Source organism: Lepus europaeus, chromosome 20 (assembly GCF_033115175.1).
Source record: "Lepus europaeus isolate LE1 chromosome 20, mLepTim1.pri, whole genome shotgun sequence".
In the NCBI taxonomy this organism is placed as follows: domain Eukaryota; kingdom Metazoa; phylum Chordata; class Mammalia; order Lagomorpha; family Leporidae; genus Lepus; species Lepus europaeus.
Genome location: NC_084846.1, coordinates 34,491,354 through 34,755,865, shown reverse-complemented (window position 1 = coordinate 34,755,865; position 264,512 = coordinate 34,491,354). Strand labels below are relative to the sequence as shown.

Sequence of the window (264,512 nt, the reverse complement as noted above, 5' to 3'; positions counted from 1 at the left end):
ACAATGGCTCCCCCCCCCAATAACTTCCCTCCCACCCACAACCCTCCCCTTTCCTACTCCCTCTCCCCTTCCATTCACATCAAGATTCATTTTCAATTCTCTTTATATACAGAAGATCAGTTTAGTATATATTAAGTAAAGATTTCAACAGTTTGCACCCATATAGAAACACAAAATGAAAAATACTGTTTGAGTACTAGTTATAGCATTAAATAACAATGTACAGCACATTAAGGACAGAGATCCTACATGAGGAGTAAGTGCACAGTGACTCCTGTTGTTGACTTAACAAATTGACACTCTTAGAGTGGGCGTAGCCATCTTAATATCGGATAACATAAATTTTACCACAAAAACTATTAGAAGAGACAAAGAGGGGCACTATATAATGATTAAGGGATCCATTCAACAGGAAGATATAACGATTATCAATGTATATGCACCTAATTACAGGGCACCGGTTTATTTAAAAGACTTGTTAAGGGACTTAAAGGGAGACTTAGACCCCAATACAATAGTACTGGGGGACTTCAATACTCCACTCTCAGAGATAGACAGATCAACAGGACAGAAGATCAACAAGGAGACAGAAGATTTAAACGGCACTATAGCCCAAATGGACCTAACAGATATCTACAGAACTTTTCATCCTACACAGAAAGCATTTACATTCTTCCCATAGCCAGATTTTATTCTTTTGAGTAACATGTTCTCAAAGCTGGACATCTGGCTACTGTATAAAACAGTGATCACCACTCAGCAGAACAACAAGGGAGCCATGTGGCTTATATTCAGTGACTAATTCAAAGCTTTGCTTGAATATTAATTCTACCATGGCTTCTCTGACACTTGATTAAATAAGTGTACTACAGACGAGAAACATGCTGAAAAGATGCTGACTAATGGAGCTCCAAGTGACTGGGGGGGGGGGGGTGGGGGCATCCGGCCACTCTCTGATCACTGGTTCCCTCTCATACCCTGTGAGCATGAATAGGTCCTCTGAGAATGAATTCATTGCTCTCTTCCCTTGCTTGCTTCCTTGCAGCTAACCTATTACAATTTTCCCAATCTGTGAAATTGCCTGGATCCTGAAAAATCTCTGTGACAGAGGCAGCATAATAAAGGAACTGAGCCTAATCCCCACTGTGTCGCTAAAGCCTGTCAAACATTACCGCAAGCATTCATATAAGGCCGCCTTGTTGCAGGAAACCAGCGAGGGAATTGATGTCAGCTACCAGATGGTAATACCGGCAGACACAATGCACTGTTTATTTGGACTCCTGAACACAGAGGGAGCAGGCACATGTATTTTCCCAACAGGCACATAGAATTTTAAGGTAAGCGCAATGTGGTTTAAAGCTTCTGTTACTAGGGGAGTATTTAGATAAGAGGGGTTTGAACTGTGCTACCAAAATATTAATAAGTAAGTTCATTAACTCTCTAGGAACATAAGGAAAACTGTTGACTATGGTTTTTATGATGAGGGAAAAATCTCTTAAAGTTTTAGGACTTTGCCTCTTTGGTTTCAAGTGCATGAAAAATGCTGCACAATTTAGGAACATGTGAAAGCAAATTTTAAACCCAGCATGTATTTCAAATAGAAGCTATAAGTTCTGCACTTGATTTCGAGAAAATTACATGCCTTGTATCATGCTATTCCTAAGGCGCAGTGGGGAACTCACACCTTTTGCCAGCAAGGTCAGCTACTCCGTTTCTGGCAAAGATTCCTACTCATGGAAAGGATCTCTCTTTGACTTTGTCTTCCCATCTATCCATCACACCCTGGCCCAGTAGTGATGGCTCCATAGAGCCTACACAGGAGCAGCCCAGGGGTATACTCTGGTCGGAGGGGAGGCTAGAAGATCGGCCTCCAACTGTGTTTCCAAAGTAAGCACTTGACTTTTACTAGATCAGATCTTCATTTGGGTTTGAACTGGTGGTGCACACTAAGCCAGTCATGTCTTATCTCTGCCAGTGCTTCCATAGGAACTTCTCGTGTATCCCTACCGCAATCCAGAAAGCTGCAAGAAGCCAACTGCCTTCGAGGGCTGGGGTTTTGTTTTGTTTGTTTTCTTTTCTTTTCTCTCTCTCTCACTTTTTTTTTTTTTTTTTTTTTGAGCATCTACAATAAGAATCAAGGTTCAAGTGATCTGATTCCATCTTGTCTCTCCCATCTGGTCATCTACTACTTCCTAAACTATTTCTTCTTTGTTCTCCATAAGCATTCTTGTCTTATAATACAGTGGGAGAGAAAGCACAAAATTTGAAGTGAGAGAGATCTGAGTTTAAAACCTATTTCCTAGGGCCAGCACTGTGGCATAGCCGGTAAAGCGCCACCAGCAGTGCTAGCGTCCCATATGGGCACTGGTTCAAGTCCTGGTTGCTCTACTTCTGATCCAGCTCTCTGCTATAGCCTGGGAAAGCAGTAGAAGATGGCTCAAGTCCTTGGGCCCCTGTACCCACGTGGGAGACCCGGAGGAAGCTCCTGGCTCCTAGCTTCAGATCAGTGCAACTCTGGCCACTGCAGCCAACTGGGGAGTGAACCAGTGGATGGAAGACCTCTTTCTCTCTCTCTCTGCCTCTCCTTCTCTCTCTGTGTAACTCTGACTTTCAAATAAATAAGTAAATCTCTCTTAAAAAACAAACAAACAAAAAACCTATCTCTTCTCTTTGGACTCGTTTCCCACCTGTACAATGGGGCTAATGAGGCCTGTCTTCAAGAGTTGCAGTGTACATTAAATGAGATCACATCAGCAAAGTATCTGATATGGTTCTTGGCGTATAGGCACCTAAAGAATATTTAGCTCTTCACTTTCTGTTGCCTCATCTTTCATTCTTACATTCCTATTAATGATGAAATCAAGTTTAATTTTGTCAAATAAGAATCTGTAAGATCAATGGAGACATAAATCTATATTGATATAGTCAGAATTTTGAAAATCAAATATGAGAATATCTGGTAAGAGGTTATAACTACAATAATTCAAAGTGCCTTCATTAAAATAAAAGGTAGAAAGAGATGTCTGCTACTAGTTAACACATAGAAATCTGCAAGATTCTTTTTTTTTTTTGGACGGGCAGAGTAGACAGTGAGAGAGAGAGAGACAGAGAGAAAGGTCTTCCTTTTGCCGTTGGTTCACCCCACAATGGCCTCTGTGGCCGGCGCGCTGCAGCCAGCTCACTGCACTGATCCGAAGCCAGGAGCCATGTGCTTCTCCTGGTCTCCCATGCATGTGCAGGGCCCAAGCACTTGGGCTATCCTCCACTGCACTCCCTGGCCATAGCAGAGAGCTGGACTGGAAGAGGAGCAACAGGGACAGAATCCGGTGCCCCGACCAGGACTAGAACCTGGTATGCTGGCGCTGCAGGCGGAGGATTAGCCTGTTGAGCCATGGTGCTGGCAAATCTGCAAGATTCTAACAATGAAAATGAGAAACATAATCTACAAAAATCACAGCATATAAAAACCCAGAGTTGATGATGCAAAGAAACCTAAGTGAACTAAGTTAGAGAAAGTCACCCATGATAGGAAAGAAGAGAATTCCAGGCCGGAGCCGCGGCTCAACTAGGCTAATCCTCCGCCTTGCGGCGCCGGCACACCGGGTTCTAGTCCCGGTCGGGGCACCGATCCTGTCCCGGTCGCCCCTCTTCCAGTCCAACTCTCTTCTGTGGCCAGGGAGTGCAGTGGAGGATGGCCCAAGTGCTTGGGCCCTGCACCCCATGGGAGACCAGGAGAAGCACCTGGCTCCTGCCATCGGAACAGCGCGGTGCGCCGGCCGCAGCGCGCTACCGCAGCGGCCATTGGAGGGTGAACCAACGGCAAAAGGAAGACCTTTCTCTCTATCTCTCTCTCTCACTGTCCACTCTGCCTGTCAAAAATTAAAAAAAAAAAAAAAAAAAAAGAAAAGAAAAGAATTCCAGCTGTCTTCATTAGAGTAGAAGGAGGGGGAGATGGGGGAGGGAACCCATTTGGGACTCACAAAAGGAGAAGCCTAAGTGGCTGGACAGCCTGGAGTGAATCCTGAAGAGCCCTGGCCAGAGAGAACTTACACCTACTTGCCATCACTTTTCCAAAGCTCTTCTTTGAATCGAGAGGGTAAGTAGTGTGCCAAAGGCTAGGGGCCTAGAATAATGCAGGGATATCCTCCCTGGGTCTTATGACATCTTTGGCAAGTTGGGTATATTGATCCATGGAAGACTGTGTCCAGGGCAGAAGAGCTAATGGAGAGCCCTGTGAGGCACTTTAGGATGTCACTGTGCACAAAGCAACAGCCCACTGAATGTTGGCAGTACAGCATGAAAGCCAATAAAGATCACCCCAAGGTGGTCCAGGCCACCCCAAGAACAGTCCAGAGATGACGAAAGGCTATCAGCTAGGCAGCAGGATGGGGAGAGAGATCTAGAAATGTACAAAACCAGAAGAGAGACTGAAGAGCAAAGAGAAGACTCCAGTGATTCCCCAGATCGGAAAGCTGGACTGTGATGGAGAGAAAGCTAGTCCATGATTGTGAAAGTAGGCAGCTAGGCAGTGAGCTTTAAGGACATCTTGAAGTCAGTAATGTGTTGAACTCAAGCACTGCTGAAGAAGTCCTTATTCCATCCTGAAAATGTTTTAAGCCAATGAAATGAATCCACTCAAAATTACATAACACCCAAATCCAGTTTAATGGACTGGATTTAATCAGACCCCCATACTAGTGCCTCACAGAAGAATAAAAGTGCCTTTTTGTGGGGGTAGAGATTATTCCTCAGTCTCTGTTCTTTTACCCATGGTATCAGGCATACAATACAAATACATGCACAGAAGCACAAAAGTATGACCCATGGAAATGGTAAAATATGAGTAAACAAAATAGTTTGTTTTATAATTTTAGTTTGTAAATGACAATTGAATGCTTAATGCATTAAAAAAACCAATTTATTGTCATGATACTACCACATAAAAGTAAAATATATGACAAGAAAACAAAGTGTAAATGAGAAAGGGAGATGCATACTGTTGGCAGGTTCATACATTGTAAAATGGTGTAATTTAATGGAATTCAAAATTTTTGGTGAAAAATTAAAAGCTAAGTTCATTTTTTGTGCAAAATATTTTGAAGTCTATCCACATAATGATTTTTCAGAAAGTTCCTGGAAAATGCATATTATGAAAAAATTATACATGGTGTTTAATTTACCATAAAATAAACTTAGCTTTGAATTACATCTTTCATGAATTTTTTAAGTACCCTTATATCATTTGAAGGTGAACTATAATATGCTAAGCCTTCATATTATATAAACTACAGAGCATCAGCTTAAAGGAGAAAATAAAATCCTGAATTCAAAAGAAGGCAAGAATTTAGAAAAATAGAACAAAGACTAGGTGGGACACAAACAATATTAATATTGTAGCATTAAAACAGTTAATATTTGTAATTACATTAATATAAATGATATAAAGGCAAAGGGAAGAGATTGAGTTAAAAGCAGAAGACACACTGTATGCTATTTATAAGATACAGAGTTTTAAATACAAAGACACAAATAGGACAAAATCAAACATTGGAGAACATACATTAGACAAACAGTAAGCTTTAGAAGGCTGGAGATACAGAGTTAATCTGGCAAAGTAGACTTCAAGACAGGAAGCCTTACCAGACGTAGAGAGGGACGTTCATAATGATAGAAGTGACAATGCATCAATAATACATGTAGATCATAACTTTTAAGTAATAACAGGGTTTCATGAAACAAAGTCTTAGAAAATTAAAAGAAAAAATAGAGGAATACAGAATTGTGGTTGGAGCTTTAATTCTCTTAGTAATAGATCATATAGAAAGATAAGCAATAGCAACATGGACATCTGAATGACACTGCCAAGCAAACCAGAGTAACTGACATTTTGGGACATTCTATATTCAGCATGTTCTTTTCAAAGGTATATGAAACATAACCAACATAGGTCATAACATGTGGAATATATTTCTGGCCAAAGCAGAATGAAATTATTAAATAAAAGACCAAAGTATTTGGAAAGCCCTCCAATACTTATTAAAACACATAGTTCAAAATTACCTGTTAGTCAAGAATTAAAAATCAGGGGCCGACGCTGTGGCCCAGCAGGTTAATGCCCTGGCGTGAAGCGCCGGCATCCCATATTAGCGCCGGTTCTAGTCCCAGCTGCTCCTTTTCAGATCCAGCTCTCTGCTATGGCCTGGGAAAGCAGTAGAAGATGGCCAAGTCCTTGGGTCCCTGCACCCGCATGGGAGACCCAGAAGAAGCTCCTGGCTCCTGGCTTCAGATCGGCGCAGCTCCAGCTGTTGTGACCAACTGAGGAGTGAACCATCGGATGGAAGAACTCTCTCTCTCTGACTCTCCTCTCTCTGTGTAACTCTAACTTTCAAATAAATAAATAAATCTTTAAAAAAAAAATCAAGGATAACTATTTTTAACTGAGTTGTTAATACCCATAAAAAGCAGCATAACTAAATTCAAGATTACCATTAAAGCGTGCTTAGAGGACACAAATGACCAAAATCTCAATGCACGAAAAACACAGAAAATCTAAACATAATGAAATTCTCATCTATAAGGAAATTATTTCATTAATTTATTTGAAAGGCAGAGAGACGAACAGATGGATGCAGGGAGATCTTCCATCTACCGATTCACCCCCCAAATGCCGTGATTAAAATCTTGCACAAAGAAAACTCTCAGCTCAGATGACCTCACTGCCAAATTTATTAACTTTTAAGTCAAAAATAATACTGAGTTTACACAAAACATTGAATACAATATAAAGGAAACCTCCCCAAACAGTCTAGAAGTTCAGAATAATTCTCATATAAAAATAAGGCAGAACATTAGAAGGAAAGAAAGTTATTCAGTTAATATTGTGATTGCAAAGCTCCTACAGATAAAATCTTTGGGAACATTAGAAAATCAAATCCTCTAGAATACATAAGAAGGATGATACATTGTAATCAACTGAAGTTTACACCAATAATTTAAATTGTGTTTTACATTCAAACATCAATCAGTATGATTCCTTATTTCCAGAAAAAATGGAAAATATTGTATGATTTATCTCATTAGATGCAGAAATAGCATTTAATAAAATTCAAGCCTCATTCATGATAAAGTGTATTATTAAGCTAGGAATTTCTCCAGTCTGCTAGCTATTATCTAGGAATAAGCCCTACAACTAACAAAATACTTGTTAAAAACCTGGAAACATTTCCCTTAAGATTAGCAACAAAGAAATACTAGAAGATATGAATATGTCTTAATTTGCAGATAAGATGATTGTATTCCTAGAAAATTCTAATGAGTCCACAAAAAAGAACCAGAAATAATAAACAAATTTAGAAGTGTTGTTAAATCACTCTGACTGGGAAGTACTGGCACAGAGTGTGGAGATAAATTGACCAATGAAACAGATCAGAGAGGGTTGAGCATTGTGGTGCAGTGGGTTAAGCCACTTTTTGGGATACTTCTTGGTACCACTCCATGTCAGAATACCTGAGATCAAGTCCCACATCCACTTTCTGATCCAGCTTCCTGCAAATGCTTCTAGGAGGCAACAAATGAAGGCCTAAGTTCCTACCACTCACCTGGAAGACCTGGATGGAGTTCCAGGCTCTCAGCTTTGGCCTGTTCCATCCCTGACTATTGTGGGCATTTGGGCAGGGAATCAGCAGATGTAAGATCTCTCTCTCTCTCTCTTCTCTTCTCTATGTCTTTCTGTCACTTTGTCTTTTAAATAAAAACAAATAAATAAATAAAACATTACAAAAGAAATCAGAGCATACAGAAATAGTTACATCATCAACAGACTTTTGACAAAACTGCTGAAAAAATTCACTGAAGAATTGAAAGACTGTTTCAAAAGTGATGCTGAACAACTGGCCATCTAAATGGGAACAAATCAGTTTTGATCCCTATCTCACATCACACACAAATGTCAATTTGAGTTATATCATAGACTCAATCAAAACAGCTAAATCCACAAAACTCCCAGAGGAAAATGGAAAAAAAAAAAAAAGCGCCTCTCTAAACCTGGGGAAGATCTATTTTTCTGCCTTCTAGATAAATGAAAATAAGCAAGAGTTAGAAAAAAAAAAATAAGTAGTATATACTGAAAGAAATGGATTCAAGGGTGGGTGTCATGGTATTAGTAGATTAGGCCACAGCTTGGGATGCCCACATTTCATATCAAAGTACCCAGGTTCAAGTCCTGGATCCACGTCTGATTCACTTTCCTTTTAATGTACCCAGGGAGGCAGCAGGTGGTGGCTCAAGTACATGGATTCTTGCCACCCATGTAGGAGGCTCAGATTGAGTTCCTGGCTCCTGGTTTTGGCCTGGCTTAGCTCAAGCTGTTTTGAGGATTTGGGGAGTGAAACAGTACTTGCAAGATATCTCTCTTCTATCACACTACCTTTTGAATATAAATAAATACTTTTAAAAAAGAAACAGGTTTAATATCATTCCACTTATTTAAAAGTCTTCTCTTTCTCCACCCTGATGGGTTATGTTGTCACCTTCCTTAGACACTAAATTCCTGTTTGTAATTTGGATCTCTGAACTTTCTATTCTAGTGCTCGATTGTATGTACTCAAGCACTAACAACACACTGATGGTTTATAATATGCTCAACTATCAATGTATACTTTCCCTTTCTTTCATTGTTCTTATATCTTTTGCTTGTTTATTTCTTCCATAGAGCTTTATCAATTTGCCCAGTTCTAGAAAAAGGTGTTTCTATTTGAATACAGTTAGATTTATAAATTATTTAGGAAGGAACTGAAATCACATCTTTGTGAGGTTCAAATTTACCTTTTTGTTCTTTGGGACTATTTTATGGTTTTCTCATATACTCTAAAATATTTTCTGTTGTATTTATGTCTATACCTGTGATTTTATTTATTTTTGTTTTTTTCTATTGTAGATGGGGCCTTTTCTTTGATTATGTCTTCCAAGTAGGTTTTGTTGATACTTGTAAAATCCATTGATTTCTACAATCTGCTAGTTCATTAATTTTTTTTTCTTTTTTCAGTTTTCCCTCTCATTCTTTGGATTTCCTGGTTATAAAATTATGCCAACCGAAATTGTTTTACCTCTTTCCTCTCAGCTCCTATAACCATTTTCTATTAATAGCATTATCTAACAGACTATAATAACAATGAATGATAATTGAGGAGGTAAAGGGTGGGAGGGGAAAAAAGGAGTTTGAATTAAAAAACAGGGGAAGTTAGGCCTGGTTCTTTAATTGTGACAAAGATACTAATATGGGATGTCAGTATGGGAAATGTGTGGGGTATTACTGCATTTCAATTTTTGTTTTGTATGTGTAAAACTAAATAAAATGCTAGAAAAGCGGTTGATATAGTGAGCATTTTTGTCTTGTTTCTGACTAAAGACAAAACCTAGTTTTCCAACAAAAACTTTTGGCTATTAGGCTGAGTTACTAAAGAAGCAACCATTAATTCTTTTATTAATTTTTTGCATGAATATTTAAATTAATTGCTAGTTTTGTTTCACCAGTGTCAGAAAATGCTCTTAATATTATTTCTATTCCTGGGAATTTGTTGAAAGTTTCTCTATGGCCTAAAACACAACCAGTTTTACTGGATGTTCCATGTATATTCTGGTTAAGATAAGGCATTTTCTGTTGTCAGGATTCAGTTTGTGCTAGATGTCTTAGATTCCGGTTCACTATATCTATTCCACCACTTGGCCCTGACTGTTGCTGGCAGCTCCTGACACCTGCCCTGGGCTTCCCACCACTGTCACGGGAAGCATCTGACAGAGCCTTCCCAGTCACCTGAGTGCACGTGCAAGCAGGAAAGCTGCAGGGTATTCACAAGGCATTAACATCCTCTGGGGCAACCCTGCGAGGTGAGTGCCAATGGTGAAATACTGCCCTCCATGTCACAGCCAATAGATTACGAGGTTGCAACAGATGCTTCTGCATACAGATAGCTTGTCGTCTGCTTTCTGGTAGATGTTGTCACAGGCTTGGATGACTCTTTCTCTCTCTCCCTCTCTCTCTTACGGTAGTTCAACTTGCAATTTTTTTTTTCTGCAATGGTGCAATAGTAATATAGGTTCAACAGAAAGCAGACTTTGAATTTTGATGGTCTTCTGAGATAGCAATTTTGAATAGGGTCCTCTGTGATGATGCTAGGCAGGGGCAGCAATTGGGGCACTGAGTCAGCCCTGCAATCATGAGAAGAGATAACCAAGAGCCTACAGAGTGCTGTGTTGTTGCTAAGCTGGGATGTTGGGTAGGTTAGGTGTGTTCAATACATTTTCAGTTTGTGATGGGTCTACAAGGCATAAGCCCATTGTAAGCCAAGGAGCATCTGTACAACTGTTGATTCCATGGAGGATGGTGAGGCAAGCCAGCTATTAGCAACGATACAGAGCCACAGCCACCACTTGGGCTGCCAGGACATAGGAAGTGCTTGAACCTGAGCCCAGAGCTGGGCCATCGGGTGGGAGTTAAACACAGCAGGACTTGGACCTGTAGAAAAGACTTGTCTGGGGCAAAGGGAGGGGGCTGTCGGATGGCAGGGGCATAACTTGGCTGGGAAGCATCCACTGAGCAGAGAAACAGGGAAACATGCTGGATTCCCCCTTCTTCCAACTCTCCAGTTTCCATTCCATGAGTCTCATTTACCAGGATGCACACCTAACAGAATTCAGCTGGCAAGGAGTCTAGGAAATATAGTTTGCAGGAGAAGGCCAAGGAGAAGAAATTAAATAGGTAAGAACTAGCTGTGTTTCATTTATTTTCATCATTCTACAGCATTCCTTTGAGTGAATAACCCTTGATTCCAATCTTGAGCATTTGAGTTGTGATTCAACTAGATACATCATTGTACTTTTGCCTCCAGTTCATACAGGCAAATTTCTCAAAGACACACTTCTGGCAGTAGAATTTCTATGTTGTCAAGTATGTATATGTTGAACTTTACTGGAAAATTCCAGACTGTTTTCCAAGGTGATTGTGGAAGAATATACTTCTATTAGTAGTGTTTTAGAATTCACATATCCAAGTATTATTTTGTTTTTTCCACTTTTTGAATGCTCACCAATATGATGGATGTAGCATTTTATCTTGAGGGTTTCATTTGCATTTTATGGTTGCAACTGAGGTTAAGTATTCCTTCCGTCTATGGCATATTCCATTTTCTCTTGTACAGTTCTTAGCCTATTTATATATATTTTCTTCCTCTTTTCATTATTGAATCTCACTGGATTTTAAGAAATCTACTTAGATTCTTATCTGTGCCAATACATGGTAGAAAACATTATGTACAATTTTATAAATTACTTTGATTAATAGTTTGTAAAATATGTGGTCTGTTGAAGAAATGCTTTCCCACAGTCAGGCTATAAGGATATTTTCTAACATTGTATTTAGGTGATCAGCACTCAGTGCAGGCAATATAGACTAGGTATCTTAACCAGCGAGTGGTTTAATAGAGAAGGCTAGTTCTGATGAAAAAAAAAAATCCATAACGGACTCCAGAGGTAAGATCTAGGTTGAACCTCCAGGAACAATTCTCTGAAGTCATAGTAATGACCCAAGGTAGGAATTTATACCTGTGTACAAATTAGGAGAAGGGATTCAAAAGGCCACCACTGTAGCTATGTTCCAGGAAGTCACACTAGCAAAGCTGCCATGGTTACCAAATCAATCATAGGTTGAAAGCTCTGAAGCTGGTGACTGAAGACTGGGGCAGCACCCTAGCAACCACTGGCACTGCCACTGCCCTTTCTACCCATCAGGTGGGCAAGCTTCCTGCTGGATTTTTCATGGAGACTCGGGTCTTGCTTGAAGCAGAAAACAGCTTAAACCAGCAGGCTTTAGCCTCATTGCCACCTTCTAAATCTCCTGTGAGTGCACCTAATTGATGAGACCTAATTTGTATCCAGATCATTAGCTGCTGGGAGATTGGGAATTTTTTTTTTTTTTTTTAACATTTCTGACCTGCAAGGAAACACATGGGAAGAAAGTGGAAATGGATTCTGAGCAGCATCTTCTAGGCATCTTTTGCCTTCCCATTGAATTCCTTAATTCACCGGGTATTATCCTGTTAGAAAGGAATATTATCTTATTTTTTCCTAGATAACTGATTGTATCAGTACATCTTGAAAAGTTCATTTTCTCCTCACTGATCTGCAATCCTATTTCCAGCATAAATGAAATCTTTGATATGTGTGGGTCTCTTATTTTCTTTTCTATTAAATTTGCCCATTTTTCTGTATTATACACTATTTTGATTAATCTTTTTGTTTCTTCTTTATCTAGTAAGATTTAGTCATCTAATCTTGATCTTCAGAAATGTTTTAGCCCTTTTTTTCTCTTGCTTTTCTTTTTGCTAATGTTTTATTATATAAACTTCCAAACATATAGAAAAGTTGGAAACATTTTACAGGGAAAACCCATATTCATTATTACCCAGGTGTTATCACTAACATTTCACCATACTTGCTTAATTGCATGACTACCCATCAATTCATTTTTATCTTTCCATCAGTTAATATTGGTGATGTATTCTAAAGCAAGTTATAGACCACAACAGACAAACCTAATGTATTATAGAAAATAAAAATCAGGACAAGGATTGCATCTGTAGAGTGGAGTGGAGGCTGGCTGGGAAAGAACACGCGAGAACTTCTATGGTGACTGTGATGTTGACACAGATGCATGCATTTGTCAGGTTATTGGATGTCACATTGAAGATTTGTGTACTTTCCCTGTGTGAAAAGGAACAAAACTGTAAACATGTAATAAGATCTTGTGGATGAAATATGCCCTCTTAACCACAGGTTCTCTAAATTTTCCTCTAAAACTTTTGTTTTTATTTGAAGGGAAGGAGAGAGAGAGAGGGAGAGGGAGAGGGAGAGGGAGAGGGAGGGGGGAGGGGGAGGGGGAGGGGGAGGGGGAGAGGGAGAGGGAGAGGGAGAATATCAGTCTTATTTTTTTTGAAAGGCAGAGTTAGACAGTGTGAGAGAGACAGAGAGAAAGGTCTTCCTTCCGTTGGTTCACCCCCCAAATGGCCGGCACACTGCGCCAATCCAAAGCCAGGAGCCAGGAGCTTCCTCCTGGTCTCCCATGCAGGTGCAGGGAGACCTGTACTCCGGGGCCACAGCAGAGAGCTGGACTGGAAGAGGAGCAACTGGGACAGAACCGGGGCCCCAACTGGAACTAGAACCCAGAGTGCTGGCGCTACAGGCAGAGGATTAACCTAGTGAGCCGTGGCGCCAGCCGAAAACACCGATCTTATCTTCTGGTTTGTTCCTACAGAACAAAACCAGCTTTGCCTACAGAAGCCAAGCTGGGCTAGGTCCAAGCCAAGAGACTAGAACTCAATTCAAGCCTCCCATGTGGGTGGTAGTGACCCAAGAACTTGAGCTGTTATTATCTGCTACCTTCCTCAGATGCACATTAGCAGGAAACTAGATCAGAAGCAGAATATAGAGCACTCTTGGGTTGGATGTAGTCACAAGCAGCATCTTAGCTGCTGTAACAGACGCCCACCCCTCTAGATTTTCTTTCAGTTGCCTATGAGAATGTTTATTCTCTGCCTGTCCCACCCTTGAAATCTGATTATTTAAAGGTCTGGAAAGTACTTCATAAGCTTAGAGTTTAATTATAAATTCAGTCCCTGTAATTATAACTTTAACACAACTAAAACTTTGGGTGAGGAATCTATTGATAGGTGATGGATTCTGATTCTGAGATACTTGCATATCAATTTTGATAAAAAAAACCCAGTTTTTATTACCCACTTATACTATCATAAATATTAAGTAGATTAAAATGTTAAATGTAGAAAAAGTAACCCAATAATAGCACTGGAAGAAAATACAGGTGAATATTTCATAGACTTTGAAAGTAAAAAATATTTGTAAACTAACTGAAGCAGAAACCATGAAATTTTATAATGTTATAAAATTTGAAAACTGATACAAAAAAGCTACTAGATAAATTTAAACAAATTCAGGATTACCTTGCAATATATCTGACAAAAATTGAATTTCCTTAATCTACCAAGAATTTTTAACATATCAGCTAAGAAGAGGTATCCTTCCCCTGTTAAGAGAATGAATATCAAAATGGTCAATGGCCAAACTATATATAATCTCTGACCCCAATAATCGCAGCAACTGGGCCAGGTCCACACAGTCAGTCCGTGGTCAGTGACTACCTGCTTCTCCACTTTATTTTTCCCTCACACTTCCACCTTCATAAATCTGTCAATTATATGTGACACCCTGCTTCTAGTTTGCCTCCAGCATCACTGTGCCAGCAGCTTCCAAACAGACTATAACCAACGCCTTTACCTTTTAATCCCTATAAAGCTTCCCCACCCCGCCTGCCTGCCTTGGAGTCTCCCCCAAACACAAATGGTGATGGCTGACTCCCTTGCTACAGAACAGGCTCTGTATGGTGAGCCTCTGCTCGTTTCCATCTTCATGCATTTCCACATTCGCAAACATGTACTTCATATAAAAATGAGCAATTTGGGTGGATAATTAAAACCAAAGTTAAAAGAGGAATCAGAAAGAGTCGAACATGTATGGAAATGTTTGACCTCACTAGTATCCAGACAGATGCAAACCAAAGTCTTCTATCAAATTAGTAAAACTGTAAATGAAGGATAATGGCTTACCATGGGGAGGATAAAGAATAAAGGTCATTGCTGGTGATCTTTTCTTTCTTTTTTTTTTTTGTATATTGATAAGTGGATACTTTGGTAACATGAGAAGTCATCTATATAGTCAAGAGGAATGAACAGGTTTGGAAAACAGTTATAACATAATATCACTCAGCTATGAAATTCTGCCCATAATATATTTACAATTAAATTGTTAAAAGTTCACATGATGACTTTTCCCTTCTTGGTAAAGTGTCTCTCTCCCCCTCTTACGAAGCAGTTTTCCTGACACTAGGACTTGGCCATGGGCCTGAGGTTTCTTGCTCCAGGAAAGGAAAGGACAGATAGTGCCTAAAGAATTCATAGCCCAGTTTTGAACATTTTAAACTCCCTATTAAGATAAAAAAATCATAAATGTAGGGCATTAGGAAATCAAAATAATAGTTTTCTAGAAAGGTCCCAAACTGGCTTTTTACAAATCAGGCATGGATTTTGATTGTGGCCTCTCTCCCCTAACTTCCCCTCCCTTATTTTCTCCCTCTCCCTTTTCATCTCTCTTTCCATGAAACATTTGAAGTTTTGCTGAAGGGAAATTCCTCTTAGACAAGTGGGAAAGTCCTGGTGGCATTAGGGTTGGGGGAAGCTAGGAGAGAGAGAAGGGGCTCATGAACTTGTTCCAGTGTGTGCTTGGTGCCCCCAGTCTTCTGGTGTCTTGGGAGAACCCTTGGTATTCTGAGAGGCTGGGAATTCCAGAGCTCAGAGGACTGAGAGCCGGCCTCCCATCTGAGATTCTGGCTAGCCACCCTGCATGGCTGTACGGGGTAGACTTACATAGAGAGAATCTGGGACAGGTTTCATGATTCTCCGCAGACAGGGCGTGGTATGGAAGAGAGCCGGACATTCCAATGTGCCCATTTGGGTTGTGTGTGTGGCTAGGACCAGGGGATAAACAGCAGAAAACTGATGGTTGTGACTCAGTGGGTCTGTGAGGCTATGGCCGGGGCTCCAGGCAATTATTGATCACAGAGAGGTGCTATGGAACTGTGTAATAGATGTGGAGAGACAGTATCATATCAACTTATAATCAGGACTAGTGCCTAAAGTTCTAAAGTTGCCTACAAACCTATTGCAAAGCATATTCTGACCTGTCTAGAATGCAAGGTCTAAGGGAACAAGAGTAGTCAGCTGGAGGAATTAGGGGAGCAGGCAGACTTAGAGCTACAGGCAGGATCATAAAGGAGAGAAGCGGAGATGGGGGGACTGCACTGATGCAGGAGCAGATGCAGTAGGGAGACTGGGGTCTCTAACCGAACAGGGACGAGAGAGGATGGCTCAACTTTATGAAGAGGAGGGCGGAGGGTATAGGAAGGTTTGGGGCTGGCTGAAAGACAAGGTGTCAAATCACTCCCATTTTCAAGGTTGATTGGCTCCCGACATAGAAATATCTGGGTCATCTGGAGCTACCCAGGGACCTGTCACAGCGTGGGAGGAGGCTGGAGGAGGCTGAGATCAGAGTCGGACACTGCAAGGTTGAGCACAGTCCTCTGCTGTGCGAACCTCCTCCATCAGATAAGCTCACAAACTCAACAGCCTGGGGCCAGGGGAAAGGAGTATTTTGTCTCCCTTATTTTTAAATTGCATTTGATAATTGAAATGTCTGTAGGCGGCAATTTAGCCCTGGGGAAAGTGCCCATTGAAAACTGCATTAAATAGCAGGCCTCGGGTCTCATTTCACCAGTAGCTGCTAACAAAGCAGGCCCGTTCTTTGCCACTCACTTCAGTTTGCACAAAGGCAGTCACTCCTGGGCCAGAAGAGGTTTCCGATGCAAATTCTGTTTTTCCACTGAGGTCATTGTTCCTTTCCCAGATACAGTGCTCTGACTGAGGCTCGTGATGCAGCAAATTCATTTGGTTGCTGGGAGCCAGGGGCTTTGCGTGGAGAGAGTTGTCATAGGCACATAAAGTGGCCTATGTTTTATCTGGACAGTGCTTTCTGGAGGGAACAGTGGGTTTAGATACTAAATTGGAATAATATGACCTTTGTTAATACTAATGAGGTAAAAGTAGCTGCAACTTTTCTGTATTGACAGATCAGTCTTGTGTGAATAGGTGTCACTTGTTTAAGGGTACTAAAGGTTAACAGCAGTTCAAATATTTTGACTGCTGTCTATTTCTGTGACAACTGGTGAAAACTGTTTTACTAATAGAAAGTGACCTTTTATTCATGACAAAAAAGATGAACGGTGGAGGGGTGGTGAGGAGGAGAAAGAGGGCAGAAGAAGAATCTGTCAATATCTCCAAAAAAAATCTGCTGGGATTTTGATTGTATTTGTGTTGGATCAGGAAGTCAAACTGAGGTCTATTGACATCTTTCAAATATCAAGTCTTTCAGTCATAAAATGGAATCTCTCTCCGTTTTCCTTGGTCTTCCTTGGTTTATAGTTTTCACTAAGAAGATTTGCAGCTGTTTTCTTATATTTACATCTATGTACTATTTTGTTGTAATTTACATTTTAAGCTTTCTTTTCAATTATTCACTGGTATTATGCATAAATATAATCTTCATACTATGACCTGGTATCCTGTAACCTTGGTAAGTTCACTTGCTTTCTTAGTAGATCATTTTTTAGATTCTTTTGGAGTTTTCTATGTAGACCATAATGTCATTTGCAAACAAGAAGACTTTTATCTATTTACAGCCTACAGGCCTTTTATTGGCTTTTAAAACTATTTTTTGCAATGTATGGAATGTCCAGTTAAATACTGAACAGGGGAGGTGAGAGTGACCATCCCTACCTTGTTCCTGCATTTAAGAGGCAACCATTAAGTCCTTTGCCACTAATAATTGATGTTAACTGTAGATTTTTCTAAGTACCCATTATCACATTGGAGAAGTTCCTTTTAATTCATACTAATTTAGAGACTGGATCATGACAGGATATAAACTTCATCAAATGCTTTTTCTAAATCTGTTGATTTTATATATATATATATATATATTTACATATATATATATATTTACTTTAGTCTGTTACAGGGTGAATAGTATTAATTTAAGTATCCTACCAGCCTGTTACTTGCATAAGCCCTGATTCATTTTTTTATCTAATGAAAATAGTTTGCTAGTGTATTTTTAATTAAAAATGTCTTCATTTTTTGTTAAAGATTTATTTATTTGTTGGAAAGGCAATGTTATAAAGATAGGAGAGACACAAGAGAAACGTGAGAGAGAGAGAGAGAGAGATCTTCTATCTGCTGGTTCACTCCCCAAATGGCCTCCCATGTGGGTGGCAGAGTCCCTAGCACTTGAGCCATCTTCTGCTCTCCCAGTCACATTAGCAGGGAGCCACACAGGAAGTCACAGGCAGTGGCCTAACCCTTTGTGCCACAAGTCTGGCTCCCCAGATGTTTCTATATTAAAGGCACAGACACACACACACACACACACACTGGAGAGAGAAAAACAGAAATAGAACTATCATACTTTGGTTTAGTCCCCCACATGCCACAACAGCCAGATTGGTCCAGGCTGAAGTCAGGAGCCTTGGAATTCAATCTGGGACTCACAAGCACTTGAACCATCACCTACTACTTTCCAGGATACACATTATCAGGAAACTGGAACCAAAGCAGCACCAGGACTCAAATCCAGGCACCCTGATGTGGGATGCAGGTGTCCAAGTCAGCAACGTATTCACTGCACCAAACACCCACCCCTGGTTTGCTAATCTATGGTTGAGGATATTTGCTTCAACATGAGCTTGCAAAACATGACTTTTTCTGGCTTTTCTTCATTAAGAGCGATATTCTTTCTAGTCTCACATCCTGGAAGATAAAGATTTTCAAAAGCTGATCTCTGATGTAGGAGAGTGCTTTTGGATGCAGACATTTCAGATGAGTCTGGATGCAGTGAGGAAGCTCCTCCGTATTCCTCAGCCCCCATCGCATTGATAAGACTAGAACAGAGGCCTGGAGCTGTGGAGATGCCCAAGCTGACTTGGAGAGGAGGTAGATCATCAATGATACTAACACCTATACGTAAAAGGAGTGGTTTCTTGAAAAAAAAAAATCAGTGAACATCCTCAGAGATAAGGTGTGTACAAGGCACTTTTTGAGAAAAGAAACCAAGGCTTTAGGGCAGGTGAGCAAGGAAGGGTAGGACTCAGCAGGTGCCCTATGAAGGGGCTGCCTGAGAAGTACTTGCCTTTGAGTTGTTTCTCCCTTGGACTAGAAAAACAAGTCAAATTTCACAGGTGTGAATTACTGCCCTGTAAATTTAATTCCTTGTAGATTACTGGGACTTAGAGTTCTTAACCCTGTGTATGCATTGACGTGACTTGGAGCACTTTCATAAAATGCCAGCACCCATGTCCCACCCTAGATCAATTACATAAAAATTCCTGAATGTGGTTTCTAGGCAATGGTAACTTTCTGAGACCTCTCAGATTATTTTAATAGGCAGTCACACTTGAGAATCAGTAACCTAGATGCTTGAGTAGAATCTGAAAAACCCATATAGACATGAGGTCCCAAAGGTAAAGAAAGCCTTCCCATAATAAACCTTATTTCAAAGCAGGTCCTAGAGAGGAGGCAGGACTACAGCATGGGGGTCCTCAGAGAGAGTTCCACGGGCTGGCGAAGCAAGCAGGAGCCTGGGGCTGGATCTTGGAAGTGGCTGTGTGGCTGAGAGTCATGGTGGTGACACTGCAGGCTGTTTGTGACAACCCCTGTCATTTAGGGGAGATGTGACCCTGAAGCAAAAACAACAACACTGTTACTCAAGTTGTCTTAGTTGTCTTCACTTTTTTAAAGACTTACTTTGTTGTCCTATTTTTTTTTCAACTTTTCTAGTAACTTTTGAAAATGATGAAAAGTCTTATTGACCAGAAATTTTTGAAGGATTAGAGGGAGTCTTCAAAAGTTTTGGAAAATGTATATTGTGAGAATACTATGAATGGCTTAAACATTTTTCCACTAAAGTCATTTGATACCCCTCTTCCTGAAAATTTATAAAATCCCCTCATACGAACAAAGAAGTTGTGGACATGGTTATTAGTTGTATATGTTTTCTTCCCCAAACTAAAAATTATTTGATGGATTAGACTGTGTTTTTTATGTTTATCCAGTTTTTAATAGTCTTGTTAACTGGTTAGACAATTATTTTGTCCATTCACTCATCAAATCTGTTTGTAAACTTACTATATGCTAGGCAGTGTTTTAGGGAATAAAATATAGAAAGAAGACAGACAAATCCCTCATCTGTAAATCCGATGTTCTGGTAGGGGAGATACACTCTAAATGAATGAACAAAAAAACCAAAAACACAGCAAATACCTACCATGAAGGAAAACAAGTCAGGTAAACAGACAGTGAATATGCAGAGGTGTGCATAGGAAGAAATCCTGTTGTGGATGGGTTATCCTGGATGTCTTTCTGAAGAGGAGACATTTAAACAGAGATCTGAATGAGAAGGCACCAGGCCTACAACTATCTGGGTAGAGCAGAAAAGCAAATACAAAGAAGGGACAGACAAGAAAAGGAGCCCGAGGCAGAACTAGAGGGCCCATGAAGTTGGATTGGAGACAAAAAGGGAGAGAGTTGTATGAGATGAGGTCAGAAAGATGTGCAAGGTGGGGTCATGTACAGTTGGTAGAACCTGATGAGGAGTCAGAGTTCTTATAAATGTACCGAATGTACTGAAATGGACTGCAAAGCCAATGGAGATTCCTAAGCATAGACCAAAGTACCTGCTTTGTGTTTTTAAAAGGCCTTTCTGGCTGTTGAGTGGCAAGTAGATAAATGAAAGAAAGAACTAAGTGTTATTTATTGTACTCCTCCACTCTGAACAGAAACATCTGGTCAGGTGAGGTAGTTGGAATATTCTAGGGCACATAACTGAAAATGTCCCTTCCAGCCATTCCTAAGGGACACCCTTGTGATCTAAAAAGACTCAATTAATCTCTTTGAAGGGAAGGGTTCCATGGAGAGGTGATTCCTGTTGGACGAGGTCCCATTCTGTTGGCAAGAGTTTCTAACACACCTTTCTTTCAAGCCATGTCAGAAATGGTATTCCTGAAGAATTCAGGTACTGTATCTTAATTGCCATCACCATGAACAGTTGCATCTGCTCACTGGGAGAGCTGGCCCAAGAGTCTGTGTCCCGTACCTGTGGCAACTGGAACATCATTTTCTATTATGTTCTATTTGGTTCTGACAGACAAATGATTAATTAGCACCATCAGCATCTCTCCTTGAAAATGGCCATGGATCAGTGTGTCCCTCTCCATCATGTAATTGAATCAGGGCCCACACACCTGTTTCTACTTCCTTTAAACAAACACCTGCCCAGTAACCAACACAAAGCAATATTAAATCTCAGCCTGCCTTGTGCATAAGTACATCTTTCAATCTGACCTAATTGATGCTGAAAGCTAGAAAAACACGGGTTTCAGAGAACACTCCTGCCTGATCCTCACCTGTATTCAGAACATCTGTAGCTCTGGTCTAATGTGGGTGGCATGACAGAGCTGGCCAGGGTTATATTGCAGAGTCCTTGAGTGTGGTCTTGGAGACAGATCAACTGGGATCATACCTGGTTTTCCAGTTGTGTGACATTAAACAATCCACGTAGCCTCAGCAATCCTGTTTCCTCATCTTTAAAATGAGAATAATGATAATTACCACCAACATTTGCTTTTCTACAGGTGAATTTCATGCATAGTGGCTTTAGCACAGTATTTGGCACATGGTAAGCATGTGCTAGTGTTTATGTTACTATATAAAGAGAATATTAAAACCAACTAGACTGATAAATTTCAGTTCTGGTTAAGATGGACTAAGTACATGCTACCCCATCTTCTCCACTGATGAATACTAAAAACCTGAACAGAATACAAGAAGCAACAACCTGTGGACTCTAAAAAGCAAATACTAGCAGATCAACTGGGAAGGAGAATGGAAAGCCCAAGGGAAAATATCTCTGGAAATGAATTTGTGCTCCCTTCCTCCCATCTTTTCTGGCATAGATTCTAGGGCAACCTGAATCTTAAAACTGTTGCAACAGGTGTTAACATAAAACACACTTTTGGGCCAAAAGACTAGGAAAGGGATCCCCTGGGAAACAGATGTTCTGCATCTCCCAGGCCTACTCCAGGCAGGCCCCAGAAACAAGGTGCATTGCTGTGCAATGGCAATAGCAGTGGCAGGGCAGGTGGAATCAGGTAGCAGCTACAGAGGCAGAGTCTCCTCAGACCTGTTCCTATTGCTGCTTTGTCCTGAGATCAATTCAGTTGCAGGAAGTTCATGATGCCAAAATCATGGTTTTCTAACCAGAGCCAGGAAAAGAAGCCTAGAGGAGAAAAAGTAGGAGTGGAAAGGGGCAAGGCAGGAGGTAGCTGGGAAAAGGTATCACTTAAATCTGTGTATACAGCCTTGGGCTCATCTCTGAGCTGTGTGTGTAGAGAACTGATTGGAAGCAACATGCGAAGGCTTTGACCCTTGAACTATGGTGCAGACCACCACCCAGGTCCCAGGCTGACTCCTGGGTGGTGTACACTCATGGTCAGGTAGGCAACGCAGGAAGGCTGTGAAAACTACACTGACTCTAGAACACAGCCTGCAGATAGGTTAGGATGGAGGTTGCAACCTCACTGAGTTGATGGCTCACTAAGGCAAGCACAGAACTGACAGTCCCATGGCATACTACAAAAATTCCCCAGACACAATACAAACAGACTCGATATACAAAGAACCAGGAATATCTTAACAGTCTCCAAGGGAACACGTAATCAACACCTGAAAATGCCAGGTTGACCCAACTGTGGGAATTATCAGAACTTTATTATTGGTAAAGAAAGACTTGAATGTACCTCTTCCACAACGATTCATGAAGTTAGTGTGAATCCATGAAGATAGGGTGGGTGTATACTCTTGAAAGGAGTGCATGGACATTCTCGGCCAAGAAGTGGAAGGTTTATCAGTGAATCACATGGAAATTTTGGATTCAGTAACAAATAAAAAGTTCACTGAAGGACTTCAAAGGCAGAATATAGATGTGAAAGGAAAATAAAAATTAGCTGATACAGAAAACACAGATTGGGGGAAACTTTTGCTATAAAGTAAACAGAGCTGCAGAGAACTGTGAAACGGTATCAGGAGCTCGTATATTACTCTTATTGCTGTCCTGGAAGGAGAGGAAGAAACAAATGCATTTGAAGAAATAATGGCTGGCAATTTTCCAAATTTGGTAAAGAACATAAATTTATAAATGAAAGCAAATTAAATTTCAAATAGAATGAAATCAAGGAAAACATGCTGTTATTCATCATAATCAAAGATCAAAACCAAACCATAACAAAACATTTTGAAAGCTCAGACAAAAGCAATACATTAACAACTCAGATCTCTATATCCAATGAAAATATAATTCAGAGGTTTAAGTCCTGGGGTCAGATCTGATATTTTAAACTTACTGGTTTACCAAATGCTGCTACTATGTTTTAGTGCTAAGTACAATTAAAAATAAAAAAAAAAACATAACTCCATCCTCTTCCTAAGAGAGACTTACTCTGAAGTCCAGGAGAGGGCAGAAGTTTGAGTAATTAGGTACCACACACATATTAAGATCAAGATCCATAGAGGGCACCAGGGAGGCCCAGAGGAGAAAGCAGGTCTTTCTCTATTCATGGAAAAATATGACAGCATGAATTGGAATGAGTTCTTCAAATACACAAAAATGAAGATTCTTTAGCTTTGATTCCTAGAATTTGACATCGTTCTCAATGTGGATGATTCTTCCTTTATTTAACTGAAGGCAGGTGCAGAAGAGGGCACATCCCTGCCTACCTTCAGCTCTGTTCAGGTTTTAGAATTGAGCTGTTAGCAGGGTCTCCTGTTGCTAGGGAAATGTCCCATCCATAATATGGCTTCTGTTATCTCTTTATTTTCAAAAAGGGCAGTTCAACATCATTTTTAATAGTTATGTAATCCCTGCAAATTACAATTTGAAATTAAATATGCAGCCCACTGCTCCAATGTGAAAACACTAATACTTTTTTTCTGAAAGGTAAACTACTTTAATCCCTCAGCAGCTCTGCAAGTGTCCTGTTGTATTCAACTTGTGTTACATCCCAGAAATGGATTTTGCAAAAAGAAAAAACAAAAACAAAAAAAAAATGAAAACAGACTGGATTCACATGGTATTAGAACATCTTGTCTCCCTCTCTTTATTGGAATATTTTCTTTTGAAGCAGAAAAAAAAAGCTCCAGTTCTGCAGACAGGCATCCACATATAAGAGATTATCTGTTAAATAAAATTGAATGGGACACTTTCCTAGGGATGCTATTCTGTGTGTTAACAAATGGATTTCTGTGCATGCAATAGTTCAGAGTAGCCTTCAAGGTTCCATTTTTTTTTTTTTGTCTCCATCCTGTGACTTGGGTGTTCACTCATGCATAAGAAAGCCAAGGAATACACGTGACTTGAATTCCAAGTATTGGGTCTGAAATCACACTTCCACTATTCAGAGCTTGTGGCTTTGAATACTGAAATAGGATCTGGTTGGGGTGACATTAATCCAGGGAAGGACTCCAGACTTTTGATAGACAAGAGTCCAGTTTGTTTCCTGATGAATTTCCAAAATTGAAAATGACTGAATGCTGAGATTTTTACTTCACTTTCTTTTTCATTTAATGAAATAAAATCCCCAAGTTTGGTTTCATAAATAAAAGACTTGCCTCCTGCAAATATTTACTGCAATTCTCTGTTTTCAAATACATGGTCTGTCTTTTCCTGAATGTAGTCAACTTGAATATGATCAAGAAGATACAGAGATCTGGGACTTGCAGGACTCCTGCCATTTCTCTTAGCAGTGGTTCAAGAACAACTAAGTGAAGAATTTCTAGGATGGTAGGCTGGAGAGGAATCCTCTGTGGCAGCATCGTCTCCTTATGTGAAAGTCACTCAGAACCTCTTTGAGTGCAACAGTCATATGTGATTGGTACATTCACTGTTCTCAAACTTACTGTAGCAATGAAAATTTCTGAACAAAAATTTCTGCTAAAACTTAATGTATAATGCACACAGAAGCAGAGCTACTCTAACTGGGGCCCACATAAGCCCCAACACTTGAAAGAGCTTAATGACAAAGCACTGGTGTAGTGCACCAGGAAATCAGTGAGTCAACTCAATCCTTAATAGCTGCCAGATCGCAGTGTTCAGTCTTTCTAAGCAAGTATATATGTGTGTGTTGAGATTAATTCCTACCTCTTAGGATTGTTGTGAAAGTAAGTGATAATTCAAGTAAAGTGCTTAGCCCTGTACCTTGCCTGTAGGTATTCAATGTATTGCATCCACTTTCTATCACCATCCTAATCATCAACACTAACATCTTCTGAGCCCTAACCAAGCTCTAGGCTTGCTCTAAAAGACTATATGAGGGAGGTCTTGAAAAAGTTCACAGAAAATGCACATTGTGAAAAAGATATGCATGGATTTCAAAAGTTGTTTGCATCAATATAAACTTTTCTTTTAATTCCACTTCCTGTGCAGTTTTTGAAGCACCCTCAAATACGCATTAACTGTTAATTTACAGATGATGACACTGAGACTTTCTGAATTTCAACCATTTATCCAACACAGGCAATATGTAGTGGAATAGGATTTAAACCCAAACCTTAGATTCAATCCCAGAGTCCATTGCTTCTCGCTCAGGATAAATGGCAGGACTCAGTGTGTACTTTTGTAGCCAATTTCTTAGTTCTTCTATGATGTGTCTTTCATATCAGGGTTTTTCAGAGAAATAGGAACAATGAACAGGTATGTATATGAGGGCACTTATTATATGAACCAGGAAAGGCAATGCTAATCGACGGTGGCATCGACGGTGGGAGTAGCCTTGGCAATCAGTGCATCATGCACTGAGGGTAGCGATAGCCCTGGCAGTGATGGGGCAGCCTCCCTGCTTCAGGGTTCCTCTCCATGCTCTTTGCTGGAGAATTGGGAGAACGAACCACTGGAGGGAAACACCGTTGAACAGTTGCAGATCTTTGAGGACTCCGGGTGCTGCCTTTCCTCTGAAAGCAACGGGTCTCCTTTTCCTCACTGTCACATCAGAAGCCATCTTCCAGGTTGTCAAAGCCATCCATAAACAAACACCCTGTTAAAATTCAAACTCAGCTCACCATACAGCCAAAAATTGTGCTTCTGCCACAGATCAGTCTCTTCACTATCTCCTGAGGCTGCTTATTCCCATCTCCCTCATCCATCACACACTTGCTAACATTCTTTATGCATAAAATACTTTATTAACAGTTCTTTTTAACAGAAGGAAGATGATAATTACAACTTGAACGTACTGAGTTGCTGGTATGTGCACTTGAATGGCTAACACAACTGGAGTACTTGCTATATGATGAGCATTGGATTTAACACTGCACGTGATTCAGTACATTTATTCTATCCAACAATCCTGTTTTTTTTTCATATTCCTATTTTACAAAATCTTATTTTACTTTTTTTAAAGATTTATTTATTTGAAAGGCAGAGTCACAGAGAGGCAGAGGCAGAGAGAGAAAGAGAGAGGGAGAGAGAGGTCTTCCATCTGCTGGTTTATGCCCCAGATGGCCACAATGGCCAGAGCTGCTCTTATCTGAAGCTAGGAGCTTCTTCTGGGCCCCCGACATGGGTGCACAGGTCCAGTGACTTGGGCCATCTTCTACTGCTTTCCCAGGCCACAGTAGAGAGCTGGATCCGAAGTGGAGCAGCTAGGACTCAAACTGGTATCCATATGGGATGCTGGCACTGCAGGCAACAGCTTTACCCGCTATGCCACAGAGCCGCTCCCTCCCCCCAATTTTTTTTAATGTATTTGAGGGGCTGGAGCTATGGCATATTTGGTAAAGCCATCGCCTGTTGTGCTGGTATTCCATATGGGCGCTGGTTCGAGTTCTGACTGCTCCACTTCTGATCCATGGGTAGCAGGGACTCAGTTACTTGAAACATCACCCTGTCTTTCAGGGACAACACTGGTAGGAAGCTGGAATTAGGAGCTGGAGCCTGAAATCAAATCAAGGCACACCTCCAACATGGGACGTAGGCATCTTAATGTCTTAGATACTGAGACATCCAGGCAAATCTTTCAGGTGAAGATACCTTATAGACTCTAGAAAATGCTGGACTAGGATTTGGAGGACTTGGAATTGGGGGCCTAGATGTATACAGTGAGTATACTACACAAAGTTCAGGGAAAAATGGATTTACACAAGAAGTTCATTTTCATGCTAAAACAATCTGAAATACAGAGTTCTCTCATAGTAGGTTATTTCTCATGAGCTTTTTGAAGTCCACTCATCTACACGGGTTTTGAAAAAATTTTTGCACCAAAATAAATGTCTTTTAATTCCATTTTCCGGGGCCGGCGCCGTGGCTCGCTTGGTTAATCCTCCGCCTGTGGTGCTGGCATCCCATATGGGCACTGGGTTCTGGTCCCGGTTGCTCTTCTTCCAGTTCAAGTCTCTGCTATGGCCCAGAAGTGCAGTGGAGGATGGCCCAAGTGCTTGGGCCTCTGCACCCACATGGGAGACCAGGAAGAAGCACCTGGCTCCTGGCTTCTGATTGGCACAGCGCTGGCCATGGAGGCCATTTGGGGAGTGAACCAATGGAAGGAAGACCTTTCTCTCTCTATCTCACTGTCTATAACTCTCCTGTCAAATAAAAAAAAAATTCCATTTTCCATGAACTATTTGAAGTATGCTTGTATTGAAGGAGAAAGGTGGAGACAAAGTAGAGAGTGAAGGTCAGACTGGGGATTTCCACAGTCTCAGGAAAGACACTCATACAGGAAGCAGCAGAGGGTCCCAAGGGTATGAGAGCCCCGTTAGCTAAAAGGCTTCCGGAGCCTGAGGCAGATGAAGAACAAACACAGGTGAAGAGACTGGGTAGGGGTAGTTTCCAAGGAAGAACTGTTTAGGCTCCTTGCTAGGAAGTGACCTCTACTTGGGCATTTCTCCTACAAGTTATAAACTTCCTTCATGACATTGCCTTTCCAATGTCATTCTTTATCTATTGCCTGGCCCTCAGAGACTGCCAGTGCTTGTGGCTTTGGTGTGTACCTCCCTGTATTGCTAAGAAAGTATTTACTTTTTGAGAGCTGGATAGGGGAAGATTAAGAGCTCCCACCTGCTAGTTCACTCCCTAGGTACCAACCAAGGCTGGGACTGGACTGGGATGAGCTGGGAGCCAGGAACACAGTCAAGATCTCCCATGTGGATGGCAAGGATTCAATTACTTGAGCTGTCCCAAGGACTGAGTTAACAGGGAGCCAGAGTCAAGAGATGGCACCTGGTCTTGAACTCAGGTATTCTGGTAAGTGAGATAGGCATCTTAGCCAGCATCTTAACACCTAGGCTAAATGCCCTCTCTACTCCCTGAGCTTCAGCGGGTGTAGGAGTCTACCCAGTTGGATAGAAGTAACTTAACCACTGTAGTCTCTCATCTTGGGAATTGCCATAGCTCTGCCTCGCTGTTGGCTATAGGCTCCCAGTGGTGCTTTCTCCCTAGGGCAGCCAGTGCGGTTTTTAAATGTAAATAGGGTCATATGACAACCCTGCTTAGATTCTACAATGACTTTCCTTCAGACATGGACAAAGAATCTATGCTGTTTCACTCCTGGCCATGGCCTAGAGTGGACCTGGTCTACCTCTTGACTTCTTCTTCCACTCCTCTGCCCCGTCACTCACTGCACTCAACAATACTAGCCATTTCTGTGTCTCAACATCTATAGCCTTTCTACTCTTCCTGCTTTCAATGTTCTTTCCCCAGAATTTCATCTGGCTTCCCCTTACCCACTCTTCAGTCATGCCCAAATGGTTTCCCTTCAGAGGCCTGTCCCAAGCACCCTAAGGCATACTTTTCACCTGCAGTAATTTCACAGCACCTTCTCCATGGCACTGCCAGTGTTGAAATTATGTCTTGTGTATTTTTTTTCCTTACTCTTCATCCAGCTTGTGATGTGCAGAAATTCTGTCTAGTCCACAGTTGTGCCCAATACTAGAAGTGTTCCCAGCACACAGTAGGTGCTTCATCAGTACTGCTGCTGACTGATTTCAGGGAATTTGGACAGTCTAGTACCTCTGGGGTCTGGATCCTCTTTCCTTTTCAGTTGTTACTCCTTCAGCGAGGTGCTTGACACCCAATCTACACCAGATTCCCTGCTGTGTTGTCTTTCATAAAGGCTTGTTATTTCTTCAAATGCACTTCATGGATTTTAATAATAAATGCAATCAGATGCTTTGTAAAAACAGGTATTCTGTCTCCCCCACAAAACTCTAAGTTTCAGCAGGGCAGAAATCATATACTACTTGGTCGCCATTGCATACCCTGTATTAGGCAATACTAGGTATGCAATTATTCTATATCAAATGCATATTAAAGCATTCTGAGATCTCTCTGTATTTAACCATAGGTAGAATAGGGGAAAAAAGCTGATGAAGCATTCGAAAAACCTCCTTCTTGGGGAAAATTTAGAATTCCTTGTTGCAGTTGGCCTGGACTCTGACATTTTGTATGAAGGTCATCAAACCTGCTTTGACCTAAAAAAAAAATTGTATTTTTCCTCCAGCAGGACAATGTGATGAAGGAGTTGGACCTGCCTCAGACTGAGCTAGTGACGGAGGAGACATCCTGGTGCTGGTCTCCAGGGCAGGTTGAGTGAAGGCAGCCATCTGACTCTCACCTGAGCTGGGGGCCTGTTGGCCACTGTTGGGAGGAATGGTAGCCCCAGCAGTCATGGCTGGGTGAAGTTCAGCACATGAAGTTTGGCCATTGTTTCCTTCCGTCCAGGTCCAATGAGGCAGATTTGTACAATGTTCAAGTGGCTGCCCTGTGAGAAGCTCCAGCTGCTAGAAGTAAACGATGACAAAATAGTGAACAACATTTATGCATCAAACATCTAACCCAGGCTTGGAAGAAAGGCATTTATCAGATGCTAAGTTCTTCATAATGGGGTCTTTGAGCCAGCAGTAGATTCTGGTAGTGATTGCACCCATATTGGTTTAAAAGATAAGCTTTGCCATGCCCAGGATCCCTGTTCTTATTTGGAAAATGAGCTGATAGCACTCTGTCATGACACCGAATTGACTCATTTCTTGTGAGGTCTGCATGGCGATCGGTGGATGGCAATGGCAGGCGTGTACAGGAGCAGGCAAGTGCTTACATCTCTGCCTGGGAGCAGACAGAGTAGGGGCGGATTCAGGCTTTTCTAACAATCTTCTCTTGGGAATTCAAGAGTCAACGTGGGAATTTCTTACTTAGAGCACAGCCTCCCAGGACCTCTCACTAGACCCCAGGTCTCCAAGTTTCTATCTCCTCCCAACAGCACACCCTGGGATTGAGCCTTGAATCACAGGCCTCTAGGGAATACGCAAAGAAGTCATCAACCCACAGCAGAGTTGGAGTCTGAGTCACCACCAGCTGGTCATGTGGCCTTGAGAAAGCCAAGGTACTTCTCTTTACACTTTAAATGATGGTGTGGGTGCACAACCCTAGAATCTGCAGTAACTGCACAACCTGGTTTCTCATTTACGCCACCCTCCCCCAACTATGGATACAAACTCCACACCCAGCACCCCATACCAAGAGAATCCCTTCTCTGACTTGCCGCGCCCGGTCTCCTAACTGAAACTCCAGCTCTGCCACCTGCTGCCTCAGGGTCTCACGCAAAGTTTGCAGTTGGGCTGCTTCCTCCCTGCAGATAAATAATAGAAAACGACCACAGTTAGCAATCACTGCCAGGGGCAGCCTTCCAGTGTTTCTTTCATAATGCAAGGCCTGCCTTTGGAATTTCTTAAGAGAGAATGTGACCTTCTTTATTTGCATAGGAATATTACTAGGGCTGGTTGCATTTTTAAAAATGCTATTGTGCATAATTTGCTCATCAGGAAATTCACCTGTTTTAAGAGAACAATTCAGTACTTCTTAATAAATTTACCAGTTTATGTAAGCATCACCACCGTAAAGTTTTACAAAATTCCCATTTCCACAGTAAGAATCCTCAGGGCCCTTTACAATTACATCCTGTTCCCACCTCCTTACTTCCAGAGGATGAATGATTCGTATACTTGGGGGCTGAGGGCATATGTTTAAGCTATGTGAAAACAATGCAGACTCCCAAATCTTTAATAACGCCCAACATTTGCATGTGCACGAATCCAGTTCACATTTGTTAGAGGCACCCTGCTGGCAGTGCCCCCTCTCCTAGCTGACTGCCCCTCTTCTGACCCTCCCTGCTGGTTCTCCCACACTCCCACTGAGAAAGCCAGAACAAAACCTTGAAAGCAAAGGGAAGGTTGGTGGGTTTCACAGCCCTGCACCAGGGTGCTCCTGTGTCCTGCTCTGATTACTTTCCTTGCTCCAGGTGTGGGGGCTGCCTCAGAAAGTTACCTTTCCTCCTCTGACATGTGTCTGGAGAAGAGTGCCTGCTGTCCTGTAAGGTGCTGTTCGATTTCCTCCAAATGCTCTCGGAAACCGTGGCATACCATCTTCATGGCCTCCATCTCCTGGACTGTGAACTGAGAACAACCAGGAATTCTTGAGAAGCTCGCTTTCTGAGTCACTGCAAGGGCTCTGCGGGGTGGAGCCGGCCTTCCTGCTGAGGCCCACCTGTTTGCAAAGCCAGGCTCTAATGCATGAGGAAGAGAAGAGGGAGGGCCCAGCCTCTGGCTTTGGAAGCAACTAAAGGCACAGGGCATGACTGGACAAGGAGGGCAGTGGTTCTTGGGTGATCCTTGGGTGCTGGTCATCACGTTCCAGAGACCCGAAGGTCATCCAAAGGACCAGATGATAAAGGGATAAAAGGGGGAAGATTGGGAGCTTGTGCTTAAAAATATTATGTGTGGTTAATCTTGTTTAACTTGGGTGCTGAGTATTGCCTCTCTCTGAGTATCAGTAACATTGAACACATCTGTTCAGGTGGTTTGTGCCTGATTAAAGGAAATCTGCTTAGAATATTATCTTTCAGTGTTAGCCCTGCTTAGCAGCAGTCCCTGGAGGTTAAGAGCTGCAGGATCAGCTGCATCCAGCTAACAAGCTCATTGGAGCAGGGCCAAGCTTAGGCATTCCAACCTGCCTGGGAGCTGGAATCCAGACTTGCACCCCAGTCACTCTCCCAGCCCTGCTCCCCTCCCGCCACTGCTCCTGTGTCCTTCTTTAAATTGTACTTTCTCTGGAGGACCGGACTCTTGACTGAGCTCCCTAATGTCAACGTGTTGGAGGCCCTGAGGACAGCAGACCTCTTCACACACACCAGCTCTGTCCCAACCGCTGTGCGAGGAGAGCTGCCCAGACGTGGCAGGTGCTCTCCAGCACAGAGCCCTGTCCTGGGGATGACCCCGACCCTGAGAAAGGCCAGTGCTGCCAGCACGATTCACTGTTTGCTCCAGCTAACACCTCAACAGAGGCCTGGGAATATGTTTCCTGAACAGTTTGGAAGTCTCTCTCGCAAGGACCTGAGGATTATTCCATTGAAACGTAATCACCTGAAGTGGTCGGCATTGTGCCTTCCAGTCTCTGTGGTCTGATGGACTCCTAACTCTGGTCAACACACCCAGCCTAATGCATCTATGCTGAGGAACCCTATGTCACTTTGCATTCTCCTACTCTACTGAGCTTCAGCTAGCCTCCCTCCCTTACTGTCTCTTTAAAATTCCCAAGTCACTGTACAAATCAGAACAGAGCTCTGCTATTTCCCCTACTTTCCATAGTTACTGAATAAAATCTGTTTTTTACTTTAACTCAGGCCTGCTCTCTTTGAAGTCCATTTGTGGGGCACTCTGATTTGCTGAGTTCTTGCCAGCCATCCTCGCTCTGCAGCTGCTGTTAGATCACACTTTGAATAGACCCATGACCCAGAACTCCAGCGTCACTACCATGTCATTGAGTGGTAATAATGCTGGGTGATCTCTAAAGCCGTCTCTACCAGGCCCACAGGTTAGGATCTCCTCCCAGGTCAGTGCGAGTCTGTAGCTGCCTACATGTCTTCCTTTTGTTATTATGAAGGCACTTCTGATATCTGATGGGCAGCAATGTGTCTATCTAAAAAACTGTTTCCCAGTGTCCCTTGCAGACCAGGATGGCCAAGGGGACAGAAGCAGAAAGCATGGAATGGGGCTTCTGTGAAGCTATATCAAGGAAACTGACTTCGCTGACTGGTCCCTGTTAACCCTGTCCCCATCTTCCTTCCATTGAGACCAACCACACAGCTAGGCTAACGCCCCAGACTTGTTTTAGGAAGTTCCAGATTTCTTCTCCTCCACCTTAGAGTCACATGGCCAAGATCCTGGCTGCCTGACGGCTATTTTTTCCAGAATTGTCCTAATGTAAATACTTTCCTAACAGCAATAATTTTTATACTGAAAATGCTCCATCTTTTTTTTTTGAGAGTTAATTTTTAAGTACTCTAAGTTTTAAGCAGAATAACATTTTGCATAGTAAAACCACAATTTTGCATCAGTGTGAGTGAATTTGAACCAGTTTGAAGAACCATTGAAACATGATTGATGTTGGCAAGAATTTTTTCAAATTTAATTAGTTGATGGCTCTTAAAACCAGAAAATAAGGGTGGATATTTGGCACAGCAGTTAAATTGCCACTTGAGACACTTGCATCCTACATGGGAGCCCTGGATTTGAAGCCTAGCTCTACTTCCAACCCTAGTTTCTTACAAATGCACACCATGGTAGACAGAGGGTGATGGTCCTAGTTGGGTCCCTACGTGGGAGGTCTAGATTGAGTTCCAGGCTCTTGGCTTTGGTCTTACCCAGCCCTGATTATTGCAGGTATTTGGAGAATGAGCCAACAGATGAAACTTCTCTGTGTGTGTCTGTTTGTCTCTCTTCAATGCAAATCAAATGGAAATAATTTTAAAAAGCAGGAAATATCTTGAAGGCCATGAAGAGCTTCTTTTATAGATATGTGTTCTGACATAGAGTAGTTAACTTGTCTCTGGTCAAAACACAGCAATCGGATTTCAAACCCAAATCTCCTGGTTCATGTATTTTCTTCTTAAGAATTGAGTTGCAACAAGGCCGACAATGTAGTTGGACACATGGAGAAAATATGAATATGTTTTACTTAGTAGCAAGCTAACAAAATTGGTCAAGTCCATTCCTGCAAGGTAACCAAGACTGGCCCACTGGTTCAAATTCACTTCCAAGTAGGACAACAAAGTCATATCCATGCAAATATGGTGTTCAAGTTGGCTGAACATCATAAACATCAAAGGTGGTTTATCCAGAGAATTGGGGGTAACCCTTTATGATTAGAAGGTAAGAGGGAGGTAGGGGGCTTATTCTGCACTCAGAAGGGAGTGATGAAAGATTCTGAAACTCTGCCATCTTCTGGCCATTTGGAAACACTAAAAAAGATATATTTTAGCCATGGAACAGGCATCCAAAGAGTTTTAGAATAAAGGAAACCTTAGGCAAGAAAAGAAAGAAGGAATGCTTTGAATTGTTTTTCCATTATAAGGACTGGATTATAACTCAAATACAATAGAAGATCTCTAGTGGTCCAAACCCATGAAAACCAATTTTAACTTCAATAATAACAGCAGCACTACCAAAAGACAAAGAACTTCTGCTTTTGAGTTAGCCTATATTGCATTGTAAAATTTGAACACTTTCATTTTTCTTTAAATCACAAATATTGTTAATAATTTTCTAGTATACATAAATCTTATTTGATATATTTCAATTTCTTTTCTAAAAAGTTAACACTCCCAAATTATATTATTGTGAAGAATATGCTTATATATAGGAATCTAATTACAAAAAACATTGTTTTGAATTTACTATAAAGAATTCATTTCTATATACAATTTTAATTGTATCAACAAACTGTTATCTTAAAGAACCCACAAGACCACAAATATAGGTTTTACCAATTAGTCTTGTGTTTCTCTGCAGTGTCACACAGGGCTGCCTCCTTGGTCTGCGCTGAACTGTCACAGCCATCCCAATCATGTCAGCCTTGTTAAGTGGGATGGGAAGCTGTTTTACCGCCTTTTTGTGGCTTTTTTTTTGTTTGTTTTTTACTTTTGATCACATTACTGAATGACAGTTAAATTGAGCATCAATATTATTACCTTAGATACCTGATTACAGAATTCACAAATTAAATGATGCTTACCAAAGACAGTTTGATGCAATCAACTTCTACCTTATTGGTCTCTAGATACAAGTTTGTAATATCTTTTTCTTTTTAAAGACTTACGTATTTGTATTTGAAAGGCAGAGTTACAGAAAGAAGGGGGGGTGGAGGGAGAGAGGGAGAGAGGGATAACTATCCTTGATTCATTCCCCAAGTGGCCAAAGGCTGGGGCTAAGCCAGGTTGAAGCCAGGACCCTGGAACTCAATCTGGGTCTCCCATGTAGGTGCAGGGCCCGAGCACTTGGGCCATCTTCCACTGCTTCCTCAGGCACATTAGCAGGAAGCTGGATTGGAAATAGAGCATCTGGAACTTAAAATGGCTCTCATATGGGAAGCTAGCTTTGCAGGAGGTGGCTTAACCTGCTGTATCACAATGCCAGCCCCATCTCTCTCCTTAGCATGGTCAATATGATTTATATTGCTTTTAATAGTGGTGAACAGAAACTAGATATTATCTTATTTTTATGAATAGATGCAGCATTTACACTAAAAGGATAACATTGGATGTGTCTACAAGGGCCCTTTCTTGAGTTTTTCTAAACATAATTTTTCTGTGTAGAGTGTTAATTTTAACAACATAAAATCAAACATGATTTACTGTATATATTATTGTAGATTAAAGTTATATATTGATATGTCAGACCAACAACATATACAGGTGCCTACATAAGAAACAGGAAAGCATTCCCCCAATATGACTGAGGCTTTAAAACAGTAGAGTATACCCTTAGCTGCCTCACATTTGGGGAAGAAGGCTGATTGTTGGGGTCTCTGCCTTCCTGTCTTTGCAGAGGGAAATACTCACGGAACACAGCTCCCTCACAGGAGTGTCCTGAAGGATCTTCAGGGCCGCCATGTGGGCGTCTGGATGCCCAGCAGCCTGTGAGCACAGGCAATGCCCACAGGCTGGGGGTGCAGGGCTGCAGCTTTGCTTCTCCCAGCAGCAGTGGGGATGGTGAGGACCACAGACACAGCCAAGCGCAGGTGCAGCCAGACAGGTGCCCACTGGGTAGGCACAGGGGAAGCCTGTGTCCAGAGAGACAGATCTGGTGAGGGGCTGGAGCCCATGTGTCAAGGCCTCATTCCTCAGGGCTGCACAGCAACGCCAGGGCCTGGGCTCAGAGAAATCAGTCTGAACCGAAACATCGCGGAACTGTCTCTCCTCTGTCCGCAGCCTCGATCCTCTTGTGGTGGCAAAGTCAGACACAACACGGTCTGACGCTGTTCCTCTATAGTCGGTCCCCAAGGCCATTGTGCTCCAGGCAGCCGACAGCAGGCTGGAGGACATCTGGATCGTCACAGACCTGGAGCTGCTAGTGTTTGCATCGGCATTCGTGGGCAGCTTTTCCACCTCGCCTTCCGCCCCAGGTGGTCTCTGACCCAAAGCTCTACACCTTGGTTTTGCCTGGGTAGCGTCCCCAGGGGGGTTTTCCAAGTGGGGAATAGACTCCACAGACATGGGAATGCGGTCCGCTGTACCGGGTGTGACTTTGCTCTGCTCGGGGACACGAGACTCATGCCATGGTGGACTGTGTCCTGCCAGTAAGCTGTTGCTGGTGTCAGGATGACTTCTGCTCTTGTCCTCTCCTGGGGCCTCGGTGTCCAGTTGGAGGAGCCTGTCTACAGCATGGTCGTTTCTGGGAGCCCTCAGAGACTCCTGGGAGCGTGCATTCTGCATGTGCGCTGTGCCAGCTCCAGAGGGCCTGAGAAACTCGTCCTTGCCTTCTCCTGTGGTGTGGGTCATCGTGAACCCCAGAGGATCATTCATGGAAGTGACGAGGGGTTCAACGTCCTCATACCCAGGGCAGGCTGGTGGCAGGGGCACATGGCCATCTTCCTTTAGGTGTGCCCCCCTGTGGGTGGTCTGGGTAAGGGCCAGATCTGGGGTCAAGTGCTCCATGGGCTCCTGGATGGCCTCAAGCTGAGATTCTTCTCCCACCACAAGGTCTGAGCCCTTTTCTTCCAACACACTCCAGGACTGGCTTGGAGCAGGTGTGCTCACAGCACTCTTGGGATCAGATCCATCGGCCTCTGGCTGCCAGTCCTGAGAGAACCCAAAGCTGTGGCTCCCACCACCAGGCTTGCTGCCAGGGTTCTCAGCAGGACTCTGACTGCTTGGCAAGGAAGGCATCTGTGGGAGAAAGTGGGACCAGAGGGAGTGAGTCGGCAAGCGGCAGAGGCATAGGGGTTTTTCTTTCCTTATCGTTACCGTCAACCCAAGAGTTGGGAGATGAGGGTCACAGGCAGGGTTTATATCAGTGTCTTGCTTTGCCTTGGGCCGCCTCCCCACAAGGCTCCATTTCCTTTGTTGAGAAAAGTCAAAGGAAAATCAAAGGGATAGCAAGGCTGGGCTTTGGGGCCTCCTGTCTACTGGCCCTCTGCTTGCGCTGCACCCGGATTTTGCGTGCTACGTAGCAGCTCAGCACTTCCAGTCCTTGCAGGTGCTGAAACTTAGCCTTCCTCCTAAGAGCTGGGGTGAGGGTAGGGAGGCTGGGTGGTTGGTAAGGCTAAAGAGGGGCAGGTGGGGTGAACACTGAGGGCCCTATTCCAACCTTTGTTACCTGCAGGGGTAGTGGTTCCGGTGGCTCCTCCAGGAACCCACTGCTGTCAGACTGACAGCTGTTCGCTCTGCCCACCCAGCTACCTGCAGAAAGAAAGAAGCCTGAGGTTACTAAAGTGGAGACATGCTGCCCACAGGAGTGGGATCCAACCCTCGTGTGCCTGGCATGCCAGAGACTCTCCAAAGTGCCCGCTGTGTAGAAGTCTAAACCAAAGAAGGAACCCAAAACCATTTTGGTCTCAATTTTCAGAGTTTGTGTAGAACTGCACCCCTGGTTTCCCAAAGAGTAAAGCATGAAACGCAAGGAAGAGGAAATAATGTCTCCTAAAACCAAATCCTAATATGGTAGGGAGAAAAATCTTTACCAAGGGAAAGACGATCCAGAAGAGGTGGCACATGTCAATGTCATAGGTCACACCAATAAAACAGTATCGAAATGCATGTGTGCATGTATGTCTCTATATAGTCTCTTTTTACCAAACTTTGGATAAGAACCCCTTCCTATCTTCAGCTGCACTCTTTGTATGACCACAACTCCATGCTCATGTTTAGGCTGCTACTCTATCTCAGACGGCTGGGGCAGGTAGACGAAGAACAATATCAAGTGTGGGAAGGTGACGGCCTTACAGACATGAGCAGCTTGGAATTCTAAAACTCTGGCTTCTGATAGCCATATGTCCCTGGCTGGGGGGCTCCAGGACACAACAGGCAGCTACTAGAGTCTCCGGCTCAAGATGAAGTGATGGGAGCTCTCCTCCTTTAATACACACTGCCGCTACCTCCCAGGGCAGGCTAGGAGAGGGCAGCCCGTGGGAGGAGGGTAGACTGGAATGCATCCTCCTGTGAGCACAAGGGGCAGAGGCAGGAGTCATGTTGGTCCTGGAGGAAAGTGTGGGTGTGGGTCTGCTTGTTGGATGTAACGATTGGGTATCTGGTACCTGATGAGAAATAGGGATTCACTACCTTCGCTTGAGTGAGCAGCTGAAGAGTTCAAAGGGGGAAAAGATGCAGGTGTTCTAGAGCCAGCCTTGGAGGACAGCTCCACTCACAAGGGCAGCAGCACCACCTCCCTGGAGGACTGCCTCCTCTAACTCCACCCACCAGTCTTCACTACCATGTACGCGAGCAAAGACAGCAAGAGAAGACAGTCTCACAGTTGGTCCATCAAGTCCAACACCAACTACCTCACCTTGAGCTCAAAGTGAAGAGAAATAAGCTTAACTTTGTTGAATTAAAAATCCTATGTGGGTCAGGCATTTAGAGTGATGGTTAGTATGCCCACATCCCACATTGGAGTTCTGGGGGTTAATTCCTGGCTCTGGCTTCTAATTCCAGTTTCCTGCCAACATAGACACTGGGAGACACTGGTGATGGCTCAACTGATTGAGTTCCTGCCACCTGTGGAGAGGAACTGGATTGAGTTCTCAGCTCTCAGCTTTGGTTGGAGAGCTGTGGCATCTTGCAAGTGAGCCAGTGGATGGAAGCATTCTCTGCTTCTCAAATAAATTAAAAATAAGCCTCATATTCTCAACTTCAGCCTCAAGCGAAATTACAGGCTAAAAATTAGAAAGCAAAAATTTATTGCCACATCCTAGAAAGACTGAGGAACTTCGAGCACAACGTTGAGCAAAATGTTCAGATAATGACTTTTACCTAGCTGTTGCCTCATATTACACAATTACACATAAAGTACAGAAAATATTTGGCAATCATAGACCTAAAGGAGACTGTACTTACGGCAAATGGGAGTAATAGAGATGAGACTTTTCCTTCCATTTGAAAAACTGGACAAAATATGTGAATACATGTTTGGGGCAATGGAATCTGACAGCTAACGACAACAATCCCTGAGAGCCTGGCACAAGACACAAACCCTTGTGATCACCCATCTTTCTGCCTTGAGACAGTTTCCAGACCAGCACAAATGGGGAGGGGAAAGACCTACCTCAATGGATCAAAGGAGACACTGCCCAGCACTCCCCCAGAGCCTGGAACAGGGCATGCACTCACAAGGAAGATGGAAAAACTTAGTTCACAGGGCATTGGGATGGAGGTAGAGGGGTGGGCGAGAACACTTAATCTTAGCATTAGCTCCACCCACTAAGTCTTAAAAACATGACCTGAGATAATCAGTGTTTCCAAGGAATTCATCTGTGTTCCAAACCTAAGCTCTATAATATTTATAGGAATGCAATAATATTTAGTATCCACAAGGGAAAACTCAGTTTGGAATCTCACACAAGATACCAAGCATAAAGAGAAACAGGAAAATGGGGCCCGTTGGGAGGAGAAAGATAACCAGTTGAAACTGAGAATGGACACAAATGTTAGAAATTGAACAAGGATGCTAAAAGTCTTGTTATAAGTATATTCCATATGTTCAAAAAGGGGAAAATTAGGTATACCAAGTGGATATAGTGCAAGATATTAAAAAAGGCACACTGAACTTCCACAGATGAAAACTACAATGTATCAGACAAAATTAATACTGGATACAGTTCACAGCTGATGAGAGATTGAAGAAGAAAATATTAGTGAAATTGAAGATGTTGCCTTGGGAACTATCCTGAATTAAACACGTAAGTAAAAAAGAATTTCATGAAAACCACATCAGTGAACTGTGGGACAGCTCGACAGATGGAGATGACAGACGGTGGGGTCTCTTGTTCTCCTGTGTGTCCTGGTGCAAGATCTGCACCACAAAGTGTGGAGGACTCCCAGCTCCCCACTCACTTGTACTTCAACTTTCTATGGAGGCTCTGTCATTCAAATTCTGGAACATAAGCTTCATGTACAATGGTTGCTATTTCCCTTCTTACAAAATTTGGGTGAAGTTGTGTTAGAACCCTAGAAAAACATGATCTGTTAGAGCCCTTTGGTCCATGTGCTGGCTGGTTCATGTTAGTTGGTCTAAACAGAAACACAGTCATCCTTTTGCAGCTGGGGAGGGAGGAGTGATGGAAATGGTTCCAGGAGCTGCACCCCTCCCCCTGCATGGATACCAAATCCAGCAGTGCTCAAGTCCCTTAACTCCAATGGCATACTATTGGCATGCAACCTAGGCACCCCTCCTCAATACTTTCAATCATCTGTAAATTACTTATGATACCCAATCCAATGTAAGTGTTATGTAAATAGTTGTTAAACTGTATTGTCTAGGGAGTCATGACAAGGAAAACTCTGTACATATACAATGCACACACTTTTTTTTGGAATATTTTTGTGTATTTTCAATCTGTGATGGATTGAATCCACAGGTGCAGAACCTGTGGACACGGAGAGCTGGCTGTAAACAACCAGAAGCATAAAGGGTCTCTGAAAAACAGATGGATAAATTCCCCTAAAAGAGTCCATTTGTGATGTAACTTTTACTCTGCATTGACTTCAAACATACCCTCTGAAACTCACTGAAGTGAATTTGTGAAACAACTTGGCTTTGATGAGATCGAATGGCTGAACATTCTCTCAGGAGTCGGGCTCTGTGTCTTCTACTTGCTTCAGAAGTCAAGTGAACGCACTGGAATCACTTTGATTCAGGTAGCAAAGTGTGGGCCAGTTTACAGACGGTTTAGTTTCTTCAGGAAGTTAAAAATCCTTCTTCCATGTAAAACACCTTTTCAGTAACTAGAATATAAATGTGTAAAGGTTGGGTTTCTAAATTCTAAATATTTCCTTATAACTGCAGGAATCAAAACACACAAAGAATGAGCCCAGGATGGCCATGCTGGATTATGAAGCAAGTAGACAAATATGCATCATTGTCACTTCCATACCCTCCCACCTAACATGTAATATTGAGGGAGGGGATTGGCTTTGGGGAGGGCACATGGCATTTGGCCACAGTCATGGCAGTGGTACCAGCACACCCAGACCAACCTCTCCATAGCTCCTAAGCAAGTTCCTGGAAGAACTTGAATTCACCTTACTTCTACTGGAATTTCCCAGGGAACTACAGCCCTTCCTTTTCCAGGTTAGGACCTGGACTTCCCACCTGCTCTGACCAGGCCTTTTCCTCCAGCTAGATCTTAACTCTCAACCTTCCTGTTCCAAAATGGCTAGAAAAATGGAAGCTTCCACCAAGATTAACCACTGTGTGATTTTTATCATGGCCCCTTCAGACTCCTGGTTCCCCCACCTCATATATTCCATAATTCAGGAGGGTTAACCTCTCTACCAGTTGTGCAACTAAAACCCAACTAGGATCTATGACTGAGTCATCCAGAAAATTTGGAGCCAGATCGACATGTGTCAGATTCTGACATGCCTACTGCTAATTGAGTGATCTGGTGCATGACATTTAACTTCTCTGAGTTTCTTTACTTGTGGGTAGAAGGATGGATGGGAAAACAACATAGTTGTGTGGGGTTTGGATGAGTATGATGTCTAACAACACATACATGAAGATGCTTGTCATATGTAAAAGACTAATTACATTGGCTACCTTCCGCCGCAGAACACCATTATTAAAATCTGTTACAACTCAATCGCTGGCATTGTCATTATTAATATTAATTAGAAATTACTTTTTTCCACACACAACGGTCTTCCTAAGTTAGATTTTACCCCACATGGGTGGGACCACTTATCTGCCTTAGGCACTTTGTCTGAAGAACCACCAGATGGCAGCATTACACCAACCACAGAGAGGAAGGGCCCTCTAGAAAGGCAACAATTAGCAAGAAAATTCAACCTGGAGGGCTGCTAGTGTGGGCTGGGTTGGTAGTAAAAGTTTCTGAATCCTAAGTGGAAAGTTTTACATTTGAAATAATCTGACTTCATAGAGGCAGGGATGAAAATAAGTCTACAGAATTGGAACAAAAGTGGGGGAAAGTGAGAAAGAAGAGTGGTGGTGGCAGGGCTGTGAGGTACGCTGAAGTTGTGATAGCAAGAGAGGAATATCAGCCTTGGCTGCTTGAGGCTAACCATCTTCATCCTCAGCTCCACTCCATTCCACTCTACCTATTTCATTGCCAAATTTCTATCCCATCTTCAACCACAGAGCAGTCTGTGAGAGCTCTCTGAGGAAATGGAGGCAGAGACGCAAGTTCTCTTTTAATTAAGGAGTAGACCTTAGGAACCCACAAATGCAAATGCTGGACAGGGAGCATAAGTGAAGGCCACAGGGGCAGTGTCAACTGTTGTAGAGAGTAGTCGCTCCCCAAAGGCATCTTTAAAAATTAATTTCCAATGTTTGGAGAACAAACAGAACCTGTCTATGGACCACAGTCAGCCTCTGAGTTCCCAGGTTGGAAGCCAACCAGGAAGGTACCACCTACCAGCTAATGCAGGAATTCTTTCTAGAACATTCCTTCTAGAGAACCATCTACCTAATATTTACTTCTGATGACAGCAAATTTTTCCTGTGTGGTCAGAGCACACTTGTGTTATAACTTCTAGGAAAAGCTTCTTTATATTGGACCAATTCATTTTTCACATTTTCCATTTGTTGGTCAGAGTTCTGCTCCTTGAAGTTATACAGAACATGTCTAACCTCATTTCCTGAAGACAGCTCGCTAAATTCTCCAGGCTCTTCCCCTCCACTTACATCTCCCGAGAACACTTAAGTCAGTCCTCACAAGGCAGGTCTTCAGGCCATTTATATCTTGCAGCTTTTAAGAAGCTTGCTTAATAAAGTTTCCTGGAAAATCAGGCACCCAGAGCAACTGTCAGCAGCTGAGATACAGTCTGACCAGTGTGGAACAGAGGAGCTAGGCTCTTCCCCTACTTCTGGATATTTCTCTGCTATTCACACAGCCTGAAGTTCTATTAGTTTAGTCAGGAGTTGTGTTTCCCGTGTCGGGTTCTATTAACATTGGTCTCTATTTTGAAATTGAGAAGCAATTATTTTTGGAACCTAAATGAATGATTCACTTTATATCCCTGTGAATTTTGATCTAGCTCATTTGGTTCCATGGTTTCCCTTTGTCAAAGATAATTTCGGTCTTCTTTCTGAAGTCCGTGTAATCTATGACCTTGAAGGCCCTTCTTGCTGTTGGTCAAGTCATCATTAATATGACGGGTTTAGTATCATTAGTTGTTTTTCTGTATTAGAGAAGTAACACATGATACTGAAGCAGCTTAGGAAAATTAAAAACCAGAAATAATAAAAATCATGCAGGTAAATGACTAAAAATATTTCTACACATTTCAATCTAGTCTGTTTTCTTTATCTATACAAGTATTTGTAAAATAATAACATATGCAATTTATATCCTGCTTCTCTTCACATATTTTTTATTATTCTCTGTAAGTCATGTGTGTACATATATGTGTGCATGTGTTTGTGAGCATTTTATTTTCAAATTTGGCATCGTGATTGTGCCACTTCTGTGAAAATACCTGGATAGTTTCCTCCTTTTTCTATTATCTTCAGCAGCTTGGGAAACTCAGGTTATGCACATCCTTAAAACGGTGCAAAAGGTTAGCCAAAATCCCTGATAACAGTACCTAAAACATAAAATTGACAACTTCTCATTTCTTCAAGTTATTGATATTCCAGGATTCTACTTATTGAATTAACAATATTTTTAAAACTTCTTTTCTAATGTGAGTCAAATAAACTATTTTTATTTTATATTTTCCTTTTTTAGAGAAAGACTATGCCTCTGCCTCTCATCCTAGCCTTGGCTTTATTTCACAATTTTTTGTATATATATTTTTTCTCTTGAATTCTGTACTATACAATAGTAACATTGTAACTTCTATTTCCTTCTATTTGCATTGGCATAGTTTATTGCATTTTTGACCATTAATTTTCCTTTTAACTTTTGATTCTTTATTTAAATATGGATAGAATTTTAAAATGACCCTTGAGTCTTTTTCTTTGTTAAATGTATTTATTCCATCTCTAACTATTTTCAGAACATACTCATTTGGTCATATTGCTTGTAATTTTGTTACCTGCTTTATAATTGATTGATGAAGTAAATATGCAGCACGTTTTATACAAATCATATTCCTTGTTCTGAAAATAAGAATTACTAACAAACCATAAAAGTCTTTTCTGTTGATCTGGAATTCAGACACATAATCTATCAGTTCAGCATTACCAATGGCTAACACTGATTGAGAATTGGGACATCAGTTATAAAGTATTTGCCATCTTACTAGTATATTGATAAAGGCCAACCATAACCTTGCATTTAAGCAGACATGATTTTGTACAGCATCATAAGTAGCTACCTTAGAGTCTTACATGAGGATTAAAGGAGATAAAACAGCAGAATCTCTGGTACTCATATTTGGTAGTATTATTACTATGATTAATTTTCAATTTTTTTGTCAAGTAAACTATATTTTTGTTGATTGCTTTTTTGCTCTACTAATTCAGAAGACAAATATCATGCTTTTTAAAAAATAAATGCTGTTTATTATCATTGACTTTAACATCAGAGAAACAGAGAGGGAAACAGAGCCAACAGAGATCTTCCAATCACTAGTTAATTCCCCAAACACCCACAATATGCAGAGCTAGGCTAGGCTGAAGACAGGAGCCCATAACTCAATTTGAGTCTCCCAAGTAGGTGACAGGGAGCCAAGAACTTGACCTCTCACCTGCTACTTTCAAGTATGTATATTAGCAGGAAGCTGGATTAGAAGAGGAGCCGGGACTCAAACCCAGGCATTTCAATATAGGTTGCAGGTATCTCAGGCAGTGTTTTTTAACTGCTGCATGGAACACCCACCCCAAGCATGTTTTTAAATTTGATTAGTGGTAACTTCAAAAATTTAAGCACATTTCAAATTGCAGTCAATCAATATCAAGAATTGCAGAGTATCTATTGACTCCCCAACTTGACCGTTTTATTTTTGTCTATCATTCACTTTCCATGATACAACCTAGGAGTTTATCCAGCAATTGTTATTTCTATGATAATTCATATTTATAGTATGTCTGTATAATGTACAGTTCTTTAGACTTTCCCCTATCTGTCGTGTAAAATAGGACTTCCTCGTTCAGTAGGCTGCTGTATGTCTTTGTCATTTTCTTTTAGGAAGACTATATGGATACTCTACTTGCTGAGCCTGTGTTTGCCTGAAATGTTGTTTTATACAACTTAAATGGGTGTAGTATAGAATTCTTTAGTTGACAATTTTCTACTTTGTTATGAAGATTTTTTTTTTTTTTTTTTTTTTTTTTTTTTTTTTTTTTTTTTTTTTTTTTTTTTTTGGTGAGTGAAGGAAAAAACAACTTCTCAATTGGCCCACGGTCTGACCACTGTGTTTTTTAAATACGTAATCCACACTGCTGCCTCTGGCATGTTTCCTATTTTCTTAACAAGGGTCACCTCAGATCACCAACTTAAAAATTATTGAAAAGGACCCTTTTGAGTATTCAGAGGGAGTGACCTGGTGATGCTCCTGCCTCTTTCCCCCTACAAGCTCTGTTTCTGCTTGTAGGGAGGAGAGGGGCCAGTGGGCACCAGAGTTCAGTGGCATGAAGCAATCACAGGTTTGGCCATGCAGCATTCGAGAATAAAACAAAGGGGAAACATAAGCCAACTATTTGTGAAATGTGACATGTTTCAACCTAGAATGTTTGTATGTGTTTAAACAAATATCTCTTCTTTGTCTACATACTTACTAGATACTCCTGAGACACAAAGTAGGAAAGTGATCCAATTTTGAAAGCAAACCTGTCTTTAATGTCATGAAAGAATATGATGACACATTTTAATTTAGACTCAAGGTTTATCTCATTTGGAGATGGAGGAATAGAAGTTTTCGGGGCTAAATGAACAGTATTTGCATGACCACTGGAGAGGGCAGGTGGATTTCAAGTTTTGTAATGCCAGTTTCTCAGGAGCTTTTAATTTCTGTACTGATCCAAATACTATAGTTCAAATACTATAGTTCCAGCAGCAACCAGTCCAAATATTATTTTCTCTTGCGGAGCTGTCTGTGAGCAAACATTTTTCTTGCTTGGATTAGCCATCTGATTGGCAGGTGATGATGTTAAGTGCTCAATGAGAAGAAGTAGTCCTTTCACATGGTAGCCAAGTTCTTTCAAAGAAGACAAAAACAAACAAACAAAATGGACTTGGGATTCCCATCAAGAGTCAAAGCTTGCAGTTTTGTTTCTAGCTGCATTCTAGGGGACGTATGTGGGACTCTAGTCCCAAGAAAAACAGAAGGGCCTCTCAAGGGGCCCCTTGTGTGATGGTTCTTCTCCATGCACTCTTACTTGCCTTGCTTCCCTTCCATTCCAATCCTTCTCTGCCCACTCTGTGCTCCTGGCTATAACTTATGTTCAGTCCATGGGAGGTGTCAACAGGAATAGGAGATTGAAGGGAGGAGAAGCATGGATAATTTAGTCACCTCTTCTTCATTCAGGGCACTTTTGTAGAAAGGCTGCACTCATTGGCGATGAGAACTCCTATTCAGGGGCCTCTCCTCTAAAGCTCCAAGTTTTATAGGACCAGAAACAGGCTCTCTGGTTTTCAGCCCAAGCGGCCATAATGTCCTTCTGCTCATGCTAGCCTTGGGTGCCTCCCCGTCTCTTGTGGGTTCCTTGGATCCTGCCCACTTCAGTAAATAGTCGCTTTTCACATTGTTCTTCAGTGAAACTGTTTTGAATCTGCTCTTTCCTGTCTGACTGATGCACCCAGTGCAACCTACCAGGCAACTTAAATTGCTACACACACATCACTCTATCTTTTAATTCTAATCCATCCCATTTTTCATAAAAATGGAGTTTTATGTTTTAGAAAATTTGAGCCACCCTACCTGGGAAGGAGGATGGACAGCAGATTGGAACCTTGTCTTCCTTGTATGTCAGCTTTAATCACCTTCATCTCTGTCCTATACACTTGTATTTGGTTATCCATGCAAATAATGTCTTCCATGTCACTGTTTTTGCTCTATACCATCAATCCTGCTTTTACTGCTTCCAAGTCATTTTCATAAAAGTTTTCTTTTATATTCTCACCCCTTCCTGTAAAAACCACTGTTTACTGATTGGTTCTTCTATTCCAGGCATTAGAGCGGAGATGGAGAGAATTGAAAAATAGAGCCCTGCTCTGAAGCCTGTGCAGTGGACCAGCTACATATTAGGAACACAATAGATGATAAAGAAAATACCAAGGGTACCTTTTCATTTAATTTGATAGCAATGAATAATATCCTAGAAGACCTTCTCCAAAATACATGTTTTAGACACTCATAAGGCATACCTCCTAAACACTGACATAAAATCTTAAAAACTAGGTGATTAGGCACTGTGTAGGAGAAAACCTGCTATATTTATTTGTTCATTCCACAAATTTCACCTATTGAGTGCTAACTGTATGTTAGGAAGTATGCAAGGTTAGGGGATACAATAAGAGTAAGATTCTGCCTCTGCTCTTTAGAAATTCATAGTCTATTGTTCTGAGAATGGACTCTGAGGATGTTCAGTTGTCCTAAAAAAGATTAATCCACCCTATAATAAGAATCTTTGGACACATTAAAAACTAAGGCCTAGCACCAAGTCCTCCTTTAGCGCACAGTTTCACTGCTGTATAAAAGACAGCTTGGATTCAAATGTTCAAACGCTTAAATATATTCCAAATAGAAGTCCTGGGTAACTATTATGGAAAAAAACAAAACCAGATTAAGCTGTTAGATCCATCTCTGTGAGATGCATGGCAGGAAAGGGAAGCCTAATATAGAAAGGACAATCATGAATCTCTAAATAGTAAGATGGAAACAGATTTATTAGAGAAACTGACTTTTAATCTACTAGCACCAGATTAGTGGTGGCAAAGTAAAATGTTATCCTGGGCAGAGCACCAAGTCACACACCCAAACTTGAAGCTTGATTGTGGCCACTGAGTGGCTTATTTCAAATGGCTGTTTTCAAAAGTTGGCCTGATTTTAGATAAGCAGTTTCCATGTCTTTAATCACCCCAAGTCTATTCTGTTGCTTCATGTGACGCTATGATTCATTTTTTCCTGGGCTTTGCTCTAACAAAAAAGAAACCCAGAAGATGCATGCACAGAAACAGATTTTGAGACTGAGTTCTTTTTAATTTTTTTGGTAGAACATGTTTTTGCCAAGTTTACAACCCACTTGAACTTCTGTCTGTTCTTTGATTTTAGAATCAACTTGGGCTCCATTTAACACTAGAAAAATCACAGATTTAACCATAGATGTTTAAAAGTCTTAACAAAGTCTACTGAAGATTTTTATCAACACTAAGTATCTATAAATAAGAACCCTTATATATAACATTTACTACAGTTGAATGTGAGATATATTGTTTTAATGTTAAGTGAGATAATTTTATTTCAATTAAGCATTTATAGAATATAAAAGAAAAACATTTTTAAAAAGACATTCTAAGGGAAGCTTACGCTAATTTCTAAACTGCTCAAGGAAGATACACTTTGTTTACAAATCTGCCTGATCCTTTGTTTTCTTGCATGCATATTTTGGACTATTTGTTATATTCCAGGCACAGAGGTAAATCCTGGGGATTGAAGAGATATCAGATATTATTCCCACCATCAAAATGCCACAGAGTTGTGGATTTAACTGCCTGGAACTTAGCTCTACATATATGATTTAAATGAAGAATAGGTTAGAAACATGTTGTACAGAGAGCTGGCTAGTCATAATGCTAACCAGAATGAAAAATTCATAGCTGAGAGTCTGAGTCTGTATTTGTCACCAATGATTGTTGACAAACCAGTAACCCCACCAACCTTTCTTTTCTCATACATGAAGCATGGGGGTTGGCTTACAATCTAGTCATTAAACCTTCCACTTAATAATGCCAGAAATGTGATCATCTGAAAACGGCAGTAACACCTACCCCCACATCCCAGTGCCTACCCTGTGTAAGTCTGTGGGCTCAAATGGTCCACTCTAGTCTGCTGAGCCATGGGAAGGGTACCTTGCACACACTGACACGCAAAAGGAAGGGGGCTAAATCTGCTTTCAAATGACCAGTAGATGGATACAGGTAACATGAGCGTATTTGAAAAACTATGGGAAGACAAAGGTAAATGTGGGATCAGGCAGGAAAGCAGAGAGGAATTGTCTCAGATATGCTACATGGTGATGAGTAATTAGGTATGGCTAAATTCTGGAATGCACACATGATAAACCATTTCATCTTCTTAAAATGTGCACATTTTGGGGCCAGCATTGTGGCATAGTGTGTAATACTATGGCGCCGGCACCCCATATGAGCACTGATTTGAGTCCTAGCTGCTCCACTTCTGATCCAGCTCCCTGCTAATGTACCTAGGAAAGCAATGGAACATTGTCCAAGTACTTGGGCCCGTGCACCCATGTGAGAGACCTGAAAGAAACTCCTGGTTCCTGGCTTCAGCTATGCGTAGCTCTGGCCATTGTGGCCATTTGGGCAGTGAACCAGCAGATTGAAAATCTCCCTCTACCTGTCTCTAACTATGCCTTTTAAATAAATAAATAAATCTTTTAAAAATGTGTGCATTTTGTAATAATGCTCTAGTCAAATATAAAGCTATAGCTGAAAATTCTAGTTGCAGCATGGAATTTAGGCAGAGCATGCCAGTTACTGTCACAGAGACCTGGGTTTGTGATGCCAAGTGTTTGATACCAGCACCTGCTGCTGGTTACATCTAAACATGATATTTAACTTTGATAAGGCTTTGTTTCCTCAACCTTAAGTTAGAAATAATCCTCATTAACCCCTAACACTCAACTATAATTTAGGGGTTCCACAGTGTAACTTAATTAAGAAAGGGAAGCTTCTGGAATTTGTCTTTGGTCATTTTTGGCTTTCTGCTTTTTTCTTGGCTCAAAGCTTTTTTCCAACACTGTCTCCTTTTCTAAAAGGGATCCCCATAGGCATTTTGTCTTGGGACTGATGGAGGAGTGAACAAAGAAATATTCCCTTTCTCAATAGAAAGACTTGAGTGCCTAGAGCTGACAACACCAAGTGCCCCTTCTCAGTAGCAGTATTTTGCATCAGCTAAAGAGGACTTGGGAGGGATTCTCCATGGAAGAACATGAATTTTTACCCCTTTGGATTTTCCCATGAACAGCTTTTATGATTTGTTATGTGATGCTGTATTCTGGGGAGGGGAGAGCAAATTGAGTAGTGGCAGGAGAGGGTATTCTGGAAGTAGAAAGGTGATCTTAAGCTCAGGGAGATGGTAATACCTCTGATATGAGTGACAGTTGACAGGGTCCTTGCTCCCATCACGCTGGTGGGCACCACGAGGGCACCAGGTTCTAAGAGGGTTTGTGAGCCAGGCAGGTTTCAGGCTTTGCTCAGCCTCCTTAGGATTTCAGCGAGGATGCTACAGAAATGTCCCAACAGCATTGACAGTTTCTTGAAAGGCAACAAGTGCATGTGTTCCTAAAAGTCTTTCTCCACCATTTCCCTTGTTACAGATAGAAAAGGGACTTCATTTCTTTTCCTACTGTGATTTGTACCTCTACAAACAAATCTTAAGAAGTCAAATATTTTCTCTGGAAATTCAAAATTCTTCAAATATTTTACCTCCGTTCTATCAACCAAATTTACTGAACTCATTTGAGGTAGAGCATTGTCCCTAAAGTACTGGGAGTGGCAGAAACATAAGTGGAAAAGTCACAAGAGAATATAGTGATTTTTATTTTAAAAGTTGGAACATTTAATCATTAGAAGGTAAGGGACTTGTTTGAATGTTTGCTAATAACTGAGAAGAAAAATCACAACATGTATCCTCTGAAAAATGATTTTGCTTTTATATTCATAATGCTGTTTTCTACCTCAGAATCAAGATGATTGAGATTTTATACTGATATACACTTTCTTTTGAGTAAACTGTTGGGGAGATTTGGTTATTATTTAAATGACCCCATTATGTAGCTTGGAAACGCTTCATAGTACACAGTGGCATGGTATCTCTGATAAGGTAAAATTTAAGGCTGAATTTTGTAATAGGTTATCAATGAAACACTTGCCATTGAGAAACTCCTTCTCTGCCCAGGTCTACCACTTCCTAATTGTTGCTGTTATCTCCATTCTAATTAGCACAGTGCTTCAAATCTACTGAGGTTAAAGGAGTAATAAGAGGCTCTCCCCTTCTCCAGGTTTTGTTTTCTGAAGCTGTAAAATACTTTAAACATTGAGCAAGTTGATAGACTGGGACTTGTTTACCTACCACTGATGTACAGCCACCTCTGGGGTAGCTCCCTCCAGCTTTTTACCACCTCCTAGACATGCCCAACAGCAGTATGCTAAATGGGAATGAAGAACATCACTGGAATATAAGCAACAGAGGATTTGAGGGAGAGAAGATACAATCATCTAGATTAGAATATGACCAGGACTTTCATACTGTATGGCAAATAACCAAGATTAAAATCACTTTTATAAATGAAGTACTTAGTTTGTTAAGGCAAAAGCAGGCCTTGAGGGTCTGACAATTGTTTGAAACACAAGCTAATGTTCTCATGCTGCCAACACAGGAATTTGAAGCCTTTTTATCTTTTGCTTTGTTTCCTTCACTTGGGCATAAGCTGCATGTTGCTTCCAGCTTTGGGCACAGAGGAAATCAGAGAAAGGCCATTGAAACTGACTCATTGAATGAGTGATCTGGAGGCTTTACTGTGTGATTTGAGGTGCTGGCTGTTTTCAAAACTAAGGTAAGCTAGTGCCTCAGGACTGAAAGGAATGACGGAACAGATGACTTCCTTGATGTGTGGTCCTACTGTCTACTCACCTACTGTCCTTCATGGGTGTGCTTGATAATAGAGTAGTCACTCTAAAACAAGGCTCTTCCCAGAGTCCATACTTGGGGAACTCGATCTAAGGCAACCGGTGGGGCTGTTTCAAAGCCAAACTCTAATACCTTTATAGTTAAAAATCTAAGCCCCAGAAGCAGGCATTGTGGCACACTGGTTAAAGCCGTACTTAGGAAGCCCACCTACCAAGTCAGAGGGCCTAGGGTCAAGTCCCCCCTTCAATTCTGGTTCAGATCTTAATAATGTACTTTGGAGGCACTTGGGTCCCTACCACTCATATGGAAAACCCAGATAGAGTTCCAGGTTCCTGGCTTCATCCTGGCCTAGCCCCTGCTGTTACGTGCATTTAGGGAGTAAACCAGTGGATGGAAAATTTTTTCTGTCACTCTGCCTTTCAAATGGATAAATCATTCTTTAAAGAAGTTCAATTACTGAAAGTCATAGGTATCAATGTTTAAATACTCAAGAATAGGCCCTGAAGGGAAAACCATACATATATCTAAAAAGGTAAATTAGCAATTATTTGAATTTAAAAAAAGAGATCCAACTGGAAATCATGATGAATTTAAGATAACATTATTAATATGTTGATAACAAACCATGATTCATGAAAATGTCAATAATTTACATGTTTGTATATATAGAGTAGGAATCTTGTAACATTATCAAAGTATTGTATAGGAGCCAGGCCCCTTAAGAGAAAAGTAAATCAGAAAATTCTCAGTGAACTCTGACATACTACTTGTATGAGCCCTGAATTAGTCACTTAGTTATTCCTAGTAATGGTATTATCATAACTGAAAACGAAAGTCTATGTAATTACACATACTTTGCCCATAAGAATCAAGGAAAGGATTTACATTTTTAAATCAAGGTCTCATCTTGTTTAAGAGAACATTGAGGACTATGCATTGATACTCACTTATCCTGTCTTCACATCTTTGTCCATAGGAATGGCATAAAAGAATAGCAATTAGCTTTCAAAATGAATCAATAGTACTACCAAACAGCAGTGTGATAGCCCCCATTTACTGCTTGCCATTATTGTCAATGATGTTCTGCAGACATCATAATTTTATAATTGCCAACATGGGTAGACATTATGATGCTCATCATGAAGGTGGAAACATTGGATGTTTTGAGCCTCAGGTCATATGACTTGACCCTTTCTTCATGATTTTCCTATTAAAGAATTTATATGAAATATCTGATATGTACAGTCTCATATCCATGCACAAAGAAATCGGACATATCTAATAAACCTACAGTATTTTATTTTCTAATGACTAAATTCTGGATTATGTTAACCAATATATATTTTCTAGAAGTCACTTTTATTCTACTTAACAAATTTAATATAAAAATATTCTGAACCAAGTTATACACTCACTCCTATAACCTATAGCTTAAAAAGAAATATCATTGTAGTCCTTGGCCAACAGTGATGGGAAACATCAGCAATGAACTCCTAGGAAACAAGAAAGGACATTCCAGATTTCTTGTAATGGGAAAATATAAACAAGAGCCACAGAGCCAGGAGTTTCTCAGTGATTGTTTTGAAGTGGGTATCAGCAATGAGCACTGACTGTTCTTTTTTTTTTTAAGATTTATTTATTTGAAAATCAGAATTACACACAGAGAGATGAGAGGCAGAGAGAGAGGTCTTCCACCTGATGGTTCACTCCTCAGTTGGCCGCAACAGCCAGAGCTGCACTAATCCGAAGCCAGGGGCCAGGAGCTTCCTCCAGGCCTCCCATATGGGTGCAGGGGCCCAAGGTCTTGGGTCGTCTTCTACTGCTTTCCCAAGGTATAGCAGAGAGCTGGATCGGAAGTAGAGCAGCTGGGACTCGAGCCGGTGCCCATATAGGATGCCGGCCCTTCAGGCCAGGGCATTAACCCACTATGCGTCAGCGCTGGCCCCCTCATAGTTTCTTTTATCACTTTAAAGACTAGGAAGACATTCACTGTCCTGCTTAGGATGGAAAGCCAAGACACTGTGGCAAAAAATGTCCTACATATAGGACCTCAGTAGGTGAGACTCCAGTGGAAAGAAGTGGTGATCAAAGGAGGTATTTTTTTCTGAAGGGAAGAGAGAACTTCCACTCTGCTTATGGCCTTGTCTAAATACTGACAGAGTCTGTGGATTCAAAAGGCTTCCATAGCCTAGGTAGCTCATGTCAAGAGCCTCAGGTGATCACTGACATCATACATAAGAGTGTTAATTGTTAAATTAACAAGGGGGTCACTGTGCACTAACTCCCCATGCAGGACTTCTGTCCTCAGAGAGTTGTATTATAATTATGTCTAAATGCTTGCAAAAGATGTATCACTCTTGAGTACTTCAAGTTAAAAAAAAAGTGAAATTAACTTCAAGATGCAATGTCTTTGAACAGCCCTTGTGTGTTGAGGAACAGTTTTTGTTGTTTTTTTGTTTTGTTTTGTTTTCATGTAGTTTTATTAGTATAGAATTGGCCTTCTGTGTATAAAGTTAATTGAAAATGGATTTTAGTGGTGAATAGGACTGGGAATGGGAGAGGGAGGAGGCAGGGGGTGGGAGAGCAGGTATGGTGGGAAGAACCACAATATCCCTAAAGTTGTATGTATAAAACCAAGAAGTTTCCTTAAATAGAAAGTTTCTTGGGGTGGGGGGAGGGGAGAGTCCTGCTTAGGGTGCCCTGTGGAGCCCTCGTAGGGACACTCTCGCCTGGGCCTCTCGGTGGGAATCTGGAGTCCGCAGTATCTGAATGTCCGTATTTTAAAAAGCTTCGAGCTGAGGCTGAAGGGACCACTGCTGGACGCAAGATATGGAGCAGATGAATTTTCAACTCCTGAGTTGCTAAGACTGAAAAGATGGCATACCAGCAGCTAGATATACTTCTTAATATTCCAAGACTCATGGTATAAAACTGTTAGTAGATATATTGCACAGTCGTAATTCTGTCTCTTTAAAGAACACCTGTCTGTTCTGATGGTCAGCATATCACTGGTCTTGCAGTATCGTTCTCCTACAAGTTTAATCAATTTCTTCTTTGCATGATCATCTAAATTCAAACAGGATAGTTTAACCCTTAAGGTTACTGTTCATGCCTTGGGGTTGCAAATGGACGGTCCTGATGAAACGTAGGCAGCTGTGTCGATTTCAACTGGAAAATGCTTCTCACATTTCTCGTCAGTGTCAAGTGTGGCCGGCCACTCCGTGCAGAAATCTTTAAGAACTTCACAGTGCTTTTTAATCGCTACAGGAGTCAAATGCAGAAAATTGGGGATCTTCAGAAGTTCTAGATTGCCCTCCTTTGCCATGGGCATACCCTTTTTCACTGGATAACCCATTCGAACAGGAAGAGGGACTACAGAGGGCTTAAATGGCGCTGCAATGGGGTACACGCTGGGCCAGTCCTGGTCAACAGCCATTTTCTCTGTCCTAGGAGGCAGTGCCTTTCTCCTCTGTGCCCTCTGACTTCTCGATGTTTTTTGTGTTGTACGCGGGCTAGGTCCTGGGGCACGAGTGGTCGGCGACACGGCGGTGGAGAAGGCTCGCAGAACCCCAGCCCCCGGCTGCCTGGCCAGACACTCCAGGCCTGCGGCACCCTCCATGGCTGCGAGGACCTGACTGTTCTAAAATCAGATGATGACTCCAATACAATAGTATTGTACTGGGGGACTTCAACACCCCATTTTCAGCAATGGACAGATCAACCAGATAGAAAATCAACAAAGAAACAATAGTTATTTGATATCATAGACTAAATGGACTTAACTGATATCTACAGAACTATTCATCCCACGTTGCAGGATAAACATTCTCCTCACCAGTGAATGGGACATTCTCTAGGATAGACCAAATGGTAGGTCTATAAAGCAAGTCTCAGTAAATTAAAAAAAAAAAAAAAAACTGAAATCGTACCAGGCATCTTTTCTGACCACCATGGAATGAAGCTGGAAATCAATAACACAAGAAACTCTAGAACATATGCAACCCCATGGAGACTGAACATGCTCCTGAATGAACAGTGGGTCATAAAAGAAATCAAAAAGAAAAATAAAAAATTTCTGGAAATGAATGAAGATGCCAATAAAATTATCAAAACTTATGAACTAAGCAAAAGCAGTGCTAAGTAGGAAGTTTATAACAACTGGTGCCTACATCGAGAAATTCTAAAGATACCAAATAAATTAGCTATCAGTGCATCTCAGGGACTTAGAAAAATAACAACAAACCAAACCCCAAATTAGTAGGAGAAAAGAAATAACTAGAGAATAAACAAAATTGAAGTAAAAAAGAAATATAAAATAAAAAATCAGTGAAATGAAGAGCTGTTTTTTTGAAATTGATACATCATTGGCCCAACCAAAAAAATTAGAGGTTGAAGTCCTGAATCTATAAAATTAGAGATGAAGAAAGAAATGTAACGACAGATACCACAGAAATAAAAAGAATCATCAGAAATTACTACAAAGAGCTGTATTGCAACAAATTGAAAAAAAAATAGAAGAAATGGATAGAATCCTGACACAAACAAGCTACAGAAATTGAGCATGAAGACCCACATAACCTAAACAGACCAGTAACTAAGACGGAGACTGAATCAGTAGTAAAGAAACTCGCCCCCCCCCGCCCCAACACACACACCAACATAGAAGAGACCAGGACCAGATGGCTTCACTTCTAAATTTGACCAGACATTTAAAGAAGAATTAATTACAATTCTTCTCTATCTATTCAAACAATTGGAAGGGAGGGAATTCTCCCAAACTCCTTTTATGAGGCCAGCATCACTTTAATTCTGAAACCAGAAAAAGATACAACAGAGAAAGAGCGCTATAGATCAGTTTCACTGATCAACGTAGATGCAAAAATCCTCAACAAAGTACTTGAAAATTGAATCCAAGAATACATCAGAAAGATCATTCACTCAGACAAGTGGGATTTATCCCTGTATGCAGGGATGGCTCAACATTCACAAATCAATCATTGTGATACATTACACTAACAAATTGAAGAACAAAAACCATACAATTATCTCAATAGATGAAGAAAAAGTATTTGATAAAATACAACATCCTTTCATGATGAAAACATTAAGCAAATTGGGTATAGAAGGGACATTCCTCAACACAATAGAAGCAATTTATGATAAACCCAAAGCCAGCATCCTATTTTTTTTTTTTTGACAGGCAGAGTTATACAATGAGAGAGACAGAGAGAAAAGTCTTCCTTCCGATGGTTCACCCCTCAAATGGCTGCTATGGCCGCTGCACTATGCCAATCTGAAGCCAGGAGCCAGGTGCTTCCTCTTGCTCTCCCATGTGGATGCAGGGTCCAAGAACTTGGCCATCCTCCACTGCCTTCCCTGGCCACAGCAGAGAGCTGGACTGGAAGAGGAGCGACCGGGACAGAATCAGGCACCCCAACCAGGACTAGAACCTGAGGTACCAGTGCTGCAGGTGGAAGATTAGCCTAGTGAGCTGCGGCACCAGCTGCCAGCATCCTATTGAATGGGGAAAAGTTGGAAGCATTCCAACTAAGATCCAGTGCCAGACAAGGATGCCCACACTCACCATTACTATTCAGTATGTCCTGGAAGTTTTAGCCAGAGCCATTAGGCTAGAAAAAGAAATCAAAGGGATACAAATTGAGAAGGAGGAAGTCAAACTATCCCATTTGCAGATGACAAGATTCTATATATAAGGGATCCAAAAGACTTCATTAAGAGACTATTGAAACTCATAAAAGAATTTGGTAAAGTGGCAGAATATAAAATCAACATGCAAAAATAATTGGCCTTTGTATACACAGACAATACCATGGCTGAGAAAGAACTATAATCAACTCCATTCACAATAGCTACAAAAAGGATTAAATACCTTGGAATGAATTTAACCAAGGATGATAAAGATTTCCACAATGAGATTTACAAAACATTAAAAAAGAAATAGAAGACACACACACAAAAATGAAAAATATTTTCTAGGTTCATGGATTGGAAAAACTGATATCAAAATGTCCATACTATCAAAAGCCATTTACAGATTCAATGTGATTCCAATCAAAATACCAAACACATTCTTCTCAGATGTAGAAAAAAATTATGCTGAAATTCATATGGAAGCACAAGAGACCCTGAATAACTAGAGCAATTTTGTACAATAAAAACTGAACCAGAGCATGCGGGTCCAGAGCTTCCCGAAGCGAAGGTTTTGGGCTCGCTCATTCCCACAGGCGTGTTCCTGAGGCCTCCAGAGGCCGGCCTCAACCTCTAGGTAGGACTTGTGGCCTGTTCGGAGTGCCGGGCTGGCTCCAAGAGCCAGCCACCTGGGGCATGTGGGGCCCTGCATGCCCTGGGGCAGGTGAGAGGCAGTCCAAGCCCAGTGCAGCCAGGCCTGGTGTCCTGACCGTGGGCCTCTCCTCAAGCCGTGGCCTGCATTCTGCCCTGCATTTGGCCGGGCAAAAGAAAAAAAAAAGAAAAAACAACATTAAACCAGAGGCATCATAATATCAGATTTCAAGACATACTTCAGGGCAGTTATAATCAAAACAGCCTGGTATTGGCCAAAAAAACAAGTGGGCAGATGAATGGAACAGAATAGAAGCTACAGAAATCAATCAATGCATCTATAACCAACTTATTTTTTACAAAGGAGCTCAAATTAAACCCAGGAGCCAGGACAGCCTCTTCAACAAATGGTGCTGGGAAAACAGGATCTCCACATGCAAAAATATGAAGCAAGACTCCCACCTTACACCTTACACAAAAATCCACTCCAAATGGATCAAAGACCCAAATCTATGACCTGATTCCATCAAATTATTAGAGAATGTTGGGGAAACCCTGCAAGACAATGGCATAAGCAAAGACTTCTTGCAAGACTGCAGAAGCACAGTCAATCAAAGCCAAAATTGACAAATGGGATTACATCAAATGGAGAAGCTTCTGTACTGCAGAAGAAACTCAGCAAAGTGAAGAGGCAACCAACTAAATGGGAGAAATTATTTGCAAACAATGCAACTGATATAGGGTTAATATCCTTAATATATAAAGAGTTCAAAAAAACTCAAAAACAACAAAACTAGCAATCCAGTTAAGAAATGGGCAAAGGACATGAACAGGCATTTTCAAAAGAGGAAATCCAAAAGACCAACTAACACACAAAAAAATGCTCAGGATCACTAGCCATCAGGGAAATGCAAATCAAAACATAAAGAGGTTTCACCTCACCCCCATTAGAATGGCTTTCATACAAAAATCAACAAACAAGAAATGGTAGCTAGGATGTGAGAAAAAAGGTACCAATCCACTGTTGGTGCGAATGTAAACTGGTACAGCCACTGTAGAAGATAGTATGGAGGTACCTCAGGAATCTGAATACATACCTAGCACATGATCCAGCTGTCACCCTCCTGGAAATTTACCCAAAAGGGATGAAATCAGGATTTGAAATGGTTATATGTACCTCCATTTATTACAGTTCAATTCACAATAGCTTGATATGGAATCAACCCAGATGTCCATCAGCTGATGACTGGATAGAGAAATTATGGTATATGTAAACCATGGAATATTACACAGTAGTTAAAAATGAAGTTCTGTCATTTGTAACAAAATGGATTCCTGTGGCAACCACTATACTTAGTGAAATAAGCCAGTCCCAAAAAGCCAAATACCATATGTTCTCCCTGATCTGTTCTAACTAATAGAGTACCTAAAAGGTAAACTATGGGAGTGAATTGACACTTTGAGATGTGATGATTTTTTTGAATATCTCCTGTATTGACTATTGAGGAATTTGTTTCATTCTATTTGTTGGACTCTTTACTTAGTGTAGGGTTAATCTTATGAGTATAAAGTTAATTGAAATAGATCTTTGTGAAAAAAAAATAAGAATGTTCATAGGAGAGCGAGGAGAAAGAAAGGTGAGAGGTAGGTGGGTGAGAGCAAAGGAAGGGTAGGGAGAATCACTATGTTCCTAAAGTTGTGTATATGAAATGCATGAAGTTTGCATACCTTTAATAAAAGGTTTCTAAGTAACAATAATAAGTACATAAAAGATGACAATGATGTCCATTTAGGGAGCTTTCCCTATCCACCCACAATAATGCGGCTTCCTGTGACAGACCACTCTATACACATTTACCCCATTTTTGTAAACTTTTAAAACATCTGAAATTGTCTTATTAAATTCCATAAATATTTATTGAGTACTCATTTATGTACTAGTTAGTGTTCCAAGAATTTGAATATACATCATTGAACATTACAGAGTAAATTAAATATATTCATGAAAAGTATAAACCTATTAATTATTTATTTTATATTTCTTTTGTAGAGCCTTTATCTGATTTTTAACTCTATGTGCACAATGGGAGGGAGGGTAAGGTGGGAAAAATCAGTACATTTCTAAATTTGTATATATGAAATTTGTATAATTTAAATAAAATTTAAAAATCACAATAGCATAAACCCAAACCCTGGCATGAAAAGTTCTTTTCTTAATAAGCTATTGAGCTAAAGTTGAGTCTCACTCTCACTTTCTCCCCATGACCTCACTAGAAGTGAAGGTAACTAGAATCAACTTTTTCCTGTAAAGCATAATTTTATTGTAAAGCATTTGTGTACTTATTCCTTTCCCCATCCACTCCTTTAGGCATACAAGAAGATATTGGATGTTGTATAGGCATTTTAAGCATTGAATGCTGTAGACTGAGCATGCAAGACTCTGTAGTACTTAGGGTCAAGGACATCAGGTGGTAGAGTGAGGATTTTGATGTACAAGACCTGGATCCAAAATGGCAAGTCACTTACTCCTTTGAGACAAAGTTCAGCATCTTAAGAATTTCAATAATCCTGACTGCTTAAGCTAGTTTTCATAGGTGACCCTAAGGAAAAAACACACACACATAAAAGCTAGAAAATATTTAAGCTTGCATTAAGAATGACAGAAATGTAACATAGTGTAATTATATGTGCAAAAGGCAGAAAGTGTTCAAAATGGGATCTGTGTTACTGAGATGTCACCTTCCAAATTCAGAAAGGCCCAAAGTGCTGCTGCATACACAGTAGAAATGTAAACATAGCCACCAGATCTGGCTTTAGAACGAAACAAAACAGACTGTTGATCATATGAGAATTTAAAGAAAGGATGGCCTTAAACAAGAATATCTTCCCTTCTGGTGTCTTACTACCTGATATTCTACTAGAAGAAAAAAATTTAAATCTACTGGGATTTAAAATTAAAATTTTTTCTACTAGTAAAATATCACGTAGTTATTACAAACACAGATTCTAATTAAAAAACAGTAAAATATTATTTTATAATAAACAGACTGACTAAAATAGTAGACTAGAAATATACTTTTTTCTTTGAAGGGCTGTGTGCATACTAGAGAAAGATCTGAGGTCTTAATCTCTCCCTAGTGGCTGATACTGAGGTTCTACACAAACAGGAAGTGAAAGTTGGAACAGTGAAGGAATATTCCAAGAAATACACAGAGCCCCTCAGTAAGGATGGTGGACATATTTGTCCAAGGCCACTTAAGGCAATCTCCTTCCAAGATGAACTGACCACTAAGCTATCTGAGCAGACACTTCAGTGGCTACACACGACAGAGCACATAAACTTTACATAATTAATCCAGAAAGTCACTATAAAACAAACTAGAAACAACAAAATCACCCCCACAACAAATCTTGGACAAATATCAGAATCCTGGTGTTTTCATGTTATTCCAAATGTTATTTTAAATATCTAGTTTATAGCAAACGTTTACAAGACACACTAAAAAACAAGAAAGTGGGGCCCATATACAGAAAAAAAAATCAATTAAAACTATTCTTGAGTTTGTACTTTCTGGACAAAAACAATTGCATTATAAAATGCATTAATTGAATATTATATCACATACTCACACATATATAAAGAATTAAGGGAAATTATATATAAGAATTAAAGGACAGCATGAAAATAATGTTTCAACCAATAGTGAACATCATCAAAAAAGACAGAAATGATAAAGAGAGTCAAATAAATGTTTGGAGTTACAAAGGATAATAACTGAAATGAAAAATTCAGTAGAGGTCATCAGTGTCAAGTTTCAGTTGACAGAAGAATCAGCCATCTTAAAAATAACTCAATTAGAATTTTCCAGTTAGAAAAGCAGATAGGATGAAAAATCAAGAAAAGTAAGGAGAGTCGCAGAGACCTGTAGGATATCATTGTAAGTGCCAACATACAAAATGAGAGGCCCACAAGAAAAGAGAGTAAATAATATTTCAATAAATAATATGTAAAAACTTCCCAAATTTCATTGGAAAGTTTAAACAGTATACACAGCCAAAAATCCCAGTGAACTGGTATGATAAATTCAGAGATACACATTTACATAATAGTGAAACTCTCAAAGGATAAGAATCTTAAACAGCAAGAGAAAATGACTCATCATATACAAAGGACATTTAATAAGACTGATAGATGACTTCTCATCAGAAACTATTGGAGCCTAAAGGCTGTGGAATGACATATTCAAAATATTGAAAGAAAAAATACCAATTAAAATTTCAGCAAAATTGTCCTAAAAAAGATAACTTAAGGCATCCCCAGATGAACAGAAATTGAGAGAATTCATCACTAGCAAAACTACATTAAAAGATAAGCTAATGGAACTTCTTTAGGCTAAAGTAAAAGAACACTAGGCAATAACTCAAATTTTCAGAGAAAAAATAACCACCATCGACAGAAATAACTACATGATAAAAAGACAATAAATAAAAATATTTTATTATGTTTATCATCCAATATGACTTAAAAGATAGTAAAGCAATTTTTAAAATATGTTGATAGAATCATAATTATAGAAATGTAATTTGGCAATAGTACTGCAAAAGGAAGGAAGAAGTCATGGAACTACATTGAAGCAAAGTTTTTACAAGTTTCAAATTTTTGATATTAATCATAATTAGATTGTTTTAAGTGAAGATATTATAATTCCCAGGGCAATCATAAGAAAGTAACTAAAAAATATATAATACAAGAAACAACATTTTTTTTTGACAGGCAGAGTTAGACAGTGAGAGAGAGAGAGACAGAGAGAAAGGTCTTCCTTTCTGTTGGTTCACCCCCCAAATGGCTGCTACAGCCGGCGCGCTGCGCCTATCTGAAGCCAGGAGCCAGGTGCTTCTCCTGGTCTCCCACGCGGGTGCAGGGCCCAACCATTTGGGCCATCCTCCACTGCCTTCCCAGGCCAGGCAGAGAGCTGTACTGGAACAACATTTTTTACTTTATCCTTTTTAGTATTTTTTGTTGTTGTTGTTGTTCTAGTACTAGTGGTTGAACTCTGTAATTAACACACAATTATTCTTAGGTGTTTAAATTTTAACTGAAAAGTGATCCCTGTTAAATTTCAGAGTGGAAAAAGAGAGGGAGGAGATGCACAATTTGGGACATACACAATCAGTCTTGCCCCAAATGATGGAGTTAGAAATGTGCCAGGGGATTCCAATACAATCCCATCAAGGTGGTATGTACCAATGCCATCTCACTAGTCCAAGTGATCAATCTCAGTTCACAATTGATGACTCTGATAGGTCTAAGAGTCAAAGGGATCACACAAACAAGACTAGTGTCTGCTAATGCTAACTGATAGAATCAAAAAGGGAGAGAATGATCCAACATGGGAAGTGGGATACACAGCAGACTCATAGAATGGCAGACGTCCTAAATAGAACTCTGGCCTCAGAATCAGCCCTTAAGGCATTCGGATCTGGCTGAAGAGCCCATGAGAGTATTGTAGGCATGGAAAGCCAAGACACCCTGGAAAAAAAAAAAAGACCTAAATGAAAGATCTCTGCGAGTGAGATCCCAGTGGAAAGAACGGGGCCATCCATCAAAGAAGGAGGTACCTTTCTCTGAAGGGAGGAGAGAACTTCCACTTTGACTATGACCCTATCAGAATAAGATCAAAGTCAGCGAACACTAAAGGCTTTCATAGCCTTGGCAACTCATGACTGGAGCCTAGGGAGATAACTGACGCCATAAACAAGAGTGTCAAATTGTTAAATCAACAACAGGAGTTACTGTGTACTTACATCTCATGTGGGATCTGTCCTTAGTGTGTTGTCTAATGTGAAGTGATGCTATAACTAGTACTAAAACAGTATTTTTCACTTTGTGTTTCTGTGTGGGTGCAAACTGATGAAATCTTTACTTAGTATATACTGAATTGATCTTCTGTATATAAAGATAATTGAAAATGAAAAAAAAAACCTGGTGTTAAATTGGAAATTGCATAGAAAATTAATTTTTAAAAAAATCATGTAGGATCTCTGTCTTTAATGTGCTGTACACTGTTATTTAATGCTATAACTAGTACTCCAACAGTATTTTTCACTTTGTGTTGCTATGTGGGGGCAAACTGTTGAAATCTTTGCTTAATATATACTGAACTGATCTTCTGTATATAAAGAGAATTGAAAATGAATCTTGATGTGAATGGAAGGGGAGAGGGAGCGGGAAAGGGGAGGGTTGTGGGTGGGAGGGAAGTTATGGGAGGGGGGAAGCCATTGTAATCCATAAGCTATACTTTGGAAATTTATATTCATTAAATAAAAGTTTAATAAAAAAAATACTATTTAACCAGGGCCAGCACTGTGGTGCAGCAGGTTAACGCCCTGGCCTGAAGCACCAGCATCCCATGTGGATGCCGGTTTGAGACCCAGCTGCTCCACTTCTGATCCAGCTCTCTGCTATAGCCTAGGAAAGCAGCAGAAGATGGCCCAAGACCTTGGGCCCCTGCACCCATGTGGGAGACCTGGAGGAAGCTCCTAGCTATGGCTTCGGATTGGCGCAGCTCTGGCTGTTGCAGCCATTTGGGGCATGAACCAGTGGATGGAAGACCTCTCTCTCTCTCTGCCTTTCCTTCTCTCTGCGTAACTCCAACTTTCAAATAAATAAATAAATAAATCTTAAAAAAAATACTAAATAACCAAAAATGCAGAATTAGAGGAATAAAAAAATAACATATACTTTATAGAGCAAAATGACCAGTATAAATAATATCTTATAAATCATTATACTAAATCTAAATAAACCTTCAATCAAAAGAGATTGGCAACATGGGTTAAAAATATAATAGTATGTTGTCCACAGGTACATTTTTTAGATTCAAATAAACAAATTGTTTCCAATAAAATGATGAGAAAAAGAGATACCATGCAAATAGTAACCAAAAGAAGCTGGAATGGGCTTGTGTGCTCGTTCGGTGCGGACCTGGTACCTCTTTTGTGAAGAGGCAGCTGAGGAGACTTCAGCGCTCGCCATGGCCGACGAAAAGCCCAAGGAAGGAGTCAAGACTGAGAACAACGATCATATTAATTTGAAGGTGGCGGGGCAGGATGGTTCTGTGGTGCAGTTTAAGATTAAGAGGCATACACCACTTAGTAAATTAATGAAAGCCTATTGTGAATGACAGGGTTTGTCAATGAGGCAGAGCAGATTCCAATTTGACGGGCAGCCAATCAATGAATCAGACACACCTGCACACTTGGACATGGAGGATGAAGATACGATTGGTGTGCTCCAGCAGCAGATGGGCAGTGTCTACTGAAAAGGGAACCCGCTGCTTTACTCCAGAACTCTGTTCTTACAGACCAAGAACACATTCTCAGCCTGAAAACTGCGATTGGTTCCATCACATCCTGACTACTGCAGTATAGTTTTCTCTACTCTTTCATTTCCCCTTCCCCATTCCTTTATTGTACATAAAGTAACTGGTGTATGTGCACAAGCATATTGCATTTTTTTCTTTCTCTCTTTTTTTAAACTAAATGGCCAATGGTATGTTTTGATTGACGTCAAATGGAGATGGAATGGGGAAAAATCCTGGTTCTGTGAAAATACCCCCTTTCTCCATGAGTGGCATGCTCATTCAGCTCTTATCTTTATATTCCAGTAAGTTATTTTGCTCTCACTGTTTTAACAAACAAAAACAACAACAACAACAACATAAAAATCCTTGCATACCTTGTTTGATTGGAGAATTTTAATGTTTTTCATTATCATTGTGAAACCAAGGACAATTTTATAACTTTTTTGTACGTAGCTGTTACATGCAGGGCAATCTGTCTTTAAGTAGGGATAAATTACTCTTAAAAAAATGAATCCTAGATAGTTTTCCCTTCAAGTCAAGTGTCTTGTTCTTTAAATAAACTTCTTGTTTAAAAAAAAAGAAGCTGGAATGGCTATACTTTTATACATTATGTTTTATATTTACATTATGTTTTAAATTGATATTAAGGCAAAAGATGTTCATGAGGACAAAGAAAGACATCTTATAACGATAAAAGAGTTAGTCCATCAGAAAGACATAATAATTATGAATCTAAAAACAGTTCCCCAAAATATGTGGAAAAAAAAACCTAATAGAACTAGGGCCAACATTGTGGTGTAGCTGGTAAAGCCTCTGCCAGTGATGCCAGCATTCCATATAGGTGTGTTCCAGTCTCTCTCTCACTCGTTTGCTCTCTCTCTGTTGGGAGGTAGCAAGTGATGGTTAAAGTAGTTGGGTCCTTTCAATGCGATTATCTAAACCTTCACCACAAGAAACTACAAAAAGAAGAGAAAACTAAATACAAAGCATGCAGAATGAAGGAACTAATAAAGATTAGGGTAGAGATAAGTGAAATAGATAATAGAAAAACAACAGAATAAAAAACAACTATTGGTTCTTGGAAAAGATAAAAAAAAAAAAACTTTGACAAACTTCAGCTTGATAGAACAATTAAAAAAGAGAGAGAAGACAAATCAGAAATCAGAGAGAAGATATTATTACCAACCATCCAAAAAGAAAAAAGAATTACAAGGAAATATTATGAATGGCAAATTTGGTCATTTATATAAAATAGATAAATTTCTAGAAAGGTGCAAACTATTGCCATTTGCTCTAGAATAAACAGAAAACCTGAATAGACCTCAAACAAGTAGATACTTAATTAGCAATTTAAAACACCCAGGAAGCAAAGCTGAGGCCCAGATAGCCTTGCTGGTGAATTCTACCAGATGTTTTAAGATACATTCATAACAAAACTTCACAGTCTTCTGAAAACATAACTGAAATGGTTACAGAAAGAATAAATGTGGACCTTCTACTTCATACAACATACAAAAATTAATTCATGGATAGAAATAATTTTTTGAGAGCTAAAGCTTTAAAACTCTTAGAAGGCCTAGCAGCTTTGTCTTATGCAATGGCTTCTTAAATGTGGGATTCAAAGCACAATCAAAAAGAGAAATACGGACACATTGGACTTCATCAAACTCTAAAACTGAGCTTCAAATGACACTATCTAGGAAATGAAGACAGTTCACAGGATGGGAGAAAATATCTGAGAATCACATATATAAAATTTATATCCAGAGTATGCAAAGAACCTTTAAAATTCAATAAAAAGGACAAACCAATTAAAAATAGGCAAAGAATTTGAAAACATGTTTCCAAACAAGTTGCACAAATAGTTGATAAGCACCTGAAAAGAAGGTCAACATCATTAGTCATCAGGAAAATCAAGTCAAAACACAGTAAGATAGCCCTAGCATGGCTGAAATAAAGAAGACAGATAAGTACAATGTTGACAAGTATTAGGACAGTTGGAGTCCTCCTTTGTTGATACTGGGATTGTAAAACGATTTATTGATTCTTGAAAACTTTTGACACATCCTCTAAATATCAAACAGAAAGCAATTCCATTCCTAAGTATATACCCAAAAGAAATAGAATTTAGGTCTGCACAAAAATATAAACTTGAATGTTTATAGCAACATTATTTATAATAGCCCAAATGTGAAAACTCCTCAAACATCTGTCAATTGATGGATAAATAGAATGAGTTATATCAATGTGATAGACTGTTATTCAACAATACAAAAAAAGTACTGGTACATGCTAAAACACAGATGATTCTCAAAGACAGTATGATAACTGAAAGAAACCCATCACAGTATACCACATATCAAATGATCCCATTGATGTAAAATGTCCAGAATAGTCATTGAGCTGGAAAGTGATTAGTGATTGCCACAGGCAGGGGACTGGGGGCATCAGAAATTAAGAAATAACTGAAAATAGGCCAGTGATTCATTTGAGGGTTTATGAAAATCTCAAATTAGTGGTGATTACACACTGTGAATATTCTAAAAATCACTGAATTATACACATCAAAAGGGCAAATTTCATGGTATATAAATTGTGTGTCACTAAAGTTGTTATGAAATAAGAGAATGAATGGGAAAATCAACAAAAAATGTATAGGGGAGGGAGATAACACCTAATTTTAATGGCAGAGAGAAGATGGAAGCGTATAACTGATTTCTTAATGAAAGCCGAGTCACAAAACACCCCCCAAAGTAAAAATCAATCCTATTCATCACTGAGTCATCAACAGGCACAAGAACTCTCAGAAGCAATGGTCTCTGAAACTGGAGATGGAGAGGGCATGAAAATAACAGAATTGGATAAGAGGCATTGGGAAGCAGTTAGATCCAACACAGTGAAATGACGGGATTTTATTCACTGCAACTAGAAAGCACAGAATCCAAAATTCTGTTGATGTGGCTACCATATTATTGATGCATATACATTAGCTACTGTTAAGCTTGTGATTATAAAACAAACTGAAAGTATGTCAGTACAAATTAAAGGAAAAAGTAAGAAAGGGAGGGGGAGAATGGGTGGGGTCAGCAGTGGAAGGGAGGGTAGGGTGGGAAGTGTCATTATGCTCTTAAATCTATATATGTGAAATACATGAAATTTGTTCGCCTTATATAAATAAAAAAAATTTAAAAGACTAATAGACTTTTCTTGACTAGGCTCCCACATTATGGATTTCTTGATTGTCATTTTAGGAAGGAGATTAGAATGCTATTCTCTGAGGACCAGAAAAAAATGATTTAAAAATATTAATAAGGAATTCCTCACAAAATTGTTTACCAGCCCACAATTGAGCTCGAATTCAACAAACCTCCTCCACATGTTAAGAACTTCTATCTAGTGAGGCTTCTTAATCTTTCATTCTTAGTCATGAGCATGAAACCATGGCTGGCCAGATAACATGGGAGATAGAGACCAAATAAGCAAATGGACAAACACCAATCAAGACAAAACAGGAACTCTGCAGTGAGAAGAAAACCTCCCCCCCACACACACCTGAATGCCTACACACACACACTATCACTGACATCTTCAAAGAGATAAGAGAAAGCATTGCAAACTTGAAACACAAATAGCATGACCTTGGAAAGAAAGCATTCTGAGACCACAAACCTTATACAAGTATATGAAAACAGAATTCAGTACAAAAATTTGAAGATAACTTGATATACTTTTCCAGAAATTACAACTAAGAAATAAAGAAAACAAGAAAGAAATTCAAATAGCAGTCAACAAGTGTCTATATTTGAATTCTAGAATTTTCAAAAAGAAAAAAGAGAACCAGTATACTATTAAAAGCAGCATTTGTTTAAGCAAATAATTTAAAACCAAAGGTTATGAGGCTATGATTACAATGGACCCTAAGCACCCTAACCAATGGATAAAAATTAGGCCACATACATATTATTAAATTTTAGAAGGTAGAGACAATCTATAGGTTTCTCGAAACAGAGTTCACCATGACTTTAGACTTCTTGACAGTATAACATTGGACGCAAAAAGACAAATGAGCAATGTCTTCAAAATTCTGAAGGAAATTATTTTGAAACTAGAATTTGATGCCGTGCTAATGTATTAATTAAGGGTGAGGGCAAGATAAAAAGCATTTTCAGTTACCCAATGTCTTAAAAATTTATCTGTTTTGCACATTTCTTAGAAAACTACCAGATATACACTCCATCAAAGTGAAAGCATCACTACAGATGGAGAAGTTCATAGAAATGAGAGATTCAACAAGGATCCAACTCAAGGGTATCTCAAAATTGATGTTGTTAAGCTACTCTAGAATGACAAACAGTATACCATGCGATAAGAGCAACCTTTTGGTTGGTGGTAAAAGTAGATTGAGAGCATTGTTTTCTGATTCTACATCCTTTAAATCTGATTAAATTATTTGGGGATGTTCTCTTTTTAAGAAGAAAGGAACCCCCTTCCCCCCAAAAAAGAGGAAGTCCTGAGCTCCAAGATGGAATCTAACTCAACAAAAAGGTAATGGGAAACCCAAGGATGACATTTCCATAGTGTGTTTAGAACTCATCCCATCCAGAGAGAAGAGAATAGAAATTATCAGAAGGATATACTCTAGGAGAAAAAAAATGGAATGATCAGGTCTGTAGTTTAACTGCTGTAAGCGTTTACCTTGTGAAAAAATAATATTGAGAAGATAGCAGAAGGTGTACAAAGAGTTGCCAATATGCACAAAGGGAAATAAAGATACTTTGCTAGAAATCGGTTGGTCCATACCCTTTTTCAACATTTCTATGTGAATTTTAGTTTTACTTTTTAATTTCCCTGATGAAAACACCAGTTGATACTTTATTTGCTTTTAATATTTAAGAGCAATAGTCTGGTAGACTTACATTTTTCTTATTCCTTTAAACTCAGAGCCTTTTTCCATATCAAGTCAGATCAATACAAATGTACAGTACTGGACAATATATTATAATTGTAAAGTTCTAAGTCATTTAATGAAAACAGAGTATCTACAAGTCCATATTTTGTCACATTTTAAATTCTATTGGACAATTCACGAGTCCATGACGAAGGTTAAGCCTCAGAAGTTTCCATGCAGGTGGGGAAATTGCACATGCAGAAGGAAACAGACCATGTCAGATATCACTGTTGAGGTCTGTGTGGGCACTAGAAGCTGACTGGAGTTGGCAGCAGAAGAAACCAATCAAATTTTCAGCTGCTCTGGCTCTGGGCCGCTCTGCAACCTCTCTTCCCAGAAAGAACAAGCCTCACCTCTGGCTTCAACTTCCATAGGGAAGCTAGGCGGGAGAAATGCCAACTCTCTTTCCAAGGCGAGAACAGCCAGAATAATATCAGCTATGGGAGGAAGAACCTTACTTGCCAAAGCCTCTTTGGCCACCTAGTGCCCTTTTCATGGGGATGCCTTGTTTGTTCAACCTCTTCAACAGCCTCACACCCACGATAAAGGATGATGTTTGCTATACAAGACAAGAATTGGGATTTTCTTCTCTTAGATCCTTGAAAAGGAGGTAGGAAGCTGTGCGCTGTCCCTTGCTTTATCCCAAGTCATTGATCTTGCATCCATTTTATGCTCCCTGGAAGTTTAGGTAAAACACGAAGTCCTATGTTTCTTGATGCAGGATTTGCCTTGAGTTCTTCTGTGCTAGCATTTGGCCAGTAGTGAGAGAAAGAGGAGGGACAGTTTGTGGAGTGGAGTTTGGGAAAAGTAGGAAATAAAAGATGAGACCAAGAGTACATGAAACACAGCAAGTTTGCCGGCCCTCTATCTCTTCTGATGATTCTATCAATGACCTTGGCCACATCTCCCTTCCTTCCACAATCACCTCTTCAAGCTCAAAAGTATCTATGAGGGATTCATTTTCTAATCCCTTCTGAAAAAAAAAAAGCTGGGCTAAAACATTTTTTAAATAATACATTTTTGTTTGTTCTGTTTATATTATTTATATTATTTCAACAATATCCATATACTTTGATTTTCATATTTCCTTAGAAATGTAGAAGTGTTTTCTTGGTTGAAATATGTTTAGTTCTACCTATACTTTTAAATGAGTGTCATATCTTAACAATTATAGCAGCAACATTAATTTTTTTGCTAGAAAAACAGAGGAATGTTTCAGGAAGAGTAAAAACTTTGGGATCAGACAGAACTGTGAATCCTGCTCAGTTATTCACTAATTGGGTTAACTTGGTCTAATTATATAAACTTTCTGACTCTTAGTTGCATCATCTGTTAAATGGGTACAAAATACACTTAATCCCATGGTGGTTTCAAGGATGAATTAAGAGTGCAAAGTGCTGCATACAGTACCTCAGTAAATAAATGTTTACTCCCATTCTTTATAACTCTCCATGCTAACTTCTCTGTAGATGCCTCACCGATCCCTAGCAGGGAGGTGGCTGCAGAGATGCATGTAAAGTGTCCTTAAAATCAGTAACTAGTTAGGGACATATGTTGTGTACGTAACTAATTATAATATAAGGCAAAATACATCAAGGCCAATGGTAAAGGCATATATCAAAATTTATGGGCGCATACCAAAGAAATTTCCTAGGAAATAGGATTCCCAGAGGAGATGATAGAGGAGGTAATAATTGTAATAAGACCCTGGAGGATGGATAACTTTTGACATGTGGACAATAAGATCAGAAGTTGGATTCCAAGCAATGGGAGCCCCGTGGCTAGAGATGTGAAGTGGGGGACTCTGGAGGAGGCTGAGCAGCCCAATTTATGCAGTCTGTACTGAGGGAGAGGAAGTGAAGCCATAGGGATGAGCTGAGAACAGAATGGGCAAGACCTTTAATTCATTCCTAAGTGGATTGACATTCACCATCCAGACAAGAGAAATCAACTTTGAAAAAGATGAATGAACACTGCAGCATCCTGATGGAAGCAAAAGCCCCCAACGAAGTCTGGGGTGTTATCTGTAGACCTTTGCATCAGGCAATTGCTGCTAGTGGGTGGGACCAGGATTCACGCTACTGGAACATACTCAGTCAATCAGGAAATGTACTGGCTGCCGGCTACAAAATATCCCCATGGTGCCAAAATGTCTGTGGAGTGGGTAGGGAGGGGAAGGGAAGGTGTGATAATTAAAAGAATTGTTACTTGCGATGTCACAGGAGCCAATGTGTTAACTCTGCGTGCTGGAAAGCTAGAATGCTCCCAGCTGCTACGGGGAGGGAGGATGTGGTTTGATCCCTGGCAGCACTTGGTAGGACAAGATGAATCACGAATGTGTTAATAGCGAGGGTCCGTGTCACAATGTGCCAGATGGAGGTGGTTACATCTCTGATTGATTGCCTCCTGGCCAAGACAGGGGTTTTCCAGAAGGCGAATGTCTCCAAATTGGCATTTGAGCTCCAGGGATCAGCAGATCTTTATTATGGTCAACATGGACCTGACATTCTCGACTTTATGAAGTGTAGCTGCCCACAAGACATGGCAGCCAGACAAGGTATCTGAAGACGTGATGAAGGAGTAGTGTATGGAAAAGCAGGTGTGTGTGGACAGAGCATGTATGGCTGAGTGGTTATTCTTAACAAATCCAGAGAGATGCTAGGAATAAGGGGGTGCAGATGGGAACGGGAAGCTGCAGTAAACGCCCTGCTTGTGCCTGACATAAATAACAAGAGAGAAAGAGAAGAGAAAGAACAGGCAGAAAATGCTTCCAGCCTCAGACACCAAATCCCCACAGCAGATGAACGTGGATGCCAGCCTGAGGCCACCAAGCAGAAATGCAGGGCAGAGGCCAGCCAGACGACCTCCCCGTCCCTCTCCCGCACTCACCCCAGCCGTGACCACCCAGCCCTTTGTTGTTGCTGCTTTTTCCCCCCAAAGCAAGCTTCCAACTATAAACAGCCAACTACAAGGGCAATAACTGTGGCATCCTACTGGGAACTAACGCAGCCTCTCGTGCAGGCACTGGGTCCTAATACAGGACAGTGAATAAAGCTTCATTACAGAACAATGGAGTTAGCTGCCAGAGCCTACAGATTTGAATAAACAACAAATAAGCAACATCTGCTCCAGCATATGTGTATGGTAAAAAAAAAAGTCACAAAATAAAAGAATTTGTAAATGCCAAAAGCAACACTAAACTGCCAGTGCTACTGTAGAGTGAATTTTTAATTGCACATGCAAAGAGGCAGGCTGTGGGTATTAGTCTCACATATGTCTTGTTGCTGCCAACCTGGGAGTATAGATGAATTTAATTAAATAAGGATTATCCCTTCTCCCCAGTACAATTACTTATTTATAACAATGATAAAATTGCCTAATAAAAATTGTAATATTTTAAAAACAAGGCTAGAAAACACCCTGCTTTCCCATGTAAGTTGTTCAGGGCTGTTTGAGTTTGAATGTATCTTTTACAATTAAGTCAATGCCTACTGCCAAGCAAGAAAAAAAAAACAACAAAAAAAAACAGAAACCCTTATCATAACGCCGGCTGCAATGAAGCAGTCAGAGACTACGTTATAGAGAAATATAAAGAAGATACAGGGCGACATGGGGATCGACTTTAATGGGGAGTGCAGAAAATTAAGCAACTGGAGGCAAGTTGAGGCCAGGTGACCACTGAGATTTGTCCTGGCCCTCATCTTTCTAATGAGCTGATGATCAGTTCCCTTTATTTTGGCTGTCCATCTTCCTTATGTGCTGATTCCTTGAAAACAAGTAGCATTCCCAAACCAAATAACAAGCAGGAGCACTCTAGCCCCTCTATCAGCAGCCCGCATCATTAGGGAGGCCAGTGGTGATAACCCAGGTAACCTCAGACAGTAACACAGGTTCCTGTATAGGAGTTACTGCAGAAATTGGTGTCTTCAGAGCTTGGTGGTCTTGGTTTCTTTTACTTCTGAGCAAATACCTTAATAGTTTCAATAGCTATTCAATAGCTCTTTTGCATTGAGATTTAAGGCAAGTGCCAAGAGTTGACCCTGGTCGAATCAGGAGGTAACTGGAACCAAAATATCGTCAGGGTCTGGAGAGGAAAGCCATGAGCAGTGACACAATCTCTCTACATCCATTTCTTCATCTGTACAATGGAGTGGTGACAGAGAATCCACCTCCTCTACAGTGCCTGGCACGGGGCAGGCCCCCCAATAGATGTTGTTGAGGATGCCTTGGCAAGGTACTTGCCCTTCATGGGATGGAGCAGTTTCCTATTCATCTATTGCTTTTTCTTTGTGACACCTATCATAATTGTTACTCAATAATCATCCAGTTTCTCTGATACTTGCAAGTTCCTTGGGACTACATTCTGTTTTCCTTCCATTTGTGTCCCCAGCACACAGAATAGGTTCTTGTACATGTAAAAGTTCATTAAATACTTATCACATGGATGAATTTGGTATGGAAGAAGGACTAGATTTGAATTAAAAAAAAAATCCTGGCTTGAATTTTGGTCCTTCCTTTTGCCAGCTGTGTAAAGATAGGCTAGTTCCTGAAACTATTGGTGTCGAATCTCTAAAAGGTAAACGAGCATGATGACGGCATTCAGCAATGTAATTGAAACTGCTGAGGATATTGCAGATCTATGCATCAATGTAGATTAACATATTAACAATGAACTGCCCCCTCGTGTTAACTGTAATTGGCCTGGAATACAGGTAACTATGGGACTCCATGTGATCAAAGATTCAGGTAAACAAGGCTTCTGAGAGTTGGTGCTGTGGCATGTGCAAACTCTTAATTCAAGTCTACCACTTAGGACAAAGCACTACATTCAAAAATAAAGCACGAATTCATTGCGCTGAAAGAAATGTGTCATTGGAAACATTCCTAGCTTACAAACATATCATCCCTCTGTATCCATGGGCTGCACTCATAGAATCAACCAACCACAAATCAAAAATATTTGGAAAAAAAACACCAACAAAAAATACCTTTTGCACAGTATTTACATTGTACTAGGTATTGCAAGTTATTGAGATATGATTTGAAGTTTACCGGAGGATGTGTGTAGGCTTTATGTGAATATTAAGCTAGTTTATATAAGTGATATGATTTGGTAACTGATGAGGAATCCTGGAAACAATTCCCTGTGGATACCAAGTGATGACAGTATTGAAATCTGTGCCAAAAAATCATTACAAATACCAGTTAAGATACAATATAAATATATGTTAAGAATAGTCACTGGCTGGCGCCATGGCTCACTAGGCTAATCCTCTGCCTGTGGCGCCGGCATCCCAGGTTCTAGTCCCCAGTTGGGCGCCGGATTCTGTCCCAGTTTTTCCTCTTCCAGTCCAGCTCTCTGCTGTGGCCTGGGAGTGCAGTGGAGGATGGCCTAGGTCCTTGGGTCCTGCATCCGCATGGAAGACCAGGAGGAAGCACCTGTCTCCTGGCTTCGGATTGGAGCAGCATGCCGGCCACAACACGCTGGCCATAGTGGCCACTTTGGGGGTGAACCAGTGGAAAAAGGAAGACCTTTCTCTCTGACTCTCTGTCTCTAACTCTGCCTGGCGAAAAAAGAAAAAAAGAAAGTCACTAAGAATGCATATACCACACTGTTGCAAGGCTAAATCACTACTGATGAATCTGCTTAAGAACTCTATGGCTAAGGTCACAGAAGCCCAGATAGTGATGTAATCAATATGGGAAGTAGGCTGTGTGTTGGCGGGGGTGGGGTGGGGGTGGGGTGGGGGGTGTTCCTTTAGGCGTCAGGCCCCCTGCTAAGTCTAGGAGTACAAGGCAAAAAAATACAAGAGTCCCGCCCTCAAGTAGTATACAATTTGTTATGAGAGAGAGAAATACAAGCAAACAGAGTGCCTCCAAGCTGAGTCTGTAGAGAGGGAAAGAAGTTACAGGTAGAGAAAATACAGAAAGAAGAGAAGCCAGGGCTGAGTAAGAAATGAGAGTGGGTCATTTGTAGTGCTCTGATTAGACCTGCGCCCCTTTGAAATAACACCAAAAGATGAGAAAAGGAGGGAAAGATGGAGAAGGGGAGCGAGGGGAAGAGAAACAGGAAACAGAATCTCGTAGGAAGTGGTAACTGATGAGGAAAAGGAACTAGGAGATGGGTAATAAGGGACCCATTCAAAGTTACCTTTCCAAATCTACTTTGGAGCAAACATTCTAAAAAAAAAATAAATAATTTACTCCTGCTAAATTTCCAAGTAAACTCTGTAAACATTTACACGTATGGTTGTCTTTGTTGAATGATTTTCTTGTTCTGTTGTAGATGCAGTAGAAGACACAGATAAACAATTCAGGAAGATTCACATAGAATCCTATCATCCAGACATTGTCATTGTCAACACTGTGAGCTCTATCTAGCTACCTAGCAATCAAGCAATCTATAGCCATCTTTTGTGGGAGGGGTGAGGGTTACAAACTTGTTTAAAAAAAAAATAAATAGGGAAGGGCATTTGGTCTAGTGGTTAAGATTCGTGCATCTCATTTCAGAGTGCCTAGATTTGATACCCAGCTCCAATCTGACTCCAGCTTCCTGCTAATGCTGATGGCTCCAGTGATCGAATTTCTGGTTGCCTGCTTCAACCCCAGCTAAGGGATGTTGCAGGCCTCTGGGGAATGAACCAGTGGACAGGATCTCTCTTCTTTCTCTTTCTCTTTCTCCTTCTCTCTCTTGCTCTCCCCTCCCTTCCATCCTCTGCCTGTCAAATAAATGTATTTATAAAGAGCCGATATAAAAATGAAGTTTAACAAATTTTAAATCTGTACAATATGAGGGCAGTATGTGGCACAGCCAGGTAAATGACTGCTTGAGATGCCAGCATCCTTGCTGTTCTGCTTCCAAACCAGCTTCCTGCCAGTTCTTGGCTTCCTGCTTTGGCTTGGACCAGCCCAGGCTGTTGCAGCCATGTGGGGAGTGAATCAGCAAATGGAAGATCTATCACTCTCTGTCTCCCTTTCTCTGTTGCTCCACCTTTCAAATAATAAATAAATCTTTAAAAAATAAAGTTTAAATCTGTACAATATAAAAGTAAACTAAAAGAAAAAAATTATTTGTCCCTTGCCATCAGATGGTCCCCAAACTATTAACTGAGTTTATCTCATGTGCGTTTTTTTTTTTTGCTTTTTGCTTTTATTTATTCCTTCTATGTATATCACAAATTATTGAGCATTGTTCCAAATAAATACTTTGTGACAATAAACAAACAAAAAGTCCCTGATCCCATGCAATTTCCAATTCTCTTTCTTTAAATCTATCTTTTGTTCATATCATAAGTTGGATTTTTTCATTATCTTTAACCTTTTTATTTTTGATAAAAGCTTCTGATGCTACAAAATTTCTTCCAGTTTTAGTATGTTCCATAGGTTTTATATTAACAGTTTGCATTTTCTTTTTAGATCACTTTTTTCCTTTGGTTTTGATATAGTATTTTTTTAAAGCAGCTCATTTTTGATGATCATGTCTTTTTTTATTGCTATGTTGAATTATTAGCAGAAACTGTGGCCTGTAAAATCTCTGTATTTTAGAATTTATTATTGTGCTCTTTGTGTCGAAAAACATGATTGATTTTTTTTGAAATGTTCCATGGGTCTAAGCAGAGAATATATGTTCTCTGATGTAAGACAGAGTTTTATACAGTTTGTTGATTGTATCATTAAAATAATCTATGTATTTTTATTTAACCACTTGAGCTATCAAGTTCTGAGAAAGGTACTTTAAATCCTTCTATATTTCCTTAAAGATTTTGCTGTATTTATAGAACCATGTTACATCTCTGATGGCAGTGGTATTCTATGCCTAAACTTTTATGCATAAATGGTGGGAGAAGACTTCCACTTTGACTATGACCCTATCGGAATAAGATCAAAGTCAGCGAACTCTAAAGGCTTCCATAGCCCTGGCAACTCATGACTAGAGCCTAGGGAGATTACTGACGCCATGAACAGGAGTGTCAAATTGTTAAATCAGCAACAGGAGTCACTGTGTACTTACATCCCATGTGGGATCTGTCCCTAATGTGTCGTCTAAAGCCAAGTGATGCTATAACTAGTACTGAAACAGTATTTTTATACTTTGCGTTTCTGTGTGGGCACAAACTGATGAGGTCTTTACTAATTATATACTGAAGTGATCTTCTGTATATAAAGAGAATTGGAAATGAAAAAAAAAAAACAACAACCTGGTGTTAAAATGGAAATGGCATAGAAAATTAATTAATTTGAAAAAAAAATTATGTAGGATCTCTGTCTTTAATGTGCTGTACATTGCTATTTAATGCTATAATTAGTAATCCAATGGTAGTTTTTTCACTTTATGTTGCTATATGGGCAAAATGTTTAAATCTTTACCTAATATATACTAAACTGGTCTTCTGTATACAAAGAGAATTGAAAATGAATCTTTACATGAATGGAAGGGGAAAGGGAGCGGGAAAGGGGAGGGTTGCGGGCGGGAGGGAAGTTATGGGAGGGGGGAAGCCATTGTAACCCATAAGCTATACTTTGGAAATTTATATTCATTAAATAAAAGTTTAATAAAAAAAAAAACAAATTCCAGTAAGCAACAAGGTCAAAGGCATTAAATAGAAGTGACAGAGACATTAGCAAACAGTGAGATACAGTTCAACTATGCTCAGGAAAGTCTTCTCATGTGCGTTTTTTAATGTGTGTTATATGGATAGCTTATATATGAATATGAATGTATACTTTTACATGAAATTATATATAATATATATTGAGGTTACATATAACATTTCACATAAGAGAATTGAGATTGTTTTAAGAACATATGTCTTATTTGATAACTAATTTTTGTCTGTTGCGATACATCTCTAACCTCTCTGTCATGAAATGGCAATTGTATTCTCTTTTAATGACTATAAGATATTCCATTTTTGTATCACTATTCACTTAAAAATCCCATTTGTTGGATATTTAGGCTAGTTCTAATTTTTCACACCTCTCTTATTATTGCTTTGCAGAGTAACCCAAGACAGAAGGTGAACACAGTTGAAGGTTTCCAATATGTTCGTATAATGCCTTCAGGAAAGTAATGGGTTTCCTTGCCAGCATGAGACTACGTGAACTTGTAGTTCTCTATCAGCTTAGCAGCTCATCTGTCTATTTGAGTATATTTGTAATTTGCATTTCTTAGATTATAGCTAGGGTGGAAAATTGTTCCATATAAATATTTCTCATTTAGTATAATTCCTATTGGTGCTTCTGTTTATTATAAAATTATTTTGTGAAATATTTATAAATACTTCAAACACATAAGAAGTACAGACAACACCACAATGAACATCTGTTCATTGTAGCCGCCCACCAGCATTTTGTCATTGTTTCAGATTTTTTAACAAGGAAAACATTACAGACACAAGGAGTTGTCAAAATATTCATGGAAAATGCACTTTATCAAACAATTGCACTTGGATTTCAAAAAATTTTGCTCCAGATAAGCCTATCTCTTCATTCCATTTTCCCAAGAACTCTCTGAGCTATCTTCCTGTAGTAGCAGTCCTGGGTTAATCTATTCCTTGTCCCATTTCCACCCTGTCATTTTCCTCTCTACTGGTAACCAGAATCCTGAATTTGGTGCTTACATTTCCCTGTGTATTTTGTACTTGTACTTTGTGTGTTATTAATTCCACATGAATTATTTAGGGTTAAGATGTATTTTATATTTAATATATACCCAACTGTGATTACCCTTTTATTTGCACTATTTGTCCATGTGCATAGATTGTTTACTGTCATGGCTATATATCATTGAACTGTGTGACTATGCCATGTTATCTATAACCATTTTCCTATTAACTTAATTGCCCCTACATTGTTTTCAGTTTTCCATTATTTAATTGCTGCAAAAAAAAAAAATCCTTATGCCTCCATTCTCCTGCGTATATGTGAGGATTCTGGATAAGTGATAAAAGAGTCTGCACCTTAAACTTCACTAGATCTTGCTAGACGGCTTCACAAACTACTTTTCACAAATTCAGTACCAACTTGTAATCCAACCAGCACCGTAAGCATTCTCCCTTCTCCCTGCAGGCTTGGCAACAGTTAGTAGTATCACATTTTAGCAATTTTGGCAGTACTTGAGTCTTAAATGGAACCTTATCATTTAAATTAATGTTTCTGATTATAAAGAGAAAGAACATTATTTTCTAGTTTTATTAGCTGATTTTTCAGTAAGTTGTATATTCATGTGCTCTGTTCATTTTTATATGTCCAATTGCCTTATTGACTTTTAGATAATCTTTTATAAATAATTTGCTGTATATAAATTATACTTTCTTCCATTTTGTGACTGTTGTTTGAACTTTATTTCTTTGAAATTTGTTTAAACCAATGTTAATAAATACAATGAAGTCCTATTTTCAGTGCTTCTTCTTGTAGTCTGTTTTTTTTTTTTTTTGCATTCTCTTTACAAAATTATTTCTTTCCTTAAGGCCTTAAACATTTATTTATTTCTGTTCTTCTGAAAGTACCGACACTTTACTTTTCACATTTAGGCCTTTGCTAGGAACCCCTGTGAACAGGAAAGTCCAAGGATGTTCAAGTCCCTGCAAATGTTCAAGTGTTAACATATAACCTTTAGGTGCCAGCGTTGTGTCGTCGTGGGTAAAGCTGCTGCCTGCAGCACCCACATTCCATATGGGCACTGATTCGAGACCTGGCTATTCCACTTCCAATCCAGCTCTCTGCTAATGGCCGAGGAAAGCAGTAGAAGATGGCTCAAGCCCTTCGGCCCCTTCACCCACATGAGAGACCTGGAAGAAGCTCCTGGCTTCAGATCAGCCTAGCTTTGGCTGTTGCGACTATTTGGGAAGTGAACTAGCGGATGGAAGATCTTTCTCTCTCTCTCTCTCTCTCTCTCTCTCTCTCTCTCTCTGTCTGCCTCTCTGTAATTCTTTCAAATAAATAATCTTTTTTTTAAAAAAGTATTTTTAAATCATGTGAATTCTTAAATGAAGTTAATAATTTTGATTAACTTCCAAAAGCCTTCTTTATTTTTCACTCTTGTCTTCTGCCCTAAAGTATGGGTTATTAGACTTTAATATCATGGCTTCCGATTTGTTTTTGTCTTTATTTCTCTTATCCTATGTCCAGCCATTCACAGTCAATCTTTCCTGGTAAGTTTGTTTTAACATAATGGACTTTTACACAATTCTTGCAGTAAACATTTTGTTTTTTAAATTCTAAATTATTTTGTAACATTTGTTTGCTTCAAAAGTTTAACAATTAAACTTTATCAATATATTTTCTTGGTCTTACCACTTTAGTTTCCTTTTTCCATATTCTATTTTCATTACTCTAGAGTAACATTTGAGAGGCATCCTAATCAATTTGTGTAATAATAAAATGAGCTGATAAATGAACTAAAACATTTATGTGTATTCACATATCTAATCTTTTAAACAATGCCGTGAGGTAGAAGCTGTTATTACCCTGATTGCTATTCTCTTTTGATGAGGACACAGAATCAGAGAGTCATGGATTTTTGAAGATACGCAGATGGCAGTTGCTAGAGTGGGTAATGGGGATCCAGACAAGCTGGATCTAGCATTCACATTCCACCACTCCTTCACTGCTTTGAGAACATCCTGGAAGGGTGCTGGAGGCTACACTTACATAGAGAGAAGAGTTTGGCTGGGTATAAAATCATCAGTCCACATTTTTGCTCTTCTAGATTATGTTAATGTATTCCTATGTGTCATGTAGTGTTATTAATAAGATGTTGAATTTTTTTTCTCTTTGTGAGCAGTCTGCTTTTTCTCCCTGGAAATTTGTTAATTCTATGATGGCCTGCTTTATCCTACAATTTTAAACATTTTGCTGTGATTTCTGTATGTTCTCACTTCATTGATGTGCTTAAACTTAATAAAAACCATATTTATTGTAATCTTTACTAAAAGAAGTTTGGATAAAAAATTTAGGGGAATCTGGGTGTGGTACTTTGTTGGGGCAAGACGCTAATATGAGATATTAATAGGAGAAATGTGGTGAGGGGCATATGGGAAACTTTTGTATTACTGTCTCCATTTTTTGTTGCAAATTTAAAACTATTCTAAAATAAAATGTGAAAAAAATTTAAAAATCGGAGAGTACTAAAAGAGCATGTAATGAAAGTAAATTCCCCAACGGTAACTGCTTTTAATCTTTTTCATTTGTAGTTCTTCTAGTCATGTAAGGTATCTCTAAATAATATACTTTTATTTCTATTTCTTGATTTATTAGCAACAATAACATTATTGAGTGTTTAACATGTTCTTTGCAGGTTTAGTCTTTTTATATTAATTCACTTGATGTTCACAACCCTGTTATTAGATTCTTAGGAGTTTCTTCCAAAAGTTCATGAAGAAATGGAATTAAATGACAAGTTCCCTGGGAACTATGTCCTGGCACAGTGGGTTAAGCCAGTTGAGACACTGGCATCCCAATTTGATTGCTGGATCAAGTCTTGGCTACTCCACTTCCGATCCTGCTCCCTGCTAATGCACCTGTGGAAGCAGCAGAGGGTATCTCAAGTAGCTCAGTGCCTGCCACCCACATGGGAGACCTCCATCAAGTTCCTGGTCCTTTCCTTTGGCTTGGCTTAACCCTGGTAGTTGTGGCCATTTGGGGAGTGAACCAATAGATGGAAGATTCTCTCTCTCTCTTTCCTTCTCCCTCTATACCCAGCCAAACTCTTCTCTCTTTAGCCCTGCCTTAACTAACTAACTAAATAAATCTTTTAAAAAGATAAGTTAATTTTGTTCCAAAAAATTGAAATCCATGCTGTTTTTTCATACTATGTACTTTCCATGCACTTTTTGGAGACCTCTTGAATGCATACTTTTCAAAATTTTTCACCCCAAAATAAGGTTGTTTAAAAAATTCCCTAATCCCATTTTCTACAATTTTAAAGTATTCTTTGTATTTATTTTACATTTGAGGAAATTGAGGTATGGAGAGGTAAACTTAATTGCTCTAGGTCACATATTTTTTAAATTATTTTTTATTTATTTTAGAGGCAGAGAGACAGAGACAGAGACAGAGAGCTCCCATGTGCTGGTTCATTCCTCATGCACCTACAATGGCTGAAGCAGGATCAGGGTTAGAGACAGGAAACTGGATGCAATCCTGATCTCCCATGTGGGTGGTAAGAACCCAGTTACTTGCAGCTGTCACTATCTCCCAGGGTCGGTATTAAAGGAAGCTGGAGTCAGGAGCCAGAACCAAGAACTGAACCCAGGCACTCCAAAGTGGGAAGCAAGGATCTTAACCTCTAGGTTACATATCAGTTCCTAGGTCACATATTTTATAAGCAGTGCAGTGAAACTAGTTTTGAGTCCAAGTTCATCTGATTCTACTATATAAGAGAAATAACTAGCTCATTAAAATGGTTACTCCATGACCTCCTGTCTATCAATATATGTATCTGTCTACATGTATGTGTATCCAGGGGAGAATATCTTCCATCCGCTGGTTCACTCCCCAAATAGCTGCAATGGCCAGAGCTGAGCTGATCTGAAGCCAGGAGCCAGGAGCCTCTTCCGTGTCTCCCATGTAGGTGCAGGGACCCAAGGACTTGGGCCATCTTCTGCTTTCCCAGGCCATAGCAGAGAAGTAGAGCAGCTGGGACTCGAACCAGAGCCCATATGGGATGCTGGTGCTGCACGCCACGGCTTTAACCCACTGCGCTACAGCGCCAGCCCCGCTACTTTCTATTAAAGTTTTATAATGGTGCCTACTGGAGCCTACTGCTAGGCAAAATGCTTTTTAACAATAGCACACACCCTTTGTGCCAGTTTTATATTTTAAGTGTTGCAGCTCTGTCCACCATCTGCCTGCTTTTGGTCATCTCTTTGGTGACCTTATTTAGGAGTTTAAAAACATTTTTATCAATAATTTATAAGTATTTTCTATGGTATTTCTATAGGTATTTTCTATGGGGGGGGTGGTTCATTAGCAATTGTCAGAATCTACCTTACATTTTTATCTGAAAAAGATCCTAACTCATTGCAGATTGTTCATCTATATAGATGCAAAGTTCTTCTACACCTCGTGAAGGATTCATTTATTTATTTGAAAGGCAGAGAGAGAGAGAGAGAGAATGCGAATGCGAATGAATGAATGAATGAATGAATCAGTCTTCTATCTGTTGGTAAGTATCCTCAACAGTCAAGACTGGGTCAAGCCAAAACAAGAAGCCAGGAACTGCACCCCAGTCTCCCATGTGCCTGGACCATCTTTGACTGCTTTCTCAGGCACATTAGCAGGGAGCTGGATGTGAAGCAGGGTGGCCAGGACTTAAACCAGCTAGCTCTTCCATATGTGACGTCAGTGTCCCAAGCAATGGCTTAACCAGCCGTGCCAAAATGCTGGGTTCTATGCTCATTCTTTCATGGGTGAGCATTCCTTCTGAGTATCCTCTGGTCTTTAGTGCTGAATCTTGTGATGATTTTTGCTGTGTTTGCTCATTTTCTAAGATAAAAGGAAAGGGGTATCTTGTCCAATTTGAGAGTTTATGAGGAATTTGGAAATTACAGCTTTAATGTTTTGCAGTAGATTCTTCTTTCTAATCTGTTTGTGACTCTTCTTTCAGATTAGTCCACAGTACATCTCACAAATTCCTCCTCTGAGCTTCTGAAGTGCCCATGATGGGTGTCTCTAACCTCTTGTAAATACAACTTTCTATATTTCCTTCCTGTCTTCAGAATACCTTGTTGTTTCAGTGATACTTTTTTAGGAGTTATAGGAAGCTTGCAAACTTTTGGCCTTGGGTCCCCATCTTCTGTGAGGAGTCACCTTGCTGCAATTCATCTAACAAATGCTTAAATATTCCTGTATGCTAATATTCAGAGTGTTGTGCACAAGTAAAGGCAATACAACTTTTTTTTAAAAAAAAATTTTGACAGGCAGAGTGGAAAGTGAGAGAGAGACAGAGAAAAAGGTCTTCCTTTTTGCCGTTGGTTCACCCTCCAATGGCCGCCGCAGTAGGTGCGCTGTGGCCGGCGCACCACGCTGATCCGATGGCAGGAGCCAGGTGCTTCTCCTGGTCTCCCATGGGGTGCAGGACCCAAGCACTTGGGCAATCCTCCACTGCACTCCCTGGCCACAGCAGAGAGCTGAGGGCAATACAACCTTAAAACTGGTTTTTAGCGAATGGCCTTTGAAGGGCTTTTCATGAGCCTTCAGCTGTTTGTGTGTATGTGTGACTTAAAACAGCAATTTATTACTATCTCCCCTGATTCTGGGGGCTGGCTAGTTGAACTATGTGGCTGTCACTCAGATCCTCTCCTGCAGGTGCAGTCAGATGGCATCAGAGTGAGAGTCGTCTGAAATTTGGCTGGGTTGGACGGCGTAGATGCTGACTCATGTGGGAGGTCATTCAAGGCTGCCTAATGGGTGCCTGCGTGTGGGACCTCCATGTAGCCCGAGCTTCACACGCACGTGCACTGGGTCACCAGTGGGGGTTTTCTAAGACCAAATAACCCCAAACCCAGGAAACAGTCAGTAGAGCTCAGGGCTCTGATCCGTACCCGGCACAGCTTCACTCCTGCCATATTCCATTGGTCAAACAGTCTATGCACGTCTGTCTTTCAAATGAAACCATCCTTTGAAATTTCAGTAAGTTCATATATGTATTTCCAGGTGATTACATATGACCATATATATAATTATTATACATTTATAAAATTTCCCCTTTTCTCATTAATTGAGCTAGTTTTATTTTCCAGTACTATACTTTCTTTATATCATTTTTGAAAATAATAAAATCCCATTTTTTTTGTACATCAGATTTCCTCCATTAGGTTAATCTTTACCGACCTCCATTTGAGATTAAATATACATCAGTAATTGCTGCCTAACTTCTTAAATAATTTTTTGAATGTTTGGTTTTAGTAGACCTCTTAATTGAATGTCAAGTAAAGTATTTCCTATTGGCAAAGGGATCTCCAGCTTCGTTGAGAAGCATTCAATTAGATGGAAAACAGATGCTTATTTCTGTCTTATAAACCTCAATGCAGGTTATGTGGTAATTACTTCGAAGAGCAGGATAACAATTTATGTAATCAGCAGGACCCTATAATTACTAATGCATAATTTCTAAACAGCATTTAGCAAAATGAGGCCCATACATACACTTTGTAATGAAAAAGATGTGTTTGACACCACACGAAATTAAATAAAAAATTTGCATATTTTCTTCCAGGAAATGCACCAGCTTCATCTGCTGTATTTTGCTTCAGTAATCCCTGCCTACTTCTAGCTCTGTTATAGGATCATGGAAACAAGGAATCACACTGATGCCTGAGTGGGGGAATTCAAGCCAGGGGAAAGTCTTCCTTCTCTGCTATCTAGGAGAGCCCAGCATCACTCTGAGATGATTTGGCAACTTGGAGCTGCTGTTAATGTCAAGGTCATTTTATTGTATTCAGTACTTTGGGATGGCTCTGTAAACAGATGAAGCCAATAATGTATTAACAGTACCAACTGAGAGAAAGTATGGTTAACTGAGGTTACTAAAAACAAAAAGCAATTCAAATCAATTGGCAATCTACAAAAAGAGTTAGATTTTAAAAGCTATTATTAAAATTGCTATATTGGTCTATTAAGCTATGTTATATGTGTGTACATATTGTATGTCTACATGGGGAAATTTTATTAAGAGTTTTATTTTAAATGGCTTATAGATAAGATTGTCCATAAATTTAAGCTGCTAAAATCAATCAAAGATACATTTTAATTTGTGTGACCTGAATCTGTGTATCATATGTTTTAAACTTGTTGGTAGAAAGAAACTAAAAACATTTTATATGGTTGTGCTTAAGTTTACTGGTTAAACAAACTACACCATGTTAGATATTTAAGAGGTGTTTTCAAATACATGATTCTTAAAATTTATAGAAGGCATTGGACCTTCTGGTAAATGTTTTCTTAAGTTGTTATCTAATGGTTGAAACGGTTTGCTAAGTATTCATGTGATATTGCTATTGTCAGCAAGCGATCTAGGACTTGCTCCCTCATTTCTCTATTCTAAGCCCAACTTGTTCTTTCATTTCTCTATTCTCTTCAAGGTAGGAAACTAATTCTATTATGAAGGAATCTGTAGGATGCACAATTTAATCTTTAGACCTTATAAAAGAGATGGCTAACATTTTTCTGTAATAGCATAGCCAAAATAAGAACTTAAATAATAATCTCATAGCTAGATTCACTTCGCCATCAGCAAAGTATACAGTAAGTAGAAAAAACCTCCCTTTCAGACCAAAGGCAAAGAAAGTTTTAAAGTGAGAATATAATTTTCCTCATGGGCATTGTCTACCTTAGAAAAACTACTACAGAACATGCCTGTGACTATAGACTTGTAGTTCAGGCCACCGAAGATTAGAGATGGGACACGGGCACTCCCTTGACTTGCATCCTCTGGTCTGCTTTAACACAAACCAGGAGGAAAAGAAAGCTAGGCATCAGAAGCAATGGGTGGCAGGCCTATTAATGGCTGATCTGTACAGTGATCTGCCCTCAAGGAGACCCAACAGGCCAGTCCACTGCAGTGGCTTTCAATGTGGTAAGCCTGGGCTTCAGCAGAAGTCAGCTTGTGAAGAGCCCTGGCAGCTCTGCCAAGAGTTGGATCACTGGAAATGGACCTGCCCTGGAGTCGAAGGATGCCCAGGTCAGAGCCACAGATCTTATTGGCTCTAAGCTGAAAAGCCCTTCACTCAGCCCAACTTCCAAAGTGACCACTGCAGCTGAGGGGATGGTCAAGTAGGGTCAGCAACATTGCAGGCAGAACTGTAAATTTCTTGTTAGAGATGCCACCTGCCTTTACCTGGCCAGCTCTCCTCCCAGGCCAGCCAAGTAATGAAAGTCAACAGAGTGCCTTCCCCTAGGAGGTTCACACCTCCCTTAGGATATACCCCAAGTGAAGAGATAGATAGGTCTGGGTCTCTGAACTTACAAGGCCTAAAGCCCACCAAATTATTATCAAGCCCCTTCTATCAGGTTCTATTTGCCTCTCAATCAGAAAAATTACTTGTAGCTTAGACAGCACCTTTCTTAGCTCCTCTAATAATGACTCTGTCCTTTGTTCTAGGCCCTGTCTAGTGCACTTGGGCCTCATTCCTGTGTAATCATAACCTCTACTCTACCACCAATGGCTCTACTCCCAACCTGTGTGTACTGATGGTCCTCTTCCCCACTTAATGCTGTATAATTGTTCAAAGCTGGTAAATGCCACTCTTAGGATCATTGGTTACTATCCTCACTCTGTCTTTTATGACCTTGTCTAAATATGATCAGAGTCGGCAAACTTGGAAGGCTTCCATAGCCTTGACAACTCATGACGACAGCCTGGGGTGGTTACTGGCACCATAAACTAGAGTGTCAATTTGTTGGGTCAACAACAGGAGCCACTGTGCACTTGCTCCTCATGTGGGATCTCTGTCCTTAATGTGCTGTACATTTTTATTTGATGCTATAACTAGTACTCAAACAGTATGTTTCACTTTGTGTGTCTATGTGGGTGCAAACTGTTGAAACCTTTATACTAAATTGATCTTCTGTATATAAAGAGAATTGAAAATGAATCTTGATGCAAATGGAAGGGGAGAGGGAGTGGGAGAGGGGAGGGTTGCGGGTGGGAGGGAAGTTATGGGAGGGGGAAGCCATTGTAATCCATAAGCTGTACACTGGAAATTTATATTCATTAAATAAAAGTTTAAAAAAATAAAAAAATTAAAAAAAAGGTCATTTGCATTTGGAATGTAGGTGCTGGCAGAGAACTTAAGTATTATCTATACTTATCTCTAGTGCAGATGGAAACACTGACGCTCAGTAAAATATCACTTGTGCAACATCAAGCAATTTGCAGAAGGAGTAAGAGAGTAGTCATCAAATAGTCTTGGTCCTATGTGAATCCATTCCACTGTAGTAGTCAGATCATACAGTTAAGTGCCAGACAAGTCACATACTCCATGAGCCCCAGGGATACTCAACTCTTGTGTGGTATCTTAAAGTTTGCACATACATTTGCATTGCTAGTAGGTTTTTAATGACACAAATGATACATCATGTAGGACACCTCCTGGAGACAATTTAAGCTCTGTGCACAGGAAGAAGTTATGTACTGGCTATTTGCATTCTCTTTCTGAAAGACCACTGCTGCAGTCGCACACCGTGATGGAGTCTTACCCATGGTTCCTGGAGTCCTGTCAAGGGCATTCCCAGTGTCTTCCTCAAAGCTCTGGACCTAGGACATCAAGATGCATCAGTCTCGTTAGAAATGTTTCATAATAAATTCACTTCACTTAATCAACACCTAATGAGCATTGACTGGCAACTGACAAGAGCAATGAACATGAGTTCCTGAACTCAGAGAATACAGTGTACCGAGAGGAGATGGTAATGACAAGGCACCCATGAGGAGGACTTGGGGAATTAGAGGATTTCAGGACAGGGAAGGACTGCTTCTTGGTGGGACAGTCCAGGTCCTTCCTGGATGATGTGCATTGGAACCAAAATTAAAAAATAAAAATATTGTTATAGATTTTTGTTTTACTCCCAAAAAACTTTAAATATAATTGGAGAATGTGAGTTAATTGTGACTTCATAGATTTATGGACACTGAGAAAATTCAGTTGGTATATCATAATATCTAGATGAAAGAAAATTTAGTTTGTAAATTCATAAAGCATAATTTTTGAAATTTCCTTCATAAAGCATTACTCTTAATAAAGTTATTGTTAAAATAATAGTTATTCCTTTAAAAAGTAATACATCTTACTATAGAAATGTGATAGAAAAAGGAAACAAGAAAATAGTTACTATTATTATTTCCAAAGTGTTTCTTTACAGATTTTTCATATATTTATTCTGGGTCCAGTTATGTTGTCAATTTTTTCACTAGAAAATTTTGAGGAAGAACTTTTTTCCCATATCAGAAAATTTCTTTGAAAACACCAATCATGATGACTGCATGATAGACTATACTTTGAAGGCACAAGGAGTCTGAAAAATGTTCATGGAAAACACAGATTATGGAGAACTGCATGGATTCCAAACATTTTCTGAATCAAAGTAAATTCATCTTTTCATTTCATTTTTCAGTGGACCTTTTTTGAAGCTCCATTGTACATTAATCTACTTCATCATTCTCCTGTGGTTGGAATGTGTTCTGAATTATACAAATAAAATTATGCAGACATGCATATTTGTACATAAATTCCTTTCTTTCTTTGGTATTGATGTCAGAATATAGAAAGTTCTATCAACTGACATAAGCATTGTAACACATTTGACTCGCAAATGACCTTGAACTCAGGAAAAAATTGAGGCCCATGAGGATCTAGCACAATGATCCCAAAAGAATTTTTTTCTTCTTTTTAATCCTTCATCCTTTTTCAAAGAAGTTACTTTACACTTACGAGTAGTTAAACACACTTCTTACCGTTATTTTTATTGGTTTTGATAACACAAACCAGTGCACATCATTTAAGTTTTCAAGTTTAATTAGAAAACTCTTTTTACTGTGACATTATCATGGGGAAAAAAATCCATGCATTGCAATGTCAAACACATATTTGTCTACTAAATAAAGAATAAAAGCAAAGTCCAACAACATAAAGAGAAAGTCCACCTGAGCCAAACTTAATAAAAATTAAATAATCATAATTTTTGAAATATTTCCCTATATACAAGATGCTAATTGGCATTTTTAAACAATTTGGTTAGAATGTTCTCACTCATGACTTCAAGAGAACAGTCTTTGCACACAAGCAGGAAGACTAAATATAATTTATTCTGCATACAAAGAAGCATCCAACTTGACTTTAAAATTGCACAAATTTCACAAGTATTAAATTTATTTGATATGTCTGAGAATTAAAAAAGGAGCTGACTCAACTCTACTAAGCAAGATGAACACAAAATATGTTGATCTTTGCATTAAAAATCTACGCACAACTTTGTGGGAGTCATAATTTTGAGAAGTGGCCAAATATTGCCAAATTTAGCCTTCAGTGTGACTTTAGGGAAAACATCATAGATTATTCTGAAAGCAAAATTTTACAATCATAGTTGAAATTCTGATAGCTAGATATTTAAGTACCTTGGCTCATGTTTTAAAAGCCATGGAAAACTGCCAATTTCACTCATATTTTTCATTTCCTATAATTGGATTTTTAGATTTTCCATTGGAAAATAAATATAAAATCTGTCATTGGCTGCTATTTAAGATGAAATCTACGCATGCTTCATTTACTCATCCATTGACATGAAGTGAAACAAATATTTTTCCCCAGTGACATGTAATATTTTACATGTACTTTTAATAAAAAACAAAATTCAAGTAGTGAATTTTTATTAAAGATCTGTTTTGGGGCTATTTCTGCCCTTTATATGAATATAGTCTCTCTCACACACAAATCCAAAAAAATATTAAAGGGACACCATAAATAAAGTTGTTTATGAAGTTTGACAATAATTCTGGTTTTCTATAGAAGCCACCCATAGATTAGATTAATATCAGCAAATACATTGAATGTTACTTTACTATTCACCAAATCTTTGCTGGATGTATACGTTCTGACAATGTTATTTACTTGTTCACTAAAGATTTGCTGGGTGCCTGCAAGCTGGCAAAGGCACAAGGGAGAATGTTCTGGGGAAATACAAATCGCCTGAATATAATCCTTTCCTCCCCTCCAAATATAAATAGGTAAGCTTTTTTTTTTCTTAAATAATTGCCATGTAAGGATATTTGGAAATGTTCTGGGGAAAGACTTTTCTATTTCTTTGAGTGGATTTTGACATGTGCCGGTTCTTGTACTCTTCTATATAGATTGCATACAGGGACATCATTTTCCTTGAAGTCTGTGTAGTTTGAAGCAGAAGAATCCTAAGGGACAGAGCTGTCAAATGAAGCTTGACATTGGGCTGGAGTTTGGCACAACTCCTTGCTTGGATCCCAGCTAATACGGCATACTGACTAATGCACTGCAGATGGGCTTGAAGTCCTGTACAGCCATTTAACCATTGGTCTGGTAATTAATCTTTACATGATTGAGTTAAATAAGGATAGTGATACCTCTGTTTATCCTCAAATCAGGGCTCTTGACCAAAGGGCTGGGTTTTTTTTCCTCTCTTTTATAACTTCTACTGATTTTCATATACCTTTTAAAATTGGTTTAATATTTTAACATTCTTTGTTTTTATGTAGATTATATGCATACATGTACAGAAATACGGAGAGATGATTGGTGACAGACAATCAGGACCATTAACAGCTATATATTTTAAGTCCATTATTTTTTAAATGTACTTTGAGAGGCAGAGGCACAGAGCTTCCATCCACTAGTGTACCCTTCACTCTCCAAATGCCTGAAACAGCTGGGGTTGGGCAGGGTCAAAGCTGAGAGCCAGGAACTCACATGCATGCAAGAACTCAAGTACCTGAGCTGCCTCCCAGGCCATACATCATTAGGAAGCTGGAATCAGGGACAATGCTGAGACAGACTGAGGCTTGCAGGCATCCCTAGTGGTGTCTTAACAGTTTCACCAAATGTCCACCCCAGGGCAATTTTTTTATCTTCCTTGGGTGGAGAGGGCTCTCAATAGGCACGTTCACCTGGTTAAATCCTATTCTTCTTATATGATTATGATAGAACCTTACTTCCCACAGGTTCTTTGACCTTCCTAGTGTCCTGGCTGATCATGAATGTCTTTTGGTGCTCTCCAAATAACCCCAAACATATCTGGATAGCAACATAAAAGTTGATATGTAGAGCTGGCACTGTCCCTAGGATGTGATGTTATTGGTTTCTGTGCCCACTCCTGCCTCTTCTCTGCAGCTCCCTGGAGGGCAGATTCTATGATGAATTTTGTGCTAGTAACTCTGTGCCTGGTACATGGAGGGCTCAGCTGAGAAGCGATGCCATCTTGGAACTGGCCGACAGTACTTTTGGGTACCTAAGATGAAAGGAGGGGGGACCTATCTTCACCTGCAGTTACCCCTTTGTAATTATATTAAATAAGAGAGCTATCAATAAGCTAACTTTCAATCCTAGTTGCCATTGTAAATAGAGAAATGAGTGAAAAATTGGGAAAAAAGACTGAGACATACAAGTGGGGATGTCATCCAAATACAGGTGAAAATTGGTGAGAGTGGGTGAAGGTGTGGAAGAAGGCACAGAATCTGTGTGAAACAGGGTCAAGCTATGTAAATGCCAATAAATGCTAAAGCAAAACACACAAACAGCACAGCAGCCCAGTAAGTCAAAACCAAACCCAAGTTCTTACTGCCTGGTCAATGGGCCTGCATTAGGCATTTTGGAGAAAACATCAGGGAAATGTCATTGACACATGCCCCGTTTCTAACACAAGAGGGTCTTTCTGCCAAAGCCATGAGAAAACAGCAGGAGTAGTCAGGGGGGAAATTTCACTGAGTGCAAAGCCATTGATCAGACTTCCAAGCAAAGGGAAACTTGGAGACAGAATTCATACTGAGATGCAAAATAAAACAAGGAAGGGGCTGGCATTGTTGCATAATGGGTTAAGCCTCTGCCTGTGATGCCAGCATTCCATACAGGTGCTGGTTCAAGTCCTAGCTGCTCCACTTCTGATCCAGCTCCCAGATAATGTGCCTGGGAAAGCAGGGGAAGATGGCCCAAGTGCTTGGGCCCCTGCACTCACATAGGAGACCCAGATGAAGCTCCTGGCTTCGTCCCTGACCAGCTGTTGTGGTCATCTGGGGAGTGAACTAGCATTGGAAGATCTCTCTCTCTCTCCCCACTATCTCTCTGTAACTCTGCCTTTCAAATAAATAAGATAAATCTTAAGAAAAAACATTGAGGAAAAGTAAACTCAGAAAATATCCATATATTCAACTGTGGGCAAGAAAAAGAAAAGGAATAAGATGTAGCAATGGTTGGTTTCACAAGTGAAGTAACTAAAATGACCTTAAGTGTCCTTGACTAAACTGAACTGAACCAATAAAATATAATGCTGAGAGGTTGAAACATGGCGTGAGTGTGGATTGGAAGCCGAAAAACTCTGTGATGCAGGTTATTTTTCTTAGGAAGTTGAGCATTTGAGTGTAACACTGACCTCTTCCATTTCAAAGGAGTCTGGTCCTTTACCCACAAGACAAGACCAGTTCTTGAGCTTATTAGAGTGAATCGAGTTCTTCCACATTCTTTCCTTGACTGATCCCTCAAACACACAGGATGGAGGAACCTGCTTGGCCTGTGGGGATGAGTGTGGCCACTGCTTGCTCAGAAGACCTTGCAGAGGACGACCAGGTATCCAGTCACCACTGGCTTGCAGTGACTGATTTTCTGCCACAGGAGACAGATGCCTTTGGTTGACTGAGGCAGCTGGTAACTCTGCTCCATTTGCTTCTGGTTGGGAAGAAGGAATGAAAACATCATCCTCCAACTTAAATGAAGCTTCCGAGTCGCAGTCTCTCCTGATGGTCTGTCTTGAAGCTCTCCTTGTAAGTTTCCCCATTCTTCTTTGATGCCCTTTGGTCGCACTCACTGAGGTTCCCTGTGCACTCTCTCCTCCAGACTCCCCCTCCACTTTGTTCTGTAGGATGTTAATATCATTCAGCAAAGATGAGAAGGTGCTGTTCCCATGATCCAAGCTTCCCAGCTGATGGAAATGGCCTGAACAACACAAGAAACACAGTCTCTAGACTAGGTCTTTTCAATGGAACTGTAGGAAATAAGGTACTAAAAAGTGAAGAATTGGTTAACATGTGATATTTAAGATAAAAGGATTTCAAGCTCTTAAAACTCATTTTCCCAGTGCCTGCCACTGTAATTATGAAAGATGGCTCCCCTCACAATGGTTCCCCTATTCTCTATTATATTTAGTTAAGCTATATTAGAGGCATGTGTGTGTGTGAGCAAGAGCGAGAGCGTGAGCGAGAGAGAGAGAATGCAAATAGGAGGCTCTTTCCAGAAGTTCATGGAAAAATAGAAGAAATAAATTTATTTTGATGCAAAAATGTTTGAAATCCATGTAAAGCTATTTCATTATATTCATTTCTCATGAACTTTTTGAAGACTCTATCTATGGCATATAGTAACAACTACATATAGGAATATAAAATCTCATATGAGACTATAGTTTTTATGTGCTAATCAATTAGAAACTGCAGACATGAGATCTACATGAGGATACTTCAAAAGTTCATGGATATAGAATCAAAAGATAAATTTGTTATGGCACCAAAAAAAAAAAATTGGAGGGCAGGAGTTGTGGCACAGCTTAGGACACCTGTATCCCATATCTGAATGTCTCTTGGCATCCTGGCTACTCTGCTTCTGATCCATGTTCCTGCTAATGCACTTGGGAAGCAACAGATGATGGCTCAAGTACTTAAATTCCTGTGACCCACATAGGAGACCAGAATAGAATTCCTGTGTCCTGGCTTGAGCCTTGTCCAGCCCTGGCTGTTTCCAACATTTGGGGAGTAACCAGTAGATAGAAGATGTCTCTGTCTCTTTGTTTCTGTCTCTGTCTCTCAGTCTCTGTCATTGTGCCTTTACAATAAATTCTTTTGATAATATGCATTTCCATGAATTATGAAGACCCACTGTACATATACTTGTATTAAGCTCAATGTAAATGAGTAAGCCCAGCTCTTTCAATACAAGGTTACCTGAGTAGCCTCCACAGCTTTATGCAGATGCCCTCATCATCACCTTCATCATGTCGACCTATTCTGTCACTGAGAATGTGTAAAGACTACAGTATATGGAGTCAGATGGCCAGAATCCAAATCCCAGGTCAACCAATGAGAACAAGTTTGATTTTGGAGTAAATGAATTCACAGATATACAGTGCCTAGCTCTGTGTCAGGCACGTAGTACATGGCCACTTTCTGCATCTTTTTTTCAAAGATTGATTTATTTATCTTAAAGTCAGAGCTACACAGAGAGAGGAGAGGCAGAGAGGTGGAGAGGCAGAGAGAGAGAGAGGGAGAGAGAGAGAGAGAGGTGTCTTCCATCCGATGGTTCACTCCCCAATTGGCTGCAACAGCTAGAGCTGTGCCAATCCGAAGCCAGGAGCTTTTTCCATGTCTCCCACGTGGGTGCAGGGGCCCAAAGACTTGGACCATCTTCTACTGCTTTCTCAGGCCACAGCAGAGAGCTGGATCATAAGTGGAGCAGCCAGGTCCTGAACCAGCGTCCATATGGGATGTCAGTGCTTCAGGCCAAGGTGTTAACCCACTATGCCACAGTGCCGGTCCTTCTGCATCTTTCTTATGGGCAACTTACATCTGTTGTGAACACCAAAGCACAGTTGCAAAAGCACAATACTATGCAATTATTAGTTGCTAAAATATTGATTATAAAGGAAGGGAATATATATATAGTTCTGAATCTTTCAAGAGAAGATAGTAATTAATATGACTATTTGCCTTTCAAAACAAATAAGCTCCTCAACTTGTGAGACTTTCTGTATTATCTGGCCTCAATAATTTTGGCAATGTGCAAGTACTAAATTAATTAGCATATGGGAGAGACCTAATGTTATAAGGACTAGTTCTGGGACATGTTGCCAGTTTGGGAGAAGTGATAAAAATTTTTTTTACTACCTCAAGATAGTAAGACAATGATAATGGAAACAGAACATTTTGTTTTTTATTGCATGGCCTTCTCTCAACCCCAGTGATGATGCAGGGTTGCATAACTCATAATGGCCTAGGGCTGTAAGCGTGGGCAAGAATGTTCTTCTCTGTTCTATTGTTTGTTGTACTATCAGAGCAATGTTTCTGAGACTTCAGTGAGCATTTCCTTATGCCTTCCTGTCTATTGCACATGAAAGGTGAAAATATTGGCTCATTATCCTTTTATTCTAAAAATTATGATGGATTTCTCACAGAGAACTCTGCTATTCTTCCATGGCCTACACAAACTCTTGGGTCCTGGATGTTCTGGAATGATTCGCATTATATTTCCTCTCCTGAGTTAAGCTTCAGTTGAAACTAAATCTCTTGTGAACCAGAGAGTATGACTGAATCAGGCTCCAGCAGTGGTGACTGCTTACATCCATCCCATACCAGGTTTTTATACTTAGGCAAGCCGCACCTAGTAATTGGATCGGTCAACACAGAGAACTCCATAGTCTGAACTGTGGGATGAGTTTTTATTTTTGCCTGTAGGTAGATTGAACAATGGATTAATTTATTCTCATCCTCCAAGTATGAACCTTTTGTACTGAGTTTGAATGAGACATAATTTTCCTTTCCATCTTTTGAACAGCCAGTTCATTTTATTATTGCTTGTTTTACAGTCAACCTCCTCAGCTTTCTTGAATCAAAAATGTATTGGTAGGGGCAGGCACTGTGGTACAGTGGGCTAAGCCTCTGCTTGTAGTGCCAGAATCCTATATAAGCACCAGTTTAAGTCCACTTCCGATCCAGCTCTCTGTTGTGGCATGGGGAGGCAGTAGAAGATGGCCCAAGTGCTTCTTTCCTTCCTTCCTTCTTTCCTTATTTATTTATTTGAGAAGCAGAGAGTGAGCAAGCACACATGAGCACTTCTATCTACTAGTTCACCCCCTAAATACCCAGGAGCTAGAAACTCCATCCAGGTTTCCCACATGGGTGTCAGGGACCCAACTACTTAAGCCATCACATGCTACCTCCCATGGTGCGCAAATAGCAGGGAACTGGAATCAGGAGTGGAGCCAAAACTCAAATCCAGGAACTCTGACATACATCTCCATCAGCATATTAACCACCAGTCCAAAAACCCACCCCAAGTCCACCCTGTTTTAATACTGCAGCTCACCTGACCACTTGCTGCAACTGCTGAGCTATGAATGCCACCAGGTCCTCACTTACCACATAAGCTGGGATTCTCAACAAGAATCCGCTGCTTTTGAGCCTCAAGGAAAACATGGGTGTTGATCCCTCTGGCCACTGAGCCACAATCCAGGAATCTGGCTGGGATTTGTGCACAGATGTCCGGTTCATCAGTACCAAAGCCCAGATCCAGGAGAATCTCCACTGGATCTCTTTCCCAAAATTCCAGCCATTCAGGGATGCTGCAGTAAAAATGAGAAAATTTTATCCAATAACAATTCACTTATTCAATAACCACTTTTTTTAAGTTGCTTCAACCACACAGTCTTCCAGTAATTTGATAAAAGAGGAACCTGACTATGCAAATAGATGTGTGTTTATTAGAATTCATATACAAAGGGACTTCAAAAACTTCCTGAGAGAATTGGGTTAAAAATAAGTTTATGTTGGTGAAAAAAATTGAAGCCCATGCATACAAGGGGGTCTTTAAAAATTCATGAAAATTACATAGTATGAAAAAACTGCATGGATTTCAAAATTTATTGCACCAAAACAAATTTATATTTTAATTCTATTTTCTACAATGTATGAAGTTCTCTTGTATACTTACTTAAAAGACAGGTCATACCTACATACACACACACACACACACACACACGGACTCCTTGCCTGTGCTTTACATATGAAATTATGAACTTCTTTGTCTGGCTTTCTATTTCATAATAGCAAACATTAAATTAGGTCAGGGAGAGTGTGGGACAAGAGCTAGAGACATGTCTAGTTACATGCATGCATTACAGATTTCACCTGTTTGCTTTATAAATACTAACATGCTCTATATAATTTCCTGCATTTTCCCTTAACAACCACAACTTAAGAATCTAAGTTAGCATACAGATCTTTACCTATTCTTTTTATAGCTAAAGCAATTCCATAAAATAGATGAGCCAATGGCTTATGTGGTCATTTCCCCATTGACAGATACTTAACCTGCTTTCCAATTTCACTGACTCATTTATGTGGTTCTTGCAAGTTGGAGTTTGAAAATCCTTTATTCATTTTCTCATTCATCCATTCAGTATCTCTCAAGTGCCTATTTATAATTTCATGAACTCTCGTTACACAGTATGATTTCTTTTGCTGAAAAGTGTGGAAATCACGCACCTTTGTGGTAAACTTGCAGCAGAATGGCAAGAGCTGAAACTAGTCCCTCTGGACAGGCTGGGAGTTTCTGAAAACTGACGGAGAGATCTGCAGTGGGAAAACACCAAAGTGGGATGTGTTGATTTAAACAGTCCCCAGGGAGGTGACCATGAATGTTCCCCTTCCAGAGCAACCATTTGCATGTCCTCTTAGTATCTAAGAGCCTCACAATGCCCACACCTTTGAAGAGAGGAAGGACTTGCAGCTGAGGAGCCACCGCTCTTTTCTAGAGTGTTGTGTTGTTACAGAAAGTGAGAATTTGTCAGGTGGCCGCTAGTGCTCATTATAAAGGTGACAGATAGTCTCACTTTTGACAGATGGCAAATCATTGGAGAACATTTCAGAATGCAGCCTTGCTAGGCACCAACTTTTGGGAGGAAGTTAAAATGACGTGATGAAATAGGTCTTGTGAGCAGCCACTGAAGTGGGACATGTTAATTCCCACAATGGAGGGGGATTTCATACGGAATAGCTAACAACCTCTAAGTGGCCATACACATGCAACAGTGAAAAGCTCTTTAATATGGGAAGGATGAGTGTCACTCTACCCTATAGGCTTGCATTGCAAAGCATATGAAAGCACTCTCAAAGAGCATGGAAATCTATTACACAGTTCAGGTTTATACACCTCTGCTAAACCATGAATCCCACCCAGTAGCATTGGATATAATAGCCAGTTGTTACAAAATTAGAATTTATTTAAAAAAAACACACAGGTATCAATGATCCCAAGAAGACCGAGTTATCCTACTTGAGCTGCTAACTTTGTCTCCATCCTATCCACATTAAATAAGAATTTCTAGGCTGGCACCGTGGCTCAACAGGCTAATCCTCCACCTTGCGGCGCTGGCACACCGGGTTCTAGTCCCAGTCGGGGCGCCGGATTCTGTTCCGGTTGCCTCTCTTCCAGGCCAGCTCTCTGCTATGGCCTGGGAGTGCAGTGGAGGATGGCCCTAGTGCTTGGGCCCTGCACCTCATGGGATACCAGGATAAGCACCTGTCTCCTGGCTTCGGATCAGCGTGATGCGCCGCTGCGGCCATTGGAGGGTGAACCAACGGCAAAGGAAGATCTTTCTCTCTGTCTCTCTCTCTCTCACTGTCCACTCTGCCTGTCAAAAAAAAAAAAAAAAAAGAAGAATTTCTGGGCCCTGTCTCTTCCTTGTTTAGTTGCTTCTCTTCATCAAAGCTACAGGACAGCAAATTTCTGGATAATAAGAACTCCACTTATAACAGATTGTTGAACTTACTGGGAGCCTTGAAGAGGGGCAGAAGACATGTTTCCACTTATAACCCCACTTCGTCTTGTATTCTGCTCACCAAAATGATCCTCACAAAATGAGAGTTGCCCGAAAGATCTCCATTGTCCCTCATAGCTCACTGTTTCTGTGTGTAGCAAAACTCATCATGTAAGAGGAGAAAGGTGTGAATCGGTAGGAGGAGGAGAGACACAGGACTGCCTCTTCAGTATTCAGTGAGTTGGGATTTTCCTGACAGTGCAAGTGTGAGGAGAGCGCAGCGTTCCTAACCTCCAAGAGCTCCGTTCCTAACCTCCAAGAGCTCCGAGTTGGGTAGCACGTGGCACCACAGTTAAGTTGCCCTGCTAGGGACTCCAGCATCCCGTATTGACTGCCTACATCAAGTTCCAGCTACACCTCTGATCCAGCTTCCCACTAAAGCAAACCTTGCCAGGCAGCCAGTGATGGCTCAAGTACTTGCATCCTTTTTATCCTTGTGGGAGACTCAGATTGAGTTCCAGGCTTCAAGTTTCTGCCTGGCCCAGCCTTAGTTATTGAGGGCACTGGGGGAGTGAATGATTGAATAGAATCTTTGTCTGCCTCTGACTGCCTTTCAAATAAAAAGAAAATAAATAATTTTTATTAAAAAAAAGAACACAACATGTATTCCAGGAGTTCTTAGATGATAGCAAGCCTCATTTTCATCTGAAGGACTTGCAAAAATAGAGATTTCCGAACTCTCCCTCCAGATTCTGTGGCTCAGTGTGTTGGGAGTAGGGCTTGGGAATTTATATTTCCACTTAAATTCCTGGGTGTTGTTGATGTTATTGTTCCAGGCAACACACTTGGAGACCAAGTGTCTCTTGTATCAAGAGATGGTCATTTTTTTCGACCTAACACTGAAAATCATGTGTGCTATTGTAAGTAAATAGCACAACAATTGATAACATTGGCAAAATGAAAGTATGAATGTAACTGTTTTATGAACAGATCCTTATGAGCAGTAGAATTTGATTTATGCCTAGGTTCTAACTAAATCAGAATTTGTTCATTTAATTTGCTCACTTTATGACATTTCAGAAACCTGTATTTTCCTCAAGGTTAATGAAGATATTCTAGGCACTGTAGCTATGCCCGTGGATTTTCAAGAGATTGCAAGATCCACAGTATTATTAAGGATCATCCCCACATCTATTTCACTTATCAAAGAAGTGGCTATAAAACACTGCAGAGAAGTAACTGAAGCTGCAGCCTACCTCATGTAGTCTTTCACAGTCATTTGAACCATTCCTTGGTCATGCAAAGAAGCTGCAACAACAACAAAAACAAAGAGTAGAATTTAATTTCCTTTTATCTCAAGGAAGAGTTACTCATTCCCAAATGAACCAACATGGGATTGAATTTCCATATCCAAGTTTGCATAGATATGGAATACATGGCTTCTGTATCGTGAACAAGGCAAAATGAGATCAAGGACCATATTCTGTGGTCTGCACTTGAAGCACTATGCTTGCTCCATGAAGAGGGAAGTCAGTGGCTCCGCCTGCAGTGCTGGCATGCCATGTGGGCGCCAGTTCTAGTCCTGGCTGCCCCTCTTCCAATCCAGCTCTCTGCTATGGCCTGGGAAAGCAGTAGAAGATGGCCCAAGAGCTTGGGCCCCTGCACTCACGTGGAAGACCCAGAAGAAGCTCCTGGCTCCTGGCTTCATATTGGCCCAACTCTGGCTATTGTGGCCATCTGGGGGAGTGAACCAATGGAAGGAAGACCTTTCTCTGTTTCTCCCTCTCACTGTCTAACTCTACCTCTCAAATAAATAAATAAAATCTTTAGAAAAAAAGAAGTCAGTGGCAAAGGGAAGAGTCACTGAAGGTTTCATGGAAGAAGTTGTACTTATCTTGGACTTTTGAGACTGGGGAGAATTAGATGGTTGGAGAAGAGGTGTTATTGTTAAAGGAGAATGTGTATAAAGAAGTAGTAAAAAGCAGGGTGCTGGGCTTGTCTGATTATATCATGGGGCATCTGGGGATGCTCTCAGTACAGAAGGTTGGGAAGCAAGCCCAGGGACAGGTGAAAAAACACATGAAGGGCCTAGCACTTGTTGAGCATCTTCTATCCATTTGTATCTTTTAATCTTTCTAATAGCTTTGTAATTTAGGATCTATCTTCATCTTTCAGAAAAGAAGCTGAGACTCAACAGAAGTTTAGTAATGGGACCAGATCACACAACCAAAAGTAGCAGATATAGGAATTTATCACCTTGATTATAGCCATAGTAGTTACTATTTACTTAGCATTAACTTTGGGCAAGGCAGCATGCTAAGTGTGTCTCTTCTGATTATCACAATAAATCCATGAAAGAGGTGGGATTAATTCCCACCAACACAGAGGAAAGCTGAGGCACAGAGAAATGAAATAAATTCATCATGGCCAGAGATGCCACAGCTTATTTTGTTGCCATTTTGTTACTGTTGTTGTTATTGTTTATTTTCAAAACACCACATGTCAACAGAATTACTTGCTGGTTATTTGAAAGCCAGAAAGAGGAGTTTATATTTATGTGTTAGTATATGGAAATTCATTAAAGATTTTTGAGCAAGTGCATAAATTTAAGAGAGAGCATGCTTAAGATTAATTTCCTAGTAGCAAACTTGGAATTAAGTAATTAATAAATATAGTGGCTCTCCGTTATCTCTGGTTTTGCTTTCTGCAGTTTCAGTTACCTGAAGTCAATCACCATCTGAAAATATGAAATGAGAAATTACAGAAACGAAGAGCCCACAAGATTTCAATTGTGTATTACTCTGAGTAGCATGACAGAATCCCTCACTGTCCTGCCTCCTTCCCTCTGGGACATGAATTGTCATTTTGTGTGGCGCATCCATGAAGTATTCACTACTTGCCCATTAGTCACTTACTAGCCATCCCAGTTATCAGATCACGTTGTAGTTCAGTCACTCTTATTTAACTTAATGATGGCCCAAAGCATAAGAGACAGGAGGATGTGACTACAATATGACAAAGAGAAGTCATCAAGTACTCTCATTGAAGGAGAAGGCATTAGTTCTCTACTTAATAAGAAAGAAAAACACAAAGATTATATGCTGAAGTTGCTAGGATCTGCAGCACAGTAAGATATTTTGAGGGACAGAGAGGCCACATGCATATAACTTTTATTTCAGTATAGTACAGTTGTTATATTTTATTATTGGTTATTATTATTAATCTTTTACTGTACCTAATTTATAAATTAAACTTTATGTATGAATAGGAAAAAAATGTGTGTGTGTGGTGTGTTGCCATGGTTTCAGGCATCCCCAAGGTGTCCTGGAACATATTTCCCCATGTGGATAAGAGAGGTGACTGTGTTGGATGGAGAAAGGCCAATTCAGGGGGCTGTTGCAGTACTCAGATCCTGTCTCACATCCTAACATGTGACTGACATCTGCAGAAGGAAATGTTGAGAGTTCAGGCAAATTCCTCAGCAGGTTCACCAGTTTTCTCGCTTCCACTCACTCACACTCTCCTGGGTACAAATGAGTGATTGATGTGTCCAAAATTGGAATGTGTTGCCACCATGTGCTTCCTTGAGAATACCACATTTTCACCATAAGAAAGATAATACAGGTGGGAGAGTTTGGAAAAATGAACCTGTATGATTTGAACATAAGAAAGAAAAGTAAAATAAATCTTTAGTTTAAAGCCAGAGTTCTTGCCCTGACAGGGGACTATGAATAGATCTTAGGTGTTTGTGAACTTATCTCTGTCAAATTTTTGGGGTGGATACAGGACTATCCATAATTTCCAGCAGATTTTTCAAAGATGCAGTGACCCTGCTAAACAGAAAATGAACACTGATCTAGAACAAAAACCACTGGAGATGTAACTGAGGTGTGAGTGAACAGCCCAGAATACACTGCCATTGAAGAGGTGGAGAGAAAACAGATACATGGAATTCCTGGCTTACCCAACACATGGGACTCTGTCATCACAAGAGTCAGATAGGAAAGAAATAGAAATTTATTTTAAAGGTTTAAGTACAAAGTGGGGACAGACATGGTGTCTGTGCTTCCATTGCTTATCCTACTCCCATGCAAACACTATTAATAAATTATACCACTTCCTCATCCAGCATAGATAGCCTCCCAGAATCTGTAGGAAATATACTACCAATTGATTGGAATCATCAAATTAGATGAGTGTGAGACCCAAGATGGTGGAATAAAGAAGGAGCTTACTGCTCTGGTCTAGGGGAAGATAGTTTTTAAAAAAATGGAGAGAGTGCAGTATCAGGGAAGAGTTAGAGAGAAAATGGCAGAGGAAACTTCATACAAATTAAAGTGACACTGTGAACCTCTGTGGAGGGTATGGACACACACAGTCTAGGACCTCAGCAGTTGAGAGCCTCAGTACCAGCTCCGGAGAGTGAGGTGAGACCAGACTCCAGCAGCCCAAGCCACTGGCAATAAAGCTGTGGGAGAACCTAGCATGAGTCTGGCTTGGAGCTCTGTGAGGGACAGTGTATAAGCCAGCCTAGAGGAGAAGAAAAGGAGGCATGTGTCTCTCTTCCTGACCATCTGGAACCAGTGTCCTGTAACAAGCTGAGAGAGGGAGGGTGCCATTTTGGACATATGTAACAGCTGTGCCAGCTCACATCCATGTGCCCAAAAACCAGCTGAGTGGAGACACCTGAGTATGGCTGGGAGAACTGATAGGGGGTTGGGTACTCATGACTATGGGAGGCTTGTGTGCCTGGACTGTGAAAATACTATGGCTATGTGGCAGGGTGCAGAATGTGGTTGAGACTTTGGGCAGTCACTGTGAGTGGCTCCACATTCTCAGGGCACCCTGATTGCCTGGTGAGAGTCATAGCTGTGGGATTGGTGCTCCAACAAAGGACTGCACAGATCCTTTGTGTGATTTTTGTGGCAGCGTGGATGAATATTGTACCCACCAAGGCTAGTGCCCAGGCATTGGTCTCATTTGAGGAGAGGAGGTAAGCATGAGACTATGCTAACAGAGAAGAACAAACCCCTCTTCTGGTAAGGAGAAAGAGATTTACTGTGCCCAATCTGGGTGTCATTTTGGACACTCACTTCACCCTGGAGCGCTGAATAGAACTCCCTGGACATAACCACCTTATGCCTCTGGGTATTCACTTAAAAAATAGACAGTCCACTAAGCCACAGAGGCATAGTACAAAGATAAAATCCATCACAAGAAAAAACAAAACAAAAAAGAAACCAACAAGTATCTCCATAAATGCAGAATAAATGCAGCAATTCAAGAATAAAGAATAAGGAAGATGACATGATGCCCCCCAAAAAACACAATACTTCAATTCTAGAATGTGAAGATGAAGAGACTGAAGAAATGACAGAAATGGAATTCAAAAAGTTAATTGTAGGATTATTTTGAAGTAATCAGAAGCAAATCCACAAACTAACAAAATCTTTAATGACATAAAATTTCTCCTATGAAATTGAGATCTTAAAAAAGAAATCAAAATGACATCTTAGAAATAAAGAATTCAATAGAACAAATAAAAATTGTGGTGGAAAGCCTGAACATACTGGGTGAAGCAGAAGAAAGAATATCTGAGGTAGAAGACAAATTGCTGGAAATTTTACACTCAGACTAAAAAAAGAAAAGATTAGAAATCTAAAAATCTGTTGGAGATCTATGGGATACTATCAAACTACCCAACATATGGGTCTTAGGCGTTCCTGAAGATGTGAGAAGAGAGAATTAATTACAAGGCCTTTTTAGTGAAATAATTATAGAAAACTTCCCTAATTTGGAGAAAGAAAGAGGTGCCCAAGTACAGAAAACACATAGAACTCCTAGTAGCCATGACTAGAAAAGATCTTTATCACAATGCATTGTTATGCATGAGAGAAACACCAGATTACTTTCAGAGGATCTACAAATAGACTCACAGCAGACTTCTTATCAGAAAACCTACAGACTAGGAGAGAATGGTGAGATATATTCCATGTCTTAAGAGAAAAAAACTGTCAAGTAGGAATACTGTACCCTGCAAACCTCTCATTTATGAACGAAGGTGAAATAAAGACCTTCCATAATAAACCAAAATTGAAAGAATGTGTCACTACCCATCCAGCCTTACAAAAGATGCTTAGGGATATACTACACACAGAAACATGGTCATCACTATGAAAGAAGGTGCAAGTAGAAAATCTCAAAGTAAAAGTACAAAGGAAATCCAAAGTAACTAATAGGAATATTTACAGGAAAATGGCAGGGCAGTCATTACTTAACAATAGTCATTTTGAATGTAAATGGCCTCAACTTTCCAGTTAAGACACAGACAGCTGAATGGATTAAAAAACAAAACCCATCTATTTGCTGTCTACAAGAAATACATCTCACCAACAAAAATATGCACAGACTGAAAGTGAAAGGATGTAAAAAGATATTCAAAGCTAGCATAGAACAAAAAAAAGCTGGTGTGGCTATTCTAATATCAGGGAAAATAGACTTTAACACAAAAACTGTTAAAAGAGACAAAGAGGGGCTGGCACTGTGGCATAGCGGGTAAAACCACTGCCTGCAGTGCCAGCATCCCATATTGGCACTAGTTCAAGTCCCAGCTGCTCCTCTTCTGATCCAGCTCTCTGCTATGATCTGGGAAAGCAGAAGATGGCCCAAGTCCTTAGTCCCCTGAACCCGTGTGAAAGATCCGGAAGAAGCTGGATCTGGCTTTGGAACAGCACAGCTCCAGCTGCTGCGGCCATCTAGGGAGTGAACTAGCAGATGGAAGACCTCTATCTCTGGGTCTGCCTTCTTGTAACCCTGCCTTTCAAATAAATAAATAAATATGTAAAAAAAAGACAAAGAAGTACACTGTATAATGATTAAGAGATCAAGTCAACAGGAAGATGTGACTATTATAAACATATATTCTCCTAATTACAGGGCACCTGGCTATTTAAAAGAAATGATAATGGATGTAAAGGGAGACATTGATTCCAATAAAGCAGTAATGGGGGACTTCAAACCACTACTTTCAGCAATGGACAGATAAACCAGATAGAAAATCAGCAAGGAAACAACAGTTAATTAAAACTATGGACCAAGTGAATCTAACTGGTCTACAGAACTTTCTATCCTACAGTCACAGTACACATATCCTTCTCACCCAAGCATGGAACTTTCTCTAGGTTTGACCACAATCTAGTTCATAAAGCAAGTTTCAGCAAATTCAAAAAGATCGAAATCATACCACGCATCTTCTCAGATCACAATGGAATGAAGCTGAAAATAAACAACTCTGGAATTTCTAGAACCTATGCAAACACATGGAGAATGAACAACATGCTCCTGAATGAACAGTGGGTCATTGAAAAAAATTAAAAGAGAAATCAAAAAAATTCTGGAAACAAATTAAAACAATACAACATATCAAAATTTATTAACTAAGCAAAAGCAGTGCTAAGAGGAAAGTTCATGGCAATTGGTGCCTACATCATGATACTGGAAAGGCACCAAGTAAATGAGCTATCAATGCATCTCAAAGACCTAACCAAACCAAACCAAACCTAAAACTAGTAGGAGAAAAGAAATAATTAAAATTAGTGAATAAACAAAATTGAAACAAAAAAAGCAACACAAAAGATAAGCAAAACAAAAAGTTGGCTTTTGAAAAAATAAACAAAATTGGCCCAACTAACCAAAAAAAGGAGGGAGAAGACCTAAATCAATAAAATTAGAGATGAAAAAGGAAATGTAACAATAGAAAACATAGAAATAAAAAGAATCATCAGAAACTACTACAAAGAGCTGTATGCCAACAAACCAGGAAACCTAGAAGTTGTTGATAGATTCCTGAACACATACAACCTACCTAAATTGAGCCATAAAGACACAGAAAACCTAAACAGACCAATAATCAGGATGGAAATTAAATCAGTTATAAAGAACCTTCCAAAAAAGAAAAGCCCAGGACCAGATAGCTTCACTGCTGAATTCTACCAGATATTTAAAGAACTAATTCAAATTCTTCTCAAGCTACTTTAAACAATGGCTTCATTCTATGAAGCCAGCATCACCTTAATTCCTAAACCTAGAAAAGATGCAATAGAGAAAGAGAACTACAGACCAATTTCCCTGTTGAATATAGACACAGGAATCCTCAACAAAATACTAGCAAATCAAAGCCAACAACATCAGAAAGATCATACCTGGACCAAGTGGGATTTATCTCTGGTATGCAGGGATGGTTCAACATTCACAAATCAATAAATGTGATATATGACATTAACAAGTTGAAGAAAAACAACCATATGATTTTCTCAATAGATGAAGTGAAAGCATTTGATAAGATACAACACAGTTTCATGATGAAAACCTTGAGCAAATTTTATGTAGAAGGAACGTTTCTCAACACAATCATGGCAATTTATGACAAACCCACGGCCAGAGCCCTACTGAATGAGGAAAAGTTGGAAGTATTCCCACTAAAATCCGGAACCAGAAAAGGATGCCACTCTCACCATTGCTACTGAAGGTTTTAGCCAGAGCCATTAGGCAAGAAAAAGAAATCAAAGGGATACCAATTGAGAACGAGGAAGTCAAACTATCCCTATTGACATATGACAAGATCCTATATATAGGGAATCCAAAAGACTCCACCGAAAGACTACTGGAACTCATAGAAGAGTTTGATAAAGTGGCAGGATATAAAATCAACACACAAAATTGAACAGCCTTTGTATACACAGACAATGCCACAGCTGAGAAAGAGTTTCCAAGATCAATCCCATTCACAATAACTGCAAAAAAATCAAATACCTTGGAATAAATTTAACCAAGGATGTCAAATACCTCTATGATTAGAAGTACGAAACATTAAAGAAGAAATAGAAAAAGATAAAAAAATGGAAATATCTTCCATGTTCATGGACTGCAAGAATCAGTATTATCAAAATGTCCACATTACTAAAAGCAATTTACAGATTCAATGTGATACCAATCAAAATACCAAGGATATTCTTCTCAGACATAGAAAAAATGCTGCTGAAATTCATAAAGAAACACAGGAGGCCCCAAATAGCTAAAGCAATGTTATACAACAACAAAAAAAGCTGGAGGCATCACAATACCAGATTTCAATATATACTACAGGGCAGTTATAATCAAAACAGCCTGGTACTGGTACAAAAACAGATGACTAGACCAATGGAAGAGAAGAGAAATGCCAGAAACCAATCCAAGCATCTACATCCAACTTATCTTTGACAAAGGAGCTAAAATCAATCCCTGGAGCAAGGCCAGTCTCTTAAGAAAAATGGTGCTGCGAAAACTGGATCTCCACATGCAGAAATATGAAGCAATACCCCTACCTTACACCTTACACAAAAATCCACTCCAAATGAATTAAAGACCTAAATCTATGACCAGATACCATCAACTTATTAGAAAACATTGGGGAAACCCTGCAAAACATCAGCATAGGCAAAGAATTCTTGGAAAAGTTCCCATAGGCATCAGCAATCAAAGCCAAAGTTGACAAATCGGATTACATTAAATTGAAAAGCTTTTGTACTAAGAAAGAAACACTCAGGAATGTGAAGAGGCAACCAACACAATGGGAAAATTATTTGCAAACTATGCAATTGATACAGGATTAATAATCAGAATATATAAACTTATCAAGAAATTCAACAAAAGGCCAGTGCTGCAGCTCACTAGGCTAATCCTCTGCCTGTGGCACTGGCACCCCAAGTTTTAGTCCCGGTTGGGGCACCAGATTCTGTCCCGGTTGCTCCTCTTCCAGTCCAGCTCTCTGCTGTGGCCCAGGAAGGCAGTGGAGGATGGCCCAAGTCCTTGGGCCCTGCATCCGCATGGGAGACCAGGAGGAAGCACCTGTCTCCTGGCTTCGGATTGGTGCAATGTGCTGGCCGTGGCGGCCATTTAGAGGGTGAACCAATGGAAGGAAGACCTTTCTCTCTGTCTCTGTCTAACTCTGTCTGTAAAAAAAAAAAAAAAAAAAGAAAGAAAGAAATTCAACAATAATGAAACAAGCAAAACAGTTAAGAAATGGGCAAAGGTCCTGAACAGGCATTTTTCAAAAGAGGAAATCCAAAAGGTCAACAGACACATGAAAAAATGTTCAGGATCACTAGCCATCAGGAAAATGCAAATCAAAACCACAATGAAGCATCATCTCACCTCCGTTAGAATAGCTTTCATACAGAAATCAACAAAGAACAAATGCTGGTGAGGATGTGGGGGGAAAAGGTACCTTAATCCACTCTTGTTGGGAAGGTAAAATGGTAAAGCCACTATGGAAGACAGTGTAGAGATACCTCAGGAATCTGAATATAGACCTACCATATAACACAACCATCCCACTCCTGCGAATTAACGTAAGTGAAATTAAATCAGCAGATGAAAGAGTTATCTGTACTCCCATGTTTATTGCAGCTCCATTCACAATAGCTAAGATATGGAATCAACCCAGATGTCTTTCAACTGAAGAATGGATAAAGAAATTATTTGATATATACATCATGGAATACTACACAGCAGTTAAAAAAAATCCGGTAGTTTGCTACAAAATGAATGAAACTGGAAAACATCATACTTAGTGAAATAAACCAGTTCCAAAAGTATAAATACCATATGTTCTCTCTGTCCTGTGATAACAGAGTAGAGCACCAAAAAGGCAATCTATAGAAGTGAAATTGACACTTTGCAAAGCAATGACTTTCAACAGCCCTTGTCTCGACTGTTGAGAAACAGCTTTTTTTAATATTATTTTTATACTATTGAACTCTTTACTTAACATAGAGTTAATCATATGTGTATAAATTTGATTGAAAATAGATACTAGTAAAAAACAAACAAACAAACAAACAAACAAAAAACAAGAGTGGGACTAGGAGAGTAAGGAAGAAGAGGTTTGGGAGAGTGGAGGGGAGGGAAGAATCACCATGTTCCTGAAGTTGTAATTGTGAAATGTATGAAGTTTGTATTTCTTAAATAAAAGGCTTCTAGGGGGAAAAACAAATTATATGAGTAATGCCAAAGGTGGGGTTTTGAGAAAAAGGTTAATTTAGGGGCATTTGTCTAAATTTTAGCTGATCATTTGAAGAAAATACATAACTACATCATAAAACATCCTAGGGTATAGTGACCAAGGGAGAAATAAATACAAAAGCAAATGGCCATAATCACAGTTATTGTGATATAAATGTGATGCTTCTAAAATTTTGTATGTGATATCTGGTACATATATTCACATCAAAAAGAATAAAAAAAAAAAAGAATACCTGACTCAAACACTGAACCAGATCAAAAATGAAGCATAACGCCAGTCTGTTTTTCTTATTATATTCATAGTTTGAGAACTTCAGATCATGGCAGAAAGAGTCTAATAACATATGAAATCTTTTTGCAAATGTCTGACAATTTAAATAAATTTAATGGAGTTGTTGCACAGGATATCTTCTTCCATTTAGCTCTTTCTTCACCCTAGGAAGCACCTCTAGGATCCAAATCTCATTCCATAAAATACTATTAACCCATTGCAGTTCACTGACCTCTGCTCTGTGTTGGTGCTTCTCGAACTTGTTTTTAATAAACTTAGTGTCACAATGAACTAATAATAAGCTGTCCAAACGGAAGGTAAAATATTTACCATTTCAAATATTTTTTTCCATTTCTCCCTGCCCTTCCTACCAGCAGCATCTCTACTGCTTTGCCTGTAAGGCACAAGGTCAGCCCCCATTTATGGTTCCTATAATTCATCTGGAGAGTTTCTGAGCATATCTCTCATGTCCTAAAATATCTCGAGTCTAAAACATTTTACAGTGTCATCTGCAAGTACCACCATTCTTGTCACTGCCTCAGTATCTTCTGGTTGGGTACCATTACTATGGGTTTCCTGGAATGTGTGAATGTACATATGTGTGGGCCAGGAATCTGACATTGGGATCCTGCTCAAATGGTCAGTGAGGTAATGACCCAGTCTCAGCTATTGATGCAAAGTGTATCTCAGCTTAAGTTTTCAAGAAGCCTAACCCTATAGCAAATCTAGTCATCCAGGTTCCTTCATGGGACTCTAGGACATCTACTGGTCCCTGACCAGGTTCCACACCCTCTTCCTTGCCACTACTGTTGGAAGCAGTCTGGTTGCCAGGACACCCAGGGCAACCCCCAAGAGGACAAGAAGTCCCTCAAGTAAACAGGTTTTCTCGGGACTGGGCAAAATGGGTCTGGAATGGTTACAGTGGGGGTTTTCTTGCTTGATAACACTTATGACAGCCTTACAGCTTTAGCACCAGATCGGCAAAGGACGCTCCCACCTTCCACTGTGCTGAGAGCACCCTGGGAGGCCTAGCCACCAGACAGGGGACAACAGGTGGGATGTTTGACCCTTTTCCTGAACCCCTTCTTCACGGATCTAGAAATACAGCTCCTACATTCTGTCCTATATTCCCAACACTCTTGCTTAAAATGACACAACTGTCTATCTATAGCCATTCAGACATAGCCCTCTCTGCTGCCAAGCTCAGGTTTTGGATAAAATCAGGCCTGGGAAAACTGATACAACTTTTTAAAACTCATGCGATAAGTCTTGATTTTTTTTAAACTGTGGCAAAATCATTAAAATTAATTGGGTTTACAGCTTAACTTCTATTTTATATTCCCAAGTTCCCTAGGTCCTGAGAGACCATGTGGTATTTTCACAGTGCCACTGTGCGTTTACTTTGTGATGATGGTGGAAGTGGAGACTGCCTTTCCAGGCCTGGGACCTAGGCAGTTGAGAGTCCTGCACTGGCCTATGTGGCTCTATTATTCCTTGCCTGTTGGAGAATTTGTCAGTCCTCTACCCCCACCAACTATGTTAATTTGTGAACTTTTTGGAGCTTACCACAGTGAGGTTCTGCTTCCCTTTGCCTGTTTTCAATAATGAACTTGAATGAGGAAGCACAAGCTGGTGGCCCATGATGTGCTGGTTCCCACAAGGACCAGGACTCCTAGACTTTCCTTAAAACTTGGAAGAGCCAGCAGGACCAATCCAGGTGTCTTCAGGGAGGCAATCTGTTGAAGGCAAGGCGCTCTCCAATTTTATGCATTTCCTTCCCTCCTGCTTTGCTCATTAGCAATTACCTGCTTGGCTTCTGGAAGCATTGGAGTTGGCTACCTCTGAAAGGAATACGGATCTCATGCTCACTGAATGCCATAATGTAAGCAGCAGACTGTTCCTGTTACCCTAGATTTCCCCACATTTCTGCAGGCTCCTGCCTGAGGTTGCCCCAGGTAGAAGGTGAGACCCTTACAAAGGTATTTTCACTCACCACACAAAGCCCTGCTGGCTAGGAACTCCTCAGTTCCATACTTGGTTTCTCTCATTTTTCAGTTTTCACATTTTCTCCTTCTGGGATACCCTTGAAAGGTTTGTACAACCAGAATTTACTCTCTAAAACCTGGAAAGGTGGAAGAGGGAAAAGGTACTACTTCCACAAGTTTCCTAGAGTTTGGTTTGGGTGAAAATTAAAGTGGGGAAAAAAAGTGTCCCTACTCTATTCAATACATCCCATCCATGGGTTAAACTGCTGGTTCTGGTTCCCTTTTAGATATGGGAGTCTCCAGCCATCCTCCCTTCTGTTAGGTGGACTTCTGCCATCTGAAGCAGCAGACACTGCACTTAACCCTGCAGAATGTATTACTGGAGAAGATGTAGTTAGATATGCAGAAGGCACTAATTAGCACCTTTATTGGCTTAGAAAGCATTTTTATTTTGGTTTTCCTAAGCATTTCTGACTGATTCATGGAAGACATTTGGTTCTTTGGAATATCGTCCAATAGACTAATCAGATTACATTTTCACAGGGCTCTAAAATAATAGCATTCTCCAGCTTTCTGTATATTTAACTCCTGCATGGCCAAGACACTTTGTAGAGGTGGTCAGCAGTATTGGTTGCTTCCATTAGCAAATTATTAATCCATATTATAAAAAGAGAGACATATTCTGACATTCATGCCCAAAACCTTAAAGTCAATAGGAATGTTTTGCTGTTCTCTACCCACAAATCTTTTTCCAAATGCTGTTCCTCTTCCTCCCCACTCCACTGTTATCCCCCTCTATAAGGCTGTGTCACCTCAAGCCTGAGTACATATGTGCCAATATGTGCCCTGTTTTCTTCCCAATACGTGCCCTGTCTTCCAAGAGAAACACTGGCATTTGTCATTCCACTTCTTGGTTTAGTGTGTTCAGAACTCATTGCAACAGCAATGGCAAATGCGGGACACACTTGCTTCAATTTCCTGTCACCACACCTACAGTAGTTATCATCAATTATCATCCCAAATTATTCATGGCTCTCATTTTGGGTGAAAAAAGAGATGGCATCAAAATTCTATTCAGCCCAAAGCCCTACCATAACTACATATCCTTCTGAACCAGAACCTGATGTGACTTTTCTGTGCCATCCCAGCCCTAAGATACCACACATGAGCCCCTCTTTCTTAATTTTCAGACATTTTTTTAAACTTTTATTTAATGAATATAAATTTCCAATGTCATCTCCCACGCTCTGTTTAACAGGAACATTTCCACCATTGCTCCCTAGCATAAAACAACTGCTCTGCTCTGGTCACTTCCATACACTTTTCTTCATACATTTAGCTTTCTTGTTTCTGTGGCTTTGTTCAAATTCCTGTTGTTTCCACTGAATTCAATTTTCTTGCTTTGTTTCTTTGTTCAAAACCATATCCCTCATTCACTGACTCACTGAAGTCTCACCTCTTCTGTGAAGATTTTTAGACCTGACAGAATCATCTTCACTACGTTTCAGTAAGATGTTCTGTTGACGAGCTTTGGGGAAACCAGATGATTTAGGATTATTCCTGTTTTCCTGGGGCTGAGTTTTGCCAGTGGCACAGATCATACCTCTACTGATTTAGGCAATGCAGGCCAAGCATCACCTGGGTGAGAACACATCATGGATGTTGCTTGGGTTCAGGGGAGAGGCTGTCAGGGCAGAAGTCAGGAAGGGCCTTATACAGGCTATGAGATTGATTTGGATCAAGTCTTAAAAGGACAAGAAGTGAAAAGAAAAGAAAGATAGAAGACTAGAGGAATTGGATGAAAAGATAAACAACTAGGAATACAATAAGAGGGGACGAGACCAGAGGGTCTTGTATAAAAGATAGTAGAGGTTATATCTGAATTCTGATGGTTCTGACATCCTTGAGAGCAAGCCCTAGCCACATATTTTATATCTTTGTACCTTTCACCTATAATAGCTCTTTTCTCTAAAAGCGTTTATTGACAAGCACTAAGGGACTTCTCATGTTTAATTGGATTTATTTTGACCTTTTCTAATAGTATATAGACTACAAATTTAGAATTTGATTTTATAAGTTCTTATTATTTAACAAATTTTTCCTGGTTACTCTCAGATCTCTCTAGAGATTGGAGAGGAAATCTAAATGTAAAAAAAGGACAAATGAGTTAACCATCCATCATCTAGTAACTAGCCCCAAATGTATCTTTAATAGAAGCTATTTTTTTTTTTTTTGCCAGGCAGAGTGGATAGTGAGAGAGAGACAGAGAGAAAGGTCTTCCTTTTTGCCATTGGTTCACCCTCCAACGGCCGCTGTGGCTGGCGCATTGTGCTGATCCGAAGCCAGGAGCGAGGTGCTTCTCCTGGTCTCCCATGCGGGTGCAGGGCCCAAGGACTTGGGCCATCCTCCACTGCCTTCCCGGGCCATAGCAGAGAGCTGGCCTGGAAGAGGGGCAACCGGGATAGAATCCGGCGCCCTGACCGGGACTAGAACCCGGTGTGCCGGCGCCGCAAGGCGGAGGATTAGCTCGTTAAGCCACAGCGCCGGCAGAAGCTATCTTTTTAATGTAGGAGTTCTATTGTTTTTGCCCTCACAGTTTTGCTTATACAAACAAAAAGTGTCAATTATACTAACCCACATTTTGAAGTACACATTCACTGTGTGTCATATTCTTGTTTTGTAATGACAATGCACTTACATAATCAGAGTATTGGTGTTTGATTTGTTCTCTGGTGGTGGAACTGAGTTTTCCACAAACCAGATACTCTCTTGGAATTTCTTCTCTTCAGCTTAAATATAGGATCTGAGATTAAGAGTGGGTCTGCCACCTGGAAAGCAAAACTTTAATATCCAACATCATGGTCACTTGAGTGCCACAACTGATCCCAAGAAACTCTGAATGTCCTAGTTTCCTTGAGACTACAGGAAGATTTCTGGATTCACAGTGAATCCAAAGTGAGAACCAGTTGTGTTTACTCGTGACCACTAAGGGAAGTTCTAATCTATATCCTGTGGTGATCATTCTTGGAAAGGGAAAAGACAGAGTTGGAGGAAGACTATGAAGCTATTCCCTATGTGTCACCCATATGTCCTGAGCAAACAAAGCCCTCAATGTCAGCCCATTCAGTTAAGATGCCCTTGGATTTGGAAAGACAAGTCATAAGGTGAGAGCACACCCTTTGTGAAACGCTTTGGTGAGACGGGCTATAAGCAGCAAGGGCTTCTATCCAACCTCTTGTAGTTGTTAAAATAGATACGGAGAAAGTTGCAAGGGAAAGTATCTGCCACAGCTCAAGTTCTATCTGCATATAGTGTTGGATATGCAGTGTTTCACGGGAAGAAATCTCAGAGTCCCAAGGCAAGAGGTCCCACAGGCTATGCCCACAACTCCAAGGATACCAGAGGAAGGCACTACACAGACCCCAGCTCATTTCATTTATGGATGACTCCCATCAGTCTACTGCAACAGTGCCCATGGAAGGGTGTGTAGGCAAGCCATTTGTCTCATAAGAGGTTACTATCTACAATATGTAAAGAACTCTTTCAGCACAGCAACAACAAAGATAAAATGCTCTTTTGTCCCCACTTTCCTTATAGGAATAATTTGTTAAATGCTCCCTTTCACCTCACAACTCCTCAGAGCAGTTTTCTGTCTCTACTTCCTTTACTCCCATTCCCACGTGAAAACTGTACAACCAGACTTTTTCCCCACACCCTTCTCAAGGCTGCTGCTGCTGACTTCCACTGCCAAATCAATTGGCCAGCTCTTTGTTCTCCTGTGTGATCCACTAACAACTGATGGTGCTGAACACTTTGCTAATACACGGACTTCCATTGCCTACCAGACACTTCTGTCCTGGTTCTTTGTTTATCCTGTGACCCAACCCTCCTCCTTTTCTGGTTATTCACGCCTTCCTGGCCTTTCCTCTATCCGTACTCACTCGATGATCTCATCTGGCCTTCTAGCTTTAGACACCATCTACATACCAATTAGTCCCACCATCATATAGAGGTATTCTTAAATCTTTCTCTGCAATGCCAGATTTGTATTTCCAGCTACCATATGTTCAACAGTATCTCCTCAGGTATCTTTGAAGCATTCAAATAATACCATGCCTAAAACTGAATTTCCCATCTCTTACTCCAAGCCTGATCTTCCATTGCTTTTCCCATCTTAATAAATGACCACCCATCTTTCCAAATGCTTGTGCAAAATTTGTGACAATAATGTTTGGACTTTTCTTTCATATCCTACATCCAATCCACTAGCATATTTAATGTTCAGTCCTGTCTAGTTTGCAAATATATCCAGAATCTAACACCAACTTCTACCTTTCTCTCTCTCCTCCTCCCTCTCTCTTTCCTTCTCCCTCTCCATGACAACTGCTACTACCCTGGTCCAAGTCCACATCTTTGCTCTCCAATTCTTTTATTAACCTCTTAACTGTACTCTCTGCTTCTACTCTCTCAAACTTCCCCTCTCTCCACTGTGTATTACATGAATAGAAGTCAGAATTATCCTGTTAAAAAGGATCAACATTGGTGTAGGTATTTGGTTTAGTGGTTAAGACACTGGTTAGAATATCCAGTCCCAAAAAAAAAATAAAAAAAAAAAAAGAATATCCAGTCCCACATCAGAGTACTTGGCTTCAGTACTTGGTTCCAGCTCCTGATTCCAGCTTCCTGGTAATGTGGACCACAGAAAGCAGTGGTGACTTCTCAATAGCTGTGTTCCTGCCACCCATGTGGGAGACTTTGAGTGAATTCCTGGTTCCTAGGAATTTGGGGGATGAACCAGTGGATGGAAGTGCTCTCTCATCAATCAATCAAATATAATCAATATTATGCCACTGTTTTGTATAAAAACACTTTGAAGTATTTATTAATCGTGCTGATTATAAGCCAAAATACTTATGGTGATATATTTGACAATAAATTATTTGACTTCCTGAACAATTTTTAACTCTTAGCCCTCTAATCTCTTCCCAGATCAATTAGCTATAACTATTGAGGCCTCCTAGCTATTTCTTAAATACAGAGGCAAGTTTCCACCCCATGGCCTTTGCACATACATCTCATATGCTTGGAACATCTCACCCTCAAATAAGCCAATGTTTTTTTCCTTCACTTCTCTCAGGTAACTGCTGAAAGTTAGCCTTATATGGGATACTCTATCTGATCATCTATTCTCATAGTATGCTGCATACTTATTTATCTGTTACGCTTACTACCACCTACATTCCCCTAGTCCTAAAGAAGCACCTGTTTTGTGTTAGGCATTCAATACATATTTCTAAATATTTAGAATGGAATCAAAGTGGTCTGTCTGAAAGTTTGTGTGCCTGTGGACAAAGAAGAAGAGTTGGTAACATGTTGGTGCTCCAGTCTCCAGCTTAAGTCTAAGGCTTAAGAAGATATCTAAACTGTAGGAGGAAGGGTTATTTCATTTCTATCATGGGTTTTACATGAAACAGAATACTAGTGATACTGTCTAAATCCACAGGTGATACCCACACAGTACAAGGGAAATGAGTGTTGCTAAAAATTCTGCAAGAAATGGAGCATCATATGGTCTCAAAAGTAATGATGGTGGTGCCCAGAGGAGTAGAACATTATTCTAGGAAATGTTGAGACATCTTGTCTTTGTGCTGACACCAAGCTGATTCTATAGAAGTAGCAGCAGATAGGAATTCATTCACAGATATTCCCATGGCATCCAACAGCTCCCACCAACAACTATGGACAATATTTTGCAGATATATCTTGTCTTACCTAGATCAGGCAATTATCCACCAATTGCACTGTAATCCAATTGATAACCTACAGACTGGTGAGACCTCAGGCAAATTGAGTTATCAGCGTTATTTATAGGTTAACTTCTGAATAATTTTGTACCTGTTTCTTTTTTTGAAAAAGGGTTTATCTATTTGAAAAGCTGAGAGAGAGAAAGAGAGAGAGAGAGAGAGAGAAAGAGAAAGAGAGAGAGAGAACCAATGAATGTGAGAGAATCTTTTATCTGCTGGTTTATTTATCAAATGGTTACAATGGCAAGGGCTCATCAAATGGTTGCAATGGCAAGGGCTGGGCAGGCCCAAAAATAGGAACCTGGAACTCTTTCCAGGGTCTCCAACGTTGGTGGCAGGGGCCCAAGTAATTGGGCAATATTCACTGCTTTCCCAGGTACATTAACAGTTAGCTTGGATGGAAGTAGAGCAGCTAGGACTCAAACAAGAATCATGGTGTAGTATGCTTGTGTTGCAAGCAGTAACCTAATCTGCTCTGTCACAACACTGGCTCCCTTTGTACCTATTTCTAACTTTCAGAACTGTTTGTCATCAATAACTTTTCTTTAAATAAATATCTATTCTATGTATCTGTAGGCTAAATGGAATATGTTGTAGAATGTATCTGAACATTCAAACTTTAAATTTAGTGAGCAACCATTTCTATCAGCCAAGACTGGCTAACAAAAATAAGGAAAAGTTGCAGATAAACTTAGGAGCCATTGATTTACACGAGTGTACAGTCACTGAAGACAGAGTAGCTTCTAAAAGAAAGAGTGTGAACTTTGAAAGCAGACAGTTTTGAATTCAGATCATGTCTTCATTTCTTACAGGCTGTGTGGCTTTAGAAAAATTCTGTAAAATTTCTATCTCTTTCCTCAATATGTAATGAGGCTGATCATCCTGCTTTTTAAAAAAGTTCACTTATTTAAAAATGCACATAGATAGGACATTCACTCATTTACTCCCCAAATGCCTTCAACAGCTGAGGCTGAGCCTGGCTGAAGCTAGGAGCTGAGGAACTAACCCAGATCTCATGAGAATGGCAGAGATCCAAGTACTTTGGTCATCACTTGCTGTATCCCAGGATGTACATTAACAGGAAGCTGGAATGGCAAATGGAACCAATACATAAACCGAGACCTTTGCTAAAAGTTGCTGGTATCCCAATCAGCTGCTTCACTACTAAGACAAATGTCTGCTTCTCCTTGTTAAAAGTTTAATTCTTTGAGAGGCAGAGAGAAAGAGACAGTCATTTTATTTTGAGGTGTTTTATTTTTGGCAGTTTTTAATATGCAAAAAGCAATTGATATATAATTACTAGTTGTAATAATTATACTATTTTTATTTTTTTAGCCTGAAATGTAGGGAGATAAAAAGATGCGGGATGTCAGAAACCTAGGGAACCTCAGAAAAATACAACCAGCAGAGTTTTCTAATTATCAAGCATTAATTTCTCACTTTTGTCCATTTTCTAAGAATTTGTTATTATAATAGAAATTTCTATAATGAAAGTAGTTAATAACTTCTTATGAATATCCATAGGAATTATTTGATGTATTTATTGTCAATTTTACTAAGGTATAATTGACAAAAATTGTATATACTCAAGGTTTACAATGTGTTTTGATATACATGTACACTGTCAAATAATTACCACAATCTAAAGCTAATTTTCTATCACTTCACATAAGTACCTTTCTTAAAGGTAATAGTACTTAAAAGATTAATGGTTGCAGTTTAAAATCAATTATTTATAAAAAGAAAAAACTTAGAATCTACTGCCTTTGCAAGTTTCAAATACACAAGGCATTATGGTTAACACCATGCTATACATTAGGGCTCCAGAACTTATTCCGTTTAGGATCCTTTGACCAAGTCAATTCATCTTTTTTTATTTTAATATCCAGATGTGGCCCTCTTGCATTTCCAGACGGCACTTGACTGACTTCTGAAATTGTACATCAAAGACTGGCTTCTCCAGTGGGCAGGGGTGGCCCTGGAGGAACGATGCACAACAGGAGTCTGAGGTGCAGTGGCTCGCATGCCGCCCAGGCTCGGACTTCTCCAACAGGGATGCAGTTACAGGCTCTTCTCCCAGGGGTTTCCACACAGACACATACAGTAAATTACATCAATCTAGAGAAGCAGCAAGGCCGGACACCCAGGCAGATCTACACGCGGGTCTCAGCTTCTTTCCCTGCCAACTGTGCCGCTTTGGGCAAGTTACTTTCCCTTTCTCAGCCTCACTTTCCTTCTTGCAAAATTTAATAATGGTAATAATTCTTCTCAGAAGACCTTTCTGCAAACAAGATAACTTATACACAGTACCTGTGTGTGCCCTCCGTGTAACCCCCCCCCCCCAGTTCAATTGACTAAGGTGAGGGGTTTCACCAAGCACAGGGGTAGTAGACAAGCAGAGAAATGGGCTAGACAGTTTCCAGCCTGATGAAAACCAGAGGCCAGGCAGCCACAGAGGAGCCCGAAAGGCAGAGTCACAAAGAAGGCCACGTCCCCCCTTGGCCATCACAAGCATAAGGAACTCAGAGCAGGACTCTGAAGCCCCACTTCCCTATTTTACTTCAGCCTGCTCCAAGGCCAGGAGACCCACTAAAATGCTTTCTGCGGGAGACTCCAGACCACCTGGGAGGTGAACAGACACCTGCATCCTGTTGCCCAAGTTTACCATGCAAAGGCTCTGATGTGGAATGAGCAAACCAGCCTCAGATGGAATCCCACTTGTTGCAGGCTGAACGTGTCCTCTGGAATTGATTTTCACCTGGAACCTGAGAATGTGCCCCTGATGAGAAAGAGAGACTCTGGGGCTGTAATCAGTGCAGCTCACACTGGCTGAGGAAGAGTCCTCTCGCCAGGGACCGGTGTCTAACGAGAGATGATGCTAAGGAGGGGTGGAGACTGGGGAGGAAGGAGGCAGCCAGAAGCCAGGGGCCCCAGGGCTGCCAGGAGCCTCTGGGAGCTAGGCGGGGCAGGGAACAAGTTCGCAGAGGCAGCATGACTTGACTTGGGACTCCCAGCCTCCATACCTCTGAGAAGTTAACTTTCCATGGGTTCAAGCCAGCTGTGTGTGGCAATTTCAACGACCTCCTTGGGACACTAACGGACCACCCGACACCCCGTGGGGATGGACCAGTTCTGTCAGGCTCTTCCCCCCAGTCATGACTTCTTCCTCAAAGTTCCTGTCCGCGTCCCCAGTTTTCTCCTTGCCACTCTCAGCCCCAGCTCCCCCGTTCCTAGTGCTGTTCTCATGCCCACTCCTCCGCAGAGTGTCCCTCTCACAAGGCTCACGGCCACACCAGGGTGGGGAGGGGCTACTGGGAGGCTGGGCCTTCTGGGCTTCCACCACCCCGAAAAATCTGTGACCAAAACCACAGTGCTTGACCGCACTGTGCCCCAGATTCTTCCCCCCTGCAACACAAACTTATGAACAAGCAGTGCTACCACACGGGCCACTGGGTTTAAAATGTGATGGATGAGAGCGGGCCTTGGGAAGCTGAAGGCTCAATTAAACTGGCAGGAAGCTATTGCATTGCTGTTAGAGGCCTGGGTGAAGACAAAGCAGCTGCCCGAGTGACACAGTGCCCTTCTGATCTGAGAGCCACACTGCTCCAGGCCTTTACCTCATGTCTGAGCCTTTGCAGGCCACTGACTTAGTTGAGCAGGTTACGGGCCACAATTTATCTTCAATTTCTGGAAAATGAAGATTTGAATGCAGTTACTGATGACCCAGAACCAGGGCCAGGCCTCCAACCACGACCTTGGCAATGAGATAGGGAATGCTGCTTATGCCCCGGCTTCTTCTTGAGTCTGGACTATTATGAAAGAGAAATACTTATACTCAATTTATTGGCAAATATCTTTAGATTTTTGACTTCATGGTGAATTCTTATGTTTAAAGAAACCAGCTCTGTGAAGAAGGGCATTTTACAGATACACTGAATTTCTTTTAAAATAGTAAAATATACTGGGACTGTACTGTGTCGTAGCAGGTAAAGCCACCGCCTGTGATCCTGGCATCCCCCATAAGTGCTAGTTCCTATCCCGCACCTACTTCACTTCCAATCCAGCTCTCTGCTAATGGCCTGGGAAACGCAGTAGAACATGGCCTAACTGCTAGGGACCCTGCTACCCAGAGGGAGACCTGAATGAAGCTTGTGATTCCTGGCTTTGGCCTGGCCCAGCACTGGCAGTTGCAGCCACCTGGGGAATGAATCAGAAGATGCAAGCTCTCTCTGTCTCCCTCTCTCTCTCTCTCTCTAACTCTGACTTTCAAATAAATAAATAGAATAAATCTTAGCAAAAATAAAAAAAGTAAAAAATACCAAACTTGAACTGGTTTGTAGCCAGTGGTTGATATTAATTTAAGATGGCAGTGATGAAAGTGAAATAATCAAAACCAGCAAAGTGACAAGCTAATAATTTCCTCTATGATTAAATTCCTAATTTGGATCATTGTTTAACATGTACGTTCTTCATGGCAGCCATAGCATGTCATCAACTTTAAAATGGCCTTCTGTTCACAGCTTAACATCGATAAAATCAGGATATATCTTGTAGTCCACATTCCTTTTCATTTACAATTGTTTTTTATTCTTTCAATCTGAGTGGTACTTAAATATTAATGTCTTGTAACTTATGGGTCTTAGATTCCATGAAATATGGTATTTCATTTGAGGAAGGTAGAATCTGTGAGATTTGCAATTAAATTTCTTTTTCTTTTTATAACATTCTTATTAAATCTCAGTGGAACAAGTCTGACACATTTTCTGCCTCAGAAACACTTGTTCTGTTTACTGTAGAATTCAGTCATTTGCTCAGCTCCAAGAACCAATGCATCATCACAAAGAGAGGATGTTAATGGAATTTTGAGACCAAAGAATGGGAAGAAATGGAAGTGAGAGTACCATGCAGTATGAAGAAAAATTGAGCAATTTCATGTCTACAGGTTCACTCTCGGAAACATCTTCATGGAACCCAGTGAGCTTTAAGTGACGGTCTGGGCTCCCAGACGAGGTGGCCAGAGCCCCAGGTCAGCCCTCATGTGCTGCTGTGAAGAATCTTATCCCTGCTGGGGCTCAGGCCCATCTATTAAACAAAGGGATTTAGCTGGACAGATCTTGAGGTCTGAAATATTGCTAAGAGCCCCCAAAAAGCCTCATTTAGGCAGATTTATCCCCACAGACATTTTCTCACCCATGCATCTTTCACTCGGTTCCACAAAGCCTAACTGCTCCCAGGCTCCCTGGTCTTACCAGTGTGGTCAAGAACTCGCTGAACGTTGTCATCTGCAGAGACACTGCAAAGAAACCAAAGCATCGGGAGTCAAACAGGCTTTGTAAATAAAATACATTCACTGCTTTTTAAATAGAGCCAATGGGAGCAAATGCAGAGCAAGATTAAAACCAATGAATGGTCAGGGATTGAAATGGAATTTTATTTTTGTACTTTTTAACTGACATATGGGTTTTGCAATAAAAGGTAATTCTTCACATACTCAATTAAATAAAAAATCCCTACACATCTATCCTGCCCAGGCAGGGTTATCCATATTGTTTTCACGGATCTTAGCAAGAGAAACATATAAGGCACCCAGAAAACTTACAAGAATCCAGAGTCCAGCCACTGCTGTGTATTTTCTTGTTTGGAGTCTTCTACAAATGAGAACATTACCAGTTAGTAAAGTACAACCAGCTAAAAATGACTCAACTCTGTTATTCAGCCAGCCCTCAATAACTCTATGTCCTACATATTTAGTCACATGTTTCTATAAGCATATTCATTTTTCCCCTGAAGGCAAAACCTCCTGTTTTCCATAATCAGCCTTTCCTGAGAATGGAGTATAAACTTGTTCAAACTACCTTAAAACACACACACATACACATAGAAAAGGAGAGGGAGAGGGAGAGAGGGAGAGAGGGAGAGAGGGAGAGAGAGAGAGAGGGAGAGAGAGAATGTGAAAGAGAAACAAAACAAATCTGTGAAGAGCAAAAGATGTTACAATAATTTTAAGTTACCTGGTGTGAATACAATGGGAGAGAAGGCATAGGAGACTTTTGTCTTTCTCTTGTTGAGTATAAATCACCATGGAGCCTCTCATTATTGAATCATGACATTTACCTAAGGCAACTAGCCAGTGATGTTTATTTGCAAGGAGTTCTCTGCCAGGTCAGAAACCAAATTTGCATTCATTCCAGGGACAAATTACACTAGAGTCCCTGGATTGCCAAAGGCACCGTGTGTTAAAAAAGGCACCAGTTTTTTAAGGTGAATCTTTATCAGTGGCTCAACAAATAGTCAATGGGCAAAAAGTAGAAGATACAAAGGTGGCACTTCCTGTTAAATATTTATTTCCATTCTGGTTGCCTGCTGGGCTGATTTTCTTTGACTTTATCCTACCAAACAGTGAAGTACCTGAATTACACCTCACAGGTGAACCAAAAGGCCAGGTGGACATGGCAGATTGTTCTTCTTTAACAGAAGTGCCATGAAGGGCAGAATGAGTTGCATGATGGGCAAGACAGACAACTATCCAACAGTTGTGAGAGTAGTTCAAGAAATTTGTAGAAAAATGGAATTAAAAGATGTTTGTGTGGGTTCTCAAAAATTTGAAATCCAGACAATTTTTCTTAATATGCATTTTCCACGAACTTTTTTGAAGACTCCTCATGCATCATGATGAGGGGAGAAGTATTTTCTTAGTTATTACTCTTTAAGTTATTAAGAAGTTAGCGATACCTCATGCAAGACCCCAAGGAGCCTATTAATAATGTATGCAATGTCCTGAAAGAAGCTTCAGGCCTCTGGCATGGAGCTCATGCAGCCTCAAGGTCCTAGTGACAGAAGATGAAGGGGTATGGAAATGTGAAGAAAGCAGCATTCATTCCACAGTTGGTCTATTTCTACAGAGGTCAGTGTTCTGAGTGTTCACAGAGAAAGTCAGAAGTGCCCATTCCATAGAAATTTCCAGCATAATGCCAGGTAAACCGGTAGTCTCAAAGCCAAGTCTTTGTTCCAAAATCATTTCTCCTAGACAAAAGTGCCCCTGTGTTCCTCACTACCCATGCCAGGATGTTTTCAAATAGCCCTGGGCACCTTACTCACCCACCAGAGGGATTATGGGAGTCTCTCCTTCCTCTCTGGGGTCAGAAAACGGCTGCTCATCCAGAGGAACCCATGCCTTCTTAGTGTGCCTCAGGATCTTCCGCTTGCTCTTTTCCTGGCCTTCTTGAGGTTTGTCAGGCACTTGTGACATCTCTGCCATCCTAAGAGAATAATTCTGCAAACTAACATAAAATGCATATACAACTAAATCAGATACAATAAGCTGTCAGGCTTGGCTCAGTGAGTGAGAGAAGCTTACAGTTAGAGGAGTCCCCTAGTTTCACAGTCTCCCAAGTCTTCCAAGTCCCTCAGCTGGGTGAAGTGGTGCACTCTACATGGAGAGGCAGCTGGAGACCAGGGGCAAAGTTGGCCTCCTGAGCCAGCAGGCCACACCTTTCTATTGGAGATTCAATCTGGTGGCCTGGGATTTGGGTGGAGGACAAAGAATTTGGTCTTCAGGACATACCCAGTGACTCTCCTTCAAATGTATCTAATAGTTTCATCTATTAAGGTATATCTGTTAAGACCCAAGATGTTGGGGTAGAATGAGGGCTTTGACAAAAGATCAACCTGAGTACCATTTCTGCAGCTTATTTCATGGCTGAGTATTAGTTTTATTACCTCTGTATCTTCTTATTTTTAAATTGAATATACATTGTATGAAATTTAATAATTATCAATCTCAGCAGAGTCAATTACATAATTTCATTGTCAATGAAGAAATAACCTGACGGCAATAATTTTATAGTATACTGAAGACCCAAAGGGTTAAGTCACATGCCCAACATCATACAGCCAGCCAGGACTTAAATCCAGGCACCAAGTTCCAAGTATATCCCATGGCTTCCTACATTATAGAGTGGTTGGGACAATTAGAATATCTATGAATGATTTATGTACCTGACACAAAAAATATCATTTGCTGCCGTTATCTCATTTTGACCTTTATTAACAACATTTTTGTTGAGCTCACAAGGGCAAAATAGAAGACAGGAGCTTGGGGAAGTTGTGTAAGTTGCTCAATCCCCCCAGACTATGAACGCCTTGGAAACAAGGGCCATTCTCTTACTTACATGTCTGTAGTATTTGATTTTTTGGCACAGAGTAGATGTTAATATGTGCAAGACTAAACTAGCTAAAACTAGCATTCAAACCCATTCTCTTTGATTAAATTCTTTCCTCAAGAGGTCTTCAAAAAGTTTCTGAAAAATGCATATTATGAAAAATCTATTTGTGGATTTCAGAATGAACTTATTTTTAAATTTTGTTTCTCATGAACTTTCTAAAGTACCCTCATGCCTGAGTTTGCATTCATTTATTCTTCAAGTTTAGAGAAATGACCAAATAGTCAAACACCTATGTCAACATCATTGCTAGCATGCCTAAGCTGATCATGAAATGCAAACCACCAATTCTAACTTGTGTTTGAGAAGGGCAGTCCATTCATATTTATTGTAAATACTTGAATAGTCTCTTTCGAGAAGAGGTGAGCATTAAAATGCAATTGAGAGTACCAATTTTCTTCCATGCTTTATATATTGAAATCCTCTCATTCAAATCAGGTTTCCTCTTTATTGCTGCAATTATAAATCATTGCCAAAATGAATGATAATTGTGATGACATAATTTTATGTTAAAAAAACTAACAAAGTTCAATTAGTTAAAATTAGGACAAAAGGTGGGCAATTAATATTATGTTAAATAGTAAGCATGCTACCTAGTTTAACTGTGGAAAGATCCTCTAGCTACATAATTATAAATTATAAAATATAAATTAAAAGTATAATTATAAAATTTTCAAGTTATAAAAATTAGAATCATAAAACTATAAAAATTTCAATGATTATACAAGACAAAAATCATACAGATTATATGTCTAACCATTACAGAATTGTTTGGTATGGTAAAATTTGTAACAGCAGGCAAAACGAACATCAGGATTATTGCTATGAAAATTTTTACTGGATTTTACATGGATTTAAGACTTTCAAGCAAAAAAGGTTCTCTTTTCTGTGCCTTCAATCTTGTGAATATGAGTGATAATCAGAGCATCAACTTTGATGGTGCAAACTTTCCCAAGGAGGAACAACTCCAAAGTCATGCTCAACAACATTAGATATCAGACTCAATAAAGGACCAGAAGGCTTGGCAGACGACAACATTGCTACAGAAAAATAAAGTCTCGCCTTCACTGACCTTAGCTGCAAGTGAATTTCTATTTAGTGTGAGATTTCTCACTGTAGAGGGACCAGGAGCTATCAAACAGTTGATGGCACTCAAATTGCTGTTTCTTCACCATAACATCGGATTGGAATCTAACTATTGCTTTTTTTTTTTATTTCCCCACACAGAATGCTGTAAAAATCATAAAGTTTTTAGGGAAAAGTGATGATTTGTGTATGTGTCCCTTTTATAATGGCCTGTTTGACCTCAGCTACCAGCCTTCCACAATCAGTGAGGATATGCTCTCTGCCAGCCCAGTTGTACTTGGCCAACAAGCAGGAAAAACCTGCCAGAGAAAGTGAGAACCCTTGCTAAAGGCAAGGGTCGGGATGGATTTGCAAAGAAAGACTCTTTTGTTCTCTCTGCTTTAGTGGACATCTTCCCAGTTAGTAAACAAATCTGCCTCTGAAAATGGATTCTCTGATGCCTGAATGATCTTCCATTGGCATACACTCACATAACACCCAGGGCAGCCTTTTGGAAAGGGACACAGATCAGGTGCAGCCCTACATTGCCCAGTTATGGCAAGTGACCCCTGCTGGCTCTTCCCATTAGCTCCTCTGACCCCAGGTCAATTGGGTGCCCAATTCTTGTCCATTCTGACTTGGACCAAAGTGGAATTCTCTTTCTGGATCTTGCTGTCTCCTGTGCCTAAGGGACAAGTAACTTCTATTTAGATCCTGATTACTATGCTATCATTAACCTTTATGTGTATGAAAAACTCCACTAATGTGTGCAATTGCTTATATAATCACGTTTAAGTCTTTAAAAAGAAAAGTTGCCAAACTGTGACTATAAACACCAAGAATTCAATTTTACTGCCAGCACCATGCCGTAGCTGGTAAAGCCACTGCCTACAGTGCCGGCATCCCATATGAGTCCCAGTTTGAGTCCTGGCTGCTCTACTTCTGTTCTAGCTCCCTGTTAATGAGTCTGGGAAAGCAGTGGAAGATGGCCCAAGAGCCTGGGCCCATGCACGCATGTGGGAGACCCAGATAAAGCTACTGGATCCTGGCTTTGGTCTGCCCAGCCCTGTTGTGGCCATCTGATCGCTTCTTGGCCTTTTGGCTAAGATCAAGTGTCGTGGCCATCTGGGGAATGAACCAGTGAATAGAAAATCTCTCTCCCTCTCCCTCTCCCTCTCTCTCTCCCCCTCTCCCTCCCCCCCCCCGCCTCCACCTCTCTATAACTCCACCTTTCAAATAAATATTTAAAAAAACAATTTCATAAAAATAAAACAAAACCAATATATTTAAAAAGAAAAATAAAAGAAATGTAACAAACTATTATCAAAGTTTCAATTTTTAAAAAATATCAATATGGTAAAAATTAATTATATCACATTAATTCTACTTCAAGTTTTCTTTAGCTTGGAAAATTCAACCATACTTGTTCATTTTCATGGTCAAGGCTTAAGCTCAAAATGAAACCACAGAACTTGATATTTTGATATTTAAAACAGTGGTGATAATCACATTCTTGTCCTCTGGTGTTACTGAATTTTTTACACCTCTATGTGAACGAGTTGTCTTGCCAAATGGGTGGTTCATACCAGGAGAATAGGGACTGTGTTTTATCTATCTCTATGTTCTCTATGAATTCCAGGGCAGCACTTGGCCCAGGGTAAGCCATGACTATTAGTTGATTGTTAGGTTACTAGGGACAAGAACATCCAGTTAGCTTAGCCAGCATTCTTGGTTCCTATGTGGTTAAAATGGCAAGTCCTCTCAAGTCACATAACTCTGAATTTTTATCTCAGCTATTCTGGACTTTCTGACATCCCAGACCTGGGAAAATTGTCAAACTTCTCTGATTACCTATTCCTCATCTCTGTAAAACTATCAGTTCACAAGGACATGAGAAAATTTAATGGAAAATGCATGCAAAACAAATAACACTCATAATGGTCTCCCTCTCTCCCTCCCTTCTTTGCTTCTCTGTGTTGCCTTTTGCTATTATCCTGTTAAGAATTTTCAAATAAAGAAGAATCTCAAATCAGTACAATTTCTTTTTCCCCACAGAAGATAGACTTGATAGTCTTAGGTTGTTGATAACCTTTTTTTTTTTTTTTAGATTATTCGAATAATTGAGCAGTAGATCTGTTTGGGGAGTGTGAGAATAAAATACCTCTGTGACCATGAGAATGCAGTTTTCCCTGGGACTGGCTAGAGGCTCTTACCAGAGTCATCAGATGCCTTCAACTACAGATTTAATTCCAAAGTTCTAATCACAGCCCCTAGCTCTAGCTTTGGTCATCACTTCTGAATGAGCCTTGTGGTCAGGATTGAATTCTAGGTCTCCAAGAATTTCTAACACTGTCTTCATTCATGTTTCCTTTATGAATCCTGGTCACCAGGGCATCAGTTCATCCCTTCAAACAATCTCAGAGAGTGTCCAGGCTTGTCTTGCTCCCCTCCCCCTCCATATACAGTGATTTCCTCAGTAGCAGGATTTGGGAGAAGTCTTATATCCATGTGTTCTAGGAAGACTTATCTCTTTCCAACTTGTGATACCACTCAAAAGTTAATGAAGGACTCCTCCAGAACTCCTTATACTCCCCAAAAGATGATTATTAGGAGCCTTAGTATCCCTCACTTCACCACTATAAATTAATATACAAGTCCTAAGAGGCATGTACTCCAAAAGAACTGAAGACCATGGGAGCAATCCTATCATGACCTTGATCCATGCTCACGCACCATCTGGCCCAATCTTCCACATCTTCCTGGACACCCCTAACTCTGCATCCTCTGGAACTTGTGCACTGTCACCACCAAATTCCCTTTATCCTAACCTCTTCACTGAATACCCCTTCACATCTTCCTGTAATTAAAATAGCTACCTATGCCATTCAGATAAGCTGTGGCCTGCTTTTATGGCATAAATTTCTTCTATGCTTTTCATTGCTGCTCTCAGACCTTGTTTCTTCTGTCCTTTTAAGCAAATGTAACCATTGATATCCAGGACATTCATACTTACTTGCTGAAATTTTTAGAACGGTTTTCCCATGTCTTCCTGTAAGCTTTCATTATCAATAACAGAGGGCCAACCAACCCCAGTGCACTCAGGAAAATGACCTGGTCACTTTCAGCAATCTTTCCCTTCACTTGATTCTCTGGTCATACTTTGTCATTGTAAGAGATGACTCTCAATTTCAAGCATCCCCTGTCACCTCTATTCTATGCACAGACTTTGCACAGGCACCATTTTCAGCTCTTCCATTGTATCACTCCCTCAAACTGACAACACACTATGATATAACCCATCTCAGTTATTCTCCGTGGACCCCTCGAAACCCCTTACCAACTCCTACCTTTGCTTTCTATTCAATAGATGATAATTCCAATATTCACATTTTCCAAATCTGGTGCTGCCTCTAGCTTCCAAGTAGTGTACTTACATTGACATGACATTTCAACTTGGATATTTGTAGATGAACAATAGTGCTACACTAAATTTCCCATTGTTTCCTTGGGTTCTATTTCCTTGACATCTGATTGATGCCCCACATACCTGCTCCTGTGTCCCAGCATCCTACATCTCAGTAATGACACCATTATTTAAGAAATTGCTCAGGCCATGAACTTAGGAGTCTTTATCCCCTATTCCCTTCATATCTCACATTAAGCTATTAAAATTAGAAGACAATTCTTACAAGATAGCTTATGATGTCAACCACCTCCACTGCAATAAACTTGATATGAACCAGAACTTGTAGTCTCACTAAGACCACAGCAAAGACTCCAATGTGTATGAATATCCATACTCCCATTTTCTTTATAACCCATTCAAATCAGTATCTTAGTGACTGACTCTAAGTTCTCATAACTTCAGAATTTTCAGCAGCATTTGATGTAGTTGATCACTTCTTAATGTAAATAATCTTTCAATTCTTTAGGTCATTTATTTATTTGAAAGGCAAAGTTACGGTGTGGGGGGCATAGAGAGAACTTCCATCCACTGGTTCATTCCCCAAATGACCACAATGGCCACAGCTGGGCCTGGCCAAAGCCAGGAGCCAGGAACTCTGTCGAGGTCTCCCATGGGATGGCAGGGGTCCATGTATTTGAGCCATCTTCTGCTGCTTTCCCAAATGCATTAGCAGGGAGCTGGATTGGAAGTGGAGCAGCCAAGACTTGAACCAATGCCCATATAGGATGCCAGTATTGCAGGTGTCAGCTTAACCTGCAGGGCCACAATGCTGGCCCATTAATTGGATTTGAATATATTCTTTATGATTTGTTCCTCCTTTGCTCAAAGATTTTTACCTCTAACTCTTTAATGGTCTCCTTTCCAGTGCCTAAATTTTGAATGTTTTGTGCCCCAATCTTCAGCCTACTCTTATCCCTTCTACCTACATGCACTCCCTTTGTGAGTGTGGACTTAATTGCTCCTCTGTAATCCCATACTTCAGTGTACATCATGATTAAGATATTTTTACATTTCTTTGTAAGTCTTTGTTTACACTTCTTTTTAATGACCCTGGAATTTTCTTCAAAACAGAGATTTAGCTCTTACACTATAATCTCAAGAAAAAGATACTCATTGTATGTTTGTTGAATGAATGACTGCTTAAATGAATACCAGAAAAGAGATAAGAAACATCAAAACAAATCTTGTTATGTAATATTTAAGGATGGTTTGGTATTTAGCAGTTAAACAACTTATCAGAAGTTCCAGCTACTATACCTCTACTGGGAATAGGTATACACCATCATAAAACAATGTATTATAAATCTGAATTTTAAAATGCTGAGGTTATAGACACACACACATACATACACACACACAGATGCATTCACACAGAAAATCATTGCCCAATTCAAAGCAAAATTTTCTGAGTAATCACTTGATGCTTATTTCTGCCATTTAGACTAAAAGTGAGTAAATACCTTTTTTACTTTCTCTTCGTTTCCCAACAGATAATAAGTTAATAATTAAGAAAGATCTTAATCTATCAGCAAGCAAAGAACTAATTTATTTTAATTAATCAACAAATAGTTATCAATTAGTGGTATGACATTGGGCATGAAGCTTCAAGTTCCCTAGGAATATAATTTCCTTTTGCATAATATAATAGAATTGGATGAAATGAGATAATTCCATAAGTTCATTATTCTGTTTCCAGCCTCCACATAGACTGTTTAATATTTGGCCAATGGAGCTCAGATTTTTCCAATATTCTGAAGTTATATTCATCAAATTATAAAAATAGGAATAATAGAATACTGTTCCTACCACTCATAGAAAACTACTCAAAAAAAAAAAAAAAAAAAAAAACAAGCTACAAAGTCAAGCCAGGAACGCCCTTCTGCTCTCCATCCCTATCCAAGTACTGAAGCCCCACAAACACTTAAAAAGATTTCCAAATGATTCAGTGAAGTAGAGGCAGATCCTGGGGAATAGAGTGTTCTGTCAACACTCTGCTGGGAAGAACACACAGTCTGTGATGACTTGTTCTGTGGGTGGCTTCCTCCCACCACGAAATATGTGAGGGGTGCTCACTCTTGCCATTTAGGAGCAAGCTGGATTTAAAGACAAGGCAGTTGTGCCCAAGATGAAACTCAAAGTTAGTCTTCTTGGACTTAGAGTTTTCATCTCATGCTGGCGAAATTCAGCAAAAGACCATGAATTAAAGGACCATATATATAGCTTTCTGGAGACTAGAAATCGCTTCAAGGCAGTTGAAGTTGAATCAGCTGACTCATCTACTACCAGCCCTATTGCAGGCTCTTTCCAATTCCAAAGGGATTTTTCTTTCTTAATGATTTAGTTTTTATCATTTCTACTTTTGTTTTCTCAACTTGTGGGGCTAGAAAATGAAACAGTAGGGGTTATCTGTGTCCTAGCTCTCCTTTTCCACCTCAACACCATTACAATCCAAGTTCTTCATGTACAAACATATTCTGAATGACCAGAGTAAATTGTTCCCAAACTCATCCTACTCTCTGATACCACAGGATGCATATCCTTCCTAAAGTACCTCCCTCCTCTTCACTAGTTCTGTTTCCTTGAACTCAAATAGAAATTTTTCTATTAAATCTTTTTTTTTTCTTCCTAAAAGATTTATTTATTTTTATTTGAAAGTCAGAGCTATGGGGTGGGGGGAGGGAGGGAGGGAGGGAAGGAAGGAAACTCTTCCATCCATTGGTTCATTCTCCAAACAGCTGCAAGAGCTGGGTCTGGGCCAAGCTGAAGTCGGGAGCCAGGAGCTTCTTCCAGGTCTCCCACATGAGTGGCATGGCCTCATGCACTTGTGCCATCCTCTGCTGCTTTTCTCAGGCCATTATCAGGGAGCTGATTTGGAAATGGAGCAGATGGGTCTCAAACCGACACTCATACAGGCTGCTGGTGTCGGCCTTACCCTCTATGTCACAACACCAGCCCTGAACTTTCTCTTCTTATCATGCTCCTCATCTCACCCCAATCCGTTTCTGATATTCATAACAAATTGTGCAATCCCTCGTTGAATGACTTATTTATACTTCTGCCTTTCCTACCCACTGAACTCCTTGAAACCAAGGATCATGAAATTTTCTTGCATTCATGGTACTTTTTTCAAGGACACAGATTGTAAGTGATGAGCAATAACTGTTGAATGAAAGAATACCGACTTCTTAGCTTGAACCTTATCTGTGTTCTCAGTAGGTAGGAATTGTGACTTACTCATCTTTTCAGTTTCAGAGATGTTAGGCACAGTACCATGCACTAGAGGTTGCTTTTAAAAGTGCATTGTATGGCATGGAAAGCCAAGACACTGTGGCAAAAAAAAAAAAAAAAAAAAAAAACCCTGCATGAAAGATCTCTGTGAGTGAGAGCCCAGTGGAAAGAACGGGCCATCAAAGAAGGAGGTACCTTTCTTTGAAGGGAGGAGAGAACTTCAACTTCGACTATGACCTTGTCTAAATAAGGTTGGAGTCAGAGAACTCAAAAGGCTTCCATAGCCTTGGCAACTCATGTCAAGAGCCTAGGGTGATTACTGATGCCATAAACAAGAGTGTCAATTGTTAAGTCAACAACAAGAGTCACTGTGCACTTATTCTCCATGCAGGATCTCTGTCCTTAATGTGTTGTACTATGTGAATCAATGGTATAACTAGTACTCAAACAGTACTTTACACTTTGTGTTTCTGTGTGGGTGCAAACTGTTGAAATCTTTACTTAATATACAATAAATTGATCTTCTGTATATAAAGATAATTTAAAATGGATCTTGATGTGAATGGAATGGGAGAGGGAGCGGGAGATGGGAGGGTTGTGGGTGGGAGGGAAGTTATGGGGGGGGGGGAGCCATTGTAATCCAAAAGCTGTACTTTGGAAATTTGTATTTATTAAATAAAAGTTTAAAAAGGGGGAAAAAAGAATAAAAGTGTATTGTATAACGGGCCAAATAAACATATAAATAAAGGGTGAGCTTTTGGTCTATAGTTAAGATGCTGTTTGAGACAATCACATCCGACGTCAGTGCCTGGATTTGAATCCCAGCTCTACTTCCCTTTTTTTTTTTTTATTTTTGACAGGCAGAGTGGACAGTGAGAGAGAGAGACAGAGAGAAAGGTCTTCCTTTTGCCGTTGGTTCACCCTCCAATGGCCGCCGCGGTAGCGCGCTGCGGCCGGCGCACCGCACTGATCCGATGGCAGGAGCCAGGTGCTTCTCCTGGTCTCCCATGGGGTGCAGGGCCCAAGCACTTGGGCCATCCTACACTGCACTCCCTGGCCACAGCAGAGAGCTGGCCTGGAAGAGGGGCAACCGGGACAGGATCGGTGCCCCGACCGGGACTAGAACCCGGTGTGCCGGCGCCGCAAGGCGGAGGATTAGCCTAGTGAGCCGCGGCGCCGGCCCCAGCTCTACTTCCGAGTCCAGTTTCTGCCTAATGCAGTCCCTGGAAGGCAGAAATTGATGATTTCAATTATCCGGGTCCCTGACACCCATGTGAGAAACCTAGGTTGAGTCCCTGGTTTCCAGCATTGGCCTGACCCAGGCTTAGATGTTGCTAGCATGTAGGGAGTGAACCAGCAGATACATCTCTCTCTCTAGCTCTGTTTTTCTGATCCAATGTTTGTTTCTGTTTCTCTGCTTTCAAACAGATAAATAACATCTACTAATTCAGTTTAACTAAATATTTGTGTGTTTGCTATGTACAAATGATCCCCAAAGAACTCAAAGTTGGTTAAAAGAAATGCTACTTATTAACTGGGTAATGAGGCAGATATATAGAATATATATCTATATATCGTCTTCTAAGAACGCAGCCATCTTGGAAGCAGACCCTTAGTATGCTGATCTTCGACTTCCCCACCTCCAGAATGGAAGGAAGACTGCGAAGATGGAAAATACACTCTTCTAAGGTGCACAGTGGAGTTTTCCAGAGGTTGTGTGGTACATGCCATCACAACAGATGGTGTGACATACATCATCCCTGCAGAAGCAGAAATGAGAATCCACCGGTACCCACTAAGTCAGAGACTGGTACACAGGTACGACTGTGCCACTCTTGACACGCAGAATGGACAGTGAGAGAGACAGACAGAGAGAAAGGTCTTCCCTTTCCATTGGTTCACCCCCTAATGGCCACTGTGGCTGGCGCACCACGTTGATCCGAAGCCAGGAGCCAGGTGCTTCTCCTGGTCTCCCATGGGGTGCAGGGCCCAAGCACCTGGGCCATCCTCCACTGCACTCCTGGGCCACAGCAGAGAGCTGGACAGGAAGAGGAGCAACCGGGACAGAATCTGGCGCCCCTACCAGGACTAGAACCCGGTGTGCCGGTGCCGCAGGTGGAGGATTAGCCTATTGAGCCGCGGCGCCGGCCCAGAGTTTTCTTTAGATAACAACCTTAAATGTGAAACAATACAATATATTTAAAAACCCCAACCTGGCTAAAATTAACTGATTTCTCTGATACAGCTCTCCACTCACCCACAAAGAGCTGATAAGACTGGAGAAAGACACGCAAGTTCGCTGAGAAGTGTCACTTGAAATGTATGAGTATTAATTTGAAATGGATTCATAGGGAATCTTGGCAGTCATAATCTATTTCTTTAGATAATAAGTATAAACTCTCTCCTGTGTCCTCAAATATGCAACATCTCTTCAATCCTGAATCTCGACTGATGATTTAATTTCCACTTTCAACAACTGTTAACTGCACATCCCATCTTTTTTTCTTACTACTTGTTCATGGATAAACAGTCTACTATGAAGGCCAACGCTTCCTCTGAAGCCCACCCTCTTTCACCTACTCAAAGACGGGCTCCAAAAAGTCCCCCTTCATCAATTGTCCTCTCTACCAGAACATTCCTACAAGCATAAAAATATGCTATTTCTCCATCTTAAATTTTCTCTTCCTTTAAACCCACTTCCAGACATAACCTTTCTTTTCTCTCTGCTATAACTTCCTTCAAGGCTGTTAGACCACTTCCAATTCTTTCCTCCCATTTTCTCTTAACCTCACTATATTCATGCTTCCCCAAACTATCTTTGGCAAGGTTTCCCATGACCTTCACTTTGCTAACACTAACGGCTAATTCTCAGCACTCCTCCATCTTTCAGATATATTTAACTACTGATCACTTACCCCTCCCTGAAGCACCTTCAACATTTGGTTTCCAAGACACCTGACTTTTCTGGTATTGCTTTTACATCATTTTGAATTTCTCACTCCTGTTTGATAATGGTCCTCATTTCTCCAACCTCCTAAAAGTGAAAGACTGAACTCAGGTGTTAAGTCACTTCTCTCCTTTACATCACACTCATTTGCTTATTTAGTCTAGATTTTAAACACCATTTGTACCTTAAGACTCAGATTTCTAACTCATGACCTGACTACTACTGCGAACTACACACTATACCCTGAAGGACACTCAGGTCCAAAAGGCTCCTCAAACCTTCCACTTTGATGTCTCAGGGACATAGGAATTGTCTTCAAATAGTTCAAGGAAAATGCATATTGTAAAAAAAAAAAAAAAAAAAAAAAAAAACCAACAACATGGATTTCAAAAAATGGCTCCAGTCATAAAGCAATGTTGAAGAACAGGAAATGTTGAATAAAAGGTTTTGATCAAAAAAAAAAAGTGAGTATATACATATATTCACACATATATGTAATATATATATTATACATTTTAGGGTAAGTACAAAAAAAAAACTGTTCCCAATTATTAAAAGAGTAAATTATTGATTTGGAGGCATAGCCTTGATTTTGGATGTTGAATTTGGGATAATTGATAGGAAAATTTTCCAAAGTAACTGAAATCAGATGAACAATTACAGCATACATTTCAACAAAGCAGCATTGGCTTTGTCACAATTAAACCTATGTTCTTTCATATTAGCTTAATGAAATCATGAGTTATCTGATAATTATTTCTCTTAAGAAAATTTCAGTTGAGTTCTATCACACCTTCTTTCATGTACATTAGTATTGTCTTTAAAAAAATGATAGTTCAACTAACAGTCCTTAATATGATGAAGAATATTTACAAAAATCCTGCAGTAAACATCACACTTGGAGTCAGAAATTAGAAGTTGCACCATTCAAATCAGGGGCAAGACAAGCAGTCCCCTCTTACCACCCCTTTCCAACATTGTGCTAGAGGTAAAATAGATCCGTGGAACAGAATGGAATGCCAAGAAATATACATAAATATAGACAACTGGGCCGGCGCTGTGGCTCAACAGGCTAATCCTCCGCCTAGCGGCGCCGGCACACCAGGTTCTAGTCCCGGTCGGGGCGCCGGATTCTGTCCCGGTTGCCCCTCTTCCAGGCCAGCTCTCTGCTGTGGCCCGGGAGTGCAGTGGAGGATGGCCCAGGTACTTGGGCCCTGCACCTGCATGGGAGACCAGGAGAATCACCTGGCTCCTGCCTTAGGATCAGCACGGTGCCCCAGCCGCAGCGTGCTGGCCGCGGCGGCCATTGGAGGGTGAACCAACGGCCAAGGAAGATCTTTTTCTCTCTCTCTCTCTCTCTCACTGTCCACTCTGCCTGTCAAAAAATATGTATATATATATACATATATATATATATAGACAACTGATCTTTAACAAAGGAACAAAGGCAATACACAGAAGATGGACTTTTCCATAAATATTGCTAGAAATATTGGAAATTATGTGCAAAAAAGTGAATCTAGACAGATTAATGCAAATGGATCACAGACCTAAATATCAAATACAAGACTAGAAATTTCTAGAAGGTCACAGAGAAAATTTAGATGATCATGAGATTGATGATACATTTTTAGTAATGATAACAAAGAAACAATCCATGAAAGAAAGAAATAACAAGCTGGGTTTCACTAAAATTAAAATTTCTCCTCTGTGAAAGACACTCCTACTATCAAAAAAGGATGGAAAGATAAGCCTTATATTGGGAGAAAATATTTGTAAAAGCTGTATCTGAGAAAGACTGTTATCCAAAATGTCCAAAGAAATCTCAAATTTAGTGATAAAACCGAATGACTGAAAAATAGGGCAAAGGCCAGATACAATATCTCATTAGAGAATATATACAAATACAGGTGTCAACTGAGCATACGAAAAGATGCTCCACATTATATGTCATCAGAGAAATGCAAACCAAGACACCAAGACACCCGGGACTGTGGCGTAGTAGGTAAAGCTGTCGCTTCCAGTGCCAGCATCCCATATGGGCACCAGTTCCAGTCCCGGCTACTCCACTTCCAATCCAGCTCTCTGCTATAGCCTAGGAAAGCAGTCAAAGATGGCCCAAGTCCTTGGGCCCCTGCACCTGCATAGGAGACCTGGAAGAAGCTCCTGACTTCCGGTTGGCTCAGCTGCAGCCATTGCAGCCAACTGGGGAGTTAACCAGCAGATGGAAGACTTCTCTCTCTCTCTCTCTCTCTCTCTCTCTCTCTCTGCCTCTCCTTCTCTCTCTGTGTAACTCTGACTTACAAATAAATAAATAAATCTTTTAAAAAAATACACCAATGAGATGCCACCAACACCTATTAAAAGGATCAAAAATCCAGAACACTAACAATATGTGCCAGAAAGGAGGTGGAGAATAGAACCTCACACACTGCTGGTGGAAATGCAAAATAGCACTGCCACTTTGGAAGACACACATTTTCACTCTTAACACACACTTCAGCAGTCATACTTCTTGTTATTTACCTAAGAGTTGAAAACTACGTCTACACAAAATTTTGCACATGGGTATTTATAGCAACTTTATTTATAATTGCCAAGACTTGCAAACAACCAAGTTGCCCTTCAGCAGGTGAATGAATAAACACACTCTGGTTTATGCAGATAATGGAATATTACTCAGAACTAAACAGATATAAGCTATCAAGCCATGAAAAGTGGAAGAAGTAAATTATTAAGTCAAAGAAGCCAGTCTGAAAAGGCTATGTAGTGTATGATTCAACTATATAAGATGCTGGCACAGAGAAAACAATGGAGAAATTAAAATATTGGTAGTTTCCAGAAGTTGGAGGAAAACAAGTATGAATTGGGTGAGTAAGGAGGTTTCTTAGGGCAGTGAAACTGCTCAGTGTGTACATTCCAGAGATCATACAACATCCAGAGTTTAATGATGTATTGTGAGTGATGATGTGTCAATATAGGTCCATCACCTGTAATAAATGTGACATTCTGGAAGGGATGTTGATAATGGCAGGGATTATACATATATATGGGCAAGGAGTATATGGGGAGCTTCCAAACATTCATGAATTATACACATTATGTTTTAATTCTATTGTTACACTAACGTTTTTGGAGCTCCTTCATATGGAAACTCTGCCTTCCACTCAATTTTTCTTTGAACTTAAATCTGCTCTAAAAAATAAAGTGTGTGTGTATAACTGGTCAAGCAACTCACTTTAAGATCTTCAAGTGAATAAATCCCAAGTTTAAAAAATATATTGCTATACAATAAAAATTGTATCATACTTCAGTCCAATAAGAAACCATCATGATGGTAGATCTCTTAATTACATAAATAAGAAGGTTCTGTATCCAAGAAAACAAAACAGCTGGAAATAAGGGGCAGACTTCAGGACTTCAGCAGCTCCTGTGTCTAATTCATCGTTTCTATCTATATTACTTACAGAGGCAAATTCTAGCAGTATTTTTTCTCTGTCACCATCAGAGGTACCATCATCCTCCCTCCCTTCTCTTCAGGATCATAGCCATAACATCTCAGGGAATGGAGAAGGGAAGAGATCTTATTCTTTACACATGACCACAGGAATGATATTACAACTTTCTGCCTTATTAACTACATTGGAGAAAATTAAACCTGTCCTAGATAAAAATCCACAGAAACAAATACAGTTTATTTAAAAACGTATTTATCTATTTTCAGTTTATTTGAAAGACAGATGGAGAGAGAGATTCTACATATTCTATCTTCTGGTTCACTCCCCCAAAGCTATCAACATCCAGAGCTAGGCCAAGCAAAGCCAGGAGCCCAGAAGTCAATCTGGGTTTCCAACATGGGTGACAGGGACCCACGTATTTGAGCCATCGCCTGCTGCCCCTCAAGATGAGAATGGGCAGGAATTTGGATTTGAAGCAGGGGAGTGGGAACTTGAGTCAGACATTCTGATATGGGATGCAGTTGTCCCACGTGGTGCCACTGAGCCAAATGCCTGCCCCTCTAGTAGACAATTGAGGCATTGTTGAGGATTCCAGCATTAAGGCCATTGAGCTGTGGTAACCATAGAGTGCTTTCCAAACTTGAGAATCTGTCCCTAAGAGTCTCATCTCTCAGTTCAGGGAAATAATCCTAAATGTAGGCTTACTTTTTAATACCTCAGTTTTATGCCTACAAGCCACCACCTCAGCTGCAGGATTTGGTTAAGAGTGAAAGAGAAGAGGTCATATTAGTTAAGTTCCTGCTACATATATTTGCTTGCTTAAAATATCTTTGCATAGCCAGTCATTGTCCTATGTGACCTTCCAGTAACACGTCTCTCCACTCCTGCCATTCCTGATGACACAGGTTTTAGTCATCAATTGTATCAGTGAGTTGAACGTTTTTCCTTATTATTGTGGGAGATTCTGAAGTGCATAAATAGAAAAGGGAAATAGGTATTAACAGGCAATTAAATAGCAAGGTAGGTAGCGCAGAAACATAGGCAGATATATATATATATATTATATGTATAACATATATATTTTATACATTTTTTTTTGATAGGCAGAGTTAGACAGTGAGAGAGAGAGACAGAGAGAAAGGTCTTCCTCCCGTTGGTTCACTCTCCAAGTGGCCGCTATGGCTGGCACACTGCACCGATCTGAAGCCAGGAGCCAGGCGCTCCCTCCTGGTCTCCCATGCAGGTGCAGGGCCCAAGCACTTGGGCCATCCTCCACTGCCTTCCCGGGCCACAGCAGAGAGCTGGACTGGAAGAGGAGCGACCGGGACAGAACCAGCGCCCCAACCATGACTAGAACCCAGAGTACTGGCGCCACAGGTGGAGGATTAGCCCAGTGAGTCGTGGCGCCAGCCTATATATATATATATATATATATATATATATATATATATATTTTATATATATACATCGACAACACTCTGGTCAGTGGAGCACTTTGTCCATATGACGGTACAGACCACATGTAGTTAATAGAATGAGTGGGTGTCTAGCAAAACAATCTTTGCTGGGTGGCACAGGGTTGGAGTCTGGGCAGTGAAGGGTTAGGATGTAGAGTGAATAGGGTGTTTGCAAACAATGAGGGAATTTTCGTTTATAAGTAAAAATTACAAACAAAGCTTAGACACCCTTTTCTCTCAATGATAAAGGAATTGAGTCCCTGGCTCCTGCCTTCGACCTAGTCCAGACCTAAACTACCTACTTGAACAATTTCTAAGGTCAATACAGGACATTATTCTCTCCTAAAAGATAAGGATTAATCTGAAATTCTAGGAATAATGAAATATTTAAGATCAGTGACAATTCTCCTGATAATATACAGATATGCAGATAATATGAATAATTTTTATAGCATGCACTTAAAAAGTTAGATAAAAAAACAGTTCCTTGGGAAAATACATTATACCAAAACTGATAAAAATGAGTAGAAAATCTGTAGTATTACAACAGAAAATTGGAATTCATCATTGCAAACTTCCCAGAGAGGAAAATCCAGATACAGATGTCTTCACTGGTGAATGCTTCCAAATGTTTAAGGAAGGAATTCCACAGTCTTCAACAAACTTGTCAAGAGCATACCAGGAGGGATGATATTCAGAAACACTAATGAGAACAATTTACCTTGTTACTAAAATTTGATAGGAATTTTATAATTAAGAATAAATGCTGGCTGGCACCGTGGCTCAACAGGCTAATCCTCCGCCTTGCGGCGCCAGCACACGGGGTTCTAGTCCCGGTTGCCCCTCTTCCAGGCCAGCTCTCTGGTGAACCAACGGCAAAGGAAGACCTTTCTCTCTGTCTGTCTCTCTCACTGTCCACTCTGCCTGTTAAAAATTTAAAAAAAATAAAAATAAATAAAAATTTAAAAAAAGAATAAATGCTGGCCACTCTCTCCTTGTTTGAGGCAAGTTTCATTGAACGCTGGTAGACATGTAGTGATTATGTTGACTCTTGCTTTCTCCTTTTAAGGCTTGAAATCTAGTATCAAATAATTTTCAAGCATGATGTAATAGACAACGAAAAATTTTAATAGACTACTACACTGAAAAGTTTATAGTGAGAAATAGATATACTTTTATTTTTTTAAGACCTTCAATTTTCATCCTTGGATTAAGTTGCCTGATTCGGCAAATAAAAATACAGGTTGCTAACATTTGAATTTCAGATTAAAAAGCCAAACATTTTTAGCATAAGTATAGCCCACTTATTATTTGGGCCATACTTATACATAAAATGCTATTTGTAATTCAAATGTAACTGGGTATTCTCCATTTTGCAACCCTATCCCTGAGTCAGCTCTTTCCACTCTGTTCAAAGGAGACAGTTTCTCTGCTATAGCCTGTTCCACCTATATCAACCAATCACCCATGGCTCCAGCACACCAAACTCAGTCTTCACATTTAGTGAATTCACTAATAAATTAAAAATGCAACTCTTTAACTGCAACTTAACAAATTAGACATCCATTAGGAAGTAAAAACCAATTTTTTTTTTAAATCAGTGAAAATACAATTTGGGACATGCTCAATCTGACTTACCCCACATGGTGGAGTTAGAAATGTGCCAGGGGATTCCAACACAATCCCTTCAAGATTGCATGTACCAATGCCATCTCACTAGTCCAAGTGATCAATTTCAGTTCACAATTGATCACACTGATAGGTCTAAGAGTCAAAGGGATCACACAAACAAGACTAGTGTCTGCAAATACTAACTGATAGAATAAAAAAGGGAGAGAATGATCCAACATGGGAAGTGGGATACACAGCAGACTCATAGAATGGCAGACGTCCTAAACAGCACTCTGGCCTCAGAATCAGTCCTTAAGGCATTCAGATCTGGCTGAAGAGCCCATGAGAGTATTGTAGGCATGGAAAGCCAAGACACTCTGGGAAAAAAAAAAAAAAAGAGGACCTAAATGAAAGGTCTCTGCAAGTGAGATCCCAGTAGAAAGAACGGGCCATCAAAGGAGGAGGTACCTTTCTCTGAAGGGAGGAGAGAACTACTCTGACTATGACCTTGTCTAAATAAGATCGAAGTCGGTGAACTCAAGAGACTTCCAGCCGGTGCCGTGGCTCAACAGGCTAATCCTCCGCCTAGGGCACACTGGGTTCTAGTCCCAGTCGGGGCACTGGATTCTGTCCCAGTTTCCCCTTTTCCAGGCCAGCTCTCAGGTATGGCCCGGGAGTGCAGTGGAGTATGGCCCAGGTGCTTGGGCCCTGCATCCCATGGGAGACCAGGAGAAGCACCTGGCGGCCATTGGAGGGTGAACCAACGGCAAAAGGAAGACCTTTCTCTCTGTCTGTCTCTCTCTCTCTCTCACTGTCCACTCTGCCTGTCAAACATAAAAAAAGAGGCTTCCATAGCCTTGGAAACTCATGACTAGAGCCTAGGGAGATTTCTGATGCCATAAACAAGAGTGTCAAACTGTTAAGTCAACAACAGGAGTCACTGTGTACTTACTCCTCATGTGGGATCTCTGTCCTTAATGTGTTGTCCAATGTGAATTAATGCTATAACTAGTACTCAAACAGTATTTTACACTTTATGTTCTGTGTGGGTGCAAACTGATGAAATCTTTACTTAATATATACTAAATCAATCTTCTGTATATAAAGATAATTGAAAATGAATCTTGATGTGAATGGAATGGGAGAGGGAGCAGGAGTTGGGAGGGTTGTGGGCGGGAGGGAAGCTATGGGGGGGGGGGAAGCCATTGTAATCCATAAGCTATACTTTGGAAATTTATATTTGCTAAATAAAAATTGAAAAAAAGGTTTAAAAAAATCAGTGAAAAAGATACAAAAGTCCCAAGATACAAAGAACAGCTACAAAAGGAAGGAAAAACACAATTTCTCCATTACTCCTGACACATTGCTTGAAATGGTGTTCAGAAGTAGGGGACATATCCTACCATTTGAACCTAGGGCATTTCCATCCCCTGTGTTTTAGAACTATCTGTGTTAATGGCAGACACCAAGGCAGTCACGAGCTTCCTGAAATCACCCAGGCCAAGGTCCATGACAATTAGATCACTTCACCTTATTGCTAATGGTTTTTCTTCCTAGGAATCACCCAGTCACACAGCTGCAGGTAAAGCAGTTTCAGAACATGCTGTAGCTGCCCTTTCATTCCAACTGAGAGAAAATGAGAGCAGAGTGAATACCCCCTCCCACACCAGGCTAAAGGGGAAAAGCAAACCAAGTTGTGGGAATTACTGTAACACCATAAAGGAGTCTCAGCAGAGAATTGACCTTGTCGCTTGCTGTAGTTGTTGTCCAAAGGATTTGTGAAGTCTTCGTGCCTTCCTGTCTGTCACAGCTGCTAAGACTAAAGGGCCCTTGTGACCACAGGACTGGGACCCGGGTTTCTGTCTGCTATAAAAGCTGGGGGGCACGGGGACAGTCTGCTTGCTAAGAGCCCTGGTCAAGCTGATTCTCTCTGTCCTCCCCTCTAAAGGGAGCGAAGCAGCAAGGCAGTGCAGGGAGTTACTAGGAACAAATCTCAGGCTCAGAGGAAGAGTGAGGAGTGAACACAAGGGTTCCAGTTGTGTTTTTATTTCTATGGAACCTCCCCCTTTAATGCCCTTCGACCTGTTGACAGTGGCGTCAGTTCTGAAAGCAGGACTGGAATGCTCTTCTCTGAGGCAGTGGAGCAAACCTGTCTGTATTTGGTTACCATGGTTATGGTACCCTGTGTTACCAACCCAGTGATTTGCATTGCAAACCATTATTGGAATTGAGGTCAGCAGAACTTGATACTCAGGGTGGAGAGATTCAGTTCACAGGAACTTCAACTGGAAAGTTCAGAGTGGATAAGACAAACCTGCACAGACCTCCTCAAGCCCATAAAGGGAGACTGCACCTTAAGGGCTACAAGATGCCGAGCTTTCTTTTCCTCCTGGTTTGTGTTAAAGCAGACCAGAGGATGCAAGTCAAGGGAGTGCCCGTTTCCCATCTCTCGGCATCAGAAGCAATGGGTGGCAGGCCTATTAATGGCTGATCTGTACAGTGATCTGCCCTCAAGGAGACCCAACGGGCCAGTCCACTGCAGTGGCTTTCAATGTGGTAAGCCTGGGCTTCAGCAGAAGTCAGCTTGTGAAGAGCCCTGGCAGCTCTGCCAAGAGTTGGATCACTGGAAATGGACCTGCCCTGGAGTCGAAGGATGCCCAGGTCAGAGCCACAGATCTTATTGGCTCTAAGCTGAAAAGCCCTTCACTCAGCCCAACTTCCAAAGTGACCACTGCAGCTGAGGGGATGGTCAAGTAGGGTCAGCAACATTGCAGGCAGAACTGTACATTTCTTGTTAGAGATGCCACCTGCCTTTACCTGGCCAGCTCTCCTCCCAGGCCAGCCAAGTAATGAAAGTCAACAGAGTGCCTTCCCCTAGGAGGTTCACACCTCCCTTAGGATATACCCCATGTGAAGAGATAGATAGGTCTGGGCCTCTGAATTTACAAGGCCTAAAGCCCACCAGATTATTATCAAGCCCCTTCTATCAGGTTCTATTTGCCTCTCAATCAGAAAACTTAATTGTAGCTTAGACAGCACCTTTCTTAGCTCCTCTAATAATGACTCTGTCCTTTGTTCTAGACCCTGTCTAGCGCATTTGGGCCTCATTCCTTTGTAATCATAACCTCTACTCTACCACCAATGGCTCTACTCCCAACATGTGTGTACTGATGGTCCTCTTCCCCACTTAATGCTGTATAATTGTTCAAACCTGGTAAATGCCACTCTTAGGATCATTGGTTACTATCCTCACTCTGTCTTTTATGACCTTGTCTAAATATGATCAGAGTCGGTGAACTTGGAAGGCTTCCATAGCCTTGGCAACTCATGACGACAGCCTAGGATGGTTACTGGCGCCATAAACTAGAGTGTCAATTTGTTGGGTCAACAACAGGAGCCACTGTGCACTTGCTCCTCATGTGGGATCTCTGTCCTTAATGTGCTGTCCATTGTGATTTAATGCTATAACTAGTACTCAAACAGTATGTTTCACTTTGTGTTTCTATGTGGGTGCAAACTGTTGAAATCTTTATACTAAATTGATCTTCTGTATATAAAGAGAATTGAAAATGAATCTTGATGCAAATGGAAGGGGAGAGGGAGCGGGAGGGGGGAGGGTTGCGGGTGGGAGGGAAGTTATTGGGGGGGGGGGAAGCCATTGTAATCCATAAGCTGTACACTGGAAATTTATATTCATTAAATAAAAGTTAAAAAAAAAAAAAAAGGGCTACAAGATGAATCTTGTCCTCCATGGAATATTGGTATCTATGAAATATTTTCATCAAAAGATAAAACAATTTCGTATTAGGAAGGTAAATAAGCAATTGGTGAGCTTTTTTAAAAAATTAAATTTCATAATCAGATTCAGCATGCATTCTTATAAATGATAGATTATTAAAGCACTATCTCAGAATAATCCTATTCTTGAATCATGCATTCCAACAAAGCCCTTTGTTTTGATAAACTTCATTATCAGAATTTGAAATAGTAGGAAAGATCATGTATATTTTAAATTATATTTAAGTTCCCACAAAGGAAGAGATAGATTCTGATGCAATAATAATGGGGGACTCCAACATCTCACTGTCATTGATGGACAGGTCTTCCAAATAGAAAATCAGCAGAGACACATCAGAGTTGAGCCATTTGATAGTGCACATGGACCTAATAGACGTTTACAGAACACCTTAACATCTCCAAAATATTTCTGCTTCTCATCAGTATATATTTTCCAGGATGTATTATATATTAGGCTACAAATCAGGTCTCCATACATTTTTAAAAATTGAAATATACCATGTATGTTCTCAGACCACAATGGAAAGAGAAGTTGCAATACATAGAAAAGATGAAATAGAAGTGCTAAGGTTGGAGAGCAGTGAATGAGGAAGGGAGCATTAAGAACTCTTCTCTCACCCATGGGGCTCCTCCACAGAGCTCCAGCATCAGTAGACAGGACTTGAATATCTTCATCCTTGTCCTGTGGACCGGGCCTCATCCTAGCCAGAAGACTTTCCTTGCCTCCTAAGACTTCTCCCTGCCTTCAGCACCAGTAGCTGCAATGCTGCCTATTAGGAGCTCAGAAGTGTCTCAGGCATGAGACAACACAACAGCCTCCTTCTTCCTGGGGCATCCACTATCCCCTCATACCTGGAAGACAACAACTTTGTCATCATACTCACTAGGAGGCACTGGCCTTGTAAAAAATGCTAATTGATGGAACATATGTTAATTGAAATGTGGCCAGAAGTACACTTGCAAAATGAAGTTCCTATTTGAATAGTTCTTGTTCCAGAAGATTTTAATGCCATTTTAAAATAAAAATTGTCATGCAACTGCATACATACATACACAAACTTAAATTATCCATATTGTAATGATTCATTAGTTATAAATGTATTTATTTATGTAGCTTAATATTGGGGAGGAGGCAGTACATGAGCATTTAATTCTGCATTGCAAATTTGGAAAATAGGATCCTATATAAGCTCTGTTCCTACTAGAATCAGCTTGGGAAAATCAATTTCTTCTACAGTTAATTCATAAAAATGATGTGCATATCAGTGGATCAAAAATAAATCTTTCTTTATTTAAGTGAATGTGCAGTGCTATCATATATATCCAAGCCTATGAAATAATGGGTGGTTCACAGCCAAAATACCTTCATTCTAAGAAAACTCTTCCAGATAGAACACTTCCCTTTTTAGGTCTGTCCTCCAACATAGAGAACAATATTATCCTGAGGGACAGAAATGCTTTTAAAAAGTTGAAGTATTTCATTGTCCAACTAATGCCACATGGAAATAAACTCAAAATTATAATATAGTCACTGTTGGTGAGGAGAAGAGAGATCTATGAGATCTTATATGTAAAGCACTCTGGCCTGCTCTCAGGGCATGGAAAAGGTATATTGGAAATTATGGAGTCTAAACTTTGACCTAAAAAAGATTTGGAGTTAGCCAAGGAGACAGGGGAAAGGAAAATAAACTACAAAGGGTTAGTTCAGGGGGGTGAAGAAGAGAAGGTTGGGGAAGCAGTGCCATGCATTTTCTGTATCTCAATCAGTAATTCTGATCTCTTTGGATCTATATAGTAATCCTGAAAAAGGATGGCAGAGGTGAAGAAAGTGAGATACAGAAAAGCTAAAACATTTGACAGCGTCACCAAGCCCATTCTTGATGTACTAAATTCAAGGTTCTTTGGAATCCTTGGCATTAGTGAGCCATCCTGGGAAACCAGGTTAAAAGAGAAGTTACCACTTACTGTCTATCAATCATCTGAATTCTCCTATAATTATCCTTGGGGCAGCTTCATGAGGGTCTGAGAAAGTAAATGCAAATCCCCATTCTCTGAGTGCAATTGAGAGGAGGTGGCGTTCCAGGGAGAGGGAACAGCATGTGCAAAAGTCTGAGAGCAAGAGAGAATTGTGCACTTGAAGAATTCTAAGAATTTCAGTGTATCTACTAAATAACATATGAAGAATCAATGTCAGTGATGCAATAGAGAGGGAAGGATAGCCAAAATGTGGACTTTGCATGCCAGTAAGGGGTTTGAGCTTTGTTGTGGGAGCAGTACTAAGTGAAATAATCAGAATGTTCTTCTAAAAAGGTTTTGTGCCTCAATATGGAGAACAGGATGAGTGGGAGCAACAAGACTGAAGGCTCAAGGCCAGTGACCAGGTAAGATACATTGATGACTGCAAGTATGGTCTCAAGAGCAGGGTTATGGAAAAATAAGTTACCTTAGAACTATGTGGGAGAAAAAATTAGCAGGTCTTACTGAATGAGCAGCTATGTTTGGGGCTGGAGAGTAGCATAGTAGCCAGAGATTACACACAGGGCTTCCAGCCACGGTGAATGCTCAATATCATTTTATTTATCAAGCAGCAATGAGACGAAGGTGATATAATTCATGGAAGGAGATGAGATGATTATAAATAGCTAACAACCTATGTGTACTGATGGTCCTCTTCCCCACTTAATGCTGTATAATTGTTCAGACCTGGTAAATGCCACTCTTAGGATCATTGGTTACTATCCTCACCCTGTCTTTTATGACCTTGTCTAAATATGATCAGAGTCGGGGAACTTGGAAGGCTTCCATAGCCTTGGCAACTCATGACGACAGCCTAGGGTGGTTACTGGTGCCATAAACTAGAGTGTCAATTTGTTGGGTCAACAACAGGAGCCACTGTGCGCTTGCTCCTGATGTGGGATCTCTGTCCTTAATGTACTGTACATTTTGATTTAATGCTATAACTAGTACTCAAACAGTATGTTTCACTTTGTGTTTCTATGTGGGTGCAAACTGTTGAAATCTTTACTTAATATATACTAAATTGATCTTCTTTATATAAAGAGAATTGAAAATTAATTTTAATGTGAATGGAAGGGGAGAGGGAGCGGGAGAGGGGAGGGTTGCGGGTGGGAGGGAAATTATGGGAAGGGGAAGCCATTGTAATCCATAAGCTGTATACTGGAAATTTATATTCATTAAATAAAAGTTAAAAAAAAATAGCTAACATTTATTTTTCGATTGTGCCAAGGCCCCCACTAAAACTTTGACAACATTTTCTAACTTGATTTTCCTGAGAAACTTGGGTGGAAGTTTTTATTCCATTTTGTAGATGAGGAGATTTAGGTTGACAGATGCTAAACAATTTGTCCCCAAACAACTAATGAGACTAGGCCTGAGTCCCAAATTCAACCTTTTAATTGAACAAGTGAGTATTCTCAGAGCTCAAAAAGAGTATGCCAATAGCTTCCTTGCACTTTCTAAATGGTTGTATTTGGGAAAGGGGAGGCTATTATTTCACATATATCAAAATATTTTTAAGTGTTCCATGATTCTAGATAGGCCAGAAGTAGAAGACAGCTCAGCAAACTGTGTTCACCAAACTAAGCCATAAAATTGGTTTGCTGTGTTTGTTGAGTTTGTAAGTAGATCCAAGAGCCCTGGCCAAATGGGGAACTAAAGGTAGGCTTTTCTTTTTCCACACCCATGCAAAAAGTCAAACTTGGTACTTTTTTAACATTTCCAATAAGCCAGAAACTTACTAGAAAGCATAATCGCCATGTAAACTTCAATTAAATGATGATTGAGACTGATTTATAGCTTAGTAAGCTACAAAAGCAGATAGAAAGTAATTTTTTCCTTGGAAATCTTTAGTAGACAATATGGTAAATCTGATTGCTCAATGCATATCATGAGATTGAATCTCCTCAAATAGCTCTATGTTCCACTAGTAGGACATGAAGATAGTGTTTCATTTGGGAAGACATTTAACATTGCTTGTTGTATTTTCCCCCTCAGAATTAAATTTGACACATTCACACTCAACAAATATTTGGTATCTGTTCTCATCACAGTATGTCCTGCCAGGTCAATCTAATCTTTCTACAATAAAGATCCAAATTAAATACTGACTCCACTATGAAAGGGACCCCCATCTTTTCCTCCCACTCATGGTAGTGACTCACTAACGGTAGAAGCATTATTGTTCCAGTTGTCTCAGGGCACTCAGCACACTGTGCTTGCTACCAGATCATTGAGTCTAAACCAGAACTGATTGTGCCCCCAATGAGGACCTTTGCCAGTGTCTCAAGATATTTTTTTGCTTGTTACAGTGGGGTTGAAGATGCTGTTGGTATCTAGTGGGAGATGCCAAGGACACCATTAAGCATGTTAGAATGCACAGAACAGCCACAAACGTCAAGAGTGCTGAGGTTGGGAAATCCTGCATCAGACAAAGGAGAGGTATCGACAGCTTAGGACTTAGAGCGACATGTGCTTAGTTCTAGTTGTGGCCTCAACATTTAACAACTGTGAGACACTGGGCACGTCTCAGGTTCTGGGTCCCAGAGTTCTCATCAATATAGTGCAACTTGTTCTTCTACAGATGCCAGATGCTCCCTTCACAGAATCTTGTTGGGATCAAAGCAATAATGCATGAGAAATTACCAGTGAACTCTGTACAACCAATTACCATTGCTGTGATTCTATGTATAATGATGGATATAATAATAATAATTGTTCAGGCAGTTTGGATAACAGATTTAGAGCTTAGTGATGAAATGTGAGTTGGATTGCAAATCTGAATCTAAACCTTACTTGTACTTTATCTCAATAAATATTTATTGAGCAGTACCTCTGGGCTAGCATTCTTTTAGGTATTACAAATAAAAAATGAGATATTCTGAATAAAGTAGCTCTTTTTGTAGGATGGAGATAGAGACATAGGTATGCTACAGTACTAAGTGAAATAAGCTAAAGTTTTTAAAATTAGGTCAATTCAAGACAAATGAGTATAAAAAAAGTGTATGGACTGCGTTAAAACTTCTAACAACAACAACAAAAACCTTCCTTTACTACCTTACTTTACTGCTCTCCACTTGGGGAAATGTACATTCTTGTGGCTCTGATTACCCATTCTACTGAAGAGATGAAAGTCAATGAGAAAAAAAAAATTCCTCTTAACAACAGATATGTCAAATCTGGCCTTACAGAAAAATAACACAATGAAGGCAGCACTCGATCATCTTAAACAGGAACCACCAGCCATGACAGAAAATGGCTGCATGTGCTGTGAAGTGCCTGTTGTTCTGAGGAATCAAGTGTTCTCAGAATGCATGTGGACATTTTGGGGAAAGCTTTCTAGAACATGCCAAGCAGTTGGGAATTTTACCCGTTTAGTTTCATCATAGGAAAGAAATGACTGCCCAATAAGTTACTGATAAACTGTAAATTACTTGACACTTTCCCCTTTTATTCTACCAAGACAACTCATGTTTGGTTGGAAGAAATTTGACCGAATATCCAGGGATAGTTCACAGGACATAGTCAGGATCATTGGATAGTTGTTCTTTGCTGAAATACACTTCCTGAGCTGTGCCCTGCCACCTTTTCTTCCATGGATCTCGAAATACAATGCACTCAGTGCTGTCTAGGCTAGTTGTTCCCAGTCATTTTAGTACAAAGGGATCCTCGGTTGTTCAAGAAGAACCAACATCCTCACAATTATCGTTTATTGACATAGTCAATGAACTTCACATAATTCATAAGGGGAAAAGCTCATGCCTCTGAAACAATCCTGTTGATTGCTATTCCACACCACGAACACTGAATATGAAACAGCCTGTAGCCAAATGGATCAAAGAAAAAATCTCAACAGGATTAAAAAATATTTTGAGGGGCCAGCATTGTGACACCGTGGGCTAAGCCACCACCTGCAATGTCGGCATTCCATGTAGGCGCCTGTTCAAGTCCCATCTGCTCCAGCTCCCTGCCAATGGCCCAGCAAGGCTATGGAAGATGGCCCAAGTGCTTGTGCCCCTGCCACTCATGTGAGAGACCAAGGTGGAGTTCCTGGCTCCTGTCTTCAGCCTAGCCCAGTTCTGGTCATTGCAGCCATTTGGGAAGTGAATCAGCAAATGGATGATCACTCTCTCTCCCCCTTCCCTTGTCTCTGCATTTCAAATCAATCAATAAGTAAGTCTCTTAAAATTATTTTGATTTTGGAAAGGAGGAGGGAAGGTGGGAAGGTGGGAGGGTGGTTGGGAGCAGGGTAGGGTGGGAAGTATTACTATCCTTTTAAATCCGTATATATAAATATGTTCACCTTACATAAAAATTGAAAAACACAAAAATAAAAAATATTTTGAACTGAGTATGAAATGCAACCTATCAAAATTTGTATGAAGTAGCAAAAGCAGTGCCCACAGGTAAATCCACAGCACTAAAAGAAGATCTAAATCTAAGCTTCCACTTCAGGAAAGTAGAGAAAGAAGTATAAACTTAAGCAAGCAGAAAAATGAAGAGAAATAATATCATAAATCAAGAAAACTAAAGGCAAAAATAATAGAGGAGAATAAATAAAAACCAGAAATTTGCTCTTTGAAAATATCAATAAAAGAGATAAATGTCTAGCGAGGATAACAGACTAAGTGGGAGAAGACACCCTTTTTAATATGAAGTTGGGTTTCTCACAGCTGAAATATAAATAAGCAAGCAGAAGGGTCTTTAATGATCTATGAGGGAACAGATTAGGGTTGAGACATCAATATAAACTCCTGCTTAGCTTATATAGATAAAGGTGTTTACATACAGAAATATTTAGAAATAAGTATATACACATGATTTAGCATTACACACTAGTAATACAGAACACCCCACTAGTAATAAGCACTCCTAGAATCCAGATTTTGATTTCTAATACCATTCAGATTCTTGGAGGAGGAGAGGAAATACAACACACAAACATGTAACCAGAAAGAGCTAATTTATTCTCTCCTTCTCATTATCTGTCTTTCTCTGTCTCTGTCTGTCTCTCTGTCTCTCTCACACACATACACACACACACACACACACTGATGTGGTATGTCAAAGAGATACAGAAGCTAAATAAAGGAGCTCTTCCTGGCCAAAGCTGTTACTATTTGGGCAATAAAATAAAACAACAGGATTATAATCCATTCTTTTACACTAAAATAAACATATTTAATTATAATATTTGAAGAACTTGAATTATCCACATATAAAATAAATTTCCATAAGTACACAGTGATATCAATGAATGAGTAAAATGACTGTCAGAGGATAGAAGGACTTCAAATATGTATGTAGATACTCCACTTTCCAGGAGGTGAAGCATAATTAGCATAATTCCCACTTCCTGGTAATGGTTATACACAGTGACTTTCTCAAAAAAAAAAAAGCTGGAAAGAGGGGTAAGAGTAACTTTATAGTGGAGAACACTGGCAAACACTTCCTCAGGGAGGCGATGAAGGTTAACATCAGCCAGTGACAAATGACATTGATGATACATTCCTTTGATAAAACACGATGAGAGAGTTACTTTACCTCTGTCATCATCTTCTTGCAAACCCACAGCTCCAGTCTCATCATGACAACACCATCTGACAAATCCCAAATGAAGACCAGTCTACACAACGTTTGATCAGTACTCTTCAAAACAGTCAACGCTATCGAACCAAGGTTTATCTGAGAAACTGTGACAACCAAGAGGCGTCTAAGGAAATCGGACAATGAAATGATATCCTGGATGGGACAATGAAACAGATAAAGAACATTCGGTAAGAACTAAAGAAATTAACCTATAGAGTTAACAATGAGGAATCAATATTGTCTTTATATTTTACTTAATGTGTTATACTAATGTAAGACATTAATAAAAAGGGAACTGGGTATGGGGAATTCTCCTTCCAACTCTTCTGTAAATCTAACACTAATTAAAAATAAAGAGTTTATTTATTTGGTGGCAGAAGTAGAAGATACTTAGTATACCCACCCCAACTCTAAGATTCCATGATTCCAAAGTATGCAAAGTGACAAACAGCACAAAATGTGTGTGTGTGTGTATGAGAGACACCAGAAATATACTAGCATGCATTTAGTTCTGTGTATATGTTATATGGGATAGACAAACATTAGACTATGTGTTTTGAGAGGGTCCCAAAGGTAAAGAAAAGAAGTTTATGCAGGAAACAACTAGCAGCCTTAGAAGAACGCTTTAGAAGTAGCCTAGTATTTGGACATCAAATGTCCTGCCATGTCACATAACCTTGCAGGGGAGTTTCAGTCTGACCCCATCACAGGCCAGCCCAAGGGCAATCTTCCTGGCCTAGCACCAGGGGGGCAATTCAGTCTATGTAATAAAGGCTGGGAGAAGGGGGAGGATTTCACAAGAAAGAAAGAGGTAAGAAGCATCACTATGTTCCTAAAGTAGTACTGATGAAATGCTTGAAGTCTGTATTCCTTAAATAAAAGGTTTCGGAGGAGGATGAGGAGGAGGGGGATGAAGAAATGGTGGGAAGTAGACCCCACACTCATATAAACCCCAATCTAAATGCAGACTTGGCACTTGATTCTTTGCCAAGTTGCCCACCCAGCCTGTTAGGGTACAGTTATATTAAATTTTGCTAGCTTGCTTACTCTCATTCTGTCTTGGGTCTGAAATTCTTTTCTTATCAGGGGGAAAAAAAAAAACTTCTGTTCCAGCCATCTCTTGTAACATATGGCATACATGGTTTTTTTGTATACCTGTGTTTAGAAGTAATATTACCATACAAAGGTAGGTGACCCAGTGTTATGGGGGTTATCACTGTATGTTAGACTTATGGACAAATTTTAATTCATTTTATTTGACTATATTTTAAGAATAATGGGCTAGAGACCATTATATTTTTTTCCTTTAAAATCAGCCTAGTGATTATTTTTAAATTTATGCATATTCATCAGGAGTGATGCCTGAGCTTAAAGCACTTCCTCCGACCCCAAATATCCCATGCTTTATACTTCAGAAACTATTTTATATATTGATCTCATTTGTGTAATTTTTCTAGATTATAATGTTCTTGAGAACAGAAAAAAATGTCACTTGTGCATCTTTTCTGTCTTATATGGAGCCTGGCATGTTGTACATTTGGGGCAGAGGCAGTGTGCAATTTTGGACAAGTAACAGCTTCAGTGTAATGAGAAATTTGGGCTACTGTCATCTCTGAGGTTCTTTCCAGATCTAAGATGTTTAAATTCCCTGCCTGTCTCACTGAATTGGGCAAAACTTCACAAAATGGAAACCCGGGGAGATTGTGTGACTTGCCCAACTTCTTTTTCATCTTTTGGAAGGTGATAGAAGATTGAGATTCTGGAGATGTCTGTTCTGTGGGAATTGGTTCAGAAAGTCTTTTCTGTGGGTTTTCAATAATTTATTATTTGCAGTTGAATTTGTCCTTGTTAATGTACACAGAGCTGATCAAATGAGAATGGTTAAAATATGAAAGGATTAAATACAAGGATAATGATTTCATCAGACCTTGGAGAAATTATTTTTGAAATTTTTCTGCAATAGGTGGAAAATACCCCATGTAATGAAGTTGTTGTATGTGTATCATTCTAATTATGCTGCTTTTCCCTTGAATGTGAGATTAAGGAAGAATAATGGAAAAACAATTCATCATCCACAAATCTCAAAGTCAAAGGCTTTCCATTATCATGGGTCCTACTATCTCTGACTTGGCAACATTCTCCAGCTATCCCCGTCCTGTCCCTGATGTGTACTGATCCTTGAAACATCAAGTTCACCTAGAAGATGCTATTACACGTGTATTCATTTTCTGTGCAACAAGTTACCCCATCCTTGGAGGTCAAATATTCGTCACATTGGGCTAACATTAGAGTGTCAACACAGCCTTCCTGTATGGAGGCTTGGGGAGAGCCTTCCCTTTCTCAGCTTCTAAAGGCCACCTGCATTCCTTGGCTCATGGCCCCATCAGATCTGTCTCCTTCCTATAACACTCAGACCTGTCATAGTGGTCACTACTATATCAGTTCTATACGGACTCCTCTCTTAGGCAGTGGAGCACATGAAGCTCTAATTACACCCACCTGAGCATGTAATGCTAATGTGTCCAGACAAAATTTGTTCTTAAGTGTGTAAGCCTTGGTGAAATGCTCGTAGATTTAAATCTGAGCTCCACCACTTATATTCTGTGTCACTAAAAACAAGCTGTTTCAAAATTTAATTTTTGAACTGTGCCCCCCAGCTCAGTCTCATTTTCTACTACACATATACTCCCCAACCCCCACCACTCCTGAGATTTTTCTATGCGAAATTTGCAGAATACCCAGGATGTATTAAATTTTACACTGAGAATCAATCAAACTGCAGACTTAATACATAGAAATAAGTAGAAACAAATAATATAGTATGATTTGAGATTTATAAATGAATAATTTGATATATTATTTCTCATCTCTGAAAATATTTTGCAGCACTAATATATACACACATATATATACACACATACATCTTTGAAAAACTACCTAATAAGACACCAATGTGATGGATATTTTTACACATTATAATACAGGATGCTCACAAAGACGGTTTATTAATTTTCCCTCTTCTTACCCTCCCTCTTCTTACCCAGTCCCATGTGTCTACTTTTCTGAAATTTGTCCAAGCTGCTATGCATTGCCCAGGATTCCCAAATGTACTCTTCTTCCTTTTCCTCAATACTATATTTAATTACCAAAAGGTCATATTTAATTAAGAAACGTGTATGTTATTAACCAAAAAGCCTATTAAGCTTGATTCAAAATATACAGCTATTTCTTTTCTTAACACAATACCTTTATCAAATCATCACGTGAAGTTAAAACTCATCAGCCCACCCTGTGGAGCTTCACATCTTGATCACATCTGGGGAATCTGTTCCCTGTGTCTGCATTTTCTTACATCTCCCCCTTCCTTTGTTCTTTCTCTATGTCAGAAATACATGTCTGGCTCATTGCAAACACATTAAACAGTAGACAACATATAAAATGAAATGAGAAGTTCAAATTCCGACTTTTTCAATCTTCTAAAGAACTCATCAGGGTAAGTTGCTGCCAACCACTGTCCTCCAGGCGTTTGCCCATTTGAGTCCATGGCAGACATTGGCTATGCTCAGGTCCAGACATTTTACCACATGGTAGCCACTATGGCATGGACAAACCAAGGTTGGTTTCTCCCTGATTCTCTCTTTACTGCTAGTGCAGAAATCAGGGTGCTCCCTTCCCTGTATGTATAACTTGGTGCATCTCCTCTTAGTGAGGAAGGAATGAGAAGGAATGAAAAAATCCTTGTAATTCTCTTAAAATAAATCTTTTCCCTCAAAATCTCTCATGTTGCTCTGTTGCCTCTGAGGAGGTAGGCGGTGGTCTAGTGATACATACTTACCAACGTCTTTACTTCCCTGTCTCTTGACAACTCCCCAGGAGGGCGACTGGCACAGGCCCAACTGGTGTGTAAGTCAGGAAAAGCCAGACCTGTGACTGGCTCAGAGAACCATTCACTAAAATCACAATGCTGCTATTGTGCCAAGGTTATATATGTATAAATACTGCATGTATAATAAATGTAATAAAAGCAATTTATCTATGCCTATATGTAAATATATGGAAATGTGTTCTATTGTCTCATTAGAACATTCCATTTCATTAGTATTTAGCACGTTTTTTAATTAGCAACTTCTATGTGTCAGAGACAAGTTACTAAAATACCATTCTGACTTGTGGCATTCTGAAAATGGTTCTAGAATGACATCCTCACACAAAAATATCACCAGCTGGAAGCCAGAAATGGAGTCACATCATACTTATGCACAGTGTCTACCTCCTGCTCCCTCCCTCCCTCCCTCTCATCCTCTAATTCTTATGTCCACACCATTCTTTGGTCAACTGCCCCCACAACCCCAAACAGCTTTCTCCCCAGTGCCCACTTAGAAAAAGACCAGACTTAATCTTCCCTCATTCCTTCCTCAGTGAACCCTTCATTGACAGCTTCAACTTCATTCTGCTTTTTCTAACAACACTCATGTGACCGATTGCCCCAGCTGCACTCCACACTAGCCTGTTATCCGGGTTACAATCCGAAGATTGTTAGAGTAGGAAGAGGAGAAAGAAAACAGACGTTTTGGGTCTGTTCTTCCAGCGACCAAGAAGAACATTTAGGCCACGATGGAACAAACAAACAAAAAAATGTCTTTAACAAACAGTCCTACCTTGCCCAGGTGGAGCAGAGCTCCGAGACCAGCTATGTGCATCCCCTGAAGCGGTTCTGCATAGCCCCTCCACCAACCTCCAGTCGCAGCTACAAAAGCTGCACTCCTGAACTGTCTGAAAGTTGGATGTCTGAACAGTTCCTGAAGGAAACAGTGTAGTATTTGACTAATCTTGCATAACATTTTCATAATCCACGCCCTTTGTCCTAAGAAAAAACCTGCTTCCCTGTCTCAGGAGCAGGAAACGCTCAAAATAGGAGACTCGAGGCAAGCTAATCAGACTGGAAAAGACTTGCAGCATTCTTGTGTCCTGAAGGGGGTCCGAGGTCTACTTTGTTCCAGACCCTAGGCTGAGGAAAGGGGACATGAAGGCAGCCCTCACTGTGGCGCAGCATGTTACATTACTGCCTGCAAAGCCAGCATCCCGTATAGGCAGTTTGAATTCTGGCGGCTCCACTTCCAATCCAGCTTCCAGCTAATGTACGTGAGAAAGCTGCGGAAGATGGCCAAAGAGCTTGGGCTTCTGCCCCCAACACAGGGGCATGAAGTTCCTGCTCCTGGCTTTGGCCTGGCTCACCTGCAGCTACTGCAGCCGTTTGAGGAGTAAACCAGCTGATGAAAGATTCTCTCTCCTCTCCCCCTTTCTCTGTAACTCTGCCTTTCAGAGAAATAAAAACTAATTTTTTTTTAAAAAAAGGAGATATGAAGATGAATAAGTCATTCTCCTCCCACCCAGGAACTGGCAGCCTTTTAGGGGTCACAGATGGGACAACTAGGAATCCCTGGAGGAGTGCTGAGGCCAGAGGGAAAAGGGGTGAATTCTCCATGGGGGATATGGGGAGGCTTTATCAAGGAAACAATGCCTCTTTTGAGTTTTGAACCATGAATAGGAGCTTCCTTGATGAATGAGAGTTGAATAAGAGCTAGGGTTGTGGGGAGGATGTGAAGGCAGAGAAAACACCGTATAGAAAAATACAACACTCTCCAATAGGATTGTGCATTTGGGGAACTGTGGGGTTTGTTCAACCAGACACATAAACAAAGGAGAGAAGTGAGAATGAAGACATTGGAAGTGTCTTCTGGATGACTTATGAGTGAAAACAATAACTTATTTTGAGCCCTATAGAGACACCACACTTCGGTGGTTGAATTTAGCATATCATCTGTGACTGTGAGACAAAAACACTAATGGAAATATTTCATTAGTTACTCCGTGTGCTCAAAAATGGGTGATCTGGTTGGATCACCACCTGATCCTGAGAAGCAATTTCCAAATATCTAGAATCACTAAATAACATTACATATTAAAGCTGTAATTCATATACTTGAATATTACTTTTACGGTCTGAAAGGATCTTCAAGACCTTAGAATGGCTCAAGCCAGTCACTGGCAGGAATGTTATTCTGTGTAACGACCAATGTGATGATGAACAAACTTTGCATAGGAGGAGGTGAGCTGAGAGTTCTATTGAAAGCATTGCTTGCTTTTTAGAGCATTTTTACACCTTCATATACTGAGAAGCCTGCCAGCAGATTGAGTTGGAGCCAGTGTAGTAAATGAAACACTGCCTAATAATGTCCATACAAATAGGAAAAACCACATTCCCCACGTGATGTAGCAAACATAGGGTCTTGTGGTTGAAACTTGGCAAGTTAATTGTCATAAGAGCCCTGAAAGGAAGGTGGAATGAATTGGTAATTTTATCCTGGGTCAGGCCTCCGCCCTTGCTATTTCCCCATTCCCACAGGTAGGCAAACCATTGAAACTGCAAGTGCATGCCAGTGTCAACCTTTCTTTCCCCAGTGAAGCCCCATGAAGGATTCTAATTTGCCATTAGTATTGGCTTTACAGCTTCATCAAGTGCTTTCACATCCATTATTTTATTTTGTTACTAATGACCTGTTGGGTACCAAAGTCAAGAAAGTTGTTTTTCTCCTACAGTTACCCATGTAAGAAGCTAAGGTTGAGACAGGATATGTGTGTTACCCAAGGTCACATGATCTAGACAGCAGCCTTATGTTTATAATAGCCAGAAGGTGTTCTCTCTGTATTTCTGATCTCCATGACAAACATTTTTTTCAGAATCCAAGCCAAATATGTGGCTATCCTAGACTTATCCCTTCTCCCTCATTCTTATCACAGTCAAGTCCTGCCAATTCTTCCTTCCAAACCCCTCTTTATCCTTCTCTCTCCATCAGTGCTAGTATTACCTATTCAACCCCAAACATTCCTTTTCTGGGTTACATGAGTCACCTCGCCAGTCTCTTGCTTCCTGACTTGCTCTTGCTCTAATCTATTCTCATAGTTGGTGGGGTCTGACCTGTCACTCACTCACCACTGTAACTCTCAAGGACCACAAGTGTTACCCCACCTTTCCGCCTTCACATCATACCTATGTGGATGCTGTTTCCTGTCCAGACACACTTCCCACAACTTTTAGCTGGATAGTTTCCACTCACCATTTAAGACTTGGGTCAAGTCACTTTACTTACCCGCTCCACCACTGAGGGACCCTCAACTTGGACCCAATATATCTATCACTTCTGGTGAAAGGATGATCATTCTTGTTCATACCTTTGATCACTAGTCTCTCATGACCTTATTTTGAGTTTTTCTGGGATATATGAGGAGGCTTAAAAACAGGTTGTGGAAAAATGGAATTAAAAAATGAAAATTAAAAATACAAGCTATATTGCCCAACATAATCCCTAAGGCACTTTTGTCAGTGATGATACCAGCCATTTTAGTCCATCCCTAAATAACTGAGGGTCCTGGGAATCTTATCACATCAATCCAGTCTATTTTTATGTAAATAAAGAAAACTGGATGCCTTTTCAAGATTTCTTAAGGTTAGCAAAAAATAAATAAATAAATCAGAAGGGGCAAAATAAGAACTGTATGGTGGGTGCTAATGATTTCCTATCAAAACTGCCAATTTGAAGCGAGGAGTGAGCATTGTTGTGGTGGAGAACTACTCTCTGGTAAAGTTTTCCTAGGTGTTGTTTAGCTAAAGCTTTGGCTAACTTCCTCAAACCCTGTCCTAATGAGCAAATTTATTATTCTTAGGCCCCCAGAAAATCAGCAAAAAAAAATGGCTTGAGCATATAAAAAACAAGACAAAACAAACAAAAACCAGTTGCCATGACTTCTGTTCTTGACCACTTCTGCTTCTTGGAAGCCATTGCTTTGATTGTGCTTTGTCTTTAGGGTCATATGATAAATCTGTTTCATCTCCTTTTTACAGTTCATTAAAGAAACACTCCAGGACCTTGATCTTGCATGTTTGGAATTTTCTAACACTTTGCTCTTGTTTGTAGTTGGTCTAAATTTAATTGTTTTGACACCCATTGAGCTTAAAGCTTTCTCAATTTTATTTTTTTGGCCAGAATTGTGTAAACTGAACCACTTGAGATGTCTGCAGTGTTGGTTATTGTTTTTGCTGTCAATCATGAGCCCTATTCAATTACAGCATGAGTAAGATTAATATTTTCCTCACAAATAGATGTGGACCATGGCTAATGTAGGTTTCACCTTAAACATCGTCTTCCTTCTTCTAAAAATGAGTCAATCATTTGTAAACTGCTGCTTTCTTTGGGGATATTGTCTCCATAAACTTCTAAAGCCTCAACACTTTCTCTAGTATTCCCCCCGAAGCTTCACCATCAGTTTGGTGCTTTTTCTTCATTTTTAGCAGAATTCTGTTGCTCTCACAGGGGACCTTTCAAACTGAAAGCTTATCTTTCTTAGTGCCTCAAACTAGGTCCTGATCAGTTAACAAGTACAAATTTGGGGATGATATTGAAATCCATGCATAGTCTTTTCATAATACACATGCTCCGTTAAACTTTTGAAGATGCCTCAATACCTAGTAGTCAGATTTCAGGATCAGGGTCAGTTAGTCAGTGTCCCAAAGGCTGGAGAGCAACAAATTAGTGAGATTGACAAAGATATGACTGTTTACATTTTTCTTTGGTTTTTGTGCAAATTGTATACTTAAATTCAAGGTATTGTCAATGATCATAGCTCCTGGGGGGTTTATTATTTGTTTAAGGAATTAATACATTAGATTCTCAGGGTCATAGCAAATTCATAATTAATGCAACACATGTTAATGTGACAAGAATAAAAAGAGAACATATTCCATGTAGTTCATAGACAATTCTAAGAATATAAAGACACTTCCCTCCATCTTCCTTCCTTCCACTAGAGTCTCTTTTTAACTCAAGGGGGCATTACAAAGTTTGGAGGTCTCAGCTGGATTCCAAAAGTCAAAGTCATACTATATCTGAGAGTCTGAGAATGTTGGGATTCTTTCTTTTTCCCTGGGAGGAATGGGAGTTTAGGAAGAGTGTGGGATCAACTATCAATGGTCCACCTTATTACTACAAGGGGAACTTAACACTGAGTGATCTGGTTACTTTTCCACTTGTTTTCTCCATGTGATATCATTGTTCCTATTTGTGCTTGTGAGGTCAGGCCATTGCTTACCCTAGAGGGTTGCACACATTTCATTTCACCCAGTTCCTCCACATTACTTGACAGAGTATATTATTTACACTCTCAGAGAAAGTGCAGAAGAGATCCCATTTCCCAAACACTTGCTAACAGTGGGTACTCTTTGATTTTCATTAAATAGCTAGAAATTTCTGTGTCTGAATTGTTTTCATATTCATTTGTCTTGTGACACCATAAATAAAGAGGCTAAGAATCTCTTTGTATACCAGTTATCCTTTCATGCTTCCTTTTCTTTGAATTGTACAGTCATAACTTTTGCCTATTTTTATATTATATTCATTTTTGTTTCTGCATGATTCATAAGAATCCTTTGTATTTTCCAGATTAATCCCTTGTCGGTTTTTGAGGTTTCAAATATGTTCTCCTAATCTGCCACCCATATGTTAATGTAATCTATAGAGTGGTTCCTTGAACAAAGGTCTTTAATTTTGATGTCAAAATCAATTTTTACCTTATGGTTTGTGCTTTGGGGTTCTTATTTAAGAAGTACTTCTTCACCCAACGATTTTGAAAGTTCTCATGTTTTTCCCTATTGCTTTTATAGTTTTAACCTTCTATATCTAGGTCTTTTATACCTCTAGAGTTATATGAGATATAAAGGCTGGACTCAAACTTCTTCTTTGTGCAAATGGTGAGCCAATTTTCCAATTACCACCTAAAACCAAATAATCCATGAGTTTATCTACTTCTACTTACTCCTGTTTGTGATGCTATTTCTTTAATACATCCAACACCTTCCCTCTCATTTGCTTAATTGTACTTGTCTGCACTACCACACTCTTCTTAGATACTGTAGTTTTAAAAGAAATCTTCATAATTGTTTGTAACGGGTATGCAAGCTCCTTTTCTCTGCCCCTTTTTCTGAAAATTGCCTGAAATGTTATCCTTGCATAAAATTTTGCAGGGACTCTTTTGAACTACAAAGATGCCAAGTAAAATGTATTACATAAGTAGGCTTTAAGTATGTTGCTTTGGATTTTTTTGGAATAATTTTGGCTGAATTAACATCTTTTTTCAGTTTTTTCATTGATAATTATGGTATATCCCTTCATTTATTCCAATATTCATATTGGCTCACTAAGAGAACTTTTTCCCTTAATTAAATGTTTTCCGCAATTTCCTTTAGGCTTATCTCTACTTTGGAATTACTTCACTATTGTAAATGGCCTCTTATATTCCATTGTACTTCCTCACTAATTATTGTTATGATGTTTAGTGTTTGTTAATTTGACCAGGCTAGGATGTTTAGCCAACCACCAGATTAAATGTTGCTATGATATTAACATTTCAATAGGTAGCTCAGTGTAAAGCAGGTGACCATCCTTAATGTATGTGAGGCTCATCTCATCAGTTGGAAGGCCTTAAGAAAAAACACCAGAAGTTTCCTGAGAAGAAAGAAATTTCCCTTCAGATTCATACAGGATCTCTAGGCTGTCAGCCTGCACTACAGATCTGAGACTTGCAAATCCCACAATTACATGAGCCAAATCCTTATTATTGTTGTTGTTGTTATCATTTCTCTCTTTATTTGAAAGGCAGAGTGACAGAGAGGGAGAGAGAATGAGAGAGAGAGATATAATGAGAATGAGTCAGTCCTCCACCCCCTAGTTCACTCCCCCAAACAACCTGTTCTGGGCCAGACTCCATTCTGGTCTCTCCCATGTGTGACAGGAGCCCATGAACTTGAACCGTCTTCTGCTGCCTTCCCAGGCACAATAGCAGGAAGCTGGACTGGAAGCAGAGCAACCAAGACTCCAACTGTTACTATGAATGGACCCTGGTGTTGTGAGTGGCAGTTTAACCCACGGTGCCACAACACTAGCCCTGGATCAAATCCTTAATATAAAGGTATTTTTCAGCTTTTTATTACTTTAAAACATCTGGAAAGCAAGAGGTTTTGGCAGTTCACAGTCCAAGATCTAGTGGCTCCAGTAGCTTGGTGTCTGATGACAATGGAGTCTGGCAATGGCAGAGTGTGTGTAGAGGAATCGTATGGCAAACCAGGAAGCACTGAGAGAAGAGTGGGAGCCAAATTCAGCTCAAGAATTCTGGAACTACCTTCCAAGAACACACAGCCCATGACCAAACGACCTCTCACTACACTCCCCTCCCAGACAACATAATTAGAACAACTTCACCGTTAACCCATCAACCATTAACAGTAATCCACGAACTATGAACACAAAACTTGGAGGGTTAAATGTCTGCATGAGTTGGGGAGCCAATTCATGCTTGAACTATAGCATCCTGTAACACCAATTCTTCCCATCACAATACGTTACCTAATTTTACATCAGTCTTGCCCAAAGTCATACATGAGGAAATTAGAGTGCAAAATCAACCTCACCAGATTTTCAGGATGTCATCAGGTTGGGTGTTTTATGAGTGTGGTCCCATACAGGTCCACACCATGCCCAAAGCTTCTCTTCCTACGTGAAGTTCTTACCAAAGAACCATGTGAAGTTCTTACCAAAAGAGTGGTATTTCTTCCATCAATAATCAAGACAAAATATCTCTGTTTGTAATGAGGTAGAATGCTTAAAATGAAGACAGTTCTGAAAAAAATCTGGTGTGTCTGGTCAATATATACCTTTGTCTCAGACATCAATATTTTCAATATTTAGTAAATGTCTATCATCTTCTTCAGCCCATGTTAGGAGATAAGCAAATTCAAAATATGAGCAATTAGAGCCAGCCTTAGTAGCTTTTTTTTTTTTTTTTTTTTTTTGGACAGGCAGAGTGGACAGCGAGAGAGAGAGACAGAGAGGTCTTCCTTTGCCGATGGTTCACCCTCCAATGGCCGCTGCGACCGGCGCTGATCTGAAAGCAGGAGCCAGGTGCTTCTCCTGGTCTTCCATGGGGTGCAGGGCCCTAGCACTTGGGCCATCCTCCACTGCACTCCCTAGCCACAGCAGAGAGCTGGCCTGGAAGAGGGGCAACCGAGACAGAACCCAGCGCCCCGACCGGGACTAGAACCCCGTGTGCCAGTGCCGCAAAGCAGAGGATTAGCCTATTGAGCTGAGGCGCTGGCCAATAGCTTCTGTTTTTTATTCACAAGTTTCAGTACCCTCTTTACCACGTCCTGGAAAACAGGCCCAGAAACAGGAACTATACTACAATGCAAGCCTAACTTACAATATTATTTTTCACTGTGTGAAACACAAAACATTATGATTCAACAAAGGAGAACTTTCCAGAGATTTTAATACAGGGATGTATTAGCATTTTACTCAAGAGCAGTTTAAGAATCAAATACTACTTCCTGTGTTTAAAAAAACAAAAAACACTGGGGAATTATTCCCTGTAGGTTTATAACAGCCATTAAGCAACACACCAAGACAGCAGCACACAGATGATACGTACCTGGGCCAGGGAAGGCAGCCAGGCCATCCCTCAACCTCCAGGCACAAAATAACAAAAGGACCCCCTGTGACATGGTAGGGTCCCACAGGCTTATGACCCACGCTGCAGGCAGCCAGAAGTCAGCCTGAATCTCCATGAAGGATCTACAGTCATTAAGAGGCACGTTTTTCAACCTCAGTAAAGCACAGTGAATAGTTCAGATAATTGTGTTGAAAACAAGCCAGTGAAGGTGTTTGGTGACCCATGGTTCCCTCATTAGTGAGGTCGCACCCTTGTGAGGGGAGGAAGGGAATGTTCTCAGGATAGCTGGCATGCTTCCTGTTTCTCTCATCTCTCCCTGGGAAACTTTTCAGTTGTTTGGTGTCAAATTTATCTCAGGTATGCAAAAGATTTTACATTTCTTACAAAAGCAATTTGAACTGAAGGGTGGAACACCACTTGATAATAAGGACTATTAAGAAAAAAATCCAATCTGTAGATTTCCCTACAGACTTCTCCTTAAACTAGCAATGTGACATCCTCTTCCACACCTACCCACAAAAGCAAGTGAACAAAACTGGTCCTCCTCCAAAGACTCCCAACATGTACCACCTAAGTTGGCAAAGTCCCAAAACTCACCTGATTTATTTGAAAATTTTATTTTTCATCTGATAATGCTTTTAATCACTGTGTTAGACCAGGGAACAGGACAGCAAGAACTGTAACACTGCTTATCTGGAAATTTTCATGACGTTTATTATGGAGGGTATTGTGGAGGTGTTATAGGCAGGCATATAGAATAAAATTGATCAGGTTTGTGAGCTGGAAGACCATGCCTCATCACGCCCCTGTGTGACCTCATGCCCCTACCTGGCCACACATGTGCACCCAATGGCCAATCAGGTTAATTAACCACTCCCCTATGGAAGTAGATTAAAAGTCTGGGACAAGGTGTGCCCACGTTCTTCTTTCCTTGGCCTTTTACCAGCATGGGGCTGGCTGCAGCCCTGCACCCCCAGGGTGTGTGGCCCTCAGGCCACCTGCCCCACGCCTCCTGGCCTAGATGCTCTTCCACGTGGCTGATTCCTGGTACTTGGTATGAACCCAGATTTACCTCTCTCTTTTATATAAAGCCCTCACTCTCCTATGCATCCTTCTTACTGGATAAAAGTTTAAAAATGAATCATGCTGTGGCTGGCACTGTGGCTCACTTGGTTAGTCCTCTGCCTGCGGGACTGGCATCCCATATGGGCGCCGGGTACTAGTCCTGGTTGCTCCTCTTCCAGTCCAGCTCTCTGCTGTGGCCTGGAAGGGCAGTGGAGGATGGCCCAGGTGCTTGGGCCCCTGCATCCACATGGGAGACTAGGAAGAAGCACCTGGCTCCTGGCTTCGATTTGGTGCAGTGCTGGCTGTGGCAGCCATTTGAGGAGTGAGTGAACCAATGGAGGGAAGACCTTTCTCTCTGTCTCTCTCTCTCTCTGTCTAACTCTGCCTGTCAAATTTAAAAAAATAAATCATGCTGCTTCATTCATTTATGCCAGTATTCATAATTCTCTGAATATTAGGCAAGAACCCACATGGGCTTATTAATATGGGGAATTTATTAATAAGTATACAGTGATATCATATGGCACCCCCAAATTCCAATTTCATATGGCCCCCAGATGGGACTTTTGGGGAACCTTAAAAGGGCCATATTCTGATATCATATTTTAGGGAGCCAATTCCAATATCAGAAGGTTTCTCCAAGGCACTGAGAAAATTCCAAAGCTAAGGACGGTGCAGGTAACCACTCAGAAAAGCAAATTACCTAACTGGGAAAACTTGTTGGATCATGAGAAAGAACTCACGCTAACAAGGAACACACGACTGCTATGAGCATACACCTCAGATTGTAGTCCATACTGTAGCAGTCAGCTTCGGGCTGTTCTGCCTGCCACTGCTCTCTTGCAGTGTGTTCAACAATTCTAACTCCACTCACCCTGACTGCTCAGGTGAATCTTTTACCACCTTGTGAGGCCAGTCCCAGCGGATCCCTTCCCATAACACTTTTCAGTTAACGAATCATTGACTTTTGTATCTAATTTATGGGCACTGGAATTTAAGGTATAGTCTCAAGTTATAAGGGTGTTAATTGAACATTTTTTTTAAATGTCATGTTCATTACACTGTTCACATAAGCTATAACTTGCTTATGTATACATGATACCAGCTAAAATTGGGCCTGGACTGCTTATCGCTGGACAGTCAATTCCCGGAGACAAAAGTTGATGCAAGAAAACATTTTCAAGAAGTCAGTGTCTCGGGGTGGGTGGTAGAGGTGAGGAGAATTGAACCTCTTCAGTCTCAAAAGTACTTTTCCCAATTTGCAAGTTAGCAGAGTAACTTTTAAAGGAGAAAGGAGAATTGGGGGAGGTTGTCAGGTTTTGAGGGTTGGGTTTGGTAGTAAACCTGATGCCAGGAAGTGAAGGCTTTTTCTGATATGAAGCTTGATTGTTTTTGGCTCATAGTCATAAATTCCTTCCTTGTCTGAGATCCACCGTTCTAGTCAATTCTCTGCAGTCAGTTCCTAAAACTCCTAGGTCAGAATCTACTGAACAAACATTCTGATCAACTCCAAGATAGTACTTAGTTTCTGTTATCAAAATGTGAAAAAGGGGCCGGCGCTGTGGCATAGTGGGTAAAGCCTTCGCCTGCAGTGCCGACATCCCATATGGGCACTGGTTCAAGTCCCAGCTGCTCCACTTCCAATTCAGCTTTTTGCTATGGCCTGGGAAAGCAGTAGAAGATGGCCCAAGTCCTTGGGCCCCTGCACTCACCCCCTTCACCCACATGGGAAAACTGGAAGAAGCTCCAGGCTCCTTGCTTCAGATCAGCACAGCTCTGGCCATTGCAGCCAACTGGGAAGTGAACCAGTGGATGGAAGACCTCTCTTTCTCTCTCTCTGCCTCTCCTTCTCTCTCTGTGTAACTCTGACTTTCAAATAAATAAATAAATAAATCTTTTAAAAAAAAACAAGAAAAAGAAAGGACAACAATAGTTTCAGAAGTGTGGCTAGTCACACAGAATGTGAAAAAGAAAAGATGTATTCAGAATAGCATAAATATGTGTGTGTGTGTGTGTAGCTTTGATCTCTTTTTTACTCCTAACATTTCTGACATCAAATGTATGGATTTTTTTTCTCCACACCAGCAACCAACTCTTACCAACTGGGTGTCTAGTGACTCAGCTCAATTTTAATAATAAACTTAAAGTTACCCTGGCTGCAGAACAACCCCTGCCCCAAACTAGTTGGAGAAGTGGTAGAGGGCCCCCAAACCTGCATAGCTCAATGTCTTCACAACCCAAAATGATGGAACAAAGACATAAGCCTCAGCCATTCTTGCTCATTGCCCAAAAGATAGATAAACATTTTAATGGACTCCTTGCCCTTGAATCTCAATTGGTTCTCACACCCTACTGCTTTCATATCCCACCCTGCCAGGGCACCTGAAAAACCAGTTGCTCCAACACTTGAAAGACCAGTCCTAGGAATTCCCCTCTATCTGCTCTCCCCTACCCCCACCCCATCCCTAGCCCTCCTAAAATATATAAAGACCTGGCCCCTGGGGGTCAAGGCCTTCTGCCACGTGTTCCATCATGCACATGCTGGTAGTTGGTCATCCACCTCTATGAATTTATTTTCTCTGAATAAATTCAGTGTGGCTATAAATTCTTACACTGCCTCCTCTCTATTCTGCACCTCTTTTCCTAACATTTTGGTGCCCTGTGTGAGGAGGCACCAATCTGCAACTCTTTTCCTAACATGGAAGGGCTCCAAAATACCATTGTTTAGGGTTTAATAGAGGCTCCATTACATAGTCATGGTTAATTAAAGCATTGGCCATTCATGATTAACTCAATCCCCAGCCCCTCTCCCTCCTTCAAGTGGGCTGAAAATCCCAAGCCTCTCATCACCTGGTGGCTCCTCTGGCAAAGCTGTCATCCTCTAGTAGTCATTGCATTAACATAACCTCAGATATGATTGAAAGGGATTTATTAAAAACTAACAAAGAGCCTCCTCTCACACTTCACTCTCAGGAAATTTCAAGGATTTTAGCAGCTTTATGCCAGGAATGTGAGACTAAATATATATTTCTTATTATATCACTGAATATGAATATAGTATATGTTCATTATATATTTGTTCTGACAAAGGATTGTTAAATGGGCCAGTCTGTATTCAAAGACTCTCTTTCCATACGATGACGTCTTCATTCTTGAGCTCCTAACTTTGTTTCATTTCTTGGTCGGTTGGAAGGGATATTCACACAATTCTATCAGAAAGGGTAGGAATCCCACTGCTATAGCTTATGAGTTTCTGTTTACCAGAAAACATAACTATTCTGCCTTTGCAAAACTGACTGAGCCTAAATTTCTTGGTCTGAAACTCTTCACTGAGAGAGAGAAAAAATGACTTTCCCATCTTTTGGCATTTAGGGTTATAAATGAGAAACTGTGCTAAATTGATGTTCATTTCTTTATTTGAAAAAACTTCTTGTCTGGATAATTGATTTTCATCTTTGTCTTAGTTGTTTGTCTATATCTAAAGGACTACATGTATCTGTCGATTTTTTGCCTTCACATAGAAAATGTTATTTTATTATACTTTTGGTAAAAGTAGTCTTTGCTTCTTTTCCCAAGGGTTCATTCAGATATAATACTTATTTGAAAGTTGGGCATCTAGTTATGTTTTACCAGCTTTTTTCCACATTCTTATTCTCCTTTTCTTGTATGTTTTCTCTGTATTATAAAAATACATTTACAAAATGTCCTTTTATTCACTGATTAAAGATTTTTACACAACAGTTCCATTCTCCTCCAATGTAAACTTTAATTCTGCAATTATCTTTTAAGGTGCCTTGAAATTCTACATTATTTCATCTAAATCTATTTAAATCTCTTATTTCAACTGTTAGGTAGGAAGGGAGACATTAGCCTGTTTGTGTGAAAAGGGCTAACAGAAAGACATACAAAGTTTCCATGGGAAGGAATATAGCAGCCTTAGAACCATGCCCTGGAAGCAGTCCAACATTTACACACCAAAGTCCTGCCCCGAGCCCTGGTAACTTCGTAGACAGTCCCAGCCTCCCCAGCTGGAGACATCCCGGGAAAATCTTTCCAGCCAGTGCCAAGAAGGCCACTCAGTCTGGTAAGACTGGGTAATAAAAACTGGGGAGGAGTTTCACAGATTTCAAACCCAGGAAGCCCTTCACCCAGAACAGGGAGAGTGTGAAGGAGAAATAGCAGGAAGAAGTACACTCCACACTCACATGAACTCCAATCTAAATGCTGTCTTGGCACACTCCTTCGGAACTATCTGGGCAGTTGCCCATGTAGCCTGTCAGATGTAACCTCATTAAACTTTGCTACCTTGCTTGTGGTTACTTCCTCATGTCTGACATTCTTTTCTTACAAGAAGACAAGGACCTCTATTCCCGCCATGTCTGCTAAATCAATATGTTCTCTCTCATGGGTATTTGTTCATGCTTCATATGGGTCATGACTCTTTTTATTCCTTGGGGAATATATCAAACAGCTCCCCTGAAATTTCTTTGGGATCATAAGCGGAGATTTTCAGAAATGACCTGCTTCTCTTATTTTGCCCAGGGATACACCAAAACACCTGTGTGAGGGCTACCATGCTCACTGCAGTCATCGCTGTCTACTGCTACTCATCCTTAAAGAAAGGTGAGATCTAGTAACTCCCCAGCCTCTCCTTCAGATAGAGGGAATCACTGTTTTACTCTTTTCTTTCCACCTTTTGATTTCCTTTCTCAAGTCTAAAGTGCAAGGGCAGATTGACAAGCACATCTTCCTGAACCATGACCTATGTAAATAATCTTCCTGCTACTGTCTTGCCTTCTCGTATGCCAAGAATCTAAATAGTATGTGAAAATTAGTCATCCCACACTTGCTGTGCTCTGTGAGTTTTTCTTTCTTTATCCTAGAGCTTATTGATTTCTTCAAAGGAGGAAATTTTCCAGAAGGCATGGGGATGAAGCCCTGCCCATTATACCTCCTGCTTAAGGTCAGAGATTTATAGTCCCTGCCTTAGAGTTAAAAAGCTGAGAGATTGCCGGCGCCATGGCTCAACAGGCTAATCCTCCACCTTGCGGCGCTGGCACACCAGGTTCTAGTCCCGGTTGGGGCACCGATTCTGTCCCGGTTGCCCCTCTTCCAGGCCAGCTCTCTGCTGTGGCCAGGGAGTGCAGTGGAGGATGGTCCAAGTGCTTGGGCCCTGAACCCCATGGGAGACCAGGAGAAGCACCTGGCTCCTGCCATTGGATCAGCGCAGTGCGCCGGCCGCAGTGCACCAGCCGCGGCGGCCATTGGAGGGTGAACCAACGGCAAAGGAAGACCTTTCTCTCTGTCAAAAAAAAAAAAAAAAAAAAAAAGCTGAGAGATGAGAGATTAGAGGTTAAACACACTGCTGATCTTGTAGATCCAAGTTCTACTTCTCAAATCAGAAAGAGAAAATAAATTCAAGGAAAAAATGCACCTGTTGTTTTGTTAATGATCCTATCTCCTAACATTAAATCAGGTAATGACACAAATTGCATTTTTTCCTCAACTGACTAAATTTGTGTCATATATATGTGTGTGTATAATATATATATTAAATATAACATTATATATAGAAACAAGGCTCTACAGATGCTGATAATAAATTGTTTATAGATCTGTTTCTAACTAGCAATGTTTCTCTCTGACCCTACATCTTTATAAGTATTTTAGTGAGAAGCTGAAAGAAGTCCGCAGGGGAGGGATGCTTACTAAGCAGCATTCTGAATAAGAATTCCGTAATGATCAAATTTTAGTAATCTTTTTGTCAATATGGTCAAATCATCAAGTCATTAGGCATTAATCTGTAGGAAATCTTAGATATCATCCAGTCCAGCTTCATCTATCTAAGATACGCAACTGGGACCAGTCCCGGTGATAGAGGAAATTTCACCTAGGTAGGCTCTCTACAGTCTCTATCAATGGAAACCCTAAACTTTTCCTATTAGCCATCCTTCTGTCCCCTTGGATATAGGTCAAGGCCACATATACCGTGGTAACAGCTTTCTTCAGAGTGGCCGGAGCCTTCGACCACAGCCTGGACTTTAGCATCATCATCTGTCCACACCAGGAAGCAGATGATTCAGCTCCCTTCCCCCACTCACCGGCCTCAGTCAAATACACCAAACCCTAACGAAATTATTTCCCATTAGGTTTGTGTTAGTAATCTCCACAAGATGAAGGATAAGGAGAAAAGTTATGGTCATCATTGAGCCCATTTGCAGGGAAAGCAAGTGCATGCCATGTGTTTATCTGCATTCACCTTTTCCCTCTTTCCAGTTAAACATGGGGAAGGTGCTTAAGCTCTTGGCTTCACACCCACTTTGTGAGCATCCTTCCTTAACTTTCTCTCTCTCTCTCTCTCTCTCTCTCTCACACACACACACACACACACACACACAGATGCACATTTATACACACAAGAGAACTGATTATTGCCTGTCCCTACTTGATCTTGATTGTCTCATGAGAGCAGAACAAAGCAGATTCACAAAGCACAATCCAAGATCTGTGGGATATTAGTGTATATTACATGAAGTCAAACAGCAAGCCATCAAATAAGAAAAACCAGTGGTTGTGGGGAGAGACTTGATGTCAAATGCATTTTGAAAATGCTGATTAAGCACAAACAGTCCTTGATGCAGACACCTTTAGGATCTTTACTGTGCACTGTCAGGGTGCACAAAGCTGTGCATCCCAACTCATATAACCACGACTATCTCAGAGGGATTCAGATTTTACCTGGAACATTTTTTTCCCAAACAGTATACTAAGTATCTTCAATTTCCACCCAAACTTCTGAATTTTTGGACTTTGGAATTATAAAGGCCTGAATTTAAAGTCAGATTCTGCTACTCATTATTTTGTGTGGCCTCTGAAAAGTTGCTAAGCCATGTTGAGCCTTAGTTTTATTTTCTACAAGAATACGAGTAATATTGTGGGGTTTTGTATGTGTTATTTTTTTAAATATTTATTTTATTTATTTGAAAGACAGAGTTACATAGAGAGGTAGAGAGAGAGGGTGAGAGAGGTCTTCCATCCACTGGTTCACTCCCCAATTGGCCACAACAGCCGGAGCTGCGCTGATCTGATGCCAGAAGCTTCTTGCAGGTCTTCCACATGGGTACAGGGGCCCAAGCACTTGGGCCATCTCCTACTGCTTTCCCAAGCCATAGCAGAAAGCTGGATCGGAAGAGGAGTAGCCAGGACTAGAACTGGCCCCCATATGGGATGCTGGCGCTTCAGGCCAGGGCATTAACCCACTGCACCACAGCACTGGCACTTGTGTTGTTGTTTATCAAAATTCCAGTCTAATGCCTACCAGAATGGCATTCCCACCTTTCCCCAGAAGCCTGATCAAATATTTTTGCTTATAATCACAAACTTGGCAGACCCTATCCAAAACCCAGCTCTCCAACAAGTGGCTAATGTATGAAGAAAGTTTCCCATGCTCCCTCAGACCTCTGTGTAGTTGCCAACTTGCTGAATACTTTACAAATGGAGCATTTGTGGTAAAGTATGGAAGGTACTCTAAAACACAGAGCCTTTTTTGAGCAATAACTGCTTACTATCACTGTAGAAGTCAGCTTCTCGGATTAATATCTGCAAGGCAACAGGTTCTTCAAAAGAGCCATGACTGAGAGATACTGCATGCAGAGACCAACAGTAGAGGAGCAGATTTTGAATTCCTACTCTAAAGCTCACTAGGTAAGGATAGGGTAGCCAACTCTTCCAGGTCCACTCAAGTCATTCCTGGCTTTAGCATTGAAATCTACATTTCAGGAAGCCCTCAGTCCTAGGCAACAGGGACAACTGTTCTGGGAGGGGATCTTAGATTTAACTCTCAAAGTCTTGGCTATTCCATATCTTAAAAATAATAAAATAATAAAAATAATAAATTAAAAAATAATAAAAATAATAAAAAATAATAAAAATAATAAAGGATTGAACCAAATGACTTCTAAGGACCATTCTGGCTCAACTCCAGTGTTCTGGGATTTATTTTAAACCAATCACCTAGCAAAGAATTCTATTTTGGGGGGGAGGGCTCAGAACATGACACCCTAAAGTAAGGTACCTTGATTTGCTGAATATTTTGAACTGAAGGTACCTGGAAGGGTCCCAGAAACTAGAAGTTCTCTGGGACTTCTCTTCTCCTTCCATGCATCCCTCAAGGTTGGTCATGGAAAGCAGAACGCCCCTCACCCAAAGCAATCCTCAAACCTGGGAAGGTCACTCTCTGCCTTCCTCTCCCTTCCTAGGTCTTCCTGGGACAGCTGTCCCGACCTATACCGACAGTGGGAGGAATATCATCCCGAAATGGATGAGAGAGGTCTTGCAAAGCTCAGTGTGTCAATTAGCTCACGTCCCTTTTGTCATGTTTCTCCACAACTGTTTGCTTTTCTCATCAGATTCAGCATACAAATAGAGTTTTCGCTGGGTCTCAGGCTCTATAAAACTTTGGTTCAATATGTTTCTTATGCTTTTCTCCTGTTAATCTATTTGTCAGTGATGTCAAGTTCTAGCAGCAATTGTGAATACAGGCAGAATAAATGAATTTGCTAGTGAGGAAACTTCACTGTTCTATGTTTATCAGCATGCTCATTCAGCGTAACATTCCACATCCATCACGGCCACTACGTGGCATCAGACAATTCACAGACTCCTAAAGCATCAAGTTCCTGAGGCTTATCAGCAAATTGAGGTAATAATATTCATTTCATACTTTGCTTATGGAGATGAAGGTGTAAAATTCTTTAACACGATACTTAGTGTACTGTAAGTATTTGATTTTAAAAGTAGACAGGAATTATTACTACCTACTCACTCGATGAGCAACTACTTAATGAGCAGTTCCTATGTGCCAGGCACAGGGGCTACAGTTCCTGCTCTCATTACAGAGATGCATTCACAGAGAAGTCCTTGCCTAGTTTAATCATCAGGACAGTCAGGTTTTGAAGGTCACCATCATACACTCTCTACCATCCCACAACTGAATCTACTCCACAAGATCCCCAAATGATCCAGGCTCTGCTGGGCTCTGAATGGAAATGAGGATCTCTCCATTTTCCAAGACAGGCAGTTTTCATGTCTGTGGCTCTGATGGTGGAATCCTCTCCCCTCAAGTGAATCCAGATATCCAGCACTGCCGATTTTGCCTTACTCCAATAACTTCCTTGGATATTACAAATAGCCTTGCCATATGTTAAAATCACAGCCAGCACATCCCCTTTTATCTTTTTTTTTTTTAAAAATAATGCATAGCTAAGTCCCTCCTCTTTACCTACCACTTCTTTTGTGTGCTACTGCTAGAAATCTCTGCCCTTCTTCTGCTTCAAGTAGAGCTGATGCCACAATATCTAATTTGATTAACTGCAATGTCCACTTAGCAGCTTGATTAACTGCACAGCCCACTCACCCTCCTTGGCAGCAAAGACTTCCCTTTATCATCACAGGAGGCAGCCTGGACTGTTTATGCTCACATCAGCGGTGAGGTCTACTCCCCTTGGGGATGAGGTAGCTGTTTATTGTGTGGAGCAGAAACAGCAGGAGAGTCATCTGCCCTTTGCTTCCTCTGGGTCACCAAGACCTGCCTCAAAAGGATCCATAAGATTCCTATGTCCCCCTTCGTGACAGTGCAGAAGAGTGAAAATAGGGGGAGAAGACATACATGCTAAAGGTCTTGAAATATTCTTTCCTGTTTGGATGGGACAGACACAAGGATTACTCAAGATAAAATTTTAAGTTTTCATTGTATTTGAAAGGCAGAGTAACAAAGAGACAGAGAGAGAGAGAAAGATCAGCTGTCTGATGGTTCTTTCCCCAAATGCCTACATCAGGCTGAAGTTAGGAGCTCAGAATACAACCTGGTTCTCCCATGTGGATGGCAGGAGCCCAAGCACTGGAGCCGTCATCTGCTGCTTCCCAGGGTGCATTAGCAGGAAGCTGGATCAGATGCAGATGAGCTGGGACTCAAACTAGGGATTTGGATATGGAAGCTGGGTATCCCGAGCAGTCACTTAAGCTGCTGCACCAGTTGCCTGCCCTTCAAGACAAATTTTTTATAGGGACAAATATGGATGCTCTACTTCATCTTTTATCATCTCTACACTCAGATTCAGACACCACAGAAGTCAGGGGCTTACATCAGTTCTCTTTGCCCTTCCTCATGCCTCCTCATTTTTCTAATGGGGAAAACCACTGAGGCTAATAAAAAAAAAACCCAGTAGGCAAATAAATTTTAGGAGAATTTGAAAATTTAGTGCTATTTTCTCATTGGCCAAACTCCAGCATCAGTGATGGCTCAAATTCTTTGCTAATGGTGCATGTTTACCCTTTTGTAAGTATATTTCCTCATCTTTAGAATGGGGTAATGACAGTTTCCCTTTTATAGGGCTGCAGTGAGGATGCAATATGGTAAGCCCTAGTAAAGCACTTAGCATAATACCTGACACATAAGGACAACATAGCAAGTTTTAGCCCTTAATTCTTCCAAGAAGCTAAAGTTGAATTTGGAATCTCTTATCACTTTACCTGAAGGCACCAACTCCATTCCCCTTTTAAACCTCAATGACATTCATAAAAGGTCATGGGCACAGATTGATGTCGTGCAATCATGACCCCAGTGTTGGTGGGCAGCACAAGTTTAGCACTAGGCCAGGAGAATAAAACTGCCCCCCCAATTCACCGCAAGTGCAGGGCAAGACATTTCTGTTCTGCATGGGCTCATGTGGCTCCTCACAGCTCAGAGTGGTCTGTAATTCAGACATCCAATGTAGTATGGATTTTTCTTGTCCCAAATTTATAAAGGAATACAATGTGGCTTGCAAAAAAGCAAAGTATACAAGTAGGAAAGGCATGGAGAACCAACATTCACTGAGTGGATGTTACATGACAGATACTTTACAGGCACTGCTCACATCTAATTCTGAAAAAACCCTTGGAAGCTGTGTGTTAATAATTCCACTCAAGAAAAGAGAAAACTGACTCAAGAGATGGTGACTTGTCCACAATTGAAAAGCAGACATTTTCCAGGGTTAGCTCTTAAACTTAAGTCTGAATCCAAAATCCAAGTCTGTTACTGGACAAGGCAGCCTACTCAGCTAGCTGACACTGAGTGAATTCATGTCAACTTTTATATGAAACTTTCCCAACTTCTCATCCACACATTTTCCTTGTCAGTGACAGGTTCTGCCTTGGGTGTTCCACATTGTTTTTAGTGGTGCTGACACAGGAATCAGCTCCCAGGATTGCTTCGAGATCCAGCTCCATTTTGCCTACAGAGTTACTCATGGAACCCCTTGAAGCATCTGCTTCCTTATCTAAGAAACAGGAAAATAGTTCTTCTCTCATGGGATCATGTCAGGATTAGGAGACGACAGCTTTGCAAGTACTGGTAATCCTTACAGAACTTTGCACAAGTGCAGGGGATTACCAGCAGTGCTGCTGTAGTGGGGACTTCTCCAAGAGTGTGAAGCAATGGCTTTGAACACAACGGAGTCCCCCTTTGCCAAAATGATAAGCAATGTGTAAAGAAAAATGGTTGTGTCTCCTACTCCAGGGACAAACGGAAAATGAGTGCTCTTGGTTCTGGGAAAAGCTACTCTTGCTGCAGTGTGAAAAGGAGGAGGAAACAGGGTCTTGGAGGAAATGTCGTTAGTGACTGTGCCTCACTCCCGGGTGAGAGTGGGCAATCCGAGTTCCTCAGAGTGGGAGCATCTGGTGATTCGGTCACGGGTCAGGAGCTGCCAATAGAGTTACAGCTCAGGTATTTATCTGATGACATCCTTGATCATGGTAGCCCTTACTCTGCCATCACCATACAGGAAGCAAATATTGACAAACAGTTGCTAAGTGACAGGCTCTAGAGTTAAAGAAGTGAGCAGGGCCAAGATCACTGATCTTGTGGAACGTATTCTCTAAGAAGGGGAGAGAAAGAATAAATAACCAAGCACACAAGTGGTAAGATGGCTTGGGGTGCTAATAAGGTCTAAAGAAAACACAGGAGATGATGGGGTTGCATCCAAAAAAGCCCTGGTGAAAAGTCTTTCATTTGGGCACTGAGGAGAGGCAAACTCAGCAACAAGAAGGAGCCAGCCAGATGAGCCTGAATTCCCCACTGGCACCATTCTCCTTCCGGAAGTAGCATCACCCAGACTCCCTTATCAGCTGTTGCCCAGAGGTAGCCCAATGGAAACCACCCAGAGGCAAAAATGGGGAGAGGTTGGGACATAGTTTACCTTTACCTTCCCTTACTTAAGGTATGAGTCTTGGCAGAGATGGTGGCCTTTTTGTGACACAGAGGTGCTGCCTCCTCCACGACTCCAGCTCTTCCTGGATTCCAAGAGTTAGTTCCTCCCACCCCAGTCCTAATCCCTTTGGCCAGAGTGGTAGTAATAGCTTCTCACTGTTGCTACTCTCTAGGGTACTTTTTTTCCCTCTCCTTTCCTGGGTGTTCCCTCCAGGGGTGGGGAGCAATTTTTTTCTGCCAGGGGTATTCAGATATTTATAACATCATTCCTGGGCCATACAAAATTATCAACTTAAAAATTAGTGTGCCTGTGGGGGCTGACATTGTAGGGTAGTAGGTAAAGCCATCGCCTGGGATGCCAGCATCCCATATGGGCACCGGTTTGACCCAGCTCTTTACTAATATACCTAGGAAAGCGGTAGAAGATGGCCCAATTGTTGGGCCTCTGCATCCGTGTGGGAGACCAGGAGGAAGCTCCTGGCTCCCGGCTTCCATCTGGCACAGCCCTGGCCATTTCGGACATTTGTAGAGTGAAATAGCAGATGGAAAGTCTGTCTATCCCTCTCTCTAATACTGCCTTTCAAATAAGAAGAAAAAAAATTAGCCTGTTATAGATGCATTGAATTTTGAGTCCTGCCTATAGTTGCTTTGGGGGCCAGATCATATGATTTTATAAGTTGACATTCCCCATCCCATGACCCTGCTCACACATGGATCATTTCATTATCATCTCTATATTTAAAAATGTAGGATGAGTCTCACTTCTTGTTAGAATCTTGACTAATATAAGTACTTCAAAATGTTCATGGAAAATGGAATTAAAAGGTAAGTTTATTGTGATGCAAAAAATGAAAGTCTATGACAGCTGTTTCCTGATTCCAAATCCTGTAAGAACATAGGACCCTCTAGGCATCTACAGACAGGAGATAAAAAGAATTTATATTTCTCAGGGTCCAGAAAACCACCTTCTGTGACAGCCTGCAGAATCTGCCACTCTCAACAAATCACCAACCAGCATCTTTAGTCCTGTCACAGATCACGTGGATCTTCAGAAGTTCAGGTTCTCCTCTCAAGATCAAAAAAGGCCAAGGCAATGGTGAAAATTGAAAATGAGGAAATATGTGTGACTTAATCCCAGAAGCTAGCATTTTTGTCTCAAAGCTCATATGCCTCTATTCATGCTCAAAATGTCTTTCTCCTAATGTCCTTCTCCTAATAGATGTGTCATCCCGTGTCACCTTTAAAATAACTGTAGGGGTGGGCACTGTGGCATAGTAGGTAGAGCTGCCGCCTGCTATGCCAGCATCCCATATGGGCACTGGTTTGAGTCCTGGCTGCTCCATTTCCAATCCAGCTCTCTGCTATGGCCTGGGAAGGCAGTAGAAGATGGCCCAACTCCTTTAGCCCCTGCATTCAAGTGGGGGACCCAGAAAAAAATCTCCTGGCTCCTGGCTTCAGATTGGCACAGCTCCAGCTGCTGCGGCCATTTGGGGAGTGAACCAGCGGATGGAAAACCTTTCTCTCTCTCTTTGCCTCTGTCTCTCTGCAACTCTGCCTTTTAAATAATAAATCTTTAAAAAATAAATTAAAAAATTATTGGAGAAGCTGAAATGTGCATTGATTAAAACATTAGCAAAGGAATGATTTTGAAATTCCAATAACTAGTACAAAATGTGTTTCAAAGTTGAGATTTTTCTAGAAATGATTTTTCTTAAAAGAAGACACACTTTTATAGTTACAAGACTACTTTTATGAGCAATCTAGCGTGGGTTAATAGCAGAATTCATGCCTACAAGTGAATTAAGCCACTAAAAAGTCCAATTTTCAGCAGTACATCATTCCTCCCAACACTTCCTCATTAGCTTATCGTTTGCAGCTTAAAATATCTACGTGCACCTCTGCAACACACCAATAGTTAGTCCTCCGGGGGCTTACGAGCCAGATGGAACATCTGGATTTCTCAGTGAATCCTAAAGGTCACCAGATTCAGAGTGGGGGAAGTCGATGGATAGATGGGCACATGGCAACACGCAGTCACGGAGACAAACTGCTCCTGCTGGCCCCGCCGGTCGCTGAAAGCTTCGACGCGTCAGACCACATGGATATCTGCTGAAGGATGAATTATTATATGGCTTTGGAAAAAGTCAGTGTTTCCATTTCTTTCTCTCCCACTTGGCATTTTGGAGCCTGCTGTCAGGATTCACACCGATTTTTGGCTGAGTTTCTACAGCCTTTCCCCCCCCCTCTACTACAGAGGAGTTTAACGAAAAATAGCACAAAGAGATTGTTAAGGAGAAAGAAAATCATGCTCCAGATGGTTTTAAAGAACTCTAAACTGACCCAGAGCTCAGGAAAAGGACTTCCACTTATAAAACAGTAAGAAAATGATACTCCTTTCATTTGGTTATAAAAGTAACCATCAAAAATCCCTGCATGTCTTTAAAAATGTACCTGAGTGTGTACATGTATATGCAAGCATGTACACTTGTATGTCTATGAAAATACAAGATATACATCCCATCTTGGGGGCCCCATAGAATCTGCAGAGAATATTAATTTATGATGCTCCAATTCCTTGACTGCTACTCCAACAAAAAACATCTCAAAAAATTGAAAGTTAGGCAGATTCAGCTTCCCCATTATAGAGTTTCTGTCCAGACTGCCTTGGGAAACAAGGACTTCTCCTCACTATATTTAAAATACACAGAGGTTGGGGCTGGCACCATGGCTCACTTGGTTAATTCTCTGCCTGTGGTGCTGGCATCCCATATGGGTGCTGGGTTCTAGTCCCGGTTGCTCCTCTTCCAGTCCAGTTCTCTACTGTGGCCTGGGAAGGCAGTGGAGGATGGCCCAAGTGCTTGGGCCCTGCACCCGCATGGGAAACCAGGAGGAAGCATCTGGCTCCTGGCTCTGGATTGGCATAGCTCCAGCCATAGTGGCCACTTGGAGAGTGAACCAACGGAAGGAAGACCTTTTTCTCTGTCTCTGTCTGTCTCTCTCTGTCTCTGTCTCTCTAACTCTGTCAAATAAAAAATAATAATTTTTTTTAATTTAAAATACACAGAGGTAGACACATCCCAGGCAATGTGAAACGTGGGAAAGGGTAAGCCCTGGAGGTCAGGAGGAGCCTGGGAAGCTGCCTTTGTAATGTGTTTGTTATTACAGAGCACAGAGCCTGAACTCAAACACGCTTAAATGGAACAGTGAGTAACCAGGGTTTAATGGAAGGCCTCTGGGACACGAACTGAAGGAAGATAGCAAGGCCCCAAGAAAGGGTCAGGGGCTGGCACCTGTGACTCAGCAGCATCAGGCGCTCCATTCTCCCACCCTTAACATCTGCCTGATTGTTTCTGATTTCATTCTATCCTGGTGCACACAAGTTTTCTCTGGGAGACAGGGACTGTTGCCACAGGTAGCATGGAGTCCTATCACAAAAGGAACATAATCTTCCCTGTTGGTTCCTGTTAGAATAATCCCCAGGGATGTAATCTGATGAGTTTTCTTGGGTCACATATTCTTCCCAAGATCTATCAGTAGACCCAAGCAAATGATGACTTCCCTGACTGGGTTCTCCAGGGACAGGAGATTGAAGTCTGTACACAAATCAGCAACAGTACAGGCTGAAGCAGTCCCAGAAGAGAGTGGTGGAGGTACACAGCACAGATAAAAACCAGTGTCCAACACAGAAGCTACAAGAGGCCTAACTGGTTAAATGGGCTTGTGCTCATGACCCTTAACATGCCCAGTAGTATTCATTCAAAGGTAGGCACAAGTTCTAAAGTAAGATATGGACTTCTCCCCACTCGGGATGCAATAGCTGCCACCTGGCATGGCATGCCAGCTCGCCAACACTGCCTGTTCTGTTCCCCCTGTCTACTGACACTGTGCTCCTTTCTGGTCCTGTGACATCACTGGCATCACTGGCTCATTTCCCCCAAAGGCCGTAGCACATTTCATTCATCTGCTTCTCAAAGATTTGCATGGTTAAGACCTTGCCTCCCTGCAGGGTTCACATCTTTTGGCTTTACAGAACACCCTATTGAAGAAAGCCTCATCCCCTTATTCTTTATCAGAGCACGTTGCCTGGTTTCCGTAGTACTTCACAGTTTATAACTGATCTATTTGTCTGCTCCTTTGTTCATTCAGGCCTTGCCTCTACACTGTAAGCTCCTTGAGGGTAGGTACCATGTCTGATTCCTTCATCACAATTCCCAGCATCTGTAAATGTGTTCTGCCCATAGAAGGGGTAGCTGGATAGACACCGCCCAGGTGGATACAGCAGCAAATGAGGAACAAAAAAGAAAACAAGGAAACCCAACCTAAAAGTTATGCAGCAGGAATATGAGTGGATCCCAATGGGCCAGCTGCAGGACCCACACAGGGCTGCTGTGCTGCACACCAGGGGGCGCCATTTACATGCAATACATCAACTGGGGCTGCCGTATCCTCCCACTGTTTGGTCCATCTCAGGAAGAAATTAATCAGTCCTGGACAACCATGGAGCCTTTGGCCTGCCTCGAACTTGACAGCAGCTTCTTCTACCATCTGTGATGAAGCATTGAAATTATTTTCAACCCACTGCTCTCCAAAACTTTTGTAAATGGCAATAGTAAAAAAAAATGCTTAAAAATGGATTAAAAAGAAACAAAAGAATTAGAAAATAAAAGTCCACATTTGTAAGCAGATTGAACAAAATATCACTCTGTTCGATTCCTATCAAAATATATAGGCACTTGACTTTTGTACCTTGCGCTCTAACAACTGTTACAGAGGAACACTAGTCTGCGTGCCACACTCACTATAGCACTGTCCTAGGAGACACAGGGCAAGGCCACTCAGGGCCCTCCGTTAGCCCTCATAGCAATCCCATGAGAGGGACAGGTGAGTGAGGGAGGCAAGTTGGTCAGAGCAGAGTCAGATGCTGTTTTTATTTGAAGTTTGAAATTGTGTTATCCTGGGCTTTTAGTGTATTAAAATACTATTTTCTCAATTACTGAGCTTTTAGTACCCTTGAATTTTATGCCTAGGTTAAATTCCTCACTTACTTTTCCTTCATCCTAGCTCTGGGGTAGGGCATAAAATTTACTATTAGGCATAGAGAAAACTGGACTACAAGAGGTTAATTACTGAATGTCACTGAACAAGTGACTGAGACCTTAACACAGATCTAACCCCAAATCTATACCCTTTTCACTGCACCACATCACCTCTCTTGCTGAGCAGCCACTATTCATTCATTCATTCACTAGCAATGCCACTCAAGAGCAACATTAAGCATAGGCTGCATGTGCGGCTGGGAATGAGCAAGTCTCGGGCAGTAAGTAGGGAACAAATGATAGGCGACTTTGAAAGTGGAGCTGAGGATTACAGATTTTATCCAGAGTTACTGGGGTATTCTCAGTCTGACATGGTCAGATTTCACATCTCAGAAGTCTGCACGGAGATCAGTGCAATGAAAGGATGTGCTTGAGTGGGCAGACCTGGAGGCAGGTGCCCAGAGACCATAAGGGTGCAGTAGCCCAGGGGAGAGAAGAAAAGCAAAGTGACAATGCTGGTCACCCCAGAAAGGATTCTTACCACTGGCATGGTGAGAGTTCAGGAGAAGAATGAATCAGCCCAGCAGCCCTCAGGCTGTGGCCCCCCATGCCTGCTGAGGGAAGGAGAGACAGGGTCTAGGTCTGTTGGAGAAGCCAAGCAATATGTCACTATGTGTACAGGGAGTGGGGAGGGATAAGGAGGAAAACACAATAATGAGAATCTGGAGTGGAAGAAACGGGTGCAAGGAGACATGGAAATGAAAAAACTGGTACAGGAGGGAGCAGAAGGCAGGCAGCAGCTGCGCGCTCAAGGACAGGAGGAAGGGGAAGGCGGAGTGGGCGGAAACAGCAGTCAGATTCTCAGCAGCACTAAAATTGTCCCTGCCACTTGGCAGGAGTCAGTTCAGACGTCGCAGATCCAAGAGCCTTGTCCTTTTCCTCACTCACACACTACTCAAGGAGCCAAGCGTGAGCTTCGTGGACCAAAGGATCCCTTGGTAAATATCAGCTCTACCCTTGGTGGTGCTTTTAAGCCCCTAGAGATTTGTTTATAACAGTGATGAGGATGGCAATGAGTTCTTTCTGCCAGGGAGGACTATAGGAATTTATTCTGATTTTTAAAACGTTTATAAAGTGCACTTCAGACATGCCTGATGCCACTTAGCAGAAAGTAATTTAGAACCTGAATGATGTGAGATGGAAATGTGACTCGATCCTTAGAGGTCCTAAATGACTGTTTTTATTAGTGACCATTTTTATAAGGGAAAAGACAGCCCCTTTACACTAGGAACAAGCTTACAATTCTCTAAGCTTTTTCATCCCCCACTGTACATTGATTCTTCCGACAGCTCTGTCAAATAGAAAGGGCTGAGATTTATGTTTTGCAGAAGTGAAAACTGAAGCCCAGAGGGACAGAGAGTTGCCCAAGGTCACTCATGTTAAGTGGTAGAGCTGGCCCCAGGACCCTCAAATTTCCAGTCTTCTACCCAAGCCATATTATATGGCTTTTCTGGAAGTGCATCTTAACAATCATCTCATTGTTCTCTCTCAAGGATCTACTGAAGAATCATTGAAGGATCATGTACTTCCCACTAGAGACGGCTGCAGAACCATGGAATGGGAGATAAAGACGGAGATATGCTCACATTGTGTCTTACCCCTGCGGTTTTGGACAAAACACTAACCCCTTCAGTCTCAGTTTTCCTAGGTATAATAGGGTGGCAGTTGTCCCTATCTCATTAGGATGTTAAGTGTTTTTGTTCAGCAGAAAGCGGAGGGCTGAAGGGATGGGACTCAGGATCCAGGAAATGGGATTGGGTGAGGAAAAGAGGAAGAAAGTCAGGGTGCTTAGGGTCCCCAAGGAAGAGCAAGACCCAGTATGATATGTGAATATGGATGGGTGAACTGAAGAATACAGTCTGAAATCATGATCTTGTAAGGATATGGGAGACAGAGTGTACTTGTTGAACACCTGCTCTGTGCTACTATTTTTTGACCACTTCAACTATGTTGGAAACAGTTACATATGTTGGGAATGTTCAGTGAGGAAAGACAGGTTTGGATGGCCCTGGAGACTCACCTTGCCCTTGGCAGGCAGAGTTAACTCCAGGGAGCCATGCTAAAAGCCACAGAGCTCCAGAAGCTCCACCTTTCTAATGATGCCACTTTCTCAATCAGGAAGTTTCTTCTTTTATGGTCCCCCCTCCTTGCCCACCCTTATAAATATATAGAATATCATGGGCAGGGGGGTTTCTCTCTGCCAGAGCCCTTCTTATGCTAAACCTGACCTAGGCATCCTTTTCTGTGTGATAGTGAACTTTGGAGGATCATGGACATGCAACCACTCTTCTGCTTGTAATGCTTTCTCCAATACACTCTAGTTTATATCTCTATCATGTGATACAGTCTTTATTGTAGAATACAAAGATACTAGTCCCATGAGGCCAGCATTTTTGTCAACAAAGCAGAAAATAATTAAGTATTTACATCACTGAGTCCTCCCAACTTTATCAACACTGTCCAGGTTTGAACCCCTACAGGCGAGGGATTTGTCATTCTCTTCCATTACATCCAAGACAAATGCATGGACTCTTTCCCTTGTACCATGCAATGACAAGTGGTTGAGGTCTTGTCAGAGATAGTTTGAGAATCCCAAGTTCTCCCAACCTTTTGATGATGAACTGACCCTGCCAGCCTCCTAGGAAGGCCTCTAAATTGTCATTACTTTGTGGCAGTGTATTTACATACACTATCAGTCTGGACCTCAAGTCAACTCAATGATCAACACATTGTGAGGAATAACATGGCAAAGACTTTGACTCTTGTTGGTGAAGAGTCTGCAAGTTAGGAAGGAGAAAGGGATGCATGTGGTTTGGATACTCATGTTCTTCACATATCTGACTCATATCTCCTTATCTGAGTGCTCCCAGCTACTCCTATAACCTCCAACTATTACCTACAGGCTTGATGAATTCCCAAAACCTTTGTCCCTAGTCTAAGTCTCCCTTCTGAGCACCAGCATCATCCATTTGCTACCTTTTAAGCATCTCCCCATGTATTCCAGGGGCATGGTAAATTCCTTCTTCTCTCTGTTCTCAGTCTTCATTTAAACAGTCACCATCAATCCTGCTGCTTAGGCTAAGAACCAAGAATCAATCACCTTCAATTTTTTTCCTTACCCTTTCTTCCTACAACCAATCTGTCACCAAGCTCTGCCAAGTCTTTCATTTCTGGCCTCATATTCTCTCCCTTCACGCCCCCTCTGCCTTAAATCCAGCCCTATCCCTTGGAGCTCCTGCTCACAATAATTTGCTGGCTGGTGTTAAAGAACAAACGACTCTTGCTGAAGACAGTAAGAAGACTTTATTCGAGGGACGACGAGCATGGGATAGGCACAAGACTGCCAAGTGGGGTCTCACAGTGGAGGAGATAGATTGAGCTTGTTGTCCAAATGCACAAGAGTGATAATTTATAACTAAGGAGCAGGGTGGAGGTCAAGGATTGGAAAATCACTAAGAGGAAACAGCAGGGATGCATTCACCAGCTTTTTGTTACTGCAACAAACACCTGAGAGCTGCTGCTTAGTGAAGAAGGAAGTTGACTTCAGTAGGGTGCTGGATGTTCCCATTAGTCTGGTGTCTGAAGAGGGCAGTGGGTGGCAGAACGTGCATGGAGAGAGGATGGCTTAGCACATCAAGAAGCACAAGGGGAGACGGGAAGTCCTCCCTTCCTCCATGTCCATGTGTCTCTCCATAAAACCATCGGGAGTCCAGAATGGGGCCCCACTCCAGCAACCTCATACAATCCCATCACTTCCCAAAAGCACCCCCTTCAGATACCATAATTAGATGGTACCTCCACCCTTAATTCACTAACACTAATAATGTGAGATTTGGGGGTTTAAACACCTGCATGAGTTTAGGGAGCTAAATCCTGTTTCCACCATAACAAAGTGGGTGGGGTGCTGACTGACTTGACAGGTTCATTGCTCAAAGCAGACCAGGGTAGTCCTATATCCAGGGTGGTGGGGAAGGAGTTTAATCAGATAGCAAGGGTGGTTGGGTGGTTAGATACCACAGGTGGGGGATTTTCTGTGCACTGACCCAGCAGGACTCATGCTGACACTGGACTCAATGGACAGAAACACTGAGCAGAGCCCACTCCAGTTATCTTCCCACCATTCCTCCACTGCCATCTTCCTGCATTACACTTATGTGGATTACTTTCAAGTTCCCCACGGCTTGCAGGAAAGGGCCAGGCTACAACACAGTTCAGCAGTTCCTCTTCCATCCCCTCTTTCTGGAAGAGGTCTATCTCCAAGCACAACTTACCATTTGCAGGCTAAGCCTGCAAACTCTTCCAAGAATGCTGCCCTGTTATCAACCTGAAGAATCTATATCCTCATATATGATCTAGCATCATGCACTGCTGTTAAAATACATTACCAGCTCCCCAAGGTCAGGGAAAGTATGGGTTCTAAAAACCATAGAAAGACATGCTTTAGTTTATCTTCTCTACATGCCAATTTCCCATGAGGCCATTTATGTCTTTAGGGTCTAGAAGTTGATATATTTTAATATTAACAGCCAACAATAACCTTAACATCTATCACTTAATAATATTAATAAACCAACAACAAATAACCTTAACATCTAGCACTTCTATAATGCTTACTGTTTTCCCAGCAGCAAGGATGTGCCTGCTTGGGTATATATTCAGGTCATCTCCACCAGAATTCTGCACTATAAGGTCTACCATTATTCTCATTTCACAGAGGGAGAAACTGAGGCAAAGATATTCACTGAGTAGGCCATTATCACACAGCAAGTACCCGGCACCACTGAGCTTCAAACTGGAGACCAGAATTCTTGCTATTTATCAATAAGCTTCATGGCACCATGCAGGGCAACTCTGAAAACTTGGGATACAGCTGAATTACAGATGAATAATTAAAATGCAAGGCACAGGCAGATGTTTGGCCTAATGGTTGAGATGCTCATGTTCCATATCAGCATGAGGAGATTCACTATCTGCCTCTGGCTCCTCATTCCAGCTTCCTGCTTGTGCAGACCCTGGGAGGCAGGGGTGACAGGCCAAGAGATTGGATCTCTGCTACTCTACCTGGGAGACTTGGATTGAGTTCCCAGGTCCCACCTCAGGCCCAAGCCCAGCCCTTTCCTATCACTGGGCTCTGTGGGCATTTGAAGCATGAACCAGTGGATTAAGGACATTTTTCTGTTTCTTTAATTCTCAAGTAAATAAATTTTTGGAAAGAATAAATAAATATAAAAACTACAAGGCAGACAGTGATGAGGATGGTGAAGATGATTAAAACCAAGAGACTAAGAGCTATGAAGTAACTCGGCAAAGGCACAGAGGCAGGTGACATGCATGTGTTTGCAGAGTGGAGCAGGTGGTATAGCCAGAGACGGCAGTATCAGGATAAGACTTGGCAAGACAGCAGCACCTTTAGGAGAACACGTGGGAGTCAGGTATGGCTGCAGAACCAGACAGCAATCCTTAACGCTAGCAAATGCAGGCTTGCCCTTGGAAGCTGGGGTGTTCACATCACTTGGTTCTGCTCTTAGTTCTGTGACATTCATGGACCCTGGGAGCTTTTGCCTTTGTGGACCTTCCCCATACACAGTAGTAAGAGAGCACCTTGCAGCCACATTGGTATAAAGATGAGCATATTAATATTGCATATGAAAATATTTCATTTGACCTTATAAGCTTATTTCTCCCCAATGTTTAAAAAATTAAATATAAGCCCTGAAAGCATTGTGGGCTGTAGATCCCACGCCGCCTCTGCTGCACGATTAGGCTGGCCCCGACTTCTCTCCTCGTTGTGCAAACCAGTAAGGCCCTCGGAATTCCTCTCTCAGGACTGAACTGAAGGCGGCTCTGGCTGGGTCCATCCTCAGAGATCATCGTTTATTATCACTTTTCTTATTTGCAAAGAGAGAAAACAGCTAATCATCTCCAAGGAGCATTCTGACTACAATTTCTGCTCACTTTGTGGCGAGGTACCTTACTCACAAATCTCTTTCAAGGTTCTCATCCAGTTAAATTCTCACAAATTTCTTAGAAGGCAAGTGAGGCTCTGGGAGGGAGGTGGCCTGGCTAGGAGCTCCTGTGTGGGAGGTCTTCTAGATCTCTTCCATGCACACATTGGCAGGTTCTGGCCTGGGAATAACCCCCAGGATGACAAGGTCGCTTACATCGTGTGTCCTGTACCACGGGTCTTGAAGGTAGCAACGTGGTGCAGTGGCTATGAGCCTGCTATTGGCATCCGGAAAGTAGACTCATCACTTATCAGCTTCTACTACCATCACCAAGTGCCCTTCCACAGGCTGCTCAGTCTTCTGAGCATCGCTTCTTAGTCTGCTCAGGCTGCCCTAACAAAAATGCCAGAAGCTCAAGAGTTTAAACAACAGAAGTGTTTTTCTCATGGTAAAGGGGCTACCTGCTTGGCTTCCGGTTGAGGGCTGTCCTCCTGGCATGCAGGTAGCCGCCTTGTTGCTCTGTGCTCACTCAGCCCTCCCTGGATGCATGAACAAGGAGGGGTGGAGTGAGAAAGAGGGAGAAAGGTTTCCTCTTTCTATCAAGTCACTGATTCCATCATGAGGGCCCACGCCTCATGACCTCACAACCCTAATTCCCTCCTAAATGCCCATCTCCAAATGCTATAACAGGAGTGAGGGCTTCAACACATGGACTGTGCCCACAGCATACCTCCAATCCAAGGAGTGGGCATTGCAGAACATTTGGGAAACAAACCAAAATTCCATGAGGAAGTACTTATTTAAAAGGCTCTTTAACAAAGCGTGACTACTGGCTTTCAAAGGATTGATTTCCTGAGTTTTATCTTTGCCTCTGCTTTCGTGGCCTGCGGACTGGCAGGTGGAAACCTGGACTTGGTCTTCTTCCAGATTCATAGTTTTGGGGAGTGGGAGGGTCAGAAATTTCCCTTTGTAGCCCCTGTATAGTTTCAGGTACTGTGCTGGATCCAAGCAAAAGAAGAAAGAGAGAGAGATGAGTAGCCACAAGTTAACACTGGCCTGAGAGGTCAGTTTTTCTTTTTAATCCTTTATTTGAAAGGCAGAGCCACAAAGAGAAATCCTCTCTTCACTGCATTAATCCCCAACTTCCCATAACAGCTAGGGCTGGGCCAGGTCAAAGTCAGGAACCCCAAGACCCATGTACTTGAGCCATCACCAGGGTGCACATTACCAGGAAGCTGGACTGGAAGCAGAGACAGCGCTGAATCTTAGACATTGTGGTATGGGATGCTGGAGTCCCAAGCAGCAGTCTCACCCACTACACCACAATGCCTGCCCTTGAGGGCAGTATTGATTAAGAAAAAAAATGACCACAAGCCGGCGCTAAGGCTCAACAGGCTAATCCTCCACCTTGTGGCGCCGGCACACTGGGTTCTAGTCCCGGTCGGGGTGCTGGATTCTGTCCCAGTTGCCCCTCTTCCAGGCCAGCTCTCTGCTATGGCCCGGGAGTGGAGTGGAGGATGGCCCAAGTGCTTGGGCCCTGCACCCCATGGGAGACCAGGAGAAGCACCTGGCTCCTGCCTTCGGATCAGTGCAGTGCGCCGGCCGCAGTGGCCATTGGAGGGTGAACCAGCGGCAAAGGAAGACCTTTCTCTCTGTCTCTCTCTCACTGTCCACTCTGCCTGTCAAAAAATTAAAAAAAAAAAAATTTAAAAAAAATGACCACAATGGCATAGGGATCTGGAGATGAAGACGGACTGAAGAGCAGGAGGGGCGGTAAGAATGAAATCCACAGCTCTCCTTCCTTTCCTTGGGGCTGGTCTCACGCCCAGCACCTCTTGCTTCTTCACCCAAGAGAGAAATCAGCACTGCAGCCACCTAACAAAGGAAAGATTTGTTTCTGCAGTTTCCTAATAAAACTCTGGATGCTGGCCTGTTTCTCAGCGGCTGAGTGTTCCTCCCCTCATCCTGGCCAAGCTAATAAGAAAAGCACTGTATCGGAGAAGTTCAGGCACGAATGTGATTGCTCCCTGGACAGTTCAGGCAAGAGAAGGGGAGGCATTACTAGGAAGTTTTAAAACTCATCCTACTTTGAAATTCTCACGTAAGAGTTGTCACAGGGGAACCCAGGAAGACCGCGGTTTCTCCTTGTTTTACACCACAGGACTGAAAAGGGAGTTGAAGGAGATTAATTACATTCCCTGCTAATCAATGCAAAGACATATTTTTCTGCTTCTCCATCTCATAATTTTTATTTCATCTAGTTTGGGCTTTTTTAGGGTTGCCAGATGTCCCAGTTTCAGTGGGACAATCCTGCGTTTTGAAGGTACGTCCCATCTGCTCTTGAAAATATTTCTGTTCACTGCTCTCTCGTCGACTGTAGGGTTTTTAGAGCTGCCAGCCAGAGTACGGCTGCTGGAGAGAAGATGATAAATTATTGTAACACTATAAAAAAATCACTCACATCCACCACTCCCCACCTCAGCAAGGCTGTGAATTAATTCTGCAAGAATGTTTGTCATGAAAGGTGAATCTCCGAGTCTCCATATGGGACTTGGAAGCTCTCTCCACAACGGCTCTGTGAAGACACAGACTGGGCAGGAAGGAATGCATGGAATGGTTTCTGGACTGGCCGGTGAAACTCCTGGCTCAGCCATTTTTCCTGAGAAGTAACGTTGTGCTGTTAGCACAGAGAAGAAGCTGGAGTCTGAGCACCTACTGTTTACCTGCGGACTTAACGCGAGTCACTTGAGAGTCACTTTACCTACAGTAAAAAACTCGTGAAAATCTTATAGAAATACGTTATTTTATAAAATGCCTATCATGTGGATAGCATAGCTTTTATCCCCATTTTATAGAGATGAGATGTTGAGGCTCAGGTCCACCAAATCCAGAACTCCCTGGTGCCCAACCCCACACATCCCCATTGCAGATGTCTCACTTTCTTCATCTGTTAAGTAGGAATGATAATAATTGCTGGTCTGGGAGATTTCAAACAAATTCTCTAAAGATCTCTTCCAAGGGCAGGCATTTGTGTAGTGGTTAAAAGGTCAGTTGGGACACCTATATTCCATATAATGCCTGGGTTCAAGTTCTAGCTCCCTGCTAATGCGCACCCTGGGAGGCAGCAGGTGATGGCTCAACTACTGGGGTTCCTGCCACCCACGTGGAGGACTTAGACTGAGTTTTCAGCTGCTTTGGTCTGGTCCATAAAAACTAAAAAAATGAAGTTCTCTTCCAGGACTCCCACAGGGAGTAGGGAACTTGTCAACGAAGGTCCTGTCTGTGGATGAGCAAGATCCCCTGAGCAATCGCCCTCAATGCTGGGCTCTGCAATGTTTAGCTTGGCCTCAGACTAGATGTCAAAGCTGGCACCATCAGAAATAAGCTACACTGGCCGGCGCCGTGGCTCACTAGGCTAATCCTCCGCCTTGCGGTGCGGCACACCGGGTTCTAGTCCCGGTCGGGGCACCGATCCTGTCCCGGTTGCCCCTCTTCCAGGCCAGCTCTCTGCTGTGGCCCAGGAAGGCAGTGGAGGATGGCCCAAGTGCTTGGGCCCTGCACCCCATGGGAGACCAGGAGAAGCACCTGGCTCCTGCCATCGGAACAGCGCCGTGCGCCGGCCGCAGCGCACCTACCGCGGCGGCCATTGGAGGGTGAACCAACGGCAAAAAGGAAGACCTTTCTCTCTATCCCTCTCTCACTGTCCACTCTGCCTGTCAAAAATAAAAAAAAAAAAAAAAAGAAATAAGCTATATGACCTTAGACCCATGGATCTAAATTATCTTCATCTTCTACATTGTTCCACTCCTTGTTTCTCATCAACTGAGGCATTGACATGGCTGCTTTAATTCAGCTACCATCTAAGCAGGCCACTCGCTGCCTTATTAACCATCACTGTAACTTATTGGGAGTTATAACAAGGCTCAACCAGCAGAGGGCAGGTGGGGCAGATGGTAGCGGTGACTGCAGTTCCAGGTGAAGAGGTTTTGGGGAGAGAAACTTTGCAGGGGGATGTTATGCCAAGAGATAAATGAGAAAGTTCTGGAATCCTGCAGAAGAATTATTAGGTGATTTCACTAATATTTATTGCCTAGTTGTCATCACACCCTTAGCTCCTCGTTTTCTGCAGGCCCACAGCCTAGTTAGAAAGGTCTCAATGGAAAGCAAGTCAAAAATTCCCAACATGGGCCTTTGTCAGCTTATGGAAATAACAAGTGTGTGAGTGGAGGAGAGACCCTAAAATACTACCAGCATGTCAGCTGTCATCACTTTGGATGTCTCGCTGGCAGCGGCACCACGCAGCCTCCTCATTTTGTTGTTTTCTTTTTGCCCTTCACAAAGTCAGTCTCTTCCAGTAACGATGAAATGTTTTTCTTAGATTTCAGTCCCTGGCACTGTTACTCCTCCCTGCTTCTCTCTGCCCTTCTTGGGGTTTAGGAATTTTGATTTAATGAACCATGGCAGCTCTTTAGGATTCGGTAGACACCTTGGAATTTTTTCCAAAGTCTGTATAATGTGCATACATACATCCATTAAATACCCAAAGGGATCCAAGACATCTAAATAATTAAGATCTAATGCAGTAAAATACTCTTTCCCCATGGGTTACAGGGCCAAGTGTAGCAATCCGGATGGGAGAGTATAGCCACTGTTCTGCTGGTGGGAGAGATGAAGAATTATTTCTAATCCTAATTCTTTGAGCTCCAAATTGTTTTGTTTTCTCAGCTATGAAATGGGCTCAATCTCTCTACGTCTCCTTGGCTTACCTGCAGCTAGAGCTCCTGACACACAAATTTCCTCACCAGTGCTGAATATACCACAGGCTCATGATATGGCACAGAGTGGTTCCTCTACTTCTGTCCAGGCCCTGTGTATGTACTGCCAGCACCTCCACCAGATGCAAACTCTTGGGGAGTAATGGCTGGAGTCTATTCAGTTTTTTTTTTAATTTATTTTTGACAGGCAGAGTGGACAGTGAGAGAGAGAGAGAGGTCTTCCTTTGCCATTGGTTCACCCTCCAATGGCCGCCACGGCCGGAGCACTGCAGCCCGCGCACCGCGCTGATCCGAAGGCAGGAGCCAGGTGCTTCTCCTGGTCTCCCATGGGGTGCAGGGCCCAAGCACTTGGGCCATCCTCCACTGCACTCCCGGGCCACAGCAGAGAGCTGGCCTGGAAGAGGGGCAACCGGGACAGAATCAGGTGCCCCGACTAGGACTAGAACCCGGTGTGCCGGCACCTCTAGGCGGAGGATTAGCCTGTTGAGCCATGGCGCCAGCCTGGAGTCTATTCATTTAACAACAGCATCTAGCAGCGGGAATGAAGGAAGGAAGGAATTCATCAAATTGTCCGTGAGATTCAGCTTGTCACAATTCCCACCCACCCACCACCTGCTTGAGAGAGAAGACATTAGCCCAGCAGGATGTAAGCTTGCAGGGGGACAGGCAAACTCACAGGGCACTGGGTGGGGGGGGTCGGGGGGGGGGCTTGACCTCAAGGCCTGCCGTCTTTTACTGAGTGGAAGGGTATTGTGAGTGGCTAACTTAACCTGCAGATTCCTAGGCTCTGCCCCCAGTAGCACCTCAAACTGCACTATTAATGTGCTCTCAGGTGATCTGAGGCTGGGTTGGGTGGCTAGGGAGCCAGGCATTGGTGAAAGGAAGACAGCAGCAGGCTTCTGAGAGCGAAAGAGCTTCTGCCTGGGCTGGACAAAAGCTAAGGGCTAAAGGAGCCATCGGACTTCCTCTATTGTCCTCTGGGTGGCGCTGTGCAGATGCTTCAGGTAAACAAAAGATGGCATCCTGGGCTCTTGAAAACCCACTTCTCAGAGTTGGTGGCAGGGGAGAATTGTGTGGGTGCCATGCTGTCAACACCAGGGACTCACAAGAGGTGAGCGCTGTCTGGCAGGGATGAGGTTCTCACCTACACGTCTCTGCTCATCTGATTTGAGTAGACATTGTTTCAAGGACAGGACCAGAGGACCACGTGTCTGGGCCCCAGCGGCCCTGTGGCTCCTCACAGGCAGCAATGAGATCAGAACGGCCGGAATGTTGAGTGACGTGACTAGTTACTCTCCTCCTTGGCTGTCGTTTGTAATTACAGAAGTAGTGCATGTTTTTGTAGTTGTTTTCAAAAAAGGCATATAAACAAAAATAATTTTTAAAAGTCATCTGAAATCACACCACCCACAGCTAACCACTGTTAACATTTAATGCATATCCTTAAAAGGATTCTGTTTGGTAACCTGCTTTTTCTAACTTAACAATATAACAAGAGCGTTTTCCAGGCAAGCAACCACATTTAAATCATCTTGAGAAGTTGCATAGTATTATAGTATTTCATTTACAGATGGGCAATGGTTTATTTAACCAATTCCATCTTGTGGGGCATTAAGCTTTCTCTCTCTCCCTCTCTCCCTCCAACCCCTGCCCTTAAAGCAATCCTCGGCTTTCAGGGCCAACTTCTCCAGATACATAGAGCTTCCCACGTTGCCCTTTGTACACTTGTCCAGTAATTTCCTATGGGATAAATCCCTAAGAGCAGCGTGTCTGGATCAAGAATATTGTCATTTTTGATGCTTGCTTCCTGGAAAGGTGCCCTAGTTAACTCACACCACCAATGAACAAGAGAAACTGGGAGGTCTCTGCTGCTGGTCTGGCAGAATTCAGTGCTCAGTTGCCCAGCACTAACCCGTCAAGGAGGCAGAGAAGCGTGGCTGTGGAACACCTTCACAGAGGGGCCATCACTCTGCTTTACGCTGTAGGGCAGTCTGCATGGTTTGCCTGCTCATCCTCCCCACCCTGACCATGGGGCCTGGAGAGACCAGAAATTTATTGGAATTACTCCCAGAGAAGAACATGGGCAAGGTGGTGGTTAGACTCTCAGCAACAGTTAACGCCCATTCAGTGTCAACTGCACCCTCTTGTCATCTTTGTTTTGGACAATGATGGCAGCTGTCTTGTCTTCCTGCCACATTGAATTTCCTAAGTCTGGACAGTGGAAGAGTGGACAAGACTCCAAGATCTACCCCAGTGGAGGCTACACGGGTCCCACACATTTACAGACAAAATACTGGGATCTGTTCTATCCCAATGTGAGAAAAGGGGAGAGCAGATTTGCCCTGGCCAGAGCTGAAATTCCCTGTGACGAGGTGAGAATGGAGGAAACTCAAATGGTAACTGAAAACGCAGGAGCCGCAGGAGTGAGCCAGCCAGAGATGAAGTAAAAGGAGGCAGGCAAGCTTGCCAAAGAGGCTGTAGTCAGATGCAGGACACAGAACACAAAGCCAAGGGTCCAAGCAAGGACAAGTGGCCCAGTCTTGTTGCCTTTATCAGTCTACACAGGCATGGAGCTTGGGTGGATCCCATTCAACCCTCACCTGTACAGATTCACAGACCACCACCCCCCCCCATGCCCAAAAGCCCAGAGAACAAAGGCACAGCTACAGTCAGGTTCTCCGAGTCCACCACACAATGATTATTATCAAACGACCAGCAGCAGAGCTAACCTTGGGCATCTCAGATACCAGGAAGGAGAGGGGAGCATTTCATAAAGTTAGGCACAATCTACCAAAGAGGAAAGGACTCTGGCTTGGGAGGGAATCCATGTTTAGATCAGGAGAACTCATGTGCAAGCTCTTAACCCATTTCAGCAGCTTGGCTGCAGCTGTGTGAGGAGCAGGCCTCGGGGCGGGACTGTGGCCACCTCCTGCAATGTCGGCGTTCCATTCAGGTGCGGCTTTGAGTTTCAGTTGCTGCACTTCCCATCCAGCTCCCTGATAACACACTTGGGAAAACAACGGATGATGGCCCAAGTGCTTGGGCCCCCGCACCCATGTGGGAGACCCAGAAGCAGCTCCTGGATCCTGGCTTCAGATCGGCCCAGCTCTGGCTGTAGCAGCCATTTGGGGAGTGAACCAGCAGATGGAAGACCTCTTTCTCTGTCTCTGCCTCTCTTTCGCTCTCTCTGTAACTCTTTTATGTAAATAAATTCTTTAAAACCAAACAAACAAAAAGGACCAGGCCTCAGAGGGTCATAAATTTACCCTCACAGAGGAGGTGCTCTCTGTTTAGGCCTGGCAACCATTTCAGCAAAGTGTGCTGAGGAAGAGAGAGGGCTGGGTGGGCAGGGAAAGCCTTGCAGGCCCCCGAGTTCTCCTCTTTAGGAATAGATTCGTTTCACAGTTAGGATAAAGAAAACCTGATTCTCGAACCATTTTCAGAGAATTTCACATGTCGTAACAACACAATGTGGAGGAAAACAGCGCAGAACACAAAATTATGTACATGATGTAATCTTAACACTGCAAAAATGATACACACACATACATGAAAAAGATACCAGAAGGAAATAAACCAGTGCACTCACAGCATGTAGGAAATGTTGGAACTTGGATCCGGGTCCTCAGCGGATCCAGCCACCCTCCATCTTTGGTTTTAGAATCCTGGGGCAGGAAGCAGCCGTCTCTTACTGCCTGACGTCTGCAGAAAGAGCAGTCGGAGCCCATGGGGTGGGCTTAGTGGCACCTGGGCCGGCATCGAGCTGGACAGGGTCCTGTCCCGAGCAAGTTTTAATGGGACTACTGTCCTTCCTGCCGCTTTTTGCAGGTCTTATTTTCTCTGTCTCTGATTTCCTCTGTATATGTTCACCTTGTTGGAATGTCCCTGCCCTTTCAGAACCAAGCTAGAGATCAGTTAATTCATGGACTCCAATGAGGCACACGTGGCAAATGATGTCAGCGAGAACTTACTGATTACACGTGGGCTAATTGAAGAATCAACTGCAGAGTCAGCTATTTTCATGTAATCAGTCTTCGTAAGTCTCTGATTAAAAAACACTGCAAAGGTTGTTAGACGTAGATAGGCAAACCAGGGGACCGAACCCAAGGGCACGATGCAAGGCAGCTTGGATGAAGCAGAGAAGACGGTGCAAGGCAGGAAGGATCTGGGGTTTAGTCCCGGCCCCACCTCCACCCTTGCCAAATTGCTGCCAGTGTGACCTGTCACAAGTCACAGTCTCTGAGCCTCTGCTCTCCCACTTTAAAAACAAGGCTGCAGGGGCCCGCGTTGTGGTGTAGCAGGTAAAGCTGCTGCCTGTGACACCGACACCCGACACGGTTCGAGTCCTGGCTGCTCCACTTCCCATCTACACCCTGCTAACGCACCTGGGAAAGCAGTGGAGGATGTCTCAATAGTTAATGTGGGAGACCTGGCAAAAGCTGCTGGCTCCTGGCTTCTTCAGCCTGGCCCAGTCCCGGCCACTGTGAAGTGAACTTGGGGAATGAACCTGTGGATGGAAGACCTCTCTCTCTCCTCCCCCGACTATGCCTTTCAAATAAAAATAAGTCTTTTAAAAAATACGACTCTAATGCCTTTCCCTCAGTAAATAAAATGAGAATGAAGTCAGAGTGAGAGGACCCAACATCGAGATGAGGGCTGCCACCTGCTCTCCCCAGCCCCAGGTTACTGCAGTCAAGATTGCTCTCTGAAGGTGGCTCTCCATCGAAGCTGAGCTCCCTGGCCCAGAGACTCAACACTGGAGCCAATCCTGCCTTCCCTGCCTCCACCCTGGTCTGGGTGTTTCCCACTGGATTCCACTTCGAACCAGTTTACCCCCATGTAGCTGGAAGAACTATGTTTGACCCAGGGTACGGACCAACATAGTTGTATCTTCAGATACGCAGAGTGCCGACCTGGAAGAAACTAATTGTTGCTCAGAAATACAGTCACTTAATGTGCTTATCTTCCCTACTTGGCAACAGTGAAAAGTAGTAAAGCAATTGTGGCTCTTTTAAATGCAAAGCACTCCAAAATGTTCATGGAAAAAATGGAACTAAAGGATACACTCATTGTGGTGCAAAAAATTTGGAGATTCATGCCTAACATTTTCATGATAAGCATTTTCCATGAACCTTTTGAATGATCCTAGTGCATGTTCTATCAGCTCTGATTTTTTCAAAAGACTGGTGTGAGCAGCCATGTCCAGTAATTACTCTTTTACTTGAGCCTTTTTTTTTTTTCTGTGAAAGCAACTTTTTCTTCTGACCATCAGCTAGATCAGATGAGAAATTTCCCATTTTCCAAATTTGGCCTCCAAGCTCTAAGTCTAGCTAATAAGCAACTAAAACTTGAATATCCCTCCTGTGCTATGGCTCTGTTAAGTGTATTTTTTTTAAAATACAGCAACTTACAAAGCAGTACTCAACATTCTTGTTTGCCTACAAGCCTGCTAAGAGTCAGCCTTGTCTGTGGGTCAGGTGTCTGAAGACAATTGCCCATCAGCACTCTTGTTTGTAGAACATGACACAGACATCAGTAGCACCAGCAAGAGTCTTACCGTTTCAAGAGCCTTTTAAAGAACAGCAGAGGCTGAGTCTTCAAGAGATTCAAGAGATCCCCTACGAGTTCTGAAAACAGGCATAGGGTCCCCTTCAGCCCTTTTCTCTCCCATGGCATTCCTATGTACAATTCCTCTCCAGTGATCATCGTCAAGTGCTCTCGAAAGTGGAGAGCAACCCAAACCACTTATTGTTTTAGGGCTCTCATATATTTTTTAAATGAAGAAATGTTAAAAGAGGGTCACAGAAGTGATGTTATTCAAATACATCTATATTTAACACAGTAATGTTTCATCAGAGGAATATAATATAATACAATCATGCTATTTACAAGTGTCTGATGGTAATACAAATAATAGTTTGCATTAACTGAGTGTTCACTATATGTTAGGCACTCCTCAAAGCACTTCTTATATATTGCATAATTTATTTTTTCCATTGGCCTCAGTAGAGACCATTACTGGTATTTGAAAGACAAGGAAAGTGAGGCAGAGACAGGTGTTCCATAGCTTGCTTGAGGTGATCAGTAGGGAATAGAACACAGACCTACAGTTGTCAGAAGTCTTCTTCACAGTCCCGTTTGTGCACTTCTGGAACTGTGTGTGTTGCCCCAGTTAGAGCTACACATGTGAGTCAAAAATTGAGATTGTGAATGCAGCACCCGGGCCTTCATGGGCAATGGTCATTTGCAGTCAGTCATCAAGGGGACATTTAATGCCAGGACCTGGTCACAGTGGCCACCAGGCACATGATCTCTCAGCCTCGCACTTCCTCTAGACTCAGTCTCAGCATAGACACATGGGTTAGGTGTTCCTCCTGTAAGTCCATGGACACTGCCCTAATCTGTTTGCATTTTCAAAAGGAGGGACTGTAGGCCTTGACTCACTGGCATCCTAATTCTAACCACCACTCCCCGGCTAAGACAGGGATCACTTGCAGGGAAAGCACCTCTTCTGCCTCACCTGTTTCACCAGTCCAGCAGGAAACAGGCTCTTCCTGGGTACAGCATAACACAGCCCAACAAAGTACATGACCAGAACAGAGACTGCCTGGCTCGATGCTGTGTGCTTTGAGTAAGAGAAGGGAGGCAAATTTTCACTTTTATCCCATTCACTCTTCAATCCATCCTAACCTGGTTTCTGTACCCCATTATATTTTTAATGATACTGTTGGCCTCCTAATCTAATGGACATATTTCTGTTCTTATCCCATTGTACCTACTGCAGCTTTGGGCACCACCAACCATCTCTTCCTCTTGAAATAACCTCGTCCTTCAATGTCTACTGCCAGCACTTCCAGTTTTCCTCCCCACTCTCTGCTTTCTCAGTCACGTGACAGGCCTATCCGTTCAGTAAGGGCTGGTCGATCACCTGTTCTCTTCTCTTCTCCCAGCCATGTTTTCTTTGCCAAGGTGATCTCAGCTATGGCCAAGACTTCAACACCAATTATTCTCAGGTGACTTTCAAATATCTATCTTCACAGCATATATTTCCCTTCACCCCTTTGTCCTAAAGACGGCTTAGTCCATTTCCTTTTAGATATCTCTAGAGCATGCTGCATTCAACTTTCCATGTGTGTTTGGAATCAAGCTGGTGCGTGTCGCACCACAGAGCTGGCCCTTTTGGGATGTGTCCTATGTCAGTGAATAGCCAGAGTCTGCCATGTTCCTTCCTGTCCTATGATGCTTGGCACACCATGCTTCCTCCTCCATACGAATGTGTGACATCAACATGCAAATGTGTGTACATGCAAAATGAGTAGAAAATGAACCCCATTTTGTCACTGCTAAATTTCACAGTTTTAGTGGCCATTTTTATTTTGTACTGAAGCACATAAAAATCATTTATTACCAAAAAATAAATATGAACTGGTAATTAAATTTGGCAAAAGTAAAACATTTATCTCAGCACACACTGCAATTCTCTCCATGATAATCATCATAATTACAAACTAAGCTGTAATCTGCTATTGGAAACCACTGGTTGAATTTTCCTTATTTCTTCATCCTTCCAAACATTTTCCATATATTTAATTTCCCATTTATTTCTGCCAAGTGTACCAGAATCATCTAGGAAATTTGCAAGACCAAGTGAAAAAAATAAAAATGCAGGAACACTTGTTAAAAAGTTATTAGGAATTTCAGGGACTGGGATTGCAGCACAGTGGGTTAAGCCACACTGGCATCCCATACCAGAGTTCTGGTTCAAGTCCCAGCTGCTCTACTTTTGATCCAACTTCCTACTAATGTGTTTAGGAAGAGAGTGGAAGATGGCCCAAGTACTTGGGGCCCTGCCACCCACGTTGGAGACTAGGCTGGAGTTCCTGGCTCCTGTTTCAGCCTGGCCCAGACCTCGCTGTTGCAGCCATTTCAGAAGTGAAGCAGCAGATAGAGATGGAAGATGGAGGATCTCTCTTTCTCTCTCTCTCTCCCCTCTCTCTCTCTCCTATCTCTCTCTCTCTCTCTCTCTGGTTCTGCCTTTCAAATTAATAAATATCCAAGCATTAAATTAAATGTGAAGTTCTTCCAAGAGGGGGACCCTGCTTTTAACTTTCACATAATTTTCTTTTAATTCCTTTTACTCCAAATAAACATATGCCCACATTTCATTTGTTCATTCCACAAGCCCTGGACAAATGGCTCCCATATGCTAGGAATGAACTAAGTGACAGAGATGCCAAGGTAAATAGGTGGTGAATTTGACCCTCCAGGGTCCAGAGTCATTCCCAGAGGACATCAAGTGTCAATGTTCGCAGCCTTGTTTGCTTATTCTCTAAAGCAGAACAGTTCAAGCAATTTATAATTTGAGGCACATGTATAATTTAATTTTAGCAGGCACATTAAAACAAAGAAATAGATAAGATTAATTTTTTTTTATTTTGACAGGCACAGTTAGACAGTGAGAGAGAGAGACAGAGAGAAAGGTCTTCATTCCGTTGGTTCACCCCTTAAATGGCTGCTACAGCTGGCACGCTGAGCAGATCCGAAGCCAGGAGCCAGGAGCCAGTTGCTTCCTCCTGGTCTCTCATGCGGGTGCAGGGCCCAAGCACTTGGGCCATCCTCCACTGCCTTACTGGGCCACAGCAGAGAGCTGGACTGGAAGAGGAGCAACTGGGACTAGAACCCAGTGCCCATATGGGATGCCGGCACCACAGGCGGAGGAATAACCAAGTGAGCCATGGTGCTGGCCCCAGATAAGATTAATTTTAATATATTTTATTCAGTTCAATGCATCTGAGATATTATTTAAAAAGTAATAATATAAAATTATTGATGACATATTTGCACTATATTTTCAAATTAAGTCTTTCAAATCTGATGATGTGTATTTTATATAGCTATAATACATCCCAATTCAGTAGCTAAATATTTTTCAAAAATAATTGAAATGTATTTAGATTTATAGTTTCAAAAGTCAATTAACATATCTATAATAGACAAGATGTACTTAAACTTTTTCAATAAGTGAACCAAACATCAATTTTAAAATTTAAATTAAAGTTAAATAAAATTCAATTAATTTAGCCACATTCAAATGCTCTGTCACTGCATGTGGCTAGAGTCTGTCATACTGAGCAGAATGACTTCAAATGTGACTTTGGGGACCTCAGCTACCATCTGAAAAATCATGAAATGACTGGACTAGTTGACCTCATGCCACTTTGAGTTCTGTCACTTGATAATTCAAAATGACAGAGTGGGAGAACGAGAGAGAATGAGCATCTCAGAATCTTTACAGCCTGCAACAATATCAGGGCTTGTTACTACAACTCTGATTTTGAAGTGTACTTGAAAATTTTGTGGAAAAGGAAATTGAAAGGTAAGTTCATTTGGGTGCACAAAATGTTGAACCTCATGCATATGAGAGGTCCTCAGAAGGTTCAAGGAAAATGAATATTATGGACTACTATGCTTGGATTTCAAAACATGTTTGCCATGAAGTAAATTTGTTTCAATTCTATTTTTTCATGAACTTTTTGATGTATCCTTATGCAATCTTTTAAAAATTTTACAAAATTAGCCTTTAAGTCATTCTATTCTGCTCCTTGAATGTCTTTTCTTTGTTGTTGTTATTATTGTATATTTAAATATTTGCCTCTATATTCTCAGAGAAGGGCAAAGTAGGTATGCCAGAATCAGCCAAGGCAGGGAACCTAAGATGACCCATGGCCAAACCTTCTTTCTACTAGACTCCTCTCTATGGTGGCTACTTCCCATCTTCACATGAGCTTGCTTTCAACCTCTACCATGGAAGTTAAATTTAACTCCCCATTTTCTATGTTATCTCAGAAGCTAAGAAAGTAAGCTCAGAGCTGCATGTGTGCCACTGTCATTTTAGATAACTGCACACAATTGCAACCTATATAGAGATGGTACTCTATATAATTTCAGAATTTTCACTTAAATAATCTCACTTCAACATTCAATATTCATATCACTGTGAATGAAAAGAAAAGAGGAATTTAAGAGCATATGGCGTGGGTGGACATTTGGCTTAGCAGTGAAGATGCGGAGTAGGATGCCTACATCCCACATTGGAATACCAGCTCTGCTCCCATTTCCGGCTTCCTGCTAATGCACATTTTGGGAAGCAGTGGTGATGGCTCGAGTAGTTTGATCCCTACCACCCACATGGGATACCTGGATTGAGTTCTCAGCTCCTGGCTTCCACCTGCCCAGCCCCAGCCATTGTGGATACTTGCAGAGTGAACCAGTGGATGGGAGCACACTCCTCTTCTCCTCGCCTCGCCTCACCTCGCCTCTCCTCTCTTCTTCCCTCCCCCTCCCTCCTCTCTCCTCTCCCTTCCTCTTCTATTCTCTTCTCTCTCTAATAAAATTAAATACAGAAGTTGAAATTTTTTAAAAATTATATTGCCAACAAATATAAATGTTTGTATAACCAACAGTCTTGTATCTCTCTGTGCAGTGATCTTTCTAATACACCACCATGAATCTGCAATATGAAGTATCTTCTGGACCTAAGGTGGCACTAATTCCACTTAGTACATAATCAACTCTCAACCTAGGCACTTTCCTATGTGCCCAGGACATTATGAGATTCACAGAACAGCCCTATGAAAAACAGGATGCCGTTCTACTATTTCAAAAGCCAAATTCTGGCAAGGTCTTCCAGTTCTCTAGGACAAAGTCCTAAACTCAAAATCAAAAACAAATTAAAATATTCCATCCTTTGTTATAGTAACCAATTAAATTTGATGAAGTTAACTTGAACAACAACCAATATGGGGGCTTGTCGGCACCACTGTTCCCAAGGTATTGTGATTTGGATGGTTCTACAGTTACAAATAATGGGGGGTCATTTTTTTAAATCTCAGATTCCAAACTGGAAGCCACTGTTCCCTCTCAAGGACACTTCTCCCACAAGAAAACAACATGGGCAGGAACAGGCACAGAGGTGCCATCAGTACAGCAGCTGGTCCTTTATGCTACGGGCACATGGAACAGGATGGAATGAGGTTCCCTGAAAGTCATGGAGTGACCCCATGTGTGGGAAGGCTCATTCTGTAGCCCATGCTTTCAGCATCTCTACAAACATGAGATGCAGTGGTGAGAGGAGAAGCAGCGACAACTATACCATCTCATTGCCACAGACATTTGAAGGAACAGAGACTTAGACAATGCAGGCTGGTGACACTGAGGATTCAGCTTCTCCCAGTTATTTCAGGGGAAGGACACATATACTAAACCTGCATTTATCATACTTTCCTTACAGCAGGAGAGGAATATTATAGAAAAACCAATAATTAACTAAATTGTTAATTTTAATATCTATTAATGATGACCACAATAAAACCAATGATAATGAAGAATAAATTTGATCTCTTCTTTCTATTGCAAATTTTCAGGTAGTGAACAAAGAAATGCTGGAGAGAAGGCAGGGGGAAGGTCATGCCTAACTGCAGCGTAGACATGGAGGCAATGCCTTGTTCTTAATCCTGCCTGGCTGTCTGGGTCACCTCCAGCAAAGCCTTTCCCAGCCACTGCAGTAGGGAGATACAGAGAACTTGAGATTCATGTGTGAGTTTAAGGGGAAAGGAGCAGAGGAAGCGTTCATGTCCCTTTACTCTCAGTAAGAATAAACTCCCATGGGATATGCTGACTTGGATCTCAAACAAGTCCCACTACAATATGATCCTCAATATGGATCTTGACTTGCACTGAAGTGTCTCCTTTCCTGGTCTTGACTTCTATGCAGATTGTGTTCTTGGGAGCTGTGTTTGGGCAAAACAGACCTTGATGATGGGGGTTTCTGGAACCTTTGACAAAACTCCAACAGATCAAGGTGATGCAGTCCCACAGGACTAGAAAGCAGGCAACTCAGTCCTTCCTGGTGTGGGCATCACTGATGCTAGGAGAGGCTACCAGTGCCCTGTCCCCAGATTATCACCAAAGATTTCTAGGTCTCTCTTCCCTCATCATCTTCCCTCTGTACCCAAGGCTCTGGGCCAACAATCATTACTTTAACTATAGCAACTCTCCATAATAACTTTATACCTTGGCCATCTAAGTAAGATTTTATTTGCATACAGGATTCTTTACCATAAAGAAAAAAGGCTGGAAAATCATCAATTTTATGCTTGCAACTCCACTGACAAACTGCATTTTTCCCCCTGTGTTCTGGTGCTTTGATGTTGGATCCTTGCTAACCCTACTTTAACTGCCCTGCTCAAGCTGAGCCAACTCCAAAGGCAAACATTTGAGCTAGGAGCATGCTTTTCATATGCAAAGCAACCAAACAAAGCAACCAATATCTCCAACCACTTCTTTGTTAAACTCCCATGTTGCAGGCTACTATCTCCCTGCCCTCATCATCCCTGGACCAGAACCCAGACAGCTTGGGACAACCCCTACACCCCAGTGCCTGCTGAAGTTATGCAGACTAATCAATTGTATGCCTGAATATCCTGCCTTGCTTGCTTCCTTCCAATGAAAATCATAGCAAAGGCTCTTGCCCAAGTTTCCTCTGCCCCATGCCTGCTCCCTCTGTCTCCTAGCCTACCCCAATGCCTCCCTCTGTGGCCCTGCACAGCCTGTCATGCCTCCTGTTCTAGGGAATTATGAGTATAAATTTCTTAGCTTCATGACAGTCACGTGTGATTCTGCATGTCCTACCATACCTCATTAAAACTAATCCTTGGTACCCCCAAAACACAAACACAGCTCCAGACCTGATGAGCAATGCCCTCTGTATAATAAGCAGGATCTGGTTTTGTCAAGAGTAGAAACTGAGGGGGAGGGTGAGAATAGTTTGCCCAGAAACCTTGAGCAGCATCTGCAGTTTACCTAATAGGTAAACTTTCAGGGCACAGAACACAACTAATATTGGGATTTGTTTCTAGAATCAGGGCAGGCTGTCCTCCCTAAGAGTAGAACTCTGGCATGCAGACTTGGGCTTTTTGGATTGAAAGAGCTGCACAGAGCCAGGAGGCCTCATCCTAGCAAGTCAGCTAGGCTAATTTTCCAGCCACAGTTCAGAGGCTGATGTGCTCCTCTAGAGAATACAGAAACAAATATTCAAGTAGCACAATATTAGAGGTTAAAACATAGATGTTTCCATTGAAATTTCACTAGCAGGGGTCATTCAAGGCAAGAGAAGTTAAATACAGCATAGGAGATGTTTGGGCACAGGCAAACAGCAAAGGGCATAGCTTTGCACTATGTTCTTTTGCACTGTGTTCTGATTGTTCTGATTTTAGCAGTAGCTGCTAAAGGATAAGATTTAATGTGGCAGATATTATATTTTCTGTGTGAAAGTACTCTTTGACGTACCATACTCCTATATTTACTGTTGAATTCTGTTGAGAAATGTGACAATTATAACTCACAGAGTATTGTTGACTTTAGATCTGGTTCATTGTAAATTCTCCAACTTGGGGTAAATGTTATTAATATCTAATTCAAATCTACCTGAATGCTGGAAGCAGCATTTAGGAAACATTGATAAAGGCTTTGAAGTGGAGCTGCCTGTCTCAAATATCCCCAGGGGTGCAGGCAATCACGGTGAGGAGTAAGAAAAAAGGAAGCAGGTTTCCTATGGGCTACTCCATTGGGTTCCGTCTTTGGGAGGACAAGTGCATCTTGTTTGGCCATGGACTTGAGCAATAAGGTCCCTAAGAATGAGAAAAGAGTAAAAATGAGGGAAATGTCTTCTATCAGAGGCTTCATTCAGCCTCCTTCCAACTTAGGGTATTTTGTTAGATAGAAGTTCAAAGATCAGAAACTTGCCCTGGATAGGCAAAATTGATTAAGGTATTGGGCCTAGACAAGAACTGACCCATGGCCTCTTGTCTCCCTGCTGTCACTTTGCTCTTCTCAGGGAAGTAAGATGACCCCAAACAAGCAGCCCTGCCTTAGCAAATATAGGATGGGTCACCCAGACCAGCCATGTTCTAGACAGTGACAGAAACTCTCCTGCACTATCTTTTGACTTGTCTGCTTTTACTTGAACTGGATTTTCCTCGCCATGCATAGCGTATTCCTTCAGTCTGTTTTGGCTGCTGTAGGTGATCCAAACTCAACTCACGTGAAGCCACTATCGAGGGAAAGGTGATGCCCATGCGGGAAGCCCCAGGAAGAGCAGGGAGTGTAGGTGGCTGTTAAGGCAGTGATAACGAGATGTTCAGATACCACTAGAACATTCCTCTCTACTTTTTTTTATTTATTCGACAGATAGAGTTAGCAAGAGAGAAAGACGGAGAGAAAGGTCTTCCTTCTGTTGGTTCATCCTCCAAATGGCCGCTATGGCCAGAGCTACGCTGATCCAAAGCCAGGAGCCAGGTGCTTCCTCTTGGTCTCCCATGTGGGTGCAGGGCCCAAGCACTTGGGCCATCCTCCACTGCCTTCCGGGCCACAGCAGAGAGCTGGACTGGAAGAGGAGCAACCGGGACTAGTACCCGGCACCCATATGGGATGCTGGCGCCACAGGCGGAGGACTAACCAAGTGAGCCACGGCGCCGGCCCTCCTCTCTACTTTCCAACCTGACTCACTTAGATAAGCAAACACTGTGGCTGTTAACATGGCCTCCAAGAGTTCCCAGGCTCATGTTGTCCAGGTTGTCTTCTGGAGGAAAGTGAGAACCTCCTTGGTTCAATGAGAGCAGCTTAGACGTGCTCTGATGGCTGCAGATCAAACCAGGCACCCAGGCTTGGTACCATTTTGGACAGGAAGAGAGGTCACATGAGACCCAGAAGCCCCTATTGAAGCATTCACGTTGGCACAGAGAAGTGAGCATTTATCTGAAGGAGTGTGTCTGTGTGTATGGACTAAAGCCAAGGTTCTCCACAGCAGATGCTTTTTGTCCCTAGGGGGCATTTGGGAGTCTGGAGACATTTTTGGTTGTCATGGTCAGTGAGATGAAGGATGCTACTGGCACTTAGTGCATCAAGTTCAGAGATGATGTTGAACACCATATAATGTAGAGACTGGCTATCCTCTCCCCCAGCTTAGTATTGAGTCCAAAACATCAATAGCAGTTAGGTTAAGAAGCCCAGGGCTAGCGGGTAGAAGAGTGGTGGGAGAGAATCTTGAATTTACCAGGAAGCTATGTATTTGTGAGGCTGCACTAACTGCAGTTCCTGCAACTCATAAACTGTGGAGGCTGTGATTCAGGCCTAGGAGTAACGGACGAGGGTCCAGGGGCCACATGGCCAGCTCTTGTTCTCAAGTTTTACCTGCCTGGGCTTGGGCACGAACTTTCTGTGTGAACCACCCTCATGGGCAGGTGCGCTCACACCTTCCGCCTGTGGTATTCTAGGGTCACCTCTACCAGTGTCACACAACACCAAGGTGAGACTTATGTCTACAGAAACTGCTGCTCTCCTTGAGAGAAGTCACAGAGTCCTCTCTGCATTTCCAGCACCTATGACAGCGACGATGAGTGCAAGACCACACCTGCCTGGAGGGAAAAGAGTTCAGATAAAATGCCCTCTACTACAAGGCTGCTGGCCACACCAAGATTTTCAACAACCTGTAGTAGGTCAGAAAGATCAAAGGTGAAAGTAGATCCCTAATATATTTTGTGCAACACAAGTAAGAGATTCTAAAGAAAGGAGACCCAGAATGATAACAAAGGGAAAAGCATACCCTCTCTGCCCTGCCTAGAAACGTCTCCCTCCAAAATGCCAGTCTGAAAGTCTTTTTTCTTTCTCTGAGGATGTGTTAAGAGCTCTTGTTTCCAACCTGGCACCGACGTAGTTAAAGCTGCACCATTTGCTGTGTGAGGCTTTGATTCTGCTGACTTTATTTCAAGCAATCAAAAATATCTAATTTGCATTCACATTCACATCAGTGGCCCATATGTTAGCCCTGTTTAAAAGCTATAGGCTTGCATTCATTATGAAAGACTTGGCTCCCTTTCCTTATCTTTTCACTTTAAAATTATTGAGATCCTGTCGCTACAAAGGGTTATATTTAGCAAAGACACCGCGTTTCCGTGTGCATCTGAGTCTCTGCCCGTGTCTGTGTGTCTGAAAGAGATTTGATATTTGCATCTTCCTCCACATAGCCAGTAACTTTCAAAATGGGAAGAGGAAGAGCCGTCTCTTTCTCTATCCCTTTCATATGTGACAGCACTGCCTCCTACCTAAGGCATCATTAAAATACGGCGTCGCAATATGTCGGTGCACATGATTCTAGACCACACACTGAGCCCCAGAAGCAGGCTGCTCTGGTGAGCCACGGTGAGAAATTCAGTTTCTAGAGAAGGGGCCCAGCCAGGGTTGCTCCTGGGATTCAAGCACATCTCAGTTAGATTCCCCTCACCAGTGGGAAGGGCAAGTCTGCTCTTACTCTTTTATTTGCCAGAATTTCCTTGAGCCCCTACTGTGTGATAAGCACTCACAGAGATTTGTAATGAATGGTTTCTGCTGTCTAGGAGCTGTAGGGAGCCGGACAATGAAGGACAAGGAAGGACAAGCACCCAACCATCCTGACTTGGTGGGGAAATGCCAGTGTGTGCAGAGTGCCAGGTGGGTGCTCAGAGGGACTGAGGGGGATCTTCCTGGAGCAGCAGAGTAGTGGGCAGGGATTGAAGGACAAGGAGGTCATCACAAACTGGGCACTTTGAATCAAGATATTCAGGAAGGAACTTGTGACTGAGGCAAAGCAGAGAAAGGATGGGACAGCAAAAGGGAAGATGAGGAGAGAGTTCAGAAAGCACCTTTGTCCCACACCATGGTCAGTGCTGTTCCAATGGACTCACTCTCCTCCCTGATTGTGGCATAACTAAAGAATATGATAATAGGGTGTGGACAACCAGCAGTAGTGGCTTTGCTCTCTAGAATGATGTACAAGCATCTGGTAAAATTGAGAAACCAGGGGACTGAGGACAGAAGCCAGTAGTCTATATATATATCTTTTTGTCTTGCTAAGAATTTTTTTCCTGCTCTATATGTTTAAAGAAAAAATTGGGAAGATGAATAATATTTCATTTAGAAAGTTAATAGAAAAAGAAAGTTGTATCATGAGAGAGGCTCACTAAAAGAACCCAATCGTGGCATCCAGTTTAAAATATCAGGGAGAGTAAACAGAACCAATAACAACTTTGTGCATGCAATACCTCCATTATCGGTAGCAATACATCCAGGGCCTTACAGCACCGCTGGTCTGGTAGGGATGCCCCACAGAGTTGGGACAAGTGGTCCAGAAGCTCGTGGCTGCAGGATGTGATTCCCAGAAGGGTGTGGTGCAGTGGCAATGAGAGATGCATCTGGAGAGCAAGTTAGTGGAGTAAGCCCCTTGTTCCCAGCAGGATGATGGAAGGCATCCTTGCCCACAGTGCAAGCAGTAGAAACCTACTCTCACCAGGATGGAGAAGAAACACTCACATTGCAGTGTGAATTGCTAGAAACTGCTAATGTTCACAGGTATGTGAACTGGAAGAGGAAGATATAAGAGCTGGGCCACTCTGGGACCTGCTCTGGGATACCATTCATCTCACAGAATTGGGGAATTATATTCCCTGTGTTGCAAACTATAGAATGGTCCTGAAAAGAGGTATGGGAGAGGGGTCTCCTAGCACCATTTGGAGGGTGGGGATAGAACTGAATTCTCTTTGTAATCCCTGAAAGTCATGCTTCCCAAGTGACCAAATGTACACCACTGTCCCTCACTGCTCATTAGTCTTTTATTCCTTTTAGAACTAGGAATGTTTTAACTTACTCTGTGGTGGACCAACCAGAAGCCTCTCTTGCTGGCCCAAGGCCAATGAGGTATGAATGCAACAGACTGTGTCACTTCTGGGTCATCCACTTAAAGGTGAAGCTGCTTGTCCTGAACCACCCTTTTCTCTCCAGATGTCTGGGACAGCGTATGCACAGGGCAATGTTGGAGGCTATTCATGAGGATGGCCAAGTCATACGAGGGAGTTGCTGCCCTGTAAAGTCTGTCTCTCTGTTAGTGTAATTTAGCATGTGTGCTAAGTGGCTTGGTTTTCTCTCTCTGATGCTGTCCATCTCTGTGGTAACACTTGTTGCAACCTGCTGTGGCTAAAATATAGAATAAAACATGTCAATCAGTTAACTAGCCATACTCAGATTGCTTGGCAATGCCTCCCACAATGAGACCATGTATAAGTTACTTAATGTCTATCTTGTTTTCCTCATCTATAAAATGGAAATACTATTATAGCTTCATGAGTTTGCTGTAAGAAGAAATTGGAATGACACATACAAAGTTCTTGGTGTAGTCTTTAGAATATAGTAAGCACAAGGTGAGTGCAAGCTATATTATTACTACTAATAGTAGCAGAGATGCTAAGTGGTACCTGCCACAGGTCCCACTCAGGGACACAAGCCCTGGATTGCTGTCTCCCTAAAAAGGCCACTGTTATTGAGCAAGATCAGGCATAGGAAGTGCCATGTAAATGGAACTGGTATAGAAAGAAATGTGTGGCGTGCATAAAAATAATATTTATGAATTACATACAATTGGGCCACTATATTCATGGGTTACACATCTGTGGATTTAATCAACTGAAAATGAAAAAAATATTTGGGAAAAAGTTGTGTCTGTACTGAATATATATACTTTTTATATTATTAGTCATTAAACAAGTCAATATAACCAATATTTACATAGCAATCACATTATATTAGGTATTGTAAGTAATCTAGAGATGAATTTAACACATACAGGAGAATGTGCATAAGTTAAGCAAACACTGTCATTTTATAGGGATTTGCAGATCCACAGGAGATCCAATCCTCCATAGTAAATACTCAGGAGAGACTATCACTTTTAGAATCTGAAATCTGAATAGAATCATGAAAGAAGCTGTCAGCCACAAGGGCAGCTTCTTCTTGTAGCTTCTAGATGAATCACATGACTTAAGAGGAAGCATAGTGTGGAGACTGAAGCAGATGCCCATAGAAAGTCAGAGGGAAGGAAGAAGGGAGGGGAAAGGGGAGAGAGAGATAGAGATAGAGATAGAGATAGAGATAGAGATAGAGATAGAGAGAGAGAGAGAGAGAAACAACCTTGACGCCTCTATGAAAAGCAGTTCAAGATCTTGGCTATTTTCCAGTGCATAGTTCCAGTCCCCAGGAGTTCTGGCTGTACTCTTGTTTCTGTCCTTTGATTTCAGTAAGTGTCCTTTGTGTGACTTTATAATGAATGTCCCCATTTGGAAGCTGACTTGAGGACTCTCTGTTCTAGGCATCAAAAAATTCCATACACTGATTAGTTGTGTGCATCTCTTTATCTCCTCTCTAATCTACAAACTGTGAACATCTTCAAGTAAAGAGCTAAATCATTTTTTCATTTATAAGGTACATCAAACATATAGAAAATAAAAATGATGTGCATCTGGAAACACAATACTTAGTTTTAATGTTGTTTAAATAGTTTTGCCATACTTTTCTCACAATTTTTAAAAAGAAATAAGACCTTTCAGAACATATGAAACCTCTCAGATACTCCTCCTCAAACCTATTCCTCACTTCCTCAAAAGTAGTCGCTATCTTGAATCGGGTTATTTATCATTCATATATGCATATTCATGTATATGCACTACATATATAGTGTGTGATTTTATTTTGCATTATTTAAGCATTACAAAATGGTCTCATTCTATATTTTATGCTTTTTCAGAATTACCTATGAAGATATATGAGTCAATTTCATTGTAGGACTAAACCAAAATTTGTCCTCCTGTTGATCATTTGAGTTCTGGGTTATTTTGCTATTATAGTAAATGCTTTAGTGAACATCCTTGCATATTTCTTCTTGTAAATACATTGAGACTTTCCCCAAAATAGTTGCTTAATAAGGAATATTAAGTTCTCCCTCCGATGAATATCATATACACCTCCAACTTTTAGACCTTTCACATCCTTCAGAAGTATCATATGTCTGTAAAGATGTTTCTCATTGTAGCACATGGATAGGTTGCTGAAAACCATTCAAATCACTCACTTTCTGGGGTTTCCCATGTCTTAGTCAATAGAAACCAAAGACACTCAACTACCCAGTCTCCATTACCAAAGAATAAAAGTAAGACATAGTTCCGGTCCTTGAGATAAAAAATCCTTTAAAGTTTTGGAAACAGGATTAGTGGTTCTACCTTACATTTTAAAATATGACTCTGGCTGCTATGTTGAGAATCAGCTGTGTGTAAGGAACAACACAAAGATCAGAGAGAACACTCCAGAGCTTTAGCACAGTCCATAGTGGGATCGATGGTGGTATGGACCAGGGTAGCAGTAGCAGTAATAAGTAAGTAATCAGACACTCAACATATTTTGAAGATAGACCTGATATAGGATTGGCTTATTGCAGGGCATCATCATATGAAAGAAGTTAGCAAAATTAGCTTTGCCAGTGGCTTCAGATTAGCCAAATGTCTCTCGGCATGAATCCCCCTACTTTGGACAGAGTCTTGATAGACACTGCTGAGTTTTCTTTAGAACTTAGGGTTTTAGTTATGTTTTGATCAATAAAATCCATCTGCATAGCTGTTAATAGCTGTAGTTTTGTCTTGTTTTGGCCTAATGGCCTGTTCCTATATGGTAATTTAAACTATCTATACATTTCCACAAATCTTTCCAGCACTTTAACCAACTTCTCTCTTCTATGTTGCAGCCACCTTGTATTTCCACTGCTCAATGAATAGAAGGGAAGGGTATTAAGAATACCTATGTATGTGTATGTGTGTGTGTGTGTCTGTGTATGGATAGAGAAAGAGGAAACAGTATTATTCTGTCATGTCTCTGAAAAAGAGCAATAAAAACAAGCAAAAGTATATTGTCATGCTAAAGTATGTAGAACACTTGTCAATACATTCTAATAAATGACATTAGGATGCAACTGGCAAATTCAGGAGGTTCTTATGGACGATATAAGAATGAAGTCTTACAGATACAAGCTAAGGCTTATAGGATGAAGAAAGATTGGAAAAGACCAAAGTGACCTTTGTTCTCCCTATGCACATGGTTTAGGGACCAGAACTGTCATTCTATGGAGTTATCAGAACACAAAGAGCATATTCAAAGCTAAGAGCCAGCATCCTCTAGTGTTCTCTTCTCAGCAGGGCCAATGGAATCACTGAAAAGAGATCAGAATCAGATTAGCATACCCAAAGGAGTTCAAACAAGTGTGGAGCTGGGTTGGATGAGCAAAGAGGAAAGCCTATGGGAGCCCAGGAATGGTTCAGAGTGGCCACAGCAAGATTAAGCCTGGAAGGTTAATCTGATGCACCAGCAGCTGCTATAACCTTTCTTTCTTTCCTATGGCTATAGGCAGTGGTGTTCTGGGTCCTTGAGAGAACAGTTTGGGAAATGAGGCTTATGTGAGATGACTGGAAGAGTTGTTACAGCAGAAGGATGGGGCAGGGTAAGAAAATATGTGAGCTGAATGACATGGAGCCAGGCTAATGGAGGTTATATGAATCGGTCAGAGGGTGTTAGACATGAACCATGAGCAAAGAGTCAGAGCCATGAATGGTTTTGTTTTGGGGGAGGAAAGATGAAGACAGGATTTTTTTTTACTAATTGAGGGGCAGAGATGATGATGATGATGATGGATGGGTGGATAGATAGATAGATAGATAGATAGATAGATAGATAGAGACAGAGAGAGCTCCAGCTTGCTGATTAACTCCCCAAACACCCCACAATGACTGTGTCTGGACAAAACCAAAGCTGGGAGTCAGGAATCCAGGTTTTCTATGCAGATGACAGGAACCCAACCACTTGAGCCATCACCTGCTGCACCTACCAGGAAGCTGACATCAAGAATGGAGCCAAGACTTGAACCCAGGTACTCTCATTATGGGATGCAGGTGTCTTAACTACTAGGCCAAATGCCTAGAAGTGGATACAGAATTTAAAAGAATTTTGTTGCCACTTAGAGAATTGAGTAGAAGAGAAACAAAAATGGGGGGGAGGAGCCTCTTGGTCTTACATGATGAAGATTGACAAGGGAAGTGAAGAAAAAGGGGTTATTCAAAGAAATAACCATTAAGACTTTGCATAGGGGCAGGCACTGTGGCTTAATAGGCCTCTACCTGCAGCTCTGGCATCCCATATGGGCATTAGTTCAAGTCCCAGCTGCTCCATTTCTGCTCCAGCTCCCTACTGATGTCCTGGGAAAGCAATGGAAGATGGCCCAAGTACCTGGACCCCTACACCCATGTGGGAGACCCAGAAGAAGCTCCTGGCTACTGGGTTTGGATTGGCCATTTGGGGAGTGAACCATCAGATAGAAGACCTCTCTGTGTCTCTCCCTCTCTCTGTCTATAACTCTGCTTCTCAAATAAAAAAATAAATCTTAAGAAACCCACTGTTTTATGAAATAAGACCTGTACTTTAAACCTTACACAAAAATCCACTCCAAATGGATTGAAGACCTAAATCTGTGACCTGATGCCATGAAATTATTAGAGAACATTGGGGAAACCCTCCAAGACATTGGCATAAGCAAAGAGTTCTTGGAAAAGACCCCAGAGGCACAGGCAATCAAAGCCAAAATTGACAAATGGGGTTACATCAAATTGAAAAGCTTCCGCACTGCAAAAGCAACACTAAGCAAAGTGAAGAGACAACTGACAGAATGGGAGAAGTTATTTGCAAATTATACAACTGATAAAGGATTAATAAACAGAATGTATAAAGAGATCAAGAAACTCAACAATGACAAAACAAACAACACAGTTAAGAAATGGGCAAAGGACTTAAAAAGGCATTTTTTAAAAAAGGAAATCTAAATGGCCAACAAACACATGAAAAAATGCTCAGGATCACTAGCCATCAGGGAAATGAAAATCAAAACAACAATGAGGTTTCACCTCACCCCCATTAAAATGGTTTTCATACAGAAATCAACAAACAACAAATGCTGGCCAGGATGTTAGGGAAAAGGTACCCTAGTCCACTGTTGGTGGGAATGTAAACTGGTACAGCCAGTGGAAGACAGTATGGAGATACCTCAGAAATCTGATTATAGACCTACCATATGATCCAGTCATCCCACTCCTTAGAATTTACCCAAGAGAAATTAAATCAGCAGATGAGAGTTATCTGTACCTCTATGTTTATTGCAGCTCAACTCACAATAGCTAAGATATGGAATCAACCCAGATGTCTGTCAACTGAAGGCTGGATAAAGAAATTATGGAATACGTACACCATGAAATACTACTCAGTGGTTAAAAAAAGATCCAATTTTTTGCAATAAAATGGATGAAACTGGAAAACATCATACTTAGTAAAATAAGCCTGTCCCAAAAGGACAAATACCATATGTTCTCCCTGACTTGTGATAACTAATAGAGCATCTAAAATGCAATCCATAGAAATTAAATTGACACTTTAAGAATGACTTTGAACAGCCCTTTTCTCAAGTGTTGAGGAACAATTTATTTTTCATACTATTTGTTATTACTTAGCATAGAATTAATCATATGTGTATAAAGTTGATTGAAAATAGATATTAGTAAAAAAAAAAAAAAGAATGGGAATAGGAGATAGAGGAGGAAGGGGGCTGGGAGAGTCTGTGGGAAGGTGAGTACAGTGTGAAGAATCACCATGTTCCTAAAGTTGTAATTATGAAATGTATGAAGTTTGAATTCCTTAAATAAAAGGTTTCTGAGGGAAAAATAGCCACTTCCCTCCCCTCAAAATATACTTTGCCTAGTCCCAGTAGGTACAGAGAGATGGGAAAATATGAAGTTTTTTCTCAAAAGAGAAATTAGAAAAGGGAGACGGAAACAAGTCAGAGACTTACGTTTTGGTTTTTGTCAAGAGAGTTTGAGATGGCTGTGAGATATTCAAATAGTGACATGTATCAGAACTTGAGTTATAAGAACCCTTAAGAGACCAGTTTAACAACTGCTCTCCAGGGACAAAAGCACCCTGAGTTACACACTCTACCAATTCCTGTGGCATAGATACTCCCACCATGGCTGATTGTCGGGCTGCCAGCCTGACAGGAGCTGACCTTGTCACACAACTGAAAGATGGTAGAGATGGAAACTTAACAATCATGGAAAAATAAAGTTGGATGAGACCTTAAAAATTTTGGCTGAGCCCTTAAGTTTGATTGAATTGTAACCAGAAATTGGACAGCAAGGAGGACTGAACTAATGAAAGCAGTAGGATGGTCTGGAGGCAGAGGAGCAAGATGGACAGAGTTGGTTTCGCAAAGACACTGGTTTGGAAGATCCAGAAGATTAGGACATTTAAGGCAAGAGAAATACAATTCTCAATTATCAGTAGGCAGACAGAGGATAACGTTCATGAAGTTGGTCATAGTTTTCTAGTCTAAGTCCTGATTTGCCTGTTGTCTGTTTTCCTTTGCTACCAGCACAGAGTGCTGCAGGTACTAAAGTTCTCACTTTGCATGCACATTCCATTTGACTTACTGCTACAGTATGTTAAAAGAAGGATGTGATCCTGGTGGCAGTTTGCCTGGGCTTACTAACAGAAGGCTGCAAACCCACCACTTCTCAGATCCAGCAAGGTGAGCGCTCAGCTGTTGTCCCTGGCCTTGGGGATCTTCTTTCTTCCTCAGCATGACTCAGAACACCTTCCTTCTATAGAGACTGCCCTAGCAACAACGCAGCTTTTACTGCCCCCTGGTGGAAGTCATGTGCTACTTCATCCTTTACCTGCTGAGAGAAGGACCCCTTTCCCAGGAGGAGGGTTAGGGAGTTCATCAAATCCTCAAAAGTGTTCAAGAAAAGGCCAATAAGTTGTTTCCTTTTGATAACTTGGACTTCTGTGACATGATGGTTTTCAAGAATCTCAACCCACTGAGACTTTAGGGAAAGCTAGGCTTGTTCAACTTCATGCTGTGGCATGGAATTGTCCCCCAAAAATTCCACTCAAGCATTCCTTCTTCCTCCATTCTTATCCTAGAGATTTTAAACCAACTGAAGTTCTGTAGAGACTTAATTTTATGGAGTAGTGAGGACTTCTATTCTATAAACATTCTCTGAGTTTCTTTTGATTTTGTAGAAATGAAAAAAAAAATCATATTTCTCTGTAAGGATTTGACCTGGGTGAGATTAGACCCTCTGGGCCACTGACAGATCTCAGCCCAACATTGATAGTATTTTATTTATGAAATTACAGGGTCATATAGAAGTTTTAAACACACAAAGATAACATGGTTCACCAGCCCACTTTGACCTTGCTGAGAAAATGTTCATAGGGAAATACGTGAAGTCTTGCATGCAAATGCAAGTATAAACCAAACCCACAGAAATGTATTTGTAACCCACTCAAATTCATCATACACAAAACACACACACTTGCTTGGAAACACACATATATGTACATTCACACATGTACATAACACATACGTCTAGAAAAGGTTTAAAGGGTAGCATGTCTATTTTCTGAAAGTTTTCTTGGTGTTTCTAGGAACTACAGGAATCTCCATATTTTACAAAAACCTTAACTGCACAGCAGACTTCCCAATCTCTTCTCATTATCAAAAGCCCTCTGCCTACTGTTGTTCCTCCCCCTCACTCATGTTAGTCTTTCTGATGTCTTTTCCTGTCCCTCTGCCTATAGCTTTTGATAACAAAAGCAACCTGGCTTGCTCTTGGAGTCTCTCAGAACCTTTCTCCTATAAAGCCCGTGTCGTAGACATCGTAGACGATGTGGTACTTTACTTCAGTGTTTGGTTGTATTGTCAGCAGAAACAAGATTGAGCTGCTCATTGCTCAAAGGCCAATACTTATGAGACAGCAAAGGATGCAAGGAAATCATATTTATTTAGGATGCCAGCAGTCTTGGGAGACGAACATCATTGTTACCAAGATCATCTTAAATTCTCAGGTTAGAAGGAGAGCTTTGGAAGGGAACAGAGAGGGGGAAGTGAGCAAAGATCAGAAACAAGGGGAACTAAGGATAGGGCCAGCTGCATGAGTCACAGAGGTTACTTTCAGCTCACAGTCATAAATCCAATCCTCTGGTCACCCTGGCTGGGAAAGTCCAGATTACTCTGCAACTTCAGCCAGCTTTCTCAAGGTCAGTTTCAGGAATTATCAAGCCAGTATGATTTATCTGTTAAGTCAAACATAAGTCTGATTGGTTGCAAAGTCAGTCATTAGCTTTAGTTAAGCAACATGGAGGCATTTGAGCTCCTGATACGTGATGAAGGAAAGACTTCTTTGCCCATATAATTATACAAATGTCATAGTTTGCTGTATGCCCAGTCACTGTAACGTGCTGGGAAGCATTGACTACTGCTGCTGCTTCCCACCTGTGGAAAGTGTCTACAGATGTTTGCTAGGGAGGCAGCAGAGGGGAGTGACTGCATTTTCTGTGGGCTGTATTCTCCAGGACAATTGAATTATCTACACCGAAGATAGATAGTCTTGATCTCACTGAAGACCCGAGAAGAAGGGATACCCTTTTCTAACTAATTTCTGTATTACCATCCCCTTTCCTCTGAGATAAAACACACACACTGTACTGGTATATTTCTAACTATGGTCCAGGGCAGACCATGAAATCAAGTTAGTAGGTCACATTGAGATTTGCTTAAAAATGAAACACGATAAAATAGAATGTCAGAGTTCATCATAGGGAGAGACAGTATTGTTTTATGCAGCTTTTCAGTTATAACTGAATATGTGTAACACACTTCTTACTGTGAATTGCAAGTCAGAACATTTAGAAGTTTGAAGACTATCTTTGCAGGCAACGTTTTACTATAGGGTTCAAAGATTGTTTCCAGCTCAGTAGAATAGACTGGAGTGGGGGAATTCAGCATTATCTTTCTCTATGTCTTCCTTGTGTGCACTCTGTACCAAGGCAAAGCATCTCCTGGGTCTTTGGGGGAGAGGCCTCTCAAATATTCTCTTCTAGGCTTTCAGAGAGTGTTCCATTTGCCACTGTTTCTTTGCCAAACATTCTATTTTGCATCTCAGATGCCTCTCCTTTTAAATCCTGCACCATCTAGAGTCCAATTCTGTGTCCGAATCTGGTCAATCAGAACCCACCAATCTTCCGTACAAAATCAGTGAAAGCTCATCCATCACTAGAATCTCCAGTGGTATTACACACTTAGTACCTGCAGGTGCTGAATACCTGCTTCTCAAGGATGGATGAGCTCTGGTGCCACTGATCTGTGTGCATATGTGTGCCTGCAGAGAGCAAAGGCTCCCAGGACAGTGCTCCTCAGACTATCATGGAAACGCTATTTTAATACTATCGTGACTTTGTGGGCCTGGGTGGGAACTGGGATTCTGTGTTTCCATCATGTTCTCAGGTAATGCTGATGCTGATGCGCCAAGACTATGACTTGGGTAACAAGATTTAGAGAATCTACAACCAGACACATTTGGTGATCAGTGGAATTAACTCCTATTACCACGTCCTTGTTTTCAAGTGAATACAAAAGATCCATATCTCTCTCATTAATCCAGCTTTGATTCTTTCTTAAGAACTAACAATCTTTACTGCTGTTATGCTTAGAAGACATTGGCACCCTCCCCATCCTGAGTTATGCCTGACCAGACTACTTTATCTCTGATAATTTAATAATGAATTGCATCTTCTTCATCCATCCAAGGGATGGAGGCTAGGGAGAAGTCGGTTTTTGGTGCCTCCCTTATGACTGTTTTTCCAAGTAAGTCTAGTAGATTAGGATGGGTTGTTAAGCTACTTCTTTTGTCACTGTTTGTAACATGGACTTCCTTCTCACAAACACCTTTTCACATCTTAGAACATTGGGTTTCCTCAGCTGCAGTTGGGCAGCTGTTGAGAAAACTGGATATTCATAGACAGATGAATGAAACTTGTCCTCTCCCCCTTCCATCCACATTTCTCAGCTCTATACCCTACTCTATCCCCCTGCTACATCAGAGGGCTCATGCAAACCATCAAGTTCTTATCAGCAGACACTTTGACCTTTATTAGAAACCAGAACGATGTCTACCATGTAATGTCATTCAGCTAGTGTTTGTTTTCTGAATAAAGGAATGAAGGAAAAACACTGCAGGCATCTAAATGCTCACAATTACACAATCCTTGCTTTATAAGAAGTGACAACCAGACAAACCAAACTCAACTGCGCAAAAAGGTGACTATCTTAATTCTCCTGCAACAAATAGAATGTGACCAAAATTTAGATCAAGAGGTAGAGCAACTCATCTTTCATGAGAACATCACTATTTATCAGCATTTAAATAATTAGAGTGAAGAAGATAAAATATCCCACTCTTTATCAGATCCATCTAAATTTAATTAGCATAGCAAAAAGAAATGATCTTTAATAAGGAAGAATTATTATTTCTTTCTACATAGAAGAGTGGACTTTTTGCTTTAATTTGTGCAAGGAGTCACTGAAGATGACAGAATGTTCAACCCTAACTCTAGATAAATTCATACCAGTACCCAAGACACTCCCTAAGCCTTTCAGGATCCTCATCAGTGATGTAAATTTGTCATTTTTGCCTAAGGCGATGTCATTGCTCAGGGGAAAGTAAAGCACAAGTTTAGGTCAAGGGAGTTGTATACACAGAAAACCCACGGGCATAAGGGACTTCTTCAAAGAAAAATGCAAGGAGAACTATGAGTGAAAGTATGCAAATTGCCTTGAAAATGAGATGAGAAAGTCTTTGAGAACCATGTGAAGCCCTTGGTAAACCTCTATCATTGACATCTCATTTACATGCCAATTAATTAAAGGACCTTTCTAAGGAAGGCAGAAACCTTGGATTGAAAACAAAAATTGCAGCAGTATTTGGATCCTAAACTGTAAATAATTGATAAGGTGTCTGATGGACAAATGTTACACAGATGAGATTTTGGCTCAGTCTGGGGAAGAATTCTTTCCATGGAAAAAGAGAAAACATGGAAGACATCAGCTGACCACAAAGAGGAAAACAGAACAATACCTAGCTCAAGAGCAGGTCTTTGTCCAAGGTCTGAACACTTAGGAAAGTGGTCAAATTTGAGGATTGTCTCATCCTCCAGTCCTTGAAGTGGGTTAGGGGATAATTCTTATCCCCCTATCATAGCTCATTTAATTAAAGTAAAGAAGGAACCAGTAAGGAGTAGGAGGATAAAAATATTTTTACTGGGCTACATTAGTGAAAAGGCCAAAGAGAATCACAACTCAGAAACAATGAATGCAATCCAACTAGAGCTCATAATTCAAGTCCCAAGCTGTTGCTCAAATGGCTTCAGGTTAAGGGAGCCCTGGAAGGAGAATTCCAGGAAAGAGTCTACTTGTATTTCAACCACTTCCATCAGTGTGAACCAATGGAAAACACAGGAAAGAAATCTAATGCTAGTCTTGGCCTGCCTCTAACTGAACCTAAGACCTTGGAATATCCAGTTCATGTCTCTGAGTCTCAGTGCATTCATATTTTTATAGAAAGCTTTTATTTAGTAAACATAAATTTCATAGGTATGTTTGGATTACAGCAGTTCTTCCTCCCATACCCACCCTCTCACCCCCCCAACCATCCCACTTCCTACTCCCTCTCCCATCCCATTCTTTATGAAGATTCATTTTTAATTATCTTTATATACAGAAGATCAACTTTATACTAAGTAAAGATTTCAACAGTTTGCGGCCACACAGACATACAAAGCATAAAGTACTGTTTTGAAGACAAGTTTACCACTAACTCTCATAGTACAACTCATAAAGGACAGAGGTCCTACATGAGGAACAAGTGCACAGGGACTCCTGTTGTTGATTTAACAGTTGACACTCTTATTTATGATGTCAGTGATCACCCAAGGCTCTTGTCATGAGCTGCCAAGGCTATGAAAGCCTCTTGAGTCCACAAATTCTGACATTATTAGGTAGGTCCATAATCAAAGTGGAAGTTTTCTCCTCCCTTCAGAGAAAGGTACCTCCTTCTTTGATGGCCCCTTCTTTCCACCAGAATCTCACTCACAGAGATCTTTCATGTAGGTCATTTTTTTGCCACAGTGTCTTGGTTTTCCATTCCTGAAATGCTCTCATGGGCTTTTTACCCAGATCCAAAGGCCTTAAGGGCTGATTCGGAGGCCAGAGGGATGTTTAGGGCATTTGTCGTTCTATGAATCTGCTGTATGGCCTGCTTCCCATGTTGGATCGTTCTCTCCTTTTTATTTAAAATTAAGACATATGAGTACTTTACAAGACCTTACATATTCACTCATGCTCTCAAGAAGCCCAGTTTCTGTCAAGAAAAATGAATCATAAATACAAAGAAGAATCACAAATTATAAATTGATGAGTTTGAAAACAAAGGAATAATTGGTTCTATAAATGTTCAGGGGAAGAAGATATATTTCAGGGAAGAAGTTCATATGAAGTTTATGACTTAAGTCTCATTTAGTATGAGTAAGATTTGAACTTTTAGAGAAGTAAAGTGTTACATTTCAGATAGAAGAAGCCAGAGAAGTTGTGAAAAAGAGACCAACATCTGCAGAATATAGAAAGGAAAGGAGGAACATAAAAAGCATATTAGTCAGCTTATTATACTATAACAAAATACCCTAAACAGTTTAACTTTTTAAAGTTAGTTCATAGTTTTAGAGGTCTGAGTCCAAGATTGGGTGGCCCCATTTGTTTTGTATCTGATCATGGTGGCACACGGAAATGATGGGCTGTGTGGATGAAGGGTCACATGGTGAGCTGAGAGTCAGGCCCAAATTCGGGAATGATAGCCATCTTCTTTTGAGAACTACCTCTTGACTGCATACCACCAAGGACTTAAGCACCCCCCCCCCTCTAATTTCCATAATTGGATTACTTCTATCTGCTTAGTACCATTAACATTACTTTTGAGACTTAACACCCTACATGAGTTTGTGAGCCAAGTCATATTCAAGCCATCACAAAGAAAGAAAAACTAAGATTTATGAATTTCCTTATGTGTAATCAATTCTGCCAATGCATTTATATGAGTCAACACCATCCATAAAGCCGTAAGAAGTAGTTATTGTTAGGCTTGTTTTATAAATGAAGCAATTAAGGCTCAGAAAAGTGATTAACATGGCTGAAGTCATGTAGCAAGTAAATATTAGAATAATACTATGAACTCACGTTTGCCAGGCTCGAACTTTTGAGGCTAGGCTAGAAACTGAGCAGGTTACTAAAGAACACCCAGGAGTTGGATGTGATGACAGACAACACCAGCTGACCTCATGCGTAAGCTCTTTTTTTTTTTTTTTTTTTTTTTTTGACAGGCAGAGTGGACAGTGAGAGAGAGACAGAGAGAAAGGTCTTCCTTTTTGCCGTTGGGTCACCCTCCAATGGCCGCTGGGGCCGGCGCATCTCGCTGATCCGAAGCCAGGAACCAGGTGCTTCTCCTGGTCTCCCATGCAAGTGCAGGCCCCAAGCACTTGGGCCATCCTCCACTGCCTTCCCTGGCTACAACAGAGAGCTGAACTGGAAGAAGAGCAACCGGGACAGAACTGGCGCTCCATCCAGCACTAGAGCCCGGAGTACCGGCGCCGCAGGTGAAAGATTAGCCTAGTGAGCCATGGTGCTGGACATGAGTAAGCTCTTGACACTGGTGATGCAACCAGTGCATTGGAGAAGTGCCATGGCTGTTCCACCATGACATCTCTGGAAGCATCACAAACCGCCAGGGAGATATGGAATGGGCAAGAAGGTTCCAATGTGGATATAATGTGAGGGTACTTCCAAAAACTCCTGTAAAATTGGACCAAAAGAAGTTTATTTTGGTGCAAAAAACTTTGAAATTCATGCATACAAAGAGACTTCAGAAAGTTCATGAAAAATGTGTATTATGAAAAAAGTATGGCTGAATTTCAAAGTTTTTTGCACCAAAATAAACAACTTTTAAAAATATTTATATATGGGCCAGCATTGTGGTACAGTGAGTTTAGGCTTCCTGTGATGTCAGTATCCCAAATGGCTGCCAGTTTGAGTCTCAGCTGCTCCACTTCTGATCCAGCTCCCTGCTAATGTGTCTGGAAAAGCAATGGAAGATGGCCTGAGTACCTGGGCCCCTGCAACCACAAGGGAAACCCAGATGGAGTTCCAGGCTCCTGGCTTTGGTCTACCCAGCCTTGGCCATTGTGGCCATTTGGGAAATAAAATAATGAATAAGAAGTTCTCTCTCTCTCCCTCTCTCCCTCTCTCTCTCTCTCTCTGTGTGTGTGTGTGTGTGTGTCCCTCTTGATGTAGCTCTGCCTTTCAAATAAATAAATAAATCTTTAAAATATTTATACATATATTTCTATTTTCATTTGAAAGGCAGAGAGAGAGAAAGAGAGAGAGAGATCTTCCATCCACTGGTTCACTCCTCAAATGCCTGCAACAGCTGGTCCTGGGTCAAGCCAAAGCCAAGAGCCTAGAATGAATCGAGGTCTCCCATGTGGATGGCAAGGACCCAACTACCTGAGTCATCATTTGCTACCAACCAGGGTATGCATTAGCAGGAAGCTGGATTGGAAATGGAGCTAGGACACATCCCAGGCACTTTGATATGGGATGCAGACATCCCAAGCAGTGTCTTAGCTGCTGTCCACATATCTACTTTCATTTTAGTATATTTCTTTCTAGCATTTTTCTGATCATTATGTATGATTAATAATTAAGATCATACTGTATATAAAATTTTGCATGCTATTTTTCTCTCAACATTATTTCATCTTACAAACATTTTTCAGCTCATTAAAAGCTCTCATAAACATAATTTAATGGTTTCATAATATTCAATTGTATGGCTGTGTCACAATTTATTTAACTAATCCCCTATTTTTGGACATTTATGTCATGCATAATCTTTGGCCATTATGAAATAATGCTTCAACAAAAATCACTTCTTCATAAATCTTGTTCCACCAGTTTTATAATTGTATCGGCTAGATTGCCAAGAGCTGAATTACTTAATAGAAAGCATGATTATATTTAACACATTGATACATATTGCAATTTTCCCTCCATAAAATGAATACTAATTAACCTCTGCATCTTCACCTTTTTCTCTTGGTATTCAAAATTCCATGTGCTTCTTTTATTTTCCTTCTTCCCTGACAGTCTCTTCTCAATCCATTTGCTGGCTTCTTTTCTATTCATTTTCCTCTAGCTGCTGGAACTGGAATTTCTCTCTTAGCCCCCCTTCCTTTCAACATTAAGATATTTTACCCACATGACTAGGAAACAATCACTCATAACTCCCAATGTAATAGCTCTATGCATGACCTTTCCCTGCAAATGGACACCAAAATAGCCCATTGCTTATCTGACATCTGCAATTGGTATCACTCCAAGGGAATGGATCCACCTTGACTATTAACAAGGGTAAATTCTGTGGGGGAAAGAAACACTGCTTAGAGTCAGGTAAGTGGGATTTAAGGTGCCAGGCATTTACAGACATTAATTGGAGATCTCTGGATCCATGAGAATTCTGTAGCCTCCTCCTACCAGGGGGAGGAAGACCTAAGCACCCAAAAAAAAACTGTTTGAGGAAAGTGCCTTCTGCCAGAACCAGTGTGTCCCAATTAATTAATTGTCCAGGTAGCCCTGAGTAAGCTTTCAGGACCACTTTTGAACATTCCTGCTTAGCAAGTGGAAGTTCTGTGGGCTAGGCAGAGAGTCAGTGAGGAACAAAGGAGCTGAGAGGGCGCTAACAGTCTCTGTCTTAGAACACTGCCCCACTCTCTCTACCCCCATACATGCCAGTTCAGCACACCTCCTTTCCTGTGATGCACCTGCATCTCCACAATGAAGAAGAGATCATTAACAGGGGTACATGAGCTCCACATGGAGATACCATGAAAACCTTCCTAGAGGTCACCACGACCACTGAACACTGCCAAACTCCACCCATCTGTATATTCAAGTAGGGCACCACCCCCTACCCATTAAAGAGAACCACTTAACTGGGGTGGGGTACATGTCTCTCCTCATGGGGCTGCTTGTATTCATATCTGAATGTGACCCTCTAGCTCTGTAAAAATTCCTGCTTCCATTTTTGCACTTTATCTATGCCCCTGCTCTGAAATCTTATCTTACATGCAGGCAAGAACTTGGAATAAAACATCTGGGGACCCTAAATCCCCCCAACAGTATCAAGAAACAGCAAGCTGGCTATTGTTCTTGGAGCAGGAAGGTGAGAGTGAGTAGCAGATGAGTACAAAATAGACGGGAACATTCTGTCCAGTTTGATATCACTGTAAAGACCCACATATGCCATCTTTACTCGTCATCTCCCTCTCGCTCTCTCTCTCTCTCTCTCTCTCTCTCTCACACACACACACACACACTTCACTGGATTAGGAAAAATGCCATTATGTTCCAATTTTGAAAATCCCACATTATCCCAAAACTCCTAATAAGATAGGATGGCAACTGAACTCACAAAACCAAGCCCAACCCCCCTGACATGTGTCCATCTCCTGACCTGCCTGTGTATCCAGCTCCAGTTCCAGCTCCAACCCAATCAGAAGCGAGGAACAAGCAGACACCAACCCCAAGAGACTCCTCATTGCCCATTAGAGGCTTCTCCAACTGGTGTACTTGCCCAGAATCACCCGGTATGACCAATATTTGAGAAACATCACCATTTTGAGCATGGTGTATGCAAATGAAGGACTGTGTGTGTATAGGGTAGACAAGCCAGAGATGGAGAGGGCATGACCACACCACCCCAACCTGATTAAAAACCCCTGCTAAGCGCTCATCAGAGAGGCAGTTTGTGCTGTCTACCTTGTTCTGAGTGTAAGCCTCCAACACACCTTGTCTGGGTTGCACGTTGGCCTCTTGGCAATTTCTGTGTGCAAGTGAGCCAAAGAACCTGGGTAGGCATCACCATCTCCACCTTGCTCCATGTTCTCTGAGATTTTATCAACCTCAGCCCTCTCTATGCCCTGTTTCCTGGTTTCTGGTTAGATTTGCCTGTGCACGAAAGGTTGCCAGCTTTAGCGAAAACAAGAACAAAAATGTAGGGAACTCAGTTTGAAATTTCAGATAAATAAGGATTTTTTTTCATGTAATTAAGTCCAAATGTTGAACCGATACTTTAAAAAGTATTTTCTGTTTATCTGAATTCAGATCTCACTGGGTGTTCTATATTTTATCAGGCAGCCCTACACGGGAGCCAGCAAGTAGGCAAGTAGAGTGAATGGCAGATGAAGGCTATGTATATCTGTCTTCTACCAGGCTGTCCCTACAGGACAGCTTCTTCCTGAGGTCCCAGCTCCATCCAGCCTCCCAGGGCTACTGTTACCACTTTTCTTGTCCTGTCAGGCCTTGGGGTGGAAAAGCCTTGCTGCACTAGCTAGTGCTTGGGTGCCTCACCAGCCTGTGGTTCCTTGAACTTGGCCTATACCACTATAAACAGTTCTTCTTCATTTGTCTTTCTCCAGTTACTCATTTTGAGTATGCCAACTGTTTTCTCCTAGACATCTCAACATACAGTTTCCTCTCATTCTTCCCCCACCTGAAGGCTTCTTCCTGAGGGCAGGGATGGTGTCTGACTTGATTACCTCACCTGGTGCTAGAGCACCTGCTCAATATTTGTTGACGGACTCATTGATAGGATACCGACCTTCACTTACAAATATTTATTTGGTCAATGATACTCAATGTGTGACTTCTGGACCTTAGAGAATTTAAGACACATTATCTGGATGTTTGTTATAAATTTAAATTCTTGGGCCTACCCTGAGCTATTGAATCAGACTCTGGAAGGTGAGACCCAGCCATCTGTAGTTTAAAAAGCCTTCTGGATAATTCTGATGTCTACTAAACTTGACAGTTAGGCTAGGGGATGGGGAAATATAGAAGTGAACAAAAATTACATGATCCCTATACCTATTATTATCACCATGGCAGACACATCTGCACACATTCATCTTAACAAGTGACACCACTAACTTCAACAGGTAATGCCAGAACACATTCTACTCATTCATTCCTGTGAATGGTTGCCCCACATGATACATGGCCTGTCCTCTGTATAAAATCCTTGGAAACTTGCAACAGGCCCTTTCAGAACTGATCTGAACAAAACCTGACCTTTGCCCATTTAGAAAAGCTTAATTCTCTACCCTCAAGTTAGTGCTAAGTGCAGCGGGAGGCTGGAGATATGACAGAAAGGGGATGGGGGAAGGTAGCCTGAGAAATTGTCCCTTGTCTGCATTAGTTACTTATTTATTTATTTGAAAGGCAGGGAGAGAGGGTAGAGACAGAGAGAGGGAATATTCTATCTGCTGGTTCACCCAAGCATTTGGGCCATCTTCCACTGCATTCCCAGGCCATTAGCAGGGAGCTGGATGGAAATGGAGCAGCCGGGACACCAATCGGTGTCCACATGGGATGCTGACATCACAGGTGTTAGCTTAACCTGTTACACTACAGCAGCCCCAGTAATATTTTCAAACATCCTATCTTCTATTTTTTTAAAAGGCAAACCTGAACCAGGTAAAAACTATTTATGGTTACACAAGCCTAAAGACCTAATTTAATTGGACATGTAACCCAAGGCACAATGACAGTTTGTGTCATTTGGTATACTTCGTATTTCTAGGAATGCAACTCTAATGCAAATTGAGAGTACAGTCTTCTTTGTTTCTTTCTAATTTCAACAGTTGTTCATTTCCAAAAGTCATAACACCAGTGGGTGTTTGTGTTGCTGACATAACACACGGATATCAGTGACATTTGTCTCTGTCATAGTCACAGTGATTCCGCAAATAGGGAGAGATGTCTGGCTATGTCTTCCAGCTCAACACAGCAAATCTTGAACTTTAATGTGCCCATGAGTCACTGGGGGATGTTACAATGCAGATTTGCATTCTCCAAGTCCATCTTTTCTAACAAACTCCTGGCTGGCATGAACTCTGCTGATACACACAGCACAGCTGGAGTGGTAAAGTTCTGGCACTATCAGGCCTAGCCATTTGCAAACTGAAATATTATTTCATTAGAAACACCTTGTATTTGTCTTTCACATTACACTTGGGATATTATACCAATTTTTTAAGTAAAATATGTAGCTAAATTTAATTCACTAGGGATTTTATTTCATTTTTAATACAGGGATTAATACAAATATTCAGTATTTTTAAAGCAGGTGAAAATGTAACACAGCTGAGAAGTACTGGTCTAAGCTCTTCAAGGTCATCCCGTGTGCCTGCCATGTGATAGATTCGGAGATGGGAGACATCGACTCAGGAATGGACAGCTCCCAGTTTCAACTGAGAAAACTTTCCTGGGGATTCCGGCGAAAGCTTTCCTTTTTTGTGAGCTGGGGTCTAGGAATCGTCCTTCCTGCTTGCTCTGTCCAGAGGAGGAAGACTCCAAGGCCGGGGACTGCATGTGCCAGGAGATGCCCCTTGCCCGTGTGGCGGGACCAGGACAGACAAGGAAGGGACACCATGCAACAGAGTGACAGTCTCCAGCAAGCGTGACTGCTTTTGTTTGTTTGTGATCTGTGAGCCAATAAATGAACTTCTGTTTCAGTCATTTGCAGGTGAGGTTTCTGTGTCAATAGTGGAGTATCAATTAGATGCAAATGAATTTGTGAGAGTGCAACATAATTTTTAGTTCTACAAGAAAGAAGGACTTACCTAGGAGAGAGGTTCTCCAGAGAAGAGAAGAGGCTCAGGGTCAAACCCGAGGACCCAGAGTTGAGGCTCCAGAGGACTACGGGAAGGAGTGGCCTGCAATGGGCAGGAGGACCAGCGGTCTCCTGCCACTAACAGCGAGACAAGCATGTGTGAGCATGCGCGCCATGCCAAGCCCTGCCAACTCAATGCAATGTTTGGTTTCATTTCTCCCCCACTACTGTTTATAACATCTTCCCCAGACGCTAAACTTGCCAAAGCTTGCATGCAAATGGGAATTGTTTTCATGTAAAAATCAATTAATATGCATGAAATGGATTATTTTAGTGTTTGAATTGTATCCCCCCAAAACACATTGTAGAACTCCACAAAACAGTGTGAATACAAATTCGTCTTCTTTCTCTCACACTGGGGGAAAGTGCCTGTTTTGAAAAAACAACACATTCAGGATTCACCAAGTGTGGGAGAGGCCCTGGCCCTTCAGGATGAAGGAGGTGAGTGGCCGGAAGGAGCTGGCCGGCTAGGAGCCAGCATGGAGGGGCCAGGGTGAGCCTTTGAGGCTCTTTCTCTGCTCATTCAGAGGGAGGGGAATGCTGGGAGGGGAGGGGTTGGGAGAAGCAAGGTGTAACAGGTGAGGAATGGGTAGGAGGCACAGCCTTAGGGAGCATCCACCTGGCCCGTTTGGAGGAGAATTGTCCTATTTTACCTTTGCAATTATTGAAAATCCATCTCCACAAACACAGTTTATCTTTGATACCAGCACTGTCTCACTAACCTTTACTTGGCATACCTTGCCCTCTTATGCCCTGATATTTTCTCTGGAAGCCTGAGAACTATGCCATCCAGTCTGGTAACGCCATGCTGTTCTCTTCCCTACCTACTCTAAACACATCCTTAATCCTCAACATTCCAGCACAGAAGTGTCCTATACTACATACAGTGTCTCTTCAGTCTAATAGATTTACTGAGAGGCCTGTGGTCTATACACTCCAACACACACACACGCACACACACACACACGACATCTCACCTTTCCCTTGAAAAGTTAGCAACTCCTTCCAGAAAGGAGCTATTCTTCTTATTAGACATTTCACCAAAATTCCTTCCCCGTTGATCTTCTGCTTTACTTTTTGCCCCAAGCAGTCACAGAAAGCTAGCTGAATTTGTTAGGCAATCGTGGTTTATAAGTTTTTTTTTATAAGATATAGTTTTAAAAATTAGAACATTTCAATACAGAAGTCAGGCTTCCATTTCTCTTATACATATTAACATATGTATACATATACATATTATACATATTCTATTATACATATTATATATTAAATATATATTGCATTAAATATTAAATATGTCATTTAATATTTAAATATTAAATATATTATTCAATACTTTCTCAAACAGTGTTGAGAAATAAGGGTAGGAACTCATGAAATCAGGTAAAAATATTCAAGATGATCCCCATTGTGGCTCATATCCAAGGCTGTCTGAGAACAGGTAATGGTCTCTCATCATTTCTCAACTGCAATCCAAAGTTCCTTGTGATTGGCATTCTAAAGCCATAATAGTTGAACTTAGACTCTCCAGAAAGGAAAAAAAAAAAAAACCTACTACTAATGAAATATGAATGAGCTTTTCTTTAAAACAATAAATCTAAACCTTTGCCTATACTTATAATAATATTTTCCAATTTTGAAAGGAACCCTGGAATTTTTTTAAAAAAAAAAAGGTGGCAAATGTATTGAAATGTATTGGTGTTTCATTTCTTTGGATTCACAGACTTCAGCTTGAGAGAAAAAAATTAAGAAAAGAAAAAAATAAGAAAGTAATTGCTATGTTTCATTAGGAATTTTAGTGGCAATTCTTCTGTTCAAAACTTACTCATTTGAATTAAGATTATGGAGAACACATCACTTCTTAATGGCAGAGTGTGACAGTTATCTCTCCACAAGAAGGATCTCATTCAGGCACAAGCTTTCCATGAAATATTTGTTTGTATGTTGGCTTTATATGGTTCCTTCCAGTCTCCTCAAATCACTTTTAGGAGAAGGAGGGGTATCAATTATATGAGAGTATATACTGCAACTTCTTTCTAAATTGGGAAAGAAGGAAGGAGGGAGGAAGACATGATTTTCTATGTGATGGAAGAAATTCCATTCCATGTTCCCATTAACTAGACTCTTTTAACTCACATAACAACCATGTGAAATGAATCTTGTCCTTCTTGTCCTAGATTTTTTTAATGTTTTATTTAAAATTTTTAATTTATTTTTATTTTACTCGAAAGGCAGAGAGAGAGAGAAAGACTGACAGATATATATTGATGGATATAAATATAGATATATAGATATATAGATATAGAGAGAGATCTTTTACTTGCTGGTTCAGTCCCCAGAACTCTGTAACAACCAAGACTGGGAAAGCCAAATCCAGGAACCAAGAATCCCATCCCACGTGGGTGGCAGGGACCCAAGTACTCGAGTGAGCGCCTGCAGCCTCCCAGGGTGTACATTAGCAGGGACCTGTATCAGAAGCAGAGGAGCCATGACTTGGATATCCTGGCCTTTTCACATGTAGAAAAACCAAAAACCCTTGCCCCTTAACATTCAGTTGATATTTATTGGAGCTGGGAGTCAGTCCCAGGGTCATGTGGATTTTATACCATACTTTACTCCATAAAATAAGATGATTAGAAAGAAAACTTCAAAGTTGCAGTCCAGTAAAATGAATTTAAACATGAAAAATAATAACAAAGAAATGAAGATACATATTGAGGCATATAAAGCTGGCAATAAATTTGGCTCATCATTGATTATTTTAAAATGCAGAAAAAAATTACTGTTTAAGATGTTTACTCTCTAACTTGTGCTTGGATCTTAAAATAGGAAACTTTCCCAAAAAAGCAATCTGATAGTGTATCCCAGTGGGGATGCAGGAAGGATTTCAGAGGTCTGATAGTACAAGCGTCAACAAAATGTTTGTGGAAAATGTAATTAAAAGCTCACTTTAGTGCAAAACCCAAAATTGAAACCCTTGGATAGATTTTATTCATAATGCATGCATTTCATGAAGTTCTTTTTAAAGATTTATTTTATTTATTTGAAAGACAGAGTTACAGAGAGAGGTAGAGACAGAGAGGAAGGTCTTGCATCCACTGGTTCACTCCCCAGACGGCCTCAATGGCTGGAACTGCACCAATCTGAAGCCAAGAGCCAGGAGTTTCTTCCGGGTCTCTCACGTGCATGCAGAGGCCCAAGGACTTGGGTCGTCTTCTACTGCTATCCCAGGCCATAGCAGAGAGCTGGATCGGAAGAGGAAAAGTCGGGACTAGAACCGGCACCCATATGGGATGCCGGCACTTCAGGCCAGGGCATTAACCCCCTGCGCCACAGCACCGGCCTCCGGTTTTTTGTTTTGTTTTGTTTTTCATGAAGTTTTTTTTGTTTGTTTGTTTTTGTTTGTTTGTTTGTTTTTGACAGGCAGAGTTAGACAGTGAAAGAGAGAGAGACAGAGAGAATGGTCTTCCTTCCGTTGGTTCACCCCCTGAATGGCCGCTATGGCCAGCACTGCGCTGGTCCGAAGCCTGGAGCCAGGTGCTTCTTCCTGGTCTCCCATGTGAGTGCAGGGGCCCAAGCACTTGGGCCATCCTCCACTGCCTTCCCGGGCCACAGCAGAGAGCTGGCCTGGAACAGGAACAACCTGGACAGAACCGGCTCCCCAACCGGGACTAGAACCCAGAGTACCAGCGCCACAGGTGGAGGATTAGCCTAGTGAGCCATGGTACCGGCCTTTTTCATGAAGTTTTAAAATAGTTATGCACATACTTCCATTTTATGCAACAAAATAAATTATCTGAATTCCATTTTCCCATGAGCTCACTGAAGCACCCTTATGGTTTGGAAAGCAATGACCCAATGGCCACAAGAGCTCTGAGCAGTTCCCGGCCTGTTCCACTGATCTTGAAGGAGGTCTTGAAGGTGCTGACCAGGGGCCTTCTCAGGACCGTCTGCTGGGACAGCAGAATCCTCTGAGAACTGGTCACAGGGACCATTGGGCTCCCTGCTTACAAAGCTGCAATTCTCCATCCTACCCACATCTTAGAAACAGTTGGGAAACTTAAAAATTCTTACAGTCTTGCCCCAAGAAAAGCTGATTTAATTGAACTGAAGTATGGCTTGACTATAGTTTTTGTTTGTTTGTTTTTTAGTGGGAGGTAAAATAGCAAGGTTTATTAGGGAAGGAACATCTGAAAGGACGGATGGGCACCTCTCCAGACAGAGCCTGAGAGACTGGGGAATTGACTATAGTTTTAAAAGCTGCCCTGGTGATTCAAATGTGTGTCCAAGGATGAGGACCATCAGAAAGGAAGAACACCCCCATGACCCACACAGTCCTCCTTAGCCAGAAAAAGGCCTGTCCTGGATGGTGAAGGGGGCTGAACACTTCTGTGTCCAAGTTGTTCTTCAAGACACAGGAGATCTGTGACCTGTCAGCATGGTTCTCAGCCTGCCATGGGCCTCCATCTCTCCTCCGGGGAATGCTGGGGATCTGATTGTTCAGTCTCTTCCCACCTACAGAGCAGAACCTTGCATCACAAGGTGTGGCCCTGAATCAGCAGCATAGACATCACTGGGGAGCAAGTGAGAGATGCAGTCTCAGGTCCCATCCCAAACCTGTCGATTAGCAATCTGTTTCCTGATTCCAGGTGACCCAGATGTACATTACAGCATGAAAAGCATTTCCACAATATAAATAATATATCTTCCTGTATTCTTAAAAATATTTTTTTTTAGATAGAGCAGAGAAAGAGAGAGAGAGAGAGAGAGAGAGAGAGAGAATGTGCTTCTATCTGTTGGTTCACTTCTCAAATGCCCACAATGGCCAAGCCTGGGCCAGACCAAAAGACAGAAGCCAGGAACTCACTCCAAGTCTCCCAAGTGAGTGGGAGGGACACAATCACTTGAGCCATTACCCCTGCTTCAGAGAGTCTGCTTTAGCAAGAAGCTGGAGTCAGGAGAGAAGCTGAGTATTGAACCGAGGTACTACAATGTGGGATAAAGACATCTAATCATGAGACTTAGCACCTGCCCCATTCTGTATTTTTTATTTTAAATTATTTATAGTTATCCATAAAACCTATATGCATTAACCCAATGTGTTAGGAATAAATATTTAAAACTCAAGACAGGAAAGATGCAAATCAGAATAAGATACTAAAAAAATGGAGCAAGCAAAAGGAATGCAGACACCTGACTCATAAAGAATTTCTCAGCTAAATTATTAAGTACAAATTTGAATCTAAGTTTCCTACACTCCAGAGAAGAAAATATAGGGATAATTTATATTGCCCAAAGGAAAGAAGCGACCACTTCTCAGGGGGCTTCATGAGCAGTACTAAGTGATCAGACAGAAAATATCTTTAATTAGCACCACCGCTTTCTGAATGTCTTAATGCAGACAGTTACTTAAGGTCATCAATTGTTTTTGCCATCATCTCTAAGATAGGAAAAACACTGTAAGTCCTAAAATACTGTCTTGAGGACTGAATACAGACAGCAGATGATAAATCCCCATTTCTCAACTTGGGATCAGAGTAAGCTTGCATTTGGTTTTTGATTCAAATAAAGAAACTAAAAACATAATCTCAGGACCTAAATCACAGGTTTTTAATTTTGAAAAATAAAGGTGGAAGTGTTAGCATGTCAGATATCAAATCTTGCCATGAACCCCTAATAAATAAAATAATAGTATATTGGTAAAGAGATAGACACAAACATTCCTGGAATGCTGGATTGGCTAAAAGCAGACTAGAGGTCCATGAGCACTTCAGATGAAAAACAGGAGACATTACAAAGCAGTGAAGGGCAAGATGTTCCCTTCCCTCCCATAGTGACACTGTGATGTGTGGAAATCTGTCTCACACATTATATAAAAATAAACTCTAATTTAAGAATTAAATGTGAAAAATTAGAAACAAATCAAATTCTCTTTAATATAAAAATGGATAAATTAAAATACTTGAGTCTCTTGTAAATTGTTATCTGTATATACTATCTATCTATCCACATATAGACATATACATGTAGGGAGACAGAGAGAAATTAAAATAAATGAGCTGGATCTAATTCTACTGTATATAATGGATAACTTTAAAAAATTAATGTTGGGTGAAATTGAAGGACACATAGACTATGATAACATTTATTTACATTTTAAATACATCAGTACGTTCTATCACAGAGGACGCCTACATGAGTAGTAAACTTGTGAACACCTGGACAGAGGTTTATACCACCTGTGGAAGAGGAGAAAAGGAAGGAGAAAGTGAACACAAATGGATTCAAAGTATGAAACTTCAGCTGCATGAGTGGCTTCAGTTTTTAATTTGAAATAAATATGAGAACCTTTCAATGTTTGTTAAAGCTGAACATTGGTTATGTAATTATTATTTTATTATCTATATTTTGTGTGCTTCAAATGGTTCATATATTTTTACAAGTTCTCCTTCATCAGCCTCATCTTCTTGTGATAAGTCCAAAAGTTTTGGGGTCTTACTTCTTTCCAGAGCAGTACGATCGAATCACCCTCGAGTGAGGAAGAAGAATGCCTCCTTCCCAGAGGAATGCTGAGTGGTGAAGCCATGTGGTGCTCCTAGTGACCCAGGGACACAGCTGGATGGAATCCTTTGCACAGCCCATGGCACAGAGGGTCTGGAACTCAGGTCCAGCCACAGCCACTGCACCACCCTATCATTTTCCATCTGCAGGCACAGGGGGATGGATGAACCTGCACTGAGCAAGACCCAGGCCCCAAAACACAATATCCCCCTTCTTCCCAGGCACAGCATAGGAGGTCTACTCACATATGTACAGCCTCCCTCCTCAGCACAGGCCCATGTGTTCCCAAAACATGTCCTGAGTTGGGCAAAATAAAGGGTTCCTATTCTGTCTTCCCATCCATTATCCTAGCATGGGCCCATCTCTCTGTTCTTCTTTCCAATCCTCCCTCCATAACCAGATACTTTGAGCATCATGGCAACCTCCACTCCCCAGTGTCTCAACACTAGCTCAAGTTCTACATTTGTTTCTTGTACCACAAGAGGTGACATCCTAGATGGCTGTAGTTTCCAGAGTGAGAAATCCAAACACTTCCCTAAACTGAAAGTTTAATAATTGTGAAAGTTGCCATTATATATGAAAATGGACATACACAGAATCAATGGATTCACTCTATAACCACAGAGGCAGGCTCACCAGCCCTATCTAGGCACCACAGGTTCTATGTGAGGGCTCTCACTCCCTCATTGTCCCACTTTGCTCTAACCTCTTCTTATCTAGAAGCTAAAGGGACTTTGGAGACTTAATTGAAGGATGCTTTTGACTGTGCCATAGAGAGGTTTCAGTACACTCTCTGAAGGCTGCCCTGGCTTCTTGGCCTCGGCCTCATGTCACTCATTCCTGATGTGGCAGCCCTTGCTTCCATCTCAGCCCTTCGCACCAGGGAAGGGCATTGTCCCTTCCTGTCTCCTTCTGTTTTCCTAAGAGATTGTTGATGTTCTTCAATGAAGTGGCAGTTCCTGGGGCTTCTGTCTGGAGAAGCATTTGTTATTTTTTCTCTACTCCACTTCTTTCCAGTCTCTTCTCGAAGCAAGTCCACCATAGGATACTTTTATGATTAAGTTAGCTGCCGATGGTCTCTAAGCAGGCACCATGTCCCTGAACTTACAGCTCAAGTCAGCCCCTTCTGTGAGAGGAACACCTGCCCTCTCTTCATCTGAGCCCTAAGCTGAATTTCCTTTTCTTATTTGATGCCTACCTCTCATTCACAGTTCATTTGCAAAAGGAGCCAGTCTTGTTCTGACTTTAGCTCCTTCCTCCATCATTAATGACTTTCCACAACTGATTACACTAGAGTATAATTTTGAAGAATTCTTTATCATTTTACTAAAAAAGACTTTCCATACACCATCAGAGATATATGTGTCTTATCAAAACAATTTTCTCACTCACCTACATATTGTTGAATATATAAAATACTAAACATGTAAACATATAAAAATTTGTTTTTGTCAACTACTTGGAACTAGAACAATATCAGAAACACATACGAGGGCCCAGCACTGTGGCGCAGCGGGTTAATGCCCTGGCCTGAAGCGCTGGCATCCTATGTGGGCGCTGGTTCGAGACCCAGCTGCTCTACTTCCTATCCAGCTCTCTGCTGTGGCCTGGGAAAGCGGTGGAGGATGGCCCAGGTTCTTGGGCCCCTGCACCCATGTGGGAGACCCAAAATAAGCTCTTGGCTCCTGGCTTCGGATCGGTGCAGCACCAGCCATTGGAGCTAGTTAGGGAGTGAACTATTGGAGGACCTCTCTCTTTCTCTCTCTGCCTCTCCTCTCTTTGTGTAGCTCTGCCCTTCAAATAAATAAATAAATAAATAAATCTAAAAAAAAAAAAAACACATGAAAGCCAATAGTACATTTGAGTGTTAATGAGTCACATACAAACATATGTAGTAATGTGATTTTTATTTTATATGAAAAACCAACATGTACAAATGAATCCATATCCTGCAGGATTAAGAAACAGAGAACTAGCCGGCGCTGCAGCTCACTAGGCTAATCCTCCGCCTTGCGGCGCTGGCACACCGGGTTCTAGTCCCGGTCAGGGCACCGATCCTGTCCCGGTTGCCCCTCTTCCAGGCCAGCTCTCTGCTGTGGACAGGGAGTGCAGTGGAGGATGGCCCAAGTTCTTGGGCCCTGCACCCCATGGGAGACCAGGATAAGCACCTGGCTCCTGCCATCGGAACAGCGCAGTGCGCTGGCCGCAGCGCGCCTACCGCGGCGGCCATTGGAGGGTGAACCAACGGCAAAAGGAAGACCTTTCTCTCTGTCTCTCTCTCACTGTCCACTCTGCCTGTCAAAAATTAAAAAAAAAAAAAAAAGAAATGTTTAGCATGCCATTTAGTATATTCCTTTAAAAAAAAAAAAAGAAAGAAACAGAGAACTAACAAAAACATTGACCTTGTCCTGCACAGCAGCAAAGTACTTTGTTGGGACTCCTAGACAAAGTTGACAAAAAGCAGACAGAACCATTGGACAGCAAATAGCATGTGCACCGCAGACTACTGGGTGAACTAATGACATTTGGGGCTAAAATCAGCCACGACTAAGCAGTACTAAGGCCACCATATTTTTTAATGCACAATTTTTAAATAGACATGCAGCTGACCCACATTTATGCAGAAGAACCAAGAACTCTTCTTTATTTATCAGTTACCACTCATGGACCTTCTCCAGTCCTTGCTGTCTTCCCAAATCTTTTATAAAGGTTGTGTAAAGAGTCAGGTCTGAGTATTGCTCCTAACTCCTTGCTTCATTGCCTCACAATAAACTCTATCTGCAAAAGGCCATGGCTTTGGTGTTTCATCTTCCCATGTGTGTGTGGGCAAATGGACTGAACTCAGTTCAGTAGCAAAACAATGTGGCTTGAGATCATCACTGCATTCCAGTTACTAAAGAGCAGGTAAGTGTATTCTGAAAAGTAATTAGATTATAGGCAATACTCTTGACCTTGATGGTATCTAGGTTCCAGGAAACTCAATTTTATATTAACCATTACCATTTTCAAGTTGTATGATCAGTTAGAAGTTGAAATAGTTTTTCATAAATCAATTATCCTGTAAGCTATTGTGTTTATATGAAGCATTTCAAATGTTTGGTTCCTCAAGTCGTTTGCAGCACTGTTTGACAGCATGCCATAGCATCATAATTAAGCTTGCTGGTTTGGGGTGTGCATCTACCTTTGCCACGTTTTGGCTGTATGACATTGGGTAAGTCAGTTAACCTCTGTTGACCTCATTTCCTCATCTGGAGAAGGGGGAAGGCAATACACCTACCTCCAAGGGCTGTCATGAGGGCAGTTAGAGTGCACAGAAGTGCTTAAAACAATGTCTACAAAGAGCACGCCACAGATCCCAACAATCAGCACCACACTGTGGTTTTGATTTAAGAGGAAGTCACTAAAGCAGCTCAATTCCCAGTGTCACTGTCACTTGAAGGTGCTAGGAGTGGGAATCCAAGCCCTGGGGGAAGGTGACTGATGACAGCAGGGCGAGATGGTGGGTTCACTCTGACCCTGGATAGTGGGCTGGCATTCATGGAAGGGATCCAACCTGGAGGAGACCTAGCAGGCTGGGCAGAAAAGGGGCCAGAGCTCCTGGCCAGAGAAGCCGTGGGTAAGGGGATTTTTGGTGGAAGACAGCCACCTGGAAGGTCACAGGCCCCCTAGGGTCATTCCTAACATCTAGATACAGGTAGCGAGGCCAGTTTCTAGCCCCACTAGATGGTGGCCCTGAGGTTTTTGCTCTATTTTCTGATTTGGTGATGAATCTGAGCAAAGCTCTGTCCCAGAGATAAGGGTCCATTGTAAGCAAATCTATCTGAGTGACAGAAAAAGTCATGGATAAAAGTACATGCCCTTGTGCTACACAGACAGGGATGTAGATCTAAGTTTGTCACTTTGTAATGGATGACTTTTTAAATTGTTGTGCAGATTAAATGAGAGAATGTATTCAAAGTCCTTGGCCTAGTATTTGGCTGATGCTAGCTATTATTGCAATTATTATTAAGATGATCTGATGATGATGATGATGATGATGATAAGAGATGATGAACATGAAGATCAACCAGATGATGGAAGACACTGAGGGAGGGAAACAAGAGTGAGTGCTCTCAGCGATGGAGAAAGAGATAAAGGCGTAATCAATTTTTTTAATCAAACAAAATGAACCCCCAAAAGAGGCAATTATACTTAAATTGTAATGGGACGTAGCTAGTTCTTTTTGCACAAGCCATCTCATCCAGACACAGAAGTCTTATATTTGTAAATTGGTTAATGGGGCCCATTTATGCCTACAACCATTTAAAGCCCTGCTTAGCGGCAGTAGGCTACAACCCACGCCAGATCTGTGCACGCAGGAAAGAAGATTTAAAGCCTAACGAAGAAGGGTTTAAATAACAGAGCTGACAGCAGAGAGTCACGATCCCACACCTTTGGCAGTACGTGCAGATCTCTGACATTTCACCAAAGCTAAATGTTCCGTCTCTAGAACCTGATTCGTTCTTTACTATTTTTATTGTGTTGCAGCTTTAAAAAAAAATTGCCAATTAAGTTAAACTACACTGTCACACAATCAGCTTCTATAATTACCAGCAATGGTTTATGATAGGTTCAAGCAAACAGAGGGTTTGATTTTTTTTTTCTTTTTGCCAGAGTTGTAGTTTCTTTTTGTAGAAACAATTATCATGGCAGTGCTTCCCAGCAAAGGCAAAACATAGCCTGAAGCCATTGCATATTTCATTTTCAGTCCAGCAGTTTTAGAGTGCTGCTTTTCCCAGTGACTGTTCAATGGGAGTAAAAGACAACCAAAAGCCCTGCATGAAGCATGGTCTCTCACAAAGCAGGCAGCGAGGCCACCAGAAACAGGACAAAAAGAAGGTTGCCCTGGGGTGCGCGTTGTGGTGCACTGGGTTAAGGCACCACTTGGGACACTTGCATCCCATGTGGGAGTGCCAGCTACTCTGCTTCTGATCCAGCTTCCTGCTGATACAAACTGGGAAGCAGCAGGTGACCTCTCAAGCACTTGGGCCCCTGCCGCCCATATGGAAAACTCAGATGGAGTTCTGGGCTCCTGGCTTCGGCGTGGTCCAGCCCTGGCTTTTGTGAGCATTTAGGGAGTAAACCAGCAGATGGAAGATCTCTCTCTCTCTCTCTCTCTCTCTCTCTCTCTCTCTCTCCCTCCCTCACTTCAAAGTAGGTAAAAGATAAACAAAACAAACATTAAAAATACAAGAAAATTGCCCTGTTCTGCAGGCTCTCAGCTTCTAAACATACAAACTTGCGAACCACAGGATAGAGAAATGATAGGGTTGAGATCTCATGTCACAATTGAATTAATGCACCCTCTGAGGATATAAACATGATGATTGATTTTGAAAGACAGAGAGATTGAGATAGGGAGACAGAGAGATCTATCTGCTGATTCGCTTGCCAGATGCCCAAAACAGCCAGGGTCAGGCCATGCAAAAGCTGGGCTCCAGAAATTCAATTCAGAACTCCCTTGTGGCTGGCAGGGACCCATGTACTTTAGTCATCACCTGTTGCTTCCCATGGCATGCGTTCACAGGAAGCTGGAATCAGAATGGAGCCATGGCTCAAGCCTGGCTGGCATCCAAAACAACGTCTTAAGCACTGCGCCACTGCCTCCCCCTAGACGTATTGATGTTATCAATACATGGCAGTGTTGGTAGAGAGCACAGGACTGTGTCTGCATTTAAATCCCAGTTCCTTTGCTTACTGATGAATCAAATAACTGGTTAGTTTACTTATGTGTGAAATAGGGTTACTAGAAACATTGATTTCAAAGAACTGTGTTGGGGCCGGCGCTGTGGCATAGCGGGTAAAGCCGCTGCCTACAGTGCTGGCATCCCATGTGGGCGTCGGTTGGAGTCCAGGCTGTTCCACTTCCGATACAGCTCTCTGCTATGGCCTGGAAAAACAGTAGAAAATGGCCCAAGTCCTTGGGCTCCTGCACCCACATGGGAGACCCGAAAGAAGCTCCTGGCTCCTGGCTTCGGATCAGTGCAACTCTGGCCGTTGCAGCCATCTGGGGAGTGAACCAGCAGATGGAAGAACTCTCTCTCTCTCTGCCTCTCCTTCTCTCTGTGTGTAACTCTGACCTTCAAGTAAATAAATAAGTCTTTAAAAAGTAGACCTGTTTTGAAGGTGAGATAAGCTAATAATGAGTTCATTCACTTATTTAAGACACACTGAGCAGATACTACATGTTATATATTGTCCTGAAGGCTGAGCATACAATAATGAACAAAGCAGTTACTGAACCTAAAGGAGTTTAGAGGACACATTGTAAGCACATGGTAAGTGATAGCTTTGATTTTTCAGTTTGTGTGATCCTAATGTTAGCTGTTATATGTTACACTCACAATGCTATGATAGATTGTTATTCCCCCTTGACACGTAGGAAAACAAAAATTCAGAGTCTGAGTGACTCCCACAAGGTCGCATAAGCAGTACTTCAGAGTCAAGCTTCAAATCTAAGTGTATCCAACTGAGCCCACACTCTTCCCAAACTCAGGACCCTGTGCTACTGCCAAGCAGTTCTAGACTCCAGCCTCTCATCTGGGACCAGGCCACAGGTTAGTCATTCCCTCTGCATCTGGCTGGATCCATGCATGCCTTGAGAATAGTGTGATCCTGAATTTTCATTATCCACGATGATAGACAGCTGAGTGTGGTGGGCACGGTGTTTTTCTTGGAGGGAAAATAGAAATAGTCAGTAGAAGTGAGGAAAAGATATAATTAATTTTATTATAAGAAAGAACATTACAATAATTAGAGCAGTCAGACTCTGCTGGCTGTGAATGAGCTGTCATAAGGAGTAGTAGTAGATTTCTTCAGAATATTCCAGTAGAGCTGAGCAAATCCTAAGTGTGAATGTTGCTCAGAGGATTTAAATATCCACTGGAGAGTCTGGTCCACATCTTCTGCATCCCAAACCTAACCAACCTTCAGAGTTTCTCAGGGAGCTTGAAAGACATACCAGTTCTCTTAGTCTCCATCCAATGTTTAGCACATCCGAAGTATTTAGCTCAGAGAACTGGTAACATAGTCAATCATTTAAGTAACAACTATCTATTGAGCAGTTACTAAGTGCAAGGCTCTGTCCTAGGAGCTGGGGTGATAACAGTGAACACATCAAGCAAAACTGTCCTTAATTCAAAGAAGCTTAAAATTGGGGCCGGTATTGTGACACAGTGGGTTAAGCCACCACTTGCAACCCCAGCATCCCATATCAGAGTGCAGGTTCAAGTCCCAGCTGATCTGCTTCTGACCCAGCTCCCTCCTAATGCACCTTGGAAAGCAGTGGAAGATGGCCCAGGTACTTCAGTTCTTGCGACCCATGTTGGGAATCCGAATGGAGTTCTGGGTTCCTGGCAGTCCAGTCCAGCTCCAGACCATAGCGGCTATTTGGAGAGTCAACCAATAGATATAAGATCTCTCTCCTCTGTCTTTTTCACTCTTTCAAATAAAGAAAATAATTTTTCTTAAAAAGGAGCTTAGAGAAATGTTAAGTAGCACAATGCTAGACACATAAGTGTGTGGTAAATATTAGCTATTATTTTTATATCACATTGTATAATTATATAGATGTGGGAGGCTATATTTTTAATGGTCTTCTCCTAATATACCCATCCTTTAATGGACTGAACTGAAGGACAGGCACTGAGAAACGACCTTCTTGGATGAAAGGAACAGTGTCTTGTGCAAACACTCAACAAGCATTTCTGGACTGGTTGAGTATTAAATATGCCACTAGTATTTATTCATTTGCAACACTAAGTTCTAGAAAAAACAGTGACAAAAGAGCAAACTCAAAACCAAACCCTTCTAGTTGTGGAATCCTGGAATTCAGGGTCCGTGTCTGGTTTTGTTTTGTTCCTGTAGTCACGAGGAAACCACCCTGTACACAAAATTGGTTTCAATAGAATTTTATTATGAAAATAGATAAATAAATTAGGGCCATGTTTCCTAATTTGTAAGGTTCACTGAGAACCACTTCTTAGAATGTGGACTCAAATTACCCACTCCTGATGGATTAAGTCAAAATTTCTAAGTGAGAGGTCTCAGGGACTCTGGAACACTCACTCACACACTCACACACATACACCCCAACCACAGGTTACTGTGATGTCAAACAAGTTAGAGGCGTGATGATGTAGTGTGTAGTGATGACTTGTCCCAGCCTGGCTGAACCCAAGAATTGTCCTGGAATTTAGCTTCAGGGGTCACTTTCCACCAGAAAGAAATTTTCTCCCAATCTGGTGGCCCCTCAGGGACCTTGGCCTGGAGACAAATTCCTATGTTTGGCTTGCCCTGGTTCATTTCTGAAACTATCCCTGACCTAGAGACCAGGAGTAGGGTGACATGACTCACACAGTATTAGGCACTGAATCCTAATAGCTTTTCTGCCTTCCTCTCCCCTGAGCACCTATTTTAGAAGAATTTCCAAAAAGGCCCCCTAAATGCTCATTTTTAGGAGAGAAAAGAAGCTACAAGAAGTGCACTTTTTTTTTTTTTTTTTTTTTTTTTTTTGCTTGCTGAAATGAAAACCTGCATTTTCTTCTTCTCCCACAGATTAGAATCTCAGCATTCCACCAAGACGATCTCCAAAAAAGGAAAAGCAAATGAGCTGGGCTGTTTCTGAGGATATGAAATACTTTACAATTAAATAAGGACGGTGGGGCTCAGGGTTGATCACTGGTGATGGGTAGGTTTCTGCGAGGCTGCAAATGAATTCAGCACAGGACAGCGTTCCAAATGGCTCCGACTCGCTTTCCCTTTATTATTTTTATTTGGTTATGTGCTGACTCTCATCCAGAATTGCACTTAATGCCCTACTCTGAAGTTGTTGCAATGGCCCCCCATGGCATAGTGTGACAGTGAAAGGATATTGCCTTTGGAAACTGCTAATGGCCCATGGAAAGGGAGCAGCAGCAAACAGGAAAGCAGTGCTCCAAAATAGTGTCAGATAAAAATACGCCCGTCTTTGCTTTCCCACCCACAATCCCAGGGGAGGCCAGGGTCCCAAAAACAGGCACAGGTAGAAAGAGAGAAGGCATCCAAAGTTAAAAGTAAGCCCACATTCACATATATATTTATTTCTCCGCAGTTCTTAATTAAAAGACAGAATTTATATTTGCAAGCCTAATTGGGCTCCAGACTCCACATGCAGAAGGGAAAGTGCACTGGCGTTGTAATGGCAAGAATGGCGGTCAGATGCAGGCAGGGTCACTCATTCACTCACCTTTCATCTGCCTGGGCACTTAGTGTGTGCCAGGCCATGTGCTGAGGGCAGGGGTTACAAAAGTGAAGAAGATGGGTCCCTGCCCAGAGGCAGCCCACCTTTGGCATGAAAGAGAGACACAATGCATGTATGATGGTAGCACGACACCTCAAAACAAAATGCTGGGGAGCCCAGGGGTGTTCAGATTTAGGGTTTGGTGAGCTGGGAGAGCTTTGAAAAGTTCAGTGTGGAGCCAAAAAGGGGTGCTTACTTGGAGGGGGCAGGAGGGGGCAGGATGCAAGGAGGTAGCAGGGGGACTTAGAGAGGCTGGTTACACTCCATTCAGCTCTGATTGGCTCCAGAAACCCCACACTAGTGACAAAGGCCCCAGAACACTGCCCTCCAGGTACTTTCGGAGTGTGGGGCTCTCAGTGTTCTGAGTGAGAGACAGCACTTACTGCCTTTCAGCCTATAGAACTCAATTCCATTACATATGTCACCTATCCGTATTCTCAAAGGGAAGAAGGGAAGGTGTTCTAGACAGAAGCAATTTCTTACTAGAAGGGAATACGAAATAATAAACATCTTCATCCTCTGGAATTCATTATGAGGAGATTTTATACACCCATAAGCATTGGCTTGTATTAAATATCTCATATGTAGCGGATTCTACTATGTTTTTTAATTACATTGTTAAATCCCTTCAACCACTCGATGAGGTAGGTATCTCCTTTCTTCTCGTTTTATACATTGGGGAAACCGATTCACAGAGCATTTACATGCACAGGACCTCACAGTTAGTGCATGATGGTCTCTAGGCCTCCACAATATTTATTGGCTTTTAAAAGTGTAGTGATCGATTTTCCTTTATTTGAGAGGCAGAGATAGAGTGCTCTCATCTGCTGGTTCACTCTCCAAATGCCCACAACAGCTGGGGCGGGATCAGTCCAAAGCTAGGAGCTGGAATTCAATCCAAGTCTCCCACAGGGATCCAAGCACTTGAGCCATCACCTGCTGCCTCCCACGGCACCTATTAGCAGGAAGCTGGAATTGGGAGTGGAGATGGGACTCAAGCACAGGCACTCTGATATGAACTGTGGCTGTCCCAATTGGCATCTTAACTGCTGTGCCAAATGCCACCCCCAGAATCTTTATTCTCAACCATTGCAGAACATAGCTTTGCTTAGCTGGGATGGAGTAGAGGAGTGAATGACACCTGAGCACCCAAGATGTTAATTAAAGAAGTTTATGCATCCAGATTCCTGCCCCTTCTGGTGGTGAAATCCTTAGTGGGTGACATCGTAGTTTATATGTTCTTTTCTTAGATGTTATTTTGATAAGGATTATCAAGGCCTTGTAGCATCAGTTCAGACAGGCACAGTTGAATTAAGATCAATGGATAGAGAGGGGGAAGACCTGAGTTTTAGTCTTAGTTCCACTATCGTTAACTATGATTTGGTCAAACCTATTGCTTTCTTTTTTTGGGTTCAGTTTCCACTCCTGTGAACTGGAGATGGGTGGGTGGTTTCCGGGGTGCCAACCAACTCAGACACTGGGAATTCTAGAGCCATCCTTGAGTTCCTTGTATACAAAAGCAACTTTAACCTCAGCAGGGATATTCAAAGGGTTCCCAGGGAGAGCAGACAGGAGGAGGAGGCTAAGTGAAGTCCTAGAGGCCAGAACATATCAGTACCCTGCATCCAAGCCTTGCCCACCCCACTCCAGAAGCTACAATTTCTACAAATGAGTCTTCAGTTCTAATTCTGCATTCAGAGACAGAGACTCTAAGACCTCATCATGGCGTAACAAGGATCAAGAAGAGCTTGCATTCATTAAGTTCTTACCAGGGGCCAGGCATTGGGCTACCACCCATCTCATTTACTCTTTGCTACAAAACTATGCCCACTAAACAGATGAGAAAGTTTCAGTGCTTCCATAGCATGTCACACCTGAAAACTGGTGTAACCAGCATTTGAACTCAGGATGCCTGAGTCCCATGCAGGTGCACACGATTCCAAAACAATGCTGCAAGAATTTTCCCCCTTGCTCAGAACAGCCATGACTTGACAGATACCAGTATCTATTAAGAAGCAAGAATCAGCCGGCGCCATGGCTCACTTGGTTAATCCTCCTCCTGTGGCACCAGCATCCCATATGGGTGCTGGTTTCTAGTCCCGGTTGCTCCTCTTCCAGTCCAGCTCTCTGCTGTGGCCCGGGAAGGCAGTGGAGGATGGCCCAAGTGCTTGGGCCCCTGCACCCACATGGGAGACCAGGAAGAAGCACCTGGCTCCTGGCTTCGGATCGGCACAGTGCGCCGACCGTAGCAGCCATTTGGGGGGTGAACCAACAGAAGGAAGACCTTTCTCTCTCTCTCTCTCTCTCTCTCTCTCTCTCTCTCTGTCTATAACTCTACCGATCAAAAAAAAAAAAATAAAAGAAATAAGAATCAATTAACAATTTATTTAAAATATAGCAATATGTTTATGATGCCTAAAGTACAGTACTGAACACACAGAAATTAGTAGAAATGAAAATGACCTGGAAATGTGTATTTCCAGGAACTATTTCTCAGTGCAGTGGAAAAGTGAATGCTTATGCAGTACTTCTGATTTGTCAGGCTTTATTCTAAATTCTTCCATGTATAGATTCATTTAATCTTGGCATCTACTCTATGAGAGAGAAACTGTTCTTTCCCAGTATTCGAAGTTGAGAAAACCAAGTGGTTGTTAACTAACTCAAAGAAACAAAGCTAATAAGGGTCAAGTTGAAAATTGGACCCAGGTCAGAGGGCTCCAGAGCCTCCTTTGAATCGCATGCTGTGCTGCCGACACTTTCTCAGCTCAGTTCGAATAGGCAAATGCTTTGAGCCATGTGACTGGGAACCTGTGCCAACGACCCACAGGCAATGCCTGGGCACTGTGTTGTGGAGAAAAGCCACTGAGCAGCTGCGAATGCTGCTGGGCAGAATCAAGTGGAGAGGGAGAAAGCAGGAAAGAGAAGACGAGCAGGTCCCAGGAGGAAGTGAGGCGGGTAAGCTGGCAGGCTGGGGTACCCGGTGCTGGGCTTCCTAGGGAGATAAATCTCTTCCCTTCCAAGATACCAGCCTTTCTCCCCAGTTTCCTCCCTTCCTATCTCCTGGCCCATGCCAGCACTTCCTGTCTTCCTTTCACCTTCAGTTCCACCCGTGGCAAAGTATCATGGACAAGGAGTGGAGGGCACACTTTGCACAATGCCCAGGCCCCATGGGAGAAGATCAGCCAATGGGAGGGGCACTTGCCCTCCTCTAGACAACACGTATCCCTGGCACTGCTTGGGGACAGACCCTAAGCCTAACCACGCACCTTCTTGTGGCTTGAAGCTCTATATCATTCCTGAATGTTAGGAAGTGAGGTCAGACAATCAAGGATTATTTAAAACGCACACACTACAAATAATGCAAAATTGGTTAGTAGGAAACATTTGTCCCAATCCTTTACTTAAGGATCCAGGAAGCTAGGACTCTGGCAGCTCCATGATCGCCTGAAAACTGCACAGCCACCCCTTGATCCAGAGCCCACCAGTCCCTGCCCCTTCCCAGGTTTCCTCCTCTGGGTTGGGTTTCATTGAGGCTTGCTATTTTCTAGGCAATAAGAGGATAAAATAGATCAATCAACCAATTTTTGCTAATGCCTTAGTGTGTTTAAATGAGGAAAGTCTCCACCAAATACACAAAAAGAATTTAATAATGGAGAATTTAAGCTTTGCAGATATCTCAGTCACATCACCATTTTCTGGTTAGCTGTTTGTTCACAAGGACAGCTGGCTGAGGGGAGTCATGAAGGGCCTTGCCGCTTGTCTGTCTCCCTCCCTCCTCCCCTCCCTCCCTCCTTCCCTCCCTCCCTCCTCCCCTCCTTCCTTCCTTCTTTCCATCCTTCCTTCATTCATTCCCTCCTTCCTTCCTCCTTCCCTCCTTCCTCTTACCTCCCTGCTTCCCTCCCTCCCTTCCTCCCTCCTTCCCATCCCTTCCCTCTTTTCTCCCCCTCCATGGTCTCTCTGATAGTTTCCCCCTTCTACCCTCCCTCCTTTGCCCCTGCCTTTCATACAAATATTTACCAAGTGCTGATTACATCAATTACATTGGTACAGTCACATACAATTCTTCTTGTGAACACTCAGCCAGTGTAGGCATTTTATATGTCAGAACACACCTGATTCAGCAAGAAAACTGAAACACGGTAGTAGAAAGAACTTTAAAGCCTAATCAAAAATGATTTATAAGTGCCTATTGTTGATGATCACTTATAATAGATTTTTCTTTTTCCCTTTAGTCATAGACAAGAATTGGTATGATTTAAAAATGCATATTTAAGAAAATCCAATAATTTATTGGCTTATCCTTGGAACATGCTCTTGTAGACGGCAGACCTATTCCATGTTACTTTTGCAGGATACTTGAGTAATTTGTATCAGTATAAACTTGCACCATTCCATAAGTTGAGCCATCAGTCACGTGAGGCTATTGAGCACTTAAAATACAAAACACACACACACACAAATTAAATGTGGTTATTTTGAAGTGAAATTTGATGAAAATGTAAAATAAACACCAGAATTTGAAAATTTAGTACCAAAAAAGAATATGAAATATCTCTTGAATAATTTTCCACTAATTACATGCTTCAATCCTATAAATATAGTGTTAAAGAAAATATTTTAGGGGCCAGCACCACAGCTCAATAGGCTAATCCTCCACCTGCAGCGCCTGCACACTGGGTTCTAGTCCCGGTCGGGGCGCTGGTTCTGTCCCGGTTGCCCCTCTTCCATTCCAGCTGTCTGCTGTGGCCCGGGGGTGTAGTGGAAGATGGCCCAAGTGCTTGGGCCCTGCACCCGCATGGGAGACCAGGAGAAGCACCTCGCTTCTCCTTTGGATTGGCGTGGTGCGCTGGCCACAGTGCGCCAGCCATAGCGGCCATTGGAGGGTGAACCAATGGAAAAAGGAAGACCTTTCTCTCTGTCTCTCTCTCACTGTCCACTCTGCTTATCAAAAAAAAAAAAAAAAGAAAATATTTTATAAAATTATTTTCATCTTTCTTAATGTGACTATCAGAAAATGTTTAAATGTAGATGTTTTTATTGGAGGGTGCTGGACTGAGTATGATCTTTCTCAAAACAGCAAATCTGCATTGATTTTCCAGTCAGATGCAATAACACTAGACATTCAAAAGGAGTTGGTAAACAACAGGAGCAGAGGGGTGGTGCCCACTGATATTTAATGTGCATGTAGTTCAGAGTCTTGAAACTAGAAAAAATCTTTCTGGTCTTTAGTGTATGAACAACAGTAAATAGGAAAATATCATTCAAATTCAACTTACATATAAACTCTACTTACTCAGTATCTTACACTGCTCACGATGCATAAAAAAACACCATAGATAAGCAACCAAAATCCAGTTCTCATGGTTCAAGATCAAGGTACCATCAGGGCTGGTTTCTGTAAGGGCCCTTTGCCTTCCTTGTAGACAGCCTCGTGACTGCATTGCCACACAGCCTTTTGCTCTGTGTTCTTGAGGAGAGAGGACAATCTCTCTTAGATCCTCTTCTTATGAAGCCGCCATTCCTACCAGGCTAGAGTTCCTCCCTTATGATGTCATCTATTCTTATGTACTTTCTAAAGATCCTGTCTCCAAACATACACAGGGCTTCAACATACAGATTTTGGAGGGGACACTGGCCAGTCCATAGCATTATGCCCCTTCCCCCACTCATTCCTTTATGGCATGCAAAATGCATTTGCTCCATTCCAAGAGCCCCCCCCCCCCAAGGTCTTAACACATTCTAGCATCAACTTTGAAGTCTAAAGGCCAAACTCTCATCTAAATATCATCTAAATCAGATACGAGTGAGACATATCTGAAGTATGATTCATCCCAAGGCAGAACTCTTCTCTAGATATGAACCTATGAAGCCAAGCAAGTTAAGTGCTTCTGCAGTGCACTGGTGGAACTAGCATAGGATGAACATTCCCATTCCCAGTGTGAGAAACTGGAAGGAAGAAAGGGACAAAAGCTTCCAACAGAGTCCAAAGCCCAATGAGACAAGTTCCTTTAGATGTGTGGGCTTGAGGATAGCCCTCTCTGCTGTGATGCTTCGTATCACACCTAGTACTACATCCTGGTGCAGCCGCACCAGGGTGGCAACACCATCTTGGTGGCTCAGTGGGGTGGCCAATGTTTCTTCTGTCCACAAGGGTCCTGACCATGAAGCTCTCTGTAAGGGCAGCCCTGCCACTGGAGCTCTAGGAGCAGATATTCTGGCCCTCCAAGAGGAAACATGGAGGAATTATTCTTATTCCTGGGCCAGTGGTGGGAGTGGTCACCCCTGAGGACCTTTGAACTACCTTCAGGGTCATTATCCCCTTTTCTTGAACAATTGGACAGGTGCACAGCAAAATAGCCCCATGGTCTAGTCCTGTAGGATCCAAAAGTCTGTTTTCCTTCACTCTGTCTCTCTTTCTCTCTATCCCCTTAGTTCAAACTGGCAGTGCATTGCCAACATGACCCCATCTCAGTTCCTGCCTTCTGCCAAAATGGCTGATAAAGTCCACAAGTCCTAGTCATGACCTCTTTATCAAATCAGTTAACCCCCTAATGTTTGCTTTGGAACCAGCTTTCCTATTTTTTACAATATGGGTGGATTTAAGTTTTTGTTCCTTTGTGTTTAACAATTTCTGACTCCTGTCTCTCATCTTGCATTTTGCTTAAATAGTAAGGAGGACTTATGCCACATCTCCAATACTGTGCTTAGAAATCTCCTCAGCTAAATGTCCAGTGATATCACTCACAGGTTCTGCCTCCCACAAAACACTAAAACACAATTCAGGCAAGTTCCTCACCACTCTACAAGTATCACCTCTTCTGTAGTTCACGGTAACTTGTGACTTACTTCCACCTGATTCCTCACCAGGAAGTCCACCTTTCTACCAACATTCTGTTCATCTGTGTACTCAACACTCTCTCTGCAGCTCTCCTGCTTTATTTCTTAGCCCTCACCAGCATTATCCTAACATCCATGTTTCTACCAGCAGTCTCTGCACAACAACCTGTTGCTTTCTAGCACAAACTCTTTCAGCTTCTACCCATCACCCATTTCCAATACCATGTCCACATGTTTTAGGTGTCTGTTACAGCATCATCCTGTTTCTCGTGCCAGATTCTGTCTTAATCTGCTCTGGCAGCCACAGCAAAGCACCATAGACTACGTGCTTTAAACAACAGAAACTTATTTCTCCAAAGTCTAGAGGCAGAAAATCCCAAGTCAATGTATTAATCAACTGCATTTCTAGCGATGATCTCTTTCTGGCTTGCAGATGATCATGGCCACATGGCTTTCCTCTGTGTCCCACCAGGAGCCTCTTTACATAAGGCCACAAGTCTATTAGATTAGGACTGCACTCTCATAACTTCATTTAATTGCTAAGTACCCTCTAAAGACCCTATCTCCACGTATAGTCACACTGGGGATTAGGGTTTCAGTATATAAATTTAGAGGTTATAATTCAGTCCATAACACTCAGTTTGGCTATTCTTTGGAGAAGAGTACGGGGTAAAATCACTTGGAACTGCACACATTATGTGTTTCTTAGAAATAAAAAACTTAATTTCACAGTGTAATTGTAATTTGCAGTCTTAAACTCTGAATATTTTCCATCTTTTCTTCTTCCCCACATGACAACAACAATAAAATAATAATAATAGCAACATTTAGGAGGAAAACTCTCACCCTAAGAGACAACTATGTTTACTGAGCAGTGATTTCCCAACAGAAATTAATTCCAAGCAAATTTACATTCTACATTTAAAGAAGATATAAATAATTCATATTTTCATATCATCAGCACTGTGAATTTCCTACACTGAGGTACCTGTAATTTTTTTTCAGTTTATCTGCTCTAAATTTTGGTTCTGTAGCTCATTATCACATTGTTTGTGTTTCTGTTCCAGGGTGGTAATTTAATAGTCTTCAATAGAATTATGTTCAATTAAAATGTATTCAGTTTTACCATTCAAACCCTCTTCAGCTTTAATTTAATTGCTGTAGGCTTAATTTTTAGGTACCACTGACATATCTTATTTATTCACTGCACTCACACAAATACCAAACCTTCTAAGAAAATGAAATCCTCGACAGCTAAGGATGGGCTTGAGTTTCTTCTCCCTTTATATAATGTGACTCATTCATGCCAGCCTCTTGGAAGGAACTGATTCAGCAAAATTTACTTTCTAGCATCTTCAACATTTTGATTTCACATTCTTTCATGAACTTCGCTGTATACAAAATTGAGGACATTTTTTTTTACCAGCTCTTAAAAAAATCCCTCCCTGTAGCCTATTTATATTATGATGCTGCATTCAGTATCAGTCTGCCTATTGCATATTTATGATTTATATCTAGATAGATTTATAAGCCAGATCTCAGGGAATTCCAGGCGATAAATTGCAGAAGCCTCGCTTGTTTCTTCACGAAACGTTGCAAATTGTAGATGGTGGCTTTAGTCAGGGAAACCAACTAAATATTGCAAAGAACATTCTATCCACTGTCTGCAATACTTTCACTTGAAAAAGGATATGACATGCTCCAAATAATAACATGAAACAGGGGACATAAAAGGGATGTAAAATTTTAAATCAAATCTCACCTATTGCAACAGCTATGATGAAAATTTGAATATCCCCATAGCTGTCAATATTCCCAGTAGCTGGCAAATGAATAGGTTGCTATTTTGGGGGAGCAAGCAAGCCAGCCATGGAGTGACTCTGGATGCCAGCAAGGTGAATGAACCTACCCAAAGTCCCCAAGAGGATGGCTCAGCAAACACCTGCAGAGAAAATGCTAACCAAAGATCTCTCCTATGGTAGCAGAGACCCTTTTCATGACCCCTATCCCCTTTGGATTTTGTCTGCTCCGTTGGTGGGTAAAGACAAATGTAGAGGGTGGTTGAGTGTGTGGTGGAATGACTCTGGGGGAGCAACCTGAAGTCCAGAAGGGAATCTGATGATGTCTGTGGCCCTGAGACCTGGAAACAAATGACCCAGCTCACCTACTTACTGAAGACAGCAAAACCCCTAGCACCAGCCTTCTCCACCACCCACACAGCTCTTTGTGAATTCAGTGATTTCCTTGATGCCTTGTTGCAATGGCTAGGGTTAGGATGTATCCCCGTTCATGGAATCACTGGATCAAGGAGCTCACAGCAACTAAAGAAACCATTTGGTTCTTGATAAGTTGCCGTTTTATTTAAAAAGATCAAGGGTCCACAATTCATGTGGATATAAATAAAAAACTTTTGCAATTATGAGGGTGGGTGGGATTAAAGCACTATAATAATTCCGTTTTCTTAATCCAAAAAGGAAAATGACTATAATTAGGCTGAGATGTCTGCCAAGTTTCAGCCTGGAGGGACTATTTTGGCCAAGATATAAACCCCTGAGAATAGAGGCTTCTAATGGACGCATCAAATCACACTTAACTATGGCAGAACAAGAGCTGTTTTGTAATGCAATCACTCAATGATCATGCCTTATGTTAGCATTTTAATTAAAATAAAGAATACATCCTCCTTTTTGCTATCTATCACTCTCTTCTCAGATATTATTACCAGATAATACTGTTAGATTAACAAAAAAATTAGAATATAAAAGTAGAAATGAAATATCCACTTTTTCATGCCCTCATTCACAAGCTACCTCACCAGCTGGAGTTTAAAAACAGAAAACGTGAGCCTTCAGAAAGACCCAGGCTTGTGAATGTTCATGCCTGGGTCTACTCAGTAAGAACCTCAAATTCCACTTGAGATATAAGAAATTTCATTTTTAGGGATCTTGAGTGTATTTTAATTAACTATAGCTACAGAGCACTAACTGGAACCTTAACAACCTGAGAGAATGAATTCTCCCAATGAGCCTAACCTCTCAGGGAAAATTCACGCAGAAGGAAAATCAAAATGATTATTAAATGAAATTACTCATTACAGTCAGAAGCAGCAGCAATGACAGGATTTTATGTCCCATCTAATAGAGACTTTCCATACAAACAGCACCTGGTTCGCAGCTAAAGTTCAACATAGATAACAACTTATCACAGCAACAAACAGCCTGAAAAGTAACTGTATCTTGGTGCCCAAGATGATTGACACATGTATGAGCAAACTGTCTACCACGCAGACAGGACAGACACCCCACAAGACTGACACTAGGGGCAAGCATTGCCATGCAGCAGGTTAAGCCACTGCTTGGGACGCTTTCCTCCCCTCATCAGACAGCCAGTTGTTCAAGTCTTGACGACTCCACTCCCAATCTAGCTTTCTGCTAATGCACTTGGGAACAGTTAGTCTTCCTGTGTTCTCTCTGAAGTCGAAGGTACATAGGACGAAGAAAGAAGAAGGAAAACATAAAGGAGAAAAAAGGTGAAACCAAAGTATATATAAATGAATATTGCTGAAGAAGATCCCAGGGCATGTAGAAGGAAAGCAATGCTAGATAGAGCAAGACGAATGACAGAGAGAACTCTAGTATCTCTTTCTCTTCATATAAGCACATCCCTCCTCTCAGATTAGGGCCTCCCCTTATTACTTCACTTACCCTTTATTGCCTTCTCAAAGCACTAGTTCTCAGTGCAGTTACATTGGGGATTAGAGCTGGAACAGGCTTATTTGAAAGGGGTGGCGCGGCACACATTGAGTCCATTAACAATAAACATTAGAACAAAATAATTATATGCTAATATACTTAAATGTATTTTTATTTATTCAAGAGAGAGAGAGCTTCCATCCAGTGATTCACTCCCCTAAATGCCCTCAACAACCTGGGCTGGGCCAGATGGAAGCCAAGAGCCTGGAAGGCCATCCAGTCCACCCATGTGGATGGCGGGGACACAAGTACTTGTGGAATTTGGGGGGAGTCAACTCCCAGGAGTCCCTCAGCTGGAGCAGCCGCGCTCTGCCTGTTTCACTTCTCTTCCTGTGCCCTCAGCTTGGATGGCAACTGAAGGTCCAGGAGCCCATCTTGATCGATGGGACGGCCCGGGACAGCTGAGTGCAGAGCACACAGAGCGGATGCTGGGTGTCTAGTCAGCACAGAGCCCAGAGCTGCCTGCCTGCTTTCCTGGCTCAGCAGCCAAATCCCAGTGCCACCCCTAACTACTACAGTAAGAGTATGGAAGAGCAAACTGATGGAGGATACCTTGGTGACATGTTACAAAATAATAAATATGCTTTTCCTTTGGCTTAAAGAATTTCTTTTGGGAAAAGTTAGTCAAAACAAATTATGTAAGTAATAGGACATTAGCTGGAGCATTGTTTTCATGATAAAAAATTTTAAAACATAGAAATAGGAATATATTCCTTATTCTTATATCAATTGTCAACACAAAACCTGATACTTAAAAAGCCTGTTAATATTTGCTGAATGAACAAAGCATTAAATGTTCAAATAAACCATAACTATCCACGTAATGGAATGCTATGTGATAGTTACAGACTTTTAAAGAAATGTAAAGATGTCCACAATATGTTTTTCACGGATGATTTAAAATGGGTGCATCTTTATATGCTATTATATTATATATTATAAATATATTATATATAATATATATAAGTATATATTATATGCTTTATATGATATTCTATAGTACTTGAATTTTATAAAAACAGCCACGTATCTCTAGTATTAGAAGAAAAAAGACACTGTATTTTCATTTTACAAAAAAAAGATATATATTAAATTTGAAAATCCCTTAGTGATGTAAGTTAGCAAAACCTTGACACTAAAACACAATCTTAAATTATAGTTCCATCAATGCTGAAGGTAAATGTCACTTGCTAATACGGACTTTAAAATAAAAATAACAATTATGAGTCTCCAGACCTTAGCCAAAAAATTAGTTCAGCCAGAAACTTAAGGGTGATTTAACATTTTGAAATTAATATAGACTGGGGCTGGCACTGTGGCTCACTTGGTTAATCCTCCGCCTGTGGTGCCGGCATCCCATAAGGGCTCCGGGTTCTAGTCCCAGTTGCTCCTTTTCCAGTCCAGCTCTCTGCTGTGGCCCGGGAGGACAGTGGAGGAAGGCCCAGGTGCTTGGGCCCCTGCACCCTTATGGGAGACCAGGAGGAGCCACCTGGCTCCTGGCTTCCGATTGGCCATTTGGGAAGTGAACCAACGGAAGGAAGACCTTTCTCTCTGACTCTCTCTCTTACTGTCTATAACTCTACATGTCAAATAAATAATAATAATAATAAATTAATTAATGTAGTCCATGGAAGTAACAGCCAAATGGGAAAAAGCATATATTCATCTTGCAAAATGGGGAAAACATGCACCCATGTTTTAAAAAGAAAAATGGATCAAAGAAATTCCTAGGTAATAAAAGAGAATAAAAGATAACCCTTTCTATACATGGCCAGACTC

The 264,512-nt window shown here is 41.3% G+C and overlaps 2 protein-coding genes and 1 pseudogene across 2 annotated transcripts; 1 reads left to right on the top strand and 2 right to left on the bottom strand.

Annotated features, from left to right (window-relative positions):
* Positions 1-25,737: 25,737 nt before the first annotated feature.
* On the bottom strand, positions 25,738-147,769 carry ITPRID1 (ITPR interacting domain containing 1). The gene is made up of 16 exons (XM_062178545.1): positions 147,294-147,769; positions 127,195-127,376; positions 125,696-125,744; positions 125,346-125,389; positions 102,232-102,283; positions 99,702-99,788; positions 98,577-98,779; positions 94,826-95,385; positions 89,915-89,972; positions 37,425-37,507; positions 36,278-36,994; positions 35,669-36,205; positions 31,099-31,226; positions 30,292-30,403; positions 29,393-29,558; positions 25,738-25,816 (listed from the first exon to the last, which is right to left on the bottom strand). Exons 1-16 carry the CDS (start codon positions 147,767-147,769, stop codon positions 25,770-25,772), a joined length of 3,501 nt encoding a protein of 1,166 aa, XP_062034529.1. The 3' UTR covers positions 25,738-25,769.
* On the bottom strand, positions 55,018-55,722 carry LOC133749125 (small ribosomal subunit protein mS35-like). The gene has a single exon (XM_062178296.1). The coding sequence runs from the start codon at positions 55,719-55,721 to the stop codon at positions 55,209-55,211; it is 513 nt and encodes a 170-aa protein (XP_062034280.1). The 5' UTR covers position 55,722; the 3' UTR covers positions 55,018-55,208.
* On the top strand, positions 65,369-65,724 carry LOC133749126 (small ubiquitin-related modifier 2-like; annotated as a pseudogene).
* Positions 147,770-264,512: the final 116,743 nt, after the last annotated feature.

Coding starts and splice junctions, on each gene's coding strand:
- LOC133749125 (XM_062178296.1), bottom strand. CDS start 55,721: ATGGAGGGTGCCGCAGGCCTGGAGTGTCTGGCCAGGCAGCCGGGGGCT.
- ITPRID1 (XM_062178545.1), bottom strand. CDS start 147,769: ATGGTTTGCAATGCAAATCACTGGGTTGGTAACACAGGGTACCATAAC. Junction 125,390..125,695: donor TGGCTGGACTCTGGATTCTT/GTAAGTTTTCTG, acceptor GTTTCTTTGCAG/TGTCTCTGCAGATGACAACG. Junction 89,973..94,825: donor ACTCCTTTGAAATGGAAGAG/GTCAGTGTTACA, acceptor TTGATGTCCTAG/GTCCAGAGCTTTGAGGAAGA.